This window comes from Heteronotia binoei, chromosome 7 (assembly GCF_032191835.1).
Source record: "Heteronotia binoei isolate CCM8104 ecotype False Entrance Well chromosome 7, APGP_CSIRO_Hbin_v1, whole genome shotgun sequence".
NCBI lineage: Eukaryota > Metazoa > Chordata > Lepidosauria > Squamata > Gekkonidae > Heteronotia > Heteronotia binoei.
The window spans coordinates 81,487,047-81,750,700 of NC_083229.1; the positions used below are offsets into that span (position 1 = coordinate 81,487,047).

The window sequence follows — 263,654 nt, forward strand, 5'->3', positions numbered from 1 at the left end:
CCAGCATATGCAACAAATTCTGGACATGTTATCACTCTGCTGTTTATCCCTGTTCCACTTGGAAGAGATATCAGCAGTGCAATCCTATGTAGTTACTCCAGTCTAAATCCATTGATTTCACATCCTTGCACTCATTGTTACACAAGGGTTAGCTGGAAGCTCTGGCAGTGGGGTGGGGGAAATGGGTCATAAATTGTCGTGTTGGGGATTGCAGGCTTGTGTATGGCTATTAAAAGACAATAAACACACAGGTATTTCTTCCGCAATTAGGGCTGGTGTGGTTTAGCACAATGGTTCCCAATAGTTTTGGTACAGTGATCCATCTAGAGCTGGCTGATGTTTTTTGGCACCTTAGGGCAAACTATGACCTTGGCACCCATCATTTCCAGCATTCCATTTTCTATAGTGCCCGACCAGATGTCTTCTGAGAAAACAACAAACATTACACAAAGGGTGCAGGACTAGTGAAAACATAACCCATCTGTACCTTAGCACAGATGTAGCAGACCTCTGGGCCAACCTAAATGTGAATGGGAAATCCACATTTATTAATGAGTAAAGTTATCGCAAATGGGGGGTTTCCTCCACCTCTGGTGGGGGTCTGGCAACCTTAGTGGGGGTGGCCTCTTGTTTTTATGTAAAAGTAGTATGCTGGCACAGGAAGTTATAAGTAAACTTATAACAATATAACTGGATGGCACTGTAGCCCAGGGTAGTTAGCAAAGATAGTTCCAGGACTGGGGGACAAACCTAAATAATCTTATTTATTTATTTATTTATTTATTACTTTCCATTTATATCCCGCCCTTTCCGCAAGCGGACTCAGGGCGGCTTACAACATCTTTCAGGATTTTCAAAAGAAGAGTAGCATAATTATAACTGGGAATGCTTGAAAAATTGTTTTCATTCAGAATATGAGACAGAAAACACCGTTAAATCCTGTTGATTTCAAGGGAAGAATCAAGCACCCAGATAAAGCTATCTGATCCAATTCAATAATAAAAAGAGTGTTGTGGAAGCATTCCTAAGCATGTCTACTGAGAAACAAGTCCCATGTTATTCAGTGGGGCTTAGTGTCCTTAGGACTGCAGCCTTGTGGCACCTTAATGATCAAAGTGCAATCCTAAACAGAGTAATACCATTCCAGATCCACTGATTCAATTGACCGAGAATTGTGTAACCCTGCTTTGGGTGGCAGTGTAGCATACTTATCTAAAGCTAGATCATTCCTTTCAGTCTTTTTTATTCAGCCCCAAACCATTAATTTTCCGTTCCTTAATAAGAAATAACTTTCTTTTGAAAAATAAAAGTTAAGCAGAACTTAAACGTCTCTCTTAAGTTACAAAGGTTTTAAAAATATTTAGTATTCATTTTTCACCACGAAAAGCCCTTCACATTAATTTCTTTTGGCTGACCCAACCTGATCTCTTGTTCTTTCTGCTGCTCTTGAAATGGCTGCACTCTGTTCAGCCTGGAAAAAAAAATTACAACCATAGAAAGTTTGTTCTTCAAGGTTTTTTTTTTTAAAAGCTAAAGTACTTATTTTAAAAATAGAAATACAACTTTCTCAGTAAGTGTGACATCAGTTCAAGTATGTTGATGCAGTTTCCAAAGCAATAAGAAATTCCTTAGGTCACATTTCAGAGAGGTCAGCCAAATCCAGGATCAGTTTTTTAAAGAAATCCCTGCTTCATATTATACATTCTAGAATTAGAACTCTCTGCATTCTTATACAGAAACAGAGGGTTTTTTTGTTCATAACTATATTAAAGTTTGAACCTTGCTTTGATGATGGAGCTGATGAACACATGAACAGATGAAGTTCCTTTTCCTAACCCTGCTACCACAGATTCTTTAGTGAAGTTCCTAGCTACTAGTTGTACTGGGATATTATGCACACAAAAGCATGTGCTCTGCCATTGAACTGTAGGATCTCTGTATTTTAGTAAAGTTTGGAAGCAGTGTACAGCTGCCAGAATGAGTATTTAAAGCCAGTAGCATGCCTGACAGCTACATATTGAGCAGTTATACTCGGGGCTTTTTTTGAGCAGGAACACACAGGAAAGCAAGTTCTGGCTATGGCCTAATATGCAAATGAGTTCATGCCAGGCTTTTTCTACAAAAAAGCTCAAAGTGAAACAATGGTAACATCAGTGGTGTGGTCTAATATGCAAATAAGTTCTTGCTGGGCCTTTTCAAAAAAAAAAAAAAAAAGCCCTGGTTATACTCTTATAAACTCCATTGGTTTCACTATCAGTCACCTAACCACCTAACCTTATGACCAAGCTGAGATTTACACACAGGAATCTTGGAAGCAAAACAGTGCACTAGCTTCATTAGCAGGCTAAAGAGCAGCAAGGAAGTAGCATTAGCGTGTCTTTCAGGAGTCATATTTCTCCTCAGCAAAAGAACCATCAGAGGATAATTTTTAACAGCAAACAAAAAAAAGTTCTGTATCAGGAAACAAATACTATATCATAAATGCTTTTCAAATGTCACAACGCTGTAGGATAGTTTGACAAAGGCAGAGTCTTATATCACCACCTGGTAAGTGTAGATGCCAGAAGACTATTGTGCAACTTGGAAATCTGCTACAGTCTCTTCAAACAGGGCTCGGACCCATAGAATTTATAATTTAACCTGTGCATTTATTTCTCTAGAATTAACATTGCAACAGCTTCTCAGTCAGTGGCATCTGAGGGTCACTTCTCTTGATCAGTACTTTTTTGTGAACAAGCATGTTAATGGAAAACAAGTATGTGTGGCCAGGGTTGGATTGTATGACTACTGAACTGTTTTGAGGGTACAGACATGTTCCAGAAATCAGTCTCTTCTACCATCCTGTTGTGGCTGCTTCAGTGCAGCTAATTATTGCTTTAGCAGAGTGGATTAGACTGGCAAATGTCAGATTGTGATAGCAGTTCAAAGTTTCATTAGGGATGGATAATATGCAGTTTGTGGCTAGCCGCCAAACACTGTACTCAAGGGCAGCCTTTCAGCATTATAATCCAGTTTAGGAAAACCATGCTAGTGGCAGACCTGAAATTGGTTAATTATCCTGAGGCTGTTGGAAAGTCTTTAAAGAACTCACGATCACCCAGGAGCTAAAGAGGTAATGATGAGAATACTACTCACTCGCTTTGATTTCTGCCTTAATGAGTTATAAGAAGTTTTGTTTTGCAAATCTGGTAGGTGGGTAGTGATTTTGATTTTGTTTTTACATATGTGTTTCTACATCATTCATGCAATATAAATTGTTACTGCAAACCAGTTTTGAGTTCTATTCTCAAGTCTCTGGAGTGAATTGTCAATGGAGGTACATAGGATTTCTTTTCTTTTATGCCTAGTATGTAGAGAAAAGAAGGTTAATTAATATTTCCATAAACAAACACACAAAAAGAACATTCAGGAAAGCTGGTGAAGGAGTTGTTTTCTCAATAGACGTTCTCCCAGTTAGGAATAGTGCTATTATATGACAGCTGAAATATTTCTGTGCTTACTTCTCAACTTGTGAGAGAGGAATAATTAACAGTGCAATCCTAAACAGAGTCACACCATTCTGAGCCAGTTGACTTCAATGTATTTATAAGCATTTAAATCTGCTTAATGGCAGAAAGTGAGGAGGACCTAAAAAACCTCTTGTTGAGGGTGAAAGAGGAGAGCACAAGAGTAGGCTTGAAACTCAACATCAAAAAAACTAAGATCATGGCATCTGGCCCCATCACATCTTGGCAAATAGAAGGGGAAGACGTGGAAGTAGTGACAGACTTCACATTTCTGGGATCCAAGATCTCTGCAGATGGTGACTGTAGTCATGAAATTAAAAGATGTTTGCTCATTGGGAGGACAGCTGGTGAACCCGGGCAGTATAATAAAAAGTAGAGACATCACCCTGCCAACAAAAGTCCGTATAATCATAGTAATGTATGGCTGTGAGAGCTGGACCATAAGGAAGGCCAAGCGCAGAAGAATAGATGCTTTTGAGATGTGGTGCTGGAGAAGAATCTCGAGAGTTCCTTGGACTGCAAGAAGATCAAATCAGTCACTCCTGAGGTCAAATCAACCCATATTGTTCCCTGGAAGGGCAGATGCTGAAGCTGAAACTCAGATACTTTGGCCACCAAATGAGAAGGGAGCACTCACTGTAGAAGATCCTGATGCTGGGAAAGACAGAAGGCAAAAGATGAGATGGCTGGACAGTGTTAATGATGTAACAAACACAAATTTGAGCAGACTTCGGAGGATGTTGGAAGACAGGAGGGCCTGGTGTGACTTTGTCCATGCGGTCACAAAGAGTCGGACTCGATTGCGCGACTGAACAACAAAAATCTGTTTAGAATTCCACTGATAGCCTCCTTGAGCTTTCTAGGGTGGAGTCAGCCAGTTTTCAGGTGCAAATGGGAGACGTGCAACACAGGAAGAGGATGAAAGGTCTGTTCTGTGCGAGATGCTTTGCTCAAAGTTCTTTCTTAGAATCTAATCCAGTTTACTTCTGAATGTGTGCTGCCTGAGGAACAAACACCAGTACGAGGCTGCTCGCTTTAGGTTCAGCTTGTGAATTTCCTGGAAGCGTCCCGCTTGCAAATGTTGCAAACAGATACTGGAATAGACAGTCCTTTGTTCTGAGCCAGCAGAGCTCTGTAATGGTAGAATTTTTAATTTTGAAGCATTTTTTTCCTTGAAATTATATGCTGATAATAATCAACAATCTTATGAACCCTGTTATGTAAGTCAAGCCAAACATCCTATCCTCTAGGATACATTCAGCCTATGTATAAAGCAAATTAAAGACCTACTTACTAGAAAATTAATATATGGAAAGTCACAGTGCATGCCTGATTCCTTTACACATGGCGGAAGTAATTTGGTGCCCTCTGCAGGGCAGCAGAAAATTAGAGGAAATCTCTGGGGTGCTCGCAGCCAGTAAAAATACAGGAATCTATATAGTATATCCTGAAGGATTTAGAGTTAAGGTGGGTGATTGTGTTCAGTACAGGAATTTTGCCTTTGCAGGACAGGGACAGGAAGATAACAAGGTTTAAATCTGAAATGTATCATTTCATACTGTTACATTTTACATTTTCAGAAGTCTTGTTCAGCTTTGGTAGCTGAGCAGTTTCGTCTCTCGTCCCCCCTTCCCCCCCTTCATAAGCTAACTGTTGTTCTTCACATTCATTCCTGCACTCAGAAGAGAGCTTCACAAATGGAATGGCATTGCTTTTGCATGTCAGTGCTCTGATACAATGCAGCTTGTCACTTTGATATACTCATGCAAATAGGCATCTCTTGCATTGAGACAGTATGAGACAATACTCCACATGGTTATGCAGGATATTTATGGCCCTGAAGTGGACTGTCACGTTCTCAAGGTGCAGGCAAGCAAGAGTCCAAAGCCAGTCCAAGGTCAAAGTCCAGGAAGTCAAGCAGGAGCCAAGTCACCAATGCAGAATCACAAACCGGAATCAGAAGTCAATGTCCAAAAGCCAAAAGGTCATGGTGCCAAGGAAATCAAGCAGGTCAGGATCAGGAAGGAGCATGGATGCAAGCCAGATAATAGACCTGTTGCTTCTACAAGGTTACCAGGTCCTGGGTGAGAGCTATATGGGAGTCTCAATCAGCCTACTCCCTGGGTGGCAGTGACTCTGCTAAAACTCAGGGCTGAGAGATCTGAAGCATCGGCATGCCTCATGTCTTCGCTCTGAAAGTTCTTTCCGGAGCCTGCTTAGAACTCTTGAGATGGTAGGAGGAGAGCTTGGAGGAGATTGATCTTCAACAGCTGACACTGGTGCCTGGAGAGTGATTGATGGGTCAGCTGCTGTTTGTTCAGCTGAGGAACTGGCTGGCAACTCTTCCAGGTCTGTTAACCCTTCCAGCTCCTCCTTGTCAGGGCTCATGACAAGGAAGCAAATGTTGTGGGAGATTAACCGAGAAGTGGCAAGGCAGGGGACATTTTATTCATGGAGCCAGGAGTGAGCATGATGAACACTGAAAATATGAGCAATAAATCAAAAACCAATACCAATGAACATCCCCATAGATTGAATAGTATGCACACCCATTATAAACAAAGGAGAATGATAGGGAGGGAAAAGTGCAAAAATAAACTTGTACGCAAAGATGCACACTAATAAATGTTTCTGCCCATGGAAAATGAGGTGTCAGGATAAGTGTGCTAGAACTCTAAGCACGAATTATAAAACTTGGGCTTTACCACTGAATTATAGCCCCTTTCTAAATGACTAGTGTGACCAGATATACAGAAACCATTCATGGGCCCAAAGTGCAACTGACAACAGTTATACTAGAGCTACAATAGTGTCATTATAGTGTCAGTATGCCTCCATGGCTCTGAAGTTTAGGTTACTAAATGTAAAGTGATTCAATGAAACTGAATTTTGGGGAGTCTATTCCCACCACATGATAATTCTGTATCCTACCCTTATGGCTATCCATCTCTTTCTAGCTCTAGTACTCTTATGACTCATCTCAGGCTGTGATACTGAATGAGAGCCATCAGATTGATACTAGAGGAAAAGGGAGAAATGGGAATCTTCTTGAAACCAAGATCTGTCTGGTTGTAAAGGGAAGGAAGTATGTGTTGCAAACTGTATTACACATATCATGTAGACAGGTTATAAGTTGTTCAGTTTTAGCTCTTACAATACTGACTGAAGTTCATTTGGCAGTTCCTCAGTGATGCTCCTTCCTGAGCAATGTTTTAATTGTTGCTTTTTAGAAATGTCTTTTTACATATTTAACTTGGTTTTTACATTTGCTTTAACAATGTGTGTTGGGCATTGGATTTTAATGGTTCTAAAATGTGCTTTGATTATGTACATTTGAAATTGTTAGATGCCCTTGTGAGGGCAGAATATAAGGTTTTTAAAATGTGTAAATGAATAAAAAATAGTAAAGAGTTTTACTTCACCACAGTAAGGAAGGGGGGATCTGTATTTCTAGGAAATTAGGATGCATATTTGTAGAATTACATTTTTTTTAAAACAAAGAGGACAACTGTTCAGAACTGCTTATAGTCTTAGTAACCAAAAGTTATCCCTTTGGGAAAGAGGCTGCAGCCTGAATTGTGACACGATAACTCAAACAATAAGTGCTGTTCATAACTGAATTATCAACATAAAATATATTTTGAGATTATATATTGAAACTTTTTTTCTCATACTGTGAGGTGATCTTTCCTAAAGAAGTACAATAATTGTGGACTAGAAGTGTTCCAAATTAATATGTATGCCTATCGAAGTTTCATGTATTTTTGTGTTTACAATTTAAGCAAATCACAGATTTGCCTGAAGCTACTTAGGCATCATGCTATCAGAAGTAAAGACACAAGTTCTTTTGCTTCCTCAGCTTGTAAGAAAAGTAAGTAAGCTTGTAAGTAAGAAAAGTACAGTGAGAAGTCCACTGAGCAAGCAGGATTTTAAAAATAAATACATTAATATTACTTTAGGTTAAAGAAGAAGAGACAAAGTAACAGACAGTATAGTAGAAGGGCAGTGTAGCAAAAAGAGGTACAAAGAGTAAAAGGAGGGACTGGTATTTATTTATGTAGAAATTTACGTGCTGCTCCTCTAGAGAGCTGCTTGAGGAGGAGCAGGTATAAAAGGACAGGCCAACTAAAAATGCCTAAAGACAAATTAAAAACACAGCCTTGAGGCACATCTTCAAGACAGAGCATGGAGAACACTAGGAAAAAACCATCCAAGACTGAATTTATGATTGGGGTAGTTGCTAGAATAGTGAAATTATGAGCAGTTACTGCAACTTATTTCTATGGCCCAGTGCACTGGATTGGTCACCAATCAGGAAGAAATAGTCTTTTCAGCTTGGTCAGATTGATTGTTATGTTAACACCATTTAGTTTATAGTTATTACATTGTTTTGTAAATTGCAGGTCTGACACCACCCACATACCATGGATTTTTGAAAGAAATTCTGCTGCATTGTGTAACTTTCTAGTTGTAACAAGGTCTTATCAGAATGTTGTCAAATGTGTTTCAAATTTGGCTGTAGGGTATGCAGATGTGCCTTCATTGAAAGTACAGTTGTTTAACATCTAAATTTTTTTCCATGAGCTTTTCATTTTGGAACTTTTATATCACTAATTCAAAGTAACAAGGAGATATATAAAAAGCAGTTAATGAAAAGAATAAGTAATCATGAAGATAATACTCAAATATGGATACTATTTTTGACAGCCATTACATCCTGTGTTTTCTGTAATATATTTTTAAAAGCTGTATCTGGTTATTTAGCAAGAACTTCCTTCAACATTATGTTTCTGCTATCCAGCTTCTCTGTGGTCACTCCATGGGTTGAGTCAGGAAACAATTTTGCAAGCATTTATATGGCTGTAAGCCATGTATGCGTCAACCATTTTGCACATTTAAAAGAAACTTTTCCATCTCCTTACTGCTGTTTAAACTTTTGTACAGCTACCCACTGAAACTTTTTAAAAGTCATCTGTTTAACAAAAAGGTGTGTCTGAACATTTTTTGGAACCCATGACCTGAAATCTAGTACAAGGTATGGTTTCTTTTAGTTCTCTTAATAAAAATAAAAAGCCTTTTCTTGCTTTTTATGAATTTTAAAAATTATATTTATAGCCAGGAAATCTGCATTCTGCATCAATAGAACCTACTTTTGAGCAAATATACTTTGTAATCCTATTGTCCCATTAGAGAGCCAAATGATGCTAAGTTCCTGTTCTACAATCTTATGAAAATATACTGGTGCGAACATAATGACACAACAACTTACTAGCACTATAATGATGCCAGCCCCAGTCCCACTTTGTCAGCAGAAGTGCCAGAATATGTTGTCACCAGGAGCATTTCAAGAGATAACCAAGACCTCAATCCCACACCTGGCACTGGCAAAACAATAGGCTGTTACATGAGATAATATGTTAAAGCACTCCCATTTAACTCAGCTGAGACAAAAAATTCTGTGGTATGGGGGGATTCCAAACCATTTTGTGAGGACCATTTTATGATTAGACCTGAGATGTATTGCTGGCCTTCCCTGCCCTGATTTTTTGTTGATGTTTCTCTTGATTGTTGCATAAGTCCCTGTTTTTACAGACTTTACTTTTAAAGTTTACTCCTCATCCCAGTAAATTTCCAATTTTTTAAAATTGTGGGGTGATATATATGTGGAATGTATTAAGCTATTTTTAAAAACTCAAATAAAAATATACACAAAAATTGCTGTTTGGGGTCATTACGATGATTTCCCAAACTGTAAACACAGATCTGGGACTCTTAGGCATTACAAAACACATATCCCTGAAAAAATCTGTCTGTCTTCATCATCTGCAGGTTCTTGCTTTTGTTCTTCTGATTTCCTAGGCAATAGCATTTCTTGTTTCAACCCCCCCCCCCCAACCTCTCATGTTCCAGTCTATTGTACTTGTGAAGATATGACAGGATTATTTTCTTTAAACATGCAAGTGGTCTTTCCCCCAGGAAGCACCTTCCTGAGGGCACTTTCTTTGGAGGGGGGGGGGCATAACTCAGACCCTGTAAATCCAGTCCTCACCAAACGTAGTGGGGGCAGGTAGAAGAGAGTCAGACAGAGGTCTCTTGTGAGTTTGATGTCTCTAGCATGCCGGGGGGCATTCTATTACTTCATGAACCTCGCAAATGGAATGGGTTTGTGAAGTGGCTAAAAGTTTGTGACAGCTTGTAGCTTGCAAACAGGACATTGAATTTTTCTGGCTTGTGTCCATCCCTAGTCATATTTGCCCCTGGATCTAGAGAGCTGAGGTCTCACTGCTCTGCTGCTGTGGACCAGACTCTCGCAGGGGTGTCGAACATGCAATTCAGGGGCCGAATCAGGCCCCAGGAGGGCTCCTATCAGGCCCCTGAGCAATTGGCTGTCATCTGCTTTCTTCCCCCTCTCTCTTGCTTCCTTCTGCATAACAGCTTGCTTTGCAAGGCTTGCTCAAATGAGGGTAAAGGGATGGACTGGCCAAGCATGTCTCCAGACCTAAACCCTATTGAGCATCTGTGGGGCATCCTGAAACAGAAGGTAGAGGTGCGCAAGGTCTCTAAAATCCACCAGCTAGTGATATCATCATGAAGGAGTGGAAGAGGACTCCAATGGCAACCTGTGAAGCTCTGGTGAACTCTATGCCCAAGAGGGTTAAGGCAGTGCTGGAAAATAATGGTGGATACACAAAATATAGACACTTTGGGCCCCATTTGGGCATTATCACTTAGGGGTGTACTCACTTTTGTTGTCAGCAGTTTAGACATTAATGGCTGTGTGCTGCGTAAGTTTGAGGGGACAGCACATTCACACTGTTATACAAGCTGTAGACTCATTACTTTACATTGTAGCCAAGTGTCATTTCTTAAGTGTTGTCACACGAAAAGATATACCATATTTTTCGGACCATTAGACGCATCTAGTTTTTAGAGGAGGAAAACAGGAAAAAATTTTTTGAAGCTGTGCACCCAGATCTGGGCACCTTCCCCCTCTCAATCCTGCCTCTGATCCCAGCCCTTGCTAGAAGCAGCAGCTGAAGCCTGGCAGACAGGCACAGAGGAAGCCCCCCCCTCCGCAAACCCAGCGCTTCGCAAAGCGCTGCGTTTGCGGAGGGGGGGTGATTCCTCTCTGCCTGGCTTCAGCTTGTGCTGATAGCAAGGGCTGGGATCCGAGGCTTGGCTGCCTCCGAACCCAGCCCTTGCTATCAACAGAAGCTGAAGCCACGCAGACAGGGAAAGAGGAAGCCCCCCCCCTTGCAAACCCAGCGCTTCGCAAGCGCTGGCTGTGGAGGGGGCGGCGTGCTTTCTCCCTGCTTGCCTGCCTGGCTTCAGCGCTGATGCTTAAAGCAAGCGCTGGGATCGGAGGGCGGAGGGAGCGATCCTGGCGCTTGCTGTAAGCGTCAGAGCTGGAGCGAGGCAGGCAGGGGCGGGAAGCGCCAGGACGGAGGCAGCGGATCACCCCCCCCCCCCGAGGAAGGTATGTATGGTACCTTCGCTCCATAAGACGCACACACTTTCCCCCCCACTTTTTTGGGAGGAAAAAGTGCGTCTTATGGTGCGAAAAATACAGTACTTAAATATTTACAAATGTGAGGGGGTGTACTCATTTCTGTGACATACTGTATATTGGGAAAGGCAGACCTCTGCAATGAAAGAGACTAGAGACATTTTTAAATGGAAGCTGAGAATTCAGAGAACTTGTTACACATAGTGTTATAATACTATATAAAAACAACAGTGTTCTCTTGTTGGTTTTAAGAAACTCAAGAAATCCTTGGTAGCATAAAGAGGAGTGTGGCTGCTGGCAGTGTACTGGGGCTGGGAAACTATGGGGAAACCTGGCAGTCACAGTAGCATCAGGGAAGCTACACATGCCATCTAGAAAACACCCAAGTATCTGATAATTGATTTTTAAAATAAACTAGTTTCCCTACAATATCCATGAAAGAAACCCTACAGCCACTTACAAAGTGCACTGCCAACCCTGGGACTAGTGTCCTGACAATAAAAGAATGGAGCAAACAAGGATATGAGAATGTATTTGGCATTATTCTCTTGAGTAAATATATTTTTGGAACCAAATTCTGCTCCACACAAACTTTACTATATCTTGTAGTTTGTTATTGATAAATTTCTTGTATCAATCATCACATCTATAGGGCGATTGTCACTCTGGAGCAGCACTCTTTTGCACAAACAAATGTGTCAGCAACAAAATCTATGATCATGCAGTTTGTACAGAGCTATTCAAGCCTCGTGACAACATTTGTCTGCTTCAGCTGTTAAAGGTTGAAAGAATGTTACCTGTAATATTTACTGCATGTTCAGCTTTATAGTACTCCAAATGGGTGACCTGAAAAAACTTGTGGAGGACATCTCATTTAACCTTCCCCACTGTTTTCTCTTTCCCTTTCCTGGCATCCCCCAAGTTGAATCCAACGAAGACAGAGGTCCTTTGCTTGGGCCGCGGTGCCCTGGGAAGGGAAATCCCCTTGTCGGTTTTTGACGGTGTGCTGCTGAAAGCGGCCCATAGGGTCAAGAGCTTGGGGGTTCTTCTGGAGCCTTCATTATCAATGGAGGCACAGATAGCGGCCACTGCCAAGTCCGCGTTCTTTCACCTTCGATGGGCGAAGCAGCTGGCCCCCTTCCTGGAGCGCCGGGACCTAGTAATGGTGATCCATGCTACGGTCACCTCGAGACTGGACTACTGCAATGCCCTCTACATGGGGCTGCCCTTGTGCCGAACTCGGTGGCTGCAGCTGGTGCAGAACGCGGCGGCTAGGCTGCTGTTGGGACTCCCAAGATGGGAGCACATACAGCCGGGACTGCGCGGACTGCACTGGCTGCCAGTGGTGTACTGAGTCCGTTACAAAGTGCTGGTTATCACCTTTAAAGCCCTATATGGCCGAGGACCTGCCTACTGGAGGGACCGTCTCTCCCCATATGAGCCCCAGAGAGCGCTGAGGTCAGCTGGAAAGAACCAGCTGAATATCCCTGGGCCAAGGGAGGCCAGATTGAAGACCACCCGGGATTGGGCCTTCTCCACTGCAGCTCCACTGCTGTGGAATCAACTCCCAGAGGAGGTACGGGCCCTACGATGCTTAGACCAATTCCGCAGGGCCTGTAAGACCTACCTCTTCAAAATAGCCTTCACCTAATACCGAGCCAAGAAAGTGCCACTGGACATGTTTTTAGCTACTGAATTTTACTAAAGACCTAAGTTATAGCACCACAATGTTAATTTTAATACAACTTGTAAATTGATTTAATGATGATTTTATAATTATAATTGTAATCACTATGTATGGTTTTATTGTATATTACATTCGTATGTTGTGAGCCGCCCTGAGCCTGCCCTGGTGGGGAGGGCGGGATACAAATAAAAAGTATTATTATTATTATAGCCTCTCTTCTTTTTCTGCTTATCTCCTTCCTACCCATCAACCAATTTATCTTTAATCTGCACACCTTCAGCTATTTAATTTATTACACTTACACCCTGTCTTTCTCCCAAATGGGGATCCAAAGCAGGTTACATCATTCTCCCATCCTTCATTCTCCCAAACAACCCTGTGACATAAGTTAGGTTGCGAATCTGTAACTGATCCAAGGTCATCTAGAGGGCTTTCACAGCTGAGTAGGGATCTGAACCCTTGGAGGCCAGGGTGGAACAGGATCTGCAGGCCAGAACAGCCTGTTCTGTCATAGCTTCTATTATTGTTTTTTTTTTGGCGGGGAGGGGTGATTTTAAGCCCCAGTGTATGAGATTTCAGATTTTCCTGCAAAGTTGGGTCTTTTCACAGGTTTGGAAAAAGATCTGTCTCGTCTGTTCATGGTTCCAGTCTCTGAATTTAGATTTGGCCATGTTGAGAACTGGATGTATTGATGATGCTGAAATCCTGCCCATACTGCCTTGGGAAAAATTGCCAGTGAACTTAGGAGGACTTATTGCCTAGTAAAAAGACACAGGATTGGCTTGGAAAAGTTTACAGTAATGGTGATGTGCCTTGACTTGGGAAGCCCCAGGCTAGTCCGATATTGTCAGATTTTGGTAGTTAAGCAGCATCAAACCTAGATAGGGAGGCCAAGAAATACCAGGGTTGTGATATGGAGGCAGGCAATGGCAAACTATCTCTGAATATCTCTCACCTTGAAAGCCCCATGGGGTGACTTGATGGCAAAACAAATAAAGAAACTGAGATGTATTGGTATTAGTGTGATTTGTTGATAAAATTCTGTAATATGTTAATTTACAATACAATTTATTTTTATTTATTTATTTATTTGTAATTTATATCCCGCCCTTCCCACTAGGTGGCTCAGGGCGGCTTACAACATATAAAAACTAACATAAAATATATCTTTATTTGGCATGATATGTTAATTTTATTTAATATATTTTAACATGTTGACACACAAATCAGTGTCAATTAAAATTACATTATAAGGATTCTAAGTGATGCCAGTAAGTTGTGACACTAGAATTCTAACACCCCCCCCTCCCCCAATATCAATGAGGTTAACAATATTACAATTTTCAGAAGGGAAGTGGAAGAAAAGTTGCCTGGCTAAAAAGGAGTCAAATAATAACAATGCACTCATAAGAACCCTTTCCTGGGAGTAAGCCTTGCTGAATAGGACTCTGAATAGGACAGTATTCTTTTAGAGGAAAGAAGAATATATTGGATTTCCAAAGCAGCCCAAAGCAGGGTTATGCCCTCTGTGTCAATTGACTTAAATGGATGGGTGTGATTTTATTAAGAATTGCACTGTTCGTGAGGTAAGGACTGTGAGGGAAACAGCATAGGGAGAAGGTTATGCTATTGTCCAGCAAGGTGAGGAGGAAAGATGGCTAAATCATCTCGCCCTGAGCCTGCCTTGGCGGGGAGGGTGGGATATAAATAAAATTTATTATTATTATTGTAGAACCAGTTAGTGTCACTTGTGTGAGCCTCAAGGTTCCTCTGCTGCACATGGGCTTTCAGTGGTGCCTGGCCCTTAATTTGCCTATGAGTGTGACAAGTGTGAGGCCCTTTTCCATCATGGCCCTAACCTGGTGGAATACTTTGTCTGAGCAGACTCATGTCCTGTGGGACCTATCTGCATCCACAGGGCATATAAAACAGACTTATTCCACCAGGCATTCCACTAATGTAATTTTGGTGCAATCTAATATCAACACTGTTGCTTTTTATGCCAAAAGCATTAGTTTGTGATGTGTTGAGTTTTTAATTGGATTTTATTGAAATTATGGTTTTATTATTGTTATTGTACTGTTATATTGTTATGGTTTCTCTAATAACTTTGAAACTTTATAATGTGACTTTCTAATAAAATTGACAGAGCTAGTAGCTTTGCTTCTCTTTAAGTGGTACATTTTAATAAAGTTCATTTAGCTCAGGGAGCTTTTAAATTAGTTTCCTGTAGGTAAGTCCTTGACTTAGACCTGGTGAACTATCAAATAAGATAGTTCAATGAGGCTTAGCTCCCATGTAAGTGTTTGTATAACTGCAGCTTTAAAAGCACAAGCTATTATTACAGCAGATGAACCAAATCCAAAATCCTACATTAAAATACATTACTTTGTATGGTCCTTCTGAAGTCCGAATCAAAATAAATGTTTGTCTGGCATGGTCAAAAATATTCAGAGTAAAAGCCTGTGTATTTTCAGCAACCAAGAAACTTATTACTTAATATAATCTGTTTCAACAGCAATGCTTTGATCCTTATGTAGGTGCTGAGTAACTGTTTCCACTCAGCAACATGCAGTTACTCCAAGTTGAAGCAACAAAAGAGAAGGATGTCACTAATTTTCTTCACCTCAATTTTAATATATGTGTCTTTGTTAGAAGTAACATGTTTGGGGAGAGGCACACAAGGACTTGCAGAAGCATTTCATTTCCTCACTAGCCATTATTTCCTCTTTCCCTTCCATTAAATCCTCCACAGCTTCTCCCCTTTCATGGCTCCTTTTTTCCTTCTCACCCAACAGCCAATCTCCCTTTTATTTTCCCGCCTGTATTAAGTTTTCCCTCCTTTCCTGCCCCTGGCATCCTGTCCTGGGAAACATTTGGCTCATTTGTGCAATGCTGGCTGCCTGGCCAAGTTGTGTGGAGGGAACTCACAAGGATTTGTGAAATGCACCCCTGTGTCACATGTATCCCTTTCACCACATTATTGCCTCCTTCCCTTGTCCTGGCAACCCTCATAGCTTCACCTTTCCCTGCTTCCTCTCTCCTTCCCACCCATGATCATTTTATTCCCCATCTTCAAATCTATTAATTTTTTGCTACATTTATACCTTGCTTTCCTCCCCAATGGGGACCCAAAGCAAGTAATATCATTCGGTTGTCCTTCATTTAATAACCCTTTAAATTGGCTGCAAATGTTTAACTGGCCCAAGGTCACCCAGTAGATTGGGGATCTGAAACTAGGTCACCCAGATCCTAGTCTGAAACTCTAACCAGTAAACCATACTGGCTGTCATGGGAAGGTGCTGTTGAACAGCAAAAAACAGCTATGCTGGCTAAATCATGCAAATCAAGTAGTAGCAAGTTGCCTGGTGGTTGCTGCCAGGCCTGACCTCAATGAACCCTCACTCAAAGGCTAAAACAGCTCTGCCCCCTCTCTATGGCTTTTACTGATAGAAACTAAGGCTAGAAGGCTGGCAATCCTGTGCAATTACCTAGCAACAGCCACTGAGGGTATTTGTTTTTAAAGATACAGGTGCTGCTTCTATTATTTGGGGAGGGTGTCTGAACTCCTAAGGGGTTTTTGTTGTTGTTGGAGGTGTAAAGATTTCACATTCTTTTGCAAACCTGGGGCTTTTCTCATGTTTGTAGAAATATCTGTCTTGTCTCTTCATGACTCCAGTCTCTGGATTCAAGTGTTCTCAGATATGGCCATGTTGAGAATTAGATACATAGGACCCAACAATCCTATGGCAAAAAATTCAAAACCATTTAAAACCCAAGTAGTTTTACAAATGTACAAACATTCACTGTAAGACTGGTCCATGTATTTTGGTTTACATCCTGCATACTGAAATTATAAATTTAAGTGGCATTATTCTGTCCTTGACATGCCAGTTGGATAGGAATAACATTGCTCCAAATATGCTTGAGTTGATGAAGCATGATGGACAGAACATAATATGATTATTGGATAACTGCAGTGCTACAAAATGCCATTGTAGAAAGGGCTTAAACTCAGCAGTCAGGAGTGCAGCAAAGTAGTAGTAGAACTTTGCTGGAATCTTTTGTTCTAAGGTTAGATCTCGCTAGGTTTGCCTCTTTGCTAACAATGTAATATTATATCAACACAAGTTTTGTAAGTTAAAATGTGTTCCCCTTGCAGTCACTGGATAGCTCAAAATGACTGCCCCTCCTCCAGCCTTACAGCCACAATCGATAATAAGACTGCAGCTAACTGTGCAGTCAGTTCTAGCAAATGAAAACTCAGCAAGGAATGCCATATTTCTAATAAGATATTTCAAGTTCCATGCCATACATTATCAGCACAGCAGGGAAAATTCAAGAGGAAATACTGGAGATAAAAAAATCTAGTGAAAGGATTAAACACATATTCTGTGCTTTGCTTTTATGCAATCATGAGTAAAAGAAAAAGCAGTAAGAACATATTGCTGATCCAACAGGAACATCAGAGCCACTGTTGCAAGTCAGGGTACAGGTAAGCAGAGGAGAAAGAAACCACCAGCAGTGGTGGGTGACAGTAGGAGTCACCCATCAAAGCACCTCTTCTTACCTGACCTGGATAGCCCGGGCAAGCCCGATCTCATCAGATCTCGGAAACTAAGCAGAGTCAACTCTGGTTAGTACCTGGATGGGAGACATCCTTGAAATATCAAGTTGGAAGAAAAGGGGCAGGCTTTATTCAACCACCTCTCTGACTATCCTCTGGGCCCCCAGCAGGGGTCAGTCACCAGAAGCTGACATGACTTCAAGGTGCAGACACAAACACACACACAAAAATAAAAAAAAAATCTCTGGCCTCCTTTCCTCCTAGTTGCAGTATGGGGAAACACTGTGCTGGCAAAACAGTCATGCTTCAGGCAGCAAGAAAAAGTAATTGTAACTCAAGAATAAGCATGCACTATGCAAAAAGCCAAATTGCATGAACAGCCAAGCTGCAGATTAGCCACCATTAGCTAATACAGGTGAAAGCAATGGTGGCCACAGACACCCTCATGGGTAAATGCTGCTGGTCAAGCACTCATGAACCTTCCCCCCCCCCCCAGGAAGATCAAACCCAGGAACATGGAGCAGAATGAATATGTAGAAAGACTTTCAGCTACCTATATGAGAGGATTCAATATTTTATTTATTTAAACATTTTATAAACCTTAAATGTCATGGCAGCTTACAAGCAGTAATTAAAACTTGACAAATAGAAACCTAACAAAATTTAAAACTCAAGATACCTCCCTGTCCCCTTAAAAGATGCTCATATTTCATCAAAAACTCTGACAAATGAGCAAGCTTTAAAGTATCTTCTAAAGACATCCAACAAAGGGGCTCCTCTTAATCCTTTAGGCAGCCTATTCCACGGAGTAGGAGCCGCTAGAGAAAAGGCCTAGGTTCTGGTCAATGCCAGGCGGGCCACCATGAGTAGGTGAACAATCAACAAGTGGCATTCTGAAGACCATAGCTGACACATGAAAACATATGGAAGGAGACAGACATTGAAATATGTGGGACCCAGGTCATGAAGGGATTTAAAAGCAATAACCAGAACCTTAAATTGAACTCAGTAATAAAACGTAGTTGTTTCAAAACGGGCAATGCAAGTTTCCATTGTTTTACTCCTGACAATAACTGGGCTGCCACATTCTGGTCCAGGTTCAGTTAACAGGTTGTGTTAGTTGTGCAGCCCAACTAAGAGGTTACCAAAGCATGGGTCAGCATGACCAGAATGGTTTAGTAGAAGAAAGTGGAGTGCTGGTGAACCAGATGCTGCTAACAGAAGACTGCGCCAACCTGCCTTTCAAACAGCAAGGCTGAGCACATCAGGTTCTTAACCTGCTTTGCAAATGCTGCTAACTCCACTCCCTCCAGGATAAATGAACCCAACACCTTGAGAAAATTAGTCTTCCCAGAGGCCCATCAGTGGCTACTAGCCACAGCATATTGTTGGAACTCTCTGTCTGGGGCAAGTGATGCTCTGTATTCTTGGTGCTTGGGAGGGGCAACAGTGTGAGGGCTTCTAGTGTCCTGGCTGGCTCCACTGACGGACCTCCTGATGGCACCTGGGTTTTTTGGCCACTGTGTGACACAGAGTGTTGGCCTGGATGAGCCATTGGCCTGGTCCAACATGGCTTGTCTTATGTTCTTATGTATCACAAGGTGTGTTTGCAAGGTCTTGGGCATCAAAGACTTTTGCACAGTCATTGCTGTTCTGGGGAAGAGGGTCCAACCCCTTCCCCCAGCCTTCCTTGTTTACAAACTTCCAGATTTTTGTGCAAGCCTGGGGGTTTCTGTGGGTTTTAATTCTATACTATATATGATTCACAAATTACGTACATCCTCAAGCTAGAAAATCCAGAGGAAATACTCACGCTATCAGTGACTATAGGTTGTAATACTGAACCTGATGACACACCACTGATTTCTTAAGAAAAAGATTTTTGTTTAGTACAGAATCTGAGTTCCAGAGACAAGTATGAACTCCTTGCAAAAGAGCATAATAATTTTTTACGTGATATGAATGATTTCATTTGTCAAGGAAGAACCATGCAGAATCAGATATCCCCCACGGCAGTTTTTACCTATTGACAATTTTATAACTACATTAATTTGGGATTAGAAAGCACTTTCCCCTGGTGATTATTGTTAAACAATTTCTTCTGGAGTGGAAGGTGATCCTTGGAGGGGGGGGGGGGGGGAGACTGTGTTGTGTACTTTTCCTAAAAAGAGGAATTACATAAATGGTTTATGAGTATGTCTAGTTTGCATCTGAATGAATGGAGACTCTATAAGATTTTTTAATTAAAACATATTCCTAAAGCATTCTTCCACACACTTATGGGAGGAAAGAATTCCCTGGAATATTATGGGAGGTAGAGCCACGCAAGGAAAGACCGATTTTCTCCATTTCATTCACAGACTAGGCAAGTGGTATAGAAAAGAACAAATCCTCAGTACAGGGCAGACATATGGCTCATTGGTAGACCACTTGAGCTGAGTGCAGAAAGTCCCCAGGTACAACCCCCAGCATCTCCAGTTTAAAAAAATCGGGTAGTATGTGCTGTTGCTACCAGTGAGAGTAGACAGAGCTGACTTTAACAGACCAAAGGTCTGATTCAGTCTCATGTGCTGATGTACTTTAGCTCAGGCTCTGCCTGGTATACTAGAACATGTCATGAACGAGAGGATATCTTCTACAAATAATCTACTTTAAGGAAACAACTCACATACATCTTTAACTCACACAGCGCTACTGAATAGTTTTGGACTGGAATAAACATGTCTTGAGCTGTCCCTACGCACCAGCCATTTTTGTAGCTTGCAGCTTCGGCTTCAAGTGTTTATGGCTTACAAGATTCGACTCCACCCGCTGCTGCTGGTAGCAACTTCTAGCATTACCTCAATACTCCACGTGCGCGGGAGCCCATCCGTGACGCTCCCGCTCACCGTAGCTGGGACAGAAGGCGGCACAGGGGCGGGGAACAGTCTAGACAGAGCACAGAACGCGAGCAAACGCCCACAATTCGGCGCACGCGCGTAGTTGCCACCGCCGGTGTACTCGGTGCTTGCTTTTCTTTTCTCCCTAGATTCCCCCCCCCCCCACCATCACGAAGGCGCATGCGCCCTTCGATCCGGTCTCTCGGTCTGTTTGAACAGGAAGGCGGACATATTTGTGTGACTCTGCCCTCCTTGATGAGTTGCTGAGGCAGCGGTGGCCGCCCTGGGGCCTCATTCTCTTCCCTTCGTTCGGTTTCCTCGCACTGGGGAACAGCGGCCTTTTCTCCTTCGCGGCTGAACAGGGAGGGTCGTCGAGTAGAGCCCAGCCCAGGCATCTGCTTAACTTCCCCAGAGTTGAAGCGTGGCGAAGTGAACGATTCGCAGCTTCAGTCGGTGGGGGGAGGAGGAAGCAGCGAAGCGGCGGCGAGCACCGCGAAGAAGACCGGGGCAGAGGCGACGCGGGGAAAGGGGGCGCGCGAAGGAAGGAAGATGCTTCAGCCGTTGCGCGGCCGTTGGTGAAGCCGCGCGTGTCCGGAGGGCAAGGCGGAGGCTCCTTCCCCCTCAAGAAGCGGGGCCAGGGCGGCCTGTGCGGCGGCTGGCATCCTTCTGTTTAGTTCCGCTGCGGCTTGGGCAGGGAGTGAAGCTGTGCCCTTTCTCGGGCCTGGGTCTCTATGGAAGGAGCAGCCCGGTGACGCTCTGAGGTTTCCTGTTTTCATGGTAGGCCCCTCTCTTGCAGCTTTCCTTCCCTCGTTTCAAAGAGGTTGCTACTGGGGAGTTGGCACCGAAGAGGAGGAGCTGCAGGAGAAGGAACCGCTACGCTGGCTGCCAGGGCGGCTGTCTAGATGGGAATATGTGGCTGCAGAGACTTTGGGGCCCAAGCTGGAGGAAAGAGAACACTGGCAAGGCTGTGACGGCAGCCTAGAAATTAAGGAGCAGTTGGTAAAGACTGTTCCCTGGACAGGGAATAGCGCCTCTGTTTCCACTTTCGGCTTTAATTCTCTGTTTTGTGTGATGATGTGCGTGGGAGAGAGCATGAGGGACCACTGCTCTGCATCCCCATCTCCGCTCTGATAAGGTGGCCTAGAAAAGCCAGCTCAGGGGGGAACCCCTGTCCGTTTTTGCTTTTCTGTGGATTAAGGCAGCTACCATTCGGCACCATGTCGATAGGAGAGAGTTTTGAATCTCGATTTGAGAAAATCGGTATGATGTTAAAGGACCCCAAATCTGAAGTGAACGCTGACTGCTTATTGGTGAGTTACATGTGCTCCTATTTAAATACATAAATACCGCAGGTTCTCTTGGGAGAAGCCTTTTGCAATGAATTTTTTTAAATGTGTTCTGATATTACTTTGCTTTCACTATTTGAGAGGCTGAAGATATAAACTGTTAACATTTTGCTGTTGTAACTCAGAGAATTCCTGAAAGGATAGCACTTATTTCAAGGGCATTTTTTTGTTTTAGAATAATATTTCCTAAAATAGACGAATTGTATATAGCTATTAAAAACCAGTATTTTTATTAGAACAAATCAACAAATCAGAAAATCGTTCTGAGGAACTAAAAAGCTCATATTCACTATTATGTAATATTTTGGTTGTTGCTAATAAAAAAGATATCAGCTATTAGTCTTGTAAAATATGAGTAATTTACTGTATTTAACATATTGTCTACAGTGTAAAGTAAAAAGCACCTGTTTTTATTGTTGGGTTTAACACCATGGCTCAAGCCATATTGTAACTGCTGGTACCAGAATGGTAGACATCACTCAATTCTGCTCAGTTTTCAGTTGATTCCTTTAGAGTATCTCTTAAGTAGTTTGAATTCTCAGCTGACGCAGATTAAACAATGAGTCTCTTCTTTGTTAGTAGGCAGTTCCTTATAAAACTTACATTGTGAGTTCTTGGAGGATGAAGACTGCTTCTAAGGCACTTTGGCAGAACCTTGTTTTGTCAGCACTCTAGCTATAAAGTTGTAGCTGTAGTTATAAAGTTCTAGTCTTCCATCATCAGTGCAACTTTAATAGTAATTTTTCCCCTCAGAACTTAACTGCTTAGTAATTAACTTCTGTAGTTGTTCATTTGATAAAAAAAAGTTTCATCTTTATTGTGTTCCTTCCCTGTGTGCCCAGTAGTCTCAATTAAGTGGGTTGTTTTGGATGCTAGCAGTGAGTCTTTTGAGGTATAACTGAATAAAAGGGGTTGGCCCTTAACATGAGCAAAGGCATTATTCTCTAGGTGAGTCCTTTGATAACAGTTGATAACTGTTGTGCCTTATTATATATAATATGCAGACTGAAAGATTTTGATGACGGGTGATTGTGTGCCTGGTTTAAAGACATTGCCCTTTGAATGGAAGATTTACTATGCACAGCAAATACATCCTAATGTTGGAGTAAGACATTTCACTATATTACGAAAGAATGTGGCTTTTAACAATTTGAACAGTTTTTCTTATTGGACCTGTGCATGTGAATTTTTCTGCTTATGATAGCTATTCTTTCGTCTCAGTTTAGGCTAACACTTAGCTGTGCTGCCACAGGCTGAAGTACTAATGCAAAAGCAAATGTGATGAACTGAACTCAGATCTAGTTTTGGCACTTAATGAAATAATGCCACGTGATTAGATCCTTAGATGTTGTTCATTCTTGTTGTGCTCTCGTTGTAAAATAAGTTACAGCTGCAGAATATGCAAGTGTAGGGATCTGGAGGCTATTGTGGCAAGATGAATAACATCAAAATGTATTAGGGCTTTTTTCAAAGATTGTTATATAATAATAGAGAGCTTGAAGGCTATTGACAGCACACATTACAAGGCCAGTTTGGACCCTAACAAAATTTTGTTAATCAATTTTGTTATCAATTGAAGTTTGCACTGATGGTTGGTAGTGGATTAATTTTTGGTTCCGTATGGTTGAGGGGGGCAACGTAGCAAGATCTGTAAATATAAAAAATTTAAGGGTGTTTGGAGGGGCCAGATTCAATTTACATTCATCCATCATAGTGTTGCCATCTTCTCACTTTTAAATAAAATTAGGGTTCAGTTTTATTGTTGAAAGGGAAATTTGTAAAGCTGATTAATAATGTTGGCAGCCTTGAAGAAGCTATATAGTTGAGGGCTGTTGCTAAGGAACAGTCCCATGTGTCTTATTATGTTTCTTCTTTAGGACAGGGCAAACTTAAATGTTCTCAGAACCTGTAGTTGTCATGTAGACAGCCCATGTTGAAGGCCTTAACAATTAAATAGCTCTACTACATGCATCTGTCTAAATATGAGTGTTAGCATATCAGTCCCAAAATAATACTATCATGCAAATGCTTAAGAACATTTATTTATTTAGTTTCAGAGGGTAGCCATGTTGATCTGCAGTAGAAGAATTAGACTTGAGTCCAGTAGCAGCTTAGAGACCAGCAAGATTTTCAGGGTATAAGCTTTTGAGAGTTAAAGATCCATGAAGGCTTATCACCTGAAAATCTTGCTGGTGCTACTGAATTCAAATCTATCTCAGCTATTTATACCCAGATTTTTTTTTCTCCAGTGAAGACACAAAGTAATTTACAAGAATGTTCTCCCTGCTTCCGTTTTTATCCTCACAGCCCACCCAGTGAGGTTTATTTTGGGTTGAGAGAGAGCGACAAGTCCTCCAAGGTTATGCAATGACCTTCCATGGCTCAGTGGACATTCAGGCCTCCAAGATCTTACACCAGTACACAAACTACTGTGCCACACTGGCTCTCAAACAAGAGTAGATTTCTACATCTTGTCTATTGTCTTATTGAGTCTAGCATCCTGTTTCACATAGTGGCCAATTATATGTCTCTAGAAGCCTTGTCAGCAGAACATGGATGCTAAGGCCTTCTGTGTTGTTTCACTCAAGCACTGGTGTTCCATTTAAAACCTCCATGAGTTTTTAAAACCATCAAAGTTGTGGCTATAACTATGTTCCATGGCAGTAAGTTTGTCAAATTAACTGACGTGTTTCTGGTCATTCGCCCTTCCCCTTAGTTGTGTTTTCTCAGAAAAGCGATAAACTTCTTACCTTTTTCCTCTAGAGATGTGAAACTTTTTGGGGATTTTGAAGCCATGGGCAAGAAATGTTTTTTTCCAGAATTTTAGGGGGGAAATGGATTTTTGAATAACAATAATAATAATAAAAAGGCAGTTGCAAATAATGCAGTTTGGTAAGATATATTTGCATTTTTGTCAGACAGTCAGTAGAGAATTATATCCTATGTTGACCAACCACTACATTGAGAAAGATAAAAATGCAGATATTTCTATCTTGCATCATACAACAGACAATACAATAGGCAATGGAATAAATCTACAATAGATATGTACACAATCTATCTTTAATAGGAACCTGGTGATACCTGCTCTCCAAATATGCTATAGGCATCTGTTGGAATCTCACTTCTGTAATTGCTTTCCTGACACTTGGAAAGGTGATATTCTGTAAATAAAGTCTTATGCAATGTCTTATAGTCCAGGAGTGTCAAACTCATGAGGGCTGGATCTGACATAAATAATACTTTGTTGGGCAGGGCCATGTTGGGCTAGGCCATGTGTGTACCTATTTAAGATTCGGTAGCAGACGTATAAGTATTCAGTATATAAGTATTCGGTATATATATATTCGGTATATAAGATTCGGTAGCAGACGTATATAAAGGGCACAAACACAAATATTTTTGAAAAAAAAATCCTTAAAACAGGGGTGGCCAACTGTAGCTCTTCAGATGTTTTTTTTGCCTACAATTCCCATCAGCCCCAGCCATTGGGGCTGATGGGAGTTGTAGGCAAAAAAAAAATCTGAAGAGCTACCGTTGGCTACCCCTGTGGCTTAAAACATTAGCACTTGTTGGTCTTAAAGGTGCTTTCTTTGTATTTCTCCCATGGGATCCAGGGAACTGGGCAAAGGAAGCTCTGGCTCTTTCTTTCTTTCTTTCTTTCTTTCTTTCTTTCTTTCTTTCTTTCTTTCTTTCTTTCTTTCTTTCTTTCTTTCTTTCTTTCTTTCTTTCTTTCTTTCTTTCTTTCTTTCTTCCTTCCTTCCTTCCTTCCTTCCTTCCTTCCTTCCTTCCTTCCTTCCTTCCTTCCTTCCCCAGGAGACCAGGAGGAAGAGTAGCCTCAGCCAACAGAAGGAAGAGTGGCTTGACTCAGTAGCTCTGCTATGTGATTGAGAGCCTGGCAAAGCAAGCTCTGCCTCCCCCCCTTCCTTCTCAAGGGAGGAGCCTCAGCCAATGGAAAAAATAGCTCCTGTGTAATTGAGCTCTGTAGCTCCTGTGCAATTTAGCAAGCCTTGGAAAGCAAGCTGTTATGTGGAAGGAAGCAAGAGAGAGAGAGAAAGAAGCAGATGACAGCCAATTGCTTGGGGGCCTGATAGCAGCCCTCCAGGGGCCTGATTCAGCCCCTGGGCCACATACTTGACACCCGTCTTATACAATGACTGTGTAGCAATAAGAAGACTGGTGGTTATTCTCAGTCTAGGCTTAGATTAAATTTATAGGTTTTATGAATTCATGTGTTGAAATCCATAAGTTATTGCCTGTTTTGAGACATCAACTAGTGCTGTGCTTTATCAAGGCAGTTCTAGGCCCAGCCCTCCAATCTCAGTTGCTCATACCAGCATTTCTTTGGTAACCTAGAATCCATCATATCAGTGCATCTGCACTAATATTCAAACCCCCCCCCCACTTCCTGTTAAGTCAGTTTACTTATGGAGATTCTGTAGGGTTTTCAAGGCAAAAGACATCCAGAGGTAGTTTGCCCTTGCTTGCCTCTGAATAATGACCCTAATATTCCTTGGTGGTCTCCCTTCCAAATACTGACCAGGGTCAGCCTTGCTTAGCTTCCAAAATCTGACAAGATTGGGCTAGTCTGAGCTATGGATAAAGTAGAAAAGATACCTGTCTCTGTTCTTAAGATACCTGCTGGAGATGCTGGTAGGAAGGTTTTTGATAAATTATTTTGCATAAAAGGACAATATTACTCATTCCCCTACTATCAAATTTATAATTCATTTTAGCAACTGATTTCCTCACATACATTTTTTGGGTTTATTTTGCTAGCTGACCACCTTTTGAATAGAAATCTCAGGATCTGCTAAATAGTTCGTGAAACCATCAGTTAAAATGCCTTCAAGCAAGTTCTCCAACTAAATTGTTAAAATATATCCCTAGGTACTTAAAATTTAGGCTGTTCTATGAGACATCCATTTATTTTTTTAGATCTGTTTTCAAAAACCACTGCTTTTGGCCTGATTTGTATACTGACCTTACTCTTGATCTTCTATATCGTCAATCTGCCAAGTTTTGGAATTGGCTTGGAATTGAGTGCTCTGCACCTTTTCCCCATACTATTTCTTTCTTTAAATTAGTTGTTTTTCTGTTTGTGCTGGGTCACAATCCAGTTTTAAAATTTGAGGGTGACAGACAATAGTGATGTCATCATTTCTGTTGTCAGATCACTTCCCCCCTCCCCTTTTAAAATTGTGCAGGCACACTAGCGATACTGTGCTCTAACTCTAAGTTGAGATGGATCACCAAACATGTACTTCTTTTTTAAAAAGACCACTACAACATTGCTACTGATCATGTGTTATCCTATGCCATTTTGAATAACGTGCAATAAATGCAAATAAACACAAATAATAGTGATATGGACAGCAAAATAAAATTTAAAAAATTCCTCACTGCTGGCAACAAAAAATTACATATCACCCTATGTAAAAGAAACAGTAAATAGGATTACTAAAACTAAATATGGGAAAAGGCAAGAAATGACAGACATGAAATTTTGTGTGTTGCTGAAGAAATTAGCAAACTGGCAGTAAAGAAGAAACTTTTTGAAGATATTACAGTAGGGAATATTAGCAAATATTGATGCCATTCGTACCATGTGAGCAAAGGAACTACTTAGAGGGCAGGTTTACTGGAAAATAATCCAAACTCAAAATAAGAATAATAAAAATTTTCAAGGGGGGGAACAGTTGCCTTTAAAATAACACATTAATGCACTATTTCACATAAGATCATCTAAAAATAATAGCACTTATCATTAATGCATTATTGCTAATCTTCATTATAATAAAAAAAAGTGCATGCAAGAGAAGGGGAAGTGAAAGGGAAGGGGATGGAAAATGTAGAAGTGGGATGCAGAGGAGGATGTTCAAAGGGGGGACATAGATCGCTGCTGCATGGAATCGAACATGGAATCAAGCTGACTTGCGATAGGCTTAAAAATAAAATTGTCCTTTAAGTGCTCTGAAAAAAAAATGTAAAAAAAGAGACAAAACTCCAACATTGACTGGACATGGAGTAAATGAGTTGCAGAATGAAAAAAATTAGAAACGTTGTAATACAATTATATATCCAAGGCAAAAGTACATATGTGGAATAGGCTTTTCTTTTAGAGTAATTACGGTAATACTAAGCTGGTCCCTCTTATAGAAAATTTCAGACTTACCTAGCATCCTTCTCAGACCTGTTTGGTTTAAAACCATTTCATTAGCATACAGCAGGATTGAAACTTCATCTGACCCCAAAGTAGTATGGAGAAAAATAGAGGACATCTTGTCCTCAACTTTGTTCATACAGAAATTAAATAAAAAAGGAAACTAAAATGCAGCCCTAACATCCTGCAGAACACTAATATTTTATGTAAGATGACTGCTGACACCTACTCAGATTTGAGTAACAATTTAAATGAAGGCTGTGAGTAATCAGATTATCAATATTTGTGTTTATCAATATTTGTCTGTTAACTTTTCCCACAAATATCCTTATTCCTTGAGTTAAAAGCATAAGATAAATTCTTGGAGAGTCAGTGAATAGTCTTAATGATTAGTAGATGCAATATAAAACATTGATGGATGGTGCTTCTGCAAAAACCTGCTTGTTCTTCATTAATAATTTTATTAGTTTCTTCCCAAGCCTCCAATTTATGCAATAAGTGAAGCAAATATAACTAATAAATCATGCCTATAATTGTGAGCATCATGATTGTTGAGGTTTTTTGTAGATTGGAATTGTCACACTATAAGTCCAATTCTGAGGGAAAATCCTGTCATTAATTTTGCAAGGATTGGTGCCCACCACTCAGGACTTTGTTTAAATATTTATTCACTTGGTAACATATCCTCAGCTTTTTTATTTTATACTATTACCTCTTTATTTAACTGGCTGCCAAACTGGCACATTGGGAGGGAATTGATTGATCGTATATCTTCCAAGGTTCCTATTGAAGTAGAATTGCCATTCATTAGGGGAATAATGGCCTCTCTTCTCTCTCAATAAGTCACCAAAATTTAACTTCATCTTTAATACATCTTGATCCAATTTTTTCCATCTTTTCCAGTAGAGAGCTGCTTTCTTCCACTTAATTAGCTTTTTATATAGCTTCTCTGGGTGAATAAAGACAAACCAGCTTTCTCATCTCTATTATCTCTGGCTTTGCTAATTTGCCTAAATAAAATCCTCCCCCTTGCATTTTTTATGGTCTCTGACCTCTTTGTGTAATTTCTGTTGGTATATTTAGTAGATACAAGTGATTCCAAGCTTATTTTAATTTTTAATCACTTGGTTTTTCTAAGATTTAAAATTTCTTCATTGTGAAACATTTGTCCAATTTTCAAGGCCAACTTTATGAACCATTTAAGGCATTTTTCACCTAAATAGGATACATTTCAGTCTGTGGTTGCACAGTAAATGTGAATCACACAGTAAATGTGAACATAAGCTATCAATTTAACAGGGAGATGATTGCTTTCTGCTTTGTGTGTTGAGAACTGAGCAACTTTGGACCATAGAACAGGAGACACAAATATATAATCCATGCAGCTGGCTCCCGCATCTGACACAAAGAGAAAATGGCCCTTTGATATGTCTTTACAGCTCCCATTTAATATAAATAATTGAAATTTAAACATCAAATTGAATAATCTTGTTCTAGATTATTAACTGTGTTATTTTGGGTAGACTATTCCTGTGGGAAAACTTTGTCTAAATTTCATCCTAGCATATTAAATTGTTACATGGTCCATCCCTGTGCAAGCATTAAATCCCCACAGGGAATTATTTCTGTACTATTCTATATTCTGTATTATTATTCTGTATAATAATGTAGGATACCCAGCTTGAATATTTTGTAAAAGTCATGTAATTTCATCCAGACATCCCCATATAATGATGGCAAACTAGGGGTCATTAAATGTTTAAGCAAATCATTCTCTCAAAAATTAAAATGGTAAAGGTAGTCCCCTGTGCAAGCACCAGTTGTTTCTGACTCTGGGGTGACGTTGCTTTTCACGGCAGACTTTTTACAGAATGGTTTGCCATTGCCTTCCCCAGTCATCTACACTTTCCTCTCAGCAATCTGGACTTCGGAAGATGGAAGGCTGAATCAACCTTAAGCCAGCTACCTGAACCCAGCTTCTGCTGGGATTGAACTCAGGTTGTGAGCAGAGCTTAGAACTGCAGTACTGCAGCTTTACCACTCTGCACCATGGGGCTCTTACTATCAAAAATTACAAAGCAATAAAACAGTAGCTGACACAGTTTCAATCACAAAGACTCATGCCTCATGTTAGACAAGTCCCAGAAAAATCCTGTGTCCGAATAATATCTAAAAACAGAAGGGCACAGGAGAAGAGGGCGTGAGCAGGGAAAGCCAGAATATTTAAAATCTGAATTCTGTAGGTATGATAGTCCCAGGCAGTATGGTGAATGTTCAGACCATATTCAACCAGTCATTGGAGTCATTCTCCCCTACCCTTCCAATTTTCAAATAACCTTTGATCCAAGGAAAGAATACCCCACAGCTCCTTTTCTAACTAAGAATCTTACAAATTGTTACCAGGAGTCTAAACAAATAAACATAACTTTAGAGAACATGAAAACATGGTTTGTTTTTTAGTTAGTTTTCTGTCTTTTAAAATGTAGCATTCACGGTAGGAGGAGACTTGCAAGTAACAGGATAAATATAGTGTATCTCAGACTGTTCTTATGTTTTAATATTGCTAATATGTGTAATACATTTCTGTCCTGTCTTTCTTGCTGAGACTCAAGCCAGGTTAAAAGAATATTAAACACTCAATGATTTCAGGATTACAAAATTAGAAAACAATGCAAACAATAGATGGTGTAAGGCAGGGGTCCCCAATCTTCTTGCCCATGGGGGCTGCATTAGAGTACATAAAGCCTAAAGAGGTTACATCTTAAAATGTAACCAAATTATTAACCTTCCTATTTAGATCAGAAGTAAATATTCAGAGGTCATTGAAGTGTTAACTTGAATGCAATCCATTTTGGAACAATATTTTATGTGGAACCCTTTATACAGTTACATATGCCTACCTAATCAGTGTGATTTTTCTAGGAAGAAGTTTTTTAAAAATAGATTATGAATCTAACATTCTAGATGGCAGAGTTGAATCCTGAATACATTGACTCCTGTGAGATTTATTTCTTAATAAACACACCTCTTTGAGGTTTAAATCTATACATGCTAATACTTTAAAAATTGGGGGGCCCTTAAAAAAGGGCAGTTGGAGAAAGAGTGAATAAGAAGGCAGCCTCCCACCAGGAGCAGAGGATATGCCATTAAGTTGCCTTCAAATTCAGGATGCATATACCCATTACTGCCTGTCAGCCAAGTCTTAATTATGAGAAGCAACATGGCAGCTGGGGGGCGGGGAGGGGAACTTGACACCGCCATCTCACTGCTCTGTAAAAAAGCGCACCAAAACAGGCCGCTCGAGCAATGACACGCTGGCAAGGAGCAGGATGCAGTCTGTGAGCTGCAGTTCCGATTCCCATAGCAGCGGAGGTGGTGAGATACGTGAGATACGTGAGGTGGTGAGATACGGGGGCCGGGGGAGGCAGATCAGAAGTTGTGGGGCCCTGATCCGCAGCAAATTATAGTGCCACCTTTACATATTCCTCACAAGTAGTCCACCTAGAGAATACTCAGGAAGATATGGTTCTTATGCTGTTTCCCAATAATTTGTTTTCCATTATTGGAGACCAAGTGAGGGAAGAAATGCAACAATTTTGTAAGAAAGGTGGCAAGAGAAAGCAGAGATCCTGTTCACCCTCCCCCTCTCCAACAAGGAGACCAAAAGGGAAGGGAAAATGGCCCACAAAAGCAAGTGTCTTCTGTAAATAGGGAAAGAGATTCATCTTCCTCTAGAGGGGATGATCAGTCTTAAAGGCTCAGTGATAAGGAAGAAGGGAAATTTCTGTTAGACGAGGAAGACCTAGATATAGAGTCCGCTCAGGGTTTTTTTAGGATAGAAGACTACCAATATCTACTGGTTAGAACCCTTACTGCTCTAGACCTCCACGATGATCCTGATATTGAGGAGGAGGAGGAAAAATCCAAAGTGAAACACAGGGAAGGAGACGATGGAATTTTTTCCTCAAAAAGCAACTTATACAAAATTTTTTGAGAGACAAATGCAAGCAGAGTGGAGGAAGTCATTTGCTAATAAACAGTACCCTGGCTTCCTTAAAAAGCTTTACCAATTATATTCATTTACTAACAGCTTTTTGCAAATCCCACTAGTTGACAATCCTGTTGCAGCTCTTCAGAGGTATGGTCTGGTCTCAGAGGATGGACAAGGCACCCTGAAGGACCACATAGATAAGAAGGCAGAATTTGCACTAAGAAGGGTTCATGAAGCATCTTCTATGGCACTTAAGGCATCTGCAGTAGGCTCCATAGTAGTCAAGAGTGTCAATAGCTGGATGAGAAAACTAATCTCTAAGATTCCAGAGGAGGACCATCACACAGTGGAAAGGAGCAAATCGTGTTCTAAAGGCAGTTTCCTTCTTGGCAGAATCCACCCTGGATTCCATGGTCTTCACCTCTAAAGCCATAGCATCAACAACAGCAGCCAGACGTTCCATTTAGTTGAGAGCATGATTGGTAGACACACGCTCCAAGAACATCGTGATGTCTTACCCATTCAGTGGAGATCAACTTTTTGGTCACGTGCTAGACAAAATTTTAGTAAACACCAAAGATAAGAAGAAAGTGATGCTAAAATTCATACGTTGGCAGGACGGCAGGGAAACATATCAATCTTCCTTTTGTGCACAACATACATTGCCAGGATATCATCAAGAAAACAGAAGAGGCTCATGGAACTCCAACAAGCAAGCCTTTGGTCGCAACAACAATGGCAGATTCAACAAATTTGGAAACAAGCAACCTGAAAAGCCAGAGAGACAATAAAGCAAGCAAAGCATGACTATGCAACGCTACCAGTCGGTAGACATCTCCTACGCTTTCAACACTACTGGCAAACCTCCACAGTAGACGCTTGGTGCAAGGAAATAGTCTCCTACAAATACAAATTAGAATCTCAAAAGCTACCACCAGATCACTTTGTTTACTCCCCAAGTCACACAAATCCAATCAAGAGAGATCGCACACTTCAAGCCATTCAACATCTTTTAGAAATAAAGGCGATAAAACCCGTACCACCAGAGGAACAGAAAGGGGAGTATATTCAATATTTTTCACAGTTCCAAAACAATCCGGAGATTGGAGAGCAGTGTTAGATATAAAATTTCTGAATACCTTTATTCTTGCCAAAAAGTTCCGAATGGAAACTCTTCGCTGTATAACAGAAACTCTCCAGCCAAGGGAACTGCTCACTTCAATAGACCTTACAGAAGCATATCTGCACATACCAATCTTTGTGAGGCACAGAAAATACCTTTGATTCTGCTATCTCAATCAACACCTACAGTTCAGAGCACTACCATTCGGTCTCTCATCTGCCTCAAGAGTATTCACCAAAGTGTTAGTCAACTTAGTAGTCGTTCTGAAAGAACAGGGAGTCCACACTCATCCCTACTTAGACAACATTCTTATATGAGCACCTTCAGTGAAGAGAGCCCAGTTGGATACCAACAGAACCATTCAGTCTCTTCAGAACTATGGCTTCCTGGTGAACAGACAAAAGAGTTCATTGGAACCAACTCGTCGCCTGGAACATCTATGGGTCATTATAGACACATGCAGAACCGCCTTTACCTTTCACTTCAGAAAGCACAGAAAAATAAAGGAGCTAAGTGCATCAGTGATTCGGAGCAAGAAGTCATCCCTGATGACCTTGGTGACGCTGCAAGGTTTGATGATTGCCACAATAGATGTAATCCAGTGGGGCAGATTCCACGCCAGACCACTTCAGAACTTTCTTCATCCCTATCGATTCCACATTTTGAAGAAAATAGACTGCCCCATAAATAGACTACCACTGAAGCTAAAGGGAGAACGACCATTGGGTACTTACCGTGAGGGGTCCTTCTCTGAGGATAAGGAGGACACCTTGGCCTGTCCCTGCTTGGATCGTCATCGTGGTACTTTAGACATGTTAAACAAACAAACAGTAATGTAGTGGAGTTTTCAAACATTCCTGTTTCCCTGTACTTATCTATTTTCTCTGTACCTTCTGTTTATTAAAATTTTTCTAGTGTCAATGGTTTTCCAGTTTAAAGGAGGTTCCTGCTGCTTACAAGAGTTGCTGAATTGAGTTGAAGGTGACTCCCAACGGAAACAGGAAGTTAAAATTTAGTTCTGCCTCCCTACGGATAGGTTGGGAATCACCCAAAAGTGTCCTTCTTGTCCTCAGAGGAGAAGGACCCCTCATGATAAGTACCCAATGGTCATTTCATCCTCAGGTTTACATAGGCCAATGAAGAAGACTTAGAACTTGGGTACAGTTCAGTGGGGAAGGTTAAATAAAGTGTTTGGAATTAAATTCCTGGTGGCAGTGTTACATACATTAAGAGAGAAGTTGTGACAACCACATATATATCACCACGTTTAATAATCTTGGAGAGAAGCTGGATTTCTTTCCTTGGAGAGGTTGGATGACCACACCAAAAACATGTTATACCAAATATGATGTTGGAAATGCAACAGGGAGCATCTTAACCACTGTCTATAGTACAGGAGAGTGATCAGAAATTTTCTTCTTTAACCAAACTTTTGGAACAGTTTCTTAAACTTTGGCTTCAGCTCAGTGTCATTATGTAACTCAGCAAGTTCTTCTTCCACTACCACAATTTTCTCAGTATCTGGAAATGGATTTATCACCCAATCTGGAATTTTCATCAAAAGAAAATCCTTAGATCACTCAGACAAATCTTCATGCTGTATATCCAAGTGGTCACAAAAAACTTGCACCTTTCTTTTTCTAGCTCAGACAAGTTCAAAAATTGGTACAGCTTGTGATGCCCTATATTGCATTTGTATAGTTAACTTTGAAATGCATGAAGAGATGACAAATTTGGCCTTAATAAAATTGATCATTTCCTTGCAACTGCAAATTCATTTCATTGAACTGTGCAAATAGTTTAATTTATTTCCACCCTTTAATACTTTTTTCCTTTACATTTTATTACTGAATTTCTGAATAAAAATAATGTGTTATGTTTCTTTATAAAGGCTGTTTAAAGATTAGTTTTTGCTGAAAATATACCCAGGTTTCCCCCCAACATATATATTACCATAATTTTCCCTTTTACTACCAGAATTTTTATTTATATTTTCCTTTGAAAACCCTTTTTTTCTTTTTGAAATAAGTTAAGGTATACTAAATCTTTCTATAACCTAGAAATATTAATATTGGGTGAGCTGCAACAGAAGTAACACATAGCTTAAAAAGTGCACTTCATAATTAATAGGTTCAGTAATCAAAGAACATGGGGGGAAAGCCTTACTCAATACTATTATGTTAAGGACTTACCAGCAAAAATTTGAAAAATGACAGACAGAATCACACAGAAGACTGCAGAAGCAGACTGCAGATTTATACCCCACCCTTCTCTCTGAATCAGAGACTCAGAGCAGCTTACAATCTTCTATATCTTCTCCCCCCATAACAGGCACCCTGTGAGGTAGGTGGGGCTGAGAGGGCTCTCACAGCAGCTGGCCTTTCAAGGACAACTCCTGCGATAGCTATGGCTAACCCAAGGAAGGCCATTCCAGCAGCTGTAAGTAGAGGAGTGGGGAATCAAACCCAGTTCTCCCAGATGAGAGTCTGCACACTTAACCACGCAGTTTCTTGAAATGTGGTATACTGGTCTGGCTAGGTCTCTGGTAGCATATTTAGTATAAATTGTGGTAGCTTCCACCAGATTTTAGCAGAGGCAGAAACGTGGCCTGCCATTTGCCAGTATGGTGCCAGTTGTAAATAAATGGTTAGTTATAAAGAAATGAACCACACTGTTAAGGAACCTTCTTCTGGTACCCACCCTGCTGCCACCTTGCTTCTTAGGCTCTCCTAGGTAATCCCACTGCCCTCTGGGGGAGAAGTACTGTCTGCTTTAGGAACCATTAATCTAGCTTCTCAGAATTCCCAGAACTATTTGGAAACTAATAGGTTCCATCACACTCTGGGGTATGAACATCCTAATCAGTGCCCTTGCAGAATTAGATAGGCATTGTAACCTTTGCTTTCAGCAGATAATGGTGCGATCAAGGCACATGGTGTAATATCAAACCCCCTCCCTCCTAAATCATGCTGCAGTTCAGAAAATAAAATTCAGCATATGTCCCTTAATGGGGAGGTTCCATTAACAGGACAGGTCTAGGATTGCCATGTTGGCTAGAAGCCCTTAACTATAAGGAGGCCTCAAAGTGAGTACTGATTTTCCCCAGCACTATAAAATAATATGTGTCCAACACCACATTTGAGACCTGTTCTATCAGGCCACAACCGACAAGCTAAATGAATGATATGGCAACAATAGATAGCTAGATAGATAGTCTGCTCAAATTTGTATTTGTTACATCAGTAACGCTGTCCAGCCATCTCATCTTTTACCATCCCCTTTTTCTTTTGCCTTCTGTCTGTCCCAGCATCAGGATCTTCTCCAGTGAGTTCTCCCTTCAACAATAGATTAGTTAACCAGAATACAATTTTTGTATTCAACAAAAGGAAATACAATATTTGGACAAAAGATCTCGTACAATATATAGGTATTTATAACATTGTAAATAGTGAAGTCTTTCACAATGTACATGTTGTGGACATAATTTGCGTCATTTAAAAAAACATTCTTAAAAATATGCTGTATGTATGTGTCTACAATTTGTACAAGAATTAGCACTGTCTACTGCTGGGGATTGTTCTACATCAAAATTATAATACTATATATGGAATGAATAAAATTTTGTCTTGAAAAGCATTTCACTCATTTCTGAAGAGAAAAGTTCTCAGAAAAAAAGGGAAAACCATGTTTTTCAAGGACTTCATATTTTTTGAGTGGGTGGTGTCAACTCAGTAGAGCATAGATAAGAGTAAACTGGGTTCAGGTAGCTGGCTCAAGGTTGACTCAGCCTTCCATTCTTCTGAGGTTGGTAAAATGGGTACCCAGCTTGCTGGGGGGAAAGTCTATATGACTGGGGAAGGCAATAGCAAAGCACTCTGTAAAAAGTCTGCCATGAAAACATTGCGACGTGACGTCACCCCAGCATCAGGAGCGACTGGTGCTTGCACCTTTAAGAGTAAGCAGCTGATGGTCACTGGGTGATACTGTATGATCCTTTTAATTATGAATCCCAGAGGGAAAGAAGGGGAGGAATGCAGGAAAATATCACATTGATCTGCTTCCTTTTGGGGAAGACTCCTTGCACCAAAGAGAAGTGCTGTCAGGGAGCCATTAGTGTCATTTAAACAAACTGTGGCAATATCTGTGGTAATAGGATTTCATAGAAACCCATTTTTATTGGAAGAATAAGGCTTTTGGCACCCTCCCCCAGTACTCCCTTGCCAGAGTATCCCTTCAACAAAACTTGTTGGTGAACCTGATATAAATTATTTGAATAATCTTTTAAAAAAATATTGTATGTTAGTTGACTTTTTTTTGTTTATCTGTGCAAGGTAGGTAAAGATGACAGATTTACAACATACAGAGATAAGTTTTTGTATCCGTTTACCCTGGGCAAACTAACTTTGCATTCCAAAGGTTTTCCTATCTTCTCATTTAGCTCATTGGGTGCAGTTATAAGTAATGGTGGTGAGTATACTGAAATGTGTTAACTAGAAATGGGCATGGAGTGGACTATGGACCTACTTTTTCCATAGACTAGGGCCCACTTTGTGGTCCATGAACCTGGCCCATGCCCATCCTGCGCACACAGACATCCCATGACCCTCCTAGGATGTTTGTAAGATGTGTGTTGGCGGGGCTTGCAAAAGCCATTTGAAGGAAACCCGTTCCCTTTAAATGGCTTTTGCAAGGTTGTGGGGTACAAGAGTGAAGGCCAAGCAGCAACTTCATCCACCTTGGAAGTAAGATCTTTTCTGTTCAGGAAAGGTTGCAGATAGCTAAGCAGTGGAAGCTGGTAAAAAACACTTTTGGTCACAGCTGCCACTGGCTTAGGTATGCTAATGTGGTATTTAAATGTGGTATCTAAAGGTGAGCCCAGTGGCACAGAGTGTTAGAGCTGCAGTACTGCAGCCCTAAGCTCTGCTCATGACCTGAGTTCGATCCCCAGCGGAAGCTGGATTTTCAGGTCGCCGGCTCGAGGTTGACTCAGCCTTCCATCCTTCAGGGTTGGTAAAATGAGTACCCAGCTTGCTGGGGGGAAAGTGTAGATGGCTGGGGAAGGCAATGGCAAACCACCCCATAAAAAGTCTGCCGTTGTGAAAGCAACGTCACCCCAGAGTTGGAAACAACTGGTGCTTGCACAGGGGACCTTTCCTTTCTAAATAGAGACTGCCTTTTTAACCATGTTGTCCTTATCTGCCAGTACACAAGGAACAATGTATAACTGAGACCTTACTTTCATGTCTTTTGGAGAGGATATTTTAATGTATATGTTAGATTTAGCAGCTGGAATTAATCTACTTGTACTTGAGGAAAGAGATAAGGAGGAAATGTGAATGAGAAAGCAACTTATATGGGGAAAGCTTTTGCAAAATGCATTGGAAAGAACAGTAGCTTGAAAATTTGATATAAGTGATGTATCATCTGCTCCTGTAGACTACATATAAGAACATTTCTTTCCCATACATTTGCATTTTTAAAACCAGTTAGTTATGGGTTGGCACTTAACTAGTTATTGCTGGATTTTATATTGATTGTTGTTAAACAGAAGAGTTAATTCCTTAAATTGTTATTTTTTCCTCAGGTGTGAAAAACTGCTGTGATAATGGAAACAGTGTTAGGTCAGAAAGGTGGGGGTTGGGGTGTCAAACCTACGGCCCACAGGCCACAACAGACCCTCCCTGGGTGGTGGGCTGTGCGCATGTGTGCGTGTGTGCGCCAGATTAAGCTCTCCCCACATGACTTCAAATAGAAAAACAATTAATTGCATTAATTTTGCTGACCTGAATTATTCTCCCTTGGCGGAGCGCTGTTTTTTAAGTTGATAATTTTTTATGGCCCGTGAGTGATGTTATAAATATCTATATGGCATCTGGCAAGTGGATTTGCATGGCAAATACTTTGGATGATTATTTAAATTAGCTTGCAACTTTTTAAAAAAAAAATCCCTAGTTAATAATTCATATGTTAACTTTTTATTGTTAAATTAGTAAATGTAGGTGAGTTTTTAAAGTATGTTATAGTGTATTGTCTGATAGATCACTGCCCTGAGTTATTAGACTAATGATAATAAAAAACTCAGAATGTAAACAATAAATGAGTAGTTTCTTTCTGTATGCGTTTTTCATACAGACTAATCCAGCTCCCTTGAAAATTGTGAATTTGTACCAACTTTTGTTTAAAAGTTGTATATTAACAACCATTATTTCTGTCAATCCTAAAATGTTGCTTCAAGTATGTGTTTATGTAATATTGTTACATTGTGGTTGAAAGACTCATTAATATCTGAATCAGATGTGCTAGAATTCTTCTTGTGATTTTTATCATATTGTTAAACTATATTTAGCCGTATTGTTTTTCATTCCATTATCTTTAACAATAATACAATTTTAGTGTTCTCAGTTACTAATAATATCTGGTTGGAACAAATCCGCAGAAGTTAGGAGTCAGTATTTCTGGCCCTACCATCTCACAAGGAACATTGTTTTGTTCGCTTAGTTGCCATCTCTACCTTCCATAAAGTTGTGTTCATGCTTGCAAGTTCCACCATGTTCAGTGGGCATTATTCCAAGGTAAACAGGCATAGGTTTACCTTCTTATGAGGCCATCTCCTGTGCATGTTTACTTTGTGGGTTTTATTTTAAATCCATGTTGGTAGTTTTTTATGAATAGGAAGAAATGCCTTATTTTATCTATGGAATGAAGAAGGGAGGGAGGACCCAAGAACCAAAGAATATGTGTCGGGAATTGGGTAGGGTGTGGTGGAAGAAAAGATTAAGAGAGCAAACAAGGGAAAGGATCAAGGGATGTATACAAGAACTGGAGGAAAAGAGACTTGGAAGGGGGGTGAGACTGAGGAGTTTATAGCAGGAAGTTGAAAAAGGAAAGAGATGAAAGTAAGTGTCTCTAAGAGCAAGAAATGGGGAAATGATCACTGGAAAAGGGACGATGGGAGGAAGTAAAAATACAAAGGAAGTCTATGTATTGTACCAGTAATTTTTCCACAATGGAGCTATCAGTTGAAGTGGCTTCTGTATGTCCATGAGGTAGGGTGGAGATGAACTTTGATTCAGTCACTCTTGCCTACCTCAGAGTTCCTCAGCATTTGTACTTTTTTCTTATTATATGAATCAAAATAAGATACAGAAATTTAACCATTGGCAGGGTTTTTTTTAGCAGGAACGCAGTCCTGCCTGGCTTGGCATCAAGGGGTATGGCCTAATATGCAATTGAGTTCCTGCTGGGCTTTTTTTACAAAAAAAGTCCTGACCATTACACTAACAGGTATTCAACAAGTAAGTAAACAAAGGTTATAAGGAACTATATAGAGCTGTTCTCAACTAATAGCTGATTGCCAGCCAGCAAAAAATAAAATAAAAAGAAACACAAGCCATCTAGGTAATGATCATTGCATTATATCGTAATCCTAAATATATATCTCTTGTTGCCTGATTCCTGGCTGCAGCTCTTTCTAGCTCCCAATTTTTTTGGGGTCCTACAATAGTTTAATTTTAGGGAGAAGATAGTTGGAGCAATATCAAATTACCTGGTATGTTTATATTTCCTGCAGTACACACTTAATACACACACACACAAAGGTAAAGGTAGTCCCCTGTTCAAGCACCAGTAGTTTTCCAACTCTGGGGTGATGTCACATCACGTTTTCATGGCAGACTTTTTCCGGGGTGGTTTGCCATTGCCTTCCCCAGTCTGTTACACTTTACCCCCAGCAAGCTGCATACTCATTTTACTGACCTCGGAAGATGGAAAGCTGACTCAACTTTGAGCTGGCTACCTGAACCCAGCTTCTGCCAGGATCGAGTTCAGGTCATGAGCAGAGCTTGGACTGCAGCTTACCACTCTGCGCCATGGGGCTCTCACAAACACATGTGCACATATATATAAAAATAATGACAAATCAAATGCTAAAGTAAAATATTTACTAACTATAATATATAGGATAATATTTTTAGAAATTTGGCTATCTTAGTTCAGTGTTACATCTGTCAGCAGTGCATTTACTACATTTTTTAAACTTATCACTGTTAGAGAATTACTGATTAGAATTCTTGGTTATAACAATGACAAAAGACTCTAAGGTAGTACTCTGTCCTGTTTATTTATTTTGGAATTATATGTCTCCCACTCAAGCGGACTCTGGGCAGCTAACAGTCATAGTAAAAGCAATTTGAATTACAATTTATTTTTGAATTACTGGTAGTCCTTATTCCAGTGCATTATAAATAATTTCCATTTCTTTAAAAGCTTATTATCAGAACCAAATCTTAATCTACTCTAATATGTAATTTTTGATATTAATGCAAAATTACATCCTGTATATTAGTGGAAATGGATTTGTTTTTGTCCAGTGCACAGCAATATAAATAGGCATTCATTAGCAAGTCCAGGACAAGTTCCACATCATCATCTAAGATGTTTTTAAGATGACTCAGCCAAAATTAAGCTCAGATGATAATTGTATTCTATAAAATTTTATTACTGCTTCAAGAATTTTTCCCCCAAAATCATTTTATAAAGCCTACTTCCAGAAGATATGCACTATGTCAGCTCCTGAATATTGGCATCATTAGTAGATGTCTAATACTGAGTTATCCCCATCGAAATAATGTCAGCATTGGAACAGACTTTTTACTCTTCCTTAATGGGAATCATCCACAATATCACTGGTGTGCTTTGACCTGCATTGACTGACCTGGTATGCTGTGAAGAAAGGAAGACATCAGAGGAGAGTTAGAATTAAATGTGGAACTTGGCCTAGCAATCCAAGGGCAAAGCAAAATGGAGATGCCTGTCCTTGTTCAACCTCTCATGGTCCCATGTACATTCTGAAGGTTTCTATCACTGACTTCACCAGGACCTAAGCACAGCTGTCCTCTATAAAGAGTGAAGAATCTGCCTGCTTGGATGAATGTTGCTGCTGCTACCACTGCTGGCCACTTCATACATTGCAAACTTTCCCATTAGGTGCTAGGACCAAATTGTCTCCTCCTGAATAATGCTAAATTAATTTTTTTGTGTTGTGTTAAACAATTAAATGCTTTATTGGGTACCAAAATAAAATGAATACAAGAGTTGAGCTGAGTTAGACTCTTCTGTGTGTAGTAATTGTAAGATAAGAAACATTTTTGAGTCTACAACTGGGGAAAAAAATCAAAATAACAAGATGATTGGAAAAGATTGTATCTTTATCCTTAGAACAGGAGAGCATAATTTTGATGACTAACTGGGCACAGTTTTTCATAATCTTGTGGAGGCATAGAGTATATTTTTAGACTTTGCCATTAGGTGATACCCTTTTCCTTCAGGTTAGAGAGTTCCACAACTGTTCTTTGATAACACTTGTGCAATGCCTAGTGTTCATATAATAAACATCTGAATAAACTTTTTGCATAAATAGGGAGTTGCCCAAAAAGACCGCCACAACCACATTTAACTTTAAAAGGGGTAAATACACTGAGATGAGGAGGCATGTGAGGAGGAAACTGAAAGGAAAGGTAAATACGGTCAAAACCCTTGGGGAAGCTTGGAGACTATTTAAAACTATAATCCCAGAAGCTCAGATAAAATACATACCACTAGTTAGGAAAGGCACAAACAGGTAAAAGAAGAGGCCAGCATGGTTAACAAACAAAGTAATGGAAGCTGTAAAAGGTAAGAAGGACTCCTTTAAGCGGTGGAAAGCTAATCCAAGTGAGATTAGTAAAAGGGAACACAGGCTGTGGCAAATCAAATGCAAGACTGATCAGGCAGGCAAAAAAGGGACTATGAGGAGCATATTGCAAAAAACATAAAGACCAACAATAAAAATTTCTTCAATTATATTAGAAGTAGGAAACCAGCCAGGGAAGCAGTGGAGCCCTTGGATGACCATGGGGTAAAAGGATTACTGAAGGAGGATAGGGAAATGGCTGAGAAGCTGAATGCATTTTTTGCCTCCGTCTTCACCGTGGAAGGTGAGAAGTGTTTGCCCGCCCCAGAACCACTAATTTTGGAAGGGGTGTTGAAAGACCTGAGTCAGATTGAGGTGACAAAAGAGGAGGTCTTACAACTAATAGACGAATTAAAAACTAATAAGTCACCGGGTCCAGATGGCATACATCCGAGAGTTCTGAAAGAACTCAAAGTTGAACTTGTGGATCTTCTAACAAAAATCTGTAATCTTTCATTGAAATCTGCCTCTGTTCCTGAGGACTGAAAGGTAGCAAATGTCACCCCCATCTTTAAAAAGGGTTCCAGAGGAGATCCGGGAAATTACAGGCCAGTCAGTCTTTCAATACCGGGAAAGTTGGTAGAAACCATTATCAAGGACAGAATGAGTAGGCACATTGATGAACACGGGTTATTGAGGAAGACTCAGCATGGGTTCTGTAGGGGAAGATCTTGCCTCACTAACCTGCTACATGTCTTTGAGGGGGTGAACAAACATTTTATTTATTTATTCTATGATTTGTATCCCGCCCTTCCCATAAAAATGGCTCAGGGAGGCTCACAACAGACGATAAAACAGAATTCAAATTGACATTTACATATATAAACATTTAAAAAGTCAGAGCATTTAAAACCTAAAAACCTTAAAACCTTAACATCAAATACAATATAATTAACAGGAGTTTAATAAACTACATTTATTTCCCAGTCAGATGTAGGCTAGCCGGAAGAGGGTTGTCTTGCAGGCCCTGCGGAACTGAGTAAGGGCCCTCACCTCCTCCAGCAGCTGGTTCCACCATGTAGGGGCCATTATGGAAAAGGCCCTGTCTCTGGTTGTCTTAAGATGGACTTCTTTAGGCCCGGGGATGGTGAGAAGGTTTTGAGTTCCCGACCTCAGTACTCTCTGGGGAACATATGGGGAGAGACGGTACTTCAGGTAGGCAGGTCCCAGGCCATATAGGGCTTTAAAGGTAATGACCAGCACCTTGTACAGGACTTGGTATGTTATTGGGAGCCAGTGCAGAGCCCGAAGACCCGGCCGAATGTGCCCCCATTTTGGGAGGCCCAATAACAGCCGGGCCACGGCATTCTGCACCAGCTGCAATTTCCGAGTTCGGCACAGGGGCAGCCCCATGTAGAGGGCATTGCAGTAGTCCATCCTCGAGGTGACCGTAGCATGGATCACTGTTGCTAGGTCGTCGCGATCCAGGAAGGGAGCCAACTGCCTTGCCCGCCTAAAATGAAAAAACGCAGACTTGGCAGTGGTTGCTATGTGAACCTCCATCTTTAGGGAAGGCTCCAATAGCACCCCCAAGCTCTTGACCTTATCCGCCGCCGTCAGCGGCGCACCATCAAAAGCTGGCAGGGGGATTTCCCCCTCCCCGGCCCCCAAGCAAAGGACCTCTGTCTTCACAGGATTTAATCTCAGTCCACTCAGTCTGAGCCACTCAGCCACGGCCTGTAGTGCCCGATCCAGATTTTCTGGGGTGCAGACCGGCCAGCCGTCCATAAGCAGATAAAGCTGGGTGTCATCAGCATACTGGTGACACCCCAGCCCATATCTTCGGGCAATCTGGGCAAGGGGTCGCATATAGATGTTAAATAACATCGGGGAGAGAACCACTCCCTGGGGCACTCCACAATCAAGTGTGCGCCTCCGGGATAGTTCCCCCCCAATCGCGACCCTTTGTCCCTGACCTTCAAGGAAACATGTGGACAAAGGAGACCCGATAGATGTTGTTTACCTTGACTTCCAGAAAGCTTTTGATAAAGTTCCTCATCAAAGGCTCCTTAGAAAGCTTGAGAGTCATGGAGTAAAAGGACAGGTCCTCTTGTGGATCAAAAACTGGCTGAGTAATAGGAAGCAGAGAGTGAGTATAAATGGGCAGTCTTCGCAGTGGAGGACGGTAAGCAGTGGGGTGCCGCAGGGCTTGGTACTGGGTCCCATGCTCTTTAACTTGTTCATAAATGATTTAGAGTTGGGAGTGAGCAGTGAAGTGGACAAATTTGCGGATGACACTAAATTATTCAGGGTGGTGAGAACCAGAGAGGATTGTAAGGATCTGTTGAGGCTGGGTGAGTAGGTGTCAACGTGGCAGATGCGGTTCAGTGTGGCCAAGTGCAAAGTAATGCACATTGGGGCCAAGAATCCCAACTACAAATACAAGTTGATGGGGTGTGAACTGGCAGAGACTGACCAAGAGAGAGATCTTGGGGTCGTGGTAGATAATTCACTGAAAATGTCAAGACAGTGTGCGTTTGCAATAAAAAAGGCCAACGCCATGCTGGGAATTATTAGGAAGGGAATTGAAAACAAATCAGCCAGTATCATAATGCCCCTGTATAAATCAATGGTGCGGTCTCATTTGGAGTACTGTGTGCAGTTCTGGTCGTCGCACCTCAAAAAGGGTATCATAGCATTGGAGAAAGTCCAGAAAAGGGCAACTAGAATGATTAAAGGGCTGGAACACTTTCCCTATGAAGAAAGGTTGAAACGCTTAGGGCTCTTTAGCTTGGAGAAACGTTGACTGTGGGGTGACATGATAGAGGTTTACAAGATAATGCATGGGATGGAGAAAGTAGAGAAAGAAGTACTTTTTTCCCTTTCTCACAATACAAGAACTTGTGGGCATTCGATGAAATTGCTGAGCAGACAGGTTAAAACGGATAAAAGGAAGTACTTCTTCACCCAAAGGGTGATTAACATGTGGAATTCACTGCCACAGGAGGTGGTGGCGGCCACAAGCATAGCCACCTTCAAGAGGGCGTTAGATAAAAATATGGAGCAGAGGTCCATCAGTGGCTATTAGCCACAGTGTGTGTGTGTGTGTGTGTATACACACACACACACACACACACACACACATATATATATATATTTGGCCGCTGTGTGACACAGAATGTTGGACTGGATGGGCCATTGGCCTGATCTAACATGGCTTCTCTTATGTTCTTATAAGCAGCTTCATAGTATGACTCAAGATGGTAGCCATATTAGTCTGTCTGTAGCAGTAGAAAATAGTAAGAATCTAGTAGCAAAATTTGGGATAGACCGTGACCTTTTGTGAGTCTCTGAAGAAGTGAGTAGTGACTCATGAAGGCTCATGACCTGCCACAAATTTTGTTAGTCTTTACTGTGTGTAACAAAACGAATTGCAGCTACAGACAGAAGAGGCAAGGAATGGTTCCAGTGTCCCATTTGCCCATGGAACTGGAGGCTGTGTTCAGTGAATGGTATCTTAGCAAACTGTGCAGCCTAAGGAGGGAAAAAACCCCAGCTGTCCATAAACATTCATAGACTTTGCTGCATGATGCTGCACTTGAATGCTTGTTAGTGAAAACAATGAAGTCTAGCTAATAATGCCTGACCAAATGAGTACCAAGCAGTTTCCCCCTAAGCTGAGTTAGTGTGAGCTAGCTCACAGGGTTTTTTAGCCTCTGGCTCATACATTTTTGTCTTAGTTCAGGAAAAATGGCTCCAGAGCAAACTAATTTATGTGCTAACTCACTACTTTAGTGTGCTCACAAAATAGAAATTTTGCTCACAAGACTCCACAGCTTACAGGGAGTATTGGTACCAAGACACTCTGCTGCCTTGCAAATGTCCGCCATTCATGCATTTGTCTTAACATGCTGCTGTCATGTCTCTTTTCTAAACTAAAAAATCCCAAGTCTCTTTGGCCTTTCCTCATATGGAGAGTGTTCTAACCCCTTAAACATCTTGGTTGTCAGTTTGGTTTAGTGGTTAAGTGCGTGGACTCTAATCTGGGAGAACGAGGTTTGATCCCCCACTCTTTTACATTCACCTGCCAAGTGAACTTGGCTAGTCACAGTTCTTAAAAGAGCTTATCTCTCGAGCAGTTCTCAAAAAAGCTCTTTCCTACCTACCTCACAGGATGTCTGTTGTGGAAGGGGAAGGGAATGGAGATTGTAAACTGTTCTCCCTCAGAGGTTGTCGGACATCTCTGTGGGTTATTCCTACTATTCCTTCAGGGAGGCAGGAACACTTTTTTCAACTTCCTGTTGGCGCCTTCGGAATAACCCCGCCCTCAGTTTTGTTCCTGCCTCTACAGGGAGCAGCAGCACAAGGCTAGGCTCAGCCTTTTTTCTCTGTTTCTTCTTCTCAATTTCCATTCCATATCCTTTCCTTTCCATATCTACTTATCCCTCCTTTTCCTTCTGCCTTTGCTGATCAAGGACTACCGAGGAAACTTGTTCTGGGTCGTTTTAGAATGGCCTGTAGTAGGGACGGTTTCCTATCGGACGAGGAGGGAGAGTCGCGCGCCGCGCTTCTAGCAGCGCCGACTCACGTCGAAGGAGCCGACCTGCCTTTGCGGCTTGTTCGCGCCCTTCCTGACGCGGCCGCAGACGAGCCAGCTGCCAGCGCCAAGAAACGGCGCGTAATGAAGGCCCAGGCTACGTCCCTCGGGGCGGCAGCAAGCAGCGGTGGCCATTTTGGAAGTGCGGAGCGTAGCTCTCAGACCTTCCAACCCCCAGGAGCAGGCACTCCGGAGACTCGGAACTACCTGCAACCGCGCATCGAAGGCTTCCAGGACGGGGGTAACGTACAAATGGGCAACCCTCTGAATCCAGAGGCTATGCTTTTTATTAGAAGAGCTATGCAGGAGGAAATGGGCTCCTTTTGCACCCGGCTGGGGCTTCTCCCTCAAGGATCAACCTTTCCTGCAGACCCTCCCCGCTCTTTCTCCTGGCCCACTAAGGCAGCGCGAAAGGCCCCAGTGCAGTCTTCCCAATCATTAGAGCTCGAGACTATGGCATCTGACTCTGACCAGGAAGACAGGGAAGAGGGGGAATGTTTCTCTGAGGAGGAACAGGAGGAGGTTAAAATTCCTGAACAGGCTAGTCGTTTCTTCCATCAGGAAGATTACCAGTTTCTTCTAGCCAAAACGCTTTCAGCCTTAGAAATTGAGGAGGGCCCTATTGATGAGGAAGTCAAGGTAGCTAAATCTAAGAAGTTTAAGTCAAGAACCAGTGGTAATTCTGAGTTCTTGCCCAGGGGGGAAGCTTCTGAACAAGTCTTCTCTTTTCCAGAATACTTTGAAAAGCAGGTTAGAGCAGAATGGGAAAAGCCAGCTTCCCTTAAGCAGTTTCCTCACTTAGTAAAGAAGTTATATGCACTGCCTGCCTATACCAATGAGTTGTTACAAGCTCCAACTGTGGACGGCCCAGTAGCAGCTCTACAGTCTTCGGGACTGGTTTCAGAGGACGGCCAGGGTTCTCTTAGAGATCCCCTGGACAAAAAAGCTGAGGCAACCTTGAAGAGATTGTACGAATCTGTGGCCATGATAGTTAAGGCGTCCTCCGCGGCCTCCCTGGTCTCCAGGGCGTCCATTGTTTGGGTACGTAAGTTACTCCAGATGTTACCAGAGGACAACAGACGCATGTTAGAGGGCGCCTCACGCATCCTTAAGGCAGCGTCATTCACAGCTGACGCAACCTTAGATATACTGACCTTTGCCTCTAAAACAATGGCTTCCGCTACTGTGGCTAGACGCCTCCTGTGGCTTAGGGCTTGGCAAGCTGACTTCCTCTCTAAATCCACAGTGGCAGCTTATCCCTTTCAAGGGGATCGTCTCTTCGGGGACGCTTTGGACAAGATCCTAGTAGAGACTAGGGATAAAAAGAAGGCCATGCCCAAATCCATTCGGAGGAATGAAAAGAGGGGCCCTCAGTCCTTTCGGACCCAACATTCCTTGGCCAGATATCGTTCTGAATCAAAGAAGTTTAATTGGGAAACACCAAAGAATTCCTTCAAAAGAGGCTCATTCGGCTCCAAATTCAATCGTAATAACTTCTCCAAAATGGACAAGCCTGACAGAGAGGGCAAGTCCAAGCAGGCATGACTACGGTCACGTACCGGTGGGAGCTCGACTACTCCACTTTGCAGAAGCCTGGGAGGCCTCTCAGGCAGACCAATGGTCTTTAGAAATTGTAAAAGAGGGGTATTCAATAGAGTTTCACCGCATTCCACCAGACAGATTTGTCAGATCACCTTCCCCCAAGCAGAAGCACAAACGTCTCATCACCTCAAAAGCAATTCAGCATCTTATCGACATTCGAGCAGTCGAACTAGTCCCAGGGTTGGAGAAGGGGAAAGGCGTATATTCCATCCTTTTCACCATACCCAAGAAGAATGGCGACTGGAGGGCCATCTTGGATCTCAAGTTTCTAAATCGCTATGTCAAGGTACGTCACTTCAGAATGGAAACCTTGAGATTCATTATGGACTCTCTATTGTCAGGGGAGTACCTCACTTCCATAGACCTGACCGAAGCTTATCTCCACATCCCTATCCACCCTTCTCATCGTCGTTTTCTAAGGTTCGTGGTACTGAATCAGCACTCCTTACCCTTTGGCCTGTCAACAGCGCCCAGAGTTTTTTCCAAAATGTTAATTCACCCAATAGCCCAGCTGAGGAAGCAGGGTATTCACATTCACCCCTATCTGGACGACCTCTTGGTCAGATCCAACAGCAAGGAGAAATCCCTTCGGGGGACAACTCTGGCCATTCAGTGTCTTCAGTCTCACGGATTCCTGGTGAACAAAGAAAAGAGTTCACTTCAGCCGAGTCAGAGGTTGGAGCACCTAGGCGCAATGATCGACTCCACTTGCAATTCGCTATTTCTACCTCTGTCCAAGGCCAGGGCCATCAAGGATTTGGCTTCCAGGGTCATCCAGAGCAAATCATCACCTCTGATGTTGCTTGCCAAACTAATGGGACTTTTGATATCGACCATAGACATGATTCAATGGGCCAGATTCCATTCCAGGCCTCTTCAACTGTTCCTACGACCATTTCAACTTCAGATAATGGAGAGAAAGGCCATAAATCTGATAATTCCGTTGTCAGTCAAGAGGAGTTTGCGATGGTGGACGGACTTGTCTCATCTTCGCCAGGGCAAGTTGTTCCATCCTCCCTCATACCTGGAGGTATTCACAGATGCCAGCCTGGGGGGCTGGGGAGCTTCTCTTCAGGACAAGCCAGTCCAAGGCAGGTGGTCTCAGTCCGAGAGTCTGCTTCCCATCAACCTGCTAGAAATCAGAGCCATACGTCTAGCCCTGGTTGCATTCAGGACCCAATTGTTCCAGAAGCATGTGCTTGTCAGAACGGACAATATCACAGCCAAGGCGTATCTGAACAACCAGGGGGGCTCCAGGTCTTCTCAGTTGCACCGGGAAGCATCAAGAATTCTGACATGGGCAGAAAAACATCTGGCCTCTCTAAGGGCGGAACACATCAGAGGCCAGGACAACATACAGGCAGATTGGTTAAGCAGACAGGAAATCTGCGAGGGCGAGTGGGCCCTCAGCTCAGACATATTCGACCTCATATGCCAGCGTTGGGGTCTACCAGAGGTGGATCTTTTCGCTTCAAACACAAATTCGCAACTACCAAGGTACTTCACAAGGTTCTCCCATCCAGAAGCCGAACAGACAGATGCCTTGACAGCCATATGGCCTCCAGGTCTCTTGTATGCGTTTCCTCCGGTCCCTCTAGTTTCTCGAGTACTGCGGAGGGTGAGAGCTCTACAGGCGGAAATCATCATGGTAGCTCCCTATTGGCCACGGCGTCCGTGGTTCTCAATGTTGACAGAGCTATCAATAGACCTTCCAATGTCACTTCCAGTTCCTCCCGACATGCTTCATCAGGGTCCGGTGTGGCACCCCGACCCGGGGTGGTTTCATCTGACCGCGTGGAGATTGAGCGGGAGACATTCAGAAATCTAGGTTACTCTCCGGAGGTGACGGACACTATGCTAGCATCAAGAAGGCCCTCCACAGTTCGCATATACAACACCACCTGGAAGGCCTTTGTCCGATGGTGTCGTAGGAAAAAGGTTCCTTCGCTTTCCCCTTCCATTGCGGAGATACTAGCGTTTTTACAGGAGGGCCTGGAGTCCAGGTTAAAACCAGCTACGCTGAGAAGGCAGATAGCTGCCCTGTCCACTGTCTTACCGGTCGTTGGAGGGTATAGGCTATCTCAACATCCACACATCCAATTATTTTTGCAGGGGGCAAAATCGAAATCTCCTCCGGCAGTCCATCGCTTTCCGTCTTGGCGGCTCCATACCGTTTTATCAGCGCTTACCAAGAAGCCATTTGAGCCCCTTCGAGAGGTGGACTTAAAATGGGTGCGAATGAAAACTCTCTTCTTAGTAGCCATCACGTCTGCACGTCGAGTCTCGGAACTGGGGGCCTTATCAGTGAAGGCGGGTCTTTGCGTGTTCCACAAAGAAAAGGTGGTTCTGCGCACGGATCCCTCCTTCATTCCTAAGGCTGCTTCTAGGTTCCACCGCTCACAAGAAATCTACTTACCCACCTTTTGTCCAGAACCCAAACACCCAAAGGAGGTAGTCTGGCATACGTTAGATGTGCGCAGGGCCTTGAAGATTTTCATTCTACGATCTGAGTCAATTAGAAAAACTGAATCCATGTTCATCAACATCTCTCCTCCAAGAGTGGGAGACAAGATGTCTAATTCATCCATCAGTGCAGTGCTGAAGGCCTGTATCAGCGAAGCATATAGGGCATCAGGGTTACAGGTACCTGGAGGAATCACGGCACATTCTCTTAGGAGTGCCTCCACAAACGCGGCACTGCTGAATAGGGCTTCAGTCGAAGAGGTGTGTAGAGCTGCTACTTGGTCCTCTCCGTCTACATTCATAAGACATTATAAGATCCATTCCATGGCATCAGCAGATGCAGCATTTGGGAGAAAGGTATTACTGCATGTTCTGGGGGAGGTCAGCGATGAAGACCCACCCGATTAAGGGGACTGCTCTGATAGGTCCCACAGAGATGTCCGACAACCTCTGAGGGAGAACGGCCCATTGGACTTACCGTGAGGGGTCCTTCTCCTCAGAGGTTCGGAGGACATCTCGCCACTCCCAGATTCATTTCATCGCTTAGGTTTCTTTCTATGGCCTATCTCCCTTGTACTGTGTTACTTTCAGTATTATCGGAGTTCAAGTTTACAGTTTACATGTTAAAACGAGTTGTTAGTTGTGTTTATAGTCCTTCTAGTTAGAGGGAAGACGACACTGCTTTCGGAGTCCCACAACTGAGGGCGGGGTTATTCCGAAGGCGCCAACAGGAAGTTGAAAAAAGTGTTCCTGCCTCCCTGAAGGAATAGTAGGAATAACCCACAGAGATGTCCTCCGAACCTCTGAGGAGAAGGACCCCTCACGGTAAGTCCAATGGGCCGTTCTGAGACTCTGAGTGAAGGTTGGGGTATAAATCTATTCTCCTCCTCCTCCTTTCTACCTCAGCAATGCTCTTTTTGAAATACTGTGACCAGAACTGTACGCAGTATTCAAGATGAGGCCACATCATAGATTTATACTGGAATATTATAATATTAGTTGTTTTATTTTCAGTCCCTTTTCTAGTTATTCCCAACATATAGTTTAATTTTTCACTCCTGCAGTGCGCTAGGCTGACTTTTTCATTGAGCTATCTGCTATGACCCCAAGATCTTTTTCCTTCTCAGTATCAGCAGGTTGAGACACCATTAGCCTGTAGCAGAAGTTGTGATTTTTTGTTCCATTGTGTACCACCTTACACTTTTCAACATGGAACTTCATTTGCCATTTTGTTGCCCACTCACTCAATTTGTGGAGATTGTCTTGGAGGTCTTCACAGTCATGTGTGGCTTTCCATATCCTGAGTAATTTTGTGTCATTTGTAAACCTGGCCATTACACTACTTACCTTTAGTTTCAGATCATTTATGAACAAATTAAATAGTACTGGCCCCCCATGCCAATCCTTGTGGGATTTCACTGCTTACTTCCTTCCATTGTGAGAATTGTCCATTTACTTTTTTTTTTTGCTTCCTGTCATTTAACCAGTTTTTAAATCCATAAGCAAACCTGTCTTTGGTGAGGTACCTTGTCAAAAGCCACCTGAAAGTCGAAGTTTATAATGTCTACTGGGTCACACATGAGACTTCCCCTTTTTATGACAGTGATTTCATTAATTCCATAACTCTCCATAATTGTGATTCTCATCCATTGGTCCAGCCACTGCTAAACACTTACTTAGATCCATCTATGTGGTAGATTTCACAGAGAATATAAATGTTCATTTAGGCTTACAGTTTACAACAGGGGTGGCCAAACTGTGACTCAGGAGCCACATGTGGTTCTTTCATACATATTGTGTATGTATGAAAGAACCATTGGCAAGCTTGTAGAAGGCATTTGTCTCTTTAAATTACTTTTCCAAGCCAAGCCAGCCAGTGGCTTGGAGAATGCATTTAAAGTTTCTACCTTTCCCTCCCTCCTCCATCTATTTTCCTTCCTTCCTGGATCAGTGGTGAAGGTCTGAAGGCAGTAGGGTATGGCTTATTCCTGCCATTGCCTCCAAGATGTGCATAGCTATCAGTGAAGTCCAAGGCAGATTTCTGAGATACTGGTATTGTACCTGAGAATTGGCTTGCTCAAAGCTCTTCTGGCCAAGTACAACCTTCATCTCTTCACTCCATTTGTTTGCCACCACACCAGCATCTTCACAAGTAGATGTTGCAGGGTTGGTTTTCTAATGATTGGTGCAACCAAGAGTGCTTCATCAGAAATACAACTTATGTGTTCAAGCAAGAGGTAAATTGAGGATTCAGTATTTAGTAACCTTCTGAGTCTTGAGTAACAACAGAAAGTTAGGCATATTCTTCCTTGAGTTGTTAGCAGAACTATCATAGTATTTAAATAAAATGTAGAACATAAAGTTATCACTGTATCATACAGTGCCTACTGCCCAAAAAAGGAAACTATGCAAGGACATTTTTACTTGGGATACAGCCAAAGGAATGGAACTTTGTTTTATTTTAGCTTTTAAAAATAATGAAGAATAAGGATGCTTATCAGAAATTGGTAGCATTCAACAACAGAGTCCAAACTGAAATGATTGACGCTTTATTGTAGTTTTGCACTTCCTTTGTGTTTAAATACAACTTTGTGCAGAATGTCTAGGACTATATTTTGCCTATATTCAGAAACTTTGTATAATTTATTATCACTATAGTATCTTTTGAGAATCTATTGTGTAGTGTGAAACAGGGTGTCTGTATGGTAAATGATGTATTTTGTGTGAGTCTGTTATAGGAGTCACAGAGGTAACAAAGAAGCCTTAGTAATGTGGGAACTGTTCTTAAAGTCTAATTTTAGATTTTTCCACTTTCATCTACCCCTCCCTCTCAAGTCTGCAAACTATGAGTTCTAAAAGGTTTGTATAGAAAATATATTCTGGATAGCAAGTTTTATTCTTCTGTTCCATCAGCCTTCTGATCTGACTTATCTTGTATTCCCACTACACACACAGCAGGTAAGCATGCAGATATTCTCATGCACAGTTGGGTGTAGTCTCCTCCTGCTGCATTTGTGGAATCAGTTGTCCAGTCCACAGATAAACATTTATAAAATAGGACATCGTGTTCCATTCCTAACATCTCACACAGAGAACAAAGCTTGCTTCATTCCAAACTGAGTTGGGATGTTGGGTCTGGGACTGTAGACACCCTCACAGATCTAGTGAAGATTCTTTGGCAGGAAGTATTCATTTCATTCAGGTCTTGCTTGGTAAAAGAAGAAAGGTCTCATCTGCTTGGCTGCTATGCTTTCTTATAATTTCATGACTACTAAAGGGGGAACTACTTAACTATATAAACTTCCATATAGACTTTAAAGGAAGTGGAGATCTCTTCTTTTCTGTAAGCACTTTATATCAATGTGCGCTTGATGAGTGAATAATCAGGTGCTAACAAATGCTCTGCAGTTATCCTTGTAGTGTCCTAGACAAAACTACCTTTTTCCCAGTACCCAGCTTGCTGGAGAGAAAGTGTAGATGACTGGGGAAGGCAATGGCAAACCACCCCATAAAAAGTCTACCATGAAAACATGAAAGCAACATCATCCCAGAGTCGGAAACGACTGGTGCTTACACACTTTACCTTTACCTGTGACCAAACTTTGCACAAAATGCAGACATTTTGTAGCAACTAAAAACTATATGAAACAGTATATATACATTTATTAGAATCAGAACCATAGAGTTGGAAGGGACATCCAGGGTCATCTAGTCCAACCCCCTGCATAATGCAGGAAATTCACAAATTCCTCCCCCTAAATTCACAGAATCAGCACTGCTGTCAGATGGCCATCTAGCCTCTGTTAAAAACCTCCAAGGAAGGAGAACTCACCACCTCCTGAGGAAGCCTGTTCCACAGAGAAACTGATCTAACTGTTAGGAAGTCCTTCCTAATATTGAGTCAGACGCTCTTTTGATTTAATTTCAGCCCGTTGGTTCTGGTCCTACCCTCTGGGGCCACAGAAAACAATTCCACAACATCCTCTATATGACAGCCCTTCAAGTACTTGAAGATCATATCACATTTCAGCTGCCTCCTCTCCAGGCTAAACATGCCCAGCTCCTTCAACCTTTCTTCATAAGACTTTGTCTCCAGACCGCCTTCCCCCACCATCTTCATCACCCTTTTCTGGCCCTGTTCCAGCTTGTCTATATCCTTCTTAAAATGTGCTGAAAACTGAACGCAATATTCCAGGTGAAGTCTTGCCAGAGCAGAGTAAAGCAATACCGTCATTTCATGTGATCTGGACACTATACTTCTGTTGATACAGCCCAAAATTGCATTTGCCTTTTTTGCCACCACATCACACTGTTGACTCATGTTCAGTGTATGGTCCATTAAGACCTTTAGATCCTTTTGGCACATACTACTGCTATGACAAGTCTCCCCCATTAGTTTTATTCTAATTAAATTGATATGTCATTTTTTGTGGACTCAGTCTGATCCTGCATTAGTGCAGCTGTGTATGTGAGCTGTTTTCATTTGGGATCAATAAAGTCCACAATACAAGATGGGAGGTTGGCAATTTTCCTGTACTCCCATTCAACCATACTTCTCCAACAAGCTTCCAATAAGGAATCATTTGAGAATGGTTCCTTATACAAGTCTGTTTTAAAAACCAGCATGGTTTAACAGCTAAGGGTGTGTTTCTGTTGTAGGCTATCATCTGTAAGGTCTGGAAAGGAACCTCTGTGTTCTATTAGAGATGAAACAACTGAGAACAAGTTGCACTGCTAAATCTACAGTTGGCAAATGCCACAGACTACTGTTTGTTGTCTTGTCTCTCTATGCCCTTACAGTCCTTCCTATTTGTGGTGTCTTCCTTTACCTCATATCTCTACTCCTGGATGTGACCCTGCTATATACTGTGCATGAGCAAAGCTCTGGACCTATTACCATCTGACTGTAGGTAGTAAGGGGTGCCAGCCTCAGAAGGCATCCAGACTGCAGAAAGGACAGCTGGCACATTGCAGCCCAACATTCTGAGTGTTGATATCCTTCCAAAGGGTTTCTTCCCTATGCACCAGCTAGTAGCCTTGGTGTTAGTGTGTCTAGCATGGAGCGCTCATGGGTGTAGCATGGAACCCCTGCTTCTTTGCTTCCAAGGAAAAATTAGCCTTCCATCCAAAGCACTGCTGTTGGTATAATAGCTGCAGCATCTTGGCTGCCTCCAGTGACTGATATGTGGCAGTTGCAGGATAGAATCACATATTGAGGTCAGAGAAGTGTTGGTTGCTCTGCTCTCAGTAGAGGAGGACAGTTGCTTTAGTGGTTTGATATATGTGTATGGCAGAAGATGGTACCGAAAGATCTCTTTGCCAAATGCATATTTTTTTCAATGCAAGCCATGTATGTACTCTCCAGAGTACAAGAATAATAATAGTAGATGTATTGTTGCTTGTTAAGGATGTCAGAACACAACTATTATATATTTTTGTTTTTTTTATTTATATCCCGCTCTCCCCACAATTGGGCTGAAGGTGGATTATAGACACAGATATTGAAGCCATTCGACTTCACAGCAATACACAAATACCAAAGATTTCAGGTTTTCACGGCTGGTAACATCATTAGGGTTTGTAGAATCTTTCGGGCTCAAGTGCCGTGTTCTACTGGAGAAAGTTTTTTTTCCAGATGTTTCGTTCTCGGCTGTGGAGAACATTACGCCACTGAGGATGTTCTCCGCAGCGGAGAACGAAAGGTCTGGAAGAAAAACTTTCTCCAGTAGAACACTGCACTTGAGCATGAAAGATTCTACAAACCCTAATACACAAATAAATAGATTAAAACACATTAAGACAAAAACTTTAAAAAACAAAACAGCACAGTTACCATGTGCATAGTTTCTAGAACTCATGCTGCTGGACCCTTGAGTTTGCTTGATCTGGGTTGCATAAGAGTGGTGTCCTCAGCTGGAGGGGTGTGTGTGGTGGTGGGGGGGGGGCTAAAGTGTTCTACATGTAATTGTTTTTTGCTTTAATGTAAAGAATCCTTTACATTTCAAGCACCTTTAAACATATTTAAAACTTGATATCTACATATTAGAGTATTAGGATATTGTAATATGTAGTAAAATCAGAATCAGTTATATAAATAAAAGCCCAACCTTGGTGGCAGTTCTGAGGATTTTCATTCGTTAGATGTGGCTTGCACAGGATTGGCTCACACTGTCTCTGCTGTGCCATTGGCTGATTCTGCTCTCCCCCACCCACTGCCAGCCCCATCAGGCAAGAACCCCTTCAACGGACACAGTTGTCTGCTAACAGAGAGCTTACTGAGCAGGACTGCTTGTCCTCAGGGCCTGTTGTAGGAAGTCAGGACAGTCCGTCTGAGAGCAGGCAAGGAGACGCGAGGGTGTAAAACGGGAAATATTGTGGTGCCTGGCCCCTCAGCCCCCCCTCCCCCCAGCTACAGGCCTGTGTTCATGAGAAAACAGAGTTCCTTCTCTTCAACTGAGGCAAAAGGAATGCTCATTCATAGCAGGGAGGGGCCCTTTCCAGCTGCCAATGCTCTTCACTATTTCTATTCCAATTAGGCTACAGTGGGCTCATATGACAGAATGGACTCTGAGGGAAAGGCCTTTCCTACTGGAGAACCACGGTTGCCAATCTGCAGGTGAAGGCTGTAGAAGACGGCTGGGAGATTTCAAACCAGCCTAAACTACCTCACAGGGTTGTTGTTGTTTAGATGAAAGGGGGGAGAGGAGATGAGAATGATGTAAACTGATGTAATGGCTGAGGACTCCTCCCTATTTAACAGGGTTTATTAAACCCTCCCTATTAAACAGTCTGTCAAAGAGAGACTGTTGGTCTGAAAGGCCTCTGAGGGAGGCCTTTCCTCCTGGGGAACCACTGTTGCCAGTCTCCAGGTGAGGACTGTAGAAGCTGACTGGGTGATTTCAAACCAGCCTAACCTGCCTCACAGGGTTGTTGTTGTTCAGGTAAAGGGGGGGGAGAGGAGAGGGGAATGCTGTAAGCTGATGTAATGGCTGACAACTCCTCCCTATTAAACAGGTTGTCAGAGATAGTCTGTTGGTCTGAAAGGTCTCACTACAGGCCTCTGAGGCAGAACTCACTGGGCCCATGCTGACTATGACTGCCAGTTCCAGGTTGGTGAGAAATTCCTGGAGATTCTGTGGTGGACTTTGAGGAGGGCATAGGAGTTAGTGCTTCAGAGTGGGGTCTACCAGACCCAGGTCCTTGCTGTGGAAGTTGACTGACTGATTTCAGACCAGTCACAGACTTCCAGCCTAATCTGCCTCACAGATTACATAGGGGGAGAGAATGATGTAAACTGCTTTGGTTCCCCCTTCCTTCACTGTGAAGAAAGACTAATTTTCCTATATAGAGGCTGCAGGGAGGGCACAGGTGATGGAAAGCTGAAGTCAGAGGGGCAGATAAAGGGAATGAGATAGGGTTGCCAACTCCAGGTTAGGAAATTCCTGGAGATTTAAGGGGACGGACCTGGAGAGGCCTGGGTTTGAGGAGGTGTAAGACCTCAGAAAGGTACAATACCATAGACTCCAAACCAACAGTTTCCTCTTGGTAACCACTGTTGCCAATCTCCAGGTGAGGACTGGAGATCAGTCAGAATTACAATTGCTCTCCGGATGGGAGAAATCAGCTCCCCTTGAGATGAATATAAGAAGATTATATTGGATTTATATCCCACCCTCCACTCCAAAGAGTCTCAGAGTGTTTCATAATCTCCTTTACCTTCCTCCCCCACAACAGACACCCTGTGAGGTGGGTGGGGCTGGAGAGGGCTCTCACAGCAGCTGCCCTTTCAAGGACAACCTCTCCCAGAGCTATGGTTGACCCAAGGCCATGCTAGCAGGTGCAAGTGGAGGAATGGGGAATCAAACCCGGTTCTCCCAGATAAGAGTCCGCACACTCAACCACTACACCAAACTGGCTCTTGAGGTGTGTGGGGGGGTGGGGGTGGGGAGTGAATACCTTCACTTGAGTGGGTGGGAAGACAGCAAGGGTGGCAGACACTAAGAGGCCTTCAGTAGTATCTTTCCATGTTGATAGGAAATTCCTGGAGATTCTGTGGTAGACTTTGAGGAGGGCATAGGATTTAGTGCTTTAGAGTGGGGTCTGCCAGACTCAGGTCCTTGTTGTGGAAGCTGATTGACTGATTTCAGACCAGTCATAGACTTCCAGCCTAACCTTCCTCACAGGATTGTTGTTCAGATCAAAGGGGGCAGAAGAGAATTGTGTAAGCTGATTTGGTTCCCCACCCCTCACTGTGGAGAAAGACAGCCTATGTAGAAGCTGCAGGGAGGGGGAAGGAGATGGAAAGCTGAAGTCAGAGGGGCAGATAAAGGGAAGGAGATAGGTTGCCAGCTCCAGGTTAGGGAATTCTTGGATATTTAAGGGGTGGGGTTTGAGGAGGAGTGGAACCTCAGACAGGTACAATGCCACTTCCTCCTAGGGAACCACTGGAGATCACTCAGATTTACAACTGCTCTCTAGATAGCAAAGATAAGCTCCCCTTAAGGTGGAGGGAAGTTAATGCCTTCACTTAGGTGGGTGGTAAGACAGCAAGGGTGGCAGGCACTTGCCCAGAGCCTCCTTCTAGAGCCGATTGTATTTTTTTCTCCCACAACGGGCCTTACTCCTAGTATAATTCATATTTCATTAATAAATCTTTCGCTTTTTTCCTTCAGGATGGATTAGATGCACTGGTGTATGACTTGGATTTTCCTGCTTTAAGGAAAAATAAAAACATAGACACCTTTTTAAACAAATGTAAGTATATTTATATATTTTCTTGCTGGATTTCTTTTGATAATAATGTCCTAGTTTATAACATGGTACTTTCCACTTTTTTTGTCTCCTCACCTAACATCTTCTTATTTATTTATTTTATTAGATTTATATCCTGCCCTCCCCATAAGAGGCTCAGGGCATTTTGTGGATAACTGGATTATAGCAAGTCCCTGATAATGTTGGCATGTGTATGAGCTTACCCTGTTGCATGTACATAGCTGTGGGCAGGGAAAAAAATCATACTGGTTGTTCATGATATTCACATGATGAGAAGTGGCATGCATGTAAGACTTTTCAGGCTATACAATGTCCAACCTTTCAGCGACCAGCAGGATGGTTATTGTCTTCTCTCCAGGTGCTGTTGTCTTCCACAAAAAGAAGAGAGGGCTTGGGTGATGATGGATGAACTGTTAGTATTCTGTTTCAGAACTTTCTGGACTACAGAATAGTTAACAATCTTTCATAAAAGAAATTAAGTCAGTAATTAGGCATGCAAAAAGATTTTGAGAAGTAAATTGCTAAAAGCATCAAGATAATTTTTAAAATATATTTCTATAACTGGAGCAGGAAACCAACCAGATAAGCAGTGGAGCCTTTGGATGACAAAGGAATCAAGAGATTGTTAAAGAAAGATGGGAAAATGGCAGAGAAGCTCATTGAATTTTTTGTTTTTGTGTTCACTGTGGAAAGTGTGGGGCATGTACCCTTGCCATAGCCCCTATTTTCAGGAAGGGAATCTGAAGTACTGAACCAAATTGAATCCACAGATCAGGGCTGTGAACCGAGAAGAGAGAGCTTTCTGCAAACTTGAGGAAAAACCCCAGTTTGGCAAAAACAAACAAACAAAACACAAACGCAGAAAATACTTGGGAGGCTAACTCCCTCAGCAGTGCCTTTGACTGTAAGACTTTAAACCAACTCACATTATATGTGAAAACCATTCCCAGAGAACTATGTGAGAACTAAATTCCTTCACTTGTTGAAGTCTAACATTATCAATAGACCATTGGTATAGGGGAAGATGCCTTTTCTTCTGGAAGACGAGTATTTTACATTTACAATAAACAATTAATAGATCTTCAGAATGGCAGTAAATGGCAGATTTGTCCAATAGTCTCTGGAGTCCAATATGACAGCAGAACTGCATTGTCAGCATATAGTAAGAGTGGAATCTCTAGACTGCTGGACAAGGAGGGTAACCAATTTTTTAAAGGGAACTGGATTAATTATATAAGTTAAATAAGAATGGGGCTAACAAACACCCCTTACTAGACTCCCCTATCAATAGAAAAGCTTTTAGATGGACCTTTCTATGGTGCAGCCTGAGTGCTCTGGCCAATATGAAGATTTTCAATCAACCATATCCATAGTGGATTTCCTTAATTTGTTCCAAAGTATTGATCTAGAAATGCTGTCAAATGCTCCTTTAAAATCCTTTAAAAGGCTACATGAACTCCTTCTGAAAGTGAAGTATCTTTTTCAGAGAATCGAAAAAGAATCAGACTGTGGTCTAAAGTAGAATAACCTCTTCTGAAGCCAGTTTGTTCCTAGCCTAGGATGTCATTAGATTCCATCCATTCCAGTAGTTTATCCAGTAGGTAAGAGGAGTATTGCTAGCTTTCAAACATAATTTTTTGTCCGTAGACCTCATATTCAACATTTGTAAGTGGAAAGTTGTCCATAGAGTCCAATTCAAATGTATTGGGTTTCAAAAAAAGAAACTTCTAAAAAAACAGGGCAATTAGGAGGAACATGATTAAGAATGCCAGAATTAAAAGCAAATTTGTTCTCAGGGAAATGACTACATCTCCTTTCCCATAAAATGTGTTCATTATTGATATTCTCTTCAGTTCTGCTTGAGCAGGCCTGTCTATTGGTAGTTTTGGTAGTTTTTTATATCTAAGTCCTTCCGGGTGCTATGAGTTGGAAACTTGTTCCTGCCCCCGGATCACTGCTCTCATGCAGCAGTGCCCCTATAATGAGCTCCTCTTTTGCTGTCGAAAGAGTAGGTTGGTTTGTGAGTCTCCTTGCTTTTAGCTGGTTGTCTGTTTGCAATCGTTTGTCTGCTTCTGAGTACTGGCATGGCTCAAAAAGCTTTAAGAAGTGCACCTGCTGTAGTGCAAAAATGACTCAAACAGATGAGCACAAGTTATGTCTGTTTTGTCTGAAGGAGGAGCATAAAATGTCCACATGTTTTCAAGGTTTCACCTATCACAAGAGATCAATTTACTTACATTTTTTTCCTGCATTGAGTTCAGAGAGTGAAAGAAGATTACACTCCTTAGATACTGGGAGGACATCATTGTTCTCCCTAAAATGGACAAGAAAGTTCTGTAAGGACAAGGCATTATGTTTCTCAGGACCTTACAGAGGAAAGAGGGCCTCTCCTCAAACAGTTTCTCAATGGATTGTTTCCACTGTCAAGCAGTGTTATGGTTTAGCTAATATACCATGCCCCCTGGAATGTGTACACACATTCTACCTAGGGCCTTGGTGTCTTTAGCTGCATTTTGGAATGGGGTGCCACTGAAAGAGATATGTAGAGCAGCTACCTGGTCCTATGCAGACACTTTCATTCATCAGTATGCTCTGGACCTGTAGGCAAAATTTGAAGCCTTACTGGGAAAGGCGGTGCCTCAATCCATGTTTAAATAGGTAAGAAGCATACCCCACCAGGTGGTGTTTAGCACATTAGAATTCCCATGTGGGACTTCACAGAAGTTGGATTATGAAAACAGGGATGCACTTATCTGTAACTGTTGTTCATTGAGTATTTTCTGTATAGGAACACATACTCTCCATCCTGCTGTGTTGCATGTTTTCTCTGATGGCATAAGAGGTACTGAGGGTAGAGGTGCTGCTGTGTGGGAGGAGGCAGTCCCTGGGTGGGAATGAGTTTCTGGCTCTAGTGCATAGCACCCCCTGGAGGCTTTAAGCTGTAATAACCTACTGATAGGCAGGCCTGCTCATGCACAGTACTCGTGTGCCTGCACAGACGATATTTGATGAACAACAGTTACAGATAAGTGCAACCTTGTTTTTTCATTCTTGTTGCAATAGAATAAGATGAACCTACACATAGTTATTAAGATTCTTTAAGGGTTTCAAGAAGCTTGCAAACTCTTTTAAAAAGGTAGTGTGGTATACCAAAATTAACAGAAGTGCAGCAACAATTGATGGCCAAATATTTACAATAATTTTCCAAATTTTCAAGCATTTATGTTTCCTTAAGCACCTATGTCCAAGTAGACCCAGTAATGAGTTTTGTTATGTTTTGTTATGTGGATTTGTTATGAGTTTTGTTATGTGGATTCTAGTGTGAACAGATTCCCCAGCACATTTCATTGTGATATTTTCATGTACAAATGTTGTTTGGGACTTTTAATTGCTAAATTGTTAATCCTGAAACTTCTGAGGGGCAGAGTATATTTTTAAATGTACCATATTCATCTCAAACCAGTGAGAGAAGCCATTAACTCATTAGATGACAACATAATGCTAAAGGAAAATAGGGAGTCTGAAGATAAACTGCATGAAATCTGTGCATCTGTCTTCCCAGTGAAAGATCTTGGACAGACCTATGACTAAACATAATTAATTAGACATGATAAGAGATGACATGCTAGGGTTAATTTACAAATTAAATATGAACAAGTTACTGTGTCTGGATGACTTATCCTGAGGAATTTTCAAAGTACTCAGATTATCTGCATCATTAAATCTGGTCTGCTTTCCAGAGGACTAGAGAATAATGAACATATTAAATGTTTTTAAAATATCTTTTAAGAAGTATAGAAGAAATTAGCAGCTTCTTAACCTCTGTTCCTTGAAAATTAGTGAAAAACATTATTAAAAGTAGAATTATTAGAAATAATCATCATGGCTTCTGAAACAGGAGCTCCTATCTCAACTCTTTGGATTTTTTTGTGAATGTCAAAAATCATGTGTATAGTGGTGACCTAATAGGCATTTTGTATTACAGCTTTTAACATAGTCCCCCACTAAAGGTTCCTAAGTAAACTTTCCAGTCTTGACATGCCTGGAGACAGTTTTGGGATGGATGGGGGCCAATCAAGCGCAGGTTAATCCCAACAAGACAGAGGTACTATTGGTGACCCAAAGGACTGATTCAGGATTTGAGGTGTCTCTAGTATGGGGTTTCCATTTGCTATAAAAGAGTGAGTTTGAAGTCTGGGCCGAGGCCTCCTGTTGGGTAAATAGCTAGCAGTGGTGGCCAGGGACACCTTCCACCACCTTCAGATGATGATCCAACTATAACTTGTCCTGAGTAAGAAATATACGTTCACTGTGGTCCATTCCCTGATAACATCTAGATTAGATTAGTTCCATGTATTCTATGTGGGGCTGCACTTGAAGACTACCTGGAAGCTACGACAGATATACTGATTACAAAACAGCTTACATCATAATACCTTTATTGAAATTTATGGGTCAACTACATTTGGAATACTATGTGAAGTTCTAATTGGTCGATTTCAAAAAAGTTACCAGAAAACCAAAAACATTGCAAAAGACAAACAGAATGATCCATCAGTTACAGAACCTTTCCAATGAAATGGTAACAGATTTTTATTTTAGAAAAGTGGGAGATGGGCAGGCATTATAGGTTTATAAAATTTTGTATTGCTAATGGAGTTTTTCTTACAGGGTAAGAACTTGATATCATTGAATGAAACCGATAGGCAATTGAGGACAGGCAAACTTACTGTTTTACACAATGTATAATAAATAGACCATAGCGTTGTACTTCCCGCACGGGCCAAAGTAGTAAACTTTAGACATTCCTTCTGCATTTCCAAGCTGTTTGTAGAACCAGTACTCCAAGTGCAGCTGAGGCGCTCTGGATTTGATTGGTTCCAGCTTGATTGCTACATATTCGTTCATGTAGAGGTTCTTCCCTAGCCAAAGCTCCCCAAAGTTGCCACAGCCGATCTTCCTCCTGACCTGGAAGTTGGGGCCCACCATTAAGACTCTGGAGTTGGTCCCTGCCGTTCAGCTCCCATGAATGCTCCGACCTCCACCTGTTTTAGACATCTTTTTGCTTTCCTCAGTCTCCCCTTTCCCTCCTCTCATCAAAATCCATAAGTTTGTGGTACCCCAACCTCTCCACAATTACGTCGATTCCATACAAATCCCAACACAGCTGAAACTTGAGGTGAGGTTGTGGGTTAAGGGGAGAGGAGGGAGATGGAGGGGAAAGGAGAGGAGCTGAACAGAAGCTGATATCTTCTGGGTTAATAAACCATCATGAGTGGCGGAGGAGGGGCGATGCTCCACCCGCAAGTGCCGTGCTAGTGGGATGTCAGCCCTCTTGCCGGTCCCTCCAGGACTCTGGCTGGCACCTCTGATGGAGTACTCTTTGGAGAAGATGACGATGACATGGCAGAAGATGGGTGGAACCAGCTGGCAGCAATCCATCACTTCTGAGCTGCCTTTCCTCCCACCCCCAGCAGGCCGTCCAGGGGCAGCGGTGCCTCTCCGTCTCTTTAAACCTCTTTCTTTTCCCTGTACAAGCAAAAAAAAAAAAAAAAAGCAACGCCTTTACTCCACCGGCGTAAGTTAAATGTTGTGCTGAAAGCATGTATTTACAGTAATGTGTTATTCTGATTCAATTCAAGTTTTAGCAGATTCTCTGATACTTGAGTCCACTCAACCTTCGTTTTCCACCTGCATTGTAAGAATGCTAACACAGAACCTATATTAAATGACTGTGAACATGATATTAAACACTAACTATATTTTTGGTGATTATGATTTTACCATCTCCATATTCTTCACAGCCGAATTTTGATGGGATTTTATGTGCAAAGAGTCTAGATAAGCTAGTTGGCTGTATTCCCTAACTATAATGAATACTTAAACCACTAGTACAAGAGCACAAATACTTCATGGTAATTAGCTGGTTTTTTTAATTTAAATACATCTTTTAACTTTATAATTTACAGTAATTAACTGCTTTTGAATTTTTAAAAAACTCTGGCTCTGTGTCTTCTGTTATTCCATTTAATCCATAATTCTAGGATATAAATATTGTTCCTTTTGAGTTTTTCATTAGAAAAGGTTGTTTTAATAGTTGTGCTCCACAGGCACAGAGCTGAAATGTGAAACTTTTTTTTCTTGCATAATCTCGAGCCAGTGTTGATCCATATGGATAAAAATACACTACCAAATTTGGAATTGGATATGTGGCCATTGGGAATTTGTAAATTGTTGTTATTTACCAGTATAATATTTTGACTTTAAAATGGCAAGACTTCTTGATTTATGTTTTGGTGGGTTTTTTTAAAAAATTGCAAATTGTTAAAGGGCTAAACACTGAATCTAATGTTTACTTATGCAGCATGTTGGTCTGATTTTGGTGTGGTTATATGAATTAATAATTCATATTAGTATTATATATCAGGAGTGGCCAACGATAGTTCTCCAGATGTTTTTCTGCCTACAACTCCCATCAACCCCAGCCATTGGCCATGCTGGCTGGGGCTGATGGGAGTTGTAGGTAAAAAAACATCTGGAGAGCTACCATTGGCCACCCCTGTTATATATGAATATTTTGTGATGAGTACAGATTGTCTTTGCTTTTATGTCTCTCACTTCCAAAATGAATTTCTGTGAAATTAAATTTCAAATGCTTTCCTGATTTGTCTCTGTAGGGGTAATTGTATTGTGTGATTCACATTTATATGTTGCCATGGTACTGAAAATAAGTGTAGAGACTCCAAACAGATATTTGCTACAGGAAGGAGGGAAAAGAAACAAGTTCTTATTTTAAACAACTTGGGTATTTAATAAACAACAGATGTTGCAAGAAGTTAGCAACAAATGAAATATAAATAGAATGAGATACTTACTTGCTAGACTTTCTTATAGGAAAGTTTATTTCTAAGGCCCTGGATTTCTGCTCATGCTTAGTGCTACAATTTTCCCTTGTATTTTCTTCACAGATAAAGACACAATAAATAAAGTCAGAGATCTCCGTATGAAAGCTGAAGATTATGAAGTAGTGAAAGTGATTGGCAGAGGCGCATTTGGGGAAGTTCAGTTGGTAGGCTATCATTTCATATATTCATAGGGCAAGAATTTTCATTTTAAGTTGGAAATCTTATGCTATTTTAACAAACACTGCTGTGGACACTATGCCAGTAGGGGTACATTCTGCAACATGGGTGTGATTTTCGTAGGGTGTTGGTTTTTTTTTTTTAGAAGTTATGGTAATTGGTTCTTTTTATGGTCCTTGTGTATAGGCACACCAGGGCCTGCACCTATGCAGACTGCTGTTCAGACTGTCCTTTTGCAGGATTTCATCTTTTGCTTAAAATTAAAACCTCCCATACTGATGAGGACACAGATTGTCTCCTGTTGCTGGTGCTTTGTTGACTAGCACATATTCCCACTGATTCTCTGCCAACAGCACTACAAATCCTTTTGGTCATAGTTTTGCTGTCCACTTTGCTTATCACACCTTAAGATACAAGTTACCACTTTAGTACCATCACATCTTTTATCTCTACCATCAGTACCCGCTCAGCTGTCAGTTCCTCCTCTTGTCATCACAGGAAGCACCAAGACATTGTTTCACTTCTTAGATGAAGATGGGTAGTTGTGTTTGTCTGTAGCAGTAGAAAAGAGTAAGAGTCCAGTAGTAGCTTAAAGACTAACAAAATTTGTGGCAGGGTATATGAGCTTTCCTGAGTCAATGTTTATTACTACTTCAGTTTTCATCCAGCAATTTGGGTGGAGGTGATTGTTATTCTAATTCTGAATCTGCAACGTCTCTGATTTCTTTTTAGTTCTTTTAGTTGGAGAATATAGTTACCCATTGAAGGAGTTTGTTGAGGTGGCCTCTTTGTTAGATCTAGATATCAAGCAACCTACATTTGCCATCAAGGGTCCAGTCTTTCAACTAGTGGATTCCAAAGTATATATGCCTGTGCTTTTCAGGTTGCCAAGAATTTGTAGGACAAACCATCCTCATTGCTGTCCCCTGTGTGTGTGTTTATATATATATACGCACACATAGTTAGATATATAAAGGTAGGTGTATATTCATCAAAGAGGATTTCTTCATTTATATTCTACTTTTCTCCCCCCAGTGATGATCCCTCCATCTTATCCTCACAACAACCTTGTGAGGTTGGTTAAGCTAAGAGGATGTGACTGGCCAAAGGTCACCCAGTAAACTTCCAAAGCAGAAATGGAATTTGAAACTTAGTCTCCCAGATCCTAATCCAACAATGTGATCCAGATCCTAGTCCCATCACTTTATATCACACTGGCTCTTCCTGTTATCAAAACCTCTCCTATAACTACTTCAGCTTATAAGGAAGGCAAAAAGCTTGACATCATGGGATGGAACGGTTCTGCTGAACTTTTTCTTTGCATTGCTAAATATTTGCCTCCCTCAATACAAAAGGGATCTTGTAATGCTCTTTGGATCAAGGTTTTTCACCTCACAGACTATGTATTAAGGACCATGGCAAGTATAAGGGTCTTGCCCTGTATAAATGTGCTCCTGTTTATCGCTGTTGCCTTTGAAGCTAGAGACAGTGGCCAGCCTAGCCATTCTGCTTCCTTTTTTTTTTTTGGACTTTAGCTTATATCCCTTTAGTCTGTAACCATTCTGTGAAACTCAAGATGGTCAAGGAAACTTTTTCTGAGGATCGTTTCAGTTGATGTTTGTGGGACAAAAGGGCACACTAACAGAATAGGCAGGAGCAGATCACCTTTATATGATTGAATTTTAATAATGAAGCACAGTGACCAGCTAACTTGGCAGTATAAAGGATAAATCCAAAGAGAAATTACTCATATAAGCATAGTTGGCTCTTTGTTGTTCTCAGCATTTTGATCCAGTCACTGTACCATTGAACACAGTAACCTCTTGTCAATTTTGCCTAACAAACAAATCTCCAATAACAAATGACCTCTGTCAATAATAAATGACCAAAAGTCAACTCTCAGCGAGATGCCCTAACTGATTCTTTTCCCTGTTTTACTTACATTCTGTTTTGAAAGCTTTTTCTAGACATGGCTCTTCCCACCTCAGATTCCCCCCTCTCGTTTATATAAGTTCCTAGGAGGCTTGTTTTGACTCTACCTGTGCTCCTGCCTTCCTCCTCCTCCTAATAATAATAATCATAAATCATATGCAGGGGTCATTTTGTACAAAAATAGGTGGTGGTGCTTATTAGCATAACTCATTAGCATATGCCACCCCTCCCCCCCAGCCAAAAGCAACCCAACGCAAAAAAGGAGAGTACTGGGCAAGTGAGGCCTGCTTGGGCTAGCCTCACTCACCTGGGGCTCTCCTTGGCTGGCCCTCCCCGCAGTCAAAAGTACAGCAAGCCACTTGCCACCCAAAATCACATAAGGAGTGGAGAAAGGGTGGGGTTAATGAGGGCTGCTGGGGATGTGGCAAAGCTCTTGGTGGCTGTCTGTCTGCCCGCTCTCCTAATCCAGGGATTGTTATGCAGCTGTACCTACTATTCAATGGACAAGGTAGGTGGGGAGGAGGAGGTGGAGCCCTCAGAAAGGCTCAGGAGCTCCTGCTGAATTGAAGGCCTGATCATATGGCAGTTTGTGTAGTATGTCCAGATTGTCTGGCAGCCAGAAGTGCTAGCTTTTTTAGTGTTATGCACCACTAGGTGGCGAGCTAATGTTTTTAAGGCAACAGACAGTTCAGAGGTGGTTTGCCATTGCCTTCATCTGTGTCACATCCCTGATATTCCTTGGAGGTCGTCCATCCAAATACTAGCCAGAGCCGACCCTGTTTAGCTTCTGAGATCTGATGAGACTCGGCTATCTTGGTCAGGGCCTCCTTCCTCAAGGTGGTATATTAAACTTAGTCTTTCTCCTACTACCGCTCCTCAGTCTTCTATATACCAGCAATATAGTGAGATCACTTCCTTGGTTAATTGGTTATCATCATCGAGGTTCACCATCTGTTACATTTTGGAGTCTCTAGCTGGTTTTATCACAATTTATTAAGTATCCATTCAGATGGTTAACAACATGAATCGTAAAATTGAGTTATTGGTTGATGAGATGAGTCAGCACTTTTCTGTGACCTGCTACACCAAAGGAAAGTTACACTGATGTCCATAGATCCTTATGTGCCTGCATTATCAGGATTGTCTTTTGCTGCTTTTTGTCTGCTAGAGCAGGCAGAATGAGGATTAGCACATGTCTTCTCAGCATCTGAGTTCTGAGCACAACTGTAATAAAGTTTCACTATGAGCTGGTGCTACTAATCCACAGTTATAGTTCACTCACCTAGGGCAGTTATGACCTCTGCTGCTTTCACAAGGGTTATACCTATTCTTGAACCCTGCAGGATAGTCACGGTCTCAGTTTCCATGTGTTTGTAGCATTATGCCCTGATATACATACTAAACTGACATAGCCTTTTCAAGGGCTGTTCTCCTGATATCTCCAGGAGTAGGTTAGATTGCTACTTTCATGTTGGTGTGGCTACTCATAGATCATGAGGAAGGACAGGTTGTTTATGTGTAACTGAGGTTAGTTGAATGACCTTTTCTATGGTCACATAGGGCATCTTGCTTTCCTAGTTGTGCCTGAGAGATGAGAGAAAGCTTATGGCCTTGATTACCTTCAGCTAAGTAGGAATTTGTGCTCTAAAAAAGATGTTGAGGTTAGGTCTACAAGGTTCCAAATGATGCTAATATGGCCTGTTCTTCCTCAAAATAATTATTTCTAGGGGGGGGGGGAAGGGGGGCGCTTGTTCTTTAAAAACTGACAAAGAGAAAGGGAGTAGGAAAATGAGAACCAATCGGCATGTAATGAAAAGGCTATATTTAAAAGCAAAAATTATTTAGAATATTTAGGGTGGTTGAAGTTCCTTGTTTGTACTTCTGGTCTTCTCTTTAAAGGGAACAGTCTTTGTTCTCATTTTTAGTTTTCTTTGTTTCTCATAACCCACATGGCTCTGGTCCCTGAAAGAGTTCACTTGACAACATCAAGAATATATAAAAATGTTACAGAAAACAAGCTTAATAAATGATATATAATTCAGTTTCAGAAAATTTACCAAATATAGGTTTGGATCCTGTGCCTCCATTCTGTGTGTGCTTTTGTTTTTTTCTGTTGCATAGCGTGACTTCTTCTTATACTAGGCATTTTGGGGCCCCTTAAAATGTTGTCCTTGTGCCAGTCCCCAGAGGAAACCTTTGCAGTAGAATATTGCCTTAGTGTTTTCTGAGAAGTATTGCATACAGAATGAAGGTATAGGATCCAAGTAATAAAATCCTAAATCTAGGAAAGGTATTGAAATATTTAGTGTACAGTCAACAAACTGTGCCTATGGGTGAGATATTTTAAAAACATAACTTTAGAATCTTAGCCATGCACATCTTCAGCCTTCCATTCCAAAAACCTATGTTTTGTTATAACGTACATGCCACAAATTGCATTTAGTCAGGGTCCCAGTGGGAGAAATCTGTGTGTATGATTAGAATGGATTGTGTTGTTTTTTATTTATGCTAATATTTTCTTCATCTTAATTTTCCCTTTTAAAGGTAAGGCACAAGTCATCAAGAAAGGTCTATGCCATGAAACTTCTGAGCAAGTTTGAGATGATAAAAAGATCAGATTCTGCATTCTTTTGGGAGGAGAGAGACATCATGGCATTTGCAAATAGCCCTTGGGTTGTGCAGGTATGTTGAATAATTTGTTTGGATTTACAGTGCAAGGTTTGGTAGCTATTATATTTATTACTGAATTTAATAAACTTACTAGCTTCCATGTGGATGATGAAAGTAGCATTATAGGGGCTACTTTCTGACAAAGTAAGGTTTCTGCACACATATGGTATTTTACAAAAACTGCCCAAAGTTAGAGGACTGGCTATGTTCCAGAAGGGACAATATTGAGAGCAGCTAAATGTCATTTGAGACCTCCCTAAAAAATATAATGGGGGAGGGAATAGAGGAGAAGTGATGAACCAGTCTAGGCTGGTAGAATTCGAGGGTGAGATTTCTAAATAGTTTTTCCCTCCCATGGTTGATTTGTTTAATCACTTAATCATTCTAGTGGGGACACCAAGTTGCTTACAATACAAGAGTCCAGTGTAAACAGCCCCCTCCAAAAGTCTTCTGAGTGCAGGACAGTTGGTCTGGGTCTTTCTGTCTCTCCCAGCAGATTATCTTTCCAACTCCAGCATGAGAGTCCTATGGCTCTTGCTCATCAGCTTTCACTACAGAGTTATGCCTTTGGATCAGCTTTTACCTGCAAGAAAGGGGCAGGGCAGAAGCTTCAGCTACAAGGTCTTATAGCCAACTGGCTGGTGTTCCGATTCTCTCTTCTCATTGACTGGATTTACAAATTTAAGCATTTGTTCTTTAAGTGTAAAATTGCTAATACATTTGATCACTAAGAAGATGAAAAAGTATGTTTTTTAAAATGTTGTCTCAAGATGTTGGTAGTATAGAAAATTGCATATCAGTAGTTTGTGTTAGTAAAATATGTAGTTTAAGGAGCATCTAAGATGTGGTGCTTAAATGTTCAGTTTTTAAAAACAATCTCCTGAAACAATGTTGTTAACAGTGAAAGACTGTACTTTAGGCTTTTTAGTTTTTAAAGCAAAAATGCACTTTGAATAGTTTGTAAAATATGCCTTAGCTTAGTTTTTAAAAAGATAGCCCAAAGGTCCCCAGCCTTCATGAACCTGCAGGCACTTTTGGAATTCTGACACTGGATGATGAGTGAAACCACAAAATGGTTGCCACAAGGGGCAGAGCCAACCACAGAATCTTAGGGAGGTAATAACAACTTTTCAAACTCTGTTTAACAGATTGTCTTTAGTTTATCTTAAGCCATACAGTGAAGATCCTTGTTACTATGATAGTAACTACTATCAAAACAACTTCTTAAAAATCTCCACAGCCAGTCAGAAGCCCTACAAGGCAGAATTCCCACCTGACCCTCTCACTTTCTTAAAACACTTGGTGGGCACTAGGAAAGTGACACCATGGTGTCCCCAGACATGTGTTAATGCGATTGTCTGTTTGATGTCTGCATTTTACCCTATGGGTGGAGATGTAGCTCAGTGATAAAGGAAATGCATTGCATGCAAAAAGTTCCAGGTTCAGTCCCTGACATCACCAGTAAAAAGGACTAGGAGTAGTTGTTGTGATCATGTGAAAGACTTCCACTTGAGACCCAAGAATAAATAATAATGATCTTGAAAGATTGGTGGACTGACTCTGTATCGGGTAGCTTCTTCTTTTTGTTTTTATTTTATTTATTTATTTACAGAATTTGTATCTCGCCTTTTTTTCTTACATGGTCACCAAGGTTCATATGACCTAATACAGCAGAAGCGGACTTCCTAGTTGAATCTGGTACTATACGTAGGAACAGAAAATGTTGTTCCTACATGTAGCTCATGTTGCAGGTTTGGGAATCAAAATACATTTGTATTTTTAAACATTTTCCCCTGATTTTCTATGGTACTTCAGAACAATATTCAGACTAAAACAAAAAACATCACCAAATTGTAAAATTATTTTTTAAAACTATCACAGTGATATTCACCCTGCTACAAGATGGTTTTATAAACGTTCTGGAAGGCTGGCAATGATGGTGCCTTCTGTCCTATCTCTGGGAGTTCATTCTATATGATGTTTGTCCTAACAGAAAACACCTGTAAGTATCAGCTTCCTGTAGTGAAGGCACTAAAAGGCATCTGTTTAGTAACTGCTATATGGAACAGAGCTTATATATTATGCACAGGGTTTATATATAGCAAGGTTTCAGGCTATGAGAAACTTTAAAAGTAAGGACAATAACCTTGGTTCCTGAGCCCAGAAGCACATTTGGAAATGTAGCTTTGTGTGCTCAAATACAAACCAAACAACATTCCTGAAAAGTTAAAAGACCATGTAAAGAACAGATTTGCATTACTAATTTCAAGTGAATCTGAACCAGAAAAATTATGGGTTGAAGCCAGTGATATAATCATGAAAGAATGCACAAAGACTATTCCTGTAACCAAAAGAAAAAAAAGCCTTGATGAATGACTGAGGAAACTCTTAAAATTGCTAAAGATAGACTTGTGCTTTAAGAGAACATTTTTAATCTGCTTTAAAAGAAGTTTTGATGAATAAGAGAGTAATTTTATTTATTTCCTTCTGTAGCTGTTTTATGCGTTCCAAGATGACCGTTACCTTTATATGGTGATGGAGTACATGCCTGGTGGGGACCTGGTGAATTTGATGAGCAACTATGATGTTCCTGAGAAATGGGCACGATTTTATACTGCAGAGGTTGTTCTTGCGTTAGATGCAATTCACTCCATGGGCTTTATTCACAGGTTTGTATGCTGTTTTTAAATATCTGAGGCCGGTGTTTCATCCAGTATTTAGCTTTAAAGTAAAAGGTAAGCAATTGCCATTGATTTAATCTTTCTGTGATAATCATCCCTGAATGTAGTAGAATTTTCACCTTGAGAACAAATTGGGGATGATGCTATGCAGTATAAGGAACATAATTATTTTCTGCTTCCGCCCTCATTCATAAGGTGGCTAACTTACTTGAGACCGACCCCATGTTTTTCAGATTCATTTTCTGAGGCTCTTATGGGTCAATTTTTGCATGTAAGGAACTCTTGGTCACCCCTGATCACATGTTGTCAATAAACCTGTGTTTTCTTATATTGGCTTCATACATTTGTCATATATTCAATGCTTAATAATTTCTCACACATTTTTATTTTGTTATTTCTCAAAGAGCTCATTTTAACATAAAAGTTGCAAATGTATACTATTTGTGATATTGCATGTACAAACCTTTTTTTAAAAAAGAACACCTAAATTAATTTAAAACATTTGATTTATTCTTTCCAGAGATGTAAAGCCTGATAATATGCTGCTTGATAAATCTGGTCATTTAAAACTAGCAGATTTTGGTACCTGTATGAAGATGAATAAGGTTGGTATATTTAAATGCTGAACTAACCTCTTCTACTAAGGGCAACCAGTTTTCCTAGTAGTGGAGCACAGAAATCGATATTTATGCTAGCTGCATTAATTATTATTGACAATAATAGTGAAATACAGTCCGTTAGCTATTAAAAATGTGAATTTTTGTAGTAATACAAAAGCAGTCAAAAACATTTTAAACAACTTTATTAATACAAAGGACATAGAGGCCTAGTGCTATGCAGTGATCACTTTTAGTCAAGTGAATGAGAATATGGTTGCTTAACAGACTTGCACCTAGGGTTGTGAGACCCCTGGCCTGGCCATAAGATCCCTCAGTATGGGGAGCTCCAATCTGCTGCCACCCCCAGCTGGCCAGTAGGGGGAAATCTTAGTCCCAAACAGGGATGTTGTGGATGAGGTCCCTGATGTGATGATGGCATTGCTCTGGGTTTTGGGCAAACTCTGCTGTTTTTTAGCAAAAAAAAGGTTTTGCTCAAACTAGAGCATTGTGCGTGATGTCAAAGATGCAATAAAGTCCCTTCTGAGTGATGTCATTGTGCCTGCAAAGCACGCATATCAGAAGACTCCCAGAGCAGCACCAGGATCCCTTCACCAGCGGGGAGGCAGGGCTTTTTTTGTAGCAGGAACTCTTTTGCATTTTAGAATACAGACCCCTGATGTAGCCAATCCTTCTGGAACTTAGGCCCTGTACTAGGAGCCCTGTAAGCTCTTGGAGGATTGGCTACATCAGGGGTGTGTGTCCTGGTATGCAAAGGAGTTTCTGCTACAAAAAAAGCCTGCAGGCAGGTATTTCTTGAGAAATACAAGATGTATGTAATCAAGGCACATCTGATTGTTGACTCCAGGTTTATCTCACTGATGGTGGCTCTGGTTCAGTTTCAGCAGTGTCATAGTAGAAATTGTGTTCTCTCAGAGCCATCACTTACATGATGCCCAGACTTGGCCACATAGCTAAACATTCCAGGATAGTTTGGGAATTCTTATATCAGTCCCTCAAATTCCAGGGGATGCCATGTCTTCTTTATGGACATTGTTCACTGTCAGCCCAGCCAATTTCTCTTGAAACTGAACCACATTGATAGGGCAATTTCATGGTGTAAGTGTAGTGGAAGTAAACTCAAACAGCTCTATTTTTTATTTTTTTTTTGCTTGAAAGCCTAGGTAGGCTGCATTTGGTTCATGGGCCAAATGTTGGCCACCCTGGCTCTATGCTTTTGAATAACATGTTTTTCTTGAAACTGGTTTTTGGATCCCAATGTTTGAAATGTCTGATGAGCTACAACTGTAATAATGAAATATTTTTCTAAGCCAAATTTCAGAATTTTCTTCAAACTATCATGTTTTCACTGAATTTTCTTTCTCCTGTATAGGAAGGTATGGTACGATGTGATACAGCTGTTGGAACTCCAGACTATATATCTCCAGAAGTATTAAAGTCTCAAGGTGGTGATGGTTACTATGGGCGGGAATGTGACTGGTGGTCAGTTGGTGTTTTTTTGTATGAAATGCTTGTTGGTGAGTTATCAGAAGGATCTGTGTTTTGTAAATGTATTTTGTAAATTCATTGTATTTTTTACTCTATGTTTCTAAGTTGTTTAAAATAGCTGTTTTAATTTAGTAGTTCTCATTTGCTATTTACAAATTATCATTCTGTGCAAGAGAAAACCTTGATCTCAGTTTTACAGTTAGTTTTACACAAACCACATTCCTTTATTTACTATTTAATATAACTGTTGTAGCTCACTCCCAGTAAGTTTTCTTTGGAAGTGTGTGCATGTGTGTTTCCTGAGCAAGCATGCTGACTGCATGCCTGCAAAGTGATTGCATAAGAGAAAGCAAGAGCCAAGCATAAAAGTAATAGCTGGATGAACTGTGGAAAGCATTTTCAGTTTTCCATTTTTCAACTTTAAAGTGCATTTATAAATTTGCATTGTTAAATTTTTGTTTAGCGACTGCTATCCTGGACATCTGGACGATTCCACATATTGGCTATCCAGTTTGATACATGCGTGTGCATCTTTTAAAAATAGATTTAAATTAAGATAAAAGCTTTAGCAATTTTTCTTAATATTTTTGCAGGGATACAAAAAGCCAAACAAAAAAAGTGTCTCAGTATGCATTTATAGCTACCAGTATCTGACAGTAAGAGGACTACACTTTTTTCTCTCATCCACATAGTCCCCTTTCTTGGATAAATTTTTAAAGATTTCTCACTCACTGGCAGGTGGCCTAGTTAAAGTTGATAGAGGTCTTAATATATATGCAATATCCAATAATTGTGCAAATTGAATCTGTAAATGTTAAGAGAAGACCTACTTGGAGAATAAATAAATATTTACTTAAAACAGGGAATCTCTGAAATTTATTAAGAAAGAAATAATTTCCAGTGATGTAGGAGTTATTTAAGGCATACATAGAAGGGAAGTTGATTTCACAATTAAAGATAATGAAGAACACAGAGAAGACAAAATTAGAAATTATTGGAGGAATAAAATATTGGATAAATTATCATGTAATGATAATGACAAAAGAAAATATTTCTTTGCAGAAAAGGTTTAAAATATATGGTGCATGTCTTGCAGCATAATTATTGATGAGTGGCAGACAGGAGTTATTTGAAAATGGAAATAAAATGGTAGACCTGTTGAAAGGCTACTTGCTGGAAACAAATCAATAAAATACTTTTCTCAAATAAGATTTTTAAAAATTCAAAGCTATATACAAAAGAAAGTGCCACAATTAGAAATAAATACCTTTTTTTAAAAAAAATAGTTTTGCTACAAATTAGCCTTGCACATAAAAGGGCGGAAGAGTGTGTGTGTATTTCTCTCTCTCTCTCTCTCTCTCTCTCTCCATATACATATACACACACAAACATAGAAAAAGGTAGGATAACATAGAAATACCACAGTAGTTCATTTATACATAAACAACCATATTTTGGCCGACAAGAGCATAAAAATCAATAAGTAGAGTTTGAAGACATTAAAGATGCTTTAAGTGAAATGAAACAAGAGAAGGACTCAGGTCCGGATAGCTTTTGTGAGGAATTTTATGTTGCATGCTGTGTAGAATTCTCTCCATACCTGCTGAATCATTTTAATCAATGAAAAGACGTTACTAAATTTGGATTGCAAAATCATGGTACCTATAATGGCCAAATGTTTTTTAAAAAATTGTATAATGATATATAAATAAGGAACAAACAGGATTCATGAAAGGAAGGAAGACAGTATAGAATAGCAGGTGGCTGATCAGTGTGAAGGATGTAATTGAACAAGGGTGCATACCATCTGCCTTCTGCTTTGTAGCTGCAGAAAAGGGCTTTGATAGGGTCAAAGAAAGAAAATAAAATCTAGATAGGAACAGAGAAATCCAGTCTTTTAAAAACAACTTTTCAGAATAAGCCAAAATAATTTCCTCAGTTGTGTTGTCAGAAGAATCCATCCATCCATCCATCCATCCATCCATCCATCCATCCATCCATCCATCCATCCATCCACCCTTCCTCCCTCCCTCACTCCCAAGAAGAAGTGTGCTTGCACGCAAAAGCTGATACCTGGAATAAAATGTTGGTCTTGAAGCTGCCATGGGGCTCTCTTTCCTCCCCCTCCCTTCCTTTCCAAAAGAGGAACAGTAACCCTGGAGAAGGAAGCAGAAGCTCTGTGTGTATGTATTTGTGCGCATGCATGTGTGCGAGAGTGTGTTTATATTTCTTCTGCAGGAAGCAGCCACAGAGCTCATTGTGCCTGTGTTTGTGTAAGAGAGTGAGTGAGGGGAGAAGGGAGCCAAGAGGCAGGAAGCAAAGAGCCACTGAGGGAGCTGGGAGAAAAGGAAGCTACAGTGCAGCTGCAGTAGCAGTCCTGGGAAAGGAAGCAGGAGAAGAAAGTTGCTCAGGGGCTGGATCAGGCCACAGATTGCATGTTTGACACCCTTGGGTTAGAGGCTACATTTTACATTTAATTCTCCCCTAATGGTCCCAGTATACTTTTGATGCTCTGGAAATCATTACTATGTTTAGACAGAACATGTAATATTTTTATGTGATCTGCTCAGTTAAGACCATGGACATTGAGCATTGCTGTTGGATTCTTAGCATACCTGGGTAACTAGCATTTTCCATTTTATTATTTTAGATATTTGATTATATTGGATTTGTATCCCGCCCTCCACTCCGAAGAGTCTCAGAGCGGCTCACAATCTCCTTTACCTTCCTCCCCCACAACAGACACCCTGTGAGGTGGGTGGGGCTGGAGAGGGCTCTCACAGCAGCTGCCCTTTCAAGGACAACCTCTGCCAGAGCTATGGCTGACCCAAGGCCATGCTAGCAGGTGCAAGTGGAGGAGTGGGGAATCAAACCCGGTTCTTCCAGATAAGAGTCCGCACACTTAACCACTACACCAAACTGGCTCTCCAGTTTGGTTTGAGTTTTAACAGGCTCATACTAACTATATAAAATTTTAAAATGAGAAATGCATACTTCTGCTCATTTACCCTAGTCCAGGGCTGTCAAACTTATTTGTTATGAGGAACGTCCGGATCTGACATAAATGAGACCTTGTTGGGCCAGACTATGTCAGGTTGAGCCAAGCCATGTCAGGACGGGTCATGTATGTGCCTATTAAAGATTAGGTAGCAGAGAGATAAATTTTACAAAGAACACAGACAGACACAAATATATTGTTTAAAAACTTTAAAAATGCTTAAAACGTTAGCACTCATTGGTCTTAAAGATGCTTTCTTTGTATTTCTCCCATGGGATCCAGGGAACTGGGCAAAGGAAGCTTTGGCTCTTTCCTTCCTTCCCCAGGGGACCGGGGGGGAGGGGGGCTCAGCCAATAGAAGGAAGATAGGCTTGACTCAGTAGCTGTGCTGTGCAATTGAGAGAGCCTGGCAAAGCAAGCTATGCCTCCCCAAGGGAGGAGCCAATGGAGAAAATAGAGGTTTTGCTCTGTAGCTCTTGTGCGTTGATCAAAACTTGCAAAGCAAGCTGTTGTTCAGAAGGAAGCAAGATATAGGGAGAAGAAAGCAGGTAACAGCAAGTTGCCAGTTGCTAACAGGATATAACAGCAGATAACAGCCAGTTGCTCCGGGGCCTGATAGGAGCCCTTCGGGGGCTTAGTCTCTAGTATAGGCTGCACTCTGAACTGGTTTTTTCCTTTGTCCACCTAGCATTTTGCTTCCTGTAGCTATTATTTGTTACCTAATTTTAAATTTCTCTCACTGTGTATATATGTGCTTTTTAAAACAGGGGATACACCATTTTATGCTGATTCATTAGTTGGAACGTACAGTAAAATTATGAACCATAAGAATTCTCTAAGTTTTCCCGAAGATAATGATATCTCAAAAGATGCGAAAAATCTTATTTGTGCCTTCTTAACTGACAGGTAACATAAAATAATACACTTTCTGAGTCAAAATGTGAGTTTAGGAATGATTTTTCTGTGATACACTTCTGTTTTTGATAATATATTTTTTTAAAACTATCTGCTATGCTGTTAGGCTATCTGGTAATAAAATATAGTGTTGTTGCTGTAAGATAGCCTTTAAGAGGTACCTTGGAGAATAAAAGGTATTCAAACGAGGCTTCCGATATGTTACTTTATTAAATAGTAATCATGATTTAATAATGATCATGCATAATCCCATATAGCACATTTAGTTTTTTTCTGAAGCTGCTAGAAATTTAAATTTGGATGGATTTCTTAGTATGTTGTTTTCAGGGTTTTTTTGTATAATATTATTCAATCCAAATTTTAATACAAGAGAGTAAGCCTTCCTTAATCTTAGGAAGTTCGGTTTATAAAATGCAAAGTGCAAAACTTGTATTAAATTCTATTTTATAAGCAAATATATTGATGGAATTGTAAATCCAGTGTCTGGAGTAATATAAATTGGAGACTGCTTCGGCTGTGAAAGAGTTCTGTTCTGTCATAGAGTTTTGTTCTATAACAGGTATTGTCACAGTAGTTAGTGGCCCAGGAACATGTATTTTAAGGGGAGGAGGTATCTGACATTCAAAAACTTTATTAGATTGTGAAAATTACGGAAAGTAAATGTTTTTAATTCTGTTACTGTCAAACACATGTAAGAGTTAACCCCCTTGGCTCTTTCACATAAAACTGACTTTGGATGATTTACAATACAGAAAACAGTACAAGGGATGCTAACGCTTTCCATGCCCATGCATTTCTGTCCCCAATTTTGGATTCTAAATAATTCAAAATACATAATAGAAACCCTGGCAAGGGGAATCGCTGCTGAGAGATCTGATTTGGAGCATAGAAAAAGCCCATGATAAAGACTTGCCCCTCCATACCACTTTTCTGTTCCCATTTTCTGTTCCCAATTTCTCTCACTGGAAATAGCCTTTTGAGTTTGAAAAGTACTACTGCATACATTACATTTACATGTGCTTATTATACCAGATAGCTTGCTGAGGGCAGCTGAATAGGGATGTGGTGCATTCACATACCTTTCATTCCTCATATCTGTAGAAAGTACTACATGCTAATAGACTTGGGGATGTATTGAATGCTAATAAACAGTGGGTGCCCCCCCCCCCCCGCATAGGTGCCATATCCATGTATGGAACAAGACTGAGCCCCTTCATGTTATTGTTTTGGCATAGCCTTTGTATCTGGCAAAGAGAATTGTATGTCTTTTTCACAGAGTATGTATTTATAATTACTCATATTCAGTGGGAATATTATGGTGACAGAACTTTATGTTAACATATTATAAGGTGTCTTCTGAAGATTTCTTGCTGCTATTTGCTACTGTTAACCTATTAAACAACTCATGATTGTTTTAACTTTGGCAGTTAAAAAGCACCATCCAAGCAGCCTTATTGACATTTCTGCACTCTGTGACAAGTTCAGTGAAATTAAATTTCATATTATTCATAATTATAAATACAAGTTTAATTCTTGGCCACAGGATCATACAATAAAATATAATATTCAAAACTAATTCAATTTTACAGGGAAGTCAGATTAGGCCGAAATGGTGTAGAAGAAATCAAGCGGCATCTGTTTTTCAAAAATGACCAGTGGGCTTGGGAAAACCTGAGAGACAGTGAGTATCTTTCTGTGAAGAAGCAACTTGTAATTTTTCCTGTATACCAAACAATACAATTCAAATATTCTTAATGGAAAACATTTATTTGTCTGTAACCTATTTGATGGCACTTTAAATTGTTGGTTCTTTACATTTTAAAGGGTAGTTTCCCAAACAGCTAAAGATTTAAGAACTGTGTTCTAGGGATGTGGATTCAGATATTTCTGGCCAAGATATATATCCAAACAAATAACCTATTGATATTTGTCAGATATACTCAGGTATCCAGAGAATATTCTAGTTTTCCAGAATACCAGCAATCAATTTATCTAAAGTTCTGGAAATATTTGAGGCTGGCATTATAAGCTCCAGGCCTATTTTTCTTCAATTTTACAGGTTTCCCAAGCAATGGGATCAAACTTTAGGAGGGTTTCACTAGAGCTATCGGCCCAATAATGACATTTTTCTCACAACCTTTCATGGCTCTCTGAACATGGACAAAGGGGATAAAAAGCAAGCCTGCTGCTTGACTTCATTTCAGGGCTAGAGTTTTTGAGTGCTGCTTGCAGCTCTGATCTATGCATTGGATTTCTGCTGCTTGCCTTCTTGAAAAAATTTTCTTGTTCTGTACCTGGACATCCTCAGTGGACTTCATTGTAAAATATTATTTCAAGTTTTTCTGTGTGTTTTGTTTTGGCTGGGAGATACTGCCCTTCCTGGAGCTTTTAAAAATAGTTTTTCTTGCCAGGTTGGTTTGGATTCTCTGGTTTGATATTGATTATTTTTGTATTTAGGTGCTTTTGACCAGATATTGCTTTTGTGTGTTTAGCTGTTGTATTTTTTCTTCTGGATAAAGCATGGGATTTTTTTTCTCATAGGAAACAATAGAGAAATGTAGGATAGCTGAGGGCAGTTAGTGGTGCAGCTGAATGTAGGTTGCAATAGAGAAGTCATGGCTTATATCATTAAATTTTTTACAATAACTAATGTGACAAAGATAGGGTATAATGCACCATTTGAGCCTTTGTGGTTACCATGGTCTTACGTGTGTGTGTGTGTGGAGGAGTGGTTTGATTCTCCACTCCTCCACTTGCACCTGCTGGCATGGCCTTGGGTTAGCCATAGCTATCACAGGAGTTGTCCTTGAAAGGGCAGCTGCTGTGAGAACCCTCTCAGCTCCACCCACCTCACAGGGTGTCTGTTGTGGAGGGAGAAGATATAGGAGACTGTGAGCCACTCTGAGTCTCTGATTCAGATTCAGAGAGAACGACGGGGTATAAATCTGCAGTCTTTATACACACACACTTTAGAAGTTTGTCCTCAAGTATAAAACTGACCAGGTGTGACACTTCTGAAAATCAAATGATGACCAAGGTTGAATTTTTGTGGAAGTTCATTAGAATGAATTTTCTTTTTCCTATTTAATTTGAAGTCACTTGTGTAGCTAGTTTGCATAAAACTTTTAATCAGCTACTTCTCTCAGTGAAGTGAGGTCAAAGTTATTGGGCAGAATGTTATGAATTTATTTAAAGTTGATTTTATTTATTTTTAAATAGAAGTTTTTTAACCTTTGTGCAGCAGGAATTAAGTGTCCTTGTGATGTCTATCAGTTCATCACAAATATTATACTTTTGAGTATATAGTTTCTAATATAGTAATTCTTGTTTGTACTGTTGGTAGCTGTAGCACCAGTTGTGCCTGATTTAAGTAGCGACATTGACACTAGTAACTTTGATGATCTGGAGGAAGATAAAGGCGAAGAAGAAACATTTCCTATACCAAAAGCATTTGTTGGCAACCAGCTACCTTTTGTAGGATTTACTTACTACAGTAATCATCAGTAAGTACTGTCAGAATTACAACCTGTGAATTGAAAGGTATTTGTATTTTTTAAAGTATGATGGAGATAAAATCAGTGGAATTTGGGACAGATGTCACATATGTAGCTAAATTCTTTGTATGCCAAACAAAACAAAAAGACTGTAAGCTACTGGTGGAGGATAATAATTGAAGGGGCCAGATAAATCTCCCAGAGCTTTTTCAGAGCTACCGCATTTTTTCTAGTTGTTTCATTAAGCTACCTCAGATCTTTTTACTACTAATGGCAACTAACAATGATGACTAGTGAGCAGGTAAGTAGAGGAGAGTGCTCAAGCAAGTGGGTAGACTTAATTCACATCACCGTTTAGATTATTAGAAATCAAAAAGCCTCTCATGTTTCATTATTACGCTGAAAATTTTTTAAAAATATAAAAACAATAGATTCCACAGGTCCAGAAGTAAGTAGTCAGATTAGAGATGCTTCATGTTTATTATGCTAGAAAACCTTAGCATTAAATATCAAATTAGTAATTTTTCTTGCCTAATGTTAATTCATCACAGGAAACGCTGGGAAATACTTCATACTACTTTACCTAGAGATTTGTTGCAAAAACGTTACGTGTCTAATAAATCAGAGATTCAGCAGTCCCATTCACAAGCATCTGCAGCAAGGACTCCTCAATCAGAATGCGCTCACAGGTACAGGTTTTTAGGAGTTACTCTGTGGACTCCCTTGTATGTTTATCACTTTTGCAAGTGTGCTCTAATTTATTGAGTTCTTACTGCAGACACCTGTGAATGAACTGTTGATTCTCCCTTTGAGGTGGAGGACATATTAATGAGTAGTGAGGGTATCTTGATGGGTGTTTTGCACTATCCAATCAGGGAGGCAGCAACAGTTTTTTTCATCTTCCTGTCTCTTGCCTGTGGGAGCCACCCCCTTCAGTTCTTTTCCTTCCTCTACAGGGAGGGAGAGTAGCTTAGATCGGGCCTTGTCTAGATATTCTTATTTAGCTTTACTCAAATTTACATATTTTTCCTAATAACTACATTTATATACTTCCTTTAATTCGTTCACTGTTCTTCCATATATTCTAACTCATTTTGATGAAGACCAGCAAATAATATATAGAGTGCCTTCAGCAACGAGAGCCATTTTAAGTCGTCTTTTTAAATTCTTAATTTCTTTTGCAACCTTATTCAGTCTGCTGTATCTTCCCTCATAACTATCTCATATACTTTTTTTTGAATCTTTTCAGTGTTCTTTATTACATTCTTAACTCCCTTGAAGAACAGCAAGATACATAGAGAGGCTGTCTCCTGCTGCAGCAACCATTTTTTGAGTTCTTCTTAAATTCTAAATTCTTTAATTTCTTAATCAGCCCTATTCACTCATCTTGCATCCTAACTATCTTTATATACTTCATTTAATTCCTTTCACTGTTCTTCCTTACATTCTAACTCCTTTGGGAAAGAACAACAAGTTATATAGAGAGGCTGTCTTCTGCTGTGGTGGCCATTTTAAGAGTTCTTTCATTTACTGAGCAAGCTCCCTTCAACCGCTCATATGGTAGATCAATAAGGAGAAAGCAAGGGCATTCCTTCTGCTGAGGAGTGGGGCGCTCCCCCTCATTGCTGGTGCCTGGCAGGGCACAAGAGGAGTCAGCATGTTCTTTTGGCTTGCCTTGGTGTCCCCAATGAAATTCCCTATGGGCATAAGTGGAGCCAGCATGACCCATAGTGGGCCCTGGCATCCCCAACATGATTGCCTAAATCTTATGGTGACAGAAAGAATGCAAAAAATGCTGTTTGCTGCTGCTGGCTTCAGAGGCCATGACTACATTGGGCTAAGAGCAAGAAGCTCTATGGACCCAGATGACATGCTAGATTTTCAACGTCATGGTAACATATGTGAACTCGGGCTGTTTCTTTACTTCCCAGATTCATCTCATTAAGTCTGGAAGGCTTCAAGTGGTTCCCGCATAAGCCTCATAAACAATGTAGTGCCCAGTGGGAACCATCTAAGCAATTACTCAGTGTGCCAAGTAGTGGCGATAGCTGTGCCCAATACTGGCAGTGGGTCTGCAGACTTACCTATGGGTAATGTGTCTACTTTCCCCTGAATTCTAGTCTTCTTCAGACTAATTTTGCTGGAGGCTACCAAATTATTTCACAGTGGAGATGAATAGACAGGTCCCTCTCCAACTCTTCTTCTTGCTCCTTTCCTCTGATGGGGGATTCAGAAAACACAGCCTCTTCCAATGGGAGACCCAGCTGATTCCTTAAGGTGGCTAAGAAGGAATCTTATAGAACACGGGGAAAGAGAGAGATATTACTTGCCCCCCCCCCACTCCCATGTGGGCCAGGAGACCTAGCAGCCCTACATGATAACAAAAGCAGAAGGAAGGAAGGATCTTGCTTGTTGAATGACTATGTGGGTGATGACTAATTAGCATCAGTACATATCTGACAGGGGTTAAATAAGTGGGCTCCATCCTTTTAATGTAAAGCTGTTTTTCCATTTACATCAGTGGGTTAGTGAGAGAGGACCTGATCTGTGACACTAACAGCATTAGAGCTATAGCTGACCACTTCAAAAGATATGTCTGGTCCAGTGTTCCTGCTAAGCTGAGTTAGCGTGGGCTAGCTCACAGATTTTTAGCCTCCAGCTCACACATTTCTGTCTTAGCTCAGGAAAGAATGACCCCAGAGCACACTAATTAGTGCAGTAGCCTACAACTTTAATGCCAGTAGCTCACAAAGTAGAATTTTTGCTCACAAGATTCTGCAGCTTAGAGGGAACATTGGTCTGGTCCTTTAGTTCTCAGACCAGCAGCTGGCAAAAGAGAATACCAAGTCCTCTCTAGGTCTAGCAGGGTAGAAGAAGTTTTTCCTTGTTTGGGAAATTTCTTCAAATATATTAGAAGTAGGAAACCAGCCAGGGAAGCAGTGGGGCCCTTGGATGACCATGGGGTAAAAGGATTACTGAAGGAGGATGGGGAAATGGCTGAGAAGCTGAATGCATTTTTTGCCTCCGTCTTCACCGTGGAAGATGAGAAGTGTTTGCCCGCCCCAGAACCACTAATATTGGAAGGGGTGTTGAAAGACCTGAGTCAGATTGAGGTGACAAAAGAGGAGGTCCTACAACTGATAGACAAATTAAAAACTAATAAGTCACCGGGTCCGGACGGCATACATCCGAGAGTTCTGAAAGAACTCAAAGTTGAACTTGTGGATCTTCTAACAAAAATCTGTAATCTTTCATTGAAATCTGCCTGTGTTCCTGAGGACTGGAAGGTAGCAAATGTCACCCCCATCTTTAAAAAGGGTTCCAGAGGAGATCCAGGAAATTACAGGCCAGTCAGTCTGACTTCAATACCGGGAAAGTTGGTAGAAACCATTATCAAGGACAGAATGAGTAGGCACATTGATGAACACGGGTTATTGAGGAAGACTCAGCATGGGTTCTGTAAGGGAAGATCTTGCCTCACTAACCTGTTACATTTCTTTGAGGGGGTAAACAAACTTGTGGACAAAGGAGACCCGATAGATGTTGTTTACCTTGACTTCCAGAAAGCTTTTGATAAAGTTCCTCATCAAAGGCTCCTTAGAAAGCTTGGGAGTCATGGAGTAAAAGGACAGGTCCTCTTGTGGATCAAAAACTGGCTGAGTAATAGGAAGCAGAGAGTGAGTATAAATGGGCAGTCTTCGCAGTGGAGGACGGTAAGCAGTGGGGTGCCGCAGGGCTCGGTACTGGGTCCCATGCTCTTTAACTTGTTCATAAATGATTTAGAGTTGGGAGTGAGCAGTGAAGTGGCCAAATTTGCGGATGACACTAAATTGTTCAGGGTGGTGAGAACCAGAGAGGATTGTGAGGAACTCCAAAGGGATCTGTTGAGGCTGGGTGAGTGGGCGTCAACGTGGCAGATGCGGTTCAATGTGGCCAAGTGCAAAGTAATGCACATTGGGGCCAAGAATCCCAGCTACAAATACAAGTTGATGGGGTGTGAACTGGCAGAGACTGACCAAGAGAGAGATCTTGGGGTCGTGGTAGATAATTCACTGAAAATGTCAAGGCAGTGTGCGTTTGCAATAAAAAAGGCCAACGCCATGCTGGGAATTATTAGGAAGGGAATTGAAAACAAATCAGCCAGTATCATAATGCCCCTGTATAAATCGATGGTGCGGTCTCATTTGGAGTACTGTGTGCAGTTCTGGTCGCCGCACCTCAAAAAGGATATTATAGCATTGGAGAAAGTTCAGAAAAGGGCAACTAGAATGATTAAAGGGCTGGAACACCTTCCCTATGAAGAAAGGTTGAAACGCTTAGGGCTCTTTAGCTTGGAGAAACGTCGACTGAGGGGTGACATGATAGAGGTTTACAAGATAATGCATGGGATGGAGAAAGTAGAGAAAGAAGTACTTTTCTCCCTTTCTCACAATACGAGAACTCGTGGGCATTCGATGAAATTGCTGAGGAGACAGGTTAAAACGGATAAAAGGAAGTACTTCTTCACCCAAAGGGTGATTAACATGTGGAATTCACTGCCACAGGCTTCTCTTATGTTCTTATGGGAAACAAAGACTGAATGGGTAGAACCTATGGCCAGTAGACAATTACAAGATTTACTAAAAAATTATTATTTTTTTACTGTCAGTTATTGCTCAGTTCTTTTTCAAGTTCCACTACTGGTTGCTTCAGTTGGAAATTTGTAGTCATCTGGACAATTGTTGGAGGATGGAGAGGGCACATTCCGTCATAGCTGGTGCATGAGGGGCAATTTTGCCCTGAGGAAACCTGATGGCATCACGTACGACCATTAATGCCTTTGCTGCAGTCTCAAAAGTCTCATGTAAAATATGGCAAAGAATTTTACAGCTCCTACATGTCAGGTCAATAGGTTTAGCCTGTGCTTTCAAAAGTGATGAGCTATTTAGGATCATTTCAATAAGATTTTTAGAGAGGCCTGATATAATAAAAATGCATTATCCTAAATACTAAATGCTTTGACAAGAGGATTCTTGGGAACAACTCCTCTGTTCCCAGCATGTCCTACTGATGTTCAACAAAAATAACAGAAGGTTTTACTGGGGTTTCCCGCACAACTCCTCAGAAGAGTTCATTCCTCAACTGGCAGTCGGTTCCTGCAGACAGTTGTCAGAGGATACTCCATGAAGTTGATCAAACCATGCTGGTATTCCCTCTTCCCTCCTACTCTCATGCACAAGGACAAGAAGGTGTTTGCAGAACTCATACTATTACACATAATCTCTTAGCATTAGGGTCATAAAACCCCTCCTTAGAAGGGTGGACAAAGAAACTTCTCCATTTTTCTCACCAAGCATTTATAACTAGGCAAATACCTCACTTCAATAGAACTTACTCAATCCCATACCAACAACTTGTGGATCAGATCAAGTTCTGTGGCCAAGCCATACTCACAAGCAGCTAGATCTTGTCTACAGAACTACAGGTTCCTTGTCAGTTTTCAGTTAGGTTCCTCGGAGCCTACAGAAATTAGAGCAATTATGTGTCATGATGGGCACATGTGATTGACTCTCTCCATTGGAGTAGAAGGCAACAAATGAAGGAGTTGTCCCAAACAATCCCAAGAGCAGCTCCTCATCATTGATGACGCTTACAGCCAGCGGCCCTATTGACTTCAAGCATCGACACCATGCTGTGGGTTTGTTTATACATGAGACCACTTCAGTGATTTCTGAGACATTTCTATCTACAATTTATTACCAAGGAAGAACCCTCCACCAGAGCCCCACCCATTACAGTAAATCTGTTCTTGCTTGGTGAATGAGGATTCTCAATCCATTTCAAGTAAGAAATACTGCATTCTGGAGACAAAGCTGATCTTTATTGATTCCACTCTGACCAGTTGGGGACAGTGTTAGAAGACTCACCAGTTTGGTTGGTGGTCCAGGAGTGAGACAAACCTCTATCAACCTCTTGAGGTTTGGTTGGGTACCTGACCCGCAGCTCACAGATATTTGGTCTACATGTTCTAATCAGAATGGTCATGTTTCTGCCAAACTTACCACATAATTAGAAGGATCTAGATCCTTATCCCTCCACTGGGAGACTATCATGACCCTACTGTAAGGCAGAGCGCATTCAGGATTGAAGAATATCTTGGCAGATCAACTCAGCACACTGGTCCCGGATGATTATGTCCCACTTTGGTTTTATTTTAGTAGTCCTATTCGTCTTGCCATACAAACATCAAGTGAATCAGTGTTCCACCAGATATTTCTTCAGCTGTCTTTTGAAGCAATTGATGCTTTAACATTCCAGTGACCAAGATATCTTAAGAAGAAGATGATATTGGATTTATATCGCACCCTCCGCTCTGAACCTCAGAGTCTCAAAGCGGCTCACAATCTCCTTTATCTTCCTCCCCCACAACAGACACCCTGTGAGGTGGGTGGGACTGGAGGACTCTCATAGCAGCTGCCTTCCACCCCCCCCCCCCCAAATCAGGAAGATTTGGAAAAGAAGGCAGTACTTATCTTTTTATATCTTGATCTGTCAATGGAAGTAACAGATCCCCTACTAGATCTGGAAAACAGTTATCCAGTAAAATTTACATGACTTCATGAGAGGTTCTTGTCAGTGGAGTAAGAAGAGAGACATCAACCTCCTGTACCCTAAGCAAAATCAGCCATATTATTTTGTAAAGACAATCATGGCAGTGAACTCGAAGGATCCTGTCTCAAAATTTCAAGTCACATCTCTGATGACAGTGTTGCCTCCATTGCGTGGTCTGAACCTAACCAGATGCTCCCAAGTTTGGCACCTTCCCTAGCGTATTTCTCTTAAGTAGCCCATCACAGGGTGCAGATTTCCAATGCATACCATTCTTTCAGTTGTTGCCAGACAGCCTCTCAGGCCTATTTAGGAGGTTCCAATTAGATGTGGGGATCAGTACTGTGTTTCTTATTGCAACCCATCTGCTACCAGGGTGGGTATACTAGGCGCTCTTTCAGTAAAGCTGAAATTTGAGTCTCAAGACAAGTAGTCACTAGGACAGACCCTACCTTTAAATCAAAGGTGAATTTGATTGCCTACAGTTTCATAGAGTTTTATCTTTCATTATTTCTTCCAAAACCTATTCATCCAAAAGAAAATCCACAACATGTCTTGGATGTAAGACATATGTTTAAACCAATTCCTTATTCATATCATTCAGTCTACTGAATGAAGGAAGGAGAATGTCAAATCAGACTTAGGCAGTTCTCTTAGGGTCTGCATCATTGAAGCATACAAAATTTAAGTTAGACATACCAGTTGGGATCACCACACACTCAGTTAGATAGGCTGCAACCGACACAGCCATTTTCTAATGCCCCGCAGCTGAAGAATCTTGTTAGATGACTATATAATCAACGATACCCTCCTCTCCAAGTTGTCTTAAGATGACTGTCTATTACTCAGCTGATTCTGTGGTTGAAACAAATTAATTACAACATATTCTAGATCCAGAAGATGATGACCCATCTGTTTCATGAGGACACTGCTTTGGAAGGGACGGTGGCTCAGTGGTAGAGTATCTGCTTGGTAAGCAGAAGGTCCCAGGTGCAATCCCTGGCATCTCCAACTAAAAAGGGTCCAGGCAAGTAGGCGTGAAAAATCTCAGCTTGAGATCCTGGAGAGCTGCTACCAGTCTGAGTAGACAATGCTGACTTTGATGGACCGAGGGTCTGATTCAGTATAAGGCAGCTTCATATGTTCATATATATATGAAAGTCCCATCAAGATGTCCTCTGCCTCAGAGGGAGAACGACCATTGGATATTTATAATGAAGGGTCATTCTCCTCTGAGGAAAGGAGGACATCTTGCCCCTCCTGAAGTCATTGTCAATCTAGTTGTTCAGCAGATACACTTCTCTCAATTGTATGAATTGGCTTGTTTTTCTTATCTAGGTCGTTCGGCTTTTCTTTGGTTCTCTTTCCTAGAATTGACCTTTAGTCTTACTGCTTTTGGAATTACCAGAACTGAAGGGGGTGGCTCCCACAGGCAAGATGGGTCTGACTGGACCCATCAAGTTACCTTCACTATTCATCAAGATGTCCTCCTTTCCTCAGAGAACGACTCTTCATGGTAAGTATCTAATAGTCAATCTCTGATTTATTAGACACCTTGTAACCTTTTTGCAACAGATCTCTAGGTAAAGCAGTAAGCAGTATTTCCTGTTTTTTTCTTTTTTGGAATTCTATTTTAACTCAGAGAGTTTCCCCTTTTCTTCTACTAACCTTAATTAATTGCAGAAACTTGCTGTTGGCATCCTCGCTATATTGAAGGTTAAGTTGATAAGAAGCTTGGCAAAAGTTGTAACAAGCTATATAAACTGCACATTAGGCGAAAAAATATGTGCTCTACAAACTTTGTGAGATATGAGGAATAGTGTTTGAAATATTTTTGTGTCCATCTCAGATAATATGTGCATTGCCATTAAAATTTAAAAAATGGTAATCGGTTAGATTCAGCCCTGCTCTGGAAAAAAAAACCTCTTGCTGCAGCAGAGGAAGACTCATCATTTAGGGAGAGTTGTTGGATTCGTACAGTATCCAAGACAGAATATGAATGAATGCCCTTGAATTTGCATCTATGCAGCCTTTCCTGGTGCTTTTGCCTAGTAACTAATTTTGACATGCAGTTATGTGTTAATAAGCTCATTATTCATAACCCAAATACTTTTCAAATTAAACTTAAGACGAGTGGGGTCAGAAGTTCAAATCAAGAAATTGATTTCTGCAAAAAATAAGGTTTTCCCAAGTTTTCCGTACATTGTGATTCAACCCCCTAGACTCTTATTATTCTGTTTTTTGTAATCTTCTTCATAAATCAAATTATAAGTAGGATAAAGATATAACTGCAGTGAAAAATAGTAGAGATGGTTGAAGTGTAACATTTTAGATAATTTATTTAAAGATGTTTCAAAGCAGAATGACTCCCCCCCCTTTCAGGCAGTTGAAAAGAATATATTGTTTTCTGAGTGGTTTACTGTCCAGAACATCCTTTTCTGCATGCACAATGATATGCATTACTTTTGCTTGGAAACACTGTATAAATAACTGTTTTTCATGTTTTTCAGGCCTTTGAGAACGCATTTTTGTATTTACGGTTTTATTACTTTTAAAAAGTTTTATTAAAATTATGTTTGCAGGTATTTGTCCAGTTCTGTGGCAAACTCTAATGACAACAGAGCAAGCACCAATGTAGATAAAAGTTTGGTATGTTTCTTATTGTGTTGAACTGATTTCTTTTTAACAGATCAGTAGTGTTGTCAGTTGATCAAAGGATTTGTGGCTGATTTTTAACTGATTAATTAAATTACGAGAACATCACTGTAGATGCCTTTTTGATATATTGAAGGAAGAACAAGACAATTTTAACATTAATAAATAAACCATACTTGTTTTATTGTTATTTTTATCTGTAATGATTAATGTACCATTCAAAAATTGTGTCCTGGCTTATCATAGCCTCTGGTCTTTTGTATAAGGTAATGAGAACCCCTTAAAACAACTTTAGGTGACTGATGTGAAATAGACTATATATCACTGATACCAGTGGTTCTTAACCTTTACAAGTAAATACAGGTAAATAAAATAGAACAGTCCAGGCAAGGCCACTATTTTTGTAAATTTATGTATACATTTAATAGAACCCTTGTGCCTGATGGCCTCACCCAACTCCTTAATTTTAGGTTTGGCTCCTGTGTGTGGCATGCCAATTTTCTGAAGGCTTGGGAAATAAATCTAGAATTTTATTCTCAAGGTGGTGGGTGTGAGCCAAATAAAACAACTCTCCTGAGCCTAGCTATCAGAAGCTACTACGGGTAGTACTGCCTAAAATTCTAAAATCCAAATACTTCTGAATTGCTTAGAAGTTTTGCATACCTCTGCAGACTTGTAGATCAGCTATGTTAAGAATCACTGACTTAGACAGACTTTTCATTTTTTGTAAATTATATCTCTCCTCTTTTATATTCTCTCCATCTTTAAAGCTGGAATCTCTCCAAAAAACTATCTATCAGCTTGAAGAACAGTTACAAAATGAAATGCAGCTGAAAGATGAAATGGAACAAAAATTCAGGTGATTTCCCTTCATTATATGTTTTCGAACCCACCCTTCCAACACGTAAATAGATAATGCTTCAGGTTTCTATTTTGGAGGTTAGATGTTTTCCCCCTGGTCATGGCATATATCTTGTATGTGTGAGAGAAGAGGTGGTTTGCACTTGAAGTGTCATCCTTCAATTCTAGCTGACACCCACAATCTGCAGTCTTGATAATGTAATGTTGGTGGCCTATGCCATTTCATTCTAAGCGGGGAAGTGTATGTATGTGCATACATATACAAATACTTCTACTCATAAAATCTCCCTGCATATAGGAAACTAATGTGTAAGGGAGAAATCTGGCCAGAACTTTCCTCTAATACAGGGGTGTCAGACATAGGGCCTGCGGGAAGGATCTGGCTCCTGCAGGGCTCAGATCCTCCCCATGAGCAATTTCCTTCTCTGCTTCTTTTCCCAGGGCTGTTATTGCAGCTGCACCATGACTTGCTTCTTCCCTAGCTACCTCTTTGCTTCCTGCCTCTTGCCTCCCCCCTCCTTCACACACCCACACCCACACACACAAACCCCTACTCCCTCAGTTGCTGCTTTGTGTAGGAGAGAGACAAAACCAAGTCTGTCTGTCTGTCTCTCTCTCTCTTTCTCACAAACACACATAGTTTCTGCTTCTTACTATGGGGCTCTTCCTCTTCTACTTCCTTCTCCAGGGCTGCTCCTTCTCTTTTTTTATGGTGGAAGGGAGGAGGAGGCCAGAGAGAGAAACAAAGTTGGAGTTTCATGGCAGCTTTAATACCAACATTTTATTCCAGGTTTAAGCTTTTGTGTGCAAGTGCATTTCTTCAGAGGAATTCTTCTCACAAGCACAGTGTACATTGAGGAAATTATTTTGGCTTATTCTGATTTTTAAAAAAAAAAGATTGGATCTCTCTGTTCCTATCCGGATTTTATTTCCTTTCAAAATGGCCCTGATTAGGAATCAGAACACTTCGATTGGTCCTTATATCTTGGAGAGTGGAGGGATTTCAGATGCCGAATGATAATAGCATGCATTGGTAATGAGACAGAAAAACTAGCTCTCAGTTCAGGAGAATGCATTGTCTTGAGTTTCACTATCAATTGCAGTTCAGCAGTCTCTCTTTTTAATCTGTCCTTGAAATTCCTTTGTAAGAGCACTGCTACTCTTAGATGCTGTGAATGTTCTGGTTTCTATTGTTGTTTGTTTGTTTTGATTTATAGCCCGCCCTTTCCCAAATGGGCTCTGAGCAGGTAACAACAGTCAATAATACAAGGTTAAAATCAGATACATATAATAAAACAATAAACAATCTAAAAACAATATAACAGTCTAAAAATAAACTCCAATTCTTCAGTTGGTGGTATCAGTTGTTAGACTTATGTCCATTTATTCTTTGGATCCTCCTGGATGGAACTAAAACCTTGGTTTCCTGTCACATTACCAATGCTAGTATCTCCATGCGTGTATATCACACCTAGTCCAATCACACCTGCTATTGTCTTTCAGCTGCTATTGCCATTTGACATGTGAAATCAACTTTATAAAGTTTATAGCTCCACCATCTCATGTTACATTTCATGGCACTCATGGCCCAGCCCAATGAAGTGGCATATATGTCAGATCCTTCCCTCGTAACAAATGAGTTCAACACCTTTGCTCTGTGATGCTTATTTTGTATACGCAAGATGTTTTTGTCAGGGTACTGAACTGCAGTCTGAAATGGGCTGATCTTATTATAGATTATCTCACATGAGACTACTGATCATGTATCTTGCAATATGTACTCCAAAAACAAATACACTTTGCTTTGGACTGTTTTTTTTTGGGGGGGGGGGGCGGGAACAGATCTCAAGGAAATCTCCTTGTATATCTGTTCTTTCACCAAAGTTCAGGAGACAGTTCTTAATCTTATCAAAACTGAAAAGATGTGGGAATGACTAGGGTGATCAGTACAGTGCTTCAGTGGCATACATAGTCTGTGCCAGCACTACCCCGGGAGTTTGGTCATGTTTTCAGAATATTGTAGCTCTTGACAGTGTTGTCCGTGCTCGCAAGGCTTTGTCTGTGTTTATTTAGTTTCATATGAGAAATACTAAACAGAAATATAAAGTAAGACCTGGTTGTAACATGGATTTAATTTTTTGTAGAACTTCAAATATTAAACTAGATAAGATAATGAAGGAATTAGATGAAGAGGTAAGTGGAATTTTCCCACAATATCACGTTCGTTTAATTATTTTAAAATCTTACTTGAATATACAGTTTTCACAATGAATTGTATTAGATGAGCAGGGAACAGATCTGTTTGTGTGGCTCATTTTATAAGAATTAAAGAAAGAAAAATAATTTTGGAAATATGATAGTACTCTGCAGAACATGCTAGTTAAGAAATATTGGATTTGCAGATGGGAAAGTAAATGTGTTGAGAGATAATGTTGAATTCAAGAGTTTAGTTGTATCATAGGAAAGGTCTGCCTAATCTAGTGTTTTGTTTTTAACAGATGTTTCTTACAAGCAAGCATGAATGTAACTTTCGGTTTTCCTCCTAGCGTTTGGAAGATAAAATTAAAATGAATTAAAATTCAAGTAGAGTCTTGAATATCAGCTATCATGGTTAATACCAGTTGTCAGATCTATGGGAATGGATGAAGAATGTACATTGTGTGCTTTTGTACTAAGATTCTTTGTATATTATTTTTATATTTTTTTATATCTCTCTTTAATATTTATATAAGATTATATGTATCATATATCATATCTCTCTTCCAAGAAACAAATAGCATAATACTATAGATAATACTGGTTTCTCCAAGGCTTTTCATAACCTGATCTTCCATCTAGTTGGTTCATTCTGCAGAGAATGTGGTGAAGAAAAAGAGACCCAAGAATATGAAAGAAAAGCTACTTGTGTTTTATTTAGATAATTCACATCAGTTTAAAAATATTAAAATGTACTATTTGTATTGCTATGTTTTAATTCAGTTTTTGGTAATAGGTGTGTACCCACCTAATGAGAACTAATCCCTTTTCATATATGAAAACTAGCAATATTTTCAAATTACAGGTGAGTCAGAGAAAAAACTTGGAATCTACTGTTACCCAGGTTGAAAAGGAAAATATGCTGCTGCAACACAGAATAAGTGAATATCAGAGAAAGTCAGAACAAGAGAATGAAAAACGTCGGAATGTAGAAAATGAAGGTAAATTGTCTCTCCCTTATAGATTCATATATTTCAATATCACTTTAGCATTCCCAAAACTTGTTTTTTGAAAAATGTGAAAATGTCAGGAATGGGTTGGATTCCCTGCTGTTGCCAGCAGCAGGAGTGCAGGTGTTTTCCCCGACAGCAACCCCTTCTGATTCCAGGAAAGTTGATTCCTGGGGGTCGGGGATGGCTTGCCCACTTGGCAAACTAGGCATTTGACTAGGGTGCAGGGAGGGGGGGTGTCAAATTGGCTGCTTCGCAGTACCCCAGGCAAATGCCTAATTTGCACTCCCCACCCCCCCGGCACGCTCAGAGAAGTGACACCAGCCTCTTCTTACCCACTTTGATGCAAGCATTTCAGTAAAGTGTTCTCTTAAGAGACGCATGACATGACAAGGTTTTGCTCGCCCCTCCCTTCGAGGGGAGAGGGGAACAAAGCCTCGTCGTGTCATGTGCTCTCTTAAGAGAACGTTTTACTGAAATGCCCGCATTGAAGTGGCTGGGTAAGGAGGAGGCTTGCATCACTCCTCTGAGCCGGGGGAGAGGGCCTGGAGCGTGACACAGTGTTGCGGTGCTGCAAATATGACAAGAGGGAAGGGGTGTGGCGCAAGGAGGGGGCGCAGCGTGGCAACTTTGCCTGGAGCGCTGGGCACCATAGGGCTGTCCCTGCTGGGGTTGTGGGATCTGGTAGACTAATGGCCATGTGACTCATGAGGCTTCTGTGAGGAAGAGGCAGAAGGCAAAACTGCCTTTCTTCAGGTACCACTCTCCTCAGTACAGCACCATCCATATGACTTAATCCACAACTTTCCTGGGGTCGAAAGGGATACATACATACATATGTGGTGTGTGTATATATGTGTGTGTGTACACACACATCTCCTGATTGCGTAAAACATTATAAAATATATAATCAAGAGAAATGAATAGTCACATTTAATGGTTTTTCTTTCATCTAGTATCAACATTAAAAGAACAACTGGAAGACTTAAGAAAAATTAGTCAGCATTCACATATTACTAATGAAAAAATAATACAGTTGCAAAAGCAAGTAAGTAATTTTACATACCTCCATCTCCATCACCTCCCATATATATATATATATATATACATACACGCTTAGGATAAATACCAAAGTAACAGAGCTGAGCATGCTAAATATATGTTCTCTTCCTTACTGTCTTCCCTAATTTTTTTCATTCCTAACAGCTAGAAGAAGCCAATGATTTATTAAGAACAGAATCTGATACTGCAGCAAGATTGAGAAAGAGTCATACAGAAATGAGCAAGTCGGTGAGCCAGTTTGAAGCCCTAAATAGGGAACTGCAAGAGAGATACAGAGTTCTAGAGACCACAAAGTTACAAGTGGAAAAGGATTATTACCAACTGCAAGCAGCCCTGGAAGTAGAACGAAGGGATAGGACTCACGGATCAGAAATTATTGGAGAGCTACAAGGTAATTGTTCTATACTGGCATAATTTTTATTATTTTACCAGCCAAAACTGTTCTGTCAAATATATTGAAAGTATTAGAACTCTTGGAAATACTCTGCTTTATATTGTAACAGTAAATTTTAGGCTACTTTTTCACTGGAAACCTAAGCCTTTCACAGGGTACTTGATATGTTTTGCAGCAAAGGTATTTTAGAGGCATATTCTGACCCCAAACAGAAAGGAGGAACATGTGGTATTACCCATCTCCTTGGACGTACTAAGTATGTACCTACAGAACAGGGTGTATGAACAACTGGACTACATTGGGTTTATTTATTTATTTCTGTTGATTTATACCCCTCCCCTCCCATTAACAGCTTGGGGCTGCTTCCAACATAATACATTAAGATCATATACAGTTAAATACAACTAAAATAATAAAATATACCATAAAATATACCATCGAAACTCTACAGGCTTCAGGCAGCGGTAGTGGCCATGTGACATATCAACATAGATTGTTCTTATTTACAGTAACATCAGTAGGGAGCTAGATCACTCTTGCTGGTGGTCTTGAGATATTAACCAAAAGCCACCTGGAAAAGTGCAGTTTTACAGGTCCTGCTGAATTGCAGCAAGTCCTGTAGGGCCCTGATTTCCTCTGGCAGTTCATTCCACAGCTTGGGAGCCAGGGCTGACATCTTTTGGGCTGGGGATGTTGCGAATGATGTTGCAAACTTGACTGTAGTGCTCTTTGCGGAACATATGGGGAAAGGTGGTCCTGCAGGTACACTGGCCCCTGGCCATATAAGACCTTGAACGTAAGAACTAATACCTTGAAGTGAACCCAGTATGCTATAGGCAGCCAGTACAGTTGTAACACTGGTCGAATATACTACCTCCTAGAGAGCCCAAGGAGAATCCTTGCAGCTGTGTTTTGCACTAGCTGGTGCTTCTGGTTTGGGTCAAGGGCAGCTCCTTGTAGAGAGAATTACAGTAATCTAGCCCAGAGGTGACCAAAGCATGGGTCACTGTAGCCAGGTCGCTGCAATAGAGATAGGGGACCAGCTGCCTGATCAGCTGCAGATGGTAAAAGGCCAATCTTGCAGTGGACATCACTTGGGTCTCAATAGGTGAGGTATCCAGGAGGACTCACTAAACTCCTAACCTGCTGCGATGGCATGAAAGGTGAACCACCAAAGCTGGGAGAGGAAGTCCCACTCCGGGACTGCCACGTCCCAGGTACAAGACCTTCATCTTTACCAGATGCATTTTCAACTGGCTCTGAGCTAACTAGCCATCATGTGCAGCACCAGGTCAAGATCTGCTGGCACGTCGTTTGCCCCACTGTCCCACATCAGATAGAGTTGGGTGTCATCCACAGACTGATGACACCCAAGCCCATATCTCTGGATAACCTGGGCGAGGGGGCGCATATAGATATTAAACAGCATAGGGGAAAGTACTGCCCCCTGTGGCACTCCACATTCTAGTGGGTGTCTCTGGGGGAGCTCCCTCCCCAGTGCCACTCTCTGTCACTGACTTTGGAGAAAGAAGATCAGCAAATGTAAAGCTGTCCCTATAATTCCCACGTCAGCAAGGTGGTGAATCAGCAGGTGGTGGTCAACCATATCAAATGCAGCCAACAGGTCTAATAACAGTAGCAGTGCTGAACCACCCCGATCCAGGTGTCTCCACAGGTTGTCAGTGAGATCAGCCAAGGCTGTCTCTATGCCATGCCCTGGGTGGAAACCAGACTGGAAGGGTTCTAATACAGAGGTTATCACAGGGGTGGCTGACCTGTGGCTTGGGAGCCACAAGAGGCGCTTTCATACATATTGGCGGCTCTCAAAGCTTCCACTGCCCCATTGGCTGGCTTGGATATGGCAGTTGTCTCTTTAAATCACTTCTCCAAGCCAAGGCAGCTGGCAGCTTGCAGCTTGGAGAATGTATTTAAAGTTAAAGTTGCTTTATTTCAACTTCTCCCTCCTGCAATCCTGCAATCTAATTTCCTTTCTTTCTTCCTTCCTCCCTCCCTCCCCTCCCCTCTTCTCCCACATCTGATGTTTATTCTATGTGGCTTTTACATTATGTTCGGCCACCCCCAGGTTATCATGTATGGAGTCCTCCACCTCATTTCGTGATTTGGACATAAGGTCCCTAGTGGACCTTTGAACATGAAATGCTGTTCAGGTTGCAACTTCCATTCTGGAGGTTGTATGCTGACGGGCTGGGAAGATGCCGTAAAATTAATACTGAAATGCTGTGCCCCTTCCCTCTGGCCAGGAAAGTGAGGTGTAGTAAGCCTAATACTCACAGGCACAGCGGAAATGTTGAACTAGTGCTTTAGTTTTTCTTGGTATTTAAGGAGGAATAGTGATTGTGTAAAACATTTCCAGTATAAATATTTACAAGCGTATCTCCATACAGTGATTTGGGGGCTGTTTAACTGGGAAGATTCAAACATTTTATCCCTGATTTATGAAAGCACTCTATGGTATAGTTTGAGAACTTCCTGCTTGGATGGAAATCCAGTGTAAGATGATGCTTACCTTTGAAATGCGTTATATTATGCATAGTGTTGTCCTCATTTTTATGAGAGTCAATATATATTTGAGCCATATTAGTTTTCTTTCATTATTGAATTAAATTGCTGATTGGGAGCGTGGTACAAATATTGTAACTATAATTGTGGATCCGAAGGTGGATTTTCATGGATCTTCATCGTGGTCTCTGTGCAGTCACACACAATGTCTCGCCTAGAGTGTTTTTTGGTGCACTTTCCGCTTGCCCTGGGGAGCAGGCATCGACTGCGCAAGCCTGGAGCGAGCGGGAGGCTCCATTCCCATTCAGTTTCTTCCTTTCCGCCGCCTGGACAACACCTACCTTGCTGCGTTCCTCTCTCCTCAGCTCATCTTCTCCTGTTTGGTATTGTATTTTCCTTTTTTCTCTTACCATTCTTCTATCATTTTTCGTCCTTATAAATTTTTTTTTTTTAAAAAGCCCTTGTTTCTGCGCTTTCCTTTCCCTATTTTTCTCCCCTCCCTCCCCTCCCTTGTCTGGAGCATATGGAAAGGAAAATTACTTTCAAAAAGTGTCGGAGGTGTGGATCTAAAATCCCTACTTCAGACAGACATTCGTACTGTCTTTTCTGCTTGGGTGAAGCTAATCAGGGAGATACTTGCCCTCATTGCGCCAGCTTTGGTAAACAGGCGTGAAAAAACCGAGCGGCCAGACTTCAAAGTTTCCTGCTCGAAAAATCTCTTCGGGCTATGCCCAGCTCTGATTTGCCGCCTCCCCCGCACTGAGCGGGAGATTTGGCTGCGTCGGCTGCTCCTCAACTTCACAAGAAGCATAAGTCCAACGTGACCATCCATACACTCCGACACTGGCCACAAGGCTTCGAAGAAGCCTCGCCATACCGATTCATCTGCCTCAGCCCCGAAGAAATCTCGCGATCCTACAAGGTCAACTCCGACAACTTCCCCGAGGGCCACCACTTCAACTGCTATAGCGACATCGATGGTGTCGGTTTCCACACACTCGGCTCCGATCCAACCTCTTGTTCCACCAGAGCTTTCGGCGCCCTCCGATGTCATCTTCGATATGCCTCATCTCACTCCTCACTCCCCAGCTGCAGTCGAGATTATACTGGTTCGATCTCACTCGCCCTTGGTCCATAGTGTGGCGCCGTTCGACATCCTCGAACCCGACCCCCGTTCGGATCCGACTTTCTCTCAGGAGCATCCCCGGTCCTTGCTACAGGCTGGATCCTTTCGAGACATTGGAGTTTCTCCTCTCTACAGAGAGTTGTCAACACAGGTTTCCACCCAGTATGTCCGATCCCGCTCACCGGTTCGACTTCATGATTTCCGTTCACGCTCTCCGGTCTACCGTGAATACCAGGACTATTACCAGAGGGGTCAATATGAATATTCCTCACTCTCCAGATCACCATCTCCCAGACATCGCCGGGTGTACCATTGCTACTCCCGTTCTCCCTCGGATGAGGGTTTCCTTCGCTCTCGGCACCGTGAGAGGTCGCATCCCACAGTCGTGATGTATCAACACCTCGAATCCGTGACTTCGAATCTCCTCGGTACCGTGAGCCTTCTTGAACCTGAGACCCGGAGTATCTCTCTCGAGACTGTGAAGCCCTTCGAGTCCGTGAACCTCCTCGGTACCAAGAACCTTTTTTACCCCGCACTGCTTCCGCCACCATATCTGCTGCTCCGGCCACGACTTCTACATCGGCCATGGCTTCGACTGCCTTACAAGAAAAGTGTAAATCTTCCGAGGAACATGCATCCACATCTGCACCTACCAAGCCTCTGATCTCTCCTGCAACCAAGGAATCCCAATCCGACGGGGACAGCTCAGGCTCTTCTGACTCCGAAGATCCTCCTGTTTCTCCTGCCTCGGATTCCACACAGCCAGCCAGTCTTTCTCCATTGGACGGTTTGAAGGCCTACTTTAACCTGATTGCTACCATGGCTGAAGCCTTGAATGTTACTCTTCCTTCTGACTCACCCAAGGTTTCTGACATAGTCCACGATCTGGTTCAGGTGGATTTCCCAGCGGGGTCACTCCTACCTATCTTGCCAGTGCACTTGGAAAGTCTGCGTGAGGCCTGAGACAAACCTGCTTCGATTCCACCTACTTCGAAGCGCTTTGACTCCCTGTACAGAGTACATGCTCCTGATTCTAAATATTTAGCCTCCCATCCTGCTCCAAACTCCATAATCGTGCACTCAGCGACTAAAGCTAAACCATCCAGGCACCCTACTCCTCCTGATCGTGAGGGCCGGAAGTTGGACACCTTAGCTCGCAAGATTTATAACCTTGCCTCTACTAATTCCAAGTTTAATAATTACTTGGCTTATTTTGCGGCATGTACATTTAATCTCGCCAACCAGTTTACTCCTCTCATTCCTTCTCTGCCTGAGACTTCTCAGAGAGCTGCATCTAATTTAGTCTCTGAGCTATCATGAGTTTCGAAACAGTAGATTAACACCATCAGACATGCCATTTCCTGCTCATCTAGAGTGTTCGCTTCATCGGTGGCATTGCATCGACACGCCTGGCTGAGGTCAACCAACCTGCAACCCGATATTAAACAAAAAATCGAAGACCTACCTTTTGATGGTCTTGGCCTCTTTCATGCATCCACTGATGAAGTCCTCACTTCGGTAGATGACAGCCGCAAGAGGGCAAAGCGCCTTGGAGTCTCTCAGCCAGCCTCCCAGCAGTTCAATCGACCTAAGCCTTGGAGACCATCTTTTCAGAGGCGTCAACGCTCTCCTAAGCAATCCGATTACTGGAAGAGGAACCCCCCCCCCCCCAACAAAAGCAAACCTTCCAACAGAGGCCACGCTCTCAGCAGACAAAGAAGTTTTCTCAGCCAGCCAAGCAGTCTCTTTGACTCTCCTCTGCATTTCACTCAACAGCTGAATTCATGCTATCAAACATGTCTTCTCCTGTTCTATCCAACCTGGAGCTCAATCACCACGGACTCACCATAATCCGCCTAGGTTACGCAATCAAGTTCGTTTTCCCACCTCACCACCACTACTTCACTGTTACTCCACCCTTCCCTCATCTCAAACCAGTTTGGAATAGTAGTTAAGTGTGCAGACTTTTATCTGGGAGAACCAGGTTTGATTACCCACTCCTCCACTTGCACTTGCTGGCATGGCCTTGGATCAGCCATAGCTCTGGCAGAGGTTGTCCTTGAAAGGGCAGCTGCTGTGAGAGCCCTCTCCAGCCCCACCCACCTCACAGGGTGTCTGTTGTGGGGAAGGAAGGTAAAGGAGATTGTGAGTCGCTCTGAGACTCTTCGGAGTAGAGGGCGGGATATAAATCCAATATCTTCTTCAAACAAGAGATTCTGGACTTGCTCCAAAAAAATGCCATAGAACCTGTTCCTCCTCACCATCGGGGGACAGGTTTCTACTCATGATATTTCCTGGTGCCCAAGAGGGACAGGGGCAAGCGACCCATTCTGGATCTCAGGAGACTAAACAAGCGGATAGTCTACAAGAAATTCAGAATGACCTCCGTCCAATCCATCCTTCCCCTAATTCCGCAGGATTCCTGGATGGCATCCCTGGATCTTCGGGACACTTATTTCCATGTGACCATCAGACCTCAGCACCGCAAATATCTTCGCTTTGCTATGGGAGAACATCACTACCAGTATCGATCCCTCCCTTTTGGGCTGTCCACCACCCCCAGAGTGTTTACGAAGTGCATGGCAGTAGTCGCAGCTGCTCTGCGTCTTCGCAACATTCCAGTGTTCCCGTACATAGACGACTGGTTGCTCATCGCTTCCACAGCACATCAACTGGTGAAGAATCTCAAAACAACACTCTCTCTTCTCGCTTCCCTGGACCTGTGTGTGAATGCTACCAAATCTCACCTCACCCCAACTTAGGACCTACAGTTCATAGGTGCTCGTCTCTGCACATCTCCTCATCTAGTTTTTCTTCCCAGGGATCGTGCCCACACCATCCTGTCCCTGGCCCAGGAGGTCCTACGTACCCCAACGCAACCTGCAATCACCATCCTACGTCTTCTGGGCCTCATGGCCGCAACAACCTCTTCGATTCGCAAGACTGCGCATGCGACATCTCTAGCTTTGGTTTGTTCGTGCCTACCATCCACACGTACAACCACAGAATACTGTTCTCACTGTACCTCAGAGGGTTCAGCTCTCCCTTGTTTGGTGGACAGTACCAGACAATTTACTTTGTGGAATGCCCATTGTTTTTCCTCCTCCGTCTGTCATTGTGACTACAGATGCCTCCAAGTGGGGATGGGGAGCCCACTTAGAGGACAAGACTGTCAGGGGTTTGTGGACTGCGCCCGAGAGGGCTATACACATAAACTGCCTAGAACTCATAGCCATTCACAGGGCTCTTCAATCGTTCTTCCGTCTGTAATCAACCGACATGTCCAGATCACAACCGACAATATGGCCACAGTTTTCTATGTGAACAAGCAGGGCGGTACTAGATCTATCCGTCTGTGCTGCATAGCCATACTTCTTTGGAAATGGTCCATCAAAAACAGCATCTACCTGACTGCCATTCACCTTCCAGGGATAATGTCTTGGCTGATTCCCTCAGCAGGATTTGCATAGACGACCACGAATGGTCCTTCAATCCATGCTACTTGCATCGCATCTTTGCATGCTTCGGGACTCCAAAAGCAGATGTTTTTGCTACGAAAGACAACTCGAAATGCCCTCTCTTTTATACCAGGAGAGGCAACGATGCTTTCCTCCACAGCTGGAGGGGTCCTCTTCATTATCTTTTTCCACCAACCCCTCTAATTACCCAATCTCTACTCAAAATTGCTCAGGACAGTACAGACTGCATACTGATAGCACCATGGTGGCCACGGCAACCATGGTTTACGAGACTCCTTCAAATGTCCCATCACACTTATCGCCGCCTTCCCCTAGCAGACAATTTCTTCACCCAAGATCACGGCCAGGTATGGCACCACAACTCCCAAATTCTAGGACTTACGGTTTGGAGAATTCAGCCACATCTTTACCACCGAGAGTAGCGGAAGTTATCCTTCTACCAGGTGCTCATACCAGTGCAAGTGGAAGTGCTTCTGCTCCTTTGCATCCTCTCAACAACTTGATCCAGAGTCTGTACCTCTCCCTTCGATCCTGGAATACCTGCTGTCTCTACAGGTGTTGGGGCTCAGCTATTCTTCTTTAAAGTTTCACCTTTCAGCCATTTCTGCTTTCCACGAGCCTATTGACGGTCAGACTGTTTTCTTCCATAAACTGTTCAAATCATTCCTCAAGGGCATGTTGCACCTTCACCCTCCTATCAAACCGATTGTGCCAGTTTGGAGTTTGTCGTTAGTTCTTTCACAACTTATGAAACCCCCTTTTGAACCCTTGGCCACTATGGACCTTAATCTTCTCTCTTGGAAGACTGCCCTGTTGGTTGCTCTCACTTCTGGCAAGCGGGCCAGTGACTTGTGTGCCTTCCGTTCTGACCCACCTTATACAGTTTTTCATAGGAACAAAGTGGTTCTGAGAGCGGATCCTTCTTTCTTACCCAAAGTTGTATCGAAATTTCATCTTTCAACTTCTACTTCATTGCCCATGTTTTTTCCTTATCATAAGGACTCTGGACAAAGAGCTCTACACTCTCTCGACGTCAGAAGAGCTTTGTCTTTTTACCTCTCTCGTACACAACCGTTCTGTAAGGACCCTAATTTATTTGTGGCCTATGGCAGTCCTCAAAGAGGATGCAAAATTTCTACCCAGAGACTCTCTAAGTGGGTATCCATTGCAATCCGGTTGTGTTACAAAGTTGCTAAGCGACCTTTACCTGAAGGCCTTAAGGCTCACTCAACTAGAGCAGTCTCGACTTCCTTGGCCTTCCTGGAGGGCGTCTCCTTAGAGGACGTCTGTGCTGCTGCATCATGGTCCTCACTATCCATGTTCGTCTCGCACTGTGCCTTGGATGTTCGTGTCAGACGGGGCGCCTCCTTCGGCCAAGCGGTCCTTAGGTCCATCTTCCACTGAAATCACCCCAGGTGAGCGCATACGTACATGCCAGCACCCACCTTCCTTTTGACTTTCAGCTTGCTAGTCACCCATTTGTGGGACTGCACAGGGACCATGATGAAGATAAACAGGTTGCTTACCTGTAACTGATAATCTTCGAGTGGTCATCTGTAAAGTCACACACACACACCCAGCCTTCCCCTGTGCTGGCTTTTTCTGCCTTGGTTTTTACCTTCGTAGACTGTCAGTAGCGGCTGGAAGAAACTGAGTGGGAATGGCGCCTCACGCTCGCTCCAGGCATGCGCAGTCAATGCCTGCTCTCCAGGGCGAGCGGAAAGCACGCCAAAAAACGCTCTAGGCGAGCTATTGGAGACTCTGAGGTATGGATCCGTTGCCTGCGGCAAGACCCATGTGTGTGACTGCACAGATGACCACTCGAAGATCATCAGTTACAGGTAAGCAACCTGTTTTTCCAGGACATTGGTTGACATTGATATGTTGTGTGCTGTATTCTGTTCCCTTACTGTTCTCCCATTGCCCTAAACACAAGGGAATATAGGAAGGTCCCTGGGAGAATGCCTCCCTCAAGTGGGAAAATGGCATGCCTTGAGTCCTTTGATCCCTGAATACACAATTTGAGGAGAGAGAAACAGGCAGCTGTAGTGGAAGGGACTTACATGGCCAGCTCTCTCTTGCTAGATAAGATTCAAGCCTGTTACTTCTGCTTTCAGTAGCAAATGTCCTCAGGTGTGTGCTTGGAAGTTTTTAGGCAGGCAAATAACTGTAACATATATATTTTCAAATATTAAGCTCGGATAACATCTTTACAAGAAGAAATCAAAGGTGTAAAAAACAATCTTGAAAAAGTGAAAGATGAAAGAAAACAAGCACAGGACATGCTTAATAATTCTGAAAAGGTAAGGTAATTAATCTCTTCGTTAGATCTAATTTTTGCTTCAAGAATATTATGGATTTGTATCTCAATAAGAATGTTCCCATATTTTAAGAATTGTAGACGCAAGTTAGAATACAGAAGTGATTAATAAACTAAGATAAAATTTATAGGGTTAAATCATAGCTGACTGTAGAAATCACTTGTTTCTGCTCTTTATGCTGTTGTATGTCAAGCTGTTAGCATGTTAGTATGTTGTAAGCCGCCCTGAGACACTCAGGTGAGAAGGGCGGGGTATAAATCCTAATATAAATAAATAAAATAATAAATAAATGTTACAATAGTGAAAGCATTTCTTAATTGAATGTTTAAACATTGCAGTCGATGTCTTACATTGTATTATAAAAAAGGAAGGTTACAACAAGGGGAAGAACTATGGTTCAGTGAAAGAATGTCTTCTTTGAATGCTGAAGGTCCCTGGTTGAATCCTTGGCATCTCCAGCCAGGGTATGTGGTGATGTGAAAGACCTCTGCTTGAGATCCTGGAGAACCTCTGCCACCCTGGATACAGTACTGACCTTGGTGGACCAAGGCAAGACCTGTGATCCCAGACAAAGCATATTTGGTGATCAAAGTGGTGGTTGTCATGGGGGCTTCTTCCCTTTTCACCAATGGAAAAACTGGGTGGATCTAACCTTTGCATTGCTGAAACTGCTTGGCACAGCAGTGAAATTTCTAGGAAGCATAGCAACCTCATCCCTGCAATTTGTTGAGTCTTGGATTGATACCTTAAGAATCTTAGATTTAAATCTTCACAATGCATGGAGCCAATAAAAGGAAGGTTTTCATTAGGCAGAAGAGTGGACATTTCAGCGATGGTGGCTCAGTGGTAGAGCATCTGCTTGGCAAGCAAAAGGTCCCTGGCATCTCCAACTAAAAAGGGTCCAGGAAAGGAGGCATGAAAAACCTCACCTTGAGACCCTGTAGAGCCACTGCCAGTCAGAGTAGACAATACTGACTTTGATGGACCAAGGTTCTGATTCAGTATAAGGCAGCTTCATATGTTCAAATAATAAAAGAATGTAGGTTTTGTTTTAGGTATGAGGACCCAGGGACTAAGATTAACTCTTCAGTGTAAATTTTGTATTTTGGGAAGAGATTTAATGAATAAAGAATGTTATTAGTATTATGGGAGGGATTTTCAAGAGAGTAGAAGGAAGAATAGGTGGGAGGATAATAAAGCTAGAGATTTTGAATGGTGGAAAATGGTAGAATTAGATACCAGCTAGAGGGAGATAATAGGACATTAGGGCAGGTGAAGGCTCTGAAGAGTTTAACGTATTTTGCATTCTTTGTGAACATTTATAGATTATGTATAATGGGTGTGATTAAGTATATGTTTGACTTTACTAAAATTATTTTACACAAGCATAATAAATGATTAAAATGGTAAACCAATACATTGCAGTAAGGAGCATGGGGTGGTGGTGGAGTAGAATAAGACAAAAACTTTTGAAATACCATGGAATTCAAACGTTTGTAAGATTTAATATGTGATTGTTTTAATTTAACTTTCGTTTGTCAATTTACCTTACAGGAAAAGAATAATTTAGAAATAGATCTAAACTACAAACTCAAAACATTACAACAGCGTTTAGATCAAGAAATAAATGAGCATAACATAGATAAAGCTCGGTTGACTGACAAACATCAGTCAATAGAAGAGGCCAAGTCAGTTGCAATGTGTGGTAGGTACTTGAATCTTTGAGTACAGGGATAAAATACTGTTTGTGTGTTTGTGTTGTACAATTTCCATAATAATAGATCTCATGTCAGTTACATAAAGAAGGAATGCTAGTTAAATGTTGCTAAATGTCACTATACAGAAGGCAGGAATTGTTTCCTTTTGCCTTGGAATATATCATCTCTTGGAATATAGCAAGTTTGGTGTAGTGGTTAAGTGTGCTCATTCTTACCTGGGAGAACCGGGTTTGATTCCCCACTCCTCCACTTGGAGCTGCTGGAATGGCCTTGGGTTAACCATAGTTCTCATAGGAATTGTCCTTGAAAGGCAGCTGCTGTGAGAGCTCTCTCAGCCCCACCCACCTCACAGGTGTCTGGTTTGGGGGAAGGAGATAAAGGAGATTTTAAGCCACTCTGAGGCTATGTTTCAGAGAGAAGGGTGAGGTATAAATCTGCAATGAACCATTTGTTAGCCCTTTTTTAAATGCAAAACAGAACTAGAGCCTATGGAAGTAGTAACAGTACTGAGCTGTAAAACTACTTCTTCCTAATTCAGAAAGCTTGCGCAAGGCATTGTTAACTTTCCTCTTTTATTTAAGAGACACCTTTTAAAAAGAAAGATGAAAAAATACAATGAAAACTTAACACACCTAGTTTTATTGGATAAGACTTTTGTAAAGTAAAAATAGTTTCTCTTCTATGCCTGTGCCCCCCCCCCCAATTATATCCCGCCCTCCACTCTGAGTCTCAGAGTGGCTCACAATCTCCTTTTATCTTCCTCCCCCACAACAGACACCCTGTAAAATGGGTGGGGCTGAGAGGACTCTCAAAGCAGCTGCCCTTTCAAGGACAACCTCTGCCAGAGCTATGGGTGACCCAAGACCATTCCAGCAGGTGCAAGTGGAGGAGTGGGGAATCAATCATTCAATATATTTATTACGATCATAGATCAGAATAAAACAAAAAGGTATCAATCGAGAGAAATAATATAAAACTAGATAAAAATTCAATTTACCCTGTAATAAAACAAATCAACTTGTTGCTGTGGATCTCTGGCGTATTCTATAAGCAACTGCAAAGAATTTTGCACAATTAATAGTTGTTTGAAAGTTTGTCCCTTTCAGAAGACTTGCTTATGAGAACGTCCGGGGTAAGATTGAAACAGAAGGACAGTGAAGTTCACACAGATATCCACATACATATTACAGTGCAATAGGGTATGCTCAACTGATTCAATCTCATTAGATCCACAGATACATAGTCCTTGATCCAAGGAAATCTTTTTATATTTTCCATCAACGACTGCAGAAGGAAGAGCCTGCCATCTTGCCAGTGTATAGGCTCTTCTATGTTTGGGTACCACCAATAATGAGAGGTATGCAGCCAGTGTAGCTAAGTACTTGCGGTTCTCTGGAATTAAAAAATGAGGTTCTTTGGTGTTACCTTCCTGCATCTCAATATCAAGTATCCTTTGTAGAATCAGTGCTTTGGCATGAGAGCTATCTAGTTGGAGGACACTGTCTTCTGCCAGTTCAATAGATTGGAGATTCTGCCTTTTGCCCAGAATGAGTGTGGAATCAAACCTGGTTCTCCCAGATAAGAGTCTGCACACTTAACCACTACACCAAATTAGCTCTCTGATGGTGGAGGACTTTTTGCCAGGCTTTGTTCTAGCAATCATATGTTTATTACCTCAGTATGGATTTTGTTTTGGGTCCGTACTGCACGAGATATAATCTGTGTGTATTCTTGGTACATTTTTGTTCATTCTGTGGCTGTACAATAGTCAGTATTCGATTTTTAACTACACGGTCAAAAGCCTTTAAATAATATAGAACATCTCTACAAGTAGTACTAAGAACTTGTATGCTCTGTGCCAAATAATATGCAAAGAATAATGTACTGAAATTGCAATTTTAAAAAGATATGCTGACTTTGATTCTTATTTAGAAATAGAAAAAAAGGTAAAAGAAGAAAGAGCAGCAAGAGAGAGAGCAGAAAATCGAATTGTTCAAATTGAAAAACAGTGTTCCATGCTTGACTTTGATCTGAAACAATCTCATCAGAAGTTGGAACACCTTTGTGAGCAAAAAGAGAGGTTAGAAGATGAGGTAACCTTGTTTACTTTCTTTTCCAAATTAAATGTTAAAGAGAAGATTTCTTTAAAGCTGAAAGAAAACTCCACCTTTTGAATTTAACCAAATCATGGTCTCTATTTTGTGGATGGAGAGGGGAAATAAAATTAATGTGGCAACTTAAATACTTTCTGATGGTTTCCCTGATTTCTGCAGTTTGATTTTTAATTGCTATACTCTGTGTGCCTAATGCAAAGTTATTGAAACTGAAAACCAAACAGTCCTGTCATCAAACCTCCAGGGCCCTTTTTGCTGCATTGGGGTTGAGGGAAGAGTCAAACATGAGAACTGGGGGAAATAGGTTGCTTGGTAAGAGATGTCTACATATTGATGTGTATTCTATTCCACTTAAAAAACAATGAAACAACACAACTAGCTCTGCATGCCGAGAAGGGGTTGGGAGGTATGGGTTTTTTAAAGAACAAACACAAAGGAAGACCTGTACTAGCTGGTAAATGGCTTTTGAAATGGGAAAGACATTCAAAAGGTAAGGGCAGGAATAGACATTTCTCACTACTCAAAGTCAACATTTTACCTAAACATAAATAACTTCGTGGATCCTGGCCACTGTTTTGTTGAAAGTATGCTGTTGCATAGCCTAATATGGAAATGGTGGTATTGTATATTAATTATTATTGCTATTTTGAAGTCTAAAAGCCTGTTTATCCTAAAATACTTTTAGGTTAAAAGTCTTTCACTTCAGCTTGAAAATGAAATAAATAAGAGAGTGATGACACAGAATGAACTGAAGATGCATGCCATAGAAGCAGACAGCTTGAAAGGTTCTGAGAAGCAGCTAAAACAGGAGATCAACACATTGTTAGAAGCAAAGAGATTAGCCGAATTTGAGTTGGCTCAGCTGGCTAAGTAAGTAATGAAGCAATTTAAAACCAATTGTGTCACTTAACACGCCAGCTGCAAAGACTAGTTGGTAGGTTCCCCCCCCCCATCTTTATATCAGTATATAAATATTTCTGTTCCATAATAATGTGTTTTATCACTTTGAAGCCTCATTCTTATGTACTCTGATTTAGTAAAGGGCTGGTTTAGGAAAATCTGGCACCTCTTTTAAGTGTAGAAAAAGTAGTTTTCCTCCGAAAGATTTCTTGCCAGAGGCAAGAACCACTTCTTGCTTTCAAGTTGTTTTTATGTGAGAATAAAATAGTTTCCAATTTGAGACTTCCATCAGCCTTCAATTTTCATAGAAAGCATGTTAAATTAGGACTTCAGAGCAGAGCTATGCATTGTGCTGTGAGCAGCCACAGGAGCTCTAATTTAAACAGGCAAAGAGGAGGGACTATCTAATTCATTCTCTTCTGCCCTTTGCCTGCCAAAAATCAGGACCTCTAGACTGTTTTTAACTTCTGAGGAAAATTTGGATACTCATAAATTTGTCTTGGTCTGGGGTGAAAGCCCTTTGAGGGTTGTGATTTTACAAAGGAAAAAGATGAATGTAGAGGCAGAGTTAAATAGCTATTTAATTATAACAGGTATTTAATAGCTATTCCTTCCTCTGGGGTTATCTGCTATGTTTATTGTTGCCAGGAGGTATTTTTAAATAGAGTGCAATCAACAAAGTATGTGTAAGTGTATGTATAAGTGTTTACACCTTGTGCTCAAATGCCTGTTCAACTTGATTATTCGCAGTTGAATGTGTCAGCTCTCTATTAAAATCTTATTTAAACTGATTTTAGGGCATTTGAAAACTGGCTATCAGAGATAGGGGAAGAGTGCAGGGGCAGAAAGGTGGAAAGAGAGAGAAATGGGGCAAACATAAGGCCACAAGAATTTCCATGCGCTTTCAGTTCAGGTCTCCATTTACTCCAGTACCCTGTTTTCCTACCTTGGCCAACCAATCACACTAGAGGGCCAACAAAAAGGGCAGAGAGGCTGAGCCCTTTCTGTGTTGCAGCCTCCTATCTTTGATATTAAGAGGTTTACTGTGAAGAAGGGAATTGTGTGTGTTGGAATTTAATTTAATTTAAAATAAAAAGTCTTACTCATTTTATTTCTTTCTCTCAAAGGCAGTATAGAGGGAATGAAGGTCAGATGCGTGAACTACAAGATCAACTAGAAGCTGAGCAGTATTTTTCTGTAAGCTGTTTGCGTATAACACAAGCCATTTTTAAAATTATGGTATTATCATGCAAATATTGAATAAACCTTAAGAGTATTGATTTATTTGTGACATTTCAGTAAGTAGTTCTTTATGCTGTCCTCAGGAGGGAGAAAGAGGAGGAGAGGAAGGAGGATGTGGCATACACCCTAAACTGCATATATCTAAGCCACCACTTGATTAACTACAACTTCTATTGTATTTGGAGTTGTGATATTACAGCCACAATTCCCAGCAGAATCCAGCCTGTCTAGGTAATTTAAGGGACGAAGGACCTAGGATAGTAGCCGGAAAAAGTAGGATGAGTCAATATATAAATGAACAAATTCAGTTATGTGCACAAAACATAACACTATCTGGAAATTTGATATTTGCAAACACACATGTGTACTTACGTTATTTGGACCAGAGAAACCTAGATATTGAAATATTTCAAGACAGATTTTTTATGAGTATTCACCTAAAGCAATAAATTTGGTTATCTTGCTGATTCTTGTGGTTTGTCATGTCTTTTGTGGTGTGAACTGGATATTATTGTGCTAATTATGGGCATAATCCACTGATAAAGGCTTTGTGCCAAGATGAGTTTGCCATTCTATTTTATTGTATTTGACAGTGTGTGTTATTTTATTGTATGTGCACAATTATTCCTTGTTTTGGATTTATTCATGTATTAAATTACTGGCATTATGTTTTGTGCATATAATTGAATTTGTTCATTTATATTTTGTGTCATACTCCTTTTTTCTGTTGCTTGGTCATGATGCCCTTCCTCAGATGCTTCTTCAGAGAAGGCAGCTTATCCACCTTCCGGACCAAGTCAGCAGCAGGACTTCCCTTGTGTTTGCCTCATTAGTTCCATGGCTCAAACCCTGGTTGTGCTTCTGGGCTCTGTTTCCTTTGCTTATGTGTCAAATTAGGCTGCTTAAATTCAAAGGACTCATTTGGACAAAGCCTATCTGCTGTGTTTCTTAGAGAATTAATTAGTCATTTTTGGGAGAGAGGCATTTAATTGAGAGAACTGGGAATACTGATAGTACCAAATTGAAACCTTCACGGATCTCCTCCAACCACATTCCTTCATTGGAAAGTGAAGGGGCCAGTTTTGAATGAGGATTAAAAGAAATCCATCTAGGATTTTCCGTGTGCAAAAAATGTACCCATTCTCTTTCCAGATCCATTTAAAGTGACAGATGCATTTAAAGTGGTCATAATAGTTTCTATCCACTGAGCTGCTAAAATGGCTCTTCTCTTAAGAAATGGGCCTTTCAGTTAGATCCATAAATTGAATGGTATGATTGCCGAATCTTTCCCTAGCAATGAGCTCTTTCCAAATATCAGTGTCAGGTCTCTAGCAACATGTTTATTGAATCATAGCCTGGCACTTCTTGAATAGGGATTTCCCTGCATAACTCATAGCACCACAGATCACTCTTTTGTGGTTTAATTAATGGCAAGCAATAACATCTAGCCTAGCAATGGGTCTCTCGCAAGGCAGAAGCCTGCAGCAAAGGCACAGAGCTGCTGATGGGTGATAAATGAAGCAACTACCCAACCAAAAGTGCAGATTCTTTTTTTTATCCTAGCAAGTACTAAAAACAGTGGTAAGGAGCAGGAAGAGGTTGCTCCTATTTCTCTCAGGCACCATCTGTTGCCAAACAGTGTTGCCAAGCATGTTCCTGTGTTAATCTCAATATCTTGTTTCTGAATATAGCACCTCTCTTGTCTATGAGAAGACCTGATTCCTACCTCTTTACAAAGTTGTCCAGGTGCAGCTGAAGAGTTCAGTTGCATCTGGAGGCTCCTGCATCTCTAGATACTGTATGATGGTCAATGCCTCTGCATTATGTTGGCTATTTTAGGGGACAGAGGCTACCCACTTACCTCAATATCATTATTGCAGACTGCCTCCTTGCCTTCTCTTTGTGCTTGGTTGCTGTTGTTGCAGTTGTCATTTCATCTGCCATAATATTTGGGATTCTGAGCCAGATGAAGGCAGGTTAAGTTAGTTTTGTCCTGGATCAGGCCTTTTTATTTTCCGGCAGTGGACCACAGAAACACAATTCTCATTCCAATCTGAATGCTGCACCCTCTGCTGCCAGTTATTACCTGGATGGCCAGATAGACAATGCTGCATACTGGCCATATTCAGCAGAAAATTGAATGGTATGATTATCCATGTAATTGCTGTTATAACTACCTATCTTTTCCTTCTCACTCCCCCGCACCAGGCAACAATAACGCAAATAGTAGTCTTTGGGCTTTAAAATATATATATATATAAATTTAATATTCTATGCTTTTTAAAAAGTATATTTGTCAGCTTATGTCCACTAACAAATAATAGTCTGGATACTGCCATCTTTTTGTTTAGTCTTGCCCAGTTTCCCTGTCCCACAACCTCCAGCATCACCTTGATCAAAGGGACTAAAATCTGAGTGGCCAACACAAAATGTTCATTTAAGTTCAGTGTGATAGCTTCCCCACCCCTCCTCTGTTTTATTTGCAGACACTTTACAAAACTCAGGTTAAAGAACTTAAAGAAGAAATTGAGGAAAGGAATAAAGAAACTCAGAAAAAAATACAGGAATTACAAAATGAAAAGTAAGTAAATTTTATGAAAGTGATCCTGCCAAAGCTAGGAAATGTTAAGGCCTGGTTGATTTAACTTGGAGTTGGGCACTAGCTTTAGTTTCTCTCTATTTCTTTGAAAGTAATGGGACAAATTGCAGAACAATGGGTTTGAAACTTGTATTTTTAGAAGGAAAACAATATTAAGGCCTTTAAATTATAAATAAAATATGTTTTGGCTGCCTATTAGAGATGGGAAATCCTTAAAAAAAATCAGCAAGGACAAGCTTTAATAACATGAATTCCTGGCTGGAAGAATCAGACTGATGGTCTAAAACAAGTCTGTAAGACAGAACAGTATTAGGTGTGAGAAATCAAAATTTTAATGATATGCACAATATATAGATTATAATAATAGGTAGTAGATAAAATGGACTCAACAGTATTTTTAACAGGAATACACAAAATTTCCCCACAAAGCTGTAAAAGATAGTGCTGTCTTCTTTAGTCCTTAGAACAGCTATCCATAATTATTGAAGATGATAATGATATTGGATTTATACCCCGCCCTTAACTCTGAATCTCAGAGTCTCAGAGCAGTTTACAATCTCCTTTACCATCCTCCCCCACAACAGACACCCTGTGAGGTGGATGGGGCTGAGAGAGCTCTCACAGAAGCTGCCCTTTCAAGGACAGCTCTGCGAGAGCTATGGTTGACCCAAGGCCATTCCAGCAGCTGCAAGTGGAGCTGGAATGGCCTTGGGTCAGCCATACCCAGTTCTCCCAAATAAGAGTCCACACACTTAACTGGCTCTCAGTTTGAGGATTAATGTTGTATTTTAAATATATACACAGTGAAAAGATGAGTGCACACCTGTACATGTAATATAAAAATAGTTAATAGTAAAATCTGACATGTAGTAGATAGAGGTGCAAATTCTGTTTATGTAAAAATTAAATATTCATTCCTGTGTTCCAAAGCTACTACACATCAGTGAATATCAGTTGCACTATGGCAATCATTGCAGCTGGATTTGTGTGTGTGTGTAGATGGTAGTCCAGTTGCAAATGATTTTCATACTGTAACAGAAGGCAATATCCAATGACATGAGGATGCATCGCAAGTAGAACAGAGCAACACTAAAATACTTTCCTTATATGAGTACATGCTTACATTCTGAAAGTAAGTAATTGGTTTAAGTATAGAAAGATAAAAACATTTACATCAGAAATGAGACTAAAACTGCAGAATCACTTTCTCATTCCCATTTGTAACTTCAGGCTTTTTTCTTTAAGTTTAATAGTATATTTCCTAAATCAGATAAGTTTTTCTTTGTAAAATTGGTTAATTAAAAAGGCACAATAGGATTATATTTAGTTCTTAAAACACTGAAAGTCATCTTATAGTTTGATAAAAAGTATTGACTGTTTGTTGTAGAGAAACGCTTGCTGCCCAGCTGGATCTGGCTGAGACAAAAGCTGAGTCTGAGCAATTGGCCCGTGCTCTCCTCGAAGAACAATATTTTGAACTTACACAAGAGAGCAAAAAAGCAGCATCACGAAACAGACAAGAAATTACAGACAGAGACAATATTGTAAGCCGGGTAAGTTACTGTCATAACAGTGATATAACTTATTTATCCTAATGTCAGTTTGATGCATGCCAACTTTATATTTTACATATATTTCATAATAGTATTCCAAGTATGAAAATGTTGCTCAGGTTGTCTTTATAGATTCTTTTCAAGCATAAGAATCCCTAAACATTTGGGTTAGGGACTTAGTCAATGTTGCCTTTCATTTGTGGGCTACTCTGTGGGGAAAAAGGGCTCGTGGCTTCTGAAAAAATGTGGAATATAGCTGCTACTGTTGAAAACTGTTCCCATTCCATCTGACTCTTGACACAGTCTCTGTCTCAAGGCCTTCCTTGCTGCAGGCCAAAGTATCTCTTGTAAGGTGGTTCAGGAAGGATCAATCCCAATTACCAACCAGGATGAAGAAGCTGAAACATCATAGATAGACAGCCCAGTTGTCATCTCCTTCTCCTGTGTCAAGAGTTTTGGTTTCAGTACTTTCCATCACTCCACTGCTTCTACTTCTCCACCAATATCCAAGCCAGACATAGAGGCTTAGTTTGCAAGAATTTTGCGTGGTTTTTCACCAGTGCACGAATCCTCCCCAGTACTCATCAATGCGGTGTTAGAAGGAATATTGAGGACTCACCACTTAGGCTGCTTCCCCCTTTGGTTCTGTTGCCTTACTTTCTCTAGTATTGGTTGCCACCTTCATCTCGCTACTGTGAGAATTCAGATCCTCTTCTCATGACTCTTGGTCCCAGTCTCATTGGTGCAAATCCCTGGGCATGAACTCCTGTACAAGTCATCTCTCAAAATATCTGGCTGTTGATCCCATTCCATATTCTGGGTTGTTGGTCCTGATTTAGCTGCACTCCCATACAACTTACAGTAGGTTTTGGCTAGATTCTGGTTTTCACCAGAATTATTACCAGGAACTGACCGACTATACTATAGTTCATATGGTTAGTGCCCGTCATGTTACTTGAGGCAGTGTGTTTCCTTCTGTGGACTGATGGTACTCCATCTGTCTTTGCCTGTTCAGGTACCCATGGTTCTAGTGCTGCAGCCATCAGCAACGGTATCAAAGCCTTTTCAGACAAGGTCATTGCCTTTAGAAACTTTGTCACCTTAATTGCTACTTCTGGTAGTTTAGACTCTAGTTATAGACCTCTCCCCCCAGTTTACCACTGCTTTCTACTCTTTCTAGTACCTGCTAAGTGAGTTGGTCTGCCACCAATGCTGTCTGTCACTCATGCTTCTTCATATTCTGGTCAGAATTCCTCAGTATATTGCTTTGGAGCAGCAGGAGAGCTCTTTTCTTTCCGATTTTATGGCCCTGAAAAAGACCTGCCCACCATCGAATGTGGTTTATTACCTCTAGGTCTCTCCCTATGGAGGATATTAGATTGCTTTTGGAGAACCTCACTGTTACAGCAGATGTGCTTGGATCATCATTGAACTCATGGACAAGTCTTTTAAAACAAGAACCACCTGTGACTTGTTTCTCCTTCCCCTTTAAAGTGACATTTTTGGCTTCTGTATCTTCAGTAAGGGGAGGGGAGCTAGCAGGCTTTGTGCCTTATGGTCCAACCAGCAATTTCTGCAGTTCCATGAAGGTAAGTTTTCTTCTTTAGGGGCAAAGTTTCCAAATTATGGCTCTGCACAGACACAGAGCTCATCAATATCAATGCACAGATGACTACTTGAAGAATAACAGTTAAAGGTAGCACTGTGTTTTTCATTGTTCTGTATTTCAAAGGCAACAAAGAGCACATACACATTGTACAAAATCTTGCACTCCAGCTTCAGGTTCATATTTCAGAATCTAACACAAATAATTTATTTTGTTTAGCTTGAAGAAACAAACAATGCACTGACTAAAGATGTTGCATTTTTAACCAAAGAAAATGCTGAACTCAAAGAAAAGATTAAGAAAGTAGAAGAAGGTATGTTGTGTTTTCAATTTTGATGGATTCTTTAGATATGAGATCAGCAAATACAATTAGGTCCTTGACATATTTTCAGTGTATTTATTATTTGAAACATTTCTGTGCTGCCTTTTTACCCAGATAGGGTTCCCAAAGCAGCAGTTTCATTCCAAATGCGCATGGAATATTTTTAGGAGTTGCTTTGTTAGCAGTGTTTGATGCTCCAGTGTTGAAAAAAGGATTGAGTCCCCTGAAGATTTTAAAGATTTTGGTTCTGTTAGAACTTGTGAGTTAAAAGCAAGTAAACAAAGTAATTAAGAGTTTGGGTCATAGATGTAGTGTGCTGTGATAGTGGCATTCAGTTGCCACGACAAGCTGGTGAATGGGGACGTGGTTGGTTGTCCACTCCCCTTGCTCTTCTCTCTGCCTCTTGTTCATAGATCATTATTCAGGCTTCCAGATATGAGAAGCCTTGAAAAACTTCCAGTTCTCTGTAATGTCTGATTTCTGTGTGAATTGGACTTAGCTTGCCCTCTACACTTCAGAATTCTGAATTGGAATTAATTGAAGATTTAAAGTCACTGGGATAGGGTAGGGATTGGGGCTTAAAAGCTCCAATTCACCCAGGTACCAGCACTCAGATATCATGAGGAATTTGAATTTGTTTAAATACTTACTGAACTTATGATCCTCTGCTTTTATGTATTATGTTTATGAGATTTAATTTGTGTCTAATTGGATATGTTTTATTTATTGTTATTGTAATGTTTTAATGCTGTAAGCCTCCCTGAACCCGCCTTGGAGGATAGGGCGAAGTATAAGTCTCTATTTAATTAAAATTAAACTTGGGAACTTAATTGGTCTCTGGTTGTGAAAGATGGAAGGAAGTGATAGGTAGCATGCAACTGCAACAGAGTTCATTTGCAATAGTTGCAGTGGCAAATGTCAAGTTTAATTACAGATTTTATGACATCTGAATGTATCCAATCTCTTTGTTGAGTCAAAATGCTAAGAGAAATAGTTAAATAATATCCCTTTAATTTTTTTCTTCATTTTAATGTTGCATTATGGGGTTTGAGTTTTCACAGTAAAATGGGGAGGGGTTGAGTTTACAGAATAAAACAAAAAATAAGATGGATAAGGGCTAGCAAGATGAAACTTATTCCTGATTAAACAGAAGTGCCGCTGATGAGAGGGAGGTATGAACCAGGAACTGGGATGTCTTCTGTTTTGGATAGGTGTGTACCTCACCTAAAGAAGTAGATATGTAGCTTGGGAGGTGCTACTGGGTGTAAGTTTCCTGCTGGATAAACAGATAGCAGTGGTGGTCAGGAGTGCCTTTAACCAACTTCAGCTGGTGATCCAGCTGCACCCCTTCCTAGGCAGGAAAGTTCTTGCCATGGTGTTGCATACCTTGATAAACATCTAGATTAGATTACTGCAGTGCACTGTATGTGAGACTGCCATTGAAGACTGTTCAGAAACTACAGCTGATAAGAAGGCTGTGGCCACAACATCAACTGCAGTGGGACATAACCATATCACTTCAGTCTTGTGCCATCTGTACTGACCTGTCAGTTTGCTTCCTGTCCTAATTTAACATGCTGATGTTGACTGTTAAGGCCCTATACAGTTTGGGAGTATCATATCTGAGAAACATTTCCAAATTCCCCATAACCCCTTGTGGAACTGCAGTTTGTTCTCTCTAATGCAGATTTCATGGTTGAGTACATAGCACAAAGAAGATAAAAGGGCACATCTAGAGACAAGGTGTAATATCTGTCTACTCAGGAAATGTCCTAGGTATATGGAAAATTCTAGATTGTAATTTTTTCTTTAAAAAAGGTAACCCCTCCCCCCCCCCCCAAAAAAAGCAACTCTGGTCTGCTAAGGATTTACAGTACTTATTGGCCTTGAAATGCTGAAAGCCGTTGAAGGGAGTGGAACAGTCAGAGGGAGATGGGAAAATTGGTCTGTTCTAGATTACAGTGTGATAGTGTAATCAAATTGGTTCATGCGTTACAGCGCAATATTTTAGGGTAGAGGAAAGGAAAAATTACACAAAGTGCAATTGATTTGATGTCATAAACTGCCTAATATTTTAACAGACTATAAGCTAAAGAAAGAGGAGGAAGTTAACAGCATTAAAATGCAGTATGAAAAGAACCTGAACACTGAAAGGACCCTTAAAACTCAGGTATTTATTTTCATTTTCTTACTACACTGAAGTTCACAGTTTAGTGCACCATACCTAATTTTTTTGTAGCAATGTCAATAAGTATAAGATGATGCATACTGGAACAAAAAGTCCCTACTTCAGGTATAGGCTAATGAGATCTGGACTTGCTGAGACAGAGAGGGGGAAAGTTCTTGGTTCATAGTAGATAGCTCATAATAATAACTTATGATTGAGGTGTCACACTTTTTCCTTTCACACACTCCTCACTCTCAAATCCTCCTTTCTCTTCCCAACTCAACTTTATGACAGCTTCTGTCTCTCACATTCCTATAATATTCTGACAATATTATGTTTTGGCTCTCAATCTAGCCCCTCAGTAGATAGCTCAATGGGTTCATAGTAGATAGCTCAATGAAAGTGCCAGCCCAGTGTGCTGCACCGGTGAAAAAGGTAAACTCTATGTGAAGATGATTAGGAAAGTGACTGAAAATAAAATGACAATATTATTATTATGAAGAAGAGTTGGTTTTATACTGGCTCTAGTTTGGTGTAGTGGTGTAATGTCCCTATATGGATCTATGGTGCAACCTCATATAGAATACTGTGCACAGTTCTAGACATTTTATCTCAAAAAGGACATTTTAGAGCTGAAAAAAGTACAGAAGAGTGCAACTAAGATGATGAAGGGGTTGGAGCACCTTCCCTTTGTGGAAAAGGCTGAAGAGTCTGGAACTTTTCAGTTTAGAAAAGAGATTACTAAAAGGATGGTGTAATGATTTGAATTTATATATTTGTGTTCCTTTAATTGCTACAGTAGAGAAAGGGAGGGGAAAGAGGGGAAATGAGTGAGTGAGGTGATTGGTTGGTGACTGAGAGAGTGTGGGCAGAGATAAGAAGTATGCATAGAGAGAGAGAGAGAAGTCAGTCAGCAGTGAACTCTCAGAAGAGTGACAGCAATTAACTGTCAGTCGTGGTCAGTCAGCAGTCTACAGAGTCTGAGAAGCAGTCTTCTGATTAGAATTCTGTATAGTGCTATGAAAAGCATTAAAATTCTAAGGAAGAAAAATAAATACTTTAGAGGACATATGAGGGGCTAGATAGAGTGTAACACCTCAATCATAAATTGTCATTATTTACTGAAGAATTAAACTGTGAACATCTTGAAATCAGTACACTTATTGTACAAATAAAGCTTTATTTTGTTTTAAATTAACCAGGAGTCCTATGATTTTAATAACATAAGAGACTCATCCTCAGGGCCACATAGTCCAATGAAAAAGCCTTAGAGCTTGGGTATAATTCAGTGGGGAATGATAAAGTGTTTGGAATTAAATTCCTGGAGGCAGCATTACATACTTTAAGAGGGAATTTGTTAAAAGGGGCATGATAGAGGTTTGTAAAATTGTGCATGGGGTGCAGAGAGTTGACAAGCAGAACTTTTTCTCTCTCTCCCAAAACACTAGAATTCAAGGGCATCTGATGAAGCTGCTGGGTTGTAGGTGCAGGACGGACTAAAGGAATTGTTTCCTTACACAGCGAGTTATTAAAATGTGGATTTTACTGCCAGAGTATGTAGTGATGGCTGCAGGCATAGACAATTTCAAAAAGAGGTTAGAAAGATTCATGGAAGATAGTGGCTACTAGCCATAGTGGCTAAAGGGAACCTCAATGTTCAGAGGCAGAAAACTCTGAACCCCAGTGCCGGGAGGCAACAACAGAGGATGCCCTTGGCCTCTGTGCCCTGTTGTTGGCCCTCTAGAGGAACTGGTTGACCACTGTGTGAGACAGGATGCTGGACTAGATGGACCATTGGTCTGATCCATCTGGGCTCATGTTCAAAATCCTATTATACTAGGTCTCAGCCCTAGGCATTTTTCTGTGGGGGGGGGGCGGGGCCTGACGTCACAAAATGAAATCAGAAATCACCAGCAGAGCAGATCTCTTGAACAACTCTGAGAATTCCCTCTGGATCTTTCAAAGGGATGGGAGCTGGAGCTATTCTATGATCCCCCCATCTTCCTGTCTCCCCCAATCCTCAAGCATTCTGACCACCTGCTTGTCCCCCACACCATGCTCAGCTGGTATCCCTTCTGCCTGCTGCGACCCACAGAATGTAGGACTCAGTGGAAGCACCCAGCACTGTGTCTGGAAGCTGGTTCTTGCCGGCTGCTTTCTTCTCTCACCTCTTGGTGCCTGGACACATCCCACAGCACAAAGCAAGCCCAGAGCCCTCTGCAAGTCTGATCTGCCTGCCTGCCTCTAGTCTGGCAAGGGGGTGGAGGCCTTGGGGAGCCTGGGGCTTGCAATGTGAGCCTCTACTAGGTGGGGGTGGGGTGGCACCAGGGGCTGGCTTCCTCCAACCTCCTTGCTGAGCCTTCTTCCCTCAACCATTCATTCATTCATGCATTTATTTATTTATTTATTTATTTATTTATTTATTTATTTATTTATTTATTTATTTATTTATTATTTTGGATTTATATCCCACCCTCCTCACTGAAGCAGGCTCAGGGTGGCTCATAACACATGACGTACAGTAAAATATTTACATCTTGCCAGCTGCTGTCTTCTCCTGTTCCCCAGTGACAAGCGGGAGAAGTTCCACGTGACCTGCGAGGTGCCCATGAGTGAACGATATGGGCATGGGAACAGTAAAATGATAGGGGGCATCGGAAAATTGATAGGGGGCGCCATCTGCTTTGCCTCACACTGCCTACAGGCCTGCCTACGATATTACATTATTTTTTATTGTTCTGAAGTCTTAGTGCATTAGTGATTTATTGTTCTGAAGTCTTAGTGATTTTGTACTTTGAGCTTTTTGTTTGTTTGTTTGTTAGGACTATTTCAGTAGCAGCAGCTGCTATTGTGATTCATGTTCTTTAAATGCTCATATTTTATGGAATTTTTACTGACACTGTACTGCAGTAGTTACTATATTGGGCTAGGTCTGGAGGGATATGAATTCAAATCTGTGCTTGGCTATGAAATTCTCCTGGTGACATGGGTTCAATCACTGTTCCTCAACTGTGCCTTCCTCATAAGGTAAAGTTGCAGAAGAGGAAGAAGGACTTGTGCATTGCATGGAAGAATAGAAAAAAAATCAGTTTAAATATTTTAATAGAGTAATTTCTAATGGAAGTTCTATGTAAAGCACAGAGAAAACTAAAATATTGGCATTTATGTTCTGCTCTGCTACCAAGTAGACAAAAAAGCAATATTCAGCAAGTTATTCAATAATTTATGAAAAATGAAAGTCTACTATATAAATTTATTTCTTTTTATAAATTTAAATCTGTATGATTTTGCTTATCTTAATACAGGCTGTAAACAAACTAGCAGAGATTATGAATCGGAAAGATTTTAAATTGGATAGAAAGAAAGTAAACATGCAGGATTTCAAGAAAAAAGAGAAAGAAAACAGAAAATTACAGCTGGAACTTAACCAAGAAAAGGAGAAATTTAATCAAATGGTGATAAAATACCAGAAGGAGCTTAATGAAATGCAAGCGGTAAGATTTCTTGATTAAATTATGTTGTATTGTTTAGTTATATTTGTAGGGCTGTTACAATAATGGCTACAATACAGTGGTTTTTATCTGAGGATCAGAGAACTGTTGGGTACTAGACAGAGAATCCCTGCTTTCTGGAAACCAAAGAGCCAAATATGCTCAAGGAAGTATACTGGAGTATTTGGGAAACACTGAAACAAAGGCTCTTATCTTAAAGATTTCAAGTCACTGTTATAAGGTTAAGAAACTCTCAATTGCTTGAAATATATGAATTGTAGTCAGTGCCTATATTGATTTGTCTCAGAAATTTAACCTCTCATTTCAGCTGACCTTTCCCCTCTCCTTTGAATAAAATATTTTGTTATTTTTAAACTTTTAGAAACCTCCTGAGTGCCATTTTAATAGTTTAAGTTAAAAGGATGAACTTGACCCTTCCTTCAGCTTCCTGGGCTGAGCCAGTAGCAAAATTTCATATTTTGACAGGGTGGGACAGCCATATTTCTATAGAAAAGAAGAAAATTGATAAATAGGTTGCTCAGTTAGGAAGGGAGAGGAAAACAGAGGAAAAATCTTGCCTAAGGGCCGGAGAAATGGGCTAGGTTGTCATACCATGTCACTCTGCTGATAAAAGGATTCACTAAGTATTACAGAATCTTCCTTTCAGGCTTTGTGTGATTAAGAAGAATTAAGCTATTAATCTTGATATTTTTTTTTGAATTTTTTAAATTCTTAATTGATTTTGCAAGTAATTAATATTTTGTTTCATGATTTTAATTTGAGTACCACATGTATTATTACCAAAATGCTTACTACAAGAGACTATTATTGTTACTACTGTATTCTCATATTTTCTATCGAATACAGCAACTTGTAGAAGAGTCTACATACAGAAATGAACTTCAGATGCAGCTGGATAGTAAGGAGAGTGACATAGAACAACTGCGTAGCAAAATTTCAGACCTGCTACAAGGCATGGAGTCTACTAGTGTGGCCAGCCTGCAGCCAGATGAAACTGATGGTAACGTTCTTGGTAAGAGCTGTACATGTTTTACCTTTTCATCTATGCATTTTACTTTAAACTTGTACAAAGTATTGGCTTTTTAAAAATAACAAATCATTTAAAAACATTATTTGGAATATTTTAAATTTCTTTTATGATGACTATGGCAAGAGAATTATGCAATGTAAGATTTTTATTCCTAAAGCAAGATGTGAAATTCCATATAGGCTCTTTTTACAGAGAAAAATTCAAAATTAGATTATGGGCAGCCCAATCCAGACATACATGGTGGCTGGACGCTTGGGCGTGGGCGGATCTACGGCGCCGCTCGTTGGCTTCCAAAGGGGAGAAGTTACGCCAAGCTGGGAGAGAGAAGAGGGGCCCGACAAGCGAGAGAGAACCCGTCACCATGGTGATTCCGCCCAGGCACATGCCACTGTCCTGCTGCAGAGGCGGGGGTAGGGGAGGCGCAGGCTCGCATGGGACCACAGGATTGGCCAGCCTGTTGCACGTGACTGGGCAAGGGGGCGGAAAGCCCGCGCCTGAGAGGCTGTCAATCCCCCCACTCCCTCCCGCTGTCAGAGACTCTGCCAGTGGCAGGCTGGTGGGCAGAGGCATGTGCGGACCAGCAGGAAGTGCCAAGTGCAGGAGTTCCCTGTCCTAGACAGAGGCTGGAATGTGTGTCTGGGAACAGCCAGACCCAAGTCCAAAAGATACCACCACCACCACCTGGAGTTGCCCCTCCCGGTGTTTCCCTGCTGCGGTCAGGTAGGCCATCAGCCCGGACAGGCTGAGGGGTGGCACCCCCTCCTCCTGTGTCCAGCTCCACGGGAGGCAGTGTGGCGGCTCATAGCCCATTCCCCCCCCCCAAGAACCAAGTCTGCCCACCTTCCCAGGCATTCCCTCAGAGAGGCCACTGACAGAGGCGGAGGGGGGTTGCCCCAGGGACGTGCAGCAGATGCCAAGCAGGAGAGACAACAGAGGGCACAGCTCAGACTTTGTTTTTCCGGAACAGAGTGCAACAGTTTCCCTGGTGCACGCTGGGCAGTCTCGCCATGGGCGGGGCTCCATTCCGAATGGCAGGCAGAAACAGCTGAGGGAGTGGGAGGGGCAGTGGAGCGACACATGCAGAAGCCTCTGTGTTGGAGTTCCACCTGCAAAACAGAGAATGATCAAGAGCACCTGCAGGGGCGGCAATTGGAAGAGCAGGCTGCGTTTTCGCCAGGCACTCTCTTAAGGGGACAGTCTCTGACCCACCTCCCCACATTGGGGCAGCTGCCATCCCCCCCCCCCGCCCGGTGCCCTTCCAGGGGTTGGGAATGCGGCAGAGGGTAGACCAAGGGAAGGGAGTAGGCAGCAGCACAGGGGGGTGGGCTCAGCAAATGCCCCCTGCTGGAGCCACCTGCCTGGTTCACGTGCCAGGGACGCAGCCAAGAGCGAGGGGAGGGGGAGGATAGTGGGGGTGCACAGTGAAACCCAGCCATGGGCGACAGTCCTCGCTCGCTTGCAGATCCTCCACAAGCCCAGAACCAGTGGAGACCTGGAAACAAGAGCAGTTAGCCCCAGGGGAGAGACCTTGCTCTCCCCTGCGTAAGTCAAAGATACTGTCAAAGCTACGGCACAGTACAAAACCCGTCACCAATGTCCCTCACTCTAAGTCCGTATGGCCGGGAGCTCGCCGGCAGAACTTTCCACCATGCAGTCCTCTCCCTAACAACTGAGTTGTGCGAGGCAGAGCGGAAGTATTTCTAGGAGGGAGGGAACCGCGATTGGGTGCCGGGGCCCGAAGGGATTGGTGGGGCAATCACGCTGCTCCCTAAGGGGTTTGCGAGCTTCCGCAGCGGAGGAGGCGACCTTTGTTTTTGGTTTCAACGAGTGCCTATGGGACACGCTGCTGTTTTTGCAGGCACGTTGTTGCACCTCTCGGGGGGGGCATATCATGGCCCAAACTGCTCAGGACGCCGCCTAAGCCTGGCCGAGCCCCCAACCCCCCCTCCTCCCCCTGAACGCCGCGCTCTGCCTCACTTCCGCCCACACTCAGGCGCAGCCCTCAGGCGCTGCTAGTCTCGGGCGGAGCAGCGCTCGGGTGGCTCCCCCGCCCACGTAACTCCCCTTCACTGCTGCAGTGCCGTGAACGCAAACCCTTCCTGCGCCCACGTAGCGGCTCGTCTGCTTCCAAAAGACTTTCTGCCCCGCCCCCCCCCCCCCCCCCCCGGATTGTGCTGTCAGATCATTTTTCTAAAACAAAGTTTGCATTCCTTGTATATACAGTATATGGAAGAGCTTTAGCTCTGCTGTTATCATCACTGTTCTGTTAATTTTGATTACTACTGATTATATTTTTATTTTGTACCTTATCTGTTGGGAACTGCTGCTACCTCATATAAATTTGTAAACTACACAATTTTCACTGCAGGCTTTTAAAACTTAACAGTGTCTTATATGACTAACAGTATAATAACATGAATGTGTAATCTCTAGTGTCTGCTATAGAAGGCCTCTGACAAGGGTAAAATCTTTTCCTTAGTTGTCTGTTTACAGATTATCTTGAAAGACTTGAAAATTCCAGCTGAATCGCCCTTACATTCTTAGTAATGTAAATAATGCTACACATCTGGTGTCATGTTCTTTATATTGCTAGACACTTTTAACCATGGACTGGCAATTCTATGCCTTTTGATCAATCAATCAAATTAAATTTATTTATTTAAAATGACAGCATATTTTGTTATTCTAATTATAATGTTAGTATATTGTTGTAGCAGGGGATAAAAAATAATTTGTTACAGATGGCACTGCCTTCTAAATATATATATATATATATATATATATATATATATATATATATATATATATATATATATATATATATATATATATATATATATATATAAAAATATATATTTCAAAAAACATCATTGTGATGTTTTGATAATATGTACGATTGTACTCCATATGTTCAACAGTAAGGAAATTACAAAAGAATGCATCATCTAATAATCCCCTAGTTGGTTGACAGCATTAGTTAAAATGTGCTTACTTGGGCAAATGTTAAAACTGTTACATAAATTCGGAACATAAAGGAAAAACAGTGGCTTGGATACCACCAAAGATCTTTTCTGACAGAAGAATTGCCACTGGCAGATCATGACTTTTCCCCTGCCCCCTTCAGTTCCTGTTGGACAGAAAATCCTCAGCAGTTGGGGGGTGCCACAGGGATGGCAAATAAAAATCTCATCTCATTGTCTTCCGTCAGTAGAAATGATTGTCCATCAATTTTTCCAACAGCAGAAATATTGGGTTCTAACACAATATGTTATTTATAACTTCATAATGAAGTTATATATGTATTAAATATATATGAAGTTGTATATATATATGTAATGTGATATAAAAATATAGTTTTAATTTTTTTTTAAACAACACACATGCTGTTGCTTGCTTTACCCATCATTCCTTCTTTCTGGCAAGGGATCTCTGTAGTTTCTTTGTGCTTAGTTCTTAGTTTTCTTGTGCTTAGTTCTTAGTTTCTTCAAAGCCATAATACAGGAAACTGTGGTTTTTACACTGCCTTATAGTTTAAATTTCCAGAGAGGAGCTTGTTACAGAACCCAATGTAATTAAAAAGTAAAGGCAGTCCCCTGTGCAAGCACTAGTCGTTTCCGACTCTGGGGTGATGTTGCTTTCACAATGTTTTCACAACAGACTTTTTTACGGGGTGATTTGCCATTGCCTTCCCCAGTCATCTACACTTTCCCCCCAGCAAGCTGGGTACTCATTTTACCGACCTTGGAAGGACGGAAAGCTCGAGCCAGCTACCTGAAAAGCCATCTACCGCCGGGGATCGAACTCTGGTCGTGAGCAGAGCTTAGGACTCCAGTACTGCAGCTTTAACACTGCGCCACTGGGCTCTCCCAGTGTAATTAACAGCCATGTAAATGCTTAGTCCATAGGACGAAAATGTCTGTAACAGCTTTAAGGGTTTGAATGAGAAGTACAACATGGGGGATGTGCATATAAGTTCTTTCCCTTCTTATAAAAGGTTGTTCAGCTTCACATTTTGCTTTATGCTGCATTGCAGATTTAGCACAGCAGCTCTTAGACCTGTCTGTTTGTTCGTTATAAGGTGCACAAAAATTGTTCCAGATAGTCATGATTAGTTTTGAAACAAGAGTGTGTACCATAATGTCATCTAAAACCCTTTTGTTCTGAACCAGTAATCAGAACTTGGGATTTAGGGAACAAGGTGTATTTATTTATATAATTAGCTCAGATTCAACAGTTTGATAAGTTGGCTATAAGTGTAATAAACTTTGGTGTCATAAGCATTGTTTTTCATCAGTGTTCAAATAACTTCTGCCATTTTAGTAATATGTAGGAATCTTAACACAGATTTTAAAAATCTGTCATTTGAAAACTGAATAAACTGCTTCTCTCTCACTTTTTATATCTAGTTGATTCTTCCTGCATTCCTTATTTATTTATCTTCTATTCTTACCTTCTGTGAGTAATGGGATATGTGGGTACTTTTGTTTGCTGTCCTGCTTTCTTCCTTTCATGTAAACTGTGACTTTCAGTTATTGTTTTCATGCCTTTTATTTCATCTGCTTCCTACCCCAGTGTAAAAATTATATTTGGTATTACTGTTTATCCTGAAACAGTTTTCAGACCCAAGTAATGTGTCTGCGTGTTTCATGACATTTCCCTTTAAACTGTATTGAATATTAGCAGTTTAAAAAAAACAAACCCTTTGATGCACATCCTGCAATAGCTGCATTGCTGTAGTAAGTGAACTTGTGATCAAGCATGAATAAATGCTTCAATCTTGTTTTTGTTTAGCTGTGCCTTGTATTCCTGCTTTATCAACGTGGTAACTGCTAATGGCTGCATGAACATCTTTAATTTTTCTAAAATGTTTTTCTGTGATTAAAATTCTACTTAATATTCTAACAACAGAATCAAGAATGGAAGGTTGGCTTTCCATACCAAACAAAGGAAATATAAAACGTCATGGATGGAAGAAACAGGTATTTAATAATTCTGTTTCTTTTTAAACATAAGCCAGTACTGGGATGAATTCTGTATCAATTTGCATATGTCTACCTGCATAAGACATGAAACAGGCAAATACATTGATGCTCTCAGTTATACTTTTCTAGTGTAGTTCTGTAGCATGAGATGTACAACAGCCTTTATTGGAGAAGACGACATTTTCTCTGGGCAAAAGATTGTTGTGGCTTCAACCAGTGTTTCTGTCTATAAATGTGTGATAATGTAAAGTATAACAAATTTATGTGGCAAGTAAACACTACTCCTTCCCAGGCTTATAGCCAGAAAATTTTGGGTGGAGGGGCCTGGAAGATAAAAAAAATTGTGGGAGGTTCCCTCCAGTGGCTTGGGTTTTGGGGACAGGGAGAGGCTTCATTGGGGTATAACACCACAGAATCCACCTTCCAAAGCAACCATTTCCTCCAAGGGAACCGACCTCTGTAACCTGGAGATCTGTTGTAATCCCAGGAATTCTCCAGGGAACACCTGACAACTGGCAACCCTCCAGTAAAGAGCCTCCCCGTCTGTTCTAACACATCAGCTTCTCTGCTGCAAGCGAAGCGCGCTTGCACTGACTCTGGCAAGCAAACGGCTTCGCCCCACAATTTGCAAGCAGCCCGGCCTCTCTTCCCTCGCAGCCTCTGCCTCCTCCTTCTCCTCCCCACCTTGGAAGAGCTGTCCATTTTCACACCTTTGTAATTGGTGCAGGCTTCTAAGAGAAGTGGCAGCGCTCCAGCCGGCTGGGATCAGGTGGCGCAGAATTGAATTAAAAGGAGCCCGCCACAGATTCCAAGATGATCAGCAGGCATTGGGCGGACCAAGCTTAAGTTTGGCCGAATCCCACTGGCCACAGAGCCACCTGGTTCATTGGGATGGAGGAAAAGAAGGGCAGCAGGGCGGGTGGACTCTTGGCGGGACTGGAGGAGCCAAGGGAAGAGACGCAACTTTTCTTAAGAGTGAAGCTGCCGGAAACAGGCCAGGGAATCAGATGGCAGGGAGGCAGTGGCAAGCTGAAGGGGGTTCAAGCTGGCCTGAAGCTCCTGTCAGCTCTGCAAAGGTGCCTCCCAATAGAGGGGCCCTACAGAGAAAAAGGGGTTTCCGATAGAGTGCCCAGGCCCCCCCATAGCTACAGGCCTGCTCCTCCCATCCTCCTGGTCTCACCTTCACCATGACAATGGCTTCCCTCAGCTTCTCCACCTCAACAGTGGTGGCTTCCCATCTGCCCAACCCCAACTTTGCCACTCTCCCTAGCCTGCCCAAACCAAGCTTCACTTCTGCTGCTCCCCTCCAGCTGCCCAATCTCAGTTTAATCATGGTGGTTCCTCTCCAACCCTATCTCACCATAGCTCTACCACCTGAACAGCCCAGCTATAGCAGAGAAGTTGGAGCTTTGTCTGCATTTTCACAGACATTGCTCTTGTCTTTGGAGGGATTTAAATCCCTTCTCCATTTAAAAAAGTTTTCAGATTTCCCCCCAAAATTTGCTGAAAAACTTCTATCAGTGTGGCCCCAAATGGTGGATTTTAAGTATCCATAGATAAGGCCACACTTTGTAATTAGAATATATATTTATGATACATGCATATAATATGCAGATTTCAGACATACATTCACTTCAACTCCTCATGCTTACTGACCGTTAGCAGGTTCCTTATTTTAGTGTGACAATGTTTAAGGGTTGGAGGGAAAATCCTAGGATCTGGGATATTATTTTCAGAGTGATGTGAGCATTAAAAAAATCTCTCCTCCCTGCCAGTCAGAAGTCTCATTGCAGGTGAGGAGAAAGGGCTTCCTAAAATTATGACTGTTCCTCATTTGTCTCCAGATTGCCCCTCAAGATTCATAGATCTTCCCTTTTGAACTGTATGGTCCTTAATGGTACTCTACTCACAGAGTGGGGTACATTTACTTAATTGATTTTGCCTTAATTAACTTACAAAGTTTCAGAGTGAGCAAAGGAGTGGAAGTTGGGTAGAAATGGCTTAAGAACGTATGTCTTAAGAATGCATGCCTTAAGAATATATGTCTTAATAGTTTTTTTCCTTTCTGTTTTTTTCAGTATGTTGTGATAAGCAGCAGAAAAATTTTGTTCTATAATGATGAACAGGATAAAGAACAATCTAATCCATCCATGGTATTAGATATAGAGTACGTTCTTCTAATTTTGGTTTGAAATTAATCAGCAGCATGTTATAGTTTTTATAAGTATGAAAAGAGTAGATCTGAAAATATGAATCAGACCACGGAAGATTGAATTTTCAGCTATGTCTCAGAATCCACAGTTAAATTAATTCTGACTGAAAGTTTTAAAATAATAGTTATTATTGGGCCAGAATTTAACAAAATACATAATGATGGCAATTTTTACACACTGATACAAAAATTCTGCTTTGACACCAAAGCATGACTCAATCCAATAAAAAGGAAATCAAAGAGAACTTTGATTCTCCTCTCTCTCTTAGTGGGAAACAAACCCAAAACTTTATGGCTCTATTGGTCATTTTAAAAATGTGTTTTTAAACAGTGTTTAAAAATGCTTTTACACAATCAAAATCTGAAACCTAGGCCATGGTAACTAAGATCTGTGGTTCAATCTGAAGATTTAAAATTATTGTTTAATTGGTGGAAAGTTGCATCAAAAGATGGATTATAGCAGGATCCCCAGCATTTTTGAGCCTACAGCCACCTTTGCAGTTTTGAGACTGGGTGGTAGGCTTCACTGCAAAATAGCTGCCACAGGAAGCCTCTCCAAGAATACATCCAGAAGAGGAAGAGGTGTAGGAAATACAAACACACACATATGGAAGAAGATAACTAATGGGGAAAGGGAGAATAAAAAAGAGAAAATGATCATGGAGGGTGGGGTGTCATCCACTGCTCTGGTTCTCCCCAGCCCTCTCAGCTGTTTTTTGGTCATATTTACAGGATCCTGTATCTTTCCTCTCAGTAGTAGGCAGGATCCAAGTGAAAAGCCCCTTTATTTATATGAAGCCAGCCACTTACTGATTGAGTCTTCACAGTTCCTCTGGCTACTTTCCTGAACCTCATGGCAGGTGCCTGGGAACGTGCCTACAGTCTCCATGGTACTCATGGAGCAATATGTTGAAGAACCCTGGATTAAGAGCCTGTAACAGCTACCTTGGTGGGGAAATGTCTGGCTGTGCCTGATACTTTGGGTAAAATGTTTGTTTCCTTATTGGGCCACTCTTGTTTTCCTAGCTGATTGGGGCTGAATTCAGATATTCCTCTCCTATATTAAAAAATATATCTATGGCATCTGGTCAGTTAGGAGTAGGGTAGTGGTTTCAGGCATAGTGGATAGTAGAAGTATTTGTGCTTCCTAGATGTTGAATGTGTATGTGAACTTGCACACACTTCAGCTTAGGCTGATTATACATGCATAGAGCATCATCCTCCAAGTGCTGCCCCTGCTTTCACAAGTGGCAGATTCATCCTAAAATCTGTGTAAGGCAGAACAATTATAGCAATTATCATGCACTCATTACTCATATAAGTCATGTATTATCCATATCACTGTGTGCCATGGCGGTGGTTGTTTCTAGTAAATTAGTGACTAGTAAATTTTAGAACACTGCATGAGAATTTGTTACCATTTAGACCAATCATCAGTTTAAATATATCTGATTCTCAGCATTGCCTAATCTGTGGCTATTTGATCTGGAGATTGGAGCCATGAACAGAGATTTTTCTACAAATCTGAGAAAATCCCCAGGTTTGCAGAAGAAGCTGCAATCTTCAAAACAAAACAAAAAGCCACTGGAGGCTAACCCCTAAAATAATAGAAGCACCACCTTTGGCTTTAAGAAACAAATGCCCTTTATGGTCGTTGGTAAGCACTACCCAAACTGCCATGGAGAAAAGACGGTTTGTTTTTGGATTCAGGAATGATGCATCCAAATGAACATACCATGAAGTGGCCTAGTTCATTCTTGAACCGTGGTTTGTTTTTCGGTTTGTGCCATCCCTACTTATAATTTTGCTTGGGTTCTGATGACATATGTACACATTAAAAAACGCAGCAACTAAGAACGAGAGTATTCGAGGTCTCAGACGTGAAAACTAGATACGTTACGGAAATCCAAAAGGAACACTTTAACCTATTTAATGAATGTGTTGGAACATGAACACATTGTATCCAGGGCTTTTTTCAGAAGGAATGCAGTTCTGGCTGGCTCAGTGTCAGGGGTGTGACCTAATATGCAAATGAATTGTAGCTGGGCTTTTTCTACAAGAAAAGCCTTGTGTGAAACAATGGTGACACCAGGGGTGTGGCTTAATATGCAAATGAATTCCTGCTGGGCTTTTTCTACAAAAAGGCCCTGATTGTATCACATCTGAACACTAAGTCTATGTCATATCCAGGGAGTAAAATACCTTCTAATGCCCCTCCTCTTTGCAATAATTATCAAAATATAATGTATTTTTTAAAAAAAATTCACACTTATGGCCTTGAAACCACAGTGCCACTGGCAAAAGACACACAAATCCCATGAACACAATAGATTTTATACTTTATTTTTCACATAATGAGACTCTTGTACTTGATTTTTATATATACATTTTATTCAGATATAAATACATTACGTTGGCTTACGTGAACCAGAATGTGGATCTTTCTCTCCATGTCTCTCTCTCTGTGATCCCATTTGGACTCCAAAAAGCTGTTGCTGGGGGTTGGGCAAACCTTATGCACAAAATGGTACCTGAGCTGCAATGAAAAGAGGGCACTGGACAAAATTGCAGTGAAGTATTTTCTTTTACTAGTGCCACTTATTACTTATGAAGGAGGCTCTCGTGGTGGAGGACAGAATTAAAGATGGGTAGTTGTATCCATTTCTTCTTCAGTGCTTAGTTCTCAACAAGGCTTGGCCAATCGCCATCAACTTTTCATCAGTCAAAGGGGGCTACTGTTAGGTAAAGGAAGGAAGGATATTCAGGGGTCACAAAGCACCAACATGTAGATTAAATGGGAACATATAGTTTTCTGAAGAATATTCTTTCATCAAGAGGTAATTGCATCAATATGTGTTATTCATTTCAGTTCATACCATCTAATTAAAAACAAATGTTTAAAATTAATAAAAAGGTAAAGGCAGTCCCTGTGCAAGCACCAGTCATTTCTGACTCTGGGGTGACGTCGCATCACAAAGTTTTCATGGCAGACGTGGTTTGTCATTGCCTTCCCCAGTCATATACACTTTCCCCTCAGCAAGATGGGTACTCATTTTACCAACCTCGGAAGGCTGAGTCAACCTTGAGCTGGCCACCTGAATCCAGCTTCCGCTGGGATCTAACTCAGGTCGTGAGCAAAGAGCTCAGACTGCAGTACTGCAGCTTTACCATTCTGCGCCACAGGGCTCCTGTTAAAAAATTAATACCTCATTACTATTTTGAAGAAAAATGCGTTCAAAAGATTATCTTTGTTAATAAAACTTTTCCAGTAATATTATGTGGTGGCCTTTGTATATAATCTTTTTTTAAAAAATCTGGATAGATAGTCTTCTCAAGTGTTCCTATCAGTATTTCACTTAAACATGGTAAATTCCTTTAATGGGCACAGTGTCTCCATACTTCATACAACATTTCTATACTTGTATAGTTACACTAGATTTTCCTGCAGAAAAGATACATATAAATGTACATACAAGTGTACCTGTCTTGTAGCTTTGATTCAGCTACATCGTTCTGATGTACGTACACTGATGTTTCAGAATATGCATTCAGTCATCCACACTGTTTACTAAAGGAATTGCTAGTATAGCACCAGTATGTTCAAGGCACACAAAACTGCTTTGTAAAACATTTCTCTGCTGTAATTATCTTGTGCTAACAACCAAGAGATAATAATGTGACAAAATTAATGTGAAAATTAATTTACAACTCTACCACATCTGCTTAATTTTAATAGTGGTTACTTAAATAATGCAATATTTATTTCATTTCAGTAAATTATTTCATGTTCGACCAGTAACACAGGGAGATGTATACAGAGCAGAAACTGAGGAAATTCCCAAAATATTCCAGGTAACATGATTGCTAACTTTCGTATACCAGCTTTAAAATGGTCTTTTGTTAAATAATTTATCCTTTTTGGTGTGAAAGAATATAAAACACTGCTGTTTACTTTCTTGTTTTTCTCAGATTCTGTATGCCAATGAGGGAGAGTGCAGAAAAGAATTAGAAGTAGAACCAGTGCAGCCAGCAGAGAAGACAAATTTTCTTAATCATAAGGGTCATGAATTTATCCCTACACTATACCACTTTCCAGCCAACTGTGAGGCCTGTGCCAAACCCCTCTGGCATGTATTTAAGCCACCCCCTGCAGTGGAATGTCGACGATGCCATGTTAAGTGCCATAAAGACCATTTGGATAAAAAGGAAGAATTAATTGCACCATGTAAAGGTAAGGCAGCATTTGACTAAGTTTGTACTTTGTCTAATGGATTTCTAATGGTGCATTTTGAAGTCCTTGATGCAAACAATAGTATATTCAGATTTGTATACCAAAAATAATTGTAGTAGAGTCAACTATGTAGTGGTCTGGAAAATGTATTAAAGTCTCATTTTTACAGACTGTTAGAATCAGATAGCAATGTACAAAAAATGGCTTGCTGGTGGGCTCATGCATGTACCTCCTTCCCTTCTCTTCACACACAGGAGTCCCATGCAGAAACTAACTTGGTCAACCTGTGACATACAGTTGAGTTATGCCTTTATTCTTAACATAGCCCAGGGGTGGCCAAACTGCAGCTTGGGAGCCGCATGGGGTTCTTTCACACATATTATGTTACTCTCAAAGCCCTTCACCAATACTCACTCTAAGCTGTGGCGTCTTGTGAGCAAAAATTCTACTTTGTGAGCTAGTGGCACTAAAGTTGTGAGCTACTGCATAAATTAGTTTGCTCTGGCACCATTTTTCCTGAGCTAAGACAAAAATGTATGAGCCAGAGACTAAGAAACTGTGAGCTAGTTCACACTAGCTCAGCTTAGAGAGAACACTGACTCCCAGCATCCAGTTGGCTGGTTTGGAGAAGGCATTTGTCTCTTTAAGTCACTTCTCTAAGCTATAAACATGTGACATTCATGTCTTGTGGCTCTCAAACATCTGATGTTTATTCTATGTGGCTCTGACATCAATCAAGTTTGGCCATCCCTGACATAGCCAAACCTCCTTTCCACCAATTTTAACTACCCAAAGTAATTTTAAAAAATAATAAAAACAACACAAATACTGCTATTTGCAACACATCCGTTAGGTAAATATTTAGAGAAGTTATATGCTGTGTTTCAATAGACTGTATGGTGGCTGATTTTAATTCTTTGTCACTACTGATGGTGAAGGTGGCTGTTTTAGCATGTCTTCATTTAATTGTAATATTCTTTCCTCTCAATAGTGAGTTATGATGTGACTTCAGCAAGAGATATGTTATTGTTGGCATCCTGTCAAGAAGAACAAAAGAAATGGGTTTCTCATTTAGTAAAGAAGATCCCTAAGACACCACCATCCAGTTTTATTCGTGCTTCTCCCAGAACTCTTTCTACAAGGTCCTCAGCCAATCAGTCATTCAGAAAAGTTAAGAATGCTTCTGGAAAAGCTAGGTGAGATGTGAATGAACTAAACTGTAATCCTTTTTAATAGGAAAAATATGCCTGTTCTTTCAGGCAAATAAAATTATATTATTATTCAGATATCATCACAAACCTCTGGTGGCATGAGCACAGGTGGTAGTTCTGCTTGGCTCTCATTGTACATAGAAGATTCTTGGTTTTTGAAGCCTTGATTCAAGCTTCGGTTCACTATGACATCCGAATACAAACACCTGAGCAAACTGGTTCCTCCTGCAGACTGGGATTTTAAATTGGGATTAAATTGAACATTTAAATCCCAGTTTATGGGAAAGGAACAAATACTAATTTGCTTGGGCATCTCCATTCAAACATCACATAAAACTGAGAACTTCAAGAGTTACCAAACCAAGAATCCTTCAGTTGTTCTCTGTCCAAATGGAAGAAGGTAAAGAAGTACTTAAGTACAAGGAAAACAGTTGATTGGCCATTATATAAGGCCTATTTCCAATTTAAAGATACTTCATAAAAGGTCTGTTCTTTTTTGAACACTGCAAACCTTTTATTTGACCAAGTACTAGCAACTAACTCCTGTAGCTGCTATTGAAAGAGTTTTAATTCTTAATGCAAATTGAACAAATTGTTTTTCAACTGATACATTTTAAATAAACTTTTCAATTGTACATTGACAATTCCAAAAACTGCTTTTATAATTCTTTGTTTTCTAATTGTAAATTTTGTTCATTTTAAAATTATCTCTACAGTTTTAAACCTTCAGATAAATACCAAATCACTCAAACCTACCATTCTACTGCCCATTCTAACTTATGTCCATTACAAATTTAATAGACCAGACGGTCCCCACTTTCAATATGATCAATTAGAATTTGGATGATTATGTTAAGATGTTTATTATATATTGTTTTTATAGTAATAGGAATGTGATTGAAACATATTGGGAGATGGATATATACCAGTAATCAGTATAACTGAAGGAATTTGTTACAATTACTGTTGCTCTCATTGCTAAGCATAGATTAATGATAACCAGATGAAGTATGATCTGCTCTACTTGATTGCTTTTGCCTCTCTTTATTTCATCAAAGTTTTAACAAGGTATTCTAATTAAGGCTGTACCTACTCTTTTGTAAACAATGGGTTTGATCCTAAATATGGTCAGCAGAAAGCACAGTCATTTACCATGTTTATCACCGTGGTTTCTGTGCAGTCCCGCATGGGGACTGTGCAATCACAGGCTAGCCACAGAAGAGCTAGCAAGCTTTAAAAAGATCTTTCTAGAACCTGCGAGTCCTCTTCCCCACTCCTGTCTTAGTATATCCCAATTCCTGCCAAAAGGATCATGTGTTGAGGGTGGGATGAGCACTCTTCCCTCCATTCTCCTTCGCCACTGTGAGGAGAGCATGAGCCTTCCGTTCCACTGGTGTTGTTCTTCATAGTTGTGAGTACTAAATGTCTAATGGCCTTATTTAAGAAATGAGAGGAGTGTGGAGCCAAAGTGACTCAGAATGATGATCATAAATCCTTCCTACATTGTTTAGGCAAAGGACACAATACAACTTTATGCCTGGCATGTCATCACCTCACCCTAAAGCGAGAGAGGATTGAGTAGCTGGACTAAAGGTTGCCTTATGGGAGAAGGCTTTGGGTGCCCCAAACCCCCAAGAGGAAAAATGGGTACAAATTGAAAAAAACCAAGGACTACTTTGGTAGGATCATCACTGACTCCATCAACCTCGGTCTTGACTGCATCACTGGGGCTTACCCAATCAGTGTTGGAACTGTCTTTGAAGAAGTCAAAGACTAAATGCCCTGACCTGGATAGCCCAAGCAAGTCCGATCATGTCAGATCTTAGAAGCTAAGCAGGGTTGACTCTAGAAGTTAATTGGATGGGAGACCTCCTTGATATATCAGCTGTTGGGAGGCAGGGGAAGTATTTATTCAATCACCTCCCTGAATATTCTCCAGGCTTCCAGTAAGGGTCATTCATCAGAGATTGCCTTGACTTTCAGGTGCATACACACTCACACATGCACATATTAAAATACCAAAGAAAAGGAAAAGGCTAGACATCAGGATCAGTTAACTGAATGTTAACATCTCCTTGATGTTGGGACTCTGCCTCACCTCGACGTTGTTCATTCCCATCTTCAGAAATGGCAGCCACCTCCCCACATAGAGGTCAAACTGCTGCTTTGCCCCATAGTCATCCATCAATACTAGCAATTGTCTTTACATGCGTTGTTTCACCTATTCTCTCGATCCATCTGTCACTGATTCTGAGTACTCCCATCACCCACCAGCCATCAACATAGATCCCTGGTTCTGTCCAATGATTATGTTTATGTGGATGCACTGAGAAGTGATGAACAACAGGTTCATCAGCAACCTCCACAACAACCATCCTGGTTTTCTTTCCCTATGATGATGCCATCTCAGTGACCATCCTGGGAACAACAGGAACAATGTGTTCATTTTCTCTGGCCTACCTTTAATCCACGACCCACAAAGATCCATGCAACCAGTCAATTACCCAAAGATAACCATGCACCCATCCATGGGTGACTCTGCTTCTCTTCTCTTGGAACCAGAAAAACACATTGAACCAAACTCATAGGCGAAATCTGAGAACGTGTCATTGCTGTCCACTGATGATACTATAAGAGACTCTTCAGCACCGCCCCAACTGAGGACCTGAAATTTTATTCTGAACAACTAATTTGCATGGCCAAAGCCTTGGGCACATGTCCACAAAGCTTCAGTCAACAGATTCCATCATGAACATATTATATATCCTAGATTCAGGTCCCATCACACTACCTGTACTACAAGGCATCCCTGACATTGCCATGGGAATTTAAGCTAAACCTTTTTTGAGCCCAGCTTCTGCTAAGAAATTGAAATATGTATAGAAAGGATGGAGCCAGCTATCTGTTCCAACATCCACAGAAGTGCTTTCTGCAAAGGGTAGAGCTCAGACATACTCTGTGCCCTTAGATAAAGAAGGGCACTGCTTGGACTTACTGGAATGTACAATTTATCATTCTGATACAATGGGACTGTGTATCTCTGATTCCACTGCTGTTACGAATGTTGTTATGGCATCTTATAAGTCAGTTTGTCGATTACCTGCCTTAAGGATAGATCCAGGCAGGCAGCTGTGTTGGTCTGAAGCAGCAGAACAAAGTAAGAGTCAAGTATCACCTTTAAGACCAACAGAGTTTTATTCAGAATGTAAGCTTTGTTGGTCTTAAAGGTGATACTTGACTCCTACTTTGTTCTGCCTAAGGATAAGAAGCCTCTTGTGAGGATATTACTCCTGGAGGGTCAGAAGTTAGGCAAACAACTCTTAAATGCAGCACACTATCACAACAGAACTGTGGTGTTAGGAATTATTCTGTGCAGACACTCCTGGCTGAGATTCTCAGCTCTCCTGCAGGATACTAGGGTCAAAGTGGAAGACCTTCCATTCAAAAGTCAAAAGCTGTTTGATGCCAAAACCAATTAAGTCCTAGATCGCATCTGGAAAAACAAGTCGTTGGCCATAACATCGTTCATCTCTCAGCCCTTGTAGGAAGAGATAGTCAAAGGTACCAACCTCCTAGACTGTTCAGGTTCCCTGATTACACATTTCAGGCACCCCAAAATCCACAGCAAGCATACAGGTCATTCTAAAACCAGAACACCCCATAGTACAAAATCCCTTAGATGAAGGGCTAAGCATTCAAATCAAGTTCCAAGGGAACTACATCACAGGGGATCAGCTCCAGCCTGACCGCCAAGTTAAGCTTTCCTAAATATAAGCTCAGTTTGTTTATTAACTCAATAGTGGAATCATTACAGATGGTGGACATCATACTTCATTCTATCATATAATTTAGAATAGTACTAGTTTTTTAAAGTAATCCTTTCCATCTTGATCATCATTCTGTTTCCCTAGGTATGCAGGTCTTATTAAATCTTTGGTATCTCTCTTCCTTGCTCATTCTGTCATTTTAATCTCTTAGGGAAGGAAGTAATTTGTTTCATTTACTCTTATTGCTTTGTTGTGAAACATTTTTCATGTACTTGAATTTAAATCATCTTTACTAGAATTTTCTGACATAGTGTTTGAGGAATTGTATTCTTCAGCTATACTTAATCTTCTTTCTGCTGTGCTCTGGATACAGGAATGCTTTAGACATGGTCATTGTAATGTTGAACAAAGTACTTTTCTTTCTTAAATGTAAAAGATAGAAACCATGTTTTGACTGCCAAGAAAAAAAGAGTAGCTAATAAAAAGGCAAGAGGAAATATAGTCCAGAAGCTAAACGAGTAAATATACAGCTCTGTCAGCTACTGAAGCAAATAACATAAACATTAAAAGTTGTTCCTGGTGCTATATTTTTAGTGCAGGGAAGCTAATCCAGTCATGTGTCTCTGAGTATCATTACTTATGGAGTTAGTATTTTAAAATTAAAATAGCATTATATTTCCATTTAAAGAAAAAAGTCTGTTTTCTTTCTTTTGTCAGAACAGATCAGTGTTTCTTTTCCTGACTGTCATTTAACTGAGACTTTAAACTAGGTCTTGACTTTAAAAAAACTACTAGCATTAAGATCACTTCTCTTAGACCTCCATTTTATCATACAGAGTGTACAATTTACACTCAACACACACACACACATTGTAGTGAAATGCTAATTTCTAAATTTCAATAGGTCAAAGGAGTATGGATCTATGGGGGACATTACCCATTCAGAAAACTCCAGTTATTGGTGAGTAGCTTTTGCTTTCAAACCCACTGACAGTTGTGTCATGTAACATCCGTTAAAAAAGCAATTTGCTTTCTTTTAGTAATGAAGAAGCTGCTGCTTAGAATAAGAAACCCAGTATTATTTCTCATCATTTTGAAGAACCATTACTTTCTCTTTTTATGATCCAGAGTGGATCACTTGCTCAGAATCTTTCTTAACCGTCTTCATACTTTTACCTCTTGATACTGTTTGTTTTAACAAAACAGTATGCATATCTTTGAAACAATCTTAATTCTTCTGTGTAGAATATGCCATGGTGATATCCATTCTTTCTAGCTCTTTTCTTCTTTTATGGTGAAGGTGTGGTCATTATTCTTAATATAGCCTAATCTGAGAAGTGTCTGTGTTAACAGTCAGCAACACCAATACTGAGGACTTGCTAAATATTTAGCACATTTTGGAGGATAAGTCAGTTTTGCAGAGGGGTCTAGTGGATGGTCTCATTTAATTGCAGTTTCACAGTGTTTTTATTCATTTTAATTGTACTGCTACAATGTCTGCTGGAGAAGGCACAGGCAAAGTTGATTCATCTGCTAGTCATATAATGCAATATCTTTGTGATGGTCAGATTAGCCTGTTTGGGGCTTGTAGTCGTCCTTCTAGCAAGGCACTGACTATATGCCTGCCTTAGGTAATTTTCTTGGCCCATCATATGTTTGCTTTGGATACAGCATTGTCCATATTCCTTTCTTTGAAACTAAAGAAGTTAGCAACATGATAACTGAGACTGTGGTACACATTAGGACATCCAAAGTTTGAATCTTACTTCTTACATGAACATACTATGTGGCTTAGACAAACTGTTCTGAAAAGCTTTGAACATTCTAAAGCATTCTATAAAAATTATGCTGGTAATGAGCTTATCCTTCAGAGATAATCATTCCATGACAGTATAAGTTTTCATGTATAATATTATTGTAAGAAAATGCAAACTATGCTTTAAAAATCCTTATTCATCTTTGTGGCTTCTGTGCCGTCCTACCTGGAACTACACAGGTGCTGGGTCAGCCATGGAGATTAGATTCCCGAAACCTCTAGAAAGATTAGCTTCTCTGAGTGCTCCCCTTCCCCTCTGTACTGGGAATCACCTTAACACCGAAATGGTCACCTGATGGAGGCAGGGAACACTCTTCTGACTCTCATTTCTCTCCCATAGACAAGGTAGAAAATTAGACATATTGGGCAGGAAGGGATACTCATCTGGAGCTTTGGGTCTATGCATCACTAATTTCACCTTGATAATGGGCAGATACCAAATGTTTCTCTTGGAAAGAATAGTGCAGTGTATAGATGTCATTCAAGAAGATAAGAAGACCTTAGCAAACATGCTTCAAGCAGAAGGCCTTAGATTAGGGATGCAGCAGTTTGATGCTTCTCTCCATGCAACAGGCTCTTGTAGTTGGATAATGACCTCAGGTATCATCCTTTGAAGACACTCATGGCTGAGGACTTCACCTTTTCCACCCAATTCTAAAATTGAGGATCTTCCCTTTGAAGGGAAGACATTGTTAGTAAACAGTCCAATTCTGTCCTAGAAGGGATTTGGAAGAACAAGCTGAAAAAATCACCTTGAGCTCTCTAGGCATGGTCAGCAATACTCACATAGCAGGCTATACAGATACCAGCCATCGCAGTACCAATATCAATGTCAGTCAGTACTGACCCTTATTTTGTCCTGGCAATAATCCAGCATCCCAAACACAGATAAACAGGGAACCCAGTTACCTAGGGAGCAGCATATGAAAGGCAGACCCCTAGCATGAACAGCAATGAAAGCTAGTTTTAGCAACAAGTTGGCTAAGTTCATTGATCAGTGGGAGTCCTGGGTCCCTCAAATAATAAAGGATGGTTATTTTTTTAATAATTTGCCTAGCTATCCTCACCCCCAGTTCTTCTGACTGGCACTTGTCCACTCTACTAGAACAGGAGATGGCTCAGTTACTTTCCACAGGGACCATCCAGGAGGTTCCCCCTTCAGAGAGCAATTTGGACTACTTCTCCAGATATTTCCTAATAATGAAGAAAGGAAGGGGTATGAGGCCAATCCTCTATTTTAGGAGCTCAGTAAGCCTCATAGTGTCCCCAAGTTTCAGATGTTTTTACTTACAGAAGTCTTAACATTGTTAGCTGAGGAAATACAGTTCACAGTCCTTGATTTAAAGGATGCCTTATTCCCATTTCAATCCACAAAGCATGTAGTAAGTTTCTAAGGTCCCAGTGTGGTGGCCACTATTATCAATATACTGTACTCCTGTTTGGATTAGCAGCAGCCCCAAGGGTGTTCACAAAGTGTGTATCTGCAGTGATATCCTTGAGATTGCAAGGTTGTTCCATCTCTCATCACTTGCTGATTGGCTCTTCATAAGATAGTCTAGCATCCCAGGCACCTTTCCTTAACCATCTATACATTAGAGGATCTAGGCCTAGTGATCAATTATAAAAAGTCACACAGCTTCCATAAACTATTGAATTGATAGGGGCATGTTGGATTCAGTTTCCCACAGGTTGTGAGCAGAGCTTGGACTTCAGACAAGTTGCCGAATTCCAGATTGACCTATTAACTGGAGATTTCTGAGCACAGGAATATTGCAATATTGTCTAGTAATGAACTAGGTTTCATCTACTGAATAACTAAATACTGTAAAAACCAATTATTTTTGTTAAACTAACAATCATGTGCTTCGTTATAATGTCAGATTGTTTCAGATACAGCACGGTTCCATGAAATATTTAGATTAGTTATAAAAATTATTTTTCAGAAACAAAAATAAGTTACTTTTGTTGACAAGGACTTCTAAAATGAATTATTGTTATATATATGATCATATTCAGTTTGTAAGTCTGACATACCTTCAAGCTAAAAACGCAGTCTGCAAAGCTGTTTGGTTATTGTAATGCTTCAACAAAGCCCTCACAATTTATACTAAATTTTATGAATAGATTTATAAACATCATTCTTTGATGAATCTTTGGTATTTAGATTATGCACAGGTCAATGAGGAAGTCATGTCCACTTTTTGTATACTTAGCTAAAGCAGGGTTTCCCAAACTTTTTTCCTGTGGCCCAGTTATTTTTACTTCTCCTTCGTGGCCCATTAAAATTTGGGGGTGGAGCCAGGAGACAGGAAATGATGTACAAACAAGCCTAAAACTCTTGTAATATTTTGTTTAGGAAAGGTAGGATAATGGTGGGATTTTGCAATGCACAAGGATCATATAGCAGAAAACTAAAAATATAAAATGCTCTCATCCTAGGAAAACATGAAATAGCAGGGCATTTCAAGCTTTTCCTCCACTCCCAGGTCTACTCAGATTAGCAGTGGGAAGGAAGGAAGGAGAGAGAGAGACAGGGGAAAAGTCTGACGAAAGAAAGAGACAGGAAATGGCAGGGCATCTCCCCCCAGGTCTACTCAGATTGGCAATGGCAAGGAAGGAAGGAAACAGACAAGAGAAAAGACTGACAGAAAGAGAAAGAGAGAGAAGATGGGAAAAGACTGAATGAATGAATGAATGAATGAATGAATGAATGAATGAATGAATGAAAGGGAGGGAGGGGGGGAAAGAGTTGGAAACAAACAGGGAAAAAGAAAGAGAAAGGAAATAGGAAGAAAGGAAAAGGGAGGGGAAAAGTGAAAGAAAGGAGGGACAAAATGAAGAAAGAAAAGAAAGGAAAAGAAAAACAAAAAAACAGGATGGGAGCAATTCACCTTTAATAATAATAATAATAATATAATAAATTTTTATTTATATCCCGCCCTCCCCACCAAAGCAGGCTCAGGGCGGCTGACTCCTGCTGCACAAGCATCTCTTTCTCCCTCCCTTCTCCACCGCTGGTAAATTTCAGGCATTGTAAAGCTCCCCGCCCCCCCACCTCGGCGAGGAAAGTGCCGCCGGTAGTTTGAAGGGACCATGCCTGGAATGGGTGCGCAGCTAATCCCTCCCCCCATTTTCTGGATGGGAAGGAAGTGTGGGGGAGGGATTAGCCGTGCACTCGTTCCAGGCGCAGTCCCTTCGAAGTGCTGGCGGCCTGCCCCAGCGCTGAGTTAGTTCAGCGCCGTTTTCATTGAGGAGGTGGCTGGTGGGGGGGGGAGCTTTACAGTGGCTGAAATTTACCAGCGGTGGAGAAGGAGGTGGGGGGGCGTGATGGCACGCAGGAGGGGGGGCGGCCAGGGGACGGGAGGTCCCGGGGCCCAGCAATGAGCCCTGCGTGGCCCGGTGCTGGGTCCTGACCCTGCAATTGGGAAACGCCGAGCTAAAGAATGCCCAGACATTTGCAGGTTTTACCTGGCTGATAAATGTTCTGGTATTTGTCAGAAAGCTGATAACTAAAAACACAGTGTATCTTACATAACCAGATCTATTATACTGTCCAATCCATAATAATGTAACAGTTTGTTAAAATAGCAGAGAATATACGAATTGCTACCAGATGCTGTTTCCCAAGATAAATATATACAATGAAATAAACATATGCTTTGTTTACATAAGACTGTGTCCACTTACATAGGTAAAATAGCTCCAACAGCCCCCATATCTATCCTTAGATGTCTGACTGGAACATTACAAACACAAGGCATTCTAAAATATTGCTGGTCTATTAAGATATATGATTTATGCAAAGTTATATAGCAATTCTTAGTGTTTCTCTTTCTTTTATTCCAGCTAACAGGGTGTGCAGTGCTCCATGGAATCTGGCAGGATGCAGTCTGAGAAAGCTGGACTTTTTTCATCATTCAGAGCAATGCAGACTGGTTATTCTTCCACCCCATCACAGACTTCAGGGCTAAGACTGCTATTACTCTCTCCTCCTTGCTTTGGCACAAAAAGCATGCTGAGGGTGTTTTATTGCGGGTTTGCCTTAAAGTAGATTAGATTAATTATTACTGTGTAATGCAAGTAAAAGCAAATAAAGCTTAGCTAGGTATAAGGTTAATGTGCTGCCTTTTTGGATTCTAAAAAAAATGCCTCAGTTATGATGGAACACAGCGAGCTTTTCTCATGTTGATGAGAATGAAGAGTCCTTTACCCTGTGGGAGGGGTATTTTAATCAAGATTAGTACATAGAATTGGATAGAAGGTTTGTCAAGACTGAATTTTTTGTAGAAGACTTAGTGCTGAAGAAAAGACATTTGCTTGAAAATGAAGCCGTATATAATCACTTGAACTTCAGTGCCTTTTCTGCAATGTTATTGATGCTAATCCTTGATTATAAAACAGCTCAAAGCGTTAAATATTTTGCATACTGCTTTACAAATTACTGATTCTGCATATTTGTAAAGGGGGAGAAAATGAGTAATTACATATCTATGCATTTTTGCCAAGCCATACAAATTTTTACTTCTATATAGGCATTAGAAACTAACCGTTAAATAACCATGTTTTGAAGCATATTTTGGTACCTGATGTTTCTATAATTTGTATTACATATTGCATTAACCATTTGAAGTGCAGATTAGAGTCTCACACACACACACTATATGCACTGTTTGAAATGTAAATTATTGTTAGACTTTTAATAGATGTTGCTCTTTTAGTGCCTTAATCTGAGAATTTTTACTGCCATGTCAGTAAATGTAGAAATCTCAAAAACCTATTATGTGCGTCAATTGTTTTATTGATTAAAATATTGTAGAATGTAGTTCCATGTTTTCAAAAGAGTACAATTTTGAATAAAAAAGCCTGTTACCAAGAGAGATTTTTAATCTTAATATGAAAGGTAGTAGATGCTTCTACTATGAAAACAAACAAAACACCTATGACACTTTAAAATTATAGATAATACAGGAATTGAAGCTCTTGCTTTGTAGCAGGAATATTGTTGTGGTATGAACAGTATGGTTTATGTTATTTTTTAACCAAATACCTCTTCAGTAATTTATAATGGCTTTGCAGTTGTGTATTAAACACGAAGCACTGGAAAACTGATTCGTCTTCAGGACGATTTACACGTTTCAAGTGGTGTTGAAAGCCACGCTAATAGATATGTAATGAACATATCTGTTATTAATACAGTAATGACTCGTACTCATTTAATACAAAATAAAAAATAATTTATGGATGAACTATTTTGAAAATGACTGTGGTATTTTTCTCCAGAATAAAGTACACTTCCTAGGAAGTTTTGAAAATTAATACAATGCTTTAAAACATTCAACTGTCAAAAATATAAATCTGAGAGAAACTTGATATTTTTAAAAGAAAATTACAATTTTATAATGTCATACATTTTAGTACAGGTTGAAGTATATTAAAATTCTCATAGGATTTTGAAGAATTTATTTTGGTATGTGACTGGTTTGGTCCTATTTACTGTAATAATTTTCATCAAAGGAAATTATACCAGGTACACAGCTCTTAAAAGAGAATCTTTACGTGTATTTAATTTATAATTACAGCATGATCAATAGTAATGATTTGTTAATGCACTGTTGTGGAAGTCAATGATAGAGAGAGTGGAATCTCACCAGAAGACTAGACAGGGATAGTGGAGATAATTGATAATAATTACTGAGCAATATTCAGGAGAGTCAGGTGACAGCAGAGGAGCCAATACAAAAGGCCAGGATTGTCGCAAAAGTTTTGTTAAAGTAGGTTTTGGTGAAGGAAGAAGTGGTTTGATTTGAAGAAAGGGGAGTGGAGAGAAACCATTTTAGGGAGCAAGATGGCAGAAAGCCCAAGTGGGAGGAGACAAAGGGAGACTGTAGATGAGCTTGTGACCATCAGAGAGTGAGGTATAAGGGGAAATGAGCGAGTGAGGAGAGACAGGTAAGTGAGATGGTATCTTTAATGGCGTTAGGAAAGGAATTCTGTATGTGGTGTGGAGCAGGTAACAGGGAAGGCCAGCAAGCAGGTTACAGTGATTTTGATGTTCACTTCTCCAGTTCAAATTATGACATATATATTTTCTTGATTAAAGTTGTATTATTATACATTATTCTTATGAAGATAATTAGAAAACAAATGCTTGTTTACAGATTAGTGTAAACATAACCTGTAAATGTGCAATTTTGCACTTTTCTCCCAGAGATCTAACATGATAAAAAGAATGAGGAAGCCCTAATAGAAGTTGCATATGGGTATCCCAGTAGCATCACAGCTAGTATGGAATTTAGCGGGAAGAGGTATTGATGTAGAGTAAATGTTGACCCACCTATCATGAGTTTTACCAGCTACATTCTGGAGAATTATGCCTAAGCCCTAAATTTAGGATGCCCTCTTCATTTCATCTCCAGAGCCAAGTCTGTGATATTCAGGAGAATATGCATGTGATAGGTATATCCACTTCTGGATATCTGATTCCTACTAATTCTGTATTTGGTGTCAAGCCTCTTCTCCATGCATTGTCAGTATATTATTGTTTAATCCTGCAGTTTAAGTTATGCATTGTATCAGGATTTTTGTATTTTGAGTATTGTTTTCACCTTGTTGGTTTGTTCTCTGGTGTTTCTCAATTCATGTGTATATATACCTACCACCTTATCAGTCCACTACCTGCATCATTTGGAGTTAGCTGTTGCCTGTAAAACCTTATGCTGCAATAAACCAATGAGTCCTAAAGTGCCACAGTAGTTTTTCTTGCTGTTTCAGTGTACCATTGCTGCACATCCAAGGCATGCTTCAGCAATTACAAGAAAGATCTGCAACATTTACTACATTATAACATACTTGAGCTCTTATTTGCTAGGGAATAGACACAGCAGGGGTGGGAAATGGTCAGTAAAAGTCAGTTTTTTCATCTTGGTCATTAATTTGTCAGGATTCTTTATTTTAAAAAAAAAGTAAAGTTGGTATATCTTTGTTTTCATTAACACAATTTGTGGTTTTCAGCTGACTTCACTTTTGAGCCATCTTGTGAACGTATTGGGGAAACTTTCCAGGTTATGATTCCAAATACAGTGCCCCAACATTTTTCTCTCTCAAGGACAAAGGCATGGTGTCTAACAACAGATGCACTGGCCCATTCTTCACAAAACAGTTCATGAAGGACTTGTGCTATGTTGATTCCACCAGTGCAGCATCATACAATGAATTGCAGGTAGCTGTTAGATCCTGGTCACCAACTAAAAACATTATTGTGACCAAGCACCTCCAGACTTTTTGTATGGGTTCAGCAACAGCTAAAGATATTTACAATAAACTAGATGAACTTTGAATTTGGCACAACTTCCTCAGTCAAAACTAATAACGCTAAGTAATGATGGGCCAAGTTTCAATAAGGCTGACTTATTTTGACATAGAGACGACCTGTGGTAGATACTGGCATTTGTAACATTCATATAGTCCGTAATGCATTATGTAGGGGCATGGCAGAATTGAGAGACAATCAGATTTAATTTTCCTTCATGGTTTTTTTGATGGGTGGCCATCACATTGAATTTCACAAATATTCAAAGAGATCTTGTATTCCAATAATCATTTCTTGAAACATGTTTCTTCAAGGTGGTTATTACTAGAGTGTGCTGTCACAAGACTGATTGAACAGTGGCCAGCAGTTATGAAGTACTTTAAGGACTTTGTTCCTAAGAGTAATAGTGATTTGGTGAAATCTTTCACAAAGTATAGAAACCTCTTAAAACATGAGACAATGAAAGCAGAGGTGATGCTTTGTTGCGCAAGTGCCAGCTTATTCACAAAGTTCACTAGAGTATTCCAGAAAAAAGAGCCTTTAGTGCATGTGATGCACAGTGAAGTTAAAACACTCACAAGAACCATAATGAATCCTGTTTGTAAGAGTTCAGCACCATTGTCTCAAAGCCTTCAGTGATGATCACTACATAACTGTGAGAGAAGTAAGCAGTGAAAGCAGAATCTGTGACAAACTGAAAAAACTTTCTGAAAAGGTACAGGTACTTTTTTTAATAGCAAAAAAAAAAAATCATAGCAGCTTGCAAACACCTTTTACTTCAGTCATCTTTGGATAAGCCCATCTTCAGAAATCTTGAATGTTTGCTGCAGCACAGCTAGGAACCCACAAGGATATAATGAAAGTAGCAGCAATCGATATTCCACTGGACGTGATTGTGGCTAGTTTGATGTAGTGGTTAAGTGTGCAGACTCTTATCTGGGAGAACCGGGTTTGATTCCCCACTCCTCCACTTGCACCAGCTGGAATGGCCTTGGGTCAGCCATAGCTCTGGCAGAGGTTGTCCTTGAAAGGGCAGCTGCTGTGAGAGCCCTCTCCAGCCCCACCCACCTCACAGGGTGTCTGTTGTGGGGGAGGAAGGTAAAGGAGATTCTGAGCCACTCTGAGACTCTTCGGAGTGAAGGGCGGGATATAAATCCAATATCTTCTTCTTCTTCTATATGGAAACTTCTTAGACTCAAAGATGAAACTGCCAGTGAAACATTTGCTGCATAGATACATACTGGAGATCCAAAATACCCACTGGTTACCAAGATGGTGAAAGCAGCATTATTGTTATTGCATGGTAGTGTGGACACAGAGGGTTTTCAAAATCTGGACACATTTTGACCAATAAAAGGGTCAGCATGTCAGAACATTGAATGCCCATCTGATGGTCAAAGAAACTTTATATCCTGTATACAAAAACAATGTATACTATGTTCATATTACACAGGAGCTTTTACAGATGACAACAGCAGCTCATGTTTATCACAAGCAATATTTTATTTATTTAGGTTTTTATCCCACCCTTCCCATGAACAGGCTCGAGGGTCACATTAGTTATAAAATATACAGTTTATAAAACTTAAAAACTATGACATATTGTGACAAACAGCATGCCATTAAAGAGAAGAAGCAAAAAGAAAAAGGTAAAAGGCAGAGGAGTTTAAGAAGATAGCCAATGAAAAGGATAGTATACAAGAAAAGGAAGCAAAACAAAAAAACGACAAGAACAGAATGAGAAGGGAATTATTGCTCGAACGTTGTTAAGTGATGCAACCAAACATGTAAAAGAGGCTGCTGAGAAAAAGAATATGGTAGGATTCAACGTGGAACAGCTCATGCAAGAAGGAATGGAGAAAGCAATGGAACAGAGGACAGAAAAAAATGCTTGCAGATGTAGTGCTGAAAACTTTTAAGAAATGTAAGAGTTCGTTAATAACTTCTATCTTCAGCCAAAAAAACAAAGATAAAGTAAAAGCAAAATAATTATGTTTAGCTGTCATAATGATTATTTTATATATGATATCTATTGTTTTGCTGTTATCTGCAGAATGCAATTTTAAAAGAGAAAATTTTTTGCCTTAAATTTTGTACAATAATGAAAACATTGTCCTATCTTCATTCAAAAAAGAATTTCAGTAGAAAGGTGTGTGATGGCTGGCTATGGGGATGGTGGAAGCCAGATAATAATTTTAAATGATAGGCTGAAATAAAATTGTTCAGACTTCTTTGTGGTCTCTTTGCATCACACTCTTGGGATTCTAGGTGCCTACTGATTGGTAACTTATAGAAGTTCAGCAAGGATTTTTGTGCCCTCCCTGACATGTTCAGGAACTACCACGCATACTCAGAGGACAGGGTGTGGACATCCCACCAGTTCTCTTCTGACTGCCGTTCTGATCAGTTGATCTGTTCTTCAGTTGGTGACTTCCAAGAGTGATTTACCTCAAGTTTTGAACTTCTGTTTTTTCTTTTAAGAATGAGGATTTCTTTTGGTATAGTAGTTCTTCTACTTGTTGCTGCTGCTTTGTTGCTACAGTTTTTCTTCCTCCGAGAGGTACCCCTTTCCAATTTTTCTTGTTTTTCCCCCTCATACACTGTTCTATGGGGAAATGCTGGGAATTTTAAAGTGTTTCCTACAGTGCAGAAGTTCGCATCAGCAGGTGGAAATTCTATCTGCTTGCTCTGTTTGGGGGAGTTACACTGGACTGATAAGTGCCCTCATTGCACCAAGTTCTCCAATCAGACTAGCAAGGTTGAGAGCAGCGCTAGTGAAATTGGACTTAGCCCTTTCAAAAATGACATCCGCTGCTCCTTAGGACTCGACATCTTAGGCATCAGTGTCAACAGATAAGCCACCTTCATCCAGGGCTGCATTGGAATCAGGACTGTTGACATAGAAAGGTTTGGAGGAGCCGTCACATTGTTGATGCCAACTAAGCAAGAGAAGGAAAAGAGCCATAATGGGCAAAAATAAGCACCTCAAGGATAGCTCAAAAAAGCATGTGGAGGGTCAGCAGTCAGTATCAGCTAAATCCAGCACTGTTGCTCTAGCCTGACCTGGTTCACTGGATCCAATGCAAGTTCCATTGGCACCTCTATTGGAACCTGATTCTCCTCATCGGGAGAACTCCCCAGAAGTCAACTTGTGTTTTGTGTTGAAAGCTGAGGAAGCTGATCTTTGATTATTGATGTCGCACTTATCTAGATCAAGATCTAGTAAAGGGAGTTTGGGGTTGGAATCTTCAATCAATATTGATCATCAGAGCCAAAGGGGTGGGGTAGAATATCAAGGAAGGACAGAGCTACATCCAGCCATTTTCACTCACATTCTTAAGACTGCAGTAGATCCACCAAGTATGCCCAATCTTAGCTCCTCTTCCTTTTACCCACGGTAAAGAATTCATTGAGGTGGTGGGAGTACAAACCAAATCTACAGCAAGGAGTACCTTTTCATACACCATCCTCTCTGGGAATGGGTGTTCATCTGAAGGCAGGGGTCATTTTGTAGAAAAATAGGTGGTGGAGATCATTAGCATATGCTGCCCCCCCACCAGCCAAAAGCGACCGAAAAAAGGAGAGCCCCAGGCAAGATCCAGCCAGCCCAAGCAGGCCTCACTCACCTGGGGCTCTCCTTGGCTGCCTCCCCCCCAGTCAAAAGGCCACCAAGCTACCCGCTGCCCAAAATCACATAAGAAGTGGAGAAATGGTGGAGCAGGCTTCTCCACAGGTTAATGAGAGCTGCTGGGGGTGGTTGACTGGCTGCCCACTCTCCTAATCCAGGGATTGTTATGCAGCTGCACCTACTATTTAATGGACAAGGTAGGTGGGGAGGGGGAACCCTCAGAAAGGTTCAGGAGCCACACTCCTGTGAGCTCCGGCTGAATTCAAAGCCTGTCTGAAGGGCATGTGTGTGGGAGGCAGATAGGGAAAATACCTGCAGAACTCCCACATACATTTCTTAGAACTACTGGCAATCAAGTTTGCGCTGAAATAGTTCTTAACAGAAGTTTCAGGACAGATGGTCAGTGTACTCACAGACAACTCAACTGCCCCTAGCTAAGTCAACAGACAACAAACTGTGCAAACTGGCCAAGGATCTTTGGCAGTGGCAATCTTTTGGCAATAATCGAGTCCAGTAGCACCTTTAAGACTAACAATGAGGTGTAACGTCTATGGCATACCTTGATGTCAAAAGAACAATCCTCTTCTATCTAGACAGAACAAGACAATATTATCTCTTATGCTATGCATTCCAGAGGGTCCAGAATATCAACACAAAGGCTATCCAAATGGATTGTGGGCATGATCAAGTTGTGCTATGCGTTGGAAAAAAACCACTACCTACCACAATAAGAGCTCATTCAACCAGGGTGGTGGCTTCCTCTACTGCTTTTCTGAGTGGTGTTTCCTTACAGGACATCTGCAGATTGGCCTCATGGTCAACCCCAAATATGTTCATCTGTCGCTATGCCTTAGACGTTAGGGCAAGACAATGATCCTCTATAGGAAGAGAGTATTGTAGTCCATGGTAGTGTGAAATGCTGCCAGCACCCTCCTCCAGGTAGGCTACAGTTGTTATTCTCCCAAGGGTGTGATGCACAGAGACCATGAAAAAGATAAACAGGTTTATTACCTCTAACTGATGATCATGAATGGTCATCTGTGCATTCTCACTGTCTGCCTGTCCTTCCCTTCCGCTGTCAGCCTTCAAATTCACTTGAGGGTGCACAGCAGTCAGACAAGATGTCTGTGCCTTGCCCTCTGAGCATGTGTGGTAGGAGTTCCTGCACATGTAAGGAGGAGGGTGCAAAAATCCTTGCTGAGCTTCTAGAAGTTACTGATGGGAGTTGGCGCAGGCACCTAGAACCTCGAGGGTGTGAATTCACAAATGACCATTCAGAAATCATAAGTTACAGGTGAGCAACCTTTGGTGGGGGGTTTTGTCAGTATTTGACCAGTTTTTTTTTTTTAGTTTTGGTTAGTTAAATCTAATTTTGACCCTTTGACAAGTTTCTACCCTGACGCAATAGATTTAGAAGAAAGCTGAAAAAGCTGAAGTTGGTAAAATTCAGTGTGATGATTTCCCCCAAATCTTTGGTGACTGCAGAAAGAGGGTAAGTTTGGGAATTATGTATGTGGGGTATGACTGGAAACAGACTATCATGTGGGGGTGGGTGGGAAGGGTTTCAGTCCATGATTCCAGTTTCCTAATCGGCAACATTTCTCTCAAGTGATTGGTACGCAGCACTTGAAAATGGGGGTGCTCTAGCCTACTCCTGGTCTTTTTTGTTGATAACCTATTTTTCCTTAAAAGTTGTGGAGGCATTTGTCTTTTGTTGATATGCATGCGAATAAAATTGAAACATTCACCAAGTTGTATGCCCATTCTGCTGAAACTTTAATGATGACTTCCATTTAAAGGGCCAACCAAAACAACTTAGAACTCTCATAACAACTTAGAACTCTCAGCAGGAGCTGGGCCAGGCTATTCATCCTTTATTCCACTCCCAGGCCCACTTTATAGCTCCATAAGGTGTAAAGGGAGGTCTAACAGACCCCAGATACTTCCAAATTCTCAGACAGATTTTCCCACCAAAATCTTTTAGTTTCCCTCAGTGACTGTTGTCCCCAAGTAACATCACTGTATTCTGTTTGACTTAAATGACCAAACTGTCCCACCCTGATACTGAAGGAGCTGAGTTTGTTTTTAAACCCTTTTAAAAAGGTACTTGGGGCATAGAAACTTTCAAAACAGAATATTTTATTTAACCAATAAAAAGGTAAAGGTGCAAGTACCAGTCATTTCCGACTCTGAGGTGACGTCACATCATGATGTTTTCATGGCAGACTTTTTACAGTGTGGTTTGCCATTGCCGTCCCCAGTCATCTATTTAGCTAGCAGGGAAATATATATACATATATATCAGAGAAGTCAAAGGTTAGAAACTCTGAGGCAAAACTTTATTTATGTACAGAACTGAAATCTTAAAACATACAAGATAGTGTTGTAGCTTCTTTTCAGAAGTTTCTAGTTCTTTTCAGTGAGAGGTACTTTTCTTAGTATACTTAAGCAATAACACAAGATCTTAATAGCGTTCCCTGGAGAATAGCTCTTTCTTAGGGTTTCTCGATCTCTCCCCTTAGAAAAGTACAGCTTTCCACTAATTCTTGATGTGTCTAAAGCTTATTCCCCTTTATCACAAACCTGGGTTCTCCTCAGAGCATAACCCCTTTTTACTGATAGATTATTCTTCCTTTTTTTCAAGAATCAGTAACCCTTTACTATTTGGCTTGACTTGGGGTTACTATTTAACAACCCATTCATCTAGCCAAATCTCTCTCCCTTTAACTGTTGTCAGTGTAAAGCAGTATTTTTTTAAGCTTGTATGGTCTCAGAACCATAGTTCTCCCTCAGAGTAGTTCTAATATTGTAAGGGCAAAGAAGCCTCTTCTATCTGTAGAACCTTTCTGACTATCCCTGTCAGAAGACTGACTCCAGTTATTTCCTCCTTTGTCAGAATCAGGGCTCAGGCTTCTGCTGAAATTTCCTGAAGGGAGCAAAGGCCTCTTATGTTGCTATCAAGCTAGCACATGATGGGCCCAATGACACAGACTGCATCTGTTTGCTCTTGGCTTGTATAACCTGTTAGTATGCTAGATCACATCACATCAGATTTTACTCCTATTTTTCCTTTCCTGGCCTTCTGCCCTTCATTTGATTGATGCTGTCTGTAGGCATAATAGCTTCAATGTGAAACAAAGGACTTTTTTTACACTGCAATCTTTGTCAAGAATTTACTTAGCATGTAACCTTCTAATGGCTTATCCTTTCTTCTCATCCCTTCTCAACCTCTTCTTCACTCAGGTATTTTATCTGTCTAGTATGGCGTTATTCATTCTGTGGTTTGCAGAGAACCACATTTATTTATTATTAATTTATCATATGGCAGAGTTACACACAGGAAGCATATAATAACATAAAATACATAACTAAGTTGATACAATAGCTATGCAGACCAATTGGGAAATTCTCCTAAATATTAATATCTATTTTTTTAGTCTCCTCAATCGCAGCTGGGGAGAGTTCAAAGAGCTCCATTACATCTTCCTGGAAAACACAATGCTCACATTCCCATGGAAATAGTTTGGTGGGCTGCACCACAATTGCATTAAGGTTCTGATATTTTGCCCCATTTAGACAATAGGTCTGCAAACTGCCAAAGTTTGTTTGTATTCTATTAGCCCTCTTCCATACTTTATGTGGCAAGCCAAATCCTGTGTCTCATCTATGTTTATCAGGTTATGAATATTGGGTAGAACTGATTGCATCCATATTTGTAACCATTCATTCCCTAGTTTGAAATTTTGTGATTGCAGGATTTGTGCAGATCTTATTACTGGGTGCTAGGAACTGGATAAGCCTGCATCAGCCATGTCTTTGTGGATACCAACTCTCTGTTTTCAGTTATTTTTCTATAGCCATAAAAAAGAGCATCTTGCCTTTGGAGATTTGAGGGAGTGATGTGGCACAACGTGGGTAGCCAACAAGTTTATACACCAACTCAATTCATATATACCTATCAAATGAAAGAGCCACATGACTGAGTAGTTTGGGGGTGATGAACAGAGCACAGAGTAATAGAAAACATAGTAATTAATATTCAGTATATAACTTTCAAATTAACAAAGTACCTCTGAGCATGTAGGGTTGTCTCTGCCCACCACTGCTGAACCATAGCCAGTCCTTGTATGACTAAGAGAGCTTTCATCTCTGCCTTTTTACTCCTCACAATAAGTCACAATAGTTCAGGTGAGTGAAACTGCAAAGGTACCTGGCTTGTGCTTTTCCTTGGCAACTGCCATGGTGGTGGTTTTGCTGTCTTCTCTGCAGCCAGGTTGCTCCCCATTGACAGCTGCCTTAAGGTGTTGGAACAAACTGAGAATGTGGAAGCTTCATCTTAGCAGTGAATATACACATGTGAAACAACATTCTCCAAGAATTATGTGGTACAACTTGGGGTGCATCTGCTACAAAATTTAGATAAAATAATAAAGAGTCCAGTAGCACCTTTAACAAATTTTATTGTAGCATAAGCTTTCCAGAAACAAGCTGTCAGATCTGATTAAGATAGCTGTGTTTTTGGAAAGCTTATGTTACAATAAAATTTGTTAGTCTTAAATGTTTTACTGGACTCTACTATTTTGCAGTAACAGAATAACATGGCCAACTCCTCTGGAACATTTAGATACTCAGCATTGGAGCTAGTGTAAAGCAGGGGTGGCCAACAGTAGCTCTCCAGATGGTTTTTGCCTACAACTCCCATCAGCTCCAGCCATTGGCCATGCTGGCTGGGGCTGATGGGAGTTGTAGGCAAAAACATCTGGAGAGCTACCATTGGCCACCCCTGGTGTATAGTACTACAGAATATGCTGCTTTAGTGTGGTTAAACAACTTTGATGCCCACAAATTTAATGTCCAATTTAACATAACGAGAACCATCGGTGGATGTATGAAACCCACTCTGACCTATTGGCTACTCACATTGTGCCACATTGCTTCCCTGCATTTCTGAATATGCTCTTTGTTGTGAATATAGAAAGATAATTGAAAGATAATTTGTTGTCCATCCACAAAGACATGGCTGACGTGGGCCTATCCAGACTCAAATCCTGACACCCAGTTCTGGAAGGCCAGAACTGCTTCACATGGGCATGGTAATTTATTGTTAACTGTGGTAACCCAGCCATCCTGGACAGAATTTTCACAGTCCTTTAAATGCTTTCAGTGACAAAGTGTATAACCCAGTCCTGAACTACAAGAGTAGTGACAGAAATTTCAAGAGGGTAGGGGAGGCTAAGAGGTCGATCTAGCTGACATATTTTCTTTGGTCAGTCCTGTGACAGCACACCATAGTACGACTCTGAACGAGAACAGAGACTTTACAGATGCCACTATGAAAATTTCAATTTGTGAAGATAACAGTACCAACTACAGATACCAGTCTCCAGGTGGGGCCTGGGGATCCCCTGGAATTACAGCACATCACCAAACAAGAGATCAGTTTCCCTGGAGAAAATGGGCCCCCCTCCATTCCCTGCTGATGGCCAGGGGGAACCTGGCAACTCTACGATTACTAAGGTGCCTATTAACTGAACCCCCTGCAGTATCTGGGGAGGTCAACGCGAGAGCCTGAGATGAGGTCCTGGCTGCTTATTTAACATAGAGGCGCATGAGTAGCGACTAAAAAATCGCCCCTCCCCGGTGAGCTTTATGTTGAAGCCAAAAAAAACCTGCCCAGAGGCTCCAGCACTTAGTTCCAGGTTTCCACCGGACTCTAGAACTCTGCACAAGGAAGCCTAGCCTGGAAAGGAAAAGATCCGCTTACAGATCCAGCAGCCCCTTCACTTCCTTTGACGATGCTGTAGCGCGACAGCAAGGACCAGAGGGTGTAGCAGGGAGGCGCCTTTTCCGGAGTAGCGCGCGCACTCATTTCCGCTTGCAGCGTCATCCTGAGGGGCCGGTTTGAATGAGACCCCGAGGGAGGGAAACGAAGCTTGAGCCGCTGCTTTTTTTTCGTGTCTTGAGGGGCCGTCGTTGCCGTCCGCTTTCTTTGCTCGTGCCTGGTGGGCCGTCATGCCGCTTTACTCAGGTGAGTCTAGTGTGCCTTGAAGTTTGGCTACCGTTTAGGGCCTAACTCCGGTTTCTCGTTAGCCTTGTGTCTTCTAGGCCTGCTGAAGGGAGCCGCTGTTGTAGGCTGTCCTCCAAAAGCCGGCTTTGTTTAAATGCCGAGAAGCTTGTGAGGTTGTCTTATTCTGGATGGGGGTGGGGGTCGCACTTCTCCAATAGCCTCGCAATATGCACGGAATTGGCATGTTTTGGGGTGCTGAATAACTGCTTCTCCACCTTGCTCCGGTGAGTGTCCAGCCCTTTACAGAAGACATCACCCTCCAGTTGCTTCCCACAAACTGCGAAAGCTTGCTGTTCCTGAGTACTCTAAGGGGAGCATTTGGGGATGATTGGCTTGGCCTGCATATACGATGGGAATCTTATGTGTTGAGAGCAGGTACTGATCTACAGTTTTTGTGCCTGTAGGATGTTGATACAGAAGCGAAGATGAAACAGTGCTCTGAGGGCTTAAAAGAGAGTAGAGATGGGAGAAACTTAAGGCCTTGTTATTAATTGCAGGGATAGCGGAAACAATGGTTAGAGACAGGAAAGTTGCTTTAAGTTGGTAGTGTGGAGGCCTAAGTACAATGGGGAGGATGTTTTATATGTCATTGTTTCTGTTGAACATATATGTGGCAAACACTATTAAAGTGAAGGCCTGTGAGAAATTATGCAGAGGAAGATAAAGAGGACAAGACAGAGAGAAATGTTATTTTAGTCTCTCATCAGCTTTTTCCTCTTATTCTAGCCCTACAGACAGTTATTACTGCTGCAGTTGAGAAAAGCGCAACTTGAACAGTTGGCTGTGGTGGTGTCTAATATGCAGGGGGAAAAATGATAAGGTGGATCCCAAAGACAGTAGTCTTCCTTCAAGAGCCCATTGTTCTTTAAACTGTTAAGGACTGTTCCTCTGCACAGTTTAAAAAATCTACAATGAGGATAAGAAGTATACATCCTTTAAGATATGCTTTAGGCTGATTGCTTTTGTTGAACCTAACTCCCAGTTTGAGAATTTATGCATGTAGTCATTAAGCAACAATGTCAGCATATATCAAAACATGTTATTCCTACATTGTTGGCATATTAATAAAGGCAGCACAGTTTTTTGGTTTGCTGCTTGCTTCTTTCAGATAAACTTTTTATCCTTGTTTGAGTACTGTTGTTGGATTATAACTAGGTTTGACAATCTAGCAAGTTTTAGGAGAATGTAGATTTAATTATTACTGAGGGTCTGACTAAATAGTGCCTGAAAACAGCAGAACTCAACCTGTTTTCTGTGATGGTGAATTACTAGGTTAAAAAAAAAAGGTAGTCCCCTGTGCAAGCACCAGTTGTTTCCGACTCTGGGGTGACGTTGCTTTTCACAGCGTTTTCACAGCAGACTTTTTACGGGGTGGTTTGCCATTGCCTTCCCCAGTCATCTACACTTTTCCCCCAGCTAGCTGGGTACTCATTTTACCGACCTTGGAAGAATGGAAGGCTGAATCAACCTGAGCTGGCTACTTGAAACCAGTTTCCACCAGGATCGAACTCAAGTCATGAGCAGAGAGTTCAGACTGCAGTACTGCAGCTTTACCACTGCATTTACTGTCTGTTAATATCCACATTTTTATCTCATTCTTCCTTCATGAAACTAAGTTTTATACTCTCATCATTTCTGTGGAAAAGTCTTTGTTGAGTAAATTTTGTGACAGTGTGCTGTGTTGATCTCGAGTTTACCTGATTTTATACAATGCTGTCTTAACTGCATCATACTGAGTTGTTTATCAAAAATATCTGCTAGTTCTGCAGAGTTTTTTTTAACCTAAAATGTACAGACTTAAGAAGCTGTCTTCTAAAAGAATGTCTTGGGTGTTGGGCATTGTTAGTATTTTAACAGTGCAGTCCTATGCAGATTCTCCAGGCTAATTTCAGTTGTTTCAGACTGGAGTCCAGGACTGCATTTGTTGCATTGCAGAATTATTTTGTTTTACTGACTCATAATCATGAGATAGTTGTTTATGAAATAATCATGGGATATTAATGAAAATTCACTAAATTTTAAAACACTTTGCATATATAAAGAGTGTATTAACAATAATATGTGAAGCCATGTATCTTTCTTTGATTATTTATTGTAGTTAATGTAAAATGGGGCAAGGAGAAATTTGATGGTGTGGAGCTGAATACGGATGAACCTCCCATGGTATTCAAAGCTCAACTTTTTGCTTTGACTGGAGTTCAGCCAGACAGACAGAAAGTGATGGTGAAAGGTGGTACTTTAAAGGTAGAGTACAGCAATAATTTGCCGTTTACTTTGTTATATCGTTTTGTAATATGCTGGACAAAGTTTGAGAAAATGTTGGTATTGGCTTGTCACCAAAAATCAGCACCCCAAATTAAAAATGACAAAGTGGGTGATTTTTTAAAAATAAAAAATGCCACCTTGAATATACTTGTGTATAAAAGTGCAAATTGAGTCATGCTTGCAGTAAACCAGTGATCCCCAGTGCTAAACCCGTAGGTGCGATAGCACTTGATGATGTTTCTTAAGACCTGGCCATTGGCTGCAGGATCCTGATTTGCTGTATGCTGGGAAGAAAAAGAGAAAGACAACAAAGAGAACTAAAGGGTTCTCAGGCATTAATTGCAAAAGCCTGCTTGGGTTGAGCCATGAATGTTCTGAGAGGAGGCTTTAAGCCAGCACTACGGATGGATTCTGAGCAGGTGCCTGCAGTGGAAAGCTTGTATACCTTTTATTTCTTTCTCTGCATTCTCTCTTCAAAATGAAGCCATGCAACTCAGTCAAGAGAATGAGATTGCCAAGGTTCTAGGAGAAGAACGAGTTGGCCATATAGAAAATTGATCTCAAACACACGCAGGTACATGCTATGGTCACATTATTTTCCTGAGTAGTTGCCATGGTGGTGGTTTTACTCCCCTGCCCCCTGATTGCTCTCCTTGTGGTGGCTACCTGGGTGCTGGATTGAAAGCACAGAGAAGAATAGGAGTCGTTGGAGAGGACAGGCCCCTTATTTACACCCCTGGTTTAAGACCTGCACCTCAGAGGCTCACATCTAAAGCCTTCCTCCAATCCATCTAATGGTGTCTGTTTCAAAGTAAGAGCCATCTGCCAGCCATAAGTCCCACTGCACCTTGGCCACTTTTTGGGGACGTAGACCAGGTGGTGCATTCAGGATCAGTACTCTGAAGACCCATAGGTGGCATGTTAAATGGCAACAGAGTGAGTATTGCTGCTTTATAATATGTTTTATCAGAAAAAGTAAACATGGGCTCCCATGGTCTATGGAAAATCCAAAACAAACTCAGATACCATGGAAAAAAGTTAGGCATTATGGAACAATTATGTATTATTGCCGTGAAGAAATATCACATTACAAATTTATATCATGATTCACATTACATGCAATGTTTTAGAGCACACTTATCCGAACTCCAAATGGAGAAAAAATGGGGTCTTTCACGTTGAGTCCATGGGTGTGCAAAATCCAAATCTAGTAGTAACAATATCCAAAAACACTGGACCCAGGAAGACCAGAAATAAATGCAGATAATGTCAAGATCCCTTTGCCCGACAATCTTCCACCAACAGAAGGGGAACTATAGAATCCAACCTATGTTTTTAAAATAGAAGCACTGCAAATGTGTTGTTCATCCACTCCTTGCATATATGCAAGATTGCTTTAATATCAATATAATTTGATCTATAAATTATCTTTTTCTATATGGTTATAATTCCCATTTTGTGCCCTGAGTGCTTATCTCTAATAGAAGGAAGTGGAAAATTTTGTACAAACCTCTCCCTACACCATTGAGACTGTTGGAGCTATCCATGTTTACTTGAATTCTTTTGGAATTTATTGGACTTAAATACATCTTTCTATGGATTGTGCCTTATAAAACATGGGTTTTTTTCCTGAACAGGATGATGACTGGGGCAACCTTAAAATAAAATCTGTAAGTATTAAAAGCCAGTTCTAAATTATGCTCTTTTTGTTTTTACTCTTGGGCTATGAATGGAGCTGATACTTATTTTTGAAGTGTTATAAAGAAATCATAAAGGCTTGGTTTTATTGTTGACGCTACATATGTGATTATTTTTCCAAAACTTTTCTGGAAAAAAGGAGGTACACATTTTCAGCTGTCCTAGGTTATGGCTGTATTCAGGGGTTTTTTTGTTTTTGTTTTTTGTTTGTTTTTAGCAGGAACGCAGTTCCGGCTAGCTTGGTGCCAGGGGGTGTGGCATAATACGCAAATGAGGTCCTGTTGTCCTTTTTATACAAAACACCCTATGTGAAACAATTGGTGATGTCATGGGGTGTGCCCTAATATGCAAATGAGTTCCTGCTGGTCTTTTTCTACAAAGAAAGCCCTGGCTGTATTAATCTCTCAACATCCTAAGTTTTAAACATGGGCTATTATTGCTGGGAAAGCTGTAATCAAACCTCTTCTTAATCCTATATTTTTATATCATGGAGAACTAGAGCTTGATCAAATAAGAAGTTTTGAATCAAGGTCCATATGCAAAGGAAGGTGGGTAAAACAAAGGGGAGCATGAGAGCACAGTCAAGAAACTGTATCTGTTCATGACATCAGTAAACCTCTGCTTAATATTAGTTACTTGTGATATCTGAATGCATCTTTTAGTAGATGTGACATTTTAAAATTTTAAGACATTAAATGCTGTATTATAGAGGAGTTATCATTAGTTTAAGAAATTAAAAGATGTCAAGTTTTGTGACTGCCTCTTTGCTTGATTGTGAGTGGATTTTTTAGCCTTTGTTACCTTGAATACATTTTTTAAAACAGGGGATGACCTTATTAATGATGGGTTCTGCGGATGCTCTACCTGAGGAACCAGTAGCCCGGCCTGTCTTCGTAGAAGATATGACAGAAGAACAGTTAGCCTCAGCAGTAAGCGATTTTGTTGTCAGAAGTCTGAATATACTGTCTGGCATCACTGCATATTTAATTTTTTTTTTTAAATCACATGTTTTGTATTATCTAACTAATTTTCCCAATAGCCAAAGAACTGCAAAACTTGTTTTGTGATCCTGAGTGTGTTTTAGGTCAGGGGTGTCACTCATTTGTTATGAGGGCTGGATCTGACACAAATGGGACTTTGTGGGACTGAGTCAAGCATGTCATCAGATGTAATGTCAGGTAGCAGAAATATAAACTTTATAAAGGATACAGATAAACACAATTAAAGATATAACTTTTTAAAACTTAAAATACAAACGTGCTTAAAACTCTTGTAATATTTTGTTTAGATCTCTCGGCAGTGTTTGACACAGTCTGTTATGATCTAATGACCCACCGCCTTGCTGACATTGGAGTTCAGGGGGTAGCCCTATAGTGGTCCTCCTCTTTCTCTGTGGTCGGGGACAAAGGGTGGCAATTGGCGAGCAGACCCCTGCAGCATCCACTTGAATGTGGTGTGCCACAGGGAGCTATTACCTTGCCAATGATGTTTTAACATCTACATGTGCGCCCTTGCCCAGATTGAGTTGTCACCAGTATGCAGATGACACCCAGCTCTATCTGCTGAGCTGATGGTTGGTCATTCAGATACTGCCCCAGACCACCTGAGCAGGGCATTAGAAGCTGTGGCTGGATGGTTACAACTAAGCCAGTTGAAGCTTAATCTAACTAAGACAGAGGTCCTGTACCGGAGGGGGAGGTTAAGATTGGGCATCTGACTCCCCACCCCTGGATGATGCATTCTTCTCAGAAGGTGAGAAGTCTGGGAGTGATACTGGAGGCCTGCCTTTCCATGGAGGCCAGGTCACAGCAGTTGCGCGATCTGCCTTTTACTGTCTTTGGTAGGTCAAACAGCTAGTGCCCTATCTGACTCCCCAAGATGTAGCTACAGTGATCCATGCAACAGTCACTTCCAGGCTGGATTACTGTAACTCGCTCTACGCAGGCTTGCTCTTGGGGCTGATTTGAAAACTCCAGCTGGTGCAAAATGCAGCAGCACAGCTGTTAACTGGATTGCCTTTATGAGCAAGTGGTCAGTCGATGCTGTGCAAATTGCACTGGTTACCAGTTGAGTACTGGATCCGCTTTAAGGTTCAAGTAGTGACATTCAGAGCCTTATGTGGCCTCGGACCAATATACCTGCGGGACCGCCTCTCCCCATATGAGCCCCAAAGATTGTTGCGATCTGTTAACCAACATCTTTTGGGCATCCCTGGCCCAAAGGGTATTCGACTTGCCTTGGCCAGGGCTTTTTCAGCCCTGACCCAACCTGGTGGAATCAGTTCCCCATGGAGATCTGGGCCCTATCGGATTTACTACCATTCTGTAGGGCCTGCAAGATGGAGCTATTTCGCCAGGCTTTCAGTTGAGGCAAGCGGGCGTCCTTCCTCTACTGCCTATACCATCTGTTGTCCTCCCCTACAGTGACTCACCATCTGGACTATTTCATGTATATTGTATTCAGGCTGATATTTATGTTTTACAAAATGTGCCCACTCTGGCTATGCTATATTTTATTGAACTGTGCTGTTTTAATTGTATATTATTATTCTATTGTTGGACTTTTACTGTTTTTACTGTGTCTGTAATCTGCCCTGAGCTTGTTATGGGAAATGGCAGAATATAAATCTACCAAATAAATTAAAATGGAAAGGTGGGGAAATTGTGAGAGTTGGCAGTGCGATTTTTAAAATAAAACATTAAAATAAAATTAAGAAAAAGCACAAGGATCACAACAGAAACTACAAATATAAAATGCTCTGAGTCTAGGAAAACATGAAATGGCTGGGCATTACAAGCTTCCCCCCCCCAGGTCTACTCAAATTGGCAGTGGCTCTCCAGTGTAATGGGTTAGGTATTTGTGGGTTTCATGCATTGTGCAGGGGGTTGGACTAGATGACCCTGGAGGTCCCTTCCAACTCTATGATTCTAATATCCCCCTTTGCCTCTGGGTTCCCAGGCTAGAGTAGTCACTAGGCACCAGTTCTCAGGACTATTCAGCAGAGAGAAGCTGGCTCAAAGCTTGACCCCTTTATTTGCAAGGAGCTTCAACTGGTTATAAATGCTTTAAAAGGGAATCTGCTTTAGCTCCACTCAATTGAAATGCATTGCAGCACAAATAAAGTTGCAAAAAAAACATGGAATGGATTTTCCATTAACGTCTCTGGGCCCAGATAGAATAGTCTATTTGAGTGTAGAGACCTTAATGGAAAATCCATTCCACATTTTCTTTGCAAGCCCAGAATTGCTTCCAACTGAAGCAGGCAAAAACAAGGCAGAAAGAGCTGGGAACATTGTTGGCAGCCTCAAATTTTCAAAGGGTGAGGACAGGAAAGGGGAGAAGATTGCCATGGGTCTGATGAAAGCTCTGGGTGGGCCAGGTGTTTGACAGCCTTTCTTTAGCTGGTTTTCTCAAGTAACTTTATTGTCTTAAAACAAACACACTAATTCAGGGGTGTCAAACTCATTTGTTAGGAGGACCGGATCTGACACAAATGGACTTTGTGGGGCCGGGCCATGAGTGTCATAAAATACGTCAGGTAGTGGAGATATAAACTTTATAATGAACACAGACAAACCCAATTAAATATATATTTTAAAACTTAAAATACAAACATGCTTAAAACTCTTCCAGTGGTTTAAGTTGAAAAGGTGGAGGACTAGTGGAATTTGGCAATGCAGTTTTTAACATAAAACATCAAGAAAAAGCACAAGGCTCTGATTCTGTGGAAACAATGAAATGGCATTGTAAACTTCTCCCTACCAGTCTACTCAGATTGGCAAAGCCTTTCCAGTATAATATCCCCTTTGGCATTAGAGCACTCACTAGGTTAGGTCCATTCAGGAGAGATAAGCTGGCTGAAAGCATCAACTCTTGTTTGCAAGGACACAACTCCAGGAAGCACGAGTTTCAGCTAGCTATAGGAAAGCTGAAAATGTAACCATCTCCAATCCATTTGAATCATTGCGGAGTACAGACAAAACTGCAAGGAAAATGTGGAATGGATCTTAAAATCCACCCCACGTTTTCCTTGCAGCAGCCAGCAAAGAAAAATAGGAAGAACCTGGGACTCAGCCTGCAAGCTTCAAAAGGTGCTTCAAAGAGCCTTTGAAGCTCCCAGGCTGAAACTGAGAGTCTCAGCCTGGAAGCTTCAAAGAGCCTGGGAGCTTCAAAGAGTAATGGAAGGAGGTGGGGGAGAAAAGAGTCCTGTGGGCCTGATCAAAGCCTTGGACATGCTGGATCTGGCCCATGGGCTGGGTGTTTGACACCCCTGCACTAATCAAAGCTTTAAGAAGTTTTGTGATATGATATATAGTAAGTCTTTCCTGGACAGTGCCTTAAACTGTGCAAAACCACTATTCTCTTTAAACAAAATAATAGATTTTGCTTATTAAAAGCCATGCTCAAGAAATAAACACAATGAAAGCTGCGGAAATTTGTGTTTTACCATTTTCAATTTCTATGTCTCTAAACATAATCCAGGTTCATCACTGTAAAATTTGCTGTCAGAGCAAACAGGCTGGGGACCCCAAGAAATAAGTGGGAGGGATAAACATTTTTTAAATTAGTACCTGTTTTCACGTATATACACACATGCTCTCTCACTTACAAATCTACTCTCCTGTAATTCTATTATCCTGAGAATTGAGCAAGCCAGTTCCTCAGGTGACTATCAGCAGTTCTTAATATTTATTGTCTCTTGGAGCATGTACCATTCTCAGCCAGCTGTGTTATGAGGATTTTTCTTTGCTTGTTTTGTCTGCAAAGAACATTTTGTATATATGTAACATGTCAACTACGTGGAAGTCAGGGGATCTTCTAATCATACTCAGTGAGTTGCTCTTTAATGGTACCTTAATAAAATAAGAACTGCTGGTATTCTGTTAAGTAAAAAAAAAAAAATTCGGTTTGGAACATCATGTTTGTGTTAAACCGTAGGGCTTTTATGAAAAAAAAAACAACCAAAAACCTGGTTTGCTTCTAAACACCAACGTTTAACACCAGTTTTCAAGTAGTCTGTCTTTTCTTTTTGGTGATAGATGGAATTGCCATGTGGTTTAACAAACCTTGGGAATACTTGTTACATGAATGCAACAGTTCAATGTATTCGCTCTGTGCCAGAATTGAAAGAGTCCCTGAAGAGGTAGGTTTCATTACTGTAATAAAATAATGTTGTGGTGTTATTCAATGCTTTTACTACTCAAAATTATAATGAAATAGCAGGGATTATGACGAGTATGTTTGGTTGTCTGTAATATATTATGCAATCAGAGAAGCTGAATTTTACAGACCTGCCAGCAGGATTTGGATTTCAGTATAATTTTGGAATTTTAGTGGCCTTTAGCATGGAAAAGATGGTAGCAAGGATGATACTATGAAAGAGTTGTGTGTTAGTAGAGGCATGAATGGCATACACACATTACTTGGGGGTGATCAGGCATGGTGGGTCTTGGGTTCATGTATGCCAGTCCCATTCTCCTCACTGCATATAGAAAAGAATGACAGAAGTGGACAAATCCTGCAATTACTTGAATCTGGAATCTCCTTGGCCCTAAAGAATGGAGGTTTTGCATAGATTCTCAATTCAGATAAGTATACTTTCTGCCTAGTTCAGTCATTCACTTCTGTATACAGTGAAAGCAATTATAAGGGAATGCATGTATAAGCTCCAAACTCACTCTGTCTCAATGGATACATTTTGGAGAGGGTATAGCAATGTGTGAATCAGATCTGAAGACTTGTGCTGTTTTTGATTATGCATCTCCTACACACACATTCTTTAACAGATAGTACATGACAGCTCACTGTTTCTGCCCTGAAAGTTGTCCTGTTTAAAAATAATGATGGTAACCTCATCAAGATAATGAAATGCACTGTCATCGCATGGTACTTGTGAAAGCAGTTTTATCCTACCTCACCTCAACTGCCTGTGAGCCTCAGTGTTGGGATCCATGGGTAGGGCACAAAGTGAGGAAACACTACATCTTTTTTGGATGGTGTTTCTGTTGTTCTGTAGTCCACAGTCCATCATATTTGTGATCCAAGTGCATAGATTATATGCAGTCTAGTTAAACTCTGTGTTAACAGTATTTTTGTGTCTCTTGCTTTGATTGCAAGGCCAAACTAAATACCGTGTTTCAAACATTTGTTTAGATATGCTGGCGCCTTAAGAGCCTCAGGGGAAATGGCCTCTGCTCAGTACATTACTGCAGGTTTGTATTTTTTCACAGCAGTGAAATGATAAAGTCTTCCTAAATGATAACAATGATAAAGTCTTCATTGTTCTGTTCACAAGGCACTGTTTGTAGCTTACCTTTAATGCTGCATGACATGCCAACAAGTTGCATTTGGACATCACAATAAACAGGTTTTCATGACATCTAACCCATAAAGGTTTGTGAGTTGATGCAAAATGACTATTTCAAACATGGGATTACTGCTGGCCTATTAACCAGCATTTGGTTGTCTAGCCAAAAAACCTATCCACTCCACTCCAGATTTTTTTACTATTTGCTGGAACTTCGTTGTCCCCCTTTGTCTCTGACTTCCCTTCTTCACAATTTCTCTGTGTATGCCTTCCAGTGATGGTGACAGATTCAGAGCCAGCAGTTGCTGAATTCTTCCCCGCTAGAGCTAGAAGTATATATACCTAATTTGTGTAGAGTAAGCCAGAACATTTAGGGTTATTCTGAAGAAAATGTTTTGATGTTCATTGAATGCCTGAACCACAGTGTGAAGTATTAATTCTTGTTCTATTTCTATGTAATGTTTCTAAAATGATTTCTGCTACTTCAGTCTGTACCCTTCTCAGTTTACAAGGTGTGAAGTTGTCAGCATTTGGCCATGATGCGCGAAAGGGCATATACTGCAGTTGTCCCACCAGATTTATTGGTGTGAAGCATGCAAACTGCATGAACCATTTTTGTAACTTTCCATGTGTGTTGTTCAGTTTCTCTATGCTGTCTTAGTGTTTGGAGTGCTGCTGCTACTTCCATGACTCTTTTGTGAGCATCTACCTTGACTCACCACTGTTGTGCCCATGGGCACCATGGTGCCAGTCAAGTGTTTTTAGGCAGTGGAAGGGGTTAGGTAGAACTGTTCATTATGAATATTTGTGGTATGCTAGAGCCTCAGTGGTTGAGAATGGCAGCCTGGAAATTAGACATCCTATATTGATGAGAATGTTACAGAGGGGAGGGAAATTCTTCAGAGTGCAAATACCTTGGGAGGCAATTGGAATCCTGATAATGGTTAGTCTAAGAGCCACATGTATTGTGCTTGAACACACATGGAGTTATCGGGAGAAGTGTGTGCCTGTTGGATATGATAATTATAAATGACAGCTGTAACAAATTAATGTGCTGTTAGCATGCTAAAACAAATTTGTGTGGCCAAAGTCTAGCATTCTCATTTATGTACACATACAAGATAGTATCCTACCATGCCATGTGCAGCAGGTGTAGTTGTCCTGCATTCCTCCTCATTGCTGCACCTCATTCTGACCCTTGGAAGGATCATTGCTGGGGTCATGTAGCCTTTGTGGAGGAATAGCTGTGTGGGGGTTGGGAACTTGAATGAGGAGGGGCAAGGAGTTGAAATTGTTCTTCCTTCCTTTTCTGCATGCGCAATTCCATTGAGGGGAGTGGGAAACATCCTCATCTTTGTGCTGGCCCGTGGAGTATCATGGCTGTTTCCCTTCACATATCCTATATAACTCCATGAGTGGTCTTTCCAGGGGTTAGAATGTGCTGCAGCAATAGGGGGACTCTTTGTACCTTTTGCATATGGATGGTAAGATACTGCCTACCATCTCCACAGTAATCAACTTGGTTGTGAAATACCTGGGCAAATCACATGGAACAGCAAGGTGAATAGAGTGGTTTCTATTCAGAAGGAATGAGCATCAGATTCTTTAATTTGAGCCATAAAGCCCAGTTGACCCTTGCTAATGAAGGATTGTATACTGTATCTCCAGTGGTGACCATTGCTTGTTGGGGATATAAAGATGTTTTCTTTTAATATGCTGTTAAGCTGGTAATCCATCAAGGAGAATGTGTTTTTAATAATTTCAAACAAACTTTAGAGTTCAAGGAGAACAGTTAAACAGCTGGAAAGGACATGGATAGGGGTAAAGTTATAACTTCAGATGAAGGTAGAATGTGGACAACAGCCTGAAGATCTCCCAGAGGCTTCTGTATTTCCCCCTCCTTATTGCTGCAGTTAACCAATAGCAAACCATACACTGAAGCAGTTACAGTTTGCCAGTCACAGAGTATTGAATGAGCAATTTGGGGTAGGATCAAAGGATAGGTGAGGAGGCAAGAATTGTAAATTGCAGTGTCAGCATGAACTGAGAATTGTTTGAAAGCTTGTCTGAGTAAGCTTACCCATTCTTTGTTCTGAAGTCACTGTTGTGAAGTCTGAGATATTAAGATACAGTGAAGCACATCAGAGTTTCCCAAAACCATGATAATAGTTCTACAAGAGAAGGGCAATAGACTGTGCCAGAACGTTAGTGAAAGCAGGAAGTGGGTTTTGGCTGGAAATAACCATTTGGCTTAAATGACAAGAGGAGAGGAAAGATGAGTGTTCTAAAACATGATCTGTGGTATGGAACATGTAGTTTTGTTGTTGTTCAGCTGCACAATCGAGTCCGGCTCTTTGCAGCCCCATGGACAAAGTCACACCAGGCTCTCCTGATGCAGTACACAACATCTGATCTGATTGGGAAAGAATTTGGGGGCGGGGGGGTTCTCTCATGAGGCAATGTAATGAGGTAATCTCCCAGTAGTAATGTATGGCTGTGAGAGGAAAGGCCGAGCTCAGAAGAATAGATGCTTTTTAGCTGTGGTGCTGGAGGAGAGTCTCTTGGACTGCAAGAAGATCAAATCAGTCAGTCCTAAGGGAAATCAACCCAGACTGTTCCCTGGAAGGCCAGATGCTGAAGCTGAAATACTTTGGCCACCAAATGAGAAGAGAGCACTCCCTGGAGACGATCCTGATGCTGGGAAAGACAGAAGGCAAAAGAAGAAGGGGACGGCAAAAGATGAGATGGCTGGACAGCATTACTGATGTAACAAACACAAATTTGAAAGGAGGGCCTTGCGTGACTTGGTCCATGGATTCTCAAAGAGTCGGACTCAGCTGTGCAACTGAACAACAACAAACCATGAGGGCAAGTTCCCTAAATCTAGATTGAGGAAGGTGCCCAGCACCCACCAAAGCAGGCAGGTTTAAAAAGTGGAATCTTCCTTTGTTGAAATGTTTTGTCTAAATGCTGTGACTATACACTTGGACCCAGGCTCCTCTGCAGAGGAATCAGGAGAAGGGCTGGGGTTTTATTTGTTCTACAATCACCAAGTAGGCTGTCAGAGGTAATTGTCTTGTATTATAACTTAGCTACACTTACAATTTTCTGTTCTTTTCCTTGGAACTGTAACCACTAGACCTAACAGCTATTTTACATGTATGTGCTTTGGCTTAATCTTTAGTAATAAAAGTTTCTTTCCTGTTTAAGAAAACAGATTGTGATTCAGATCCTATCCACATATATACATATGCTAAGAACATTCATGCATGGTTGATGGAGTGAAAGTAATTGGCAAGTTCTGCCCTTTGTACTTAGAGGCAGCCTTTCCAAGGTACTGGTTACATGACATGCTGAGTTTTTGTAACTTAGGGTGGTGGACAAGAAAAGGGAACCCTTTTACATTCATGCAAACATGGAACATGCAAATAATACACACACCCGGGGTGGTTTTGAAACAGTTACTACTGTTTGTGTAACAGTTACTGCTCTTTGTATAAAAACATATATTTTCCATTTGCTTTTTTGTACCAATCTAATTAGGATGACTGAAATGATGTAGGATGTTTTATCCAACTCTCTTGCTATAATTCCTATTGAAATTGTAGACACAAATATTAAACAGAACTGGCTATATAATATGTAATTTTCCTTTTAAAATAAATTTATACTTTTTCATATATAATATGGTTGGCTATTCTACATGGATGTTTTGCTTTACCTTGCTTTTTCTTATGGCAGCAGCACTGCGTTTGAGAGCATCTATGTGACATCATCCTCTATTTGTCTTTTATCTGTGCTGTTCTCTGCTTTGGTGTGAACTTTTCCTACACCTTGTTTGGAATATTTTTCAAAGACCACAGTTAAAATAGCTTTGTGGTCTGGAAGGGGGTGTGTCCATTTTTACAGGTTCTGCCCACATTTGTGCCGTTTTCCTTTGTTCTGTCCCTGCAGTTGCCATTCTATATCTTACTCTTGAGGGTAAAGTGGGAATTGCTAGACCACTTTAGCGATCTTTTGCGACAGTGTGGTAGCTTTCATTTTTAAATGTCTATCTTTTTTCATTGTGAAGTTACAAGGAGGAAATGCCAACTGACCATTTCCCTCATAACTGCAAGGAAAGGCGTTAGTGATGAAAACTGGGAACCAGCACATTGATGCAGTACCATTTTCTTTTAAAAGAAAAAGTCTTTTTTGTGTGGGGGAAATTGTGGCTTCAGTGGGCTATGGGATTAAATTGCTATATGGATGGTCTTGCAACCTTGAGAGCTACCCAGAACCAGCTCTTTATGAAAGCAATGTCTTCCTAGAAATGTGTTCAGTACTTAAATGTGAAGTTGGCAAAAACAAACTGGATAACATATTGCTCAAAAGTATCAACCAATGTGTCACAAGTTCCACTTTGCATCTCCTTTTGAGAGTTCAGATCGAGTCTGATGTGGATAAAACTCTCTCATGCTCAAAAGCGTTCTTATTCTTACTGGAGGGGCAAGTACACCCTTAACTGATTTAAATGGACAGTCTGCATAGGAGCCTCCCCATTAGAACATTATAACGATGCCACTAGATTACCAAGCGTGTGCACCTTTTCTTTCTACATTTGTGTCTTTTGTGTCATGTTGCAAATTAATTCACAAAGCTGTGATATAGGCAAAATATAAAACAGAAAAATACTTCCTTGTAGCTAGAAGTTCTTGAGCTGAAATTTAATTATGCACCCCCTCTTGACCAACACCTTTGGCATAGTGCTTTTTACACACCATGAAGTCTTGAACCCTGATGCTGAGCAGGTTTCTCAGCCTACATATCCAAACTAAGAACTGTCAAAAATTTTTTGGGAGGGGGCGAAGTTTGAGCACTACCTGGGTTGGAACCTACTGTTTGTAATGTTAGTAACCTTTTTGTGCTTGAATAAGTAACGTATACGCTGTTTACAAAGTGAGAAGTTAGATCTGTGTTTAAAAGATCAGAATTCCATGCTGCTACGGTGCTCTTAAGTAGTTTTGGATGCAGCTGTTTTTCAAGTTCTTAGTAACAACTGGTATTTATCTGGCCCTTCTGTGTAAGACTTCCCATATAGTGTTTTAGTGTATTAATACAGTGCTCCCCAACCTTTTTGGCCACAGGGCCTGGCGGCCCACTGCAGCCCCAGGGCTGGCAGGATGGGGGCATCAAATTCGGCCTCACCCCCCTTCAGTGCCTTGCCGCCCCCACCCCACCTCCTTCCTCCGTTTTTACATTAAGGCTGGGGAAGGGGCCGTGACATGCCTTCCGGACTCCGTAAAAGTCAACACCCCTCTGCCAATTACCTGATTGGCCGGGAAACCATGTGAAACTGCAGCAGCTGCAACTGCTGAAAAAGCCACATAGCCCTTGCCTCCTTCCCACTTCCTCCACACCTCCTCCTCCGTTTACTTCATGGCCCCTTCCCCAGCCTTAATGGTGTAAAAATGGAGGGAGGAGGAGGCGTGGGGGAAGTGAGAAGGAGGCAAGGGCTGTGTGGCTTTTTCAGCGGCCACTGGCTGCTGCCACCGCGGTTTTCCGCAGTTTCCCAGCCGATCAGATAATCGGCGGCGGGGAGGGTTGGCCTTTACGGAGCCCGGAAGGTGCTTCACAGCCCCTTCCCCTGCTTTAATAGTGTAAAAACGGAGGGAGGAGGAGAAGGAGGCACCACAGGCGGGGGTGGCAAGGCTGCGGGGGGGGGGGGAGCGGCGAGGCTGGGTGGCCCAGTTAAGGGCAGGCCCAGGGTGGAAGACCCCTGTATTAACAGATGACCCATCTATTAAACCAGTTTTCCAGGATGATTGATTCCTTTACTGAAAAGCTCTCCTATAATATGGGTTTAATTGGGGATGGGTTTTAAGAATTTAGTATATTATATTAATTAGCAGTTTGGATTGATTTTATTGTATATTGTTTTTTAATATTTGATGTGTTTTTTAACTGTTGTTAGCCACCCTGAGCCCATTAGGGGAGGGCAGGATATAAATTTGATAAAACAAATAAATAATCCTTCAAGATTTCTCATTTTTCTCTTATTTTTAAGCTCTTAGAGATTTATTTGATTCCATGGACAAAACCTCCTCTAGTATCCCTCCCATCATTCTTCTCCAGTTCTTACATATGGCCTTTCCCCAGTTTGCGGAGAAAGGGGATCAAGGCCAGTATCTCCAACAGGTAATTTTTTACTTTTATCAGGCAGCACATTTCTAGTAAGAATTCATTTGTTATTCATCTAGTCCCAACATTACAGTTATAAGCCAGTAATAACCTACATTCAGCTTGTTTGTGTGAATGAAACATCTGTCTGTGCCTGTTTTGGTGTGATTCCTTTAGAAATTTATTTTCATTTCAGGTACTGCTGAATGAATGAAAAACACTTGCAAATAACAGATCAGCTTCATAGTATTTGTAATTTGCGCCTAACCCAAGTGTTTAAGGTATATTTGTTAACAGGCAGCTCTAAGTGCTTCAGATATTAGCTTTTGCTCTGCTTTCCTCACAGGATGCCAATGAATGCTGGGTACAGATGATGCGAGTGCTACAGCAGAAGCTAGAAGGCATAGAAACTGACATGGTTATGGAAGTACGTCTCTTAGCTTTACAATCCAAACAATGCTGCTACTAATTCTGTGGTTCCCCCCCTCCCCAAAAAAGTAGCAGTTATTGTTTAAAGAAAAAATATATGCCACACTATGGTCATGCTCCTGGGCTTGCTTGAAGAACTTTGTTATGATCTTGAAAGTGTAAATATGCCTTTAACCCCCCCCCCCCCCCCCCCACACACACACATAAATTTCTAGTGTGTTGGGTCTTCTCTTTTTCCCATTCACACCACCTTCATGCAGGAAATGGTTGGCTTGTTTATTCAGAGCAGCCCATTTTTGTTAGCTGGACATTTCAACCCACTTCTAATAAAAATAAAGGCATAAGGCATAAAAGTATGTATCCTGTGGTGGAAGTAAAGGAGTTGGGAAGATACTATGGCTTCTAAAGATTCATAATTAAAAGATACTCCTTTTTCCTCCCCTCCCAGACTGATTCTGGAGCTTCCGGAGCGACAGCATCACCACCCAAAAAGAAGAGCTTCATAGATCAGTTTTTCAGTATTGAATTTGAAACAGTGTATCCTAAACACTCTCTGGCAAGATATACATGGCATGGTAGATAAAAATTCTACTTTTCACAAGAAAAAATGCTTGTTAAGATTTATTCAAATATAATGGTGGATGGCTTATACTAGGAGTTGCCAACATGGTGCCCATAGGCAGCATAGTTCCTGGCACCCTCCAATAAGGAAGTGATTAGAGCCAGGTAGTGCTCTTGTCCTGGAGGGCTTGTGGTTGGCCACTGAAAATCTAATTGGCTGTGCAGATTACAAAAACATCTTGGCCAGAGCTGGCCACCACATGGTTGATTTTGTTCTTTTCCCACAGTGTGTGTATATTTAAATTATTGCCGTTCTCTCCTGTTTTTTGACTTTCTCTGTGTGTGCATATGAGTCTGCCTCCTGCCGACAGGTACCGACAGATTCAAAAAGGTTGGAAACCCCTGGTTCACACAGAAAAATAAGAAACAGTAAGTAGATAGGAGAGAAAAAAGTTATTAAAAATAGCCTAAGTGGGAACTATACGAATTGTAACTGCTGCTATTAAATCAAGAGAGAAGACTAGTTAGTACAAGTGCAAGCCTGTCTTGCAATGTATAAAAATATCCTTTGCAAAAGAGCTAGTTATTGCCATCCAAACAGTCATCTTAATATGAACATTATTGTTTTGCAGGAATTTCAGTCTGCCAAAAAATAAAAAAGGAAACTTTGTAACTCAAAGTACTGACTTGCATTCATTTTATGAAGTGCAACAATTTTTAAATGGAGCAGTCTTGCTACTTCTTATCTTTCCTTAACATTAAATAAAGCATGAAATGCACAGAAACAGAAGAGGAAGAAGTAACAAAAGGAAAAGAGAATCAACTCCAGCTTAGTTGCTTTATCAATCAAGAAGTTAAATATCTTTTCACAGGTCTTAAATTGGTAAGCAATTGTAGTTTCTCTGATAGTGTTGGTTGTTCCTATACTTTACCTTTTTTCACTCTTGTCGCATTACTTAGCCTTGGTACTCTTAAAGAAATGTGCAGCTTGGTTTGAATGTAGAGTTTTTCCTGATCTCTGTTCTGAGGCATATGTTGCATTATAAATTGTATTTTGTCCTCAGCCCCCAACGCCATACATTGTAAAAACCAAATATTTAGTACTTTATATGCTAATAAAACCCAGCATTTTATAATTCCTGTGCAACGACTTCTTAAAAACAGGTTTTTGTGGACAGTTGTGGGTTTTTTTGGTATAGCTATAGGACAGGGGTGGCCAGTGGTAGCAATCCAGATTTTTTTTTGCCTACAACTCGAATCAGCCCCAGCCAGCATGGCCAATGGCTGGGGCTGATGGGAGTTGTTGGCAAAAAACATCTGGAGAGCTACCGTTGGCCACCCCTGCTATAGGAAGATGTGCCAAAGAGCTTCATTTATGCTCTTCCCATTATCTAGCTAGCACAAAAGAGAACTGCATGAAAGAATTGTATCAGAGAGAAGTGTTTGATGTTCCACTATAATTTCTTATCCTGCTGAAGATTGTATTCTGCATTTCAGTTAAAGTTTAACCTAATATATGAGCTGTGTGGGGTCTAAGGCAAGAAAGGAAAGCAGTGACCTGGACATTATCTTTTGTGATATAGTGCAACATTGTGCTTCTCTTTCAGCGTCTTCAAGAAGAAATTACCAAACTCTCTCCTACATTGCAAAGGAATGCTCTTTACATAAAATCTGTGAGTAGTATTTGAATGCCAAACAATTAGTTATACCCTTTTTATATTGATAAAGCATTCTGCTTATGCGGAAGTTCAGAGTGTGGAGTGATACAGTTGGTTAAACTTCTTTAAATGGAAATGAACTAATGCATCACATCTGCACATAAAAACTGGCTGCTATGTGTGACTAAATTATAACTAATACGTTGGGAGGCCAGGGTGAATAGAATGAGCCAAATTCGGGATCTTGGCTGCTGCTGTTGCAACATGATGTGGAAGCATGTGCACATAGCTGCCCCAAGAACCTGCTTGTTTAGGGAATGGGGTACAAATGCTTAAAACAAATCAACCTTATGTGTGTAGTTGTCTCATTATGAGGCATTAATGTTGTAATCTCATTATGAGGCATTAAATGTTACTCATCTTTTGGTGAACTGCATTTCAGTGCTTAAGGTTGTGCTATGAATAGTGCAATGGGCTTTGTATTGGTTGTGAAAAAATGTGTAATAACTTATGGGACTGTAGCTCAATCATAGTGCATCTGATTTGCACAAGGTCCCAGGTTCAATCCATGGCATCTTTCGTTAAGGAGCAGATAGGTGAGATGAAAAACTTCCATCTGACACCCTGGAGATCTGTTGCCAGTCTGAGTAGACAGTACTGGCACTGATAAAGCAATTGTCTGATTCAATATAAGGTAGCTTCATTTTTTCATGTGGGGCAGTGTGCATTTGTGTTGCATAGACAGGTATTCATGGATTCTGATAAATTCTCTTCTTGTTTTAGTCCAAGATAAGTCGCTTGCCTGCCTATCTGACTATTCAGATGGTTCGTTTCTTTTACAAAGAGAAGGAATCAGTAAATGCCAAAGTTCTCAAGGTGTGTAGCTTTTAATGTTTCTTAAATTTGGTGTTGGCGCTTGTGTGCTAGGGCAAATACTGCCTACCAGTTGGAAACAGGCACTCTTCTTTATTAAGTGTTTTCCTTCAAAAATATGGTGGTAACCAATTTTTTTGTCCTGTAGATGGAAATGAAAGCAAGACGGGAACAGTTCATGCAGTCAGTCTGATTGCATGGAGGTTTCTTATTCTAGAATTAATTGTCAAACTGACTACTTACCTGTCATAACCTTGTGAAGTGTTTGGGGCAGATCAGGGTTTTTAAAAATACAATATTAAGGTTTGTTTAAATTCTGTGTGTCAGGTTAAAGTATTACTTCTAAACTACACTTAAAAGAGTCATGGAAATAAATCCTGTGATGCTTTACATTAACATTAAGCTTTTCTTTTTGTATCCAGGATGTTAAATTTCCACTTATGTTGGATGTATATGAACTGTGTACACCAGAACTTCAAGAAAAGATGGTATCATACCGGACAAAATTTAAAGACCTAGAGGACAAAAAAGTAAATCAGCAGACAATGAATGTACGTGGGTCATAAAATTTGATTTATGCAATGCACAAAATTTTCTTTAGATACAGGCTTTCATTCATACCTAGTTTGTTCAGGTAAACACAAAACATGAGTTTAGATTTTTGTAATCATAAGATCAAATGAACATGACTTGAAGAGTTAGAATTCCTGCTGGTTGAGGAGAATGGAGTGGCTGTCTACCTATGTGTAGTGGTATATATAGCAGGTTGCGGCATGAGGTCAAGAAGGAGGAATGGCTTAGAAATCTCCCTCCCCATTAGTGTGTATGGTAAAACTCCACAATGACACTAAACTGGAGATGGGAGATTTATGTCACTTTATGTTGTTGCTGTTTACCAAACAGTATCCCATGTTGCTCTATAGCTCCTTTATCATCGCAAGTGACTTTTTGGTAGACAAAGGAGGCTGCCATGGGACGTGGAAGACTCTCATCCATGAACATCTCCACTTGGTTCTAGAGCTGAATCACTGTAGTTAAGAAACTTAAAAGGTTCCAGAACTGCATGCCATTTAATAATCTGCCGACCGGGTTTTACCTATACAATTTGTCAGGCAGACAGTTTTGATGTGGAATGCATGGCCTTCAACCAAGGTTTTGAAGTCCATCCATAAGTGTTAAGACTTGCATCAAACATCTAAGTATGGTGTTTTAGAGTTTAGATTTTTAAGCTCATGTTAAGAAAACCAAAAAGAAATGTTGCATTGTGATTTAGTTCATAACAGGTAAAGTGGGTAGACAAGAATCCAATAAGTAAAGTAAGCCATTAAGTAAGTAAAATGAGAGGCTTGTTCAGATTAATACGTAATGGACAGCCTACCTATCTGTTAAAACTCTGGCTCTATCCTTATCCTATGTGAAATGGAAGGTCAGAGGTGAATGAGCAAAAGGTATTTAGAAAAACACTGAATACTCTTACCTCCTGCTGTTTATCTCCCCTCTAGTAGTGTTCACACTATAGGTTTTCCTGGTCTGTGTATTGGGAGTTTCAGTTCCCCTTTGCCTGCTTGTGTTTTTTGCTATTAAAATTGCACTTACACCCACCCTTGCTTTACATGTGATGGGGCAGACCTGGGGTTAAATAAATAGATCTGCTGTTATTGTATGCAGTTTAAGCCTTTAAACTTCATACTCTGAGAGATGTTCTTGTAGGGGGAGCAGTTTATTGATTAAGTAGCATAGATTCAGTAATAGCAATGTGGCTTTACTAAATTATGTTATTTAAACATAAATTTCACTTTTCAGTCTAGTAAAGGTGACGGTACTCAGAAGGAAGTTAAATATGAGGCATTTTCCTTTTCTGATGGTAAGTGTCTATTGATAGGCATAATTATACCCTATGGCAGTGTTCATAAATGTTTTGTCATGACTTAAAAGTGAAGCTCTGGAATTCCCATTGACTGCTATCTATGTGTTTCATATGATTGCACGGCACATTAGAGTAATAAGGCAAACTTTTGCTTTTTATCTTAAAAGAGTCTGGGTTAGGGGTGTGCAGGAAAAAAATGGTTTTTTTCTGGATTCTACTGGATCTGAAAAATATCAGTATTTCCTGATATTCCTGAATATATCAGTATAGTATTGGGATTCAGGTAAATATTTAGGAAACCTGAATTTATTCGGCTCCATTATACCCTGTGTGGACCATCCCCATAGGGTATAATGGCAAATCAAACCAGGGGTATCTGGGCCTCTGAGGGGTGCTGTTTTTTGAGGTAGAGGCACCAAATTTTCAGCATTTGGTGCCTTTCCTCAAATCCCCACCCAAAAAAGTTTTTAAAAGATTGGCCCAGGGGTCCAATTCTATGGGCCCCAAAATAAGGTGCCCCCATCCTCCACTGTTTTCAATGAAGGAAGAAAACGTTCACTCACTACTTGTTGCCACTCCTTTTTAAATGCCTTCTCCAAGCCATGCCCGAATTTTGGGCTCAGCTGTATTGGTAGCCAGTCTGTATTTGGCTTAAAAATACCGGTGAAGTATTATTTTTCAGGGTTGGGGTTCGGCTTGGATAAACCAAATGCAAAGCCTTAGTCTAGGTGTCTTACTTCTGGGTGCTGCATTTATTGGATTGCTAGGAACACTTATGTTTTTATGCACTCAGTATTGAGAGTTGGGTTGTGAATTTTAAAAGTCTCAGATGAAGTATGATTTTCTGCTTATTGAAATTAGCTGTGTAGTCTGCTGCTGATAAAGGATCGAATCCTATGAACCAAGAGGTAGTCGTTCCACCAAATTTGTGTTAGCAAGGTGGGAGGACTATTTAATTAGGTAAGGTCCCTCTGCATTGGCTTTTGGGTGTCACTTACGGAACACACAGTTCATAGGATCCAATCTGAAGAACCTGGGGGGGTTGAGAGCGCAGGTAGCAGCACTCCCTTCTTGCCAAATCTGACTTGGTTAAAATCACTACTTGCCCCCCAAGAAAATCTGGTGTGTTTAAAATGTGTCTTGCATTAAATGGCTTTCCTTAATATGGGCAGAGGTTTAATTTTAAAACCTACTGTGTCAAGGTTCAAAAGGCATGGACAAGCTGTGTGAAAAGGGTTTATTGCAGTGCTTACATTGTGATGTGTTTCTTTTCCCCCTCAGATATTGGCTCTAATAACTGTGGCTATTATGACCTCCAGGCAGTGCTAACACATCAGGGAAGATCTAGCTCTTCTGGACATTACGTATCTTGGGTGAAAAGAAAACAAGGTACTGAAGGACCTTTAGAAGAGGGGTTTGGTCATTCACGCAGCCTTTGAAAAGCTTTCATTTTAGGAATAAACTAAGAACAGTGTGTTTCTTATTCGTTGTAAACTACCACTTTTTCTCTTTCCAGATGAATGGATTAAATTTGATGATGACAAAGTCAGCATTGTTACACCTGAAGATATTTTGAGGCTTTCAGGTGGTGGAGACTGGCATATAGCTTACGTTCTACTTTACGGGCCACGCAGAATTGAAATAATTGAAGATGAAGATGAACAATAGACTTCATTTCTGCCTAGGTGTGAAATAAATTTCTTGACTCCAGAGCTTCATGGGGTTTTGCAGTGTTCAAACAATCTATCGTTTGGAGCAGCAAAGAGGTGAAACTCTGCCTGAAACTGATCTCTGCCCTAATGCCAGTGCATCCACTCAGTATTTAATATTAATTTTTTAGTTATCATTTGCAAAAAAAACAATTTTAAAACTATTGGTGAAATTTAAATGGACCTTTTCCCTCTGTCCTGTAACATTATCTGCAAGATATTTATTGCACACCTATTAATTCATCATTTGTTGTTAACTCTTGCATGGTTTCTACTGGTTCAGTAGCTGTCCATCCTCTCTTATTGTGTCTGACAGTTTTGTCAGAATGGTGAAAACTCAATTGTTGCCCAAACATGTAACTCAGCGCTGCTGCCCATAGCCTGTGGAAATATGGCTACAATCACGTATTTGTCCAGCGTGACCTGCCACCTCAGCCTGTTCTGTTGCTGGCATTTCATGACTTTAAATAAATGGTGATCAGTAATATTGATGCTTATGTAAATATGGCTGCTTTTTGTCTTCTAGAGCAGAATAGTACATATCAATTTATCTAATTGTCAACTTTACCCTATGTATGAATACTTAAATTTGGAGAGTGGAGCAATGAACAAGCAAGTCATCGTTTTACAAACCTGAGAAAAGCCACAGGTTTTCAGAAAAATCTGAAAAAAGTACATAGGGAGGTTATCACCCTCCCAGTAGACCCAGCCGCCTGTACCTTTAAGAACAAATGCATACTGTGACCATTAGGCAACCACAGCAGTCAAGGCTTGGTTTCTGTCAGTAAAAAGAGGTGGTCTCTTCCAGGGCTATTTTTACCTTTCAGCCCACCTCTACTTCCCGCCTTTCTGGCTTGGAAAGAGAACTCAGTAGGGCCAGGGCCAGCAGCAAGGAGGAGGGAAAGAGGAAATTGTGTGGGGAAGGGGATATGGGAGAAACCTGCTTCTACCAGTCCTTGCAGAGCCCCCATGACACAACTTTTTCTTCACAGCTTCCTGGCCAGTACCATTTTACCAGTGGGAGGGGATAAAGAAGCAGGAAAAGAGGAAGAGGCTATGGGAACTTTCAGGGAATGGAAAGAAAAAATGGTGAAGATGGAAATTAAATAACCACAAAATTCTTAGGGGTCCCCTGTCTCAAAAACAACGTTTTTGAGCCTGAATGCATTTGAATATGGAATTCCATTGAAACTTAAGGTAGGTCATTTGGGCACACAAGCATGAATGCTCTCCTATACTTTGGAAGAGTTAGCTCAGATAAATAGTTTGGCATTTTTGTTGGAGGGAGAATGCCTGCTGAGAAAGATGAACATACTCTAGTCAACATACTCCCATAACCAAAGTCCCTCAGTTGTCTTCTAATGAATTGGGTCGATTCTTGTTTACTCATCATTTCTGTCATATCATGGGTAATGCCAAAACATGGTAATTTATAATCCAGTTATCTGTCCTAGTCACTTTTGTGATGGCCTGGCTTGATTCTGGATTTGATTTTAGGATCCTAATTTTCAGATTGAAAACTCTGCCCCAAGCCTTTGCTTCAAAAGACATCTCTCAAAAGCTATTCCTGACACACATTGAGGGATTCCCAAAATTTTATATAGAAATATTAATAGTGGTCTATCAATATTGTCTGTTACTGCTCTGATCCAAACCCCAGCAGTATACAGCATTTGCCAGGTGACTGTAGCAGTAAATATTTTAACTGCTGGAATATACTGGACACCAGAGGAGTAATAAATCTTGAGATGGCCTTCCCAGTATTCATAGTTCTTATAATAAAGTCCACCTTCCGTAAATGCTTGCTTGAAAAACTCCTAGATATTTGAAATGATTCACTTACTCCATAGGTTGACCTGCTGACTGCTACACCAGTTTGATGTTGTGGTTAAGTGCATGGGCTCCTATCTGGGAGAACTGGGTTTGACTCCCCACTCCTTTACATGCAACTTCTGATGTGTCTTTGGGTCATCCACAAGTTCTCAGGAGAGCTGTTCTCTGAGAGCTGTAGGAATAGGAAGGGAAAGGAGATTGTAAGCTGCTCTGAGACACCAGATAATGAAGGGTGGGATATAAATCCAGTCTCTCCATCTTTTGTTTTTCACTGAAAAGAACCTTAGTGACATTTATAGCTAAGCCCTCATTGGAACAATACTTTGAAAAGGAACCTATAAGCTATAAGTCAATGTCAGGTCTTGGCAGAATAGTAGTATTGTCTACATGTAAGAGAAAGGGCAATTTAATATGAGCCAGGCAAAGTGAGTGAAACTCATCTCCAGAAATATAAGAACTTAAATAATTGGGAAACAAGTTAAATAGCAATGAAGCTAGGATACATCCTTGCTTGACTCTTACCCAATGGAATAGCCCTGGTCAATTCACTGGATGAACCACATCACATCTGGGCAGTAGGCTGATCATATAGTTGTTTGATCAGGAAAAGGAAACATTTACCAATAGATGATTTGTTTAGTTTGTCCCATAATATTTGTCTGGGCAGAGTCAAAAGCTGCTGTGAGATCCATAAAGGCAACAGCTAACATTTTGAGCTGGTATACTTGTCTGCTGTAAATAGAAAAGTATAGCAGTGGTCAGCTGCACTAACACCTCTATGGAATCCAGCTTTCTCTTGACCTAGTATGGCTTTATCCTCAAGCCAGAAAAGTAAGCAAGCAAGAAAGCATAATTTGCCCACCATTGATACTTATGGCTCAATAATTATTTGGGTCTGTTGGATCACCTTTATATGGATAGGGACTACTTCATGTTTCCAAGAGCTGGGCATAATTTGTTTCATTGCTTCGAGCAAATATTAGTGCTAAAATCACCCACCAGTCAGCATTTGCTTTAAGCAGTTCTGAAGGTGTAAGGTCCAGGTACCTTGCCAGATTTCATTAGAAATATTAAAAATTTAATTTCCAGTACTATGATGGGACCATTTGGACAGGGATACTTTCAGCAGATGGTATTGCAAATAAAGTACTGAGATGTGCTCCCCAGCAATTAGCAGAGATGTAAAAGAGGACCCGGGATCTAGCATTTAGCTCATTTGCAATCATCTCAAAAGGTTTTTACATTTATTTGTTTGGAAGCCCAATTTAAAGGTTTCCATGAGGTCACCAGAGCAGCTCCTTTTTTGTTTTTGATAAGCATTCTGAATGCACTGTTCAACAAGATCCGCTTGAGTATGCCTCTACCATTGCATATTTGAATTGCTGATGCATGTAGCAAACTGGCCTTTTAAATGCCCTACAGTCAGTATCAAACCAATTATCCTGCCTGCCCTAGCCACGCAGATCCCTGACCAGACCATAAGATGTATATAATGGTTGAAATAGTTTTATCAGTTCACTCGTTCCACCTAAGTTCCTCTCCAGGGAAGAATAAGTGGAAATTTTAGCCATAAGTTCACAGGCTTTAGGACAGCTCTTTAAGCTGATTACTTCCTTAGTAATATCCTTATTTCAACACTGATCCATTACAATTCTGGTTTAATTAAAGAGGGATGGCAGATTGAAGAAAATTGCATTGTGAGATATTTAATATTAACTGCAAAGGAAAATGTTAATCACCCATACATTGTTGTCGCCAGTAAATCAACAAGATTGAGCAAACTAGATGATACTATAAAATACTGACACTGGCACCACACATGTAAACCCCCCCCTTGGTGTGCTCCCACAATCAACAATTGAGAGCCTGTTGCCCAGACCTGGATAGCCCAGGAAAGCCTGATCTCAGAAGCCAAGCAAGGCCAATCCTGTCAAGTACTTGGATGTACCAAGTACTTGGAGTACCAGGACCAGAAAGCAGAGGCACACTTTATCAACCACTTCCCTGAATGTCCTCCATGCCCCAGTAGGGGTCAACAGAAATCATGACTTCCAGGCATGCACATGCAGACACAACCCCCGCCCCCCCCCCCCAAAAAAGTCAAGAGCCTATTGTTAGTAATTAAAGTCTTCCCAGACTGTTCATCTTAAGAACTTATTGGCTCCAAAGAAGTGTTACTTAATGCCAGATCTTTGGAAGTTCTAATGAAAAATTATTCATAGATTGCACCAGTCCGAGCATTAAAATCACCGGCCAACCAGTTGCTGCTGGAGCACATGATGCCTGTACAGGAAATGTGGGACTGCATTGAAAATGGAAGATGAAATGTCCATGGGATACCTCCTCCTTTCTAAGAACAGTTGGTGGGCACCAGGAAAGGTGGTGGGGACACCTAGTATAGTGGAATGACTTCCCAGGATATTTTAGAATGACTGGTTTATGGCAGGCATTGAATGAAAGTTAATTTGGGAAAGGGAGAGGCAGGATGGGACTGTCTGCCAAAGTTTTGAGGAGGCAGGAGGAAGGTTGCGGGCCTAGCTTGCCTGAGAAATTATAGATGTTTGTATGCAAATGCTAGAAGTCTTCGAAGTAAAATTGGTGAGTTGGAATGTTTAGTGTTGGGAGAAAACAGACATTGTGGGAATTTCAGAAACTTGGTGGAATGAGGAGAATCAGTGGGACACGGTGATTCCTGGATATAAGTTATATCGGAAGGATAGGAAGGGAAGGGTTGGAGGTGGAGTGGCTCTGTATGTCAGAGAGGTTATACGGTCCAGTAAGACCAAGGTTAGATTCCCTTCTAGAAATGCTTTGGGTTGAAATAGAGGGCCCCAAAAAAATTTAACTATGGGAGTTTGTTATCGCCCCCCAAATCAAAATATAGAGGACGATTATAATATGATGGAAGGATTAAAGATAGTGGATAACCGTAAAAACTGTGTGGTAATAGGTGATTTTAACTTCCCGCAGTTTGATTGGGTCAATATATGTTCTGGTCGAGAGAAAGAGATTGAGTTTCTTGATGCTCTCAATGTCTGTGCTATGGAGCAGATGGTCTCAGAACCTACCAGGGGTGGGGCGATCCTGGATTTGGTCCTAACTAATGCCCAAGACTTGGTGAGAGATGTAAAAGTGATCACACCGCTTGGGAGCAGTGACCATAACATTATTGATTTCACCATTTGTATAAATAGAAAGTTGCCCCAAAAGACCGGCACAACCACGTTTAACTTTAAAAGGGGTAAATTCTCTGAGATGAGGAGGCATGTGAAGAGGGATGAGGAGAATCAGTGGGACACGGTGATTCCTGGATATAGGTTATATCGGAAGGATAGGGAGGAAGGGTTGGAGGTGGGGTGGCTCTGTATGTCAGGATTTACAATCCAGTAAGACTGAGGTCAGAGAATTAGATTCCGTTTTAGAAATGCTTTGGGTTGAAATAGAGGGCCCAAAAGGAAATTTAACTATGGGAGTTTGTTATTGCCCACCAAATCAAAAGAGAGAGAATGATTATAATATGATGGAAGGCTTAAAGATAGCGGCTAAACGTAAAAACTGTGCCATAATAGGTGATTTTAACTACCCACAGATTGATTGGGTCAATATGTGTTCTGGTCGAGAGAAAGAGATTGAGTTTCTTGATGCTCTCAATGACTGTGCTATGGAGCAGATGGTCTCAGAACCTACCAGGGGTGGGGCGATCCTGGATTTGGTCCTAAGTAATGCCCAAGACTTGATGAGAGATGTAAAAGTAATTGCGCCACTTGGGAGCAGTGACCATAATGTTATTTATTTCACCGTTTGTATAAATAGGGAGTTGCCCAAAAAGACCGCCACAACCACGTTTAACTTTAAAAGGGGTAAATTCTCTGAGATGAGGAGGCATGTGAGGAGGAAACTGAAAGGAAAGGTAAATACGGTCAAAACCCTTGGGGAAGCTTGGAGACTATTTAAAACAATTATCCTAGAAGCTCAGATAAAATACATACCACAAGTTAGGAAAGGCACAAACAGGCATAAGAAAAGGCCTGCATGGTTAACAAACAAAGTAATGGAAGTTGTAAAAGGTAAGGAGGACTCCTTTAAGCGGTGGAAAACCAGTCCAAGTGAGATTAGTAAAAGGGAACACAGGCTGTGGCAAATCAAATGCAAGACTGTGATCAGGCAGGCAAAAAGGGACTATGAGGAGCATATTGCAAAAAACATAAAGACCAACAATAAAAATTTCTTCAAATATATTAGAAGTAGGAAACCAGCCAGGGAGGCAGTGGAGCCCTTGGATGACCATGGGGTAAAAGGATTACTGAAGGAGGATAGGGAAATGGCTGAGAAGCTGAATGCATTTTTTGCCTCCATCTTCACTGTGGAAGATGAGAACTTTTTGCCCACCCCAGAACCACTAATTTTGGAAGGGGTGTTGAAAGACCTGAGTCAGATTGAGATGACAAAAGAGGAGGTCCTACAACTGATAGACAAATTAAAAACTAATAAGTCACCGGGTCCGGATGGCATACATCCGAGAGTTCTGAAAGAACTCAAAGTTGAACTTGTGGATCTTCTAACAAAAATCCATAATCTTTCATTGAAATCTGCCTCCGTTCCTGAGGACTGGAAGGTAGCAAATGTCACCCCCATCTTTAAAAAGGGTTCCAGAGGAGATCCAGGAAATTACAGGCCAGTCAGTCTGACTTCAATACCGGAAAAGTTGGTAGAAACCAATATCAAGGACAAAATGAGTAGGCACATTGATGAACACGGGTTATTGAGGAAGACTCAGCATGGGTTCTGTAAGGGAAGATCTTGCCTCACTAACCTGTTACATTTCTTTGAGGGGGTGAACAAACATGTGGACAAAGGAGACCCGATAGATGTTGTTTACCTTGACTTCCAGAAAGCTTTTGATAAAGTTCCTCATCAAAGGCTCCTTAGAAAGCTTGAGAGTCATGGAGTAAAAGGACAGGTCATCTTGTGGATCAAAAACTGGCTGAGTAATAGGAAGCAGAGAGTGAATATAAATGGGCAGTCTTTGCAGTGGAGGATGGTAAGCAGTGGGGTGCCGCAGGGCTCGGTACTGGGTCCCATGCTCTTTAACTTGTTCATAAATGATTTAGAGTTGGGAGTGAGCAGTGAAGTGGCCAAGTTTGCGGATGACACTAAATTGTTCAGGGTGGTGAGAACCAGAGAGGATTGTGAGGAACTCCAAAGGGATCTGTTGAGGCTGGGTGGGTGGGCATCAATGTGGCAGATGCGGTTCAATGTGGCCAAGTGCAAAGTAATGCACATTGGGGCCAAGAATCCCAGCTACAAATACAAGTTGATGGGGTGTGAACTGGCAGAGACTGACCAAGAGAGAGATCTTGGAGTCGTGGTAGATAACTCACTGAAAATGTCAAGACAGTGTGCGTTTGCAATAAAAAAGGCCAACGCCATGCTGGGAATTATTAGGAAGGGAATTGAAAACAAATCAGCCAGTATCATAACGCCCCTGTATAAATCGATGGTGCGATCTCATTTGGAGTACTGTGTGCAGTTCTGGTCGCCACACCACAAAAAGGATATTATAGCATTGGAGAAAGTCCAGAGAAGGGCAACTAGAATGATTAAAGGGCTGGAGCACTTTCCCTATGAAGGAAGGTTGAAACGCTTGGGGCTCTTTAGCTTGGAGAAACGTCGACTGCAGGGTGACGTGATAGAGGTTTACAAGATAATGCATGGGACGGAGAAAGTAAATAAGTACTTTTCTCCCTTTCTCACAATACAAGAACTCGTGGGCATTCGATGAAATTGCTGAGCAGTCAGGTTAAAACGGATTAAAGGAAGTACTTCTTCACCAAAAGGGTGATTAACGTGGAATTCACTACCATAGGAGGTGGTGACAGCTACAAGCATAGACAGCTTCAAGATGGGGTTAGATAAAAATATGGAGCAGAGGTCCATCAGTGGCTATTAGCCACAGTGTGTGTGTGTGTGTGTGTGTATATATATATATTTTTTTGGGGGGGGGGCACTGTGACACAAGTGTTGGACTGGATGGCCCATTGGCCTGATCCAACATGGCTTCTCTTATGGTCTTGTGTGTGTGTGTAAATGTAAAGTGTGATCAAGCCACAGACAACTTATGGTGACCCTAGCAAGGTTTTCAAGACAAGTGAGAAGCAGACATGTTTTGAAGGTGCCTTCTCTGTAGCCTTCCTTGGAGGTCTCCCAAGTACTGACCCCACTTCCAAGATCTGATGAGACTGGGCTGTACTATGCTGCCTTACCTCCCAAGATGGGGTCATACATGGTTACATTATAAAACTACCCTACCCTGAATCAGGCTATTGGTCCTTCAAGGTCAGGATTTAGTCATACTAGCAGCAGCTCTCCAAGATCTCAGGTCAAGATTTTCATAAAACCTGATTCTTTTAACTATTGCTTCTGGAGACTGACCCTGGGACCTTCTGCATGCCAAACAGCTGATCTTCCACAAAATGTCATAAGATGGTGTCATCTTAGGGAAATATAAAAAAAGTTACAGTAGCTAGTAGTTTCTTTTGGTGTGATATGCATTTTTCCTGTAAGACAATTTCTCATCATTTGTCCTGGAAATGCAGTGGTATATGCAATTTCAGTTGGTCTCTTGGCTAACCCCAAACTTTAACTGTAGGGAACACACATCTTTTTCATTGCACTAGTAAGCCAGTACTAGAATGCTTAATCTAGAGATGCAATAGTTTTACAGCATGAATTACAAAAGTAGTAATTAGTTCAGCATTTGGAGCAACTCATAAGGAAGACCTGTTTAGCATGTCCCTACCCTCTATCTACCCTGTTTCACACTATTTCGAATTTCAGCCATAAGTTCTTCCAGGAAGGTTTGTATGACAGACCAGTCTGAGGAAGGAAAATGAAGATTTACAAAGTTTGCATCCTTTTTACATAATTCTTGTCCCCCCACACACTTCCAACAGCCTGAGATCTACTTGAATACATGCCCTAATTTTTAATTTTATCACTTCTATCATAATATACAATGAAAAAAACACATTAGCTATATAGAGTTAAAATACTGAATATATGAATTTTTTTTGAGGATTTAGATATAAAAGTCCATGTGTGGGGAGGCCAGATTGTAGGCATAATGTTCATCAGATGGCTTTTGTGTTTCAAAATGCTTTTTTTCTCAAACCACAAAGAAGCCCTTCTCACCTTCCTCTGGCTCATGTAAAAATAGAACCCTCTCAATTTTCTAGGAACAACAGCAGTGACTCTCTAACTTACAAAACAAACTTAGAATCCCTCTCTTTAAAGACAGGAACTTGTAGTGATATACTGTTTTAATGAAATGCTATTATTTACAAAGAAATATTTTGAAATCAAAAGTAATGGTAAGATTGAAATGTTATTGCTGGTAGCTTTGAGCTGTGACATGTTTTCCTTTAACATGGACTAGAATGGCTCTTCAAGACAAGTGATAGCATACTTCTGTAGCTGTTTATCAGTAAACAGTGGTACTTTTAATTACAATTTTTCAATAATAGTCACAAGGAAGTGGGAACTGCAAGAAGCTTTGTACTATAAGATCTATTTATAAGCCACCAAAAACATGGTGAAGGAACTTCCACATTAAACCCAGTGATCTATATCTGGGAATTAGCTCAAACCTTCATACTATATCAGACTGTTTAAGAACTTTTACCACAAGAAGTCAGGAACAATGACACCCACATCCCACAGCCACCTTTTGGGTTTGGTATTGCAGGCAGGAAGAGTTAGTGAAGCCCCACAGTCAGCACTGTTTCTCCTGTCTTCCACTGCAAATAATCAAGTGCCTGCTACCCTTTATTCTATCTATTATTGATCAGTGATACTAAACCTTTCCTTTCTAGAACACTTAAGACAACTGTGGCATTAAAAGGTTTTTAATGTGTACCAAATATAAGCAATGGGTCCTGTTCCCTAGAAACAACAGCCAATATTGTTTCAACTAAAAGTTACTTGAGAAAATTAACTGTAGTTTTCAGTGTCATTTGTTAAGCTTTCTGCAAGATCATGTAACCCAGCTTTGTTCAATGCAGTAATGAGATTTTCCAATGTCGCACGGATCCCCTCTTGGTCTTGCCAAGCAACAAGGAGCTGTTTTGCTCTCATCTTCACATCTTCACTATCGGATTCAATTTGCCTTATGTCAGAGTTTTTCATCTCCAAGTACGGTGCTAGAAGTTTCCAATATTCACCAAGCCTATTAGCAAATAACTCTATTTGTTCCCCTGTTACAAGTTTGTCCCGTTGAACATCTGGACCTAAAACAAAAAAGAATTTTTTTAGTGGAGAGCCTTAGAACTTCATAGAGTGGTTTCTGAAAACTTACTGTCACATTGCTTTCCCACTGAAATCTATATTTTACACATTCATAATCAGTTCCATATCTTTTTCTACTTCTACTACAATGGATTTGATTTGCCTTGAAAGATAAACCTATCGTGAGATTTTCATATTTTAGTCAGATTTAATCCCATTTAATCTAAAGTTATGTGAATAATCAACAGAGAAGATAATGCCCATGTTTTTTTTTAAAAAATAGCTCTATCCTTTAATGGTTTATTAGTAGATTTCTATGGAATTTACTTCTAACAATAAATAGAAACAATGAAGCCAGTTTCTGTCTAAAGTTCTGCCAGGATTTGGTTGAAAATAAATGGCATAAGCATAACACAGTATTATCACAATTGTTTAGCTTGGAGAAACAGGCACTTGGGAAGATTGCTAAGTGCCTGCCTCCTAGGCTTGCCAGGACCCCAGGTTCCAGTTTTGCAGGCTTCTTCTCCCTCCCCCTGCCAGCTAGCTCGCCAGCTTCAACAGCCACCAAGTGCTGCCTTTCCAAGGTGAAGCTAGAAGCAGCTTGGGAACTGCTTCCTTTTTGGATGGTGTGTGCGCCTTTCAGACTATAGAAGCCAGTCTGAGTGGGCATGGGGGAAGCTTGAAGAACAAAGGCTGTTCCCTGTGCTGTGAGAAAGAGAAAATAGCCCAGTCCCTCTGTGTGCGTGTGTCTGCATTCCTTTAGAAGTCGTTTGGCACAGTGAAAAGAGTAAGCTAGAAGCTTTGGTTTCTCTGTGTTGGTCTGGAGAACTTCGTTGAAACTTGGTTACATTCAACAACTCTCCTGTGTGTATACTGTGTTTATTTTGGCTGTTCTCTCTTTATGTGTGACTTAATTCCTTGAGCTATCCTCATAAGTTACTTCTATATTATTTTTAAAAATATTATTAGTATTATTATTGTCTTCCCTCTTTAGAGTTCTTTCCACAGACCTTTGTGTCACTCTGCTTTAAATGGTTCTTAATACCTGGGGTGACTTCTTTCTGAATTGAACATGGTTATTATTTCCAACTTTGTCATAGTCATTGTTCTACGTGTCTTCCTTTTACTTTGGGGAGGGATGGAGTTGAGCAACTATTTGGATTATTTGTAGTCTACTTGTGAATGCTCTCTCTTTTTAAATGTTATATTTAGATATCTCTTTCAGGTACCCCTTGACTTACTGAGCTTCCTATTGGTATTCAGACTTTGAAATCAGTTTCATATATTTAAATAACTGTTTTAGAAATATTAATTTCTCCTCTCAGGTTTCATTTTTATATACATTTGTGGTTTCCACCAGTATTAGTACTTTATGATTTTCTTCCCTTTTGTAGTCTCAGAAGCTCATTGATTCCAGAATCTTGAGCAGCAGAAGACACTTGTTTCATTTTTTCAATGCAAGTGCTAAAAGGACTGAGACAAATTCCAGAATTGCTGAAGTGTTCTTAGGATCCTTATCACTGAGCCAAAAGAGCCAGGTTTTCTGGAGTATTGGGAGATGGACTTACAATTTTAAATGAAAGATGTTTTCCCTTTGCATACGTTTGCTTTATAACTAATTTCCCACCTTTATATGAAAAACCCTTCTATGGTTTTGTATCTGTCAGCTTCCTTTATTCCTCAGAGCATGTACAGAAATTTAAACATACACAGTCCTGAGTTTCTAAGTGTTCTGTTTCCTCTATTTAAAAAATTAGCAACATGGCAGCCTCTGGTAACCATGCTGGAACCTGCTTTAGAGCTAAGATTCTTGCTGTGTTTGTCTGCTGGAGTGACTACAGTGTCTTTACTCTAGAACTTCCACCGTCAACCACTAGAAACTCTATGCGTTGGGTGTGGCTGGCTGACCACCCTTCTGGTGATATCAGGGGTTGTGGCCTAACATGCTAAGGAATTCCTGCTGGGCTTTTTCTACAAAAACAGCCCTGGAAAGGTGCATTTTCCTGCATTCCTCTCCAGCGCTGATCTCTGGAAAATCATTCCCAGGGCTGAATGACCCACATGGAAGTATGTGTCTGGGCTGAAATGAGAAAGGACAAGAAATGAAATTATTTCTCTTTCCTCTTCTGCAAGTGAAACTCTGCTGAGGGGAGAGAGTAATTTCTTTCCTTTGTCCCTCCTCACTCCAGCTCACTGACCCTCATGGCCATTCCTCTGCGATCACAGAGATAATCTTTCTGGAGGCTGGGAAGACCTGCAGTAATGCAGAAGGATGCCCATGGATGGTAGGATACTACCCAGTGTGTATCACAACACCAATCATATAGAACAACATTTTTTGTACTTGTGGTATTTGTTTTACTTCAAGCACAATCTGTGGTGATAAAAATGTTCTCCAGTGAAACCCACTATTTGTGCCAACCGACATAACTATAATAATTCAATTTTCCTGAATCAGTTTTCCTTTGCAAAAGTACAAACAGGACAAGTTTTATCATAACACATTACATTAGCAGGGACAAAACAGGACCATTATGTCAATATAAGTAGATTTTTAATAGATTCAGATGGGTACCTATGTTGGCCTGAAGCAATAGAACGAAGTTTGAGTTCAGTGGCACCTCTAAGACCAACAAAGTTTAATTCTGAGTATAAGCTGGACTCAACCTTTATTCTATTAGCAAATTTTAAAATTGTTCCATGTACCTGTTTTCTTCTACAGAAATAAAACTTAAGTAGTAAGTTGCTGTACTCTTCTCAAACATTCTGCTGAAAAAGCAACTGAAAAGAAATTTTACCCCACAGTTTTGGCTTAGGGGATATTTTTAGGTAGGATAACATTAAAAAGCAACTAGATTTGGAGTAAACTAGAGAAAAGATGGCTAGCAACACTAGTTGTATGCACATTAAACAGAGCAAAATGTTACCAGAAAGGACAGCAGAACAGATACACAAAGCAAGAGTCTGCTTAGGGAATCACTAAAATTAGGGTTTACATTTTTTGTGCTGTATAGGCAGTGGGGTGGGATAAAGGACTGAAGTAGAAGCATTCATGAATGTAACAATTGCATGAAGTTACACCAGCACTCAGCTCAAACTGCATACAAAGAGAGCACATAGGAAATAGGAGGGATGCAAATGGAGGAATAAGCAGACTGAGGGCATGGAAAAGAAACGATATGACAAAACCACAGTTACTTATTCACAAACTGGGTGGGAAGCGATGAACTTGGGAGGTTAAATGGCCTCTAAAAACTTTTGTTTTGGATGAAGATGGTCTAAAGATCTCATACAGACTGCTTAAACTATCATAAAGACAACTGAAGACTGAAAAGCGATTCTCTGAAAAGTGATGCTTTCTCAGAAAACATCTTTTGCCAAATGAACCTTGACAAGCGTAAGAAAGCTTGAAGAAAACATTTCACATAGTTATGTGACACAACAACCTCAACTCACATATGATGCACAGACTAGCCAATTGCTAGATGAGATATCATCAAGATGGCCAGATTCCACTGAAGTTCAAGGAGCACAATAGTATCAAGCATGGCAACATTATGGCCTCGTACTTCTGGTTGCTTTAAAACATAAGAGAAGCCATGTTGGACCAGGCTAATGGCCTATCCAGTGCAACACTCTGTCGCACAGTGGCCACAGATGCCATCAGGACCATGTTCTTTCAAGAAATCAGAAACTCTGTACAGGCTCAAGCACCAATTAATATGGCAGATTAGAAGCAATAAACAAAATGAACTTGGGATAACACAGGGCTGCTTGCAAATTCCTTGTACAAGTGTTGAAAGGAAAAATGAAAAGAAGCCTAAGAACACAGTCTTACTTTCGTTGTTTTCCTTTAATAAAGCATCATTATCTTCTTCATCTTCATCCTCGCCTGTTTTAATTTCTTCAGAAGGAGGCTATAATGAGAGAACTGAATATCACTGGATGGACTTTTTCAAAAAGGAGTTGTTTTGATAGTCTCTGAAGTTCATGTAGCAGAACAGAAAATTCAGTAAAGACATGTGAAAAAGGACACAAACATCCTAAATCAGACCATGTTCTATTTAAGCCATCAGAAAAAACTTCTAATTTTTCCAGAAAACTAACATCATTCATTGCATATTAGAGACCAATACTAGGTCACTAAGTTTACTGAAACACTGAATAACAGCATAATATTTCTTTCAAAATTATCTACCTGTTGTATTTTTAAATCTAAATACTATGAGATGACTGGTTTTTTCCTCTCTTAAAATGTAAATTAATTCAAATGGTATTACAGAACTAACTCAAAGCTTCATTGTTAAGACAAATCCTCATTCTTCTATTTTTCTGTATATTAAATCCCAAGAGAAATCCAAAGTCTGGCACCTTTCAAGGAGGATCTCAAAGCAGACCAACAAAACAAGGCAAACAGTCTATTATTCCCTGCGAGGAAAAAGAACTAAACTTTCATTCATTCATTCATTCTCTAATGAGATTTTAACAGGACAGTGGCAGTATGCATACACAAATGTGTTACTTGATTACAGGCAAAAAACTGCTTGAAATTAAAATCTACATATATTATAAGGAGTTCCCTAAATTCTCTTTGTCACAATCTGGGCAGCTTTACTTGAAGTATAAAGAACCAAAATGCTGGGAACCAGCATAGAAATGAAGATTAAAGATGCATTCCCGGTGCTTTGCTTTCAGCCACATTTGGCTTTGGGAGATGCAGAAAAGGTGCAAGGGAAATACCCTTCCTACCCAGATCACTCATTGCCACTGTGAACATTCATAGGACTTCAGCTAGTAAAAAGAGTCAGAATTTATACTGCATTTCACATTTATATTTCACAAACAGCAGTATGGTCCCATATTTCAAAGGAAGAAAGAGAAGAACACTGGGCTTAGCCACTGTGGCTTCCTTAAGGCCACCTATGAGACCACGGTTGAGCTAAGAGCCATTTTACATCAGTCACTCCTTTCCCACATTACTCAGCATTTATTAACTTTACAACTTTACAAAATACAGGCAAAGACCTGCAACAAATTTTGTGGGGCAACTCATTTCCCTCCATTTCTTTCCATTCATTGAAAGGCCCCTTTTTCTGTTCCCTTTTCTCATTCCCACCTATCAGCCAACTACTTTTATCTGCTCCTGACTTTAGCTTTCCTTCCCTCTGTCCTCCTAGCAGTCTTTTACCCCCCCCCCCCAAAGTACCTCTCTCTGCAAGCTAGAGACAGTTTGCCACAATCTGCCATGAACAAGTGGTCATTTTTACAGACGTGGGTTCAGCAGTGTACAGAATGGATCCTCTGCATGCTAGAGACCTCAAAGTCACAGGGGACCTCCCCTGGATGCTCCTCTACATGCCCTCTGTTCCTTTGACATTCTGTAAACATTTAGACAGAGTGGTGACAGTATGGAAATGTACCCATTCATTAACTTGAAAGTTTGTAGGAAGTTCATGCCGGTTGACCTACCATGAATTTCATTTCATAAATAAAAAAAACTGGCCAAAATTTGTCACAAACTTTTAATTCATGAACCCATTTGTGCCAATCCCTAGTTGGAACCCAACAACTGACATCATTCCCCTCTCCTCCATTTTATTCTCATAACACCTGTGAAGTAGGTTAGGCTGAAAAAGTGTGACCAGTTCAAGGTCACTCAAGTTGAAACAGCAGAATCAAAACTGGGTCTCCTGGATCCAAGTCAAAACTCTAACCACTAGACAACAGTGGCTTTCATGGGGAAATAGAAAACAGCTCAGCCTGGGTAACACACGCAAGTTGCATGGTAACAAGTCACCCATGGTTGCTGCCAGGCCTGGCCCTGAAAAGTCCTTCCTAAAAAGCCCAAACAGACCTGGAAAGGGCCTTGCCCTTCTCCCCTTCTACTGAAAAGGTTTGGGCTGGCAATATTGTTTGGGCCCAGCAACAGCCACTGAGGTTATTCATTTCTTAAAGCTCCAAGGGCTGCTTCTATCATTTTGGAAGCTTTTAAATCTCCCCCCCTCCCCCCCCCCCAAAAAAAAGAGAAGCACTTTTCTGCAAACCTGCGGCTTTTTCAGGCTTATAACAATGACTGTCTTGTTTGTTCACAGCTCTGATTTCCAGATTTAGGTATCGACAGATTTGATCCCACTGAGGATCAAATATATTGATAAGCAGAGTTCACTAAGGCAAAGTAGGATTTCATTTTCTTTCTGCCTCTAACAGTTGGAAACAGCCCTTATCCACTCTGTGCAAATTTATTAACTTTTTATTTTATAGTGTGTTCAATGGCTTCTTTGTAACATCCTCCCACCTTTCTGTTCTGAATATATATGCATCAACCCAATAAATGTACACTTCAATGCCTATGATGAAGTGAGCTCTGACTCTCAAAAATTTATGCTGGAGTAAATGTTGTTAGTCTTTAAGGTGCTACTTAGACTTGTATGGAAACTTCTGAAATATCTCCAGTCAGAACAGATGCACTGAACTGTCACTTGCAAACATTAATCCCTCCCTTAGTGGAACCTCCCCAAGACAAGCTTGCCTAGAATTTCCCCTCAGAAATAGTAAAAAAAAACTTGAAACAAAAAGGTGACCAAGTTATACAGACAGTGAGACATTCAAGTTCAACATATTCTAACACTGCATTTTACTGCTGCCTGCCCTCAATAAAACAAAAGATAGTGAGGCAAAATAATAAGCATCACATACTACTTACAGGTAGTTCTTTTGCTAATTTGATGACCATGTTTTCGAGGTATTCTGGTAAGCTCTTAAATTGCTGGTTGGTTGGCTGAAAAAAGTGAGGACTTCTGCGTGCCAACAGCCTTAATGCTCTCCAGCCATAGTTAGAATTATTCACTGCCCTGTAATGATAATCAGAATCAGTAACCCTATTTGGTACCTGCAGAAAAGGCAGTTGATGCCACAGCTAGCCAACCTTCCTTAGCTGGTCTGGAGTATATCTTCATATGTATGAGTAACAAATGGCAGGAGAAAATGATTCCATACGTACTTGTATTCATTCTCAACCATGTTTTCAGGAACTGCCTGTTCAATAGCTTCTTCAAAGAACTCTTCCAGTGTTGGCATGTATTCCCTGTAAAATAAACTCAGACTGAGTTCTGAACCTGTGCCCATCCTTGCTGCCTTGCTTTCAAATTTTAGTTTAAATTCTGTAATGCCTATTCATCAACAACAGGGAAGGGAGACCACTTTTCTAGTTTTCAATCAATTAATTCAGGGGTGGCCAACGGTAGCTCTTCAGATGGTTTTTTTGCCTACAACTCCCATCAGCCCCAGCCAGCATGGCTAATTGCTGGGGCTGATGGGAGTTGTAGGCAAAAAAAACATCTGGAGAGCTACATTGGCCACCCTTGAATTAATTCACAGATATAGTAAAGAATTCTACTTTGGTTGACTTGGCAGTATAACAAAACAATGCTTATTTTACTTCAATGTAATATGACAATCTGTATAATCTGAATGACATACGGTGTGTACTAATTAGAATATAAAAGTATTAACATTATTTGGATTAAATCAGTACTTGAAGCTCTATTTCAGAAATATCTAGTAGATGCTCTCGGTGAAACAACTAATACTCGTAGAATACCTTCTGAAGCAATCTGATTATCTGTTTTCAGTGATTCTTCTTCCAACTTCTGCATTCATGAATTATGGTTCTTGATGGAGTGCCATTAACATCAGCGCATACTGTCAAAAGTTTTAGATGCCTCCTTGTTGATGGAGGCACAGGTCACGAATGTAAATCGAGTGACATTTTTTTCATATACAACAGGCTAGATTGGTGGCTCCCTACTTGTCTCACCAAAACCTAGACACAGTGATCTGTGCAACTGTTACCTCTAGGCTAGATTACTGTAACTTACGGTATACTGGTTTGCAGCTAACAGAAACAAAGAAGGGGGGAAGAACATAACAGGGCTACCCTTACACCTGATAAAGAAACGCATTACAGGATGAGAATAACGTCCTGCAAAGTAATTATATGTTCACAGACCAAGACAATGCACATGCTAGAATTTGACAAAATAAAAAATATGTGCATTATTAGCACAGATATAATGTTAATTCAGGATGTATCACTGACATCACTACAACTTTTTTGGGGGTATTTTTATTTTTTTTTATTTAAACTTAAAATTTTTTATTTTATAAGAAAAAGAACGATAATAACATTTCTTATACAAACACAAGTGATTGGCTCAAACACAGCTTCCATGCAAATGTCGACAAAGGTGTAACAACCACAACTTTTAAAACAGAGAAAACGAAAAAGTAAATAGATAAATAAATAAAAAAATAAATAAAAGAGTGGCAAAAATATGATAATAACCAGCATACACATTCATATGTTTGCATTTAACCATGAGTCTACATTTATGCATTGACATCTATACTTATAAACAAAGTCTTGTCCCTAGGCAGTTGCCTAAACACTTTCAAGCAGGCCCAGCCTGTGCAGGTCAAGTTTCAGTATAAAACAAAGTCCAGGAACTTTTTCGGCATTGCATACTTCTTAGATGTGTTTTTGTTTGTAAAGTCTAAAAAAGGAAACCATCTTTCCATAAAATTTCCCCCTAATCTGGGGTTGTCCCCCGCGACGAGTTGAGAAGCAATCTTATCCTGTATTATAAGTTCCCACACCTTTTGAAACCAGCGAGTTATTGAAGGTATCTTAGTGTTCTTCCAAAGTTTTGCAAGCAGCAGTTTTCCTGCTAAGAGCAAGATTGAGATGAGTTCTGATTTCAATTTGGAGTAGGCTGTTTTCGGCCATAAATTAAGAAGGACAAAATCAGGGGTACGAGGGATGGTTTCCTGTACAATTGCTTCAATTTTGGTAATTATGCTATTCCAGAATGTCTGCACTTTTTGACACGACCACCAACAATGGAGGAAGGAGCCAGGAGTCCCACACCCTTTCCAACAGAGAGAGCTGATGTTTTTCTGTGCATGGCTTAGCATTTGTGGAGTCAGATACCATCTCGAGATTATTTTGTATTGCTGTAATTTAAAATTAATGCATCTAGATTTACATAAAGATGAAGTCCAAATTGTATGCCACTGTTCCTCAGTCAGGTGAGTGCTGCAGTCCTTAGCCCAGGCATTTTGCTGTGATGTAGGGTGTGCCCAATTTTTTTGATTTAATAAAAAGTATATTTTTGCAATTACACCTCTCATTGTCGTATTTTCATCATGTATTAATTTCTCGAAGGCATTCAACTGATTAACTGGTAGCATCACAGGGATCACATTGTTTAGAGTATCGTGTATCTGATGATACTCAAACCAAGGGATTTCGACTTTGAATTTGGTCTTGAGCTGCTCACGCGTATATAATTTACCTTTGGCGCTAATGTCAGTAATTCTCATAATTTTCCCTCTTCTCCAGGTTTGGAAGTTTTCTTTGGGCATACCCGGCGGGAACCAGGGTTGCCCCAAGAAAGACATAATCGGGGTTGATGGCTGAGTCACTACAGATCTATACTTGTCCCAAAGTTGTAGTGTGTAACGTAGGAAGGGATTAGATAAGTTGGTTTTTTTCCTGTCCGTTTCGCTAACCCATACAAATTCATTGAGATGGGCAGGAAGAACACTTGCTGCCTCTATTTGCAACCAGGGTAGGTCACAGCTTTTCTTAGTATATATTAGGATGTTCCGCAGCTGGGCCGCCAGGTGATATTTTTCTAAGATTGGCGCACCCAGACCTCCCCTGTCACTAGGTTTAGCCAGAAGATGATATGCTATTCTTGGTTTTTTATTCTGCCACAGAAACAGAGAAAAGCTCTTTTGCCACATTTTCATTTCACCTCTTGGAATATCTACAGGAATGTTTTGAAATAAGAAGAGAAATTTAGGCATCACAAAAGTTTTTAATAAATCAATTTTCTCCAGCAAGTTGAGTTGAAGTTTTGCCCAGGACTGTAAATCTAATTTGACCTTTTTAAAGAGTTGCCCATAATTTGCACTAATCAAGTTAGCAAGGTCTGTAGGAATTTGGACCCCCAAATGTCGCCAGGTTTTATCGACCCATTTAAAGGGGAAGGTAAGCATAATGTCCCGGCGCACCTCAGCAGGAACATAAATTGGAAAGATTTCCGACTTAGATATGTTAATAGCAAGGCCAGAAAATTTTCCAAAGGTTTCTATTGTTTGCATTAAATTAGTTAGAGATTTTAAAGGGTTGCTTAAGTATATGACCGCGTCGTCTGCAAACAGACTAATTTTATGGGTTACTCCAGCAACTTTTATACCTTCAATTTCGGGGTCCATCCGTATTAGGTGAGCTAAAGGCTCCAGTGAGAGCGCAAATAGGATCGGAGACAAGGGGCATCCCTGTCGCGTACCTCTAGATAAGGTGATTACTTCTGATTTGAGGGTGTTAATACTAATCTGTGTTTTCGGTTGATTATAAATGGCAGCTATTGAGTTTAGAAATTTTTCCCCGAAGCCCATCTGCTCCAGCACTGCTTTCAAATATTTAATTTCCAACCTATCAAAGGCCTTCTCGGCATCTAATGAAGCAATAAGAGAAGTTGTTTGTGTTGATTTGCCGAAATGAATAAGATTGAGTGTTCTCCTAATGTTGTCGGCAATGGACCGGCCAGGAATGAATCCTGTCTGATCCGGATGGATATATGCATTGATAATTTTGTTTAGTCTGCGGGCTAGCACTGTGGAAAAAATTTTAAAGTCATGATTTAGGAGCGAAATTGGTCGAAAAGATTTAGGGTCTTGCTTGTCTCTCCCTTCCTTATGAATAACTATCATTTTTGAGTCTTTCCAAGTCTCAGGTATAATACCTTCTGACATTGCCAAATTACATGTTTTCGTTAAAGGGGGTAGTAAACTAGAACTAAATCTTTTATAAAATTCGATAGGAAATCCATCATTACCGACCGCCTTGTTGTTTTTGATTGAGGAGAGCGCTTCACGAACTTCTATTTCTGAAATAGGCCTATCCATGAACTCAGCATCGTTAGTTGATAGTTTCCGGTCGAATTTCATGTCCCTTAAATACTTTTTGAAGTCCAAATCTGTCTCAATAGCTGTACTATACAGGGTGGAGTAGTAGTCTTGGAAAACTTTAGTAATTTCCTGGGGTATGACGTGCAAATTGCCCTGAGGCGATTTAATAGAGTGGATTTGAGAGTTTGCCTTAGTTTGCTGGAGTCTAAATTTTAATAACCTCAGGGATTTTGCTGTTTTAGTAACATAGCGTTGTTTCAAGTATAGTAGATTTTTTTGGACGTCTGAGGTTTCAATTAGGTCTAATTTATTTCTTTCCATAGTTAGTTTTTTAAGGGTTTTCTTTCCTCCAAATTTCTTGTGTTTTGTTTCCAATTCAGTGATTTTGGATCTGAGTTCCAAAATATCTTTATTTCTGTTTCTGCGGCAGAATGCAGCCAAAGAGATAAGGTTGCCTCTAAGTACAGCCTTGAAGGCATCCCATACTACGTTTTGTGCAACTCCGCAGTTATCATTGAGTTGAAAGTATTCTTGAATCTGTTTATCTACCCTATCGCAAATACTGTCTTTCGTCAACAAGAGTTTATTCAAAGTCCAGGTCTGCCCTTTGCTATTTAGCTCTTGCAACATGAAATTAGCTGATACCCATGAGTGGTCTGAAATGGTCCGGGAACCGATTTCAACATCATGGATACAGGCTAAGAGAGCTGGGGAAGTTAAAATGTAGTCAATCCTGGAGTATACGTTGTGCACATGTGAGAAGTAGGTGTAATCTCTTGCTTTTTGGTGTAATGCCCTCCAGGCATCAGTTAGATTTAAGGATTGCAAGAGGTTGTTTAGGCCTGTTTCTTTAGTGTGTCTCTTTTTGGGCTTCTTACCCCCTGTCTTATCGAGGTTCAGATCTGCGATGTAGTTAAGATCGCCTCCAACAATAAGCTCACCATGCTTGAATTGGGGGTATTTTTATGTGCGAGTGTGTGTTGTGCCCCTGGAAGTCATGGCAACCTCTGGTGACTGGCCTCTACTGGGGGCATGGAGGATATTCAGCGAGGTAGCTGAATAAAGCCTGTCCCTGCCTCCATCTCTGGTATTCCAAGGAGGTCTCCCATCCAAGTACTTGTCAGAGTCAACCCTGCTCAGCTACTGAGATTGGGCTTGCCTGGGCTGTCCAGGTCAGGGCACATAACTACAGGTTTCTTACTTACCGACTCTCAGATTTACAAGCTTCCATGTTATCAGGACATAAATTCCAGAGTCGTGTTAACTCTTCACTATAAGAAGAAATACAAAGTACAACACAGAAAATATGTTTTGACGAACCAAATGTTTTCAAGCAGTCCTTTGTTTACTTGATGCATGTATTAAAAATAACCATTTCCACCTTTCACAAAAGCCTGGCTTCTGTTCCAGCTGCACATGCTAGCTTAATAAAAGACATGGCCTCCTATATTTTCTTTATTATATCGTTGAGATCAACACACTTATTTACCAATGGTGCCAAATATTTCTGATCAAAATTTCTCTTGCAGAAACAGCAGATTTCAACCTCTCTCAAATTCCAGGGGAGAAAGAAGTTTTTCAAATTATACTGTTTTCTTATTTTGGAATTTGTTTAAAAGATGGTTCAATCAGGGCCAGCACATGGGAGTAAGCCAAGTAAGTGGCCACCTAGGGTGTCACTTGGCCTGGGGCGCCCCCTCTCCCTGTGCCTGCCGCCATCCACCTCCCTGCGTATGCCTCTGTCCACCTATCTCCCCATGCCTGCTGCCATCCACTTCCCTGCGCCTGCCACCTCCCCACGCCTCCAACATGTGCTGCTCTCCCACGCCAAGCACTGACTCCATGGGGGGGAGGAGAGGGGAGTTTGGCATGCCACAAACCCACCCAGCCACCCTCAGGAGGAACCTCCCGTGGCCACCCGGCCCCGGCCAGCTGCGCTCGATCCCACGCAGCCATCTCTGGGGGCAGCAGGACCCGCGTTGGGCTCAGCAGTGGTAGAAATTATGTTATCGGCACGCGAAGGAAACAATTGGGGGGGGGGGCAGAGAACAGGGATTGGCCTAGGGGCATAGGCACCCCAGCCCCAGGTTCAATAAACAGGAGTCCTAAATTTAAAAGAAACCAGTACGATTAACAAGAGACATATACTCAAGGATAAAAAAAAAATGTACAGTATGTATATAGTGTAGGGTATTACAATAATGTAATAAATAGTATAGTGTATGTATAATATACTATAAACTGGTGTATACTGTAGTATATACTGTTATATACTGTAGTATATAATTTACTGTACTATGTATAGTATAAAATATTAAAATATTATGTTTCCTAGCCTTGTGATATCACTGTTTTCATCACTAAGTTATTTATACAAATGACAAGTACACGAATGAAGGAAATTAAAGATGGCGTACTTTCCCATGAGAATTCTTTTGTTAGGTCCTTTCCCCAGAAAATCTTCAGGAGCTGGTCTCTTCCGCACAAAAGGCCTTATTGGTTTGGAATCACCTGGTCTAAAGAAAAATATGTTAGCCCACATAGCACAGGCTTGTATATGAATACCTTATTCAGTTAAGGAAGCTCTTTGGGTTAGCTTGGGCAAGTAGCCCTCTCACACATTTCTCGGGAAGCTAAAATGCCTTCCTGAACTCCCAAGATGGAAAAAAGGATACTGCGGGTAATAAGCAGAAGGCAACATTAAGAACATTGGACAAAAAGAAGGATAAAAATCAAAGCTGAGTATTCAAATAAAAAGGAAGTTAGGTTTTTGGTTGAAGACGTCTAAAGGAATGTAAATTACATGCACCTCTTCTTATGGGTTTCTGCCCATGAGAGACAACAGGAAGTGCATCTGATGCAGAGTGAGTCAGTCAAGCCATTCTCCCCTGGGATGACTGACATCTTTTGTCTGGATTCAGGTGGGCAGCTGTGTTGCTCTGAAGCAACAGAACAAAGCTTGAGTCCCGTGACACCTTTAAGACCAACGAAGTTTAATTCTGGGTATAAGCTTTTGTGTGCATGCACACTTCTTCAGATACACTGAAACACTGAGTCTTGTTTCAATGTATCTGAAGAAGTATGCATGCACACAAAAACTTATCCCCAGAATTAAACTTCGTTGGTCTTAAAAGGTGCCACTGGACTCAAACGTCAATCTTTTAACTGGGTTCAACCAACAATTTTGGTTCACAGAAGTCTAAAGTACAAACTGCTTCCATCTGGTTTCCTCCAAAGTGGATGACACCTGCAAACCTGATTCAACAGACCCAGCTTGAATGGCGGGGGTATAGTCTATATCTAAATTTTGAAAAGGGCAAAGATTCAGAATAAAGGATGGCAGCTACGAACAGCTATTTCTAACCTACGTATTTCTCCCTTGTGAGCAACTCATGCGCAGTTCCTAGCACCAAGGCTGGGGGAAATCACACACTCTCTACTATCTATTTGCAAAATTGCTATAAACTGATAATAAGAGGCACTTTCTGTTTTCTAGCCACCTCTCCCCTCCTCCATCCACTGTGAGTAGAATTAGATTTTATTGTTTGTTTGTTAGGCCAATGACTTTTGATGGACATTGATTAACCACTCTTGCTGTCTATGATTACATCAACACAAAAATTAAACTCTGAATACATCTTTTGTAACTGTTTATGCACAAAGCAGGGCTATTTTATTTCCATCTTGCCAGTTTAACAGCACTTTTTCAAGAGGCAGCAACGCAAACGAGGACCACAGGATCATATACTCAGTAAGGAAGACCTCTCTTTTACATAACTGGTTACAAAAAAATTTAAAGAGAAGATGATACAGCACAATATATTAATTTTCTTAAGTACCGTATTTGCCGGCGTATAAGACGACTGGGCGTATAAGACGACCCCCCAACATTTCCACTCAAAATATAGAGTTTGTTATATACTCGCCGTATAAGACTACCCCCTCTTCCGCACACCTTCCACACACCGAATAAAAGGTAAAAGAACATCCGGCCCGCCCCTGCATCTCCCTGTGACTGGCTCTGTGTAGACAAAGGGCGGGCTGGAGCGCCGCTGCTTCCCGCCGAGCAGAACGGGCCGGTCACGCCGAAAAGGCTGGCACCCCTGTCTCCTCGCTGATGCTCGCCGCAGCCACGCTGATGACCCGCCGCGCTGGATACCGCGCGATACTGGACAGTATGTAGAATGAGGTGGGCGGGCATCGGGAGGCCACTATGGGCACTGGGCGAGCATCGGAAGGCCACTATGGGCAGCTATGTCTATCCCAGCTGAAGTGCACCTGGCGTATAAGACGACCCCCCCACTTGGAGGCATGTTTTTCAGGGCAAAAAAGTAGTCTTATGCGCCAGCAAATACTGTAAAATATTCAAGTTTTACAGGAACTTTTTTGCAGTATTAGGAATAAAATCTAACATTTTATACCTTTCCTTAACAAAACTTGGGCAACCTTCATTTTTCCACGAATTCCAATTTTCTTCTGTGTTTAATATGTGCTGTAAAAACAAAGCCATAAATCTCTCAATATGAGTTGCTTTCACCTTCAGCATTAGTGCAGAGATTAAACAGTCCTGAAACAAACATATCTTGAAGCCAGGACAAAAGTTGGAGCAGAAAGTGTAATTCCAGTGTTCATCTACTAGAGACTGTCTGGCATAGTGGTTAGAGTGACAGACCAAACCTGGGACAACTGGGTTCAAATCTGCCATGGAAAGTTATTAGGTGACCCAGAGCCTGTCACAATTAGTGGTAAGTGGAATGTGTGGTAAGCTTCCTTGGATTGCCATTGGGGAGAACAGCAGGGTATAAATAAAAAAGAAATAAACCTCTCTGGTTGTTATGGACTATTTTTTTATGTTAGGTATGTATGCAACTCTGTCACAGTGATGCAAGGGACATAAAGGCAATTTTAACACAGGGGAAAGGATACCCATAAAAATAAATAAATCGGTAGCACCCATGAGGCTACATAAAGCCATAAGCATGGAATAAATTGGTATTAATGCCACCTTATTTTTCTGAAACTAAACCAGTTAAAGTTGATGGTGCCCGAATAACATATATCCTAATTCAATTTGCAGAGAGGCCACTCACCTCTACCATTTTTGAGAATCTCTCTCCATCTGGCGGATTTTCTGAAAGAAGCTGTTATTAGAAAGAGGCCAGATAATTAGATGTTAACTGCTGCAGCAAACAGTTATCAAACAAATAAGGTCACAGCTCATAAATACATATTACTCCTGCTTCTCAGTCTTAACTTGATTCTTTAAAAGACAAAGACAAAGAGAGTCATACAAACAGACCGCAGCAAGAACAAATGCCATATGAGGTACTGGTGGAAGTATTTGTGAAAGTATAATGCACAACCTGAAAATATAGAATTTACAGTCTACCACACTAACCTGGTAGACTGTCTTCGTAGTATCTTCAATCCATATGGACTGCTCATCAGTTAGAACATAGTTTGAGCTAGGGAGCAAGACACCAATTAAAAATAAAAACATACTGAGACACAATATATGAATGTAATTAATTAAATGATTTTGCATGGCTACAAAGCAACTATTTGAAACTATTTAACACCTTTAAGTTGTTTTTAATTCAATAGGATAGTGAACAGATGCCAAATTTTGAATGTGTAACTGTGACTGTGTGTCAAGCATGCGGTTTCAATGATGAGTCAGGTTTAATACAAAACTACTTATTGATAGACTGATACTTTCTGTGTAACAGATTCTTGAGAGTGATGCTAAAGATACATTGATACAGTACTTTTAAGGCACACTTCAAAAGGATTCCAAAAGGTGGGGGCGAGCGATGCGCTCTCACACATAAACTATCATAAATGTCTACATTCTCATAGCGTTATCAGGACTCTATCCTTGCTTTCCCCAGATGTGCCACACTCCCTAACAGGAATGTATGGGAAGGTGCTGATTACTCTTTCTCAAGTTAGTTTCGTTTCTCTCTACTTCTACTTCGCAAGCAATAAAGCAAGAAGGGGGAGGGGGAAAGAATAACAGAGTTAATAGACCTTGGTCCTCCATGATATTTCACAGGCCAGCTTTATGGAAGACCCTAAAACAATCAATTACCAGTGGAATTCTACCATGCTTGACACTGTGGACTGGAGGAGGGCAGGCAGGGGCCACTACTCCATAAGACAGAGTAATGCTCAGGGACTCATGAGATATACTAAGTAACAGTTCCAATTTCACTTTACTCTTTCTGCTGCTGCAGGTGGCACACTTAAAAGGCACCCTTTGTACTGGGCATAGGCCCAACTGTATCATTTGCCTCTTCCCCTCTCAGTCCCAGGCTATGCTGCAGCACCTCCTTTAAAGCCTGTTCCAAGCATGCATGCTAGCTTTGGCAAGGTTGACCTGACCCTCCCCCAGACACCTAAAGGTCTCTTCCTAACCTGGGGGTATTCTCTTCCATGCACATAGGCATACCCCAGACCTACCAAACTCATCCCAACAAGCAGGGCTGGGCTGGCCTTTTTAATCTACTTTTTAGGGTGTAACTAACACGAATTTGAGCAGACTTCGGAGGATGGTGGAAGACAGGACAGTCTGGCGTGACTTTGTCCATGGAGTCGCAGAGTCAGACTCGACTGTGCGACTGAACAACAACAAAAAGGGTGTCAAGACCTGCCTCCTGCAGACATCAGGCCTGACTTCTTGTTCAGCAGCCACCTTATTGTCCTGGCTGCTGGGCACATAGGCATCTATCCACAATCATGATCAGGGTTTTGAAAGATAAGCACAAATACAAGTGCAGCACAAACACTTGCTTTCAAAGACAGAATGAGAAGAGCAGGGAAATTCTGCAAAGATCTGTAACTCCATTTGTCACAATGGAGACTGCTTATACCACACAAGGTTTTGACTGCAAAGCTGTCTTAAATACTGTATTTCTTCTTGCAAAAAGAATACAGTTATATAATAAAAACTAGTTTTTTCAGTTAGATGTACAAAGTCTACATATTCTGACATAGGAGCATAAACAAGTTGAAAACAAGCTTAAACAGTACTTCAATACTGCAGACACTTATTTGGAACATGGTTTAACTAATTTCTACAAGACTAAGTGAGAATTAATTCCAAATAACATGCTAATCTTCAAAAAGAAAAATAAAGGTATTCCGAGACACCTGTGTGTTAATTCCAAGGTGGCAGAGAAATTCAGCAGAAAAGAACTGCAATATCTGACCCATAATACACATACTTAACACTGCCTACTGCTAAAGAAGTTAGAATAAAGCAGCATTGGGTTAGCTTTCAGTTATATAATAGCTACTTCAATTTAAACATATATAGAACAAGCTTAATTATATTATCATGATCCAGAGAATCACACATCAAACACACTTCCTGTTCTCATTTGTTGTATGCAAAACATCAGTATGTCTTATAAGGTTGCTTCCAGGTAGTATGCTTCCCTTTCACAAGTACAGGGTTCTTTTTTTAATAGATTTTATTTTATTGAATCTATTCCAATACAAGGGGAATATAGGGAAAATATACAAAAATCCAATTTAGATCATTGAATGTATATAACAAACAATTTACAAAAACAATACATAATATGATAGGTATTAAGAATTAAGAAAAAGCCTACAATTCATTCTATTAGGCAAAAAGGAAATATTCTCAAAGAATTTCAAAACCGAGGCCCAAAGCAAATCATAATCTATAGCCAAATCAGTATCATTTCCGAAGAAAGGGTTATCCATTGTCTTACCCATTACATACTGGTCCCATAAATTATCATACCACATTTCAATTGTGGGGGTTTCCAATTTTTAGCAAACGTCATAAGGGCTATCACCAACATTGTCGAGATTCAATATTTCTGATCTTTACTCACCAATTAATCAGGCCAGATATCAAATAAAAAAAGTTTAAAATCTACTGGAATGGTTAGATTGAATATAAGTTTTATTTGCTCTACCACTTTATTCCAAAAGTTTGACACTGTTGGACATTTCCACCACATATGATGCGGGGAGCCTTTAGTTTTACAATTCCTCCAACAATCTGGCTTGAGACCCTAGAGATTTTACTCATCGTGACAGGGTTTAAATACCAAAGTGAATACATTTTTTAAAAATTGGAGATGAATACCAATGCTTTTAGCCTTAATGGAAGGGGAGTTCCAGATCCCTTCCCAATTGCTTTCCTCTAGCCTTTGAGGTAGCATTAAATTCCAACATTTAATACATCGTTTAAGTACAGGGTTCTGTAGCCCTTCTGGGTACAATTTGCTAAACATTACCTCTTTCCAACAGATTGTACAAAGCAACAGATCCATATAAACAGACCAAGCAGATGGAATCATATAAGTGCTGAATCTGATTTTAGTTTAATGAAATTTTGCTAGAGAAAATACATTCTTCTCAGTACAATCATTTTAAAAAAATAAATGATTTAAATCAGTACTTTTCTACCTTACCTTTTAAATTTCACCTGTCCCTTTAAATACTGAAATAGTATTAAATACTGCAGTAAGATGTGACGGCGGAAGTTGCTGTCACTCAGTTGCAAATCCATTAACTGGAAAAAAGAAAACACATGCTGTCTGCTAATGTCTTCAGCAGTAGTTTTGTAACACAGAACAGGGGTCCCCCAACATAGTACACCAACACCTTTAGAAAATGGATGGGGCAAGTGGGGCTTTTGCCTAGCAGGGCTGCTGATCAGGCACCGGAGATCTGATTGGCTCTGCAGATTTTTTAAAATTGATTGTTTTGGCAGTGGTTGCCACCACAGCACAAGAATCTTCACTGTGTGACTAAGGGTAAACTGTGTATATGCAATAAAATATTTATTTCCCCATACAATCCAGTTTTCATTTACATTAGGATCAACTGCACAGTACCTTCTCACTCGTGAGAAACTTAGCAAAGTAAACGTGCTCTCCTCCAGTTTTCAGTTCCTCTAATTTCTTTCTTGAAGCCTGAGTATCATCCAACTTGTAGCTCTTAAAGACAGCTAGTACTTCTTCAGAGTACTTTAAAAAATGACAAAAAGATGCTATTCTTTACATAAATATTGTAGTAAATCTCCAAACAGAATTGCAGCCACAAAGCAGCTTTATTTGAAATTTGATTAGATATGCTACAGATAAGAGTCTACACCTCCTGTTTCATTCCAATTGCTCTTCTTGATCTGGCCTGACTTTGCAACATTTGTAACAGTTCATCCTCCCCCTTTCTTCTTTGCATATAAACTGGCCTGATCAATTTATACTCCAGCACATCTGATGGAATGAGCTCTGACTTACAAAAGCTTATGCTGGAATAAATGTTGTTAGGCTTTAAACACTACCAGCCTCCTGATTTATTCTGATTCTGCAGGGTCACTGAAACTAGGCAGATGTAGATATGATAGAAAACTAGGATGAGAGACCACTGAAAGCAAAAGAAAAAAATAGCGCTATGTCATCATATCCTCCTACAATATTAGCATACTATGCTTTTAAGACCAACATATGCTTCCTTACAATTCCCAGCTAAATGCTACCCAATGCATCTTAAGTGAGTTATGGTCAGTTATGAATGACAATGGGCCTCTCAAACAGGACTAAGAAACTACAATTGTTAATCATACAATATACATGTATTCTAAAGGCTGAAGGTAATGGCATAATTCCAAAGCGAAATCCAATTGACTACACACAAGATGAAGGGAGAAAAATCCACACCACAGTCATTACCTTTAGAAATGTTTTCCATGAGACCTTTTCATAGCATTGTACAGGATTTCTAAAGTAGTCTTGAAGTGACCAGAACTTTCTGTATAGGTTGTAATCTATAGGGATCGAGCTAGGAAAAAAAATAAAACTTTAAAACTGCAAACATGCACAGACTTCCCCATAAACGTCTTGTAATTTTGGAGACAAAGATAAACTCATAAACAGAAAAATCAAAATGAAAACATTTTCCCTCAATAAGATTTTTTTTTAAATCAAAGGTTCAAAACTATCTTCAAAACTATTATTTTTGCACTCAGTGTAGAAAACCCTTTTCTATAGTGAACTACAGGTACTTAACTACACTGTAAGTTTAAAGGTACTATTGTAAGTAACTCAAAAATGGCAGGTTAACTTTTATTGAGCCACCAATCACACAGTTGAGGCACAACACAGCCTTGAGGTCCTCCCAGATTTGTGGTGGATGAACAAGCAGACCGACAGGCTGTTAAGAAGAATGGAAAGTGCCTGTACACTACCAATACCCCTTTTTCCAGCCCTCCCCCATTTTACTTGGCAAGGAAGGACACTCACACTAAGTACCCACACACATCTGGCAGGAAGGGTGGGAGGGAAGAAGAAATAGAACTCTGTTAAGTCCTTTGAACTTTGGTGCTGTGCATAAGGTGGACTGCACAGAGCCAATTATGAGATTTTAATAATCACAAGTTAATGATACCACAAACTGTTTTGGCTCAAGTTGACAAGATATTGAAAATCACTTCATTTTTAATAACACCAGGATCAAGAAATCTTTTCAACTGAGGACATTATATTAAAAGTAAACTGACAAAAGCTCTAAAAGACAATGTTTGTTCAAGTTCCTGCCTCCAGCTCCACAAATGCCTACCAGTGCTATGTGAGAGAACAACTTCATTTACAAAGACAAACTAGGGATGGGCATGGACAAGGAAAATGGAGGTTTGTTGAAAGTTTGTGTTTTTCATGAACTCAGGAAATCCAATGAATCCCTCCACTGGATGAACTGGTTCATGGTTCGTCCCATCCCCAGTGAGCTCCATAGGAATTTAAATGCATTTGGAGCTCACTTCTGGTTGGGCTGTGAAGATATTTAAACGCCTTTAGAGCCTACACAGACCCTCCCTGAGCCTTATGAACCTCCATGGAGGTCCGGAGAGGGTTCATGAGAAGCACATTCTCCAAACTCCTGGCTCAGGAACCACAAACCAGTCAGTTCGTGCTCAACAGCTGTTCATGGTTCAGTTTGTGCCCATCCCTAGCACACACTAGTATATTTTACACATAAACACATGTTTGGACATGTCTCTTCCACTGTCAGCATATGTAGGTTACTGATGGTAAATGTCTGATTATCAAACATTCCATTTAGAAAATGCTGTAGGTTGCCTAAAAGGCCCATTATTTGCTACAAAGCAAGGCAATACTGAATAAAAAAATAGTAACTGTATAGAACTGAAGTTTCTATTTTAAAATTTCTGCACCAATGGAGAGAAAAATCCAGGGAGGGGTGTTACTAAAACCACTACTGACTTTTAAAGCTTTGACTATTGGCTCTTTGCATATTTCTCAGTTCCTTAAGTATAGAAGCAAAGTCCTAATTAATGCAGATACTTTTCCCCAAAAATCACAAAAGACTGACAAACCTAGAGAACAGATTTACTAACACTTGTTTAATCAAACCAGTTTATTCAGCATATCAATGTATTCAGCATATCACTAACAATCCAAACATTTTCCTATATAGTAACAGGAATTCTAGCTATAGCAAACATGGCTACCAGTGTCTCTCCAGACAAAACCCAACAAAATCAAGGGGCTTAGACTTAAGTAACTCCACACAGGATTTTTAACTTCCTATCCTAAAATGTAACTATTGATAAAAGATAAGCTCTTAAACTATTCAACAACAACAAAAGTTTAAGCTTTGTCTATACTTACCAACTTGTAGGAGCTTCATCATCTCCCATTTCACCTTCTTCTACTTCCATTCCTTCATCTCGCTCTTCTACATGCTGAAGGAAACACATATTTACAGACTAAAACTTTCCCCACATATTTTAAAAAAAATTGCAAAAGGCTTTATGTTAACACTGGTACGACCAGAAGACAGAGATTACAGGGTTGTGCTTTTTTTAAAAAAAAAATCTGAATTAAAATTAATTAGGGAAGTAAACACAGAGCCCAAAACAAAGACCTGACTATTCGTTAATTTGCGCCTTTTTAAAGGCTCCATTTCTGAAAAGTATTTTTGTTCAGGAACAGGGCTTAAATATGTAATGATGATCTGTCCTGGAGGTTGGAACAAGATCTGCTGTTTGTTTTTTAAACTGTTTTCCCTCTTCTGAAATGCTGCAACCATACTTATTCAGTGCCCATTCTTATACACCCACTTTTACAGGTTATTTCACAAAATTAGATTCTCTTTATATAAGTTAAAAAGGAGATTAACCTTCTGTCCTAGTGTGCTCTCTTGTTCATTGGTATTAAAAACAGTTATATTTTCCAGATTAAACTGACTTTGCAAGTTGAGCCCTACAGGGAAAAAGATGCATGTTAAAAAACAAACAAACCAAAACGAAAAACTTGTGAGAAAATGCTACATATATAATGAAAGAAAACTGCAAGGAGCATGCCAATTTACACACATATGAAGCAATCTTTCCTGAAAGCCAAACAGAAACAATTACAGTAAAATTTAATTACAATGACAGACAGGAAATTGAGTCTAGTATTATTATTTGTATCAGATATGGAAGGTTACAAATCAAAATAAATATAATTGAAATCAGAATAGGCTAGGGCTTAAAATACATTGGACAGACTCTACTTCAACCCATTCATTATGTTGTTTCTTTTTAAAAAAATATTAATATATAAATTACAACTATAATTGGATTTACAACATAATAACATTAAAAATCCAAAAGCAAAATTTTCTTTGGTACAATCCTGACCAATTTAGGCCTTAGCATTGTGATGGAAAAAGTTATATTTCTACTTGCAGATTTGAAGTCATGGGTGTCATATAAGATTGCCCTTTTTGCCCTAGCAGCAAAGAAAATTTGAGCCAAGCTACTGTCAGTATAGATTTTGATTAGTAGTCAATAGATGTTTACAGGAGACTTTCCTTTTTTATGAAATGAGTTTTAAAATGTATTTTTATAGTGCTTTAATCTAGTTTTACGGTACTGTATTTTATTGTACATTAATTTTATTGTTTGCAATGGCCATTGACCCTAAGCAATAAAACTGACCAAAACCAAAATTTATATATTCTGAAGCACCATCACAACGACAAAAAAAAAATGGTTAACAAAAACACAAAAAATCAAACATTTAAAACATATTCTTAAATAAAGCAGGAAGTCAACACATTATCAGATGCTGCTTCTGATATCGTAAAGGAAGAAATCTCACCTGACTTTTCTGAAAGGGGAAATAATCTAGCCAGGAATAGCTGAATCCTTCCACAGAAGACTGTATTTTGTGATTTAGATAACCTTCGTAAGAGATCTGAACAAAAGATGTTAGTTACTTTCTGATTATGTCTAAATTAAAAAAACTTCATGTACAAATTTCTTATGCACCTCTACTTATGCAAAAGGGAGAAGGCCACTGATTTCCCCTTCATACTGTAAACCCCATGCAATTTCAGAGTACCCAACTTGATCCCATCAAGAGCAGATTTTCAGAATATATCAAAACCCGCAATAGGAAAAAGGATGTAGGAATGGTCTGTGATGTAAGCAGGACACCAACTGCTGTTGAAAATGAAAAAGTGGTAAACATATCCCAAAGGACATTAACTGATTGCTCCTTTAAATCACTCTCTGCCTCCCTATATGAGATTCAAACTTGCACAAAATTTATAAATACACTTCTCCAAAAAGTTAAGAAATAAAGAACTGTTTAAAGCAAACTGTAGTTCAAACTGCAGTTCATACCCAACAGTAAACATGACATATACCATCTAAATGAAATCGCTTTTTTATATTACAGGAACTTGCTGAGATATTTTTGGAAATATAAATCACTAAAGGCTGTGTAACTGCCATCATTTTTAAACAAAGGCTACTCACCATTGCACATTCTGAGCAAGTAATTCTTTCCTGCTGAGTAAAATGTATTCTAAAAATATCATTAAAGAAAGTAATTAGTTAATGTTTGAAGTTACAACAGTGTCAGTTACACTAATAAAATACATACATTATGATTGCCAATGTAGTAATTGTTAAATACGAGTTGTAACTTTATACTAGAATTATTACAGCAGTTTTGTAAACAGCCATTTGCCTGAAGGTTTGATGAAATAGCTCCTAGCAACCAGTTGATAATTTTTCTTACATGTTACTGAGATGCAAATGAGCTAGTACAGATTTTTGTAGGCCAGTAATATTTACTGACTTTTTGCAAAGATGGTCCAGAGTGTATACTTAGATTAGATGAGGGCTTGACAAAGCCTATTTCGCTGAGCTATTTTAAAGACTTATTGATTTGTGCCATAACTCTCACTTCATCTGATCAACTTTTTAAACTTTATCTCACTTAATTGCTCCTCCTTACTGTAAACCCTAGCCCACATGCCTTTTATCCATACAGGTCTTTTGATTCCCAGCGTAGACTTTTTGGTGGTCCACAGCAGAAAAGCTGACTGGATCCAAACCCTTCTCTGAATGTGGCAGACTGGCTACCATAGGGAAGCTGCTGCTGAACAGCAGCAAGAAGCCAAGGCTAGGGTAGCCAACCTCCAGGTGGAGCCCAAAGATCTTTTTCACAACTGATCTGTCTCCCCCTGGAGAAAATAACTTGCTTTGGAGAGTGGACTCTATGGCATTATATTCAGCTAAGGCCTCTCTCCTCCCCAAACCCTGCCCTCCTCCAATTCTACTGCTCTGTTCTATAGCCTCTTTTTTGGGGGCCCCTGTTACCGCAGCCAGATGCCTATGCAAGGCAGTAGCCAGCTGTTGTGAGATGGGGGCATAGTCCCATCCAGCAGCTGATCAGCAGCACTGCTTCCACTGAGCCAGCATGTATTTATTATGGTTCCAAAGCTGGCTCCAGATCACCAGCAGGGGCCTTGCCATAGCAGGAGAACAGGTAGCACAGGGAATCAGCCCAAGGAACTCCATGGTGGGATGGAGTCCTACCGGGAGGGTGCATTTTGATGGGAGAGGGTCAGAGCCAATGAAAGGCCCAGCCTCCAGAGCTGCAGTAGGAGGGAGAAGGTTAGCACCTGGCCTCCAGACATATGGTCTGCTTCTTACTGTATCAGAACAACTCAATTTACACTATTGGAGAAGCACCGTAAAACTCTTAGAGAAGTAAACATTCACTGAGTCTACTCACTGTCTCAAACTAAACTAAGCCTTCTTGATAAAATACTTACTGATTTCCATGTAGTAACATTTTTTTCCACAAATGTGAAAATTCTGTCGCACTGATCCAATGGAAGGCAATCCAAAACATCTCCCAACAATACAAAAGGGGTTGATGCAGTGCAAATACCTTTAAGGGAAAATACAAGTTTATATACAAAATCACTTACTTGAAATTAGAAATAAACAAGAATAAGTTCAGTTTTGCAGAATTCCCCTCCACCCAAGAGAGACAAAGTATTTGTGGAAGTGTTAACTGCAGTCTGTCAATGTGGATCCTAACAAACACTATCTGTTCAAGCCTCTGTGCAAATACTTCTTGTCTTACAGCAAGTGAGTCACAATTTACTTACATTTTTGAACTTACTGCCATAAACTCACAACAATTACTTGCACTAAACAGTTTTGCTTTGTAAGAATATGGATTATAAGTGGGAACATAAGGGATCAATGAATTTGTGTAGCCATGTTAATCTGTTTGTAGAAGTAGAAAAGACCTAGTGTCCAGTAGCACTTTAAAGACTAACAAAATTTGTGGCAAGGTATGAGCTTTTGTGAATCACTGCTGAACAATACTACTGGACTCTTGCTCTTTTCTACTACAAGGGATCAATGCACACTCTAATCAAAATATTATATATTTAGATGTTACCCCACTATATGTATTCATATAGTTACAGAAATCTGACATTCTAAATTTATTAGAATTCTTTCTACTGTATGCTATGCAAGCATATGGCATTCATGGGAAAACTTGTTTCCATTAATAATACCTTATGTGATGGTCAATATGTAAAGAAAAGGCAGTTAGGACTGGAATATACAATTCTTAGCTCAAGATTCAGTTCATCCAGTGGAGGATTGAGACTGCACATATACATTGCTGTCCTCCATACAATGTAACACATGTTGTGGAGCATTAATGACCAATATTTATTAATTCATGAGGGATGGTGGCTCAGTCATGGAGCATCTGCTTGATAAGCAGAAGGTCCCAGGTTCAATCCCTGGTATCCCCAACTAAAAAGGGTCCAGGCAAGTAGGCGTGAAAAACCTCAGCTTGAGACCCTGAACAGCCACGGCCAGTCTGAGTAGACAATACTACTTGATGGACCGAGGGTCTGATTCAGTATAAGGCAGCTTCATATGTTCAAATTGCATAATACCTTTTGTGGGGGTGAAGATTAACTGTGGAGATAGCACATATAGACATACACCAATACCACAGTTTAACATACTTGTAATGAAGGGTCTTGCACATACAGGATTTCCAGCTAGCAACTATATGAACTAACCCTAAAAATGCCTTTAGATGACAGCAAACATGTACAAGCCTTTATTTCCTGTAAAAGTAAAATATGAATGTCCATTTTCCATGGACTTTTTTGCAAGGCATCAGGCATAAAGTCACATAAACTACTAAAAGGAACTAAAACATGACCCATGGCCATATTCAGAGCCAAAGAGAATTGCACTACACAAGAAAATCATTTTTCAATATTTCCTAAAGAATGTTATATAAGGGTATATTTGACCATACTGAGGATTTTTAATGAATTTTCTTTTGTTTAATGTAAGCTATTTATAAGGTTCATTTCACATTTTAAAATGTATGAACGAAAAAACATCAAGATAGTAGACAATCAAATAGGCACTACAGACATATATAGCAGATGAGAATTATATACACATTAAAAAGGAAATGAGAATTGTACATTTAAAGTTAAGCAAGGTGGGCCCCACTCACCTTCTGTAACCCCATTAATAGCAAGAGAAATTATTGCCAGGACGTTTTCGCAGGAAGCTTTGTTTACCTAAAAAAAAATTAACGCAAGGTAGTTAATTTACCTTATGCAACTGAAACATCAATTAGGTCAGCAAAAGCAATGATACAAAACTATACCCATTAAACACTAAAGGAATATTTAAGTAATATTCCTTACTTTGATTTAAGAATTAGAATACTACACAGTAATTGTGAACAGGTAATTCACTATGAAATTTCATAAAAGCCTAGTCTTAAACATGCTGCCCCATATTTTGCATGGAGCATATCAACTGCAACAACAGCAAACTGTCACAACAAGATGATGATGATATTGGATTTATATACCATCCTATACTCTGAATCTCAAGAGTCCCAGAGCGGTCACAATTTTCTTTACCTTCCCCTCTCACAACAGACACCCTGTGAGATAGGTGGGGCTGAGAGAGCTCTTACAGCAGCTGCCCTTTCAAGGACAGCTCCTACGAGAGCTATGGCTGACCCAAGGCCATTCCAGCAGCTGCAAGTGAAGGAGTAGGGAATCAAACCTGGTTCTCCCAGATAAGAGTCAGTGCACTTAACCACTACACCAAACTGGCTCTCTCTTTTATTAGAAAGCTGATAAAAGACTATGGGTATAAATACAGCAGGATTAAAATGTGCAAGTATCAATAAAAGTTGACAATTTTTTTAAAAGGCAAAGTATATCTGGTGATCTTTAAAGCTTAGCAATTTTATTTACTGTATTAACAACACTGGATATTATTTATTTTCCTCTCAGAATTAAATTTATTTGCACACAGTATCATCAGCTGGTATTTCTGAGGAAGTACTCACAATTTCTTCTTCTAAGACTACTCTGAAAGCTTGATCCAGGGTAAACTTTTTTTCATTTTCACTACAAATCAAGAACAGTTTTAGCCTGCTTAAGTTATTCAAAACATTTCACTGAAACAGTTTATACTACAGCATGTAAAACATATAGCACATCATTAGGCACATTGTTAGCAACTAAAAACAGTTATTCCAATACAGAAATGCAACAATACAATTGAATAGCTCAAACAGACAAATGCAACTAACAAAATATCTTCTGAAATACAGCTCTTAAAATTACTTTCTGAAAAAAATTAAGACCTTTTAAGTACTCACATTCCGCTACTCAGAGGACTGGACAATACCTTAAAAGCCCTCAACTGAGCTGAAAATGATTGTACAATCCAGTGAGACAGATACAAAAGCAAAGGAAGCCAAGAAGAATAAAGTTGGCATCAAAAAGGTCTGCTATATCAATAAAACACTGTTTACTAAATATTCTTATGCCACCTTTTATCCAACAAATTCTCCAAGACAGAATCAAATCAAATAAAAACAATTAATACAAGAAATAAGATCAGCTGCAAAATACAAAAAATGGTTAATAAATCAAAATTGGCAATCAGTTAAAAATGAACCATTGCTGGAATTCAGATCACATACCAAATATAACACTGCCTTTGAGTGGTGGCTGAAGGTGACAAGGAAGAGCTGAGAAGGCTCTGTCCTTATGTACCTACTTCAAACTTTGGGGGACAATGCAGCAAAAGAACTAAAAAAAACGGATGGAGAAGTATTGATGTATTCTAAGACCAAACAAGCTGAGCTTTACATGTCATTGCAGTACTTTCAGCTAGGTCAAAGAGTCAGCTCTCAAAACTGGTATTCTACATTCTCTGTAGCTCATTACAATCAATTTAGTAACTGTACTTGGAGTCATCTGTCACACTGAATATTTCACAAACTTAATGTGATTATCTATGCGCTTTCTGTCGGGGGAAAGGCACACCTGGTGAACCAGTTTAAGCTGTAAAATGTACTCTAAACTCACATCACCTGGGCACATGATCCCCATTCCAACACAAAATGTAGTCCGATGATTAGATAGATTACCTAGCTATCAAGGCTTCTGTTTTGTCTACATACATTTTTATTGCATACAAAATGCAAACTGAAGTATATTACCTTCCAGGTATCTGGCTAAAGGCACTCAATAAAGGTTTAATAGTTTTATTGTTGAGAGCTTCTCGAGTAGAGTTCTGGGAAGTTAATGAAATATCCATAATTAGTAAAGTATAACACATTTAAAATATTTTACTCAACAACTGACAGTGATTTTAAGATAATTGTTATTATTTTATCTGAGTTTTGAAGAAATTAGTCTATTTCAATGAACCTCAGCAACAACAAAATGGCTTTAAAATCTACAAAGACATTTGCAGTCAAATGCTAAACACATTTACTATTAATTTTCAATGTAATTACCCCTGTGGTCCTTTGTACAGTCAGGATTTACTCTCGTCTCTTAACTGGCATGTTTAGAACACAGAAATGTATTGCAATCAGCTGTTTTTTGATACAAGAATACAGTGTACCACCTCACAACTCACACAAAGTGCTGAGCACAGGTGTGTTAAACTGAAATTGAGCAGTGTGTGTTAAGATGAGCACAATTATACATCACTTTGCAAGGAGCCACTCAACAAAAACAGTCTTCAATAGCACAATTACTTTTCCACTATGCAAAGTTTCATTTTCCTTAAGTGTGCATGTGACAAACCGATCTGGCACAATGGCCCACCCATTTCTCAATACACCGAATAGCTTTCCTGAATTTATCCTCACCATACAGCCAGTTCACCCATGTAAGATTGTTAACATAAGATCACAGCAGCATACAATGGTGAACATTCCCTCTAAACTGGGAATGAGCTACTCATAGTTCTTTAGCCTCAGCTTACACATTTTTGTCTTAGCTCAGGAAGGATGGCCCCAGAGCAAACTAATTTATGTTGTACCTCAACAACTTTAATGCCAGTGGCTCATGAAGTAGAATTGTTGCTCACAATACTCCACAGCTTAGAGGGAGCACTGATGGTAATACATATATTCAAACATCTGAGTGAGCCATATCAGATCAAACAGAACTTTCACAGACCCCCCCCCATCCCAGCCAAGCCTAATTCATACATTCATCTCTGAGACATTCAGTGAAGATAAATTCAGTTGAGTATAAACATGAATTCTGACGACAATTAATTATTATAAGGAAATGAGCTTCCCCCCTCCCCCCAAAGGCTGGAAATTACTACATGTAAAAACGAGAGACTTCGATCCTATTATTATTCACATAACTGTATGTATTCTGAATAGTTTACAGATGTAATAGGCAAAAGAGGGAGGGGGTAGCACAAATCAGTGGGAGGCTCTTCCCAAGATGAGAGAGGCCGGTCAAATAATTTAAATATACAATGGAAGCTGCAAAACACTGCTTCCCACGCGGTCCTCACCCTGCCCCTCCGCTAGTTTCCCGCCAGCGGAAAGAAGTGCTTTGTCTCAACTTGACCAGAGGATTAATTCACAAAGACAAACAGCGTGAAGTCAAGGAAAGCCAGTTCGAACGTGGGCGGCAGAAGTGAGAGAAAAATGGGTGTCACAAACGTCCCCCTGCCTATCGGCCCTTGTCTGAAATACAGCGGCGGCGGCTACCGCCACTCCCGCTCACCGTAAAACGTAGCCGCGCCTCAGGCAAGCTAAAGAGCGGCGGCAACATAGCTCCTGCTGACAGACTCGTCCAACGCTCTTCGGCCTGGACTGATGACGCCATCGCTTCGCGCCCGAGAGGATTCCTGAAGCCGCACGAGCGCCCCCTCCTGACCAGCAGGGTCTTCTTACAACTTGAGGTTACCCGGCTTGCCGGTTGCGTGTCTCTGCGTGTGAGAGTGTGACGAAGCGACACCCACTTGGAAGAGGCGGTACTGCGAGAGCGCCCGCCCGCTGACATCTCTCGGGTCCTCCTCCTGAGGACGTTAGGCGGGCGGGGCGAAACGCTCCTGCCTTGCCCGAATTCTGCAATTTGCATTTCGATTGACGACGTCAGCACCTTCCTGAGGTTTCAAATGGAGGCGAGAGGAGATTCTTGGTTCCCCTCTTTTTATGTCTGTGCGCTTGAAAGGCTGGCAAACAACCCCTGTCAGAAAATAGTAAGACTACAAATAATTGTTTAAAGTACTAGCAAACTCTTCATATAATTTAGATGAGCTTGTTTTTTTCTTTTCTTCTAAGATACTTCACATTTAGTTTTTGAACATTTTGGAGCTAGAAGCCCTTTAAAAAAGAATATTTCCTTTCTGGACATTATTGCCTTGACGGTGTTCTCTTCAAAACCCTTAAAATCTACGTTTCTAGGCTTTATTTACTGATGCCTTGTTTAATTTTTTTCCCACAGTGTAAATATAATGAATACAAAAAAATGCACCTGTTTATATGGACTGCTATACTTTTAAAATGAAACTACTTATGAATTTCATAAATATGGTATACATAGAGAATTAACAATAACAACTATATAACCATTTTTGACAGAGTTCATTCTTGTTTTGTTATGCAGCATTTTCAACAGTCAGGGCTGGTGCATCCATTAGGTGACCTTAGGTGGTTGGATGTGCTCCCTGGGAGGGTGGGGGATGCCCCCTGCCAGGCAATTTAAATCACGTGGGAGGCTGCCCAGGAGCAGCTGCTGCCCTTCCCATCCTTGGGAAAGGTCCCACCAATCAGCTGATCAGTGGGGCCTTTAAATCAGGGGGAGGCCAGTGCCTGCTCCTGGGTGCTCTTGCAATCATGTGAGAGCACCAGGAGAAGCAACTAGGCCTTCCTCTCCATTTAAAGAGCCTGTTGACCAGCTGGTCATCCGGCTCTTTAAATTATATGGAAAGCGCAGCAGCTGCTCCTGCTGCTCTTCCCATGTGCTATGAATAGCTGGCAGGGGCAGCTTTCAAGTACCTCCACTGTGGCTTGAAGGCTGCCTCTGCCCCCATTTTAATTTGTTCTTTAAATGGAGGGGGAGGCTGGCCCAGCTGCTTATGCCTGTGTTCCTTCATGATTGGGAGAGTACCCAGGAGTAGGTCTCCTGGGTGATTTAAAGGCCCTGCCGATCAGCAGGACTTTTCTGGGGGCAAGAAAGGCAGCAGCTGCTCCTGGGAATCCTCCAGCACGATTTAAATCGCGGGGGGGGGGGGTGGGGTGGCCTCCCCCCTCCCAGCCTACGGCACCAGCAAGTCTGACACCGGCTCTATCAACAGTTAATTCTTGTGTTATGATAATGTACAAGTAACTAGTCATAGACTCCTTTTGTGTTGCCACTTCATCAGAACTCTTAATATCTTCCTCTTGTTGGGCTGTGTAAGGAGCAAGCCAGTATCTTTTTATAAGCAAGTACCAACATGTCTACCCACTTGGTTCTGTTTTCATAACGTTGAGTACAGTTCTTCTTTTGGAAGAAAGCTAATACAGCAGAATCCCTGGCTATCTCAAGGAACACCGATTCATCACTGGGATGCCACAATAAATGGTTCATTATCCTGGTAGTAGCCAAAGTTCTACTATTCTTTGGAATGGCTATTTTTTTTTCTATGTGATGAGATTAGGTATGGTCTTGTTCACTCTTCTGACTCTCCAGCCTTTGTTGTAATATGCCCAGCACACAATTACATTCTGGTTTGCACATTCCTTTTTTTAAAAGGAATACCCATTTTAAAAAAGGGTAAAATATGTATTTGCAATTCTTTTGTTCTAAGAATTCCTTCACCTCTTAAGTTATATCTTTACTGTAAGGAAATCTCATTTTTCTAGCGCACGGAACTCAATTTGATTTTGCTGGGAAAATATAATTTTCCAGATATTTCAACCTAGCACCTAATCTGTTTTGTGTAACATGATTGTTGAAACAGCACAAACATCTATTTGGTAGAATATGTTGAATCAATGATAGCAACACATTCTCTCCCACTACTCCTATGTACTTTCAATAATGTTGCTTATTTTCTTTACAGTTTCTTTCTTTACAGAGTAAACAGTTCTTAGGTATACTACATAAGTGGGTATATAGCCTTTATATAAGAATGACAAACATAAGCAAGGCCACCTTCTTCTACTGCAGCAATGCCCCAATATTCCCCCCTCCCGCCATTTTCTGTTTATTGGGTTTTCTTATTTTAAATTTTTTTAAAGAACTCGTCAGGGAATTCATCCCTGGTAGGATTTTTTTTAGTAATTTGATAAAATCTATTACTTTTTGTTTTGGGTTATCCATATAGTCCCTATGTTCTTTGGATAATTTAGTATTGAAGTTGTTAGACTGAAATAATTGTTTTATAGAGGCTTCAGAAGGATTCCATGATTTATATAGATTTTCATAGTAATTTGCAAAGATACTGACAATGCCTTTGAAACCAGATTGTATCTTTCCCAAGGGACTCTTAATATGAGTGTTACAGTTGGAGAAAATCTTTTTTGTACCCTTTTTTAGGAACAATATGGTTTTTTGAATTTGTATTGTTTCCAATATTTCAAGTTTCTTCTTTTCTGATAACAATTTTGTATAGTTTTTTTAACTGTTATTTCTCTTGTGTAAAATTTCTAGTTCTATTTTTGCTAATGTCAGTTTTGATCTTTCATTTTCTTATAGGTAGAACCAATGCAATACATTTTCCTTGGACTACCACTTTCATTGCATCCCAAATAATGGTCAGTCCAAATACTTAGCCCAATAACTGATGATAAACATTATCATCAGTTATTGGACTAAGAATTCGGACTGATAATTTTTTGGGATGCAGTGAAAGCAATAGTCTGAGGGAAATGTATTCATGATTCACAATACTTCTGCTAAATTAAGTTCTGATGCCAGAATAAATACAACTGCTCAGAGACAACACAAAATTTCAAGTTGCAAATCTTTGATTTATCCTCTAGCTCCATAATTTTCTCAGTCATGCATACTTTGTTTGTCTGCAGGAACCTCTCCCTCTTGCAATGTCATGCCCATTTTGAGTGCTGTTTCCACAGTCTGGGTAACTTGCATGGTGGACATTTTGACTTCTTCTAATTGATCCACAACTGGTTTAATCAACCATGCCATTTCTGATTTAAGTTCTGATTTCAGTGAACCAAGCATGTCTCGTAAGAGCTCTTGGGTTATGTTGGTTCATTTGGTCCATTTGGTCTGCAGCCACCATTTTAGGTGTTTCAGATTGAGTCAAGTTCCTTCCATTATTCTGGTCTCCAGCAGGGAAAAATACTTGGATAGATTTTGTTTTCGCATTTGAAGGTTTACCTTTGTTATCCCAAGCCTTAATCCATCCCTGTCACTTTGATTAGGTATGTTGTGCTAGGCTGTTGAAGGTAAAAAGAGGATCAGGAATGGGAGCATTGATATTATGTGTCCACCATCTTCCACAACCAAGACCCCCATTCCAGTACTCCAATATTTAAGTAAAGTTTTCTCCTTTTTTTTCCTTGTGTGGTCCACTTCTGCAGAATTGCAGAGCAAAATTTCATTTTTATTTTATAATTACTCCACAGCAAATCTTTCCCCCCCATTCCATTTTGTCAATTTCTTTCTATTACTGTGGGGGGGGGGGGAATCAGGTTCCCTTATATTAAAAAGTTATGTATTGAGAGGATTACATTTCCCGGGATGTACTGGTGAACAGCATCTCTTGAGGCGCAAGGGAAAATATTTTCTTCCCATCTACTGTATTTACTTGAAAGAAAGATCCCTCCACCACAATGCTATGCTCAAAAATATTTATATTATTGGACATAACTGTAAGTTGCATGCAAATTGACCCGCCTTATTTTATAGCATTTCTTGGGGGTGGACTAGTCTTGTATTTGAGTGAAAAACAAAAACATGTTTGGCACAGCTCAAGCAGCTTGCTTGAAAGGAGAAAGGACAGGAAGAGAATGCAAGAGTTTCTTTTCCTCTCTCAGACCTTCTTGAACTATCTAAAAGGCTGTCAGGCTCCTGGACATCCAATGAATGAAGAGCAGTGGTTCATTTGTTGTTTTCAAATTTTCATTCTTGTTACCCAAACACATGAAATAAGAAGGACTTCTTTTATTTTAGTATCGGTAACTGTAATTTAGGAGACCTTTGAAAACTGGAGTCTCAAAATTTATGCCATCCCATCTAGCACTAATTCTGAGTTAGGGCACTGATATATCAAGGTCGACTGCTTTCATAATTCCTTCTACTACCCACTTCTTTTTAAAACTGGAGATGTCTGAGGTTTTGCCAGTTATCAATCCCAGTCAACTCAGTGCATATAGGAATGGTCAGTAGTTTATTTGGGAGCAATGGACCTTTCATGCCACGAAATACAGAGCAATGGACTTTTCATGCCATGAGGCCATTGCCAAGAATAAAGTAGCTTACAAACAGAACCAATAATATACCAAGCAAAAAAAGCATGCAAGTGAAAGACAGCCCCTGTCAATAAGGTTCCCAGGGTTAGGTGTACAGCATAGAGAGTCTTCACTGGATGCTCAAGGTTGTCTGGCCAAAGCCAGATGTTGCCATGGCTACCAGATAACAGTGCTACTGCTAATGTTTTTCTCCTGTGCATCTTGAGAAAGTTACAGCGAGCAAAATGCCAAAGTATGCACAGTTAGATACATATTTGAGCAAAATGGAAAGTGAATATTTAATTCATATATACTGGTATGCAATGCAAGATAATATAAGGAATGAAATTCCTGAATGAGTGAATATCCCCGATACAGCAGAACTATTTGACATCCTGACCCAGTTGTCGGGGAATCTTACAAGATGTCATGGATTAATCGCTAAGCAGCTGCTTTACAACTAAGACCATTTCTGCAGTAGTGAAATTCCCTGAATTGACATTTTAAAAACTATGTATTATGTGAAATTTTGTGCAGTAGATTTTTTTTCACCAGGCACAAACCTGAAGTTTTGTCCTTACCCAGCATTTTCGGAACTCACTAAAAGTCGGGGTTAAAACTGGAGGAACAAAAGACCAATGAACGGATGGTGTACATTGTGTGACTGCTTCACAGATAGTCGTACATGAAAAGGCACTTGTATAGACTAGTTCTTAGTTGCAATATATTGCAGAGCAGTGGATAGAGCAAGAAACAAGATGGCAGAATGTTTTGTATTATCTATAGTACCCAGTTGTCACCTTGATTGATGCTGCACAGAACTGAATGAAAACTAAATAGGAAATTGTTCTCTTACTGGAATTACAGAATAACTCAATGTTTTCATTTTCTTGGCTCTCTGGAGATTAGACTCCTCTCATGTTACCAGATTTCAAGACAGTACACATTCACCTTTAGGTAAGAACTCTCTCCAGTCTTCATTTAATCAATCACATAGCAAACACAGTTATCAACTAGGAAAAAAACCCGTCTCTTTCTTGCAGATTGCTTTTACGGTCTATTGGGAAAGCTAAATGAAATGTTTCTTATTTCTGTTGACATTGTTATCCTCAGTGATGTATGAACAAATTGCAAAGGCCACTGTTTCATAACAACACTATTTCTCTTTCTGTTTCCCACCTCTCTAAAAAGAGTAGCAACTTTTTAGCTTGACATTACTGGAGAAAAAAATGTTCACACAAATGGGAATATCTTTGGACCGTTGGATAAATGACCTTTCCTGCTTGTTAAAGAGGTGCAGTCATGTTTGTCTTTAAACAGTTCCAAAGTGTCCAGTTTCAGAAACTTAGACATCAACTGAAAAAGGCCCAAGGAGTGAGCAGGGGGGTACCATCAGGAATAAAACTGGAAACAGAAGACATCCACCCCCAAAGAAATGAATGCTAGGGACCTAGGAATACAACTGTTTTTGCACAAAAGGTTTTCCATGGTCTGCTCCATTCCTGCAGCCCCTACTGAACCCCCAGAAAGATTATACCTGGAGTCATGGGAGCTGAACAGATGAGCAGCTGTGCAGGTTGATGTGCTGAAGTGTGGAAGAACAAGGGGATAAAATCAATTGCTTTCTTCAGCAGAGTTCTGTTTGTGGGAGAAGTGATTTCAACCCCTTGTACTTCATTTCAGGTTCCCTACCTCCACTTATGCTGCTATTCCTGCACATGAGCCCTGTGACCCAGGGTATAGTATCTCTGGGGATTGGTAAGTATTGCAGGAACACAGAGGAATGGTTAAAAACTCCACAATCCATGCACAGAGTAGTGTGATGCATGCCAACACATTCCAATAACTGTTACAGTTAAAAACATGAGCAAAAGACAACCATACTAAGCTATAATACTATTTAACATTCAAAAGAAAAACTTTAGCCCTGACAAAAACAAAAAATAAAAAATTCTAGAACTTTATTAGCTAAGAAATGGAAGGAAAAAAATGTTCCAACTATCTAGTCTTGGAAATGTAGGATTTGGGACTATTTTATCTATAAATTCGCTTATTCAAAAATTTTAGGCTCCCCACAGGTATACGAAAAGAAGGTGATTACTCTGTGGTTTCCAGTTATTTCTTATTTACTACAAGAGGACATTCTTCCACAGAACCGTTTGTATAATTCAGTTATTTATTTCTGACTCTTAATTTTCTGGATTGATAACTCAGAAGCTGTTTTTCTTTGCCTAATGCAAATTATGTTTACTTTATGTATCGATTTGTCTAATTTGTTTGTTAAACACTTTATTTTTTTTCAATAAAAATAATTACAATTTTTAAAAGTCTTATAATTATTCTGGTTCTTACATGGTATGTTTCTGGAAAACGAAATGAATGGATGATTGAAACATTTTGTTCTTTGAGTAACTGGACATCAAGGATTATTTTTGTTTTGTTTACTTTTCCACTTCCTATCCTAAGAAATGTATCTATTTCTAGTCTAGTAGCTACTAGCTGTAGCTAGTTATTTTACCAGTAGGTGTCAGAGCTGATATAGAAAATAAGCTACAGTCTCATCTACTGTTATCCAGATTACATTCGGTCCTGACGCAGTTTGCAAGCTGGAAGCCTGAGGCATTTCCCATTTGAATACAGATGTCACTCAAACTAGAGTTTCATGTTGGCACTTGGCAGACGAGCTAGGTGAACCAAAGCATACCAGTCTTTTTTCAAGAGATTAGAATAAATACAATGGGTTTGTGAGTGATGGGTGGTTTCTTACGATTTAAAGTATCTGTTTCTACTGTCTTAGGGAATATCAGATGGGAACTCAATTGAAAAGATGGTTACTTTTAAAACAGGTTTTACAGTATGGTTATTTCTCGTTCAGCCATTCTTAGTCTGCTTTGACAAATTTAAGCATGTTTACTGTTCAAATGAAGTAAGGATCTGATTCAGTTAATGTAAGCTGGTCTTTCCATTCACAGTTTGTTTCATGATTCATTTCCTGCTTTGCTCCACCCACCTTATGAAAGATAAACAGGAATAAACTTTCCTTGGATAGAAAGTATATTTTAAACTTGAAGGCATTGCCACATAACACATTTAAAGCTAAATCTTTGTGAAGTTATTAAAAAAAACCCCTCAAGACCACCGAAGAGTGGTTTTTGAGAAATACTTCTCAAGCTTAGCTAGAGTAAAGGCATACAGAGCAGCCAATTAAAACTGCAGAAACTTTGTAGATACATTCTTTCCAAGAAAAGTACCAACAAGACTGCAAAATAGGTTCCTTCTGATATTGTGTCACTTTTAATTAATAGTGCATTATACTGAGCATAGCAATTATATTAAAAAGACAATACAAAAAGAGCTTTCATTTGGCTATGCAAATAGGGTTGCCAGCTCCAGGTTGGGAAATTCCTGGGCTCATGGAGTTTGGCAAAGGACCACTATGGGATATAACACCCTCCAAAGCAGCCTTTTCGCCTTAGGGGAGCTGATCTCTGTAGTCTCTGGATATCTATTGAAATTCTGCAAGATGTCCAAACCTCACCTGGAGTCATGCACCCCTAGTAAAAAAAAGTGCCTTTTATCATTTATACTTGAAAAAGCAGCTGCCTCCCTTCCTAGATCATGGGGATATACTAATGTCTCTATAAATTTGTGTGCTGGACATATGGCTCTCATACAGCTGACACCCAACATATGTGGTAGAGATGTACAACAATAAAAATACATTGCAAAAGAATGCTGTGGGAAATATATGAATGGTTAGTTCCTGTTTACCTGAGGATCCTAAGGTCTATTAGGACTGTTAAGCAATAATGTTCCCATTAAACATATATCTTTGGAATGGTATATGCTTACTGCTGCTAAGATAATGATTGCAAGCACCTGGAAATCTCCCAAAAGATTAAACATCAAAGTCTGGATCATGAAAATATGGCAATGGTGAAATTACTTAAATTAATATAATTAGTACAGGCAGGCTTGCAAGCTCTTCTCCTCTACCACAGAGGTTACCCAGGGACCTCAAGTGGGGAAAGAGAGCTCAAGAGCCAAGGGAACCACTTGAAGGAGGGACAGAATTAGAGGGCTGCACAGGGTCTCATAGCTTTTGTAGGAGCTATATTTACTAACCTTGGTCTCTAGGCATAATGACGCAAACATTGGTCAATGATTTATATGGTACATGTGTGTTTCCTTCTCCCACTGATGCAAAAAAATAGTTCTCTAATCCTTCCCTGTGCTGGTCTTATAGGGACCAGCTTTTGTTTTTTTAAAAAAGTCTCCTTCTAGCATGGTTGGGTTGTAAAGCGCATACATATATATTTTATCTTTCTGTGCAAAGAAAATATTAAGAGTTTTAATAAAGATGTGTGTGTGATATTTGTTCATGACTTGCAGCTCTCAAACCTCTGATGTTTATTCTGCTGGCAGCAAAAGTGAGTACACCCCTAAGTGATAATGTCCAAATGGGGCCCAAGTAGCCATTTTCCCTCCCAGGTGTCATGTGACTCGTTAGTGGCACAAGGTATCAGGTGTGAAGGGAGAGCTCTCACTCCCTCATACTGGTCACTGGAAGTTCCACATGGCACCTCATGGCAATGAACTCTCTGAGGATCTGAAAAAACGAATTGTTGCTCTTCATAAAGATGGCCTAGGCCAGGGGTGGCCAACGGTAGCTCTCCAGATGTTTTTTGCCTACAACTCCCATCAGCCCCAGCCAGCATGGCTGATGGCTGGGGCTGATGGGAGTTGTAGGTAATAAACATCTGGAGAGCTACCATTGGCCACCCCTGGCCTAGACTATAAGAAGATTGCCAAGACCCTGAAACTGAGCTGCAGCACAGTGGCCAAGACCATACAGCGGTTTAACAGGACAGGTTCCACTCAGAACAGGCATCGCCATGGTTGACTAAAGAAGTTGAGTGCCCGTGCTCAGTGTTATATCCAGAGGTTGGCTTTGGAAAATAAACATATGAGTGCTGCCAGCATTGCTACAGAGGTTGAAGGGGTGGGGGGGTCAGCCTGTCAGTGCTCAGACCATACGCCACATGTTGCATCAAATTGGTCTGCAGGGCTGTCGTCCCAGAAGGAAGCCTCTTCTAAAGATGATACTCAAGAAAGCCCGCAAACGGTTTGCTGCAGACAAGCAGACGGCTTTCTGGAACCATGTCCTGTGGTCCGATGAGACCAAGATAAACTTATTTGGTTCAGATGGTGTCAAGCGTGTGTGGCAGCAACCTGGTGAGTAGTACAAAGACAAATGTGTCTTGCCTACAGTCAAGCATGGTGGTGGGAGTGTCATGGTCTGGGGCTGCATGAGTGCTGCCAGCACTGGGGAGCTACAGAAGTGATGCAACCATGAATGCCAACATGTACTGTGACACACTGAAGCAGAGCATGATCCCCCTCCCTTCAGAGACTGAGCCGCTGGGCAGTATTCCAACATAACGACCCCAAACACACCTCCAGAACGACCACTGCCTTGCTAAAGAAGCTGAGGGTAAAGATGATGGACTGGCCAAGCATGTCTCCAGACCTAAACCCTATTGAACATCTGTGGGGCATCCTGAAATGGAAGGTGGAGGTGCGCAAGGTCTCTAACATCCACCAGCTACGTGACATCATCATGGAGGAGTGGACGAGGACTCCAGTGGCAACCTGTGAAGCTCTGGTGAACGGTATGCCCAAGAGGGTTAAGGCAGTGCTGGAAAATAATGGTGGCCGCACAAAATATTGACACTTTGGGCCCCATTTGGACTTTATCACTTAGGGGCGTACTCACTTTTGTTGCCAGCAGTTTAAACATTAATGGCTGTGCGTTGCGTAATTTTGAGGAGACAGCACATTTATACTGTTATACAAGCTGTAGACTCACTACTTTACATTGTAGCCAAGTGTCATTTCTTCAGTGCTGTCACATGAAAAGGTATACTTAAATATTTACAAAATGTGAGGGGGTAAACTCACTTCTGTGACATTCTGTATAAGTGGAGGAGTGGGGAATCAAACCTGGTTCTCCTAGATAAGAGTCCACACACTTAACCACTACACCAAACTGACTGATATAATTAAAGACAATTAGAATCCTTAAAGCGCAAAACCACACTTTAGAGATCTCAGTTCTAGCTAGCATCCTCAGCTAAGACTGAGAGGTACTTAATATAGGTAACTTGTTATGAGAAAAGGACAGTTCAAAATAAAAAAAATAGATGTGTTAAAGTTATAAAGTTAGGTTTAAAAAACAATGCATGCAATAGATGACAGGAATTCTCTTTTTTTAGTGTTCTGGCCTCCTGTATTATCTATTCTATTGGTAATACAAGCAATATTTAGTATTTATAAATCAAAGTTAAAGTGTTCAGAGAGTTTTATTTAGTAACTGCTTTATAGAGAACTGAGACTAAGGGGGGGTGTCCATTTGAATATTAGCTGCCTATTCACCTGTGCCACCACCCTTCCCTTCACATCTTCCCTCCTTTGGTGAAACTGACAAGGTTAGTAGAAAGCCCTAGCAACCTCACCCCTGTTTTAAAAATTCTTCAATTACTCTAGTGCAAGAGAAATCCCTCCTGCTCTTGAAACTGACACATAAGCATGTCAGTGTCAGGTCTAGAAGAAATCTGTGAAATGGGTCATGTTCTTTACTAGCTCTAATATAAAGAATAAAGTATACTAAATGTTAGCAGCTCTTGCTGCATGCTATGTGCAACTACCAAAGTGTTCAAAGGTGAAGAGGTAAAGGAACTAGCCTTTTACCAGATTCATTTTCCATATAGAATTTTAGCTTTTCTCCCAAAGATACAGCATTTTCCATATAATCTGAAATTTAAAACTACACTTCAGTTGTATCAATGCAGTTTCCAGATGTACCCTTTTCTCCTTGGAGGTAGAAGTTTTGTTCATAGAACAGAAACTAAGTAGCTTGTAAACAGAAAGAGATGCCTTAAAAAAAAGTAAACTGCAGTACACTGCAGTTTAAAGGAGCTGAACATCTTCGATTAGCCATTTGTAAACTCCCCAATAACAGGAAATGTTCTATTATATTTTCTTGAGGGGCTTCATTTAGAATTATGTAAACTCTCCCTTACAAGAGAGCTGCAGGGAATGGAAGGAGAATACTGATTTAGTGGTGGCTTTGAAGACTGGGCACTCTTTGAATTCAGTGGAGCGATCAATCCCTGGAGAGCCATTTCTCAGCAGTCTGTTTCTCTAAGGAGTCCAGCAGCTGCACTGGAACAAATTGAACCTTCTGTATTACAACCAGATTAAGATTTAAATAATCTTAAATAAGAGATAAAAAGAATCTGGAGTAATCCTGTAGATACCAGTCTTTTGAATTCATAAAAATGTGCCAAAGTTCAGATGAAGTGTTTAGATGGTCATTCACACTTGCCTAGCATGGGGTGGTGGGGGCTGAAATCTTGTGTAAGCTAGAGTTGCATGTATACTTGAATTCTCAGCATTAATTTTTTCTGAATGCTATCTTCCATCACTTGTTAGTGAAAAAATACATGTGGAAGTTTGTGTGGCCCACATCTACTAAAGTCTCAGAAAGCAGATCAGTAGCTGGGTGTGATTTCCAGGTTTCATTGTCTTACATTGCTCCTCTCTTGTCTCCATATTGACTAAAATTGAAACAAAATATTACTTGTTCAAGAGACATGGATCTGCTGTCAAAAACAGCAGCTGTGTGTAGTTCCTCCTTCTCTCTTGATGACATCTAGAATAATATTATGCAATACTTTTACCCACTTCCATCAGTGACTAGCTAAGAACATGAAACAGGGACAAATAAACACACGGAGACCTGTCAGGGCATAGAGAAAACAGTAGTAGGTGTTCTGGAGAATTTACACTCATGGCTGCTGTGATTTAACAAGCCCTTCAGGAGCTTTGTTATAATATCTTGGGAGTTGTGAAATTTACTCAGCTGCCCAAGTCCAAGCATGTGGGTAAGGGTGATCTGATAGATATTACATACTTTACATGTGATATCTTGGGGCATTAATAATAGTTAACCAGCTATAATTAATTCGTATTTTTAATAATTTCCTTTACATTTGCCATCTTTTTTAAACCTAAAAAGTCCCAGATTCTTCAGCCTTTCATTGTAACAGTTGTGCTCCAACTCCTTCACCCCTTTGTAGATACATGCAGCTATTAATACTTGACATTGCATATTTGGACTTCAAAAAGGCTGACAAGGTACTTCACCAAACATAAAGAATAAAAGAGGTCTTCTTATAGATTAAAAATTAGTCAAAGGACAGGAAGCAGAGAGTAGGAATAAACAAATGCAAAAGGAAATTAAGCAGCAGGGTTAGCTTGGTGCTTGGGGGAAGGGCACAGTGGGAGGGCTTCTAGCCCCATTGGTGGACTTCCTGATGGTTTTTTTGGCCACTGTGCACAGAGTGTTGGACTGGATGGGCCACTGGCCTGATCCAACATGGCTTTTCTTATGTTCTTATGTCCCACAAGGACCAATATTGAGTGGGACCAAGACTGAAAGAGATCTTGAGGTTGTAGGCTTTTGGCTCAATGAAAATGTCGACCCAGTGTGTGAAAGCAGTGAAAAAAGGCAAGCTCCATAGGGATTACTAAAAAGGGGACTGAGACTAAAACAACAGGCAATATTGCAATGTCCCTATGTAGATATATGGTACAGCCTCATTTGTAATATAGTCTGCAATTCTGGCCACTGTATCTCAAAAAGGAGATTACAGAGCTTGAAAAGTGCAGCCAAGGAGTTGAAAGGGTTGAGGCCAATTTGGTGTAGTGGTTAAGTGCATGGACTCTTATCTGGGAGAGTGGGTTTGATTCCCCACTCCTTCACTTGCAACTGCTGGAGTGACCTTGGGTCAATCATAACTCTGACAAAGTTGTTCTCTCAAGAGCAATTTCTGTGAGAGCTCTCTTAGCCCCACCTACCTCACAGGGAGGGTGTCTGTTGTAGGGAGGGGAAGGCAAAGGAAATTGTAAGCTGCTCTGAGACTCCTTCGGGTAGTGAAGGGCAGGGTATAAATCCAATCTCCTCCTCCTCCTCCTCTTCTACAATGAAAGGCTGAAGAATCTGGGACTTTTTAGTTTTAAAAAAGATGGCAAATGTAAAGGAAATTATTAAAAATACTAATTAATTCTTGCTGATTAACTGTTATTAATGCCCCGAGACCAGTGGATGACCAGACCACTGCCTTTGATAGACCAGAAGTAGAAGGAATCCTGAGACCACTGCACTTCACTAATTAAAGAAAATTTTATTTTAAATCAACAGTTGATAATTTTGAACATGCTATAGTTGAATGAATGAATGAATGAATGAATGAATGAATGAATGAATGAATGAATGAATAAACTTTATTACGGTCATAGACCAATATCAAAGCTATAACACATCATGTGAAAACCCTCCTAAAATACATAAACACAATAAAATACATAAAATTTTTCCCCAGCTATACAGATCCAGGATAACTAAAATACATTTTTACTAATTATAAAATCCAAAGTTGGTTCAAATTTATATAAAATCCTTTAAATCATAATATGTAAAATCATATATAACCTAAAATTCAACAGTTCATACAAGACTGCAATTTTTCTTGTTTCTTAGTATGGAACTTCACAAGGTAATGGCAGAATTTAGCTATCTGTCTAGAGATATATGGACTTGCATCAACCAAGTGTTTCTCCAAACAAGCCCCGTCCGCGTCTGTCATTGAATTAACTACAAATGGGGAGACAAACCTATCCCTATGTAATTGGTGGAATGGGCATCGAAAAAACATATGAGTCATCGACTCCACCTCTCCCATACCACAAGGGCAGCGTCGATCTTCGTACAGGACTTTTCTATATTTCCTTTCTAACACCTTTGAGGGCATGACTGCACATCGAGCCAACGTAAAGGCTCTTCTGTGAGCTGATACCTCCAAATAAGAAAAGTACTTGGCCATCCTCATAACATATTTAGTCTCAGTAGGCGGCAACAAAGAAGGGGCCTGTTCTAGATCCCTTTATCTCTCTATATCACAAATTCTTTGTTTAATAATACTTTTTGCTTTGGCATAACTCTGCACCAAGAGGTTTTCAAGTGAGAATCCTATACTTTCTAAATTGCTTCTAACCAATTGCAGCCACCTTGGCCTGTAGAGGTCTTGAATTATTAGAGGGAAGAGACCTTTTTTGTTTGTATGGATCTTTAGCCATTGGTATGCCGAAGATAACATAATTCTGGCCTCAATTCTCATTTGCCCAGTTTCTAATCGCAAAAGGGCATTTGGCACACCTGGCGGGAGCTGCAAGATGTTACGAAGAAATTTTGATTGCACTTTCTCAAGAGCCTGTAGTTTTTTAGCCGAAATGCCCAGGTTAATACCATAGAGCAATTGTGTTAAAACTTTGTATTGAAACAATTTCAGTGCTGCCGGGACATAAAAGCCCCCCTTAGTATGAAAAAATCTCAGGATAGCATACATTGATTTCTTCGCTTTCTCCACCCTCATTCTATAGTTAAATTCACATCTAACACACACGCATACTAGACGAAGGGCCAAACTAAATGATACCACATTCCCCGGCCTGCCATTTTAGAGCTTTGATTTAAAAAAATGCCATAGAGGCCTGATTCTGATGGGAACAGTGACGGTGGGGGGGGGGGGGAGGATGAGGGACTCCTGTCTCTCACACATGCCATTTTCAGCAGTCAAAACCATGGCCATTTCAACTCTTGAAAATGATTCTTGGAGAGTACTGGAATCTCTCATCCCCACCACCACACCAGCAGGATCAGACCCCTGTGGAATTTTGAAAAGTTTTTTTAAGCTATAAAATGTCACCTATCCCTGAACTCAGAATCAAAGTATCATTTAGAGGAACAGGTTAAGTGTGACTTTTGTGAGGTTGTCACATCTGTTGTTGACCTATTGGTCTTCTCCCATCAATGTGGGAGATATTGCACTAGTATTATAGTTCATTTCCAGATCATTACACCCTCCTTGAGACTCATTTTTTCTGAGGCATTCACATGATACATGAAGCCACCTTATACTGAATCAGACCATTGTCTATTAAGGTCAATACTGTCTACTCAGACTGGCAGTTGCTCTCTAGGATCTCAGACTGAGGTCTTTCACGTCAGCTATGGCCTGATCTTTGTAGCTGGACATAACAGAGATTGAACCTGGGATCTTCTGCATGCCAAACAGATTCTCTACCACTGAGCCATAGCCCCTCCCCTGCCCCCTGTTCCTTTTAAGGTAGTTGACCATTAGGCCCACTCATTTTTGCACAACCCCTGAATTCTGCAATCTCCACTGAAAAACTTGAGGATCAGCAAAACTATAGTTGCCTGATCATCACTTCTAGTCATGGATACAGGCGCAGGTTGGGTCATGAACTGTTTCTCAAGACCATCTTGTTCTGGAAGCCGGATGCCTTTCCTGGGTGGAAAAACCACAACGTTGCACAGGCTGTTACTCCAAATTGCATTGCTGGCAATTTATTGTCTAAATTTGAGCTGTCCATTCTCCACATGCAGTTCCTCTTTCTTGATCGTGCTGCCTGTTTTTTGAGACACCAGGACTTTTCAAACCCTGCTTCTTGCCTTTACAGGCAAACTTGCAAGCCATTCAGAGGCTAGATTAAACATACTTATAAATTGAGACCCTGTCACTAAGAGGGGACATGGTAGAGGTTTTAAAAATTGTGCATGGGGTAGAGAGTGGACAGAAAATATTTTCTGCCTCCACCAAAATATTATAACTTAGTGAAGTTGATGGACACCCAATGGAGTTGATGGGCAATAATCACAGTGCAAGCAATACTACTTTACTAATGTGTAATCAAATTGTAGAATTCACTGCCAGTGACCATGAGCATAGATGGCTGTAGAAAGGGACTAGACAGATTAATGGAGGCTATCATCAGTGGCTACTACTATGCTGGCTAAAGGGAGCCTTCATATTCAGAGACAGTAAACCTCTGAAACCCAGTGCAGGGAAGGAAGCAAGTCAGGAGACAGCCTTGACCTCTATGCCCTGTTTGTTGGCTCTCTCTGTTTCTGGCCTTTAAGAGACTAACAGTGCAATCCTAAAAGCACCTCCCTGGGAATAAGCCCCAATAAGTAGACTCCGGTAGGATTCTGAGTAGACCTGTTCAGGATTGTGCAATAACTCAACCAAATTAACAAAAAAACCACCCTCCTACTCCAAACCACTGTAGATGTAGGGAAATATCACTTGGAAAATATAACTTATTGGTATCTTATTGTATCTTGGTAAGCATAAACTTGATAGGTGTTGTGAGGATGTAGAGACCACCATTACACCATTTTAAGAGAAATAAAAATGTAAGCTTACTTTTATAAGGATTTGTTGGTTATACAAAGAAAAAGAGTTATAGATGAACAACAGTTGATTATCATCTGAGCAAAGGAAAATTAAAATGCATGCAATTCTTAGGCTGTATTGACATCTTTATTCTTCTGAGCCATCTTTTTTGCCTTCTTCCTTTCTGATCATGTACTTGGTCTGTGTAGTGGTCTATGTAGTGGTTTCCCCTGTTACTCAGTGGGAAATTGCCAGCCAGTGCTATACATTTATACACAGAAATAGTCACGTCACTACGTATGGAGCACCCTTTGTTTCTTGTAACATAGTTCTGCACTGAGTTGATTGCTCTATGTAAGTCTTCACTAAATACTGTTTTTGGTTATCGCACTTGCTTAAAAGTTGCCCCTTCATGCTTTTTATAGTTTGTTCTTTTATGTTTCTCTTTTATATTCTGCTCTTTCTTCCTTTGTGTATCAAATGACTAATACAAATATATTGTTGTTGCAAGGTAATATGCTATTGTAGGCTTAGTGAGGATAGGAGGATGTTGTGATGGAAGAAAACACATCTAAGGAAGTTTTTGGTAAAATAAATGGATGCAGCTTTATTTATTATAGTAATAGAGCACTGGTGGGACATGGGGACAGATCCAGCATCGAGTAACCCAACTGCTGCTCAATGTAACATTTCCCCAGCCCATCTGCTGGGCGGGAAAACCCGTGGAGTGACAAGACCCAAGATCCATGTGGGTGCCAGGCTCTATATTGTCCCCTTGCCACCTGGTGGCTGACCCCCAAGAACCCTTAAGGGAGCCCCCAAAACAGGGGAAGTGAGCATGCCAGCACATCCTTCCTCCCACAAAGAACCCGTCCTAATGCCCAAAACCACCACAGAGTGGGGTGACCCCCGTGCCTTGCTGCTGCCAACACTCCTGTTGTTGTTGTTGTTGTTCAGTCGCACAGTCGAGTTCGACTCTTTGTGACCTCATGGACAAAGTCACGCCAGGCCCTCCTGTCTTCCACCATCCTCTGAAATCTGCTCAAATTCGTGTTTGTTACATCAGTGTCCAGCCATCTTATCATTTGCTGTCCCCTTCTTCTTTTGCTTTCTATCTTTCCCAGCATCAGGATCTTCTCCAGTGAGTGCTCCCTTCTCATTTGGTGGCCAACACTCCTATGCCTATAGCCAATTCATCAGGCTGTCATGGATATCATTCAACCAAACGTCTGTTCCCCATTCAGAGAGGGTGCACCTCATCTGCCGTGCTTGTCTGAAGGAAATGTCTGGGTATGCAATGATCTAACCCCCTCCCCAAGGTTTTCAACCACCTGGTATGCTGTCATACAAACTTTACACTTGGCCAAGTTCAGTTTTTCAGGATGAATTGCCCCATGCCATTCACAGTGCTCCGGCATGTCATGTGAGCTTTTGCCTTAAGCATGGGTTCCAGAACATAAGAAAAGCGGCTAAGGGTGAATGAAACATGGACTGAACCTAGGACCCATGTTGCCGCACCTGTTGGATTTCGAACTGCTACCCAAGCAAGAAGTAGCACATTTATTGGTTCTGCAAACGTCTATCAACAAAAGGATACAGTGGACTTTGGTACCATTACAGCAATTGGAAATTAATTTGTATTTTGAGTTGTGCTGTATTCATGGACATTTGTAAGAATTTTGGTGAAGAATACATAAATAGGACATAAGAAATATTTGTGGAGCAATGATTTGCAACATATAAGTAACGCAGTGGTTTATTTCAGTTATTCCATTCACAATGCTCCAGCAGCCCAGAGCAGAACATTGTGGGAAGAAGGAGTCTAGAATGAAGGGTAATGTCCTGATTTGCTGGCACAGCAGGCACACAGAGGCAGTTTCCAAAACAATTTTAAAGCCAGGTGTCAAAATACAGTTCCAAGATTCAAGCACAGGGTAGGCAACACTCACAAATTCAAGTCCAAAGGGAAATCCACAAACAAGGATACGAAGGTACAGACCAGGGTCAGAGACAATGTGGTCAATCCAGAGTGCAGGCAGCAAGGTCAGTAGTTAACAGATGAGTTGCTCCACACAGCCACTCCTTTCTCTGCTGCTTTTAAGCACCACGCTGCTCATCAACCTGTACTGAGCCATGCACCTGCTGGTTGCCTCAGCCCTCCTCCTTGAAGCACTCATCCTCACTGTCAGTGCTGGGTCAGTGCTGTGTTGCTAGGAGGGCACTGAGCCTTCTGTCTTGAATGTCTCTCCTGTGGCATTCCCGAGGCTCTGATGATGGTGGGGGGCATGAACTGACCAGCAGCTGACTCTCTGTTGCCAGCTCAGGGCTGAAGGGCCAGTGCAGTGGTTCCTGACTGCGGATCTGTTTCCCTCAGAAACTTCCTCCTCCTGCAACATCTCTACAGCTGGCTCTGGGTTGGGGTCAGGTCCGCTGACTATCTCTTCCTCAGAGAGGTCTTCCATGTCTCTTTGTTTTGCAGCACTTGGTTAGTTCATGACAGGTAAACAGGGCAGCAGTGATGGTGTGCGAAAGCACCACTCTTTTTGTGCAGGAAGGTCATTCTTGGTGAGCTGTTGTTATTGTTAAATTTATAGACCGTCCTCCCTCAAAGGGCTCAGGGCAGTGCACAACAGGTTAACATACACATAATAATTAGTTTCAGTTTACAGTAAAAACAACATGCCTTAACAATGACATAAAATTGAGCTTTGCTCCCTCCCTCAGGTGGGACTGGTTATGGAGGAGGCCATAATGAGAGACACAGTGTGGGCCATTGCTGTCCTCAACTGCAGTATGATGACACAGTCCAGTGGGCCTTGTTGGGAGGCTTGATCTGAAATCATGCCCAGAAGCTGAGGCCTATGCATTTTTCAGTGCCCCATCCAGGTAGGGTTGCCAGCCTCCAGGTGGGGCCTTGAGATCTGCTTTTACAGCGTATCTCTAGCTGGCAGAGATCAGCTCTCCTGGAAAAAATGGGTGCTTTGAAGGTGGACTCTATAATTATGTACCATGTTGAGGCCCCTCCCCTCCCCAACCCCTCCCCAAACTCTCCCTGCTCCACCCCCAAAGTCTCCAGGTATTTTCCAACAGAGCCCTAACAACCCTACCTCCAGGTGAAGTGCAGTTGGTTGCTGAAGCCCAAACTGACCCCAACCAGAAGAACTTAAAAAGCCTGCCAGAGCACTGCTTCCCTGTCCATGCAGCTGTGTTGGCATGCCTAGTGGCCAATCAAATGCTGGCCCTGCCCCACAGCCTGAGGGCACCATGAGGCTGCGAAGATGCTTCCTGTGGCTTGCCCTCTCCCCCAGACAGCAGTGAACATCTCCAGTAAGTCAGTACCATGTTTCTGGTTAAAGGTGCCTGAATGCCCTACCTCCAGCAGTGATGTTAGGAAGATTCAATGGAACTCCATATTCTGATAGACTCTGCAGTTGTGGCAACAACAGACTCAATTCTGTGGATCACATTCTTTTTGATTGACTCAAATTTTTAGATCAGAGAGCTGAACTGATCTCACCATTCATTCATCAGGACTATATCTCTTCAGAAATCATCTCTGGCGGCTACTCAGATATAAAAATAAACAAACCACTTTGTGTGGCAACATTTCTGGCAGCTGTCGTTAAGTTACAAGTTAACTTTTGTGGTAATTTTTAGACTTTCCTTTTGTGGGTTTGCTATTTATTACTCTAGCTATGAAATCAGTAATCAAAAACAAAGTTGGAGTCCAGTAGCACCTTTAAGACCAACAAAATTTTATTCATAATGTAATCTCATCAGACAATGGAATGGGGTACAGTGAGCAGAGTTACATACAGCTGGTAGGCAGTGGTTAAGCATGCAAAATAGTACCAAGTTAGAATCTATGGCAAAATAGTAGAATTAACAAATTGCCCACCAGCTATATGTAACTCTGCTCACTGTACCCCATTCCATTGTCTGATGAAGTATGCATGTACACAAAAGCCTACATTCTGAATAAAACTTTGTTGGTCTTAAAGGTTCTACTGGACTCCAACTTTGTTCTGTTGCTTCAGAACAACACGGCTGCCCACCTGGATCTGTCTACAGCAATCAAGAAGTAAGTATTCTAGTTAAGAAAAGAAAAAGGCATTGGTATTACTTTGGTAAGTGGCCCTTTTGTAGAGTGGCCTATCTCAACTGCTCTGCCCCTCTGATTCATAGTATGAACTCCTTGAAACTAAAGCATTTCTTTCATGTCTGTATGGATCAGAGGAAGCTGGTGACAGTCAAAGGATACTGAGTTATATAAATGCTTATATTTTTCACACTGAGGCAGTACAATGGAAAGAATAACATACTGAAATTGATTAGACTTCAGTGAAACCAGCAAGCTGGTTGTGAGAAACAGAAAGTTCAAACAAACTGGAAAGAAACAATAACAAAAGAGTTGATTTCCTTGGGGAAGGGGAAAGGTATCAACTTTTACAAAGAGCCTGAACAACATCTCTTGCAGCAAAATTACCTGTTTGAATAGCATGCTTTAAACCTTTCACTGCCATTCATAAACTGTGTCATTCCAGAAAAAGTTCAAGTCTGTAAAGGTTTTGGTAGAGTTTGAAAAGAAAAATGCCTTTGGTCCCATTAGGCAGACTATCAGAAGACCGTTCTCAAAAAATCTAGGAGTTTCATTTGCAAAATTAGAATATTTCAATATAAATCTCACCAGAAAAATATAAAACTATCCAACATATGAGCTTTCATGAGTCACTGCTTACTTTTTCAGGTACAGCTAGAATGTGAGTCCATCTGTCCTATATATTGTCAGTCTTTAAGGTGCTACTGGACTCCTGCTCATTTCTACTGCTGCAGACAGACTAACATGGCTACTCATCTTAATCTATCTCCAGGGTATGTTCATGCATTGGTGCCATGTTTTCTACTTTTGACTCATCCACATTCTCATATTCTTTGTGCATCCCTATTGCTTCAGGGGTGTGGGTGGGTGTTTCTTTTCTGCACAACTATTGCTCCCTCTAGTGGTCAGTTTGATATTACATTGCTGTATGTCCGGTGTAAGGTTTTTATGACAGACATAAAGTGATGTAATATCAAATGATCACTAGAGGGAGCAAAACACATGTGGAAAAGAACCCGCCTCTCCCCCCCCCCAAAAAAAGCAATAGGTACACACAAGCAAAGAAAATGGGAGTGTGGAAGTGTCCATTGTTTCACAGAAAAAAAGCTCTCAAACTGGGAAGGGCTGTAGCTCAATAATAGAGCAAGTTCCTTCTATAAAGGTGACAAGTTGTGTGCACAGTGAGTCCAGTTAAAAGGGCAGGCAAGTACCTCTGCCTCAGACCTTATGACTCCGCCAGTCAGTGCATCCTGTGACAAGGCGACCACTTTAATAATCTCCCCTCTAAAATGATTACCTTGTCTGTTTACTTCAGCTGTCAAAATTTTCTCTCAGAAAATGGCATGGTTGGCACTGGTAAAGATTTAAACAAATTTTAGTTTATTTAAACACATGGGAAGGGAATCGATATGCAGGCAGTGCAGCACCAAGCACCTCCAAGCACATCCACTGCTGCACCACCCCCGCTCAGCCTTACTGGGTCTGTGCTTCTGCCGCAAGCAGAGACCCAGGAAGGTGGAGTGGGAGTGGGAGTGGCAGGATGGCGGATGCGCTTAGAGGCACTCAGAGCCTGCTTTGAGCACCTCTGAGCACATCCACTGCTGTGTTGCCCCTTCCTCACCTATCTCAGGTTGGAGTCCAGTAGGACTGTAGTTGGAGGCCAGGTAGGCAGTGAGGCAGAGGGGGGTGGCAGAGAGATGGGCAGCACAGGTGAGCAAGGAGGGGAAGGGGCACTGGGTTGGTGGGTCATGCATAGGGAGGGGGTTCCTACTGGCCACCCCTGAGATCAGGTAATGCCCTAGATGGCTGCCTACCTGACCTACTGGGGCACACCAGCCCTACATCCCGTTCCTCTCATTCAATCAACATTGCCTCTAAGCATGCAATTTCTGGCTATCTGTCATGCATCCTTTTAGGCTACATAGACTAATAGCCTATCTTAGAATTAGGCGGGTCCATATTCCATTGCTTTAGACTCCTTTTCAAGTAAAAAATTAATCTGTTGAAACCTAGAGTGCTCTAATAGATTGTACCATCATTTACATGATGTCTGCATTTTATCTTGTCCTGCTTAAGGTTTTTTTGATAAATACATTTTTAAAAGGTGAACATTAGTGGGGGAAAGCATGAGTTAGGGGTAGGATTCTGTTATATTTTCTGCAGTATAGATCTTTTAATAATGAATACAGTCTGTACATATATAAATGTGTTTAAAATGGGAGTTTGGGTCTTGTCCAGACAAGTGATGTTTGTCATATACATTCTGCTGAAAGAGTGAGCATCACTTAGTTGCAAAGTATTTATTTATATTTCGATTTATATCCCGCCCTTCCCACCGAGGTGGCTCAGTCTGGTATCAGGGATAATTTCATTTGCAAATTTTGCATGAAATTATCTTCCTTATGGCAATGCAAATCCTAATTAGGGATGGGCATAAGCCAGCTCATGAACTAAAGTTTGTGACAAATTTTGGAGTTCATGCTTCACAAAGTCAAGTTCATGGCAGGTCAATGAGCATGAACTTTCTATGAACTTTCAAGCTGTTCATGGAGGTTCATGCCAGTTTGTTAGCAGATGCATTTCTAGATAGACTCTCTGCTCAGTCAAAACGTTTACAAAATCTAAAAGCAACAACTTGGAGAGCATGTAGAGGAGCATCTGGGGGAGGTTCCCTGCAACTAACTTGCACAAGATTTGTTCTGTACACTTCTGAACAAGGTGGTTGTGACGGACTCAGGCACTTAGCCTGAGTAGCTGAGAAACAGGCTTGCAGCAATTGACTGGAACATTGCCCGAGCAACAGAAAAGTATCCTTTTGAGGTTTGCTCAGCAGAAAATCACCTCAGGATTTTAGTCTGAGCCAGGGAGTCTTCGAGAGAAGTCTTCAGTATACCAGTCTGAAGTGAAGACAGTGGGCTTAAGCCAGGCAGTTGTAAAACCAACTGAACAAGGGGCTGAGAGTGGCCAGAGTGGCTGAGCTCCTTGTGGGAGACAGAGCTGAGTGGACTCTTGTCTGGAAGAGGAAGTTTTCAGATGGAGTGAAACTCTCTGAGGGAGATTTTGCCAGTGCATCAGGCAATCTCCAAGTGCAAACTAGATCACACAAATACACACTGAGAGGATAACGAGTCTGGTGGTCAGCAGGGTTGCCCAAGACTCAGACCAGAGGACTAGCTGTGGGGCTGAGACACATAGGTATTGAGGGGTGCGAGTCCTGGAAGACAGGTAGTGTGAAAGGGTCTGTGAGGGAGGATACTGACACCAGTCAGAAGTTCTGTGTGTGTGTGGAAGTTTGTTATTTTTATGATTTGGCACTGCCAAAGTTAGGGGAAATATCTGAAGAAACAGCATTCTGAGTGCCCAGAAGGCACAGACAGCCTAAGTGAAGTAGAGTCTAGTGGGACTCTGAAACCTGCCTGGTTTATTGTTATTTTTAAGATCTCCTGCCAAAGTTATTGTATATTTTACATCAGCCTGATAATTCTCTACTCTCAGTAATTGATTTATTCTGCCAACCAGCTGCCAACTGATTTGCCTTTTAATATTGAACAGTTATAATCAATATTATTTCATCCCTCTCCCTTGCCTTTTCTTACCTTAATAAATATTTTGTGGTTTTTAACTTTAAAACCATCTGGTGCCAATTATTAATTTCTGGGAGTGTTACTGAGGGATGGAGGGAAGGTGACTGGGGAGAAATTTAAAGTGGTCCTCTCCCGAGTAAAGCCTCTGACTGGGTTCCTCACAGTGGTCATTTTGACAGGTGCAGGTTCAGAAGCTTCAGAATTGTATAGAACAAATTGTGTGCAAGCTAGAGTCCCCAAACTTTGAGGGTAGGTTTAGAAGTGTATAGAATGGATTCTGTGCAAGCTAGAGACCCTGAACTTGCAGGGCATCCACAGCTGGTTTTCCTCTACCTGCTCCCCAAATTTGGTGAGGATTGGATTTATGAGGTCCGAGTTGTGCCCCCCCCCCCGAAGGTTCCCCCAGGAAAGTGCCTTCTGGAGAAATGACTGCCTGTCATTTCCCCAGAAAGCACTTTCTTTGAGGGGGGGGGGCTATAACTTGGACCCCAATCTAATCCCACCGAATTTGGAGGGCAAATAGAGGAAAGTCAGCCAGGGATCCCATGTGAATTTGGTGTCTTTAGGATGCCAAGAAGGGCATTCTGCCACATTGCAAACTTCATGTACTGAACCAGTTTGTGAGGTGGTAGAATGTCCCTCTGAGCATACTAGAGGCACCAAACTCAAACAGGATCTCCTACTGACTCTCCACTACCTGCCCTCCAAGTTTTGTGGGGATTGGTTCATGAGGCAGCTAAAAATTCATGACGGTCTGCGGTTCATTAATAGGGCACACCAGTTTGTGCCCATCTTTAATCCTAATTCTTTAAGCAATGAAGAGTTAATCAAGATTATTCAGGCATACTTTCACTATGCTGTCAAGCATACTTAGGAATCTTTGGTTTCTGTTGGCTAAGAACTTTATTACAAAACAATAGAAGGAATCTTTGGTTTCTGTTGGCTAAGAACTTTATTACAAAACAATAGAAGTGTAGAAAATCCAGCAATGTCCAAGTGTGGTGATTTCAGCATGTGTCATTGATAAATTTGGCTATTGGGGCTTTTGGTTACATTTTATTTATATCAACTTCATTCCCAAAAGAATGTTGCTTTGGCTGATTTTCAGTATATGTAATGCCTAGCATATGTGGATTCACTGACAGGGACATCAGTCAATCTTACTGCTTTAGAAGAGCCAGTCCTCTGCAACCAGCCCTTGCTCCAGTAATAATGGAGGAAGCCAGTCCAAGTTAAGAGATGGAAGATGTCTGGATGCTAGTTTGTGTTTCAGAAAATCAAGACTGTTCTCTTAGCCAAACCCAGACTGTTCCACTCTTCCTTTGGGGGGAGGGAGCCAGTCCAGCACCCTCCTCATTTCATGGACAGTTTAGGAAAATGATGCTGAATGAGCTTTACTCTTCCTCAAACTGCTGTGAGATTAAACTATTTTGTTACAGGCAGGTGTCTGATTTGGGAGGACAATTCTTTGCACCTCCTTTGAATTTGGAGTAGGTGAGAGTGCCAGTAAATAAATTTGTAAACAAAACTGTAGCCTGTAGAAATAGTTACAACAGCAGTGGAAGGAAAGAGGGGTAGAAAGTTAGATCATATCCCGGATTTATGGAAACCTAAAAGAATATTGGACATGGCATTCAAATATTATCCCCAACTGACAATGAATTAAACTAAGATCAGGAAGACAGCCTTCACAATGAAACAGCCCTGGGAAGCCATTGGTACTTGTTAATTTTCCCAGCAAGGCAAACATTAACTCTCTGGGATCATTTCAGACCAGGAGTTTTCGGGGGGGGGGGGGGCTTATGTTCCTGAGTATCATGGCCCCACTGGGAGTTGGGCTGATGTGTGCTTGGAAGTTAAATTTTGAACATGGAACACCCAACCTATGTCTGGTTGACAGGATTGGAACAGATTCATGGGTGGGGGACATAAGGACAATGTAGCATACAGTTAGGTCCCTAGAGATGTTGCTGAACTTAGCTGCTTTATATTTTGAAACTGAACTCTATCATAATGCATTCACTTCAGAAATATTACAAAGAGGACTTCATACACCCAGGGCTTTTTTTTGAGCAGGAACACAGTTCCGGTTGGCTTGGTGTCAGAGGGTGTGGCCTAACATGCAAATGAATTCCTGCTGGACTTTTTCTACAAAAAGCCCTGTGTGAAACAATAGTGACGTCAAGGGGTATGGCCTAATATACAAATGAGTTCCTGCTGGGCTTTTTCTGCCAAAGCATACACCCCAAAGCGTTTTATCATCATCGTTGCCGTCATCATCATCATCTAAATGAAAGTTTTCTCCACACAAGGAATTCTAAACCACTTTTGATCTCCAAGTTCTTTGCTGTACTAAGAACGGCCATTTAATATACTATATTATGAACTTAATGGCTTTCTCTTTTATTCCTTCACTTTGACACACTGGAAAAATTAAAAGCCGAATTTTTAAGGTATTCGTACCCTTGTTAACACTGCACTTCAGTCACTACATAAACAAATAATTTTCTGTAGCTCTGTTAGAGTATTTCCGTTATACACTGTGTTGTATTACCTTTTAGGATAACTACATGCTTTGGCTTTTTCTAATTACCTTTTTTTAAAAAAACCACACTTTTGCAACAGTATTGTGCCATGCACTTACTTTGATGGAATCACCTGAAATTTTGCAGTGTAGTATAAAGACTCACTGCTCAGTCATATGAACATCAGTCAACCACAAACACAAAATATCTGAAAGAGGAGTGCTAGAACAATCTGAGATATTATCAGTCTTCAGGATCTGGGGAAAACCATAAGCTTGTTCTATGATCACCATACCTACTTTACATTGTGTTAGTCAGGATCAAGATCATGAGAAAAATATTCCCCAGTATTTTACTGGTTTAACACCCACTTATCGCTGGAAGATTTTACACTGTCTTTTCAGGGGTATTCCAATAACAACAGATTTCAGTAGCACTTTGTACTAGTATTGCAGCTTGTTGAGAATTAAGCTGATGTCTAATTGAAAGAAATAAGAACAGCTTTCCATTTAAAGGGTGAACATAAGAGAAGCCATGTTGGATCAGGCCAGTGGCCCATCCACTCCAACACTCTGTTACACAGTAGCCAAAAAATCCAGGTGCCATCAGGAGGTCCACCAGTGGGCCAGGACACTAGAAGCCCTCCCACTGCTGCCCCCAAGTACCAATAATTTTTGAGCATCATGTGCCCCAGACAGAGAGTTCCATCTATATGCTGTGGCTAATGGCCACTGATGGACCTCTGCTCCATATGTTTATCCAGTCACCTCTTGAATCCTTTCATTCTCAGGATAGAATGAAAGGATTGGGACACAGCTGCGGTGCAACACTACAGAAGGGGTTTAAACTTTAAACGCCTTCTCTGGGTTGCACTGCAGCGGCAGCTGAATCCTTCCATTCTATTCTATGGGCCTACAGGATAAAATGTAGGGACTGGGCTGCTGCTTTGGAGGGGGTGGGGTGGAAACAGAAGCTAGCCTTGCCTAGGGTGCCAGATAGTCTAGGGCAGGCCCTGACTGTGATGGTATACTAAAAGCCTCTGTGGCATTGTCATGCACATAACCCACTTAGTAGTAAAGTTAAAAGCTAGTGCAACTACCAGACCCCAGAGGGTTTGGCAGTTCTTCCAGTGACTAAACTAGCATATTGATATGATGGGTTTGTGGGTCTGTGAAAGCAGACTTCAGTATATGCCCACCTTTCCCCAAAAGCTGCTCAACATGTCAGGTATGCAAATATGCATGGCCTGTATCACTGTGCAGTGATCCAACCTAATCCAACCTGAGATTGGGAGCCATGGCTTCTTTTACTGAGTCAATCTTTTTGCTAGACTTGAGCAAGGCTGTTAATGACAAGGCATTTTGGAGGTTTTTGATTCATGGGATCAACATTGGTTGGAAGCAGCATGACAGTACTTAATACACACATCAAAAGTTATCTGAAATGACACTCATGTCGTGAACATGATAAGTACAGACTTTGCTTATAGAACAATTCCTCAGAGGAAAGCTGTTTTGCAAGCTGTACCAAACCCTGTCCTGATGCAGACACAACAGTCTCTTCAGTGAAATATTGAAATAACATTTGAGTTGTAGCAAGGCTTTGTGGTTGGGTTGTGACCTGGTGAAAGTTGTATGATCCAGGTGATATTGCTCAGGTACCACCTTAAGAGGCAGAACAGGTAGGACACTGAAAAGGAGGGATGGTCTGGTAAGGAATTTTTAGAGTCGCTAATCTGGCCTGCTGTTCTGTGAGCATTCATTCTTGTTCTGGAGTTGTTTATGCAAAGCAGCCAAAATATTCTTGGATAGTATTTCTCTTTCACAGTTACATGCTGACTCATTGTTTATCTTGGGGAGCATGAACATGGAGTACAGAATGTAGTAGACCACAAAACAAAGGAAAAATAAGCCAAACATATCGCTAAGATCCTAGACCCAATTTTTGTGCCATTATGGCAAATGTATTTTATGGCCTGTTGTTGCTCATACTGGCAAATGAAAAACAGGACATAGCATTCTGTTGTCCCAAAATTAAGAACATAAAACAACTCAACCAACCAGGGATGGACACAAACTGGCTCACAAACGAAAGTTTGTGGTTAATTTTGGCCAGTTCGTGGTTCACAAAGTGAGGCTCAAGGCAGGTCAACCGGCACAAACTTTCCAGCTGTTTGTGCTGGTTTGTTAGCAGAAACATTTCTAGAAAGACTAGATATCAAAATGTTTACAAACTTCAAAACAGCAACTTGGAGGGTATGTAGAAGAGCACCCCAGGGAGGTCTCTAGCTTGCACAGGATCTGTTCTATACCAGCTGTCATTTTGACAGGCACAGGTTCAGGAGTGTATAGAATGGATCCTGTGCAAGCTAGAGACACCAAACTTGGAGGGCATGTAGAGGAGCATCCAGGGAAGATCCCCTGCAACTTTGAAACCCAACTGGTTCATGAGGTGGCTAAACATTTGTGATGTTCCATGGTTTGTGAACAGATCATGCCACGAACCATGAACCAAACCATATTTTCTTGGTTCGTGCCCATCCCTAAAAGCAACTGCAAAAAAATGCCTGAAGGAGCTATTATTTTCTAGTGGCATGGGGGTTTGGCTGTAGCTTGTTTCCAGCAGATGTTCTGTGCAAGAGAGGATAAATTGCCTTTGCTGTCCCCTCAGCTGGCAGAGATCCATGTAGAGTGCACATCCCAGCCCTGTTGCTGATTTTGTTTGCTGGATGGAACTCATGCAAAACGAACTAAGTGGTTTATATGCTGGTGATCTGACTGTTTTGCAGAGACACAGTAAATTCTGCTTCAACTCCAGTTAGGCTTCTTCCAGGCACCTCCCAGAATCTAGAAAGAAGATGCAAAATGTTGTATCAGGCAAACCACTTCCTTATAAATGACTCGGTACAATCTAGTTTAAATGGGAGACAATGAAGTGTAGATGAAAATGACAGTGCAACCCTAAACAAAGTTAAATGTGATTAGGTGGCTGTTACTGCTTAGGAATGCACTGTGCGGTAGCCGGAACTCAAATGGAAAGAAAAGACTTTAATAATAATATTTGAAACACATTTCAAGAGTGCTCTTTGCCATTGCAGTTGCAATTAAGATTTCCCCCTACAGTTTCCTGCTGTGCTATCTGGCCTTTGCTGGGGCATTCTGGAGCCCTAACCTATGGAGCAAGTTGTGCTCTCTAGCAATGTAAGAGTACTAAGAAGTTAATTCATAATATATGAGGAGCCTGGAGCCCTGCTGGATCAGGTCAAGGGTCCTTCTAGCCCAGCATCCTTTTTCCAGCAGTGGCCAACCAAATGTTTCTGTGAAGCACAAAAGCAGGGTTCTCAGGTGTGCCTCTGAATATGAACAGAGGTTCCATTGAGCTATCATGGACATATCGAAGTGCAAATGAAAATCGTTGGTTGTTTTCCTTTTTTCATTGCATTTGTTCATTATTGTTCTCAATATTTTTATTTTTCTCCACTGATTTCTTCCCCCCCCACAAATGATTTCGGTAGCAAGCATATTTCTCATTGTCACTTTTTTTGTTTCCCATCTGATTGTGATGAAATTCTTAGGGATTCTACCTCTTATCCAAAGGATCCTCCTTGCCCAATTTCAGTCAGAGATGGGAGAAAGGTTTAGCTGTTTTACAACAATTTAAAATTCTGGCTTACAAAATTGGCACAGGTGGTTGTTTGGCAAATCTGCAAAGCAGTCAGAAGGGCAGTGCAGACCCTGGGAGGTGTTTGTTGAGCAGAAGTAGCATGGCAGACTGGCAACTGGACAACTTGTCATTTGTGTCCATCGCAAGTGCTCACTATTGTATCTCACATTTGCACATTGTAAACTATATGCAGGGATGGGCCAGTCTAGCTATTTTTGCTCCTTTTTGGACTTTGCATGTTCCCCATTAGTTTCAATTTGATTATTACTAGGGTCATTCATGATTCTTTCATGCCATTTTAATGCTATTTAAACGTTATAGGCTGTCTACATGCCATTTAGAAGCAATCAAGATAGATAGATAAATTTATTGTCATTGTTCTCAACAAAAAGAGAACATTATTTTTTTATAGCACCTATTTTATCTATTTTATCTATTTTATTTAATTATTTATGTAACTGATTATATTTAAATTGTTGTGTATATTGTTTTATTTGAATCATGGAATGCCATGTCTGTAAGCCGCCCTGAGCCCGCCTTTGGCGGGGGAGGGCGGGATATAAAAATAAATTTATTATTATTATTATTATTATTATTATTATTATTATTATTATTATTATTATTATTATTTTTTTTTTTTAAAGGCATTGATTTTAATGGAAATCAGTACAAGGAAAGAGAAACTGGTGTGAAAGACTGAAAGTACTTGTGGATTTGTATATAATGGGAAAGGAATGGGATCAAATGGAGATATGAGACTAGCCTGCCTCATCCCTCACAATTGCAGAAAGCTACACAGGAACTAGCGCTAAAGGGAAGGGAATGAGGGGAAAACAACCAACATGGTCTTTTTTACCACAACAAATTACACAACACCACTCAGTACAGCAGCAAGCAAATGCTCATAGTGCAGCAAAGCTGCATAAGGGGGACTTATAAACGCACTGCCCCATTCTCAGAAATACCCTCCTTTAGGCAGAGAAATGGTTCCCTGCTGCTAGTTTATTAAGAACCTTTTTCAAGGTCTAACAATTGGCAAAATGCTATGCACAAACAGACCTATCATTGCAGTCCTCTTCAGTAGGAACATCCTGCTTCTGGCTAGATAAAATGGCATTGCAGTCATTTACATCATCTGCCTCTTTTCCTCCCACTTTTGCTATATTTCCCCACCCAGCTCCTGCCTGCTCCTGTATAACTGTGAAAAGCAGTTGCCACAGCCATTAGGTATGCTAGTTACTTAAGGCCTTGTAGCATGACTAAAGTGTCATACTCAATATTCAGGCTAAGCCCATACACCTTAATATATACAGTGAGTGGAATACCACTGTCATTCTTATTATTTTTGGCAAATCTCCCATATTTATTTCTGTTATGGCATTTTCACACCATTTTAATGCCATTTATATGCAAGTAATGCAAAACAGCCTTCAATTTCAATCACAGCGTTTCTGTCAAATGTCTGTGATATGGTTGAGAAAAAGAACAACTGCAGTTTTGTCCTGGCTTAGGAGAAACCACAAAAGAAATTTACTAATTGAACCAGTTTTGTCACTAAGTCCAGTAATATCCCTACTTTAAAGAAATGGGGGAAAAGAGGGGAAAAAAACTTAAAGGAAAACGAGCTATGGGAAACCTCAGTCACCCTTGCAAGTCCACGTGGTTGCAGCTGGTGCTTCAATTGCATTTTAAGCAAAAAGCATTGCCAAAAATTAGGACTGGAAGGAAGGAAGAAACAACACAGAAAACAGCAAAATACAGTGGATTGACTATGAGCTCCTGAATTTTTAGTAAAAAGTGTATAAACAAAGGATGTCTATTCCAAGCCCAGAAGCTCCTGTGGTAGTAACCAAACTAAAGTAGTTTATGTGTTGAAAATGACAATATCTCTGCAACAAAAACACAACCTCTAGCTAGGATCATATAGGGTTTATAAATGAGAATCAATTTGGCACTTAGCGTACAGAAAGCAGATTATGTACAAGGTTCTTTAACAACATGTTATTTTATTTCATTGCTTTCTTGATATAGGGCTACTTCACACATGGCATTTTTCCTGCATGGCTATCACATCTGAATAGAAGAATCCATAACACACATGCACATTCAAGTGTGATGAATGCATGTGTCAGTATTTCACAAGAAATATGTGCACTGGGAAGCCTACCATATCTCTAAATCTTTTTTTCAAACTACAATTTAAATCTTTTACAGCTGTACTATGAGCAACAATTTATTGCAACACTTGTGTAGGCGGGAAACGGATATGAAGAAAGATGAGTAGCAGGAGTTTCTGCTTCTTCTGAGAGAGTAGTTTGTGGCTGAAAGAAGTCATTTGCACCTCTCCCTTTAAACTCCAGAGAAAGGCCATTTGTTTGGGGTTCCATTGGGAAAATTTCATGAGATGCACCAGGGTTCCTCCCATGTTCTAGATGTATGCAATACACATTGTTTACATATAATGTGCACAATGTCATACTATAGTAACCTGCTATTCAGAAATATTCAAACCGCATTTGATATTGAAATATAGGCAAAGAAAGAGGAAAAATAATGTTGTTGTCTTGTCTTGTGCTGTCACAAGTGTCAGAATGTCCTTGTTTTTAGTAAAGTGAGGCTGGAAGACTCAAAGGTTTAATAGGAGCTTTGATCTTACAAAGTGCCTCTTGGGTCTTATTTTAAGTCTCTGCTTTATTTCTCTTAACAGCCCCAAGAATGTGGATTGCAACTGAGAAAACTCATCAAATCATTTCATACAGATAATATTCATTTTATACCTACCATGAAAGCTGGAGGTGAGAAGGAAGAATGGACATTCTTTCATACAGGGATATTGCCAGATTTTGTAGCAATATTATTTTGATTTGAAAAATCCAAGTTTCTTAGGATGAAACCACAGAAATCCTTTTGCTTGACCACACTAATTAAATTTGATTTTAAAATACTGTTTACATTTTCCACTTTTTGTATCATATATCTATAAATGGGTTTAAAATGGTGTATTACTTAAGAATTATGTAAAAGAAACAGATGAATTGGAAACACCAGCAATGAAAATGGACAAAAATTAAAAGAATCATAACAACAACATATGAAAATGGAAATTCAAAAGGGCAAATTTATATCTCTACTACTATTACACCACCTTATTAGTTAACAATGAAAGTATGTATCTAACAATAAAGGTATGTATCCACAAACTGAAAAAACAACATTTTCTTGAGCAGTTCTGTAGTTAACAGCTTCTGGGATTTTTCAGGCTTATGGATATGTTTTTCATAAATTTTGTGGGGGGGGGGGGGGGTTGGGAGGGGGGAGTGTCAGGGCTTGCTTGTTTCCACAGTCTTGTTTTGTTTCAAGGCGACCATATGCTGATAAGTGAGCAGGAGTAGGAATTCAGCTACAACATGCTGAAATTCTGCGCCCGCCTCCCCTGTCTGCCTCACACAAGGTTGAGTGCTACCTCAACAATACTGGCTTCCACATCTGTGGCTAGTGGTGTCTGCATATGCAGGTGGACCAAGCCAAGCCCACTTGACACCATGCTCCATGTCATGCAATGGGGCACACTCCCAGGGAGCTGAGGGCAGGCACTCTCTCAGTCCTGTACTGGGTTGCTATCACACTCCCTTGCCGGGGCACTCCCCCCCCCAGGCAGGTTGAAGTGCCAGGTAGCTTCTGAGATTCCCCCAGTCTGATTCTCCCACGGGAAATAATGGCCCTGAAAGTCCAGAATCTTAAAAAATAAAATCCTGGAACAGAATCCCAGAATGGTGACAATATACTCAGAAATCTAGTATAAAAAAGGGGGGGGGGGCAGGCGAATTCCAGACTGTAATTCAAATGGATTGCTTGTAGCTGCCACCACCTCCTGTGGCTGTGAATTCCATGTGTTAATCACCGTTTGGGTGAAGAAGTACTTCCTTCTATCCGGTTTAACTTGACTGTTCAGCAATTTCATTGAATGCCCACGAGTTCTAGTATTGTGAGAAAGGGAGAAAAGGACTTTTTTCTCTACTTTCTCTATCTCATGCATTATCTTGTAAACCTCTATCATGTCACCCCACAGTCGACGTTTCTCCAAGCTAAAGAGCCCCAAGTGTTTTAATCTTTCTTCATAGGGAAAGTGTTCCAACCCTTTAATCATTCTAGTTGCCCTTTTCTAGACTTTTTCCAATGCTATAATACCCTTTTTGAGGTGCGGTGTATTCCAAATGAGACCGCACCATCGATTTATACAGGGGCTTTATGATACTGGCTGATTTGTTTTCAGTTCCCTTCCTAATAATTCCCAGCATGGTGTTGGCCTTTTTTATTGCAATCGCACACTATCTTGACATTTTCAGTGAGTTATCTACCACAACCCCAAGATCTCTCTCTTGGTCAGTCTCTGCCAGTTCACACCCCATCAACTTGTATTTGTAGCTGGGATTCTTGGCCCCAATGTGCATTACTTTGCATTTGGCCACATTGAACCTAATCGGCCAAGTTGATGCCCACTCACCCAGCCTCAACAGTTCCCTTTGGAGTGCCTCAGAATCCTCTCTGGTTCTCACCACCCTGAACAATTTAGTGTCATCTGCAAACTTGGCCACTTCACTGCTTACTCCCAACTCCAAATCATTTATGAACAAGTTAAAGAGCATGGGACGCAGCACTGAGCCCTGCAGCACCCCACTGCTTAACGTCCTCCACTGCGAATACTGCCAATTTATACTCACTCTCTGCTTCTTATTAATTAGCCAGTTTTTGATCCACAAGATCCTTTTACTCCTGTCCTTTTACTCCATGACTCTCGAGCTTACTAAGGAGCCTTTGATGAGGAACTTTATCAAAATCTTTCTGGAAGTCAAGGTAAACAGTATCTATTGGGTCTCTTTTGTCCAGATGTTTGTTCACCCCCTCAAAGAAATGTAACAGGTTAGTGAGGCAAGATCTTCCCTTACGGAACCCATGCTGAGTCTTCCTCAATAACTTGTGTTCATCAATGTGCCTACTCATTCTGTTCTTGATAATGGTTTCTACCAACTTTCCCGGTATTGAAGTCAGACTGACTGGCCTGTAATATCCCAGATCTCCTCTGGAACCCTTTTTAAAGATGGGGGTGACATTTGCTACCTTCCAGTCCTCAGGAATGGAGGCAGATTTCAATGAAAGATTACATATTTTTTGTCAGGATTTTTGTTAGAAGATCCACAAGTTCAATTTTGAATTCTTTCAGAACTCTTGGATGTATGCCATCTGGACCTGGTGACTTTTTAGATTTTAATTTGTCTTTCAGTTGTAGGACCTCCTCTCTTGTCACCTCAATCTGACTTCCATCATATTATAATCATCTTCTATCTTTTGATTTGGTGGGCGATTACAAACTCCCATAGTTAAATTGCCTTTTGGGCCCTCTATTTCAACCCAAAGCATTTCTAGAAGGGAATCTAATTGCATTGTTATGTTGTGGGAAAATCATCTGGACATTTTTCCCACCAAAGAGTTAAGCATAACTGTAATAAACATGGTAATACAAGATAAATTTTGCTCCTCGTGGATAGTGGTATCAGAGCAAACACTGTCTCGGACTTTCCACCATGTGTCCTGCAACATCCTTTCCCTTCCATTTCTTATCCCTTACTTTTCTCTATCACATCCTTTATCTCTTTTTCCACCTACCTCTGCTTACGTTAAAGGGACAATTACACATGAAAGGGATTCTTTTAGCTTTCTATAGTGCTTTGATTATTTAGACTTCAACTGTTGCCAGTTGTTTGACAAATGACCTAGACTATTTTAAACTTATAAAACAAA

The 263,654-nt window shown here is 40.7% G+C and overlaps 3 protein-coding genes across 4 annotated transcripts; 2 read left to right on the forward strand and 1 right to left on the reverse strand.

The window, feature by feature from the left end:
- The first annotated feature begins 20,638 nt into the window (after positions 1–20,638).
- Positions 20,639–151,685, forward strand: ROCK1 (Rho associated coiled-coil containing protein kinase 1). 2 transcript variants are annotated; one of them, XM_060243924.1, is made up of 34 exons: positions 20,639–21,456; positions 59,774–59,855; positions 66,842–66,942; positions 71,432–71,569; positions 74,051–74,226; positions 74,759–74,843; positions 76,228–76,372; positions 80,109–80,247; positions 81,846–81,937; positions 83,600–83,759; positions 92,921–92,987; positions 93,764–93,852; positions 95,999–96,047; positions 96,916–97,051; positions 98,017–98,108; positions 98,267–98,513; positions 107,838–107,944; positions 109,517–109,667; positions 111,613–111,773; positions 112,480–112,664; positions 113,822–113,891; positions 116,423–116,517; positions 117,923–118,088; positions 119,914–120,007; positions 122,098–122,186; positions 125,489–125,677; positions 126,542–126,707; positions 131,634–131,704; positions 133,786–133,874; positions 137,693–137,771; positions 137,889–138,150; positions 139,142–139,346; positions 144,033–144,089; positions 148,791–151,685. In XM_060243924.1, exons 1-34 carry the CDS (start codon positions 21,364–21,366, stop codon positions 148,792–148,794), a joined length of 4,131 nt encoding a protein of 1,376 aa, XP_060099907.1. In that variant the 5' UTR covers positions 20,639–21,363; the 3' UTR covers positions 148,795–151,685. The 2 variants fall into 2 exon arrangements, with proteins under 2 accessions (XP_060099907.1, XP_060099908.1); XM_060243925.1 differs by lacking the exon at positions 144,033–144,089.
- Positions 151,686–161,677: 9,992 nt separating this feature from the next.
- USP14 (ubiquitin specific peptidase 14) lies at positions 161,678–185,977 on the forward strand. The gene is made up of 16 exons (XM_060243926.1): positions 161,678–161,909; positions 164,047–164,192; positions 165,851–165,883; positions 166,736–166,840; positions 170,951–171,054; positions 172,065–172,123; positions 178,265–178,395; positions 178,724–178,804; positions 179,255–179,343; positions 180,136–180,250; positions 180,975–181,040; positions 181,809–181,901; positions 182,321–182,449; positions 183,702–183,762; positions 185,047–185,154; positions 185,282–185,977. Exons 1-16 carry the CDS (start codon positions 161,894–161,896, stop codon positions 185,431–185,433), a joined length of 1,488 nt encoding a protein of 495 aa, XP_060099909.1. The 5' UTR covers positions 161,678–161,893; the 3' UTR covers positions 185,434–185,977.
- An 8,631-nt stretch (positions 185,978–194,608) lies between these two features.
- Positions 194,609–227,384, reverse strand: THOC1 (THO complex subunit 1). Its single transcript, XM_060243914.1, has 21 exons — positions 226,983–227,384; positions 225,443–225,516; positions 224,279–224,339; positions 223,424–223,490; positions 221,688–221,806; positions 220,381–220,429; positions 219,719–219,814; positions 218,751–218,833; positions 218,240–218,313; positions 216,284–216,392; positions 215,447–215,578; positions 215,021–215,121; positions 211,966–212,032; positions 211,658–211,708; positions 210,989–211,059; positions 208,985–209,083; positions 207,773–207,838; positions 202,591–202,674; positions 202,294–202,441; positions 199,429–199,507; positions 194,609–195,592 (listed from the first exon to the last, which is right to left on the reverse strand). The coding sequence occupies exons 1-21, from the start codon at positions 227,337–227,339 to the stop codon at positions 195,297–195,299; spliced, it is 2,283 nt and encodes a 760-aa protein (XP_060099897.1). The 5' UTR covers positions 227,340–227,384; the 3' UTR covers positions 194,609–195,296.
- Between the last annotated feature and the right edge of the window lie 36,270 nt (positions 227,385–263,654).

Excerpts from the sequence above, each read along its gene's own strand:
- ROCK1 (XM_060243924.1), top strand. The coding sequence starts at position 21,364 with ATGTCGATAGGAGAGAGTTTTGAATCTCGATTTGAGAAAATCGGTATG. Across the intron at positions 107,945-109,516 it reads TGCTTAATAATTCTGAAAAG|GAAAAGAATAATTTAGAAAT; the intron begins GTAAGGTAATTA and ends TTTACCTTACAG. Across the intron at positions 125,678-126,541 it reads AGCTTAATGAAATGCAAGCG|CAACTTGTAGAAGAGTCTAC; the intron begins GTAAGATTTCTT and ends TATCGAATACAG.
- USP14 (XM_060243926.1), top strand. Across the intron at positions 180,251-180,974 it reads TTTTCACAGGTCTTAAATTG|CGTCTTCAAGAAGAAATTAC; the intron begins GTAAGCAATTGT and ends CTTCTCTTTCAG. Across the intron at positions 185,155-185,281 it reads TTGGGTGAAAAGAAAACAAG|ATGAATGGATTAAATTTGAT; the intron begins GTACTGAAGGAC and ends TTCTCTTTCCAG.
- THOC1 (XM_060243914.1), bottom strand. The coding sequence starts at position 227,339 with ATGCAAATTGCAGAATTCGGGCAAGGCAGGAGCGTTTCGCCCCGCCCG. Across the intron at positions 221,807-223,423 it reads TATTAATGGGGTTACAGAAG|GTATTTGCACTGCATCAACC; the intron begins GTGAGTGGGGCC and ends TTTCCCTTAAAG. Across the intron at positions 215,579-216,283 it reads CATGGAAAACATTTCTAAAG|TACTCTGAAGAAGTACTAGC; the intron begins GTAATGACTGTG and ends CATTTTTTAAAG.